The sequence below is a fragment of the Apteryx mantelli genome, chromosome 8, assembly GCF_036417845.1.
Source record: "Apteryx mantelli isolate bAptMan1 chromosome 8, bAptMan1.hap1, whole genome shotgun sequence".
NCBI lineage: Eukaryota > Metazoa > Chordata > Aves > Apterygiformes > Apterygidae > Apteryx > Apteryx mantelli.
This window is the reverse complement of record NC_089985.1, coordinates 13,119,818-13,373,346: the sequence shown is the minus strand read 5'-3', so window position 1 is coordinate 13,373,346 and position 253,529 is coordinate 13,119,818. Positions and strand designations below refer to the sequence as shown.

The 253,529-nt window shown below is 48.1% G+C and overlaps 8 protein-coding genes and 1 pseudogene across 26 annotated transcripts in view; 1 reads left to right on the top strand and 8 right to left on the bottom strand.

The window, feature by feature from the left end:
- METTL13 (methyltransferase 13, eEF1A N-terminus and K55) overlaps window positions 1–3,849 on the bottom strand; it is a 7,280-nt gene extending 3,431 nt beyond the window's left edge. Inside the window, exons 1-4 of one of the 2 annotated variants that reach the window (XM_067300691.1) lie at window positions 3,641–3,849; window positions 2,488–3,235; window positions 895–1,094; window positions 56–251 (exon numbers count right to left, since the gene is read on the bottom strand). In XM_067300691.1, coding sequence (XP_067156792.1) covers window positions 56–251; window positions 895–1,094; window positions 2,488–3,235; window positions 3,641–3,793 — 1,297 coding nt within the window. In that variant the 5' untranslated portion in view covers window positions 3,794–3,849. The remainder of the gene's footprint in view (window positions 1–55; window positions 252–894; window positions 1,095–2,487; window positions 3,236–3,640) is intronic. The other variant, XM_067300692.1, reaches the window with a different exon arrangement.
- A 401-nt stretch (window positions 3,850–4,250) lies between these two features.
- ITPA (inosine triphosphatase) lies at window positions 4,251–9,131 on the bottom strand. Its single transcript, XM_067300690.1, has 8 exons — window positions 9,027–9,131; window positions 8,839–8,896; window positions 8,697–8,761; window positions 8,128–8,201; window positions 7,065–7,096; window positions 6,179–6,294; window positions 5,380–5,456; window positions 4,251–4,479 (listed from the first exon to the last, which is right to left on the bottom strand). Exons 1-8 carry the CDS (start codon window positions 9,087–9,089, stop codon window positions 4,359–4,361), a joined length of 606 nt encoding a protein of 201 aa, XP_067156791.1. The 5' UTR covers window positions 9,090–9,131; the 3' UTR covers window positions 4,251–4,358.
- A 5,036-nt stretch (window positions 9,132–14,167) lies between these two features.
- On the bottom strand, window positions 14,168–28,944 carry VAMP4 (vesicle associated membrane protein 4). The gene is made up of 7 exons (XM_067300689.1): window positions 28,768–28,944; window positions 25,411–25,457; window positions 25,002–25,052; window positions 17,663–17,763; window positions 16,708–16,787; window positions 15,850–15,901; window positions 14,168–14,821 (listed from the first exon to the last, which is right to left on the bottom strand). The coding sequence occupies exons 1-7, from the start codon at window positions 28,831–28,833 to the stop codon at window positions 14,793–14,795; spliced, it is 426 nt and encodes a 141-aa protein (XP_067156790.1). The 5' UTR covers window positions 28,834–28,944; the 3' UTR covers window positions 14,168–14,792.
- A 1,094-nt stretch (window positions 28,945–30,038) lies between these two features.
- On the top strand, window positions 30,039–32,759 carry MYOC (myocilin). Its single transcript, XM_067300432.1, has 3 exons — window positions 30,039–30,519; window positions 30,822–30,941; window positions 31,884–32,759. Exons 1-3 carry the CDS (start codon window positions 30,039–30,041, stop codon window positions 32,666–32,668), a joined length of 1,386 nt encoding a protein of 461 aa, XP_067156533.1. The 3' UTR covers window positions 32,669–32,759.
- A 4,972-nt stretch (window positions 32,760–37,731) lies between these two features.
- Window positions 37,732–116,817, bottom strand: PRRC2C (proline rich coiled-coil 2C). 14 transcript variants are annotated; one of them, XM_067300672.1, is made up of 35 exons: window positions 116,752–116,817; window positions 97,283–97,450; window positions 96,264–96,377; window positions 95,712–95,889; window positions 92,161–92,270; window positions 88,885–89,019; window positions 86,620–86,855; window positions 86,040–86,119; window positions 84,855–84,988; window positions 84,687–84,774; window positions 84,277–84,418; window positions 83,216–83,290; window positions 81,745–82,399; window positions 80,720–80,889; window positions 79,847–80,093; window positions 78,551–78,764; window positions 75,356–77,719; window positions 73,928–74,133; window positions 73,108–73,262; window positions 72,328–72,670; window positions 71,750–71,835; window positions 70,693–70,881; window positions 67,674–67,925; window positions 62,178–62,267; window positions 56,021–56,234; window positions 54,837–55,040; window positions 54,001–54,122; window positions 53,262–53,398; window positions 50,777–51,011; window positions 50,212–50,334; window positions 48,560–48,778; window positions 46,690–46,793; window positions 43,759–43,885; window positions 42,507–42,743; window positions 38,350–40,246 (listed from the first exon to the last, which is right to left on the bottom strand). In XM_067300672.1, the coding sequence occupies exons 2-35, from the start codon at window positions 97,395–97,397 to the stop codon at window positions 39,986–39,988; spliced, it is 8,361 nt and encodes a 2,786-aa protein (XP_067156773.1). In that variant the 5' UTR covers window positions 97,398–97,450; window positions 116,752–116,817; the 3' UTR covers window positions 38,350–39,985. The 14 variants fall into 14 exon arrangements, with proteins under 14 accessions (XP_067156788.1, XP_067156773.1, XP_067156777.1 ...); XM_067300676.1 differs by having other exon boundaries at window positions 50,227–50,334; XM_067300675.1 differs by having other exon boundaries at window positions 54,001–54,113.
- Window positions 116,818–121,407: 4,590 nt separating this feature from the next.
- LOC106499694 (dimethylaniline monooxygenase [N-oxide-forming] 4-like) lies at window positions 121,408–131,269 on the bottom strand. Of its 3 annotated transcripts, XM_067300669.1 has the most exons (9): window positions 131,204–131,269; window positions 128,859–129,037; window positions 128,275–128,463; window positions 127,715–127,877; window positions 126,854–126,999; window positions 125,464–125,663; window positions 124,324–124,673; window positions 124,053–124,125; window positions 121,408–122,172 (listed from the first exon to the last, which is right to left on the bottom strand). In XM_067300669.1, the coding sequence occupies exons 2-9, from the start codon at window positions 128,988–128,990 to the stop codon at window positions 121,785–121,787; spliced, it is 1,641 nt and encodes a 546-aa protein (XP_067156770.1). In that variant the 5' UTR covers window positions 128,991–129,037; window positions 131,204–131,269; the 3' UTR covers window positions 121,408–121,784. The 3 variants fall into 3 exon arrangements, with proteins under 3 accessions (XP_067156770.1, XP_067156772.1, XP_067156771.1); XM_067300671.1 differs by lacking the exons at window positions 126,854–126,999; window positions 127,715–127,877; XM_067300670.1 differs by lacking the exons at window positions 127,715–127,877; window positions 131,204–131,269 and having other exon boundaries at window positions 126,854–126,962; window positions 128,859–128,979.
- Window positions 131,270–133,083: 1,814 nt separating this feature from the next.
- Window positions 133,084–149,208, bottom strand: LOC136992542 (flavin-containing monooxygenase 1-like; annotated as a pseudogene).
- A 386-nt stretch (window positions 149,209–149,594) lies between these two features.
- On the bottom strand, window positions 149,595–159,681 carry LOC106499693 (flavin-containing monooxygenase 3-like). Of its 2 annotated transcripts, XM_067300668.1 has the most exons (9): window positions 159,582–159,681; window positions 159,257–159,394; window positions 157,317–157,505; window positions 156,212–156,374; window positions 154,856–154,998; window positions 154,448–154,647; window positions 153,397–153,755; window positions 152,621–152,693; window positions 149,595–151,190 (listed from the first exon to the last, which is right to left on the bottom strand). In XM_067300668.1, the coding sequence occupies exons 2-9, from the start codon at window positions 159,386–159,388 to the stop codon at window positions 150,845–150,847; spliced, it is 1,605 nt and encodes a 534-aa protein (XP_067156769.1). In that variant the 5' UTR covers window positions 159,389–159,394; window positions 159,582–159,681; the 3' UTR covers window positions 149,595–150,844. The 2 variants fall into 2 exon arrangements, with proteins under 2 accessions (XP_067156769.1, XP_013816677.2); XM_013961223.2 differs by lacking the exon at window positions 159,257–159,394.
- A 36,608-nt stretch (window positions 159,682–196,289) lies between these two features.
- Window positions 196,290–244,778, bottom strand: PRRX1 (paired related homeobox 1). 2 transcript variants are annotated; one of them, XM_067300667.1, is made up of 5 exons: window positions 244,251–244,778; window positions 206,534–206,709; window positions 205,709–205,890; window positions 204,042–204,110; window positions 200,415–200,498 (listed from the first exon to the last, which is right to left on the bottom strand). In XM_067300667.1, the coding sequence occupies exons 1-4, from the start codon at window positions 244,489–244,491 to the stop codon at window positions 204,059–204,061; spliced, it is 651 nt and encodes a 216-aa protein (XP_067156768.1). In that variant the 5' UTR covers window positions 244,492–244,778; the 3' UTR covers window positions 200,415–200,498; window positions 204,042–204,058. The 2 variants fall into 2 exon arrangements, with proteins under 2 accessions (XP_067156767.1, XP_067156768.1); XM_067300666.1 differs by lacking the exon at window positions 204,042–204,110 and having other exon boundaries at window positions 196,290–200,498; window positions 244,251–244,777.
- Window positions 244,779–253,529: the final 8,751 nt, after the last annotated feature.

Sequence of the window (253,529 nt, the reverse complement as noted above, 5' to 3'; positions counted from 1 at the left end):
GCCTCTTCCCCCAGCCCCTTCCATCTCTCCCACCGTCTTGCCAAGCCCTGCATACCTGGGAGAGGCGCCGGGGCCAAGAGCCGGGCTTCCGACTGCACCACGTTCCTGTTGCTGAGGAAGACGAGGCGGCGGAAGTAACACTTGTCGTCCCCCTTCACGTCCTCCACGACGTACTCCCCGCTCAGGGGGCTGGTGTCGCGGTGCCGCACCGTCCGGACCCCGATGTCGCCTCCCACGGACAAGAAAGGCACCTGCAGGGAAGACATGGACTCACGCAAAGAAGGAAAGGCTATGGGAACGGGCCACAAAGCTCTCGCCATCCTGCCTGTGGCTGAAGAGCTGGGACGAGGCAGACGTGCCTCAGGAGCAGAAGGATGTGCTGGGGGAGCCACAGGCAGCTGGGTCCAGCGCACAGGACACCGGGACTCACCCAGAGTTTCCCCTCTCACACATGTTGGGGCACAAAGTGCAAACACCCAGAGACCTCCTGCAAGAAAGGTTTATGTCTGGGGAGACGGGGCAGGAAGGAAAAGACAGGAGCGGTGGAAAAGTTACAGCCGAGATTCTCAAGAGGGCGCAGAGGCTCTCAGGACGCCCATTTTTTGAGGATGCATGGGTTTCAGAGGGCGAGGACTTCCCACTGAATCCTGCTGCCCAGGCACCTGAAATCCTCCCTCCAAGCAAAGAAAGGTGACTGGACTGGGGAAGAGAGAAAAAGCAAGAGCGGCTATGCTTGAGGCCACTCTCCTCCCCGCCACCGCAGCCAGGTCACTCCTTGCAAGTCCTTCTCCCTCGCAGAAGAGAGACCTGCTGCTGGCAGAAAGCCAGAGGTGCCGCGAGCCAGCGAGGCGCTTTCGGGGAAGCCGAGCGAGGGGGCCGGGTGGCGGAGCTCACCTGCTGCTGGGCAGGGAGGCCCGGCGGCGCCAGCTCCATCACCTTCCCCGACAGCTCGGCCTGGATGCCCGCCATGCCCTCGTAGTGCTGCTCTCTGTGCAGAGCGGCGGTGACGAGGCGCCTGAACCCCGCGCTGGCGGCCAGCTGCCTCCGCCCGTCCTCCGTCCCAAAGAGCCACTCGGTTTCTCTGCCCTGTGGGACTGAGAAGGGCGCTGCGGTCAGCCAAGCCCGGGGTGCATCGCAGCCCAGGGTGGAGCCCAGCCCCGGAGCGACCACCCCGGCCTCCCAGACAGGCGCCGCAGGGGGAAGGCGAGACGGCATGATGACACACCGCTGCGTGACTTGTGACAAGCCTGATTTGCGTCTAGACCTAAGCTCCATCACCAAGGAGCCAAGAGCTCCCCCGTTTGGGGCAGGCTGACCCAGGAGGCTGGAAAGGGCATGTCTCACATTAAGGGGGCGCCTGACAGCCCCACTTCTTGTCTCCAGATGCTGCCGAGCCCCGGGCTTCGCAGGCACGCCAGGCGCTGCTGGTGGAGACTGACGCGTCTCTGCAAGCCGCAAGCGTCAAGCAAGAGACCGACGGGACCCTCCATTCCCTGCAGGTGGGTCAACAGCTTTGCAGACACGCCGAGCCCCAGGGAGAGGGACACACAAAGCCAGATCAGGACCCTCAAAACTTGCAGGGATGTGGGAGTGGGCGGTGGCACTCTCACCGCAGGCGGTCAGAGATGCTAAACTCTGCCAGGCTGGAGCTGCACGTCTCTAGTGCAAACAACCCCGGGCGGCCGTGCAGGCAAGCAGCTTGGGCCCATGTGTTGGCTTGACAGCACAGAAGTGCTGCTGGGTCCGAGCGGCAGACGTGCAGGCTCACCTCCCGCTCTCTTCCAGCTGCGGACCTCTAAGCAAAGATGAAGCAGATCCCCCAGGTCCCAGCAAACAGCCAAGGCACGGAGGTTAAGCTACTTGCCTGGGAGCACACGGCAGAACTGCAGCGTGCTGCCCCCAGAGCAAAATGAGCTGAGCGAGGAATAAATCCACCTTGCCAGCATCAAAACCAGGCCTCCCACGGATCACAGGCTGTAAGAGCAAACACAAAGCAAAGCCCTCCTTCTGCTGCACACCAGCAGCTCCATGCTCAGGGCACGGGAAGGCCGGGAAGCCAGGCGAGGACGGCTGCACAAGCTGGCAACACCTTTCAAACTGCTTCTGCTGCGCTCTCACTCTATGCAGCTATGCGCAAAGGTGGCTGTTGCTAGCATCAAAGCAAGAAGCACCAACATCACAGTGTTGCTGGGGCACAGAGACAGTGGCCACCTTGGGGAGGAGAGGCAGCGTGGGCAGTGTCCATCTGCTGGCAGACAGGCAGCTTCTCAGCCCACAAGCTCTGTGCTGCTCTGGGACTGAGCTGTGCCTGCACAATCATGCAATATGCATCCCACCACAAAGCCGGAATTAAAACACCAACCAAACCCCACAAAGACAGGTTACTCCCTTCTCTTGCTCCAGCTGCAGCAGGGCCAGGACTGCTGCCCATTTCACAGCTCCTGACTAGAGCAACGTCTCCTCACAAGTGGGAGAAGCTGTACTCACTGATGAAGATGGCGAAGTGATTGTCCCGGGAGGGTTTCATCGAGGGGCTGTCGACCACGTGCAGAGTGTAACGAGGCTTCCCACTCTCTTTGCTGCACAGATCCAGGGAAAGCTGTTCCCCACTGGAGGCTTTGCTCAGCTGGCTGCGGAGCAGGGCGTAATGCTGCCTGTCCTTCACTGCCTCCACCAGTCGCTCTGTGCTCTCCACCCGCATCGGCTTGTCCTGCTCCTCGGGGCAGATCTCCAGGATTTGTGGTGCCGAGCCAGGGACTTTTTTAAACTTAGTCATGACGTAGACAAAGATAGGTAGGACAAACTGCTGCTTGTCCCCACTGCTGGCCACCTGATGGACACGCACTACCCAGCCTTCCTGGGAGAAGTATTCCACCGCCTTCTTCAGCACATGGGCTTGAGCCAAGGAGACACAGAGGTAGCGTCCTCCTACCTGGAGGACCCGGCTGATCTCGGCAAACATCCTGTCCACCTTGGCTAGAGTGGCCTCCTCTTCATCAGTGAAGATGGCATCGAGTGTGCCTTTGTCCAAGACGACCTGGAAGAGGGCGTCGGGGAAGTCCATCTGAAGCATGTCCATCAGCAGGTAGCTCATCTTCGGCCTCTTGCTCGCGTTCCGTTCTCGCATCTGGCGGATGACCGCATCGCTGATGTCGATGTTCACGATGTCCTCGCACATCCCCATGTCGTACATCTGCTCACTCAGCTCCGAGTTTCCGCAGCCCACCACGAGAACCTGGGAAGCGGGACAAGAGCAGCGGTGACGGTGAGAACGCCCTGCAAACGTGCCCCAAAGTGTTTTAGAAGCAAACGCAATAGAGATCAGCCACAGCCACACACCCCCAGTGAAAAACGCACCGGCACTACCTTCAGGTGTGCTCCCTAAGGGCCTCAGACAACATTTCCCCAGAGAAAAGTCACATGTGCACAGCGTGCAGAAGTGCCGCGTTTGTGCCGCGTTTCCGTCTCGGGGGCATCCAGGCGTTTTCCCGCGCAGAGCTCCCTCCGCCGGGGCAACACGGGGGTCTCTCCCGCTCTCCTCCTGCCGCAGACCCGGCGGCAGGGCGAGGCCGCGCCGGGGCACACGCAGCGCCGGGAGGCCGCGCTGCTGCCGGCGCGGGGGGGCCTGGCCGGGGCTCACCTTGTCCCGCGGCCGCAGGTACCTGCGCAGCAGGGCGCGCAGCTCCGGCAGGGCCCCGTACCACTCGAAGGGCCGCTCGCCGCGCTGCCGGAAGAAGCGCTCCCAGTAGCCGGCGGAGCCGAACTCCCGGGGGCTCCGCGGCAGCAGCTCCATGGCCGCGCCGGTCCCGGTCCCGGGTCCCGCCGGCGCCGCCGCACGTGGCCCCGCGCAGCGCAGCGCCGCGGCGGCATCCGCGCGCGTCACGGGCCGTGGGAAACGGCGTCCTGGCCGCGGATTGGCCGCCGCCTCTCCCGGCCGCTTCCCATTGGCTCGCCCTTCCGCGCAGGGCAACCGCGGCCCCCAGGCCGCCTCCCGCCGCGCGACACCGCCCCCGCGCGGCTCCGACGCGCGCCGCCGCCCCGGCAGCGCGCAGAGCGGGCCCGGAGCCGCGGCCGCGGCCGCGGGGCTCCCCCGCTACAGCAGCTCCCCCCTCCGCAAGCCGCCCGTGAGTCTGTGAGCACGCACGTACGTTTGACCACAGGCACTCCGACAGCGGGGGGAAAGAACGAGCAACGCAAACTGCCTGGGACTGCAGGCGTTTCAGAAGAAACAAGAACAGGAAAAAAACGTATTTGTGGCCTCAGAATGAGCAGCTTTAATCTAAGGACGCAGCTGAAAAGAGATCTTACAGCCTTGTATGGGAACTGTACAACATCCAGTGTCCGCAGGCGGCGGGACACTAGCTTGGACTGGAGGGGGCACCTGTTGAGTTGCTCTGGAGAAAGAAGGTGGAGAGCTCGCTCAGTGCTCTGTAACGATGCGAGATCGAATTCTTCACTGCCTTGGGCAGTTCAGCGTAGCTGGAGGTGAGAGAAACCAAGACAATTCACAGCAACAGAGATGCTATAGCATGTGTCCCAAACCACGGAGAATCCACCCTTTGCTTGCCATCTCTCTAGCGACATGTGGTTTTCCCGTGTTCTCAGTACGCAAGGGAACATCCTATACGTGTGTCTGCTCTCTATACTGACTCTCTGAACACCCTCTCTCTAACCTTCTGCAATCTATAACGCAAGCACATTCACTTACCAAATTAATCACAGGAGCCCTTTCAGTAAGAGAAAAGCCACACACATCTCAGCTACAGAAAACAGGCTCATGCGTGTAGAGCAGTCTGCCAGCTGCGCTCGAGCACTGTCCTGCAGCCAGGTGAAGCAGCTCTGCCCTGTTGGCCAAACAACCCTGCTGGACTGCTTCAGCCAGCCACTGCCTGCCAGGCATGACCAGAGGCTAAGGCAGCCCCACGAGCGGGACTGTAACTCACCCCTCACAGGTTACTCAGGGAGGGGAACATGCGCCTCTGCTCCCTGGAGCCCTCGGTGTTTCTGGAGAGAGGCACTACCTGTTCTGCCGGGCCTGCTCTGCTCCCAGCTCCTGAAGGCCCCGAGTGGAGCAGTGCCTGCAAGGTGAGCTCTGGCTGGTGGGGACACAGACAGTGCCCAGGGGGGGACAGGAAGAGCAGGAATCCCACTGGCCCTGCCCATCCTCCTCTGCCTTTTCTCCTAAGTAGCAAAATGAATCCTGCCACACTTCCCAGCAGTCCTCCACATGGTGGGAACTCTGGTTTGCTTGTTTTATATGAAAGTACTTTTTTTTTTTCCCCCTTATTTATTTAGCAGATCCTCTTGACATGGAAACAAGAAGCAACATCAACCCCTCGCTTTCCTTACATAAAGAGCTAAAGGTGAAAAGCTACTTACGTCTGGTCATAGCCATCAGGCTGAAAGCAGGGATCCCAGCCAAAGTCTCTAGGGCCTCTGGGCTCAACTATCAGCCCCTGCCATTAGAAAGCAAAAAAAGCCCCATAAGTTGTGGTTTCTCAGTGCTCTCTTGCAGTCACACTTCAAACACAGGCTGAAAAGTTACACTCAGCCATACTTCATACTGTGGCGACCAACGGCTTGGTGCTGTCTACATTCCCAGCAGTTCCCCAAGACATGACTAAAATTAGCAGCCCCAAACTCAATGCAACATCATGTTGCTCTCCATCGACAGCCCCTTTTCTCCCCCGCCACCCTCTGATGTTAACTGAGATCAAGACTGTACTCAGAGCTGTGTCAGTGACCTTACTGCCCCCTTCCAACATCCCAAAGCTTCCTTGGAAGCCGGCTTGCACATGCATAGGAACAAGGAATTGCAGATAGACTGGAAGCTGACTGGAGAACATAGCTTAGCTCTGTCCTCCCACGCGTGTCTGCATCCCTCACTGCCACCCAGACGCTGCCCTGTTAGAGGGACGAGGGGGCTGAAGAGATCGAGGTAACGCACAAAGAGTTGGACATGTGCAGCTGGGGGAAAGGGCTGCAGCAACCAGCACCCGCTGACTGTCAGCTGCAACTCCTGCAGCCCTTTTCCAACAAGAGAAGCTCCAAGGGCTCTCAGTGATCCAGCTGATCCATGGGTCACTAACGTTGACCTTACTAGAGCCAATGCCATTAACAGAGTCACATTACAGCCCTTTCCCTCAGCATGTTCCCTGTCCCCAGGTACAACACTTACATGCGTTTGGCCTTTGAACAGCTTCACTGGCTCCTCTGGGTTTCCAGGACTGAATGCAAAGGTACAAAGAGCATAGGCAGATTTGTCTTCAAAACCAGCTAGCAGTTTGTACAGACCTGAATGACAGAAAAAGGCTCCTACTGTTACAGCATCTCCTTCAGTGCGCAACACACCCATCTAGAGACAAATCAGGTGAGTACTGTGAATTCGCACTAACAACAGAGAGCAAGAATTACAGGGAGGCGACAGAGCTAAGCCAAAAGGATGCTCTTGGCCGATTCCCCTTGCGCGAAGCCAGGGCCTCGCAGTTTGAGCTGCAGGGCTCCACTGTTAGTTTGGAGGCAGAAGCTAACAAGTGTGTGGCCCCAGAGAAGGACTAAAGCACACTCCAAGCTAGCGTGATTAACGCCTGGGCTCATGATGCCAGTAGGGGATTTGCACCACGCTCTTTTCTTAACTGTGGGAGCAAACGCAGTCACTGTGCTCTGGCACACCAGCGCAGGCTAGCATTCGTGGAGAGGAGCTTGCAGAGGCCAAAGGGGCAGGAGGCCTTCCAGATCACCTTGATGAAAGACAAGTGATTCCTACAAACCCTGCCACCAGCCCACGGAGGCAGAAATCTGGGAATCCAATGCAGATATGATGCTGAAGCTACCCAAGGAGACAACATCCAATGAAGTAGGGCAGAGAACAGGCTTAAGGAGAGAATGCAAAGGGATAGAGGGTAAAGGAGCTGGCTATGAAACAGGCATGAGGCAGGCAAACACACTCAGCAGAACCCAACACAGGCAGGGATTCGTTGGCTGCACAGTTACATTTGTCCCCAGGAGCCCGTAACTAGGAAGAACAGTATCACTTGCAGAGCAGAAACTCAGAGAGGCAGTACCTTCTGGTTTGAGTTTTTCCAGGAACCATTTTCTGAGGGGGGAGAAAAGAGAAAAGATGATTTGTGTCATTAATACACATAAATATGGCCATTCCTGAGGCATTGGTGCCTTCATTTCCACAGCTCTTCAAATCCCTTTTAAATGGACTGCCTTCAAACTACCTCATCTGGGCCACTTATCAATAAACACAAACCTAGGTCTTAAACTAAACAGGTCCCAGTGAAAACAATAGCAGGGCTGGGGTCTATGTAAACAACCCAGGTCCCACTCATGAGCACAGACATGCTGAAGTCCATTTCTCAGTCTAACTTGTTCACGTCTTATGCCCAGGTCTAGTGACAACTGAATTATATAAAGAGTTTATGCCTCTGCTTAGCTAAGCAGAGATAATTTGAAAAAGGTAGTCCCACTTAAAGGCAATCCCAGGAGCTAGGGCAGTTATTTTATTAGAGGAATTACACTGTATTGTAATAATATTGTTATCTGCTGGATTAAAGCAGTCTCAGTGAGACCATCCACACACTAATACAAAGTTAGTGACCTGAACTGAAACCCCCCCCACATGTACCACTCTTACTCAAAGCCAAAGGTTCTCACTGGCATTACCTTCAGCGTAGTTAATTCTCGGAGTAAGTTTGATCCCACTACACTAAGCTGACATCTCAGAACAAGGGACATTTCTTGCTAAAAGCAAGTGTTAGAACTTAGGGGACACTCAGCCCAGAGTCCTACTGAAACGCACAGCATCTTAACCCTGTTGTGTGGATGCCACCGTGGGGCTGGGTTCCCGAGCTGGCTGCAAGAGGGGGCACAGGAGACCGGGAGCCAGAGGCACCAGTTCAGGTTTGTCTCTCCTGTCCTGCAGAGTGAGTCACAGCAGGGCTCAAAGAGTTTAAGTCCTGACCCTGGTGGTTCTGAACGAAACTGAGGACACTAGAACAGCAATAGCCTTCCTGACCCCACAGCTCCTGGCGCATGGAGAATCTCCCATGAAGCACATCCCAACGACCCACACTCCTAATCCTGAGACGAGAAAGGTGAAGGAAGTTTCCTCCTACTTACATGTATGGTCCTGGAAGCCCCCCCAAGGCACTGAAGCACAAGCAGGTATCCTCTACTATAACGGGTCCTCGAACCTACAGCAAAAGCCCAAGAGATAGAAACATTAGCCCTAAGAGGAAGGTGTTTCCACATAATAACAGGGATTTCACAAAAAAATTTAGCAGCCATTAGAGCTCTTCAGCTCGGAGGCAATCCCCAGCAGAGGTGCAACCAAACCCCCGCTTCTCACCCAGCAGGCTCAAGTGGCTGAAACACGGGAGTGACGATCTCTCATGGAGAAACACGAGCAGAGCCGAGCCAGCTCCCCACCCCCCCCCGCGGGGGGCAGGAATGGTGGGACCAGCGGAGGAGAGGGAAGGCCGCTGCCCCGGAGGCACAGCGGCGCTTTCGTGGGCCGGGATCCCCTCTTGGCTCTCTAAGACAGGGCAGCTGGGGAAGGGGGCCCTGGGGGGCTCTCCGGGGCCGGGCCTAGGATGCGGCGGCCCGAAACCCGGGCACCCCCCACCCCCGCTGCCCCTGGGGCGGGGGATCCGCCACCCCCCTTCCCCACGGGCAGGAGAGCGAGTGACCTGGCGCGCAGCCTCCCGGCACTTCTGCACGGAGATCTCGTCCGGCTCCCCCTGGTACTCCGGCACTGCAACACAACCGACGGTCACGCCGGGCGGCCGGGCCCGGCCGGGCCGCGGCCTCCCGGCGCCACCGCCAACTCACGGTCTATTTTCTTGGCAACCAGCTTGTGCGGAAACGTGTCGCCGAGGATCTGGACGACCTGCGCGGAGGGAGGCGACACCGTCAGCCGCGCCGGGCGCCGCCGCTTCCCCGGGCCCTGCCGGCGGGCGGGCGGGCAGGCCGCCGCCCTCTCCCCCGGGTTGCTAGGCAACGCCCCCCTCCCCACACACCTCCTCCAGCTTCTTGGCGTTGCCGGTGACGAACACCACGCTCCTGCCGGCCGGCGCCGCCATGGTGACCCCGCGCGGCGGCGGCGCCTGCGCGCGGAGCCGCCAATCACAGCAGCGGCGCCGTCGCCCCGAGCAACGCCCGGCCAATGAGAATGGAGATGCCGCGGGAACGGACGCGAAAATTCCGCCGGGAGGAGGGTGCGCTTCCGGTCCTCCAAGAGAAGGCGCGCGTCCCACCGGGCCGCCCCTGCGCATGCGCGGAGCCGCCCCCGGAAAGTCTCGCGAGAGCTGCGGTGGCGCCAAGCCGCAGTGGCGGGGGTCCCGCGATGGGGGTGTCATGGCGGCGGGGCCCGGCCCGCGCCCCCCGGCGTGGCCGCCGCACCTCCTCCGCGGCCCTTCCCGCCCCCCGCAGCCCGGGGCAGGCCGAGGGGACGCTTGCTGCGCAACCGCCCCCGCCGCTGGCTCCTGCGCCGGCTGCACCTGGGCCCTGCGGGGCGCCGGGCCCGCCCTGTTTACTTCTTAGGGCCTTGGCGCTCGCAGCGGGAGGAGCCCGCTCCCGCCGCGAGTGACCACGAGTTTCCTGGCACCTCCTTGTGCTTCAGCGCGATGTTATTGTTGAGCTGGGCTTTGCTGTTCCCGGGATACCTTGGAAGACCAGATGGTTACAGCAGGTGCCAAGGCAGGACCAGGAGTGCGCAGCGCTGCGCAGAGGGAGAGCTGCCGTGGCCCAGGCTTCACCTCCATGTATCCGCGTGCCAGTGTTTGGTTTATGTACAGCTGCATATAGGGTCCCTCTGACATTAAACACTTCGCTAAGAAAGGAACGTGGCTATAGCTGCAAGAGACAGGGAATCCAGTGCGACTGTTCCTGTTCCCCACTTCCCCTGAGGTCAAGTGAAATCATTTGTAGTCAGGGGAACTGGTCACTGGCTTGTGCTCCAAGCTCCGCTGCTGTTTACTCCCTGACCTTTGGTAAATCTTTCCACTTTCTGACCTCTGAGTTTCCCACTTGGGACCCGTCGGGTTTGCCTTTCTAAAGCCACCTGCAGGGTCAGCTGGAGTCTGGAACAAAAACATTAGTGGGGGGGAAGCTGAACCCAGGAGTTAAAAGATGCTCCCTGCTCCTGGTGCTGACTGGGACATGCCTTGTCTGTCCTGCTGCTCTTCTAATCCACACAAATAACATAACAAATCAGTCCCCCAACATCTGTCAGGAGAATGAAGCTCTGTTTGCTCCAGCCCTGAGGGAACAGCTGAGTCCTACAGGAATGGGGCAGTGAAGCCAAGTGCTCCCTGGCCAAACAGTGGTGGAGGACACTGCACCCCCCTGGCCCCACTGATGCTGGGAGAAGATGCTGTGAAGCCTGGAAACTGGCAGCTCGGGGAACAGCAGGCTGCAGAGGGGCCTCAGTGTGGGTAGAGCAGCAAGGCAGGTCTGCCAGGCCTCCCCATCCACCCCTGCAAAACCCACCCGAAGCTCCTCTTTCGCAAGCCACTCACGGGTGGCTCCTTCTTCCCCTCCTAGTCAGAGCTGGTCCCAGTGCCAGGTGGGGGAAGCCTCTCCCCACCTGCTCCAGAGTTGTGGGACCACCACAGATCTCTGCAGCCTCTGTGCCCCAGGGTGAGGGATCCCAGCCCCACCGGTCACACTAGCAAGCCTGGGGAGAGGAACCAGCACTGGATGAGGAACGCACAACTCCAGCCAAAACATGCCGTTCCTTGTAAAAAGTGACCAAGTGGAAAACAGCCACTAATGAAGAGATCTGTCTTCAGCACACTGAGGGAATGGATAAAACAGACCCTACGCTTGGGTGGAGGAGTTGTTTTTGTTGCAAAATCTCCTTCATAACATCAAAATGAAAACCAACCCCAAGGCATGCAGACAGCTTCTCCCTGGCACTGCTGGAAATGACCCTTTTCCAGTCACTACAGTTCTCCTGCTGATCAGTCCGTCATGGGACTGAATAGGTTATAATGTATAACGTAACCAAGGTATGGTTAAGAAACGTGAGGAGGACTACTCTGTAACATACCAGGCATCAGATATGCTAATGGTCTTATCAGCTTTGGAAAATCTATAGAACTTGCCCTATGTCCAATTAATTCTATTAAAGTTACTGACCAGGAGTGTTGATTTGCTGTTGCTGGTGACTCTCAGGTCCACTTCCCAGCCATGGCTGGTCTCTCAGGAAGGACTGTGCTCAGAGCAACCCTGGCATTCAGTGACTTGAGCCTAAAACTCTTCAAAACACAGTCCTGGTGACTCAGAGAGGGGTGCTGAAGACAGTGCCTGGTCTTTAGCCTCAGCAGCTCTTCTTGCTTTTCATATCAAGTACAAACATTTGCACCCCGACCTCCTGGGAGATATTGCAAAAAACACTTAAGCAGCCCTCGCTGTTGAGGAACGTGCCAGGGTGTGACCCTGCTCGCTGGGCTCAGCTGTCTGGGGTGGTCCAGGTCCAATTCCTTCAGTATCGGAGAATGAATCCAAGGTAGCAGGTGGGTGCATGCACAAGACACAGGTGGTCCTAAAACACTCTCCATTAAAACTTAAAGCTGTTTGCTTTAGCACTTGCTTTCGCAGCAAAGCCATGTTTTCTGGGCAAAGCCTGCTGGATCTGGACTTCAGCCAGGACCTGCCTTTAGTCCCTGCTCCTGCTGTGAAGGTACAATGTGTCCGTGTGGGGAACATGCATCTCTCCTCTTGCTGAAAAACCTGCCCCATTCAGCTGGAGGCTGCCTGGGGTGGAAAAAGGGAATGTCTGTCCCTCCAGCAATGTTCTGGGATGAACCCAGCAGAGAAGCCCCTTCCCAGCCTTGACAAGTGCTCAAAATACCCATGGCCATCGCTTTTCTGTCTCCATGAGAGCCTACTGAGGCCTGGGCTCACCTTCCTTCAGCTGGTGCACCTCCTCTGCCCCGGGCACCGTGGGGAAAGGCTGCCCTGCTCCCAAGGTCTGGGCTCAGACTGGCTCCTCGAAGGAGCACCTACATCTCCAGGGCCTCCCTGGGCTGGGAAGCTACGTTCAAGCTGCACCACAGCACTAATGCAGCCGATGAGCTGTGCAACCCCCGGCCCTTGCAGGACAGACAGCTGGGGTCAGACATGTTATGTGGTTTAAAGCGGAGCTAGAAGTGTGCTCAAGGCAAGTTAGCAGAAGGAAGGTATCCTCGCTGCTTCCTTCCGTGGATTGTAGCAATTCAGCTGAAAAACTTGTGCTTTTCCTCTAAGCAGCATACTGCTGGGATGCTGCTAATCACAGTCTTCCCCAGGGTTGTACATCCAGCTGCTTGTGTTGTCTCAGTGAGGCACTACGATATTTTAACGCTAACTGGAAACTCCCTAGGAACATGCTGTTGACAAAGATCTGCCAAACCCAGAGAGGACAGGGTTCTGCAGAGGCAGCTTTGGCGGTTCCTACAATTCACACCCATCTTTTTCCTTCCCCAGCAGCACCTGCACAACACGGGCCAGAATTGCCCTGTGGGCACCAAGCCATCGGCCACCTCTTAGCTCACAGGAGCAGCAAGGAGGGGAGGGCAAGAGCTCCCAAATTCTGCAACTATTATCAACTTATTTGATAAAATAGAGTTGCCATGAAGCCTCAATCCTACCAGCATCCATTTTCCCAGGCCCTCAGCCTAGCTTTATAGCCACACTTTGCCTCTAGCAAGCAACTGCAAAACTAGCTTATTTTGCTCAGACCTGGTCCCCGTATGGATTTGAAGTCCCAACATGCTCCTGCAGCACCAAGTTCCTTCTGTGGGCGGCAGCAGCAGTAGCAAAGGCAAGATGGGGCTGGCAGGGAAAGCCAGAGGTGTTGGCAGGACTCTCCAGCAGCAGGAGTAGAGTCTGCCCTGAAGTGCAGTACAGGGCAGGCACAGCACAGGCATTATGTGAGCTTGCAGTGCTGTTAACTCATCTTCCAGTCTGGCAGGAGAAGGCACCAGATACCTGGGACACCTGCAAACCTCCTGAAGACACAGTCACTCTTCATTTACCCTCTTAATCCCTAACAGGTTGAGAGTAGCCAGAGGCATAAGCAAGATGATTTTTATCCCTTCCACTGGGTGCATGATTTTGCCTTCAGGATCCTAAAACCTGGCTACATGTTAGAGGAAAAACCCAGCTTGGCTTTCTGATTCCCTCCTGGAGCAAACAGGGCCCATGAAGGCAAAAAACTTATCTACTTACTAGCTGGGCAAGTGGAGCTTGTAATCAGTTCTAACAGCCTGCTGTGCTCACTGTTAATCCCCTTCTCTGCATGGAGCAGCAGCACCACTCAGGTGGAAACTGCACAAGATCCTGTGCCTGGAGGCAGGCTCAGATGAGGAGGCTGGGAGGTGGCACTGGGAATTCTCTGGGGCACCATTTCCCCTCTCTAACATCACTTCAGACACAGGCTAAGCAGGACAATGTATCTCTCATCAACAAAGAGACAGCAAAAAAAGAACCAAAAGAATCTGATCTCAGCTTAAGTCCCAGCCCTCGGAGCCAGAAGGAACGAGGGCCTTAAAGACAACGGGCAGACAGAAATGCCACTGAATGCCCAAGACCAGGAGTGAAGGTAACAGCCGCAGCCTCCTCTTATTCAGGCTGTCCATGCTGTGAGCAGGGCTTCAGAGGGGCTCTGGAAAGCATGTTGATGCAGGAGGCCCCTGCAATGCCCTCCAGGCACACAGAGACGTGCCTGGAGTTTTGACAGAGGGTTGCACAGCTCTTGCACCCAGATGCACCCCTTTCCCTGGCCTTCACATCAGTCCCATCTGCAGATGGAGGAGCTTGGCTCCTATCCTGTCCAGCAGGAGCACAGGGGCTCCTACCTCCCCCAGCATCCTGATGCATCTGCCCACCAGATCAGAGAAGCACTCAGTACCGTGACGACCACAGCAAGGTGAAGGGCTTTGAATATCATGTGGGCTCTGTTCATCCTGGACTGATTTAAGGAGCAGGAGAGTTGCCATACTCCTGCTGTGTCTCCTGTATCATCGGGCTGTCTACTACAGAGCTGGGCTTTACACACTCTTCTCACTTTTTTTAAGAAAACACTCACACAGCCCTTTCCTAGGGATTCCCGACAGTAGAGAGCCCCGAAAGCATCCCCCCCAAGCATTATAAAGACATGCAGGAACTCCACGCGTACAGTCAAAAATAGGTTTACTGGAATGTCTTTAGTAACAGCTGTAAGCAGCAATACTGAAAACACTGAGCTTATGCATTCCCATGGCAGGATCAGAAAGTCTTCTGGCTTGTAAAACCTATTTTTTTTTTTTTCGAATATGAGAAAAACAACACCCTTGCTGTTCTTCACAGAAGGGTCAGTTCCCTGTAACATAATGGTACGTTTCTCTTTAGACATGTTTCCCCTTCTTTGCTCTGAGGAAAGGACAGAGTCCCCACTGCCCTCCACAGCAGCAGTGGGGAACTGCTCAAACTGTAAGTATCATTACAACTTAACCATATATACAGATAAACCATAAAGGCAAGTAGCTAGATCCAAAGCAGAGATCCAGAACTCTGCAAAATGGGTGGTTTGGGAACTGAATCTTCTGTTATAAAAAAGGTCTAACAACAGGAGCAGGTACTTGACCAAAAAAGGGTCATTTGGCAGTTCTCAAAATGCTCTGTTAGAACTGGCTACTTGCCACTGCCTTCTCGCTCCTTTGAGGAAAACAACTTCAAAGCTATATACAGATATTTCACTTAAATTACACAGCAGTTTGGTTATCCCAGAGCCAGCTCCACTGAAGCCTCCAGCTGCCCAGTCAGGAACGGTACTTCAGGACTATGGGTACTGAAAAACACACACACAAGAGAAGTTCTCAGCCACATGCCTTTGAAGGCAGCACCAATCACTGTCAGGGAGAGAAAACTCCACATTTCTTTAGTCACAAACACCAAGCAGCTGTGAGGGAAAGCATGTTTCCAAGCTCAAGCCAATGCAATCTGCTGCCTGTACACACACTAGACAACACTCCCTGCCACCTTCATCTCCTTCCAGCTTCCCAAAATGAAACCAGATGGGATTTTCCATCAGTCTCTCTCTCTACAGTGCTCCCACCCTGCTGTCTGCTCTGTGACTTCCGCTCCCAGCTGGACAACGGGCCATGCTGATTTTGCTGAAGGGCAGCATGGGAACTGTTACAGAGCTGATGGGAGAAAAGCCTCCCTCCAGGACCACTGGCACAGAAGAGCTGTGCTCCCATGCTGGGCTGCTTGGATCCTTGGAGCACATCACTCAGCAGGCAGAGGGCTGAATTACTTCTCTGCCTGGAAGAAACACACTCTGGTCGTTACTACCTATTCAGTAGGAGAAGCAGAAAAGGACCAACCTGCAGGGAGCAACAGCAGAGCCTCCAGGCCAGCTCCTTGCTGAAAATTAAGCAGCCCAGCAGCTTAGGAAAGGAGCATATGCTGGGAGCAGACCCATTGCAAAATGGTTTGCGTATGTGGAGACGCCCTTGAAGACATTGCTCTGGTCTGAAACTCTCCCATCTCCCTCTACAAGCCACGCAGCCTCTGCATCGGCTGGTGCTAACCCTGGATCACCACAGCTTTGGCTGTATCTACCCCTCCTTCTTTAGTAACAGTAGGACTTGGTTAGAGCCAGCTCCTCTGTGTGCACATTTAAACTTTGCAGAGCAGAAGCACGGTGTAGACTACAGACACCACATATTACTGCTTGACACAGCATGGGGTGCAACAGGAATGGCTCAGGCGCTTTCCCTCCCGGGGACAGCAACACCATAGCGTCATGCATGGTGCAGAGTGCCATGAACATTTCAACGCCAGACACAGCTGGGATGACTTGAAGCTACTCACTGATGATCACAAGCAGGAGAATGACTGCCACCAGGGCTATGACTGCCTTCATCTGCAAGAGGAAGAACAAAGATAGGTTACAGGGGATGCCACATGTAGCTGCTTCTACCTGAATGGAGGCCTTTGGCCTCCAGTCCACAGATGCTGATCTGTTCAGCTAGAAAGTACAGCTTCTTGCCCTAGCGGGGAAGGCCAGGTAACCACTCCCACGTCAGAGTGCAGCAGATGACCCCCTGCAGAACAGAGGCCCCAGCAGTACCTGCTTTCAAGCAGCCAGCTACTTCCCATGACAAATAAGGCAGGCAAACATGTCTGTGTATTGCCGTACACAAACTGACCCAGAAGACCCCAAAAGATCCTGCAATTCCTTTGCGACTCTGCCGAGGGGATGCCTTGGCCTGGGCAGACCTGGCTCCGTCAGAAAAGAGTGGAGAGAGGGGGTCCTGCCAACTCAGAGCCAAAATGCTCTCCCTGCAGGATCATGGGCAAGCAGGTCAGGAGGGAGGACAGCTTCAAATTGTGCTGCCAGGAGCACAGCTTCTCACACCCTGCCTCATCTCACAGGGCCAGCTTCCAACTCGGCTAACCGGACCCTGGCTTCCCCAAGGACTGAGCAGGAGAGCTGCCTCCTGCCAGCTCCCATGCCAACTTCATGCACCATCTCTAGGGGCACCTCCAACACACTAAGCCTTCCCTTGTTCACACTGTTACAGGCAAACCCACAGGACAGGACAGGCGCTTCCTACACCTTATTTGCTCCCTTGTATTCCTGGCACCCAAAGTGACCCTGTTGTTCAGCCCGGGACTGAAAGACCTGCATGAAGAAGCCCACTCCTGCCTGTTCCAGTTCTCACTCACCTTGCAGCCTCGCCACCACATCTGTCTTCGAAGCTGTTTGGCTCTATTGCTAAAAGCTGTTGCATTGTCTGATAAACTTTCTGTTGAGAAGGAAAGAAAAGAGGCAATTCAGAAGCGCACACACCAAGCATCCACTTGTTCCACTAACTCCACTTAGTTTCAAGCAATAGACTTAGCAATAGGGGCAGAGACCCAAACACAGTGCGAGTCACCAAAGCCATGGCAGACTCCAGCACTCTTTGTCTGGGAACACACGCAAGGCTGCAGAGTCCCACCGAGCCCCCTTTGCACTGGCTGCCCTCTGAGAAGGGACTGCACTTTGCAAGCCAGAGAGCAAACAGACAGCTGAAGTGCTCAGCGCCATTGCGAGTCAGACCAATCTACACTAGCTCAACGGCCAACTAGATCACAGCATCCAAACACCTCCAAACCCCTTGGCATTTACGTGCCCAAATCTCTTACAAGATTGGTCCCATATCACTGCAGTAACAGTGCACTGGGCTCTACTGAGACCACACAGGAATCAGGACAGCTCAGTACCAGCTGGTGGCTGCATACGCAGGAGGAGGTTGAAGATCAGTTGCAGTGACAGAGGAGGGATCAATTCCTGAGGGGTGATCAAATGATCAGATACCCAAACCCAAGCTGTTTAGTGACCAAGCCAAGGTGAGGCACCAACCAGCAACTTATAGGCACCAGTGAACTTGGGCTGGGGCTCTGCGGAGCAGCAAAAGGTGAAAGTGGAAAGAGGAAAATGTAGGCAGAAAGTTAGATCTGCAGCCCAAGGCTGGGAAACACCGTTCTTAGGAAGGCTGGAAATACAAGGCTGCACGGAACGGGGCCAAGTCTGCCTTTAGGCACTCTCTGATTTGGAACCTGGTAACCCAGTCCAGCAAAGGGGAAGAGATGTGGGGAAAAGGACAGACAGACAGGGGAACTGCATTTGGCATTGCACCTGATTTATCTTGCAGGTCATCCAGCCGCTCGCCTCTCTCAATCACCTTTGTGATGTTCTCCTGCATAACATCAATGACTTCATCCACCTGGTTCTGGACACTAGAGCAAAGCAAAGCCAGAGTGAGGGGCAGGAAGCAAGCGCCACCGACTGCACATTGCAGCGCTAGCCCTCGCGCAGAGCTGCCCAGGCTGCCAGGATCCAGGGAGCTCACCAACGAGATCCAAGGAGACAACAGCGGAGGGAGGTCGCTGAGAAAGCTAGAGGCTTGCGTCTCCTGATGCAGCATCGTGCAGGGTTGATCTCTGGCAATGCCAGGCAGGGCGACAGAACACAAGGGGGGCTCAAAGAGAGTACTGGAAAGTCAGCAGAAGTTGGGCACCCTCCTGTGAGGGGGCAGGCATGGTGATCCAAACGCATGATGAGTGCAGGAATCACCATCCCAAGCATGCGTCTGTCTGGGAGTTTAAACCGAACAGCTTTAATGCTGTGCTGGGACATTACAATACTTGTGAGAGTAGTAGAACCTTTAACACACAAATGTCGTAAGAAAAGGCAGACTGCTGTTTGGTGGCCACCCCTGCTGTAGAAGAGCCCACATCAAAGGGGAAATCATGCCTTATCTTTCCAAAGATGCCAGAACCCAGCACCACACCTTTGCTAAACAACTTAGAGTAAAACTAAAAGGAGATGTGCTCCCCCCACCCCTCTCCAGAATGTGAGTTGCCAAATGAAACACAGTCTGCCAGGGCATCAAAAGGACAGTAAAGAAATGGTTGATATGAACTAAACCAAACTATTATAATCCAACTTCTTACAGGTTATGCAACTCTGTGGGTAGTCATTTCAGTGAACGGTAACCGCAGGGTTATTATAAATGCATTTATTCACTCCATAAAAAAGCCACATTGTTAAGAGAGAAAAATTCTCCTGGTGGAAAAATACTGCTACATTCTGGTTTGTATTTTGGAGCTAAAAACATTTTATTGTCCTGGAGATGGAAGTAAGAAATTTCTTGGGGCCCTAGGGGGACTACATTGTTTGAGACATACCATGCTCAGAAAGTAAATGGCAGCAGCAATGTCTTGGAGGCACTGCTATGCACAGGGCAACAAAACAGAAAATAACCCCAGGACACTTACTCTGCGTAAAGTCTGATGGTTGACTTCTTAGGTTGCATTGATCAAACACACTTAAGCACTTTAAAAATACTGAAATTCATCCAGCATTTACAAAACATGCAGTGTGGCTAGGCCACTTCAGCAGTTCCCCATGTTACCGGGAATAGGCACCTCCTATTAACAGTGCAACACTGGTGTCCCCAAGGGAAAGAAGTTTGCTACCATCTCATCATTCACACCTGCCTAGCATCCACACTCTCCTGCTCCCCAAATTACCCAGCGATAACCTCTTCATCCTCTTTGGACCCACTGAGAATCTTCTCCTCCCCATCAGCATCTTACAGATGCAGAAATTCAGAGATGCTATTTGCCAAATCAGGGTCTTTACAGCAGCACAACGCCCGGCACTAACACGCAGGGAGCCATCATCCAGCACCTAATCCCAGAGCACTTGGCAAGTAGAGGACAACATAACCTGTCACAGCCTGGGCAACCGAGGCCAAAAGAGTCACAGCAACTTGCCCAAGGCCAGTCAACAGGGCAGCTGCAGATCTAGGAACAGGACCTCATCCCACCGCTCTCACCATGAGCCACAATGCCTCTAGGTAAAAGTCACACACTTCTGGTTCACACTGACGTAGTTCTCCTGCCTCCCTCACAGCCTCTTACTGAGCAGACACTTGTACCGAGATACACACGTGGGCAGCAGCTGCAACAATGAATAGTGCTTTCAGTGGGAAAGCTCATGCCTTGCACACATTTACGCATCACCCCCAAAACAAGCAAGGAAAGCCACTAAAAGTTTTTTTCCCTTCCCAAGAGCTGGGAACACAGCAATATGGAGGGGCTTCCCAGCTTGGCACTTCAGGTCGGGCTTTGTAGAGCCACTGCACTGTGGCTTCTGGAGTTGGAAAAGACAGACAAACCCTCTGAAGCCAATTTCTGACTCAACAGCCCTCGCACGGCACACGCTGGACTCCAGCAGTGCACTTGCTTTATTTAGGATGGCATAAAAAAGAACCTGGCTTTTCCTGGGCTGCATCACAACGTGCGTGAGAGCAGCATGTCTCCGCACACCCGCCTGGGACACGCAGGGGCTGTTCCTGCCTTTCATGTCGCAGGTGGTCATTTGTCAGGAGTTTCTTACCTGGATGGGGAAAGGCCTGGGTAACCCCCAAGCATCTCAGCAGAAACCTGTCTCACGACCACGAAACTTTTTTGATCCACCATTTGTTTTACAAGGTTGAGAGGCTAGTGGCAGAACTGCCACCATCTGGCACAGGCAGAAGGTGAAGGTGGCACCGAGGAACCAGCCAGTCACTGCCAGGAAGCACGTTTTATCCCTGCCAGCTGGAAGGGTGAAGGCGCCAGCCCCACGCGGGATGTACGAGGCCTTGCACCCCCTCCCTCGGGCCACGAGCACCTTGGCAGAAAGGAGGCACGCTCTGCCAGGGAGTCTCTTTACCTAGGCGCAACGGACAAGTCGAGCTCAGAACTGCAAGCAACTCTATTATAGCTGCCACACTTCGGGTGAGAGAGGAAAAGCAGAAACATCTGCTTTCCCACACGAGCTAACTTGGCAAAAAACTGATGTTAAGGCCTTGGAGTTAATAGGCAGAAAGCTACATTTTCAGGATGCAAATATTTCTAAAACCATTTACTGGCTTCAAAATAAAGACTTCCTCCCACAACAGATTTGTAACCAAGTTTCTTGGTGTGACTAACAAGTGGAAGCAGACAAGGATACAACACATACAGGAAGACGCAGCGCAATGCAATGCTCCTGGTATCCCCACCCCGCACAGTTCAGAGCCTGCAGCAATGTTGCTGCAGTCCAAGGTACCCCAAAACATTAGAGGCAAATGGGGACAAGTGGGTAACTCAAAGCTGCTCTGCTGTGTACCAGTATTTAGAAGACCCTATGGAGCTCAGACCATACTGCACAAGTTGCATCTCATCATCCTTCCTCTTTTCACTGGAGCTAGGAGCTGCATGCCAAACTGTGCCTTCGCTATTTACCTGCAGCCTGGTCATGCTGTTAGCCTCCATCTAAGAGAAACGAAGCATTTCAGAGACAGGGAATGGAGACATGGAGAAATGAAGGCCTGAACTCTCATAGATGCCTAGGTGTTTAACTCCCACTGAAAGCAGAGTCATTTGAGCACCCCAATACCCTTTGGTATCTGAACTAAGGGAGAACCCAGGAACAAGCAGAAAGGAAGAGACCAAGCCAGGGAGCTGAACTCCGGTCTTTGGGGTGCCACACAGTGCCTCAGCCCAGGAGCCAGACCATGCTTTCTGCTCTCCCTCATCCATCACTCCTGCAAAAATGCCTCTCCGGCAAGGGGCTGAAAGATCTGCGCGTTAGTCATGCAGCCTCAGAGCAGACTTAACAATTCCCTCTAGTTCTGCATGCTTGAGGTTGGAAACTCAAGTCACATCAAGAACAAAACATTTCCTCATTTTATTTGGCAAGAAAGAATGAATCCTCTAAGAGGCGGCGCACTTGCTGTAGGGGAGCTATTGGCTTCTGACATACACATTTCACGTATTTCACTCCTGCATCTGTACTCTGTCAGATTTTCAAGAGAAATAAAGTAGAATAAACACCTGCCAGGAAAGGGAGTAAGACAAAAGCATAAAATATGTCTCCCGTAAGTCCTGCTTCATATTAATGAGTGCAGATACGCTGCTTTTAACAAGGACAGTAACCGCACATCTGTTAAAGTAGCAACAAGAGATCCACTGGCCTTTAACTTGGTTTAGTCTTTGCTTTCACATACCTTGCCTGGTTCAGAGCAGGAGGAATAAGCTTTTCTGTTTTGGCTCCACTGGGTTAGCTACTGAGAAACCCCATAAGCCAGTCACGCTGCGGGGCTAACAACAGTGCCACATGCTTCAGACACCACGACCAGGCCACGCACACCCCGCAGGACCTGTTGCTCTAACTCGCTGCTGTCTCTAAGCTGGCTGCTTGCAACCAGCATGACACACTTTATTTTCCACCCCAGGCTACGCATTGATATTAATAGCACTATGTGTATTTTGGGGAAAATTACACCTAAACACCCCTTGTTGTGGCAGTAATCCAGGAAAAAGAGAACAGGAGACAGAGCCAAGCTGCTCAGCCGGCGCAAAGGCAGGAGGCCGGTGCAGCTGCAGCAGGAGCAGCACAACCTCCGAGCGCTCACTGGGGCACAGCTGTCTGCGGAGACGCTGCCCCACGGGCATCTCTGCTAAACTCGATGATGGGGTATCAGCACTGAGCTGTACCACAAGTCACAGCTTTTAAGTTGCTGCTTCAACACAGCTGTGAGGAACGAAGCAGTTTATGCCTGCCCGAGGCCTTCTGGTCCTTGACAGGATAATACCCAGCAACAATGCCCAACAATATGGTCTCGGCATCAATTCTAAATGAAAGCCGGGACTACAGGGCCCACAGCACGTCCATCCTCCTGCGATGAGCAGCCGGGCCCTGGGAAGAAACCGTCAGCTCTTGCCTTTGAGCCATTCCCCAAACTCCCCCCCTCGTCAGTAACCTGGGGCTTGTACCCAGAGCCTGTGGAGCCGGGGCTGGGCACGCTGGCCACCCTGAGCAGCGCAACGGAGGAATCACGAGGACCACGATCTGGCTCTGGGGGCACCGCAACAGCGTGCTGAGCTGCATCTCCAGCATGAGCAGGAATGCTAACCCAGCAGCATGGTCACCTGAAAGCAGAAGTGTCAGTGGTGAATGTGCTCTCCAGGAACTCGAGCAGCACAGAAAAGGGAGGGATTTTGGCAACAGTGTAGAAAAGATGACCTGTGATGAGAGGCTCCTACTCTGGGACAACACAGAGCCTGAACTTTCAGATATATCAGGGCAAACTATGGCACAGAGGGGACTGTCACATTTCTTCCTACCATTATCACTGGCTCTAGCTCTTCTCTTTTCCCTCCAAAGTTTGCAGTATTCCCAACAATCGCTTCCTGCAGCTGAGCCATCCCTGAGGGTCTCTGCACCAAACTCTCCATGCTGACTCAGGTCCCTTTGCTGCCAAGGACAGCAAGAAGAAGTTTTCAGTCTTACCTCTCACATTCAGTATGCTCCACACCTTTGCTCCCATGATCCTATCACCTCTTCTTCTGCCCAGTCCTCATTGCAGTCTCCTTTTATACCTCTCTTCACATGTTGTTCCCTCCAGCCTTGCACAGCTCCAGTCTCTCTAGCTTTGCCCAACCATGCCTCAGCTCTCCAAATACTCAATTTTCTCCTTGAAATGTCTTTTCTTTATAGCACTTCAGCAACAACCCAACACTTTTTCTCCTCTGCTGAAACAAGAGAGACCCGTACCATTATGAGACGAGGCATCAGCCCACCCAGCACAAAGGCCAGTCTGATCAGAAATGTAATAGTAAGCTACCTGACAAGAAGTGACTACTACACACTGCAAGTGCTTATTGAACACAGCAATCACCGCTGATCAAAGTAGAAAACAGATACTACTACACATAGCCCGGAGAGCCCAGATAGCTGTAGCCACTTGCTCCCCCAAGGGAAGGTTTAGGGACATCCCCCATATCAGGTCCAGACAATTATATGGCTGGAGAGAGAACCTCCGGCAAAGGCCAAAGCTCATATATGTTGGATATCAGTCACATCACACCTATGAACTAGCTGTACAACCCACCAGCTCCTGGATTAATTCTTCTTTCATTTCACTTCCTCTTCCCAGCTGCTGTGTTATCCTTCACCTCCTGGAAAATACATTCTTCCTTGGCTCCCATAAACTCCCATGACTCTCTACCCAAGTCCCTGCTCCCTCCTGGCTGGTCAAGACAGCGAGGAGAGGAGAGCTCTTGTTCTCCTCCACCACGCAGGGAAGAAAGAAGATACTCTGTAATCCTGTTTCAGGACAGGAGGACCAAGGGGTAGGCATTACCCCTTCTCCACTTTGTTGGGGAAGGGGGAGGAGCCACTCGCAAAGACAACAACTATCACTTTTTTCATTTACTTCAGACTAGCGTGGCAGTGCATGAGAAGGGAGGCTTTCTCCACACCAGCTTGCCATAACGATGAGTGTGGCTCTACTGACAGCATCCTGGCATGTGGGAGGGAGCAGAGACCCCCTGTAAACTCAGGGCAGAGTGATCACCACCCTGTCTCCTCCGTAATTCAAGAGCACCTTGTGATTCAAGATAACGTGGTAAGCAGGCACACAACCAAGCATTGCCTATAGCTGACGTTGGCAATGAGTCATCTCAGAGCTGTATCAGCTTCTTCCTGGCGTGAAAGAAATTCCTAATGAAGAGCGACTCCGAGGCTGCAAGCAAAATGACCAATCTGTTAAACACCTGGTCATCAGTTTCCCACAGATTTCTGTTTTGGCACTGGAGTTGCAGGCAAGGGAAATGGCACAGCACAAGCAAGGTTCAGCAACCCAGGGGTCTGTGAATATCCTCTCCCTTCCATTAAGTACCACTATCACATCCCTAATAGGAAACTATGGGGCAAACTGGAGCCCATCACAAGCACCATCCAGGAAATGACTCGCTGGGAGAAGGATCCGGGGTGTTTCCTCCTTCCTTCTTGCCCTATTACCAGGGTGCTTGCTCCTCCTTTCTTGCCCTGTTACAGCCAGTAATCCTCCTCCAGCTGTAATGGTTTCCTGTTTGTCCAGCTGCTTTGATCCCATTGAGTCATTGCTCATCTCCAGGTCATCCAGATAAAGTTTTCACCTAGAGAAGAGGAGGCCAGAAAACCAGCAGCTGCCTGAACAAAAATGGTCCTTAGCTGTTCCTGACCACTCATTTTCTTGAAACATTGAGGAGGGAGTTGCAAAGTAAAGGAAGAGGCAATGAAACAATAAAAACAAAGGGTACATGAGCAGTGAGCTAGCTCAAGTTTAAAATTCAGGGTTAACGCTCCAGAGAGAGAGACTGGTAAAAGCATGAAATAGTTTATCACCAGAATACAGCATGGGCTTTGGAAATGCCACAGCGCTACTGTGCTACCATCCTATCTCTTTACCTGTATTAATGCACAGTTCCTGGATAGTTTGAATCAAGTTTGAGATTTCCCTTAGCGGAAGACAGGTAGGGTAGAAAACCACAACAAGGAGGAGCAAAGCCATGCTCATACTCAGAACTATGCCGGCATACTCTGGTAAGAGAGCAGCAGGAGCTTGTAACGCCAGAATAAAATATTATCCATGTGATACTGGGGAACAAGAACTTACTGCCTGATTTTGTCATTCCTGGGTCCAAATCTTGGTCCAGAAGGCCCTCTCCTGCAGGCAGAGAAGAGAGCAATAATAATGGAAGATACAATGAAAACATACATTTAAACCAAGGGACTCAAAGATAGGCAAGAGCGAACCAATGCCTTGTGGATGGAGGATTGTTCTTATGCCTCCCATCAGTCCCTCCCACGTCTTAATATGTGGGTGCCCCAGTTTTATACAGGTCACATCTGCTAAGTCTTAATTCATGCTTGCTGCCAATGCTCTGGGAGATCATCTCAAAGGAATCAAACATTTTGATCACAAGAAGCCTCCGCCTATTTGGTGAGGAGCAGCTTTTGGTTTTCAACATCTCCAGTCTCAGTTAAGACATCCCATTCCCTACAATGTCCATTCAGAAACTCACAAGAAAAAGTCTTCCTCTTCATCCGAATCTTCCTCTAAAAGGTTCCTCTGCAAAAACAGAAAAAAACCAGCTCGTCAATAAGCAGCCACCATTTCACACACACATTTCCAGACCTTAGGACACAAGCACACATCTCTAAAAAATACAGGCTGCTACACAGCTCCGCAGTTCTGGTTTGGGACAACTCTCACATTACTGCCATTGATCCAAAGTAGGTTTGCCTCAACTGCTGGTTTCTTATGTAGCTTCAGATCCTGTTTTTCTTCCAAGCATCAGTACACCTTCCCACGATGCAGGAAGCAGCCAGTCCATCAGGGTGCTGAATCCTGCCTTGGAAAGCAGCAGGCAGAGTCCCTGCTCATGCCAGCTGGGGTGGGAAAGCCCTCTCAGCTTGAGGGATGATCCAAAGTACTACACTCCATCAGTGGTAGTGGCTCAAAACTTCCATATCACTTATGACCACCCTGGAGTATCCCATCCATGTGGAAAGCTGGATCTGTTGCTGATTCAGAGGATGCTGTTTTTCCAGCCATCTGAAGACAGCACGTCCAAGAAGGACAATAACATTGAAACAGACTCTGGCCTCCCCAATATGCCATGACTGGACAAGTTGGCCCTTCCAATCTGCAAAAGGTGGTGAAGGCTACAGACAGACTGGAAAGCAGGACTGCTCTGCTATCTGTTCTGGTTCACACTGGAGTCATCCTCCTGCACGTGTCTTCCTGCACCGTTCAGAACAGGACAGGATTTGAGATCATGAAATCCTCTTTTTCCCACCCAAATACACATCCTGATTCAGGGACCGCACACTTCTCCTAACTTGCTCTCTTTAGCAGTTCATTGAGCTCAGATTTGCTGTTCCACTACACCTCACGAATTGGTCCAAAGGCTGACTTTTAAAAGCAACCTCACAATCTCACTTGTACCCAAAAGCTTTGGACAAGGAAGACATTACTAGATTTCATCTCTCATATAGTGGCAACACAAATTCGCCACTCCGGCTGAGGGGTGCCAGTAATAGCTACTTCAGGTTAAAAATAATCAAGAGGCGAAGCAGCACCCTACACGCGTGGGCCCAGCAACACAGACTCAGTCGTTATGGCACTAACAGATGCTGCTTTCCCTGTGCATAAATGTGAGCTCCCACCTGCAAATGCAGTGCTCTTATTTTGAAGCCTTTCAGCTTTGTCATATTTGCTCAATCAGCTTAAGCAACCTGTGAGACCATGCGTGAGCTGAAGCCATCATTTCCTTCAAGAGGTGAGTGAACTGCTCTTGGCAACACAGGATCCTCATCTCACTGACAGCAATTGTGAGCTGGAGCAACATTTTAAACTACAGCCAAAACTTGGTTTAAGCACTGTCTGGCCTCAGGATTGGCACATCAAGTTAAATCCATTTAGCCTGAAACAGGCAACTGTACCATTTTGACCCATATTTCAAAGCCTGGCATGTAAAGGGACCTTAGTGACAGGAGAAAAATTCAGCTGTAAAGCACAATGCACACAGTGCAACTTCACATGAGTCTTTCAGACAGCTATTTGGGGAGGAGAGCTGTGACGTGACCAGGACAAGCTTTGCCTAGAGGCAGCTCCCATCAGGAGACAGGAGCACGCTGGGTTCTCACAGCGGTAAATGCAACCTGAAGGAACTGAAACAAGTTCTCCAAACAGCCACTGTTCCTAATGGGGTTCATTTTGTTTTTAAAAACACAGATTAGATTAACTGCATGGAGAGTCCCTTCATTAACAAAATTTCATTATCAACAGTGATATTGGCTTCTGGGACCAGTTGGCCGAATGCTGCAGCAGCACAAGCCGTTTCAGCAAAGGGAGCTATAACTTACCCTGAACTGGCCTCGCAGCTAACAGCACAGAGTAACTCAGGTAAATCTTGGGGTTCCACCACAGGGCAGGATCTTCAGAATTGCAAAAAGGCCAATTACAGAAAGGTGCTGTGAACACAGCAGAGTGATTCCAGGAGAGGAGACCCATGCTGCACAGCCTCCCTCGACCTGCCAGCTCTGCAAACACCACAGCACATAAGTGCACTGCCCAACCAAACACCTGATAGTCAGGCTGTTAACACCTACCTGCCTTCTGTAACATGCACTGCTCCGTAAATAACAGCCTACATCAGCAAACAACAACTGCCGTTTTGTATAAGTAGTGTAAGGCAAACCGCAGTCGCATTCTTCCTCCCAAACAGTGGGAGCATTGCAGGTGACAAACACAGAATAACAGAATCGCTCAATCAAAGCACATGAAACAATTATGCCTTTAAAGCTATAGGGGAGTCACAGCTCTCTGAAGGTAGACAACAAGTTGACCATAACCCAGCAATACGCCCTTGTGGCCAAGAGGGCCAATGGTGTCCTGGGGTGCATTAGGCACGGTGTTGCCAGCAGGTCGAGGGAGGTGATCCTGCCCCTCTACTCAGCCCTGGTGAGGCCACATCTGGAGTACCGCATCCAGTTCTGGGCTCCCCAGTACAAGAGGGATGTGGCACTACTGGAGCGAGTCCAGCAGAGGGCTACGGAGATGATGAGGGGATTGGAGCATCTCTCTTATGAGGAAAGGCTGAGAGAGCTGGGCCTGTTTAGCCTGGAGAAGAGAAGGCTGAGAGGAGATCTTATCAACGTGTACAAGTATCTGAAGGGAAGGTGTCAAGAGGATGGAGCCAGACTCTTTTGAGTGGTGCCCAGCGACAGGACGCAAGGCAATGGGCACAAACTGAAACACAGGCAGTTCCATCCACATACGAGGAAAAACTTCTTCACTGTGAGGGTGACAGAGCACTGGAACAGGTTGCCCAGAGAGGCTGCGGAGTCTCCTTCTCTGGACACATTCAAAAGCCGCCTGGACGCGATCCCGTGCGAGGGCTCCAGGTGACCCTGCCTGAGCAGGGGGTTGCACGAGACGGTCTCCCGAGGCGCCGGCCGGGCTCAGCCGTGCTGCGACTCTGCAGCATCGCCCTCGAAGTCACGGCGCGGCCCCCGCGGCAGGCCGCAGCCCCCGCGGCGCGCCCGCGAAGGCGCGAAGGAGCACCGGCACGGCGGCAGCGCGCGTCCCCTCGCAGGCAAGCGAGGCAGCTCCCGCCCCGAAACGGGGAAGTCGCAGGGCAGCAGCCGCCCCCGAGAGCGGCCGGCAGCCGCGGCCCGGGGTCCCGGGGGCATCGCGGACACACGTAGCTACGCGCCGTGCCGGGCACCCGCGCTCAGTTACTCAGCACCGAGCGATGCAGCGCGTTTATCCGGGTCAGACGCTTCCCCCGCCGCGCCGCGCCGGCGCCGTCGGTAACGGGGCGGAGGGACGCGCCTGCCCCGCCGCCGCCCGGAGCGGGCCGGCACGCACTTACCCGCTCGCTTTTCACCGAGCCCGTGACCTCGTCGTCATTGAGGTGCCGCTTGAATTTCGGCGGCATGGCCTCTGCCCGCAGGGGAGCCGCAACCCCCCACCCGCGCTCACCGGGCCCCGCGCCGCGCCGCGCCGGCGCGAAATGGCCGGTGCCGCCGCGGGGAGTCAGCTGCGCCCATCGACTGCCTCGGCACTCCGCCCGCCGCGCCGAGCGCCGAGCTATCGCCCGGCCACCGGGGGCGGGGCGGGGCGGGGCGGGGCGGGGCGCGGCCAGGGGGCGTGGTCAGAGCAGGGGGCGTGACGAGTGGGGGCGGGGGCGGGGCCTCGCGGCGACTGCAAACGCATTCCTGCGCCTCTGGCTGCGAGCACGGTCGTAAATCTGCTTTTCTGAGAATGTCTTTAAGAGGCTTTGATTTTTCTGGGTTATTTTCCAAAGATTTTGATTTTTCTGGGTTATTTTCAAAAGAATGGGGAAACAAACGTAGTAAAAGCCTGCTGGGAGGGATTTTTTTTTTTCTCTCTCTCATTAATGCCATTAAGTAATTCTCCATGCGTTGTTTTCTCCGGGCTCCCCTCGCCGAGGGCGCGGGTGCTGATGGGCCCCTCGCTGAAGGTCCTGTTTTGCTTTCTGTGGTCGTTGAGGCGACGCTGGAGATCCCCGCTGTTGCCCGCGGCGGGGCCGGGACTGCCCGCCGGGTGTGGGGGGGTGGCGCAGCCGCTCCCGGCCCCCCTGCGTCCCGCAGGGCCCCGGCTTGGCCCAGACGCGCTCTTTCCGAGCGGCGTGTTCCCGGCTGCTGTGCAAACAAACCTGAGGCAATAAACAAAATAATATTAAAAAAAACCCAACCCACACAGAGGGCCGTTTGTGCAGGGCGCAAGCCCCCCTGCGCGGGCTCTGGGGCCCCCCGGGTGCTGCAGCGGGGCCGAGCCCGGGGCGCCTCAAACGCGCGGGCGCCGTCGCAAACGCGTGCACCTTGCTGCAGCGCCGGGGCCGGGGCGGGGGGGAACTGCGGCGCCCGCTGCCCTCGCTCCGGCGTCGCCTTACGCCCCGGGGTGGCCGCCAGAGCGCATATTTTGGCCGCGCGCTGCCGGAGCGCAGCCAGCGCCGCCGGGGAGGCCGGAGGGAGGGGGGGACGGGGGGCCCCCGGGAGCGCCGCGGCCGCTGGGCGCGTGCCGAAGCCGGGCTCTGGAAGCTTCCCGCTGTTTCGCCCCTCCGCCGCCGTATAAATGCGGGCGGCTGCGCCGGGGCGGGCGGCAGTGCCGGCGGGGACCATGCTGGGCGCCTGGCTGCTGCTGTGGGGGGGCCTGGCCCTGGGCGCCGGCGGGGACCCGGCGCGGCCGCGGCGCGGCGACGACGACGACGATGGTGGCGCCGGGCGCTGCACCTACTCCTTCACGGTGGCCGGCCCCAGTGAGGCGAGCTGCCCCGAGGCCGGCGGCGCCCTGCGCGCCGAGCTGGCCGCCCTGGCCGCCCGCCTCAGCCTGCTGGAGAGCCGGGAGCCGGGCGCCGCGGCCGGGCCGGCCGGCAGCCCGCGGGCACGGGGCGCCCAGCGCGCGGCCCCCGCCGCCTGCGGCAACCTGCAGCGCGTCACCTCCCGCCTGCAGGAGGACAAGGGGCGGCTGGAGCGGGAGGCGGAGGAGCTGCGGCGGCGGCTGGAGAGCAGCGCCCGGGAGCTGGCCCAGCTGCGGGCCGCGGGCTGCCCCCCGCGCGGGGACGGGCCCCTCCGCGACACCCTGCACGGCTCCGGCCAGGGTAAGGGCCGGGGCGTGCGTCCGCGCCAGCACCTCGCCACTGCCCCTCCTGCCGACCCTTGTCATGTCCCTTAACTGCCCCCTCGCCCGCGAGTTTTGGGGGGAGGCATCTCGCCTCCAGGGACGGCGGGTTTGGCTCCAAGGGGCATCGAACCCTGCACCCTGCCCTGTTTGCGGCCGAGGTCCCTGCTTTCGGGGGGAGGTGGCTCTGTGTGGGACGGGGGTGTCCGGGTGCCCTGCCGCGAGCCAGGCTGGTTCGGGCACCGGGCTCCCACCCACGGTGCCGCTTCGGCCCCGCCGCAGCCTCCCGCTGGGACCCGCAGACCGTCGACTTCCAGGAGCTGCAGTCGGCCAGGATGGAGCTGCGCACTTCCCGCCTGCTGGAGGAGACGGCGCGCAGCCGCCCGGACGCCAAGGACTCGGGTACCGCTGTCCCCGCTCCGTCCCTCCCTGCGCGCCTCGTCCGCCCTTTCCTTCCCTGAGCCGCTGCTCGCGCTGCCGCCGTCCTCCCCCACCGCCCGGCAACAGCCTCTCTCCTCCTTCGTTTGTGGGCTGCTTCGCCTTGCATCCTCCTTTCTCCATCTCCTTCTCCTCTGCTTTCACTGTCCCCTCATGGCTCCCCGCCGCCAGCTCTGAGACCGTCACCCAACTCTGAGACCCTCGACCCAACATCACTGGGAGCTGCCGGGATGTAACGTGGGTGCAGGCGCCCTGCAAAACCCTCGCAATGAGCAGTAAGGGAATGCAAAAGCCTCCGAGCAGGCGAAGCAGCACCCGCACGGTCACCAAAACGGCTGCATTAGGGGCTTGGGAAAGGCTGCGTCCTTCGGGGCAGAGGACCCCATCTCCTGAGCTTGGAGCTCCTTGGGGAGGAAGCACGGAAAAGTCACAGGATAGTTGGGATAATTCAGGCTGGACCGTCCCCAAGCCCTGTGCGGGTGCAGCGTCCAGCCCGACCGACCCGGCTCCTGGCTTTTGCCTTGAGCAGCACCTCCTGGACGGGCTCTGCGTGCTCCAGCACGGCTTAGAAATACCCCCGCAAAGGCAAAGGCAAAGGCAAAAGCCCCTCTTTTCTCCTTTTCCCTCCTCCTTCGCAGTGCTCGCAGCTGCGTCTCTTCCCTCTCCATCCCTAGGGCTCCTGCCGGCACCAGCTGCGCAGAGCTGCTAGGGCGCTGCATGGCCACGGTCCCGCTCCCTGCCCCAAAGGAGCTTGCTGGGATGCTGCTCGAGGACCTTTCCCCACCGCCACCGCTCGCTCGCTTGCTGCCCAGCGCCTTTGGGGAGATGTCGTCCCCCCGCAGAGCCGGTGGCTGGCGCCGCGGCGGAGCGATAACGCATTTATTTCTTCCCCTCTCCCCCAAGCAGGCTGCGGCGAGCTGGTGTGGGTGGGGGAGCCCGTCGTCTTCGGCCAGGCGGACTCCATCGCCGGCAAGTACGGCGTGTGGATGAAGGACCCAGAGCCCGTGCCCCCGTTCACGCGGGCCACCACGTGGCGCGTGGACACGGTGGGCACCGAGGTGCGCCAGCTCTTCCAGTACGACAACACCGAGCAGTTCAGCAAGGGCTACCCTGCCAAGGTGCACATCCTGCCGCGGGCCCTGGAGAGCACCGGCGCCGTGGTCTACCGCGGTGGCCTCTACTTCCAGCAGCGCCGCTCCCGCCTCCTGGCCAAGTACGACCTGCGGGCAGAGGCCATCGCAGCTGAGAAGGAGATCCCTGGTGCCGGCTACCACGGGCAGTACCCCTACTCCTGGGGTGGCTACACGGACATCGACCTGGCGGTGGATGAGACGGGGCTCTGGGTCATCTACAGCACCGAGAAGGCCAAGGGGGCCATCGTGCTGTCCAAGCTGGACCCGGAGACGCTGGACATCCAGCGCACCTGGGAGACCAACATCCGCAAGCAGTCGGTGGCCAATGCCTTCATCATCTGCGGCATCCTGTACACCATCAACAGCTACACCCTCCCCAACGCCACCGTCAACTTCTCCTACGACACAGCCACCGGCACCAGCCGGCCCCTGAGCATCCCCTTCCAGAACCGCTACCAGTACGTCAGCATGGTGGACTACAACCCCACGGAGCGGCAGCTCTTCGCCTGGGACAGCTTCCACATGGTCGCCTACCCCATCCGGCTCGCCCGCGCGTGAGCGGTGCGGGAGTGTGAGGAGGATGCGCCATGCTCGCTCGCGTGCAGCAGGGGCTCTGGGGTCGGGGGACAGCGGAGCCCTCACGACCCCCCGCGCGCACACGCACCTCACGCTGCTCCCCAGCTTTCCCCGAGCGCAGGCCTGACTCCCGCACGCCAGCACAGCAGCACCGCGACCGGGAGCCTTCACCGAAGCTGTCCCTACTGCGCTCAACCGCGCTGGGGCCACAAGCACGTCCACTGGCACCTCCTGCAAAGTCAGGTCACGCTTGAATGCGGGAAGATGAAATAACATGCTTCTCCGGCGCTCGGCCGAGCCAGCAGAACGCCTCTCCCTGGGCTCAGCAGGTTTGGACGGGTGGCGATGGCAGGACAACTCCATCCTCCACGGCAGGACTGGGCTGGTGTGCGGCAGCGCTGGCCTCTGTGCCAGGAGCCTTTCGGGTCCTGGCAGCACCTGGAGCTCAGCCCCAGCACCGCGCGCCAGCTGGAGGCACGAATTTGGAGCAGGGATGGCTCGGACACAGCGCAGGCTCAGCAGAGCGGGATGGAGTGTCCCGCGGACCCTCTCGCACCCAGCCCCTCCCTGCCACACAGCGCGGCTGTACTGCCCAGCATCCCGCCACCGGCACTGCGTCCCACCTCCCAGGCGGCCGCCAGCTCCGTCCCGTCCGCAGGAACGGCCCCCACGCCTCCGTCAGCGAAACAGCAAGGCGTTGTTCTGTGCTGGCGGTTTTGCCCCCTCCGTGTTCCCGGTTTAGCGGCGCAGCGGAGAAGGAGAGGCGCTCTGCGCCGCACGCCTGGGAGCCCCAAGTGACCGGCACGCGGCAGCCGTCCTCCTGCCGCCGCCTTCCCTCCGCGCTCGCCCTCAGCCGCACGGCGCGCCGCGTTGCTCTGCATGCCCTCACGTCACCTGCAGCCGCCCCGTGCTGTTTTAAGAGCATGCATTTTTAACTATTTATTGTAAAAATGCTGTAGGAGGCTGATTATTCCCCCCGGTGCCTGGGGTAAGCGCAAGCAGCAGCAGCCGCTCTGGCGCCGCGAGCCCCAAAGCCGAGGCGCAGCCTGCCCGGCGAGGCGGGAACGGCGCTCGGCGCGGTCGCAATAAACATCTCCCGGGCAACGCCGCCGCAGCGTGCGCCTCGTCTTTCCAGCCTCGCGCAGCGCGGCTGCCGTCCCGCGGGAAGCGGGGCTGCGTTTCTGGAGGGTTTGGCAGGCTGGAGCCCGGGCCCGAGAAACAGGGCTCGGCGGCTGGGAACGGAGCCCCGCGGCGGGGGGGAGCTCACCCTACAGAGCCAGGCGAGGGGGTCGTGCTGCCGGCGGGACGAAGCGGGGGCCGGGCCAGGGCCGACCCGTCGCCGGCCCCTCCTCTCCTGCAGCCTCTGCAGCGCGGCCCCCCGAAAAGGCCGGCCCCGGGAGCGTGTTACTGAGCGCGAAGAGGGGCCTCGACATGCCCAAAACGTTAAACCAGAGCAAAAATCACAGCGTTGCACTAAGCCCCAGAGATTTGCCTCATTGAAAAGACTGGCGTGCTCCAGGCTACGGGTTTCCAGGCGCCAGCTGGCAGGTGGTGTTTTCACGCTCCTCTCGCTGCTGGAGCAGCGCTGGTGCTTTCCCGGTGTTTTACCAGTTTCAGGGAGTTTTCTGCTCCCACAAGCATGAGGATGGAGACTTTCCCTGCACCCCCGGGGTGGGCGCTAACCTCAGGCTTTGCCGAAGCCAAGTCCGGAGAAGAAGGAGTTGCCGTGACGCTTCCCCCAGCGCGGCAGCGCGGCTGCCAGCCCTTGTCCTGGCCTGGGAGGCAGCCGTGCCTCCGCGAGCCCCAGCCGAACCCCGGGGGCGGGAGCAGCCAGGAGCGCTCTGAGAACAGGGCGTCCCCACGGGGCCCGGGCGCGTCCCCCACGCGTGGCGCCGGCCCCTTCCCCTCCGCGCGACTCGCCCGCCGCCGCTCCGGCTCGTCTGGGAGAGGCGGCGGGTCCGAGCCCGGCTGGCTCGCGCCCCTCGCTGGGGTGACGGTGTTCTAGAAGGGCCGGACACAAAGGGGGCGGTGGAGGCCCCGGCGTCGCATGGGCTCCCCCCGGCCAGGGCCACCACGGTGAGGCTCTGGGGTGCTCGCGGGCTGGGGAAGGGCCCTGCAAAGCCCCGGGGTGGGGAGGGATACGCGGTGGGACACGTCCTGATACCGGGGGGGGGGGGGGGATCACGATGGCCACAGGAGGTCGGCAGCATCCCCTCACGCCGCGACTCCTTGCTCCCTCGCAGGCCGGCGATGTGCATCATGAGGCAACACCAGTGCTGGCGGCTCCCCGTCGCGCCGTGCGGCAGCCCTGCGGCTCCCCGTGACCCGCCGGCCCCCAGCGCCCACGCTCGCGCTGCGGGGGGGACAAGCGCTGCCCCTGCCGCGGGGCCTGGGCGAGGTGGACCGGGGACACATCCCCCCGCTCTCGGCCAGCCGCGCTGCCTTCTCCCGGGGGGAGCCGGGGGCCGGTCCCAGCTCCTCGGGGCCCCGGGGCTGCGCCGTCTACACGCTGCAGCGGAGCGGAGGCTGCGCCCTGGCCGCTGGCTTCGGCAGCGATCCCTTCCCCGTGCTGCTGCTGGTGTACGAGGCCCTGCCCGGGAGCAGCCCCCCCATCGACCGCAGCCCTGTGCCCCCCGTCCCGGCCTGCTGGGCTCTGTACACCCGGGCCAACGCCGGCCTGCGCTGAGCTGCGCCTGGGCTCAGCCCCACGCGGGGAAACGTGACCTGGGAATAAAGCTGCAGCCTGTCACAGGCTCTCCTGGCCTTCAGAAACATCGGTGTTACCCTTCCCCAAGCCCTTGGAGCAGCCTCGGCCCCGGGGCAGACTTGCTGGTAAAGGGTCCCTCTGTCCTGTTCCAAAAACCCATGGCTGGGACTGCTGCCTTGCCCTAGATCAGATGAACGATCAACCCTGGTCCCCAATCCGAGATGCGCGGGCAAAGCTGGGCTGAGCAGGGCTTGCTGCAAAGCACCTCTGAGCCACGCTGGCCCCAGCCCTGGGAGAGACCTGGGAGGGGGCAGATAACAGGGGTCATGCCTGCCACAGAGAACTGGAAAACAAAGTTCCTCACCCCAAACAGATGGGGGTCAAGGGCAGGTGCCCACCTCCAGCTGGAGAAGACCTCCTTTGCCCCCCAGCCCCCAGGAGGTGGAGGTCTGGCCCCATCCCTTATGCTCCCATCTCCTCCCCAGCCGCAGCGGCGCGACGTGGGACAGCGGTAAGACAGGGATGGCTTCTTCAGAAATCATCGCAGGAACACCAGCACTAAGGGCACTTTAAGTTGAGACACTAAGCCCATACAGACCCAGCACCAGTAATTTACGTCATCCCCTTCTCTGCCAGGTCCTGGGTCTTCTCAGCCTGGGAAGTCCATCATTTAATTGACTAAGAAAATAAGTGAAGACCAGCCAATGTACATACGATTTCCAGAAAGCTGGGCTTGAGCCGAACCCTTCTAAATACACAGATTTACTTAACAGGCTTTTCAAAAGAAGCCCAAAAGAGAATCCCTCCCCTCCCACACCCCAGTGGGCAGAAAGCATGGCGCTGAGCAGGGTTGCTGGATCTGGCCCGTCACATTAATTCCACTTCTGCTCTCGCCTGTGGTCTTTTCACAGACTGAACTTTACAACAAAATTAGAGAATTCCCAAAAGTAGTTCGCTAATTTATGGGACATTCTCAACACAATTATTTGTGATGACTAGACAGTCCCAGAAAACAGCTTACATGGCAAATCCCACCCAAAGAAAAAAAGCAAGATGCAGCCTTGCTGTAAATGGCCAAGAGCAAGTTATCTGGTTAAATGTTACAAAAATATTGAACAAACTGGGGTCAGCTTTGACTGAATGCTTAACCTGGCCTTAAAAGCCACTGGGGTGGTTCAAGGCTATTTGAGAGGCATACATCAAAATGGCTTTATTCAGATGCACTACATCCCCAAACATTTGCTTTTGATCAAGTTTTTGCAGAAATATCCTTGTTTTGCTCAACACAAGCAGTAGCCAAAAGCTCAGCACATTCCCACTGCTGATATTTGGGAAACCCATCTGACTTTTCTAGTGGCTTTATTACAGAACTTAAAAGAAATCATTTCAGCAACATTCTTTTTAATTACAGAAGAGTCCAGTGAATGATTTCGGATTTTTAGGGGTCTTTCCAAAACAAACCAGGCAGAAGATAGCCTCAAATAAGGAAGCATCAGCATAAAGCCACATAACCAGAAAGAGCTCAAGTCATGAAAACATTCTGATTGAGTACACCATAATAGCACCCTATTTTTAATACACAACTCATTTACCATTAAAAGCATCTTTTCTAGCACATTATAGATCAAACCAATGTCTAGAAGTTTACTCAGTTCTCACAACTTCTTCCTCCTTTCCAAGTGTTAACTGTACTTGTAGTGCTCCTGTAGAAAAGGCTTCACTTCAGCTGTGATGTTACCTACTCAGAGTTAACTTCTGCTCCATTTTCAGCATCTTTGTCAAATTCATATTGTTACAATCCTGCTAGAAACCCACGAAAAGAACCACTAAAAGCATCAGCAAGACAACTCTAACTCCTCCAGTGTCCCCAAATCACTGCTTTCAGTCCAGGCAAAGCACTGGCAAATGTTTGCTTTGCCACTGCCATACAGCTGTCTGCAATGCATCTGAATAAAGGTAAATCTGCACTGCTACCACCAGCTGTTGTGGAGATATCCCAGCATAAGTTTCTTACTTTCATTTATTTGCATTCTTTGGAAATATGCCACCCAGCAACTTTTCTCAGGGCAGGATTTATTTCTCAGCATTTAAAGACCAGAAAGAGAAAAAGGTTTCTGGTCCTTGTTGTGAATCAAGAGTACCCTCTGGTGGCCAGCTGAAGAGCACAAACCTTTAACTGATCATGCCTTCCCTGGTCATCTCACCTAAGCCCCACCAGAGTGCCATGTGGAAACAAGGATGACTTCACCTGGGCAACTGAGACCACTGGGATGTTCAACCCTTTATTACACCCAGTGACTAAGGGTGTTCCAGAAAAAAAAACAGTAATTGTGTGATTTGAATCTTTTATTGTTGCAAGTGTTTGTTACTTGGCCAGTTTGTTTAATTTTGGCCCTGCGTCAGTGAATCAGGAACGGAGCAACCGAAGGGTCTTGAGCGCAAAGGGCAGCAGGAGGAGGAAGGCATGCTTCCCCGGGAGCATCGGTGTCATGGCTCACTCCTGCTTCCCCCGGCAGGAAACGACCACCTCTTGCTTTTAACAGCCCCTCGCTGGGTGGGGGCCTGAACAGCCAGCGTTTGTACTCACTCGCAGGCTAAAATCAGGGTAACCAGCTTGGTTCATCCACGTCTCCTCCGATGAGCTGATCTTCTCCAGGAAACAAAACACAACTCTAACACCAAGCAGGTTGCCAACATGCCAGAAAAACGATAATGTCTCGCAGTGCAACTGGCCGGCTCCTTCCAGAGCTAGATGGAAGCCATGTCCCATGGGACCTTCACTGGAGAATGAGATCAAGAGCAGTAAGTGCAAGGAAAAACAAAAATAAGCCGCTTCACAAACTCTTTTTCTTTACAAGTCTGTTTTCCCAAGTTGTACTTTTCACTTGGCACATGATATTCAGGTGATCTGCTTGCATCCTGTAGCATTTAGCTAATCATGAGATTACCAGGCTACTTTATTTAGAGAATACTTTATTAGTTTCTGTAATCAAACCCATGTAAATAAGACCTTACATATTTAATACAGTGCGTTACCCCTGTACAAATGGAAAAAAATTAAGTTTAACATTTCTAGACCAATATGGCTGTTAATTTCTGTACAATGCCAACTCACACTACAAGTGGGATACTTTTTTCCAAAGTTGACATCACAGCTAAAGTTTCCAAAAATTCAAATTATATATATATTTATATAAAAAGATAACCAATAGCGATTCACTAGGCATCAATAGCAGCAACAGCCGTTCCAGCTTCTGCAGTCATTTGAACAAAATTATACACATTAGACTTTCAATTCACTCTTCCTTCCAAAAATGTAAGAAAAAAAAAGAAAAAAAAGAAAAAAGAAAAAAGTCCCAGAAAAAAACAGCAAATTCTGCTACTGATGTGGTACCTGGTGCTTTTTATTAGCTTTTCAATCATTGTCTGGAAAAAAAACCTCTAGAATAACATTATTAAAAACAGCTCCAGTATAGCACAGTCACTACTACATATCATAAGCAGGTACAGGATATCTTACATTCACAGAAGTATCATACAGTACTGTCCTACAGCTATAATACTAGAGGATACAATTAAAAAGGCATTATTTGACTTGATTCTACTTTCCAGCACACTGTGGGCCAGGAGGTGGTGCGACGCAGCTCTGATATAAAGAATGCACCTTTTAGATAAAATTCTCTTTAATCTGATGTGGTTTCTTGTATTCTAGTGGCACGGTTCTAAGTGCTCGTTGCTCTATACAGACATAAGCTGGAAACCGTTTAAAGATCACTCGCTTCATATAAAGATAGCTGGACAGAGGTGAACAGAACAAATTGGACTATTGATGCGTTTAACCTTTCAACTCTAGAGGTGAACAACTGAGGGGGGAGTGGATGTAAAAAAACACAGGTGGCCAAATAGCATTTTCATATTGTGATCTAAATACAGTATATTATCATCCAAGAAGCAGCAGCCAGCAAGCACTGCCTTCAGAGGGAAATTCAACGACATCAAGGTTACTCTGTGTTATATTAGGTTAGATGTCATGTGGTAGAGGCAATTTTGCCAACTATATGAATTCCCCTGTTTATTACAAGACAGCAGCTTCTTAAATCACTAAAAACTTAACACACATTACCTGACCCAGCACTGTCTTCAGATCTGCATATTCTCATACACATGGGTTTATAAAAAGATAAATAGCAGCTGAAGAACAGAGCCTGAATAAAGAGAATTCATCTTGTCAGCCAGGAACATGCCTCCCCAACCACCTTCTTCCCCGCTGTGCTATTTCTCAATTTTCAATTTGGGTAGCATACAGGTGTGTAAGCCAATACATGCACACACATGTGTACACACATGTGCACACACACTACCAAAAGCAGCTCTCATGCTGTCAGAGAAGATACAAGCCCAAAGAGCCTAGAAGCTCAGCTGGATATGCAACAGTTTACATCCGTAACTGCTGACAGCTTCTACGCCCCTGGACGCTGTTTAGAGCCCTGCAGGGAGAGAAGACTGTTCTCTTATCCTTTGGGCTACAGGTTCACGCTGCTGTCATCTCACCCGCCCTCCCCTCTTCCCCCACCTCCAAGGAAACACAGCCTCTAAGATTTTGTTTCTTCTGTTTTGATTGCCTGAGGTTTGATTGGTCCAGTTCTAACAGGTTTTGTTGCTGCAGCAGGTGCAGGGGCTGGTTTTTCCTCTGTTTTGTCCTGGCAGACTCCTGAGGAGTCAGCAATTGCCTCGGAGGGTTTGCTCCCGTTCTCATCCACTTTCTGCGCTTTGCCTCCTAGCGGTTTGCTCTGCTGCTGCTGCTCAGAAAAGAATCTCTGGGTGGACTGAAGTACCTCTGCTCTCTGCTTTGCCTTAAGAAAGGGAGAAAATATATTTACTGAAGAGAGGGTACAGGAATAAAAGCGACTTCACAAGAGTAATTCCTAAATGAGAGGGAAAGGGCTGACCGCAGTGACCAGACCTTCCTAGAAAAGCAGTGTTTCCAGTTGCTTCCCACATGTCACCACATCTGGGCACTTGGCTCAAAAGTAGTAGTTTAACGCCATGCCTAGGCTTCCCTTGCTCTTTATAATCTTCGCTTCAGAAGAGGATCAAGGATAGTTTCGAGCTGCATATAACATCTTTTTATGCTGTGTACGTCCGCAAACTATTCTTACAGATTTTAAAAATATGAACCCTGCCCACAGTAGGTTCAAAGTGAGTCCACAGTAAGGGGGAGATGTGAGCAGGCTGCACACCTCTGAGCGCTACCTGAGCCCTGACACCACCCCAGCTGCGCCGGCACTGCCAGCGTGAGGGCCGTGCTACAGCATGGCCGTTGTCAGCATTTCTGCTGCCCTGGGGTCTGGACTTCTGGAGCACAGGGGGCTGTATGAGAAGAGCAAAACCTAGTCTAAGCACTCAAGTTGCTCCCTGTTGCTCTGGACACAGGTTTCAGACTGCAATGCCAATGCAGCTGAATCTGATTCAAGGCTGTGCTATGTAGCTGAAGCCTTATCTGCTCCGCATTCAAAGCGGACACTGTTCACGGAAGCAGAAACTACTGCCTGGCTTGCTTCAAAGCCCTCTTCTGCATCCTGCTAGTAACCTTGACTTGTGCCTGTGAAATTCAACCCTTGCGGTAACATGTGGATATTACTTTTTTCTTTTGGACCTTTCCTTTGTCAAAGCACTGTGCAGACCAGGCACTCCAGACCAAGCACCTGGCTTTCCTGTCCAGATTCAGGCAAAACATTAAGTGCTGCTTTAAGAGTCCAATCTTCCGGAAGGAGCACTATCAGGCCCAATGCTGGCAAATGCCTTTTTTAAAATCAAAAAGGATGTTATGCATACAAACTAGGCCTCCATGTACCTCTCCGTAAATATTTTATCCATTTTACAAAAAATGGGAACAAACAGCAGAAGTTTGGCACAAGAGCTCTTGGCTTCAATACTGTGTAGTAGCTCCAAGTAACTCAACCAGCAACAGCAACCCCCACACCCCTGTAAACTCTGATGTGCAGGACTGCAAAAACAGTCTGAGTTTACTGTAGTCACATGGACACCTGAAATCCTTTGTGTGGATTTCAGACAGCCCCAGAGGTTAAGGCTAAAAAGCTGGATGATTTGATTACAAGGAACAAGGATGACAGAATAACTTACATTCTTCTGAACAGCATTTGCAGGGAGATTCAGAAAACCAGGACTGCGTGTTTCTATTTACTATGACTGGCTAGATTCAGTTGATAATACAGACTCAAGATGACACTATGCACCACCTGCTCAGGGCTACAGCTAGCATAAACTGGTGGTAGGAAACTAAACGGACCACATATCTAGAATTTAAGGGGGTAACCAATTCTTCTGTAACCATACATGTTTATCACCAGGAAAAACATACTCTTACTTTTACATCACAACACATGCTTTATGGCAAGAGACAGTAGATGAAGCAGCTCCTTAGTACAGTTGTATCCATACAAGCAGCTTATTCTGCAGAAAACAGGCAGATGAGCTGTACAATGTGTCCCCACACAGACTCCCCATACTGCAGTCGCTGCCTTGGTAAGAACTTGCCTCATCCTGAAGGGTCCCGAAGTGCTTTAACAAGTTACACGACTGACATCAACTACTGAAATGCAGCCAACTCTTCTGTAGAATATACCATGTTATAGCAAGCTAGCGGAGTACCACCACAGGCATTTCAGACTACTGGGAAGTGAATTGTCAGAGTAACAAAGGAGGGAGGCTGGCTCGAATGTGCGGGTTTGTACTGCTGCTCAGAGTTGGGGGAAGGAGGTGTGAAACGACAGCTAACGCTCAGGTTCATACACTCCATCTCTCCTCCAAAGATTCAGGCTCTTGAAACCCAGCTGTCAAGGCTGCCTTCAACAGCAGTGACTGCTTCACAACCATGGACCATAAGATCACTTAAAGGAAGCTCCCTACCAATTTTTTAGTCCCAAGTTCTTAAGAGATAGGGCTTAGAGAAGATCTGTGTTGAGCTGTTAAAGGCCCAGCTACAGGTTTTGGGTGCAGAGGCATTTTAAGACATGATTTGTAGACACATTCTTGCCCTACAAGCTGTTGAGACTGAACTGGTGTTAACAGCACAGCTGTTCAAGTACTAACCTTCATGTCTTGTTCAGCATTCATCGCAGCCTGGGCCTGATTGCCTCTGACTCCAGATACTGATCCACAAGGACCCCTGGCCACATGCAGTAAACGAGGGTGGCTCATAAGGCCTGTGGTCATCTGAGGCGGCATCTGACTATGCAGTACTATTGGCAGCCTCTGAACAGGCGCTGGGAAGGTGTTAGTATATGGGGCTCTTACCAATGAAGGGATCAGGTTAGGCTGAGAGAGGATCTAAGTGGGGGAAAAACAACAAAAAGAGACATTTAGCAATAAGAAAACTGCCAACTAGATTGCACGTTGGCATTATCTTAAAGTGGGGAAAAATGGCCTGCTCTGCTATCAAATTGTTGTCAAGAAAATAGTCTTTTATGTTTTGGGAGAGGCCATACTTGAATTCCAGGAAAAAAACCCAGCCCTGTAGTGCTGCTGTGCCTAAAAGTAGTACAGACAACTTAAAAACAAGAAGTGGCAAGGGAAGAGACCCATGCAATGTAGTGGAGGAGTCACTAGTGTTAGGTAGGTTAGGTAGCTTCTGCTAGTTGCAATCAAAAAAAAAAGTGTGCGTGTGTGTGCGCACGCGCGTGCAGTCACTCTAAACCTTAAATCCCACATTTTTATATAGAGGCTACATTTCCCTAACAGCCTTACTACAGTCACTTATAACAGGAAAGCACCACCCTGAAATGCTAGAAACAAGTCAAATCCTTCGCAATCAGTGCTGGAGCAGCAGGCTGGGCTGTATGACCTTCAGAGATCCGTCCAAGCTAAACTACTCTACAAAGACTTCAGAGCTGAATCTCAGGCAAATGACTACACATCTGCTTTATGTTTGAACATTTAAAATATGCACTGGGACCCTTCTGAGATATTAAGCTTCTCCCCCTCCCCAACTAAATGACTTATTTATGCAGGAATGAGGTGCATTACAGCTGTGTGGGGAAACCAGCAGAACTGTCTGTTCTGCATCATTCACAACTAGTGTTAAATTACTCTGGTGCACAGAACTGTCAAAATTAAACACCACAAAATATGTGCTACTAGTTAGCTGGATAAGAGCTTTTTTCTTTTTCTTTCTTTTTTTTTTTTTTGCCTTACTCTTGAAATCAGTGGTTTCACACACATCATTTTCTTTAAGGATTGCATTTTTTATCTCCCCATAATCAAATATGCAGAACCACAGATAAGTTGCAAAGTCACCAGGTTATAAACAAAAAGATTTGTTTGTAGGAAGCCACCAGTTGCCTACCTGGGGTGCAAACTGTGCAGGAAACGGCTGCGTCATTCTCACCGCGGCAGCTGCTGACTGAAACTGCTTCTGGTAGACAATGCTGTTCATTTTATTGGACTGATTGTTAGGACTTGTAGAACTGGCCCTAAAGGAAAAAAACCACATCAGTTAGAATCAGCACGCTGCTCTCATTCAAAGGATGCTTCTGCCATTAGTTACAACTTAACCAGAAATTCAACACTGAGCTAAAAAACCTCTCTAGAGAGAAACCAACATCAGATACATCAGAACATCATCCATCTTCTGGATCTACTGTTGGCATCAAAGGCAAACAAACCCAGAACTTAGTAATACAAAGAGAAAAAATATCAGAAATATTTATGATACGGAAAGATTAGAGGGTAAAGTCTGCACAGAAAAGATTTTTCCAAAAAGCATTCATAATACGAACCTTGATCTTAAAAGCGTGTTCCCCCTCCCATCCCTGCCATTTGCTGTTAGGTCCTACTCCTTTACAGGGTTTGCAGCATCGTGCCAAGGTCTGAGCTCGTCACAACAGGCACACGCGGCAGAAGCTGCAACGTGCAGCTGCTTCCATGGACCTGTTTTCAAGTGTTCCAGAACACATTGGAGCAGCTTTCCAGAATCACAGAAAACTCTCCCCCTATTTTATTTAGCTAAGAATATGTCCCTCCATTATAAGTTGAGACGTGCTGAATCACTGAAATAAATGAAGTCTCAAAGATGATTTGTGGGGAGGGCACGAAACAGCCCTCACAGAAAAAGGAAACTAAACAGTTTTCTCCTTTGAGAAATAGAGTTTGATTTGCCTTAGTTCTTATGCAGTGAGTGTACGTGATACACTTACTTAGCATAAAACTGCAGAAATGGCAAGCAACTTAACTAAACTCTGTTTGTTTATGCAAACTATTACTATTTTAATGCACATCCCTGAAAAGCTCAGCAAAGCTGGAGATGCACACACTTGACTTTCCCTTCCTTCTGGAAGTTTTGCCTGCATCAAGACTTCCAAAGGCTTCCCTGCATGTTCTGCCTGTTTCAGACCTGCAGAACGTGCCACAGGAAACCCGGCAATTTTACAAACATACAGGCAATAAAAATATGCTATAAACAACTTATTTAATGTAAGGCCATTTCTTACAGAAAAAAACTAAAAGCCACAGTAGGCATTTATAACTCTCCCTCCCTGTCCAAGGCCAGAAAGGCTAATTCTACAAACAAGCAATTTAACAGCTATACTAATTTAAGATGTAGTGAAATTAAGTAATCTAAGCTGCAATGTTAAATTGCAAGGACAGAGACCATGCAAGGATTCAAGCAGGCAAGGATTCAAGTAATAAAAGAAAGCAGCTCATTTCCACTTGCTAAACTTAAGCTATTAAAGGTATGTAATTTATGCAAGTTTTGGCTCAACATCTCTACAAACCATTGCAGGCAAAGTATTCGGGGATGTCAGAAAAGGTTTTTTTTTTTTTAAACTCCAAACAATTTAATATTAAAAGCATAGTAGGACTAGCTAGCTCTCTATCAGAGCTGGAACAAAGGTTTCAGCCTTAAATTTATTCACTGACCTAGGTTTCAGGACCAGTGGCATTAGGCAATAAAAAGAAAACATCAGGAACCAAAATAAATGGATTTCCAATACACAGACCATATTCATATGAAGATGTAAACCAATTCATAAAGGGGACTGAAGTTGCCCCCACCAGTGCATGGAGGTTAACAACAGCAAAGCAAAACAGTACATGCAGAAAAAGTCTCATTATAATGAAGTTCTAGAAAATGCCTAGCATAGATGCAGGTAGGCCCACCCTGATCAAAAATGGGTCTCAGCCGTAACTGCAACCCTTAGAAACAGTGAAAACTGCAGAGCTTTCTAGGTCTACTTCCACATTTGCCACTTGAAGGTCTGCAAAGGTTGATGCCTCTGTTTCTGAGAACACTTGCTTCTTCTTTCAAGTACACTCTGGCTAATCTAGAAAGAGATTTAGATAAGCTCCACTAACTAAAAGGCCCCCAAGATTTACAAGAGCCATCTTCCTCCTCAGCAGTAATGGCAAAGCAAAGCCAATCACTGTCATCCTCATCTCCTGGATGCCAAAAGAACCCAAAATCTTATTTTTGAAGTCTGCTTTTTCATGTAAGTTTTGTATGACTTACAGTAAGTCCTTTCCTCCTGCTACTCTTGAAGTCTGTTCTGATAAAACCTATTTAGTTTAACATTTCTTCAATGCAAGTATTCAGTCAGCCAGCAACAAAATCTCGAAGAATCCTCTAACTTTTCAGGCCCCTCTAATATGCATTGACAGTTAGTAACTCCCAGTTTTAATTTCCTTCAGCCCACTATTTAACCCACAAGTACCCCAGTGGGTGCATCATGAAATATATTGTGCTTAACAGCAAAATTACCAAAATTAACAACTCACCAATTAACCAAGTAAACCTGCAAGCAATTTACTAATTTCACTTTTGAGAAGCTTGTAGATCATGCACTGAATATTAGTTCTCCGGAGTTGTTGCCACAACTACTGCTCTCTGATGCGTAAAGCTTTAGGTGCTTTTAGTTTGAGTACTGACAGTTAAGACTACCTTCATGAAAAAGGAACAGTCTACACAGTTTCACCCCTAAGCACACACTTCCTGCCACTTTTGTGTTCTCCTGGTACAATCCAGGTCATTTTTAGAAGAATTGGTCAATTCCATTTAATTCAAAGATTATCATTTTATTTCAGAGCTATATGCTTTTGGTTAAGTGTAGCAGAACCGATGATCTACTGGAACACTGCTTTTGAGCTAAGGTTAAGCTTAAGGTATTTACATTAGCTGTCCCTCACCTCATACCTTTCAGAATAATTGGCTGATCATGCCTGATTAGTTACAACACTTAAGATCTGATTTCAAGGAATTTTGAGCTTAAAAGACTCTTACCGGAAGGGACTGGAAGTTGGAGTAGTACTTCTACCAGTAACTGGCGGTGTTCCAGGTTTAACATCAATGCCACTTCCAAAGGCCTTCAGGTCCATTTCTGATATCTGAAAAACACAGCAATTGGCAGGTTATTTCTATCAGAGTGAAGAAAAGTTACATTTACTAGGTAACCTGTACTGTTAGGTTACCTCTGATTTTTCTCAATGAATAAAGGTCACTTAAAGCAAGCAGAGGTGAAAGCTAGATTGCAAAACTGCTGCTTATAATTAGGACAACCCAGCAGCATGCACACTTGCATACAAGTTTCCTGCACTCTGGCACTTACTTCCAGTTATAGTACTGGATTTCTAACTTTAATCCCCCTTTTATTATTCAGGAAGATCATGACTCATTCCAAGTTTTTGGCCCAAAAAAAAGTGTTCCAGGGTAACATTTCCAATTAGACAGCTCTAATTAAACAAAAGCGCACAGCAAAAATGGAGCTGTCACTCATCTCCAGGCTCTAAATGGAGCAATGAATCTTTCATGTTCTCTTACAGGTACAGTCAACAGTTCAACTTAGAGTTGACAAAAACGCACAGCACAGTATAAATTAGGTCACAGGGACAATATCTTTCCATACACAGCCATGAAGCATAAGAGCAACAACAGATCAGTTAAAAGTGAGTTGCTGTTTTAAGCTGACTATCCTTAGCAGAAACACGATAGAATCCTTAAACACAGGGAAGCAAAACCACCCTCAAGGGAAAAACCCACCATTAGGACTCGCATCTTCCTCATTTCTTTTTGAGGTGACTGATCAAAAAGGCCATTTGCCAATGACAATGGTAGCAAGAAACATGCTGCTGATGGGAGGACAGGCTCATAAAAGTTAAGGGTGAAAACCCTTTAGCCAGACCTTTCTAAACTAGCAGACTACATGGGGCAAAAAATTGCTGTATACTTTGTTTGGTAGGTGACAGGATGAAATTGTTGCACTAAGCTTACCAATAAGCTTTAATCTAGAATTCTGGCTGCCATTACTGTCCAAGACATCAAATTAGTTCTCTTAAAGACTTTTATCACACCTGTAAGCCATTGGGAGAGTAGGGTCATTTTATGCTCAAGAGCCCCCTAAAATTTAGGCCACAAGCTGTAAGGATTTCGGGTGCAGCTCCAGAGCTAATTACTCCCTGCTCCAGGGAAAGACCTTGGCATGCTTGATAGAAAGCTTAACTGCGCTCATGACCAGTATTATTGACATTGCTTTTCTGAAGGTATGCTGCAAGTATGCCGTGCTGAACGCTATCCTAAAATACCAAGTTCCCGTAAATCTGTGATTCCATCTAAGATAAGAGACCTTTGTGATTGGAAGCCAGCTTCACACATCCCCTCATTAGCAATTACCACAGCAGCTCTACATCATAAAGGAGAGGATTCCTTCACAGTTACTCCGACATGAGACCAGAAACATCAACAGTGACAAACATGTGCACAACCAGAATCAGAAACCTGCCCTGATAGTCTAATGCTGTTTGTCTGCTGCTCTAACAATGGCTCCTGTACTATTTTCTGCATGGCTTCCTATGTGAAATACCCTACTAATTCTGGTCTACCAAGTCACTATCAAACTAAATATGGCCTACAGTGCAAAGGGGCTAGTAGCAAAGTACCCATAAACTAAACTCAGCTAAACCTTCACAAAGTGTACAAACCTAGTCACTCAGGGACTGAGCTTCACTGGCTCTTCTACCTTCCTCTCCCTCCCTTTTAAGGTCAAGGCAGGTTTTTAGATGCAGGAGTCAGCACGGCTTGCTGTACTGCTGCTCTAAAACAACAGAGCCAATGCTTCATATGAATTTTTGTAATATAGATTTATGCATATTGTTACCTTCCCAGTTGCAGCAATCATGCTGTGTTGAGTTCCTGCTGGGATTAATCCTCTGAAAGGCTGGGTTACTTGTGCAGGTCTACTTAGATTTTGAGCCTGCGCTTGTGGTGGTGTGTGCTGTAGTGGTGGTTGTAAAGACTGGGGTAGGGCAATAAGTGGCTGGGCTGTGGATCCAAAGTTGGGCAAAGAAAGTTGTGATCCTGGTAAAGGTACAGTCACCTGGAAAAAAAAAAAGGTACAGAATCACCAGCAACATATACACAAGGGTGATTATTTAACTTTCTCTACTAGCTCTACGATAACAGCTATATTCAGGGCTTAATGAGTCCATACATTTGCCCACAGAGATGCAAGCAAATGATAACTGAATTCATTGTTCAGTAAGTCTTTATAATCAGTTCTAATAGCATTTGGTCTTTGCTTTTCAGAAACAAAGTTACATACTAGCCAACTGCAACATCATCCAACATGACTTCAAGTTAGAAGTAAATTTAACTCAATTCAGGAAATAAAAGCAGAGTAAGATAGCCTTTAAAACAAACACACACACACACACACACCACAAACTCAAATAATTGCAGTCATCATAATGGCACTGCTTGGGATGAAAATGAGATTTTACTTTCCAGGAGTGCCAACAGCCAGCGTTTCTAGGCTTAAACAGAACTGGCGGACTGTCCCTTGATTGCATTAACAGGGAATGCTGTGGGCTGAGAACACTGCAGAATGGTAGTGATAAAGAGGTGAAAATACCATAGCAGTGACCTGATCTGCTGGAGTTTCTGCATTTCCTAGTCTGACCACCAATTCAAAACCTTCAAAATTATATTCTGAGGGTGACTAGATGATGCGATATTCTCCAGATATGAAAGACTAAACCAAAGCTCTGCTCTTAAGCATAGAAGTATAGAGACAGACAAGCCTGAACACATTAAACTAGCCCTTCTACAGGGGCCTGAAAACTTTTAGGCCCAGTTTTCAACGTGAAACTCAGTTTTTAAGACTCTTTTCCAGATTCCTGTCTTGACCACTATTCATATCTATGAAGTAGTCTATTACAATAAAACAGCCCATTTTAAACATTTAACAAGCTACTTAAAAAAAAAAAAACCAACCCAACCAACCAACGAAACCCCATGAAATTTGAACCAGAAGATGGAAGCCAGTACAAAGCATGCTGCAAATACGCCAGAATGCTTGCACGTAGCAAACTGGGTTCTTTTTGATCTCACAGACACGTTTGGCAGCTCTGAGGTTTCACCTCAACAGGACTTGGTGTTTACAATTAGGCTGCATTAAGCATCTGGAGTTTGCCTGGCTCCCTCCCCCCATCACTAACTGACACCTGCTCCCATAAAGGCAGCGTATGCCTGATCCAATTAGCAACATTACTGTGTCGACTAAATCTTTACCCATCACTAGAAAGTGAATTATTTAAGAAAAGTTTGCCAGACAGCAACTGCCATGAACTTGTAGACCATTCAATGTTTCAGTAACAGTTTCAGTGCTGCTGCAGTAGCTTTCTTTACAATCAATCTTCAGTTCCTGCATTTTAGAAGAATTAAAGATTGTCTCAACTCCCTACACCAAACTATAAAAAACATCAACAACAACAACATGCTTTTAAGAAGAATACAATTTAGGAAATTTACCATGCCATAGTTTACCTGCTGGAGAGCACTGGGAGACTGTGCAGTGTTATAGAAATTGCTCTGGCCAGGCTGTTGAACTTGCCCAGAATACAGATTTGAAGCCTGGGTAAGCGTAGCTCTGGCCTAGGAAGTGAGAAAGACACCATTACATTAAGAATAATAATAAGAATAGTTCTGAGACAGCATGGCACATGAGGCTGTATTTCAATCAGTACAGTAAAAAAAAGTAGCACAGAAATCTGAAAACCTGAAGGTTTCAGCTCTCATTTACAAGTGGTAGAACATCCCTTTATTACCTAAGGTAACAGAAATCAAACTAGTGATAAATGCACAAGGATTCCTGTAAAATAGTTGGGGGAACAATCCTCAATCCAGAGATTATTCTAATGCATATGTATGAAATTAAAAAAACATTCTGTCCGAAGTATCTCAAGTTCCCTGCCATCTTGACTATCATGTAATATTACAGAAGTGGACTTATCTTAAGCTAAACAATACTTGATTTATTATTGCATTATCTGTATCAAACCATTGCAGAAGTTTTGCAATTCAGAATATCTCCTACCTGGAGAATGTGTGTATCAATAAGCTGAGAGCCTCCCAGTCCTGAAGCTTGACTAAGCTGATGTTCATATAAGATAGGAATAGGTTGTGTATTAGAAGTCTGTTGAAATGCTAGGCTTGACTGTGCCTTAGCAAGCTCCTGGTGCTGCACAGCTGGGAAGTTGTGTAAGGCCGTACCAGACAGAACTACTGGCGATGGCTGAGACAAACCACTTTGCATAAAAGCTTGCTGGGATCTGCAAGAGATTGATGCATATTTATAAAAATGTACACAGAGCTCAACAATGAGTCACCAGAAATTATGAATGCAGTTATATTCTTTAAACAGAACTAGAACTCTTACCTCTACTGGCCAGAATTTCATCGGAAAAGGCTAGAATTTTCCATTTACTCTGCATGCAGCAAAATAACAGGTGCTACTAAAGCCTATGAGAATAATGACTAGGCTTTTTATTTAAATAATAAAGTACACAAAGCTATTTAGATGTGCACGTTAAGTAATTTTTGCATGGTTCTAACTGAATTATAACATATGGAAACTTCCAGTTAGTTTTTACGCTATAGGGTAGGATAGAGTGGAAGTATCACACGTGAATAGTCCCACTTAATCACGGAGTAAACTGCTTTGTACTCTTAACTTCAAAGATTTCCGTATTCCGACCTATAATACTTGCAGGTTAAATCACTGGATGCTAAAATTTGTAGTTTTAAAATTAATGTCTTGGCTTCAAAATCAGACCACTGATAGACACCAAAACCTCCAGCTTTAACTAGATATTCAACTGCCATATCAGCGGCATGGGGAAGTTCAGTTTAAAAAAACAAAGACCAAAACCAGTACAGTAAAGTATTATAAAAGAGGTTGTTTTAGTCCACCAGAAAATATTTATCCAAACATTTGCATTAAGAGTCAGTTGAATGGCCACTTTCTGACTGGAAAAAAAATCAAAGCAGAGTTTTAAAATATCTGAGCTGAAGAGCTTTGAGAAGGCAGAGCAGAGCATTTTTGATGTAAACACATTTTTTATCAAATACTTGGTTGATATGTACAAGCGTAACTCTGGTTCTGTTAATCTGTTCTGCATAGAGGCCACGTGCTTGTCTGACAGAACACTTCGTCTAACTCCATTCTGTACCTTCTTAAATTACCTTTCTAAAAGGTACAATTTTGTACTTTCTTAAATTCTTAAAAGTTAAATTGTAATGTAACTTTTCCAGGATGTATGTAGAGAACTGTCTTTACTGTAGAAAATGAAATCGTAAGTAATATTTTCACATTTTTTTTTTAAATTTAATTTAAACCAGTAACTTCTACATCTCAAAGCTTATCCTCCTCTGCATCTTTTAAGATGTAGGAAAGGTATTCATACTCTTAAATAGCACAACCCAAATAATACTGGGTTTGCTCATCAAATAAATGCTTCTGGCTGATCTGATAATCTGGACCACATGCCAGAGTGATTGTATATCTGTAACTAGCCAACTGTTTGCTGCAGAATTTGTCAGCTATGGAACAAGAGGCAACACATGCTCCAATATAAAGCCAGCCACGCACAAAGTTAACCCATTCAAACATTTCTAAACAACAGTTAATCAGTCAAATTATGGTAGCACCACACAAAAAGCATTATGGCTACATAATGCGCATGGATCTGATGAACTGTAAAGCCAGATATGCAGAACACTCCACTTCACCTGGAGAAACTTATTCATCCAATACAAGAGGCACTTAGCAGGGCGCTCAGGACAGAGGCGAACTGACTTCTGGGTTAAGAGATTCAGGAAACTCACATAGCCAATTAAACCTTCTCTGCTAAGACCACCTTGTGTGGCTTCAGCCTTCTACATTGCAACAGCAAGTTTTCCTATAGCACATGCAAGAGCCTGTATAGAAACTGCATCTGCAAAGAAACTTTCACATCTCAGCAAAACCAACCAAACTGTTTGTCAGAGTCGGCTATTATCTTTTCTAGCAAACAAAAAGCATTTATTTTAAATGTGCCATGCTATCCCCTATTCATCTGAAACAGAATTTCTACCACCACATCTTACCTATGCAGTTCAAGCTAGGATTTTAAAATGTTAGGAGACTCCACTGTTGGTTTGAGCAGAAAATAATGAACATAAAATACTGAATTATATGGGAGACAGACAGCTCCTCCCATTTTCTTAGTACAATAGATTGATGTTATTTTCAGCTTTTAGAGGCCTGTTTCCTAAAGATACAAATACTGTGTTCGCCTACCCTCAATAACTTTTCAGGCTGTAATTTCACAACTACAACTGCATATAAAGACTAGCCAGACTATCAGCATACAGAGAGAGCTCAGCCAGCCCCTTTCTAAACACACAAATAGATGACAGAGAGATCTCAGGAAAGACAGGAAGATGAGGTTGCTACTGAATACAGAACACAAGTCTGTAGGGAAGCAGGTTCTGTAAATTCTGCCACTCAAAAAGCAAGCAAATCCACATATGCTACTTACCTATATGGTTGTAAGGAGGAGTTGAACAACTCTTGGGCTTGTGAAACAGCTGGTGCTGCTCCTAAACTCAGCTGAGCTTGATGCTGTCCTTGCAGAGGTGCATAGATGGGGATGGGGATCTGCTGAACTGAAGCAGGCTATATAAAGAAGAAAACATTAGCTATCCAAGGACTAAGAACAAAAGTCATAGCTATTCAAATTTGTTAAAGAAAAAGTTACATGCACCAAATGCACACCAGGTTTTGTTGTACACATAACAAAAAATACAAACAAGGTCAAATCCCAAGGCTACATGGACAGCTGATACTGCTCCTGTTGAGAAAGTTACTTACAAGCTGTGTATTTTTACACCTCCTCTGCAATTCAACAGCAGAAACTGGATTAACCATTTAGATTTGTGTACAAACAACTGCACAAGATTGCATACAACTTCATGTATTTGTACTACAAAAACTGAATAAGCCTTCAGCAGCATGGCTGTATGTATACTTTATGTGAATACGTCCTTCTACATAAAATGTATTTGTGAGGGAAAGCTTTTTCTCTTAACTTTTATGACAGATGCTTGTGTTTACAGGAACAGCAGACAAGCACTGCCTGCATGCATCAGAATGAAATAGCAAGGATGAGCACAACATTTTTGCAGAGTCCTTAGTCCCACCCTCCCCTGACCCCACTAGCTCATCAGTAGAGCTTTAAAGACAACATGGTAGAATGGAAAAAAGAAATCTCTAAATACCTGAGAAAGCCCTGGTTGAAAGCCTTGCTGTTGTGCCAAAGAAGGCGGTGCCAAGCGTGCATGCTGAGTGTTGAATAGGTGACTTGTATCCATATAAAATGCTGGGATTTGAGCTGCAGTACCTCAGAAAGAACAATTCAATTAGTACCTGACTGCCAGGCATCATCCTGCTAGACAGCTTTTCATCAAGAGTTAGAGATACAGCCCCTGTTGGTACTTCTCAGTGTGACTGCTACCAGATAGACCAGGAAATGAAACAGAGAACTGAAGAGCAAGGTGCCTAATCAGCCTTGGTGTCTTTTCCAATTCACTCCCAGAATCTCTCAATCTTGCATATCCGTTTTCAGTCCCATTCAATTCTTAGATGTTTGAGGGGATGGATGAAGCAACAGATTCTGGCCAAAACAGGGGTTTGGGTGAAGGAAAGGAAAGAACATGCTATACCGTCATGTAATTTAAACAAATTTACGGATGGTTTTCTTTAAATGAAAATGTCATGATTATAAACTATTGAAGCTCTTTGAGAAATAAGCCAAGACTGAAGTCATTCTTCGTCTTAAATAGGAATTTAAAGTTCTGTATCCAAAAGACAGTATAGCAAAAAATACAACCTTATTTTGTTTCAGTAAACAGCTGACAGTATAGCACTACCTTCACACTTACTGAGAGAACCTCACATATTTAGCGTAAGACCCAACTAGTGAATATCCGCTTGCAAAATGCTCTCCATCATTTTGTTTTTGCTGCAGATAAAACCAGAACTGAATTAAATTCCCCAACTTCAGATCTCTAAGGAAAGTACAGAGACATGGCTTCTCAGCCACAAATACTATTACCTGCTGCAGACTGAGACACGTAGACCTGGGGACTTTGCTGTTGCTGGGCAATGAGGGATGGCATGCAGCTCAGCTGGGAAAAGTGGCCAGCAGAAGCAAGGCTGCTTGTTTGCAACTGCTGTGGTTTCACTTTACATATATTAGGTGGGTCTGAGGTGCTTGTAGTCTTCGTACTCAGTGAAGAGGTTGTGTATGTTCCAGCTCCTAAAAGGAAAACAGCAAGCCGTATATCATAAAACAACTGAAGATATTCCAAAGCTTCAGCTTCTAGTGGTCAGTTCTGGAACAGCTATGCAAGCACATTCATCACTGGCAAAGGATACTGAATCCTATTGCAGCTGTTCCCATTGCTGTAAGATGAACAGGGAAGACAACTCAAGTTCAGCACAGGAAGTGCTGCAACCCTAACATTTCTGAAGTACAAAAAAAAATTTTCTGAGTATAAAATTTGAGTATAAAAAACCAGAATTAGACACGTTGGTTAGTTATCCAACAAATCACCACACTGCATGGTAGTTGTGCTTCTTATGGGTCAACCTGGCTATACCAAAGGCAGGCCTTTGTCAAGCACTTCAGCTGGGATTTGGTCACACATTCTAATATTCCAAGGTGTGAAGATGTAATGAGATATAACATCTTCTGTTTGCTTCAAAGAACCATGGTAGAAACCAGCATTGCTTGTGAGGAGCACCTGGACATTTGTTCTGCATGGTATCAGCTGTTGAAGTCCTGACTCCCAAAGCTAGAGCACAAATGAAAATAAGACCACAGCTGACTGGATGAAGTGACAGAAATTTGAAGCCATCTGCTGGAAGTGAATAGCTGTCAGAGCTACCAGCTTCTCCAAAGTCTACTTGTTTGCCTTCATTCAGCCAAACGAGGTGAAACCAATGAGGCAGCCAACAGGAGAAGGCTACCTCCTCCTTCAAAGTCTACACAAGTAGCATAGGCAGAGAGATGTCTTCTCAATATCCCTTTCAGCTGACTGTCAAGTAAACAGAGGAAGTATCTCCTTGCTAAGTAAGAGGATTTGGGAAGCCACTGTTCAGATCTGACATTTTATACTTGCACAAAATATGTGTTAGCTTTGCATTAAACATACTTCCAAAGGGAATCTGATCTCTTGAAAAACTTAACCAAGGAACAATATAATAGGACACTAAACCAATCTTGACATCCAGTACCTGATAGTGAAGTCGTTGGTGTAACTGAGGCCACAGGAATAGGAGGCATTGATGCACTAGAGAAAGAGCTGTAAGTACCACTGCTTGGCCCAGTGCTGCTGCTGCTACTGCTGCTGCTGTTGCCACCAGCAATGGGAGATGCTGCTGAGGTCACTGGTGAACTCTTCTCCCCCATGTTTGGGGAATTCTCCCATGCTTTGCGGGCAGACTCCATCTATTTAAAAGAAAACACATTTCCTTATCTATTAGGAAGTTTCAACTAGTCAGTCTTCCTATTTTAACAATTCTTTTTAGTTGAAAAGGCAATTCAGGCTTCATGCGAGCCTCTTTAGTCACCAAAATCGTGCAACTCTTCATGCAAAAAAGCATACAGCCTGATGTTGGAGCTTCTTATCTATTCCAACTGCACACGTGCATAGTTCATCATCTTGACATTCAGTACTCAAAAGAGAATTTGCTCACACTAACTTGGCTAGGTTTTGTTTGACATGGAGAGCAAAAGGCATGGGGCAAAAGAAAGGTAAAAGAACCTTCTAAATATTTCCATGAAGTCCTTTACTGCAAAGTTATTAAGCCATTTAAATGAAGTAACACCTTACTTTCTTGGTAAATCATTGTTTTTGAGTGACCACAGAAAGTATCTAAAGCACACTTCAGTGAGCACCAGAGTAGGTCAAGTTCAATTTCCAAAGTGATTGCCATTCAAGAAGCGATCATGAGCTGACATGGCTTGTGCATACTGCTTTATATTAATGCTAAAGACACTCCATGCTCCTCTATCTCTATAATGAGTTTAAATCTTGCACAGCAAGAAAAACTTCAATTAAAGATTTTTATACACAGTTCTCTGTTCCACCAATAGAGGGAAGAATTATTGTTTTACTGCAGCCAGTACCAATCTGATTACTGCTATAATAGACTTGTAATGCCAGATCTTTGAATTGAGACACTGTTGAGGGGCTACTGAAAAGAAAATATTAATGTTCAAACTACACTCACTAATTTAAGTGCTCAAACATGAAACATGGACTTCTCTACAACCCTCAGCTATCCCCATTTCCAATGGAAAGATTTTGCTAGCAGAGTTGGATGCTGTAAGGTGAAACCTTTCCTCTGGCAGACGTAAACCTCTGAAGGCCAGGTACTGTCTTTAACAGTATTTGTAGAGGCAAGTATATTTTTACCAACAAATTTGACCTAATTGCCAGGATCAAGAGTGCCCTAACTGTGACTTGTAGTCTCTGTAAGGCACACTTTAAAACACTGTTTTATGCAAGTTGAGCACAGTCTAGACAGACCAAAGCAGGTTATTCGTTCTTGACGCTTCAGAATTGAAAAAAGGCAAAGCACTATACAAAAAAGTGGGCAACAGACAAACCAATACATGTTTCTGCTTTAGTGGAGAGTAGCTAAAGCTCTGTACTCCTCAAGAGAATAAAGGGGAAGGGGAAAGGTGTAACTTAGTTACAGATTAAATCAGTTTGAGATAAAGCATCCAGCTATTTCCCTTTTCAAGACCACCCTCCCTAGCAATCATGCACTCGTGCTCAGTTTCCCCTCCACAATGTTTTGCTCTGAATTGGTTCCAATTCTTGTAGATAGGGCAAACTTCAAGATTTATTATCAATCTACTGGAAAGGATTGTGCTTAAGGTGGACTACAACTAAGACCACAAGCTCCTTTCTGAACACCACTGGCTTCTGATGAGACATGTAACAACTTTGCACTGCTCTGGGTTTAAAAGAAAGTGAAGTACCTGTAAACATCTGAATGGAGAAAGTACAGAAGATTCTGCCATATTCACTGAGTTTCATAATGCCCTGGAGAAGCTAAAGTCTACATAGTGAATTTTGTCTTTCAAACCTAAACACTACCAAGATTCCAGGTCATCCCATATCTGTACAGTTTGCTATGAAGGGCACGTAACAGAGTCCTGAGCTTTCTAATAGCTTTGCTCCTTAAAAATCTCCGATTTCTTAAACCTGGAAAAGGGATGCAAGAGACAATCTAGGAGTGGCCATGCGGCACCTCCTACATGCCAGATACCAAGGAGTAAGAAGCTCTCAAGTTAAGTGAAGCTGGGGAAGGTGGTGTGATTTTGCTGCTCTTCTAGTTACAGGAAGAGGACAGCATGGGGTGGAGATTCTTCCAGGCTTCTCTTCACTGCCGACCCACTGGGGCCTTCAGGCTGCATTAATGGTCCAGTTCTTATTATGCAAAAGTTGACTGGAGACAAATACCCACGTAAATATCCTCAAGTAAGCTGAAGTTTAATTAAGTGATTGGAAAAGAGTCAAAAGGTGTCAGAATCCTTTCCAAATTATTCAAGGTGTCTACACAGGAATTTTAGATGGAACTTTGGAACACAGAAACGGGCCAGGAAGTTCAGTTTAAGATTGATTTCGACTTTTTTGCCCAGCTCCTTAGCTAGCAATAGCCCAGCCAGCTAAGTCCTTAGAGGGCATCAGCCTTAGTAAAGGGCTCTTTAGAGAAGTCACTGCAAGGAAAACAGATGTCTGAACAAGCCTTCCAAGCTGACCACCTTACACACTGGCAGAACGATGGTGAGCAGTGAAGGCAGTTGTAGCCTATAACTCTGCCGATAATCCTTCCAAGTCTCTTCACAGACAGTTTTCTGTGACAGGGGATGGACGAAAGGAAACGGGAGGGTTATTCCTTTCTGGAAGCACAGCCTGGAAATTTGAGCAGGATGAGAGAAAGAGCAGCTCTCCTCTGAATGCCTGTTGTGATAGTCTCAGTGTGGGCTTCAAAACAAGCATGCTGCTATATATTTGCCAAAAGGAGGCAGAGTTCCAATGGCTGGAGTAGAGAACACCATCAAGATAAAGCTGTTTCCAAACACCCTTCTATTCAGATTGTGATCACAATACTTCAAGGTAGCCTCAAAACGTGGATCTTTGACATACTTTGTTATCACATATCCAAGATCTATCATCCGCTGAGAAACTAATCAAATCTCTGACACCAAAACCGCAGAACAAGAAATTGCAGGATGAAATACACAAATGAACACCACAGTCTGCTCTGTAACTCAGCAGCGTCACATTCTTTAGAGTATCATGCTGTAGTAATATTCCTACCTGTATTATGTGTTAATCGGATATCCAGCTATTAAACAAAGACTGCTATTCCAGAAAAACGCTTTCAGATGCCAGAAAGTCAGATTACAGATAAACATATTACACAAGAAGGCAACAGAAAATCAGTTATTTTGTTAAATTATTTGACCCTCTCCAGCCCTCTCCCCATTCTGCTGGCCCAAATGTCTACTGTTTTAAAGTGGTGTTACATTCTTTCAGGGAAAAAAAAAAGTGTTAACAAAAGAAAAGCAAAAGGTTCAACAAGAGATCATTAATAACTACAGTCCACAGAGAACACGAGCAAGCAACTGTCAAACCATGCCAGCGAGACAAAAGTCTCACTGGGATTGACAAGTAAGTTTCTCCAAAGTCTGTTAGTTGTGCATCCAAACCCTGGTTTCAGTCCCAGCTCCCCCCCATCCCCTTTAGTGAAACCGAGTTCAAACATCATTCTTCCTTAATACTAGAAGCAGCAGCAATGTTTCTATTAATTCAGTCACCATCGCAAAGCAGATTGAGGACACTGAAATAGACCAAAAACTTCTAAAGATACAGTAGCCAAGAGACCAACTCTATGTTAGTGAGTTATACAATGCACACAATCCAAACACCCATCAAAATGGGTAAATGCCATTCAAAATAGTCTACACACTTGCTCTACACTGAATAACAGGAAACAGAACACTTACAAAGCCCGTTCTGACTAGCCATTAAAACTACTCCTCAAAAACCAACACACCACCTATCTTTCATTGTCTAAAACTTTAGTCATCCAACTAAAAATCACATATCACTGCATCAAAAACTCACAGCTAAGAAATTCAAGTCTGGTTTACTAAGCAGATCTTTACAGCCTTTAACACCAACATAAGCAACTTTATGCCACACACTCAGAAACAAACAAAAAAATCAGTCAAACTGATGGTTTGTCATGAACACTATGGTATGATGTTACAAGGCTAGGATTTTTTTCAGGGTAGTGGGAGCCAAGATTGGTTGATGCCAGGTGTTAATGCAAAATGGGGTTAGAAATTTGTAATTTAAATGCATCCTCTGATACAGTCTTTTGTTTCAGCCATCCGTTTATATGCAAAAGCAGTTCAGCAGAGGAAACAAAGGAAGGCTCTAAAAAAAGGTTTCACCAGCAAGTTCTCCATTAACTTTTTCCCCTGCATGCAAGAAAACGACCCTTAGAGGGATGTGGTACATACCTTGAGGGTGAGGTCGACGGTAGCGGGAGAAACTGGAGTTAGGCTGGAGCTCTGTTGTAGAGTCTCCCTCCTAGGGAGGGGAAGGGTGTGGGGCAGGGGCACCTGAAAGGCAGGCAACACACATCACATTCTAACTATGTCTACTACAAAAGCCCCAGAAAAGCAAAGCTCAAGCGGTATTAAATGAGCTATAATTTCTTCAAGGCTTGAGCATTTGGCAGGGAGATTTTGATAAAATAAGATGAAAATTTGGTAGGTGGGGAAAGGCCATTCAGCAGGTGCTGAGATGCTTCTAAACCCTCTTTAAAAGAGGCTGAAGACTAATGTTCCAAAGTGTCAATGTCTTCTGTACAAGCAAACACCATTTTTTACTTTGGGATTTACTTTAAAATACCATTTTAGTTTACTGATATACAAAAATTCTTCTCAAGCCAAGTTCAGTCCTTTTGTACCAATAGAGTACATGGGGTTTGGTGACCTCTCGAGCTCCGAGATGCAGTTTCTGAAAAGAGGAAGCTGTAATCTTTCAAAGTCACAGGACCATGAAACCAAAATGAATTTGCCAACTGACAACTGAATTAAGTGATTTTCTCTTTCAATTAAGATGAAAGATGCCAAACTTAGAAAAATAAACTTGACAAAATGCTACTGCTATCTTTGCCCAAGCAAACACTAATGACGGATTCTCCTAGAAATTCTAATGAAACGTATCAGAGAACACTGCAGTGGACAGCCTGCTGCTTCTGACCATTTCTTTCTCACTTCAAGTGCAAAGTTAATGGAGTCCCACAGGATGAGATAAAGCTAATCCAAAAGATGCAGATACTGAAGCTTTGAAGCAGGTCACAGCACAGATCCTTTGTGGCTAGAAGCCCCTATCCTGTGCTGCAAATCCAACTCCAGCATGCCACAAGGGAGCATACATTAAGATCATTAACACCAAAGAATTCAGTCTTTCAGACTGACCACAACAGCACAAAACACAACCCCATCAGAAAATCCAGCTGAACAATAGGGTCCACCAACATTGCTTCAAAACTGCATTGAAGAATGCTACAATAAGCTGAAATGTATTTCTTACATTGAATCCACAAGACCTTTCCATAAAAATTTGAGACCCTACTGCATGATTCTTTCCTCCCCTGTCAACAAGCCGCTGAACTCTGAAAGCTAATTATATTTCCACTACTCAAACAACAAAAATCACAAGATCCAAGTTCCCAACCTGATATCCCAGCAAGCTCAGTACAGACTTGCCTCTGCTACCAGTTGCAACCCAGCTGGTCCTCTCAGTCACCACAACACACACACAGAGCCAGGATCATTCTCTGTGGGGCCTGCAAACATCAAATCTTGAACAAAGCTGAACAATTGACATCTTGCTGTCTGCTTTCAAAAAACATCGAGCTGCTCCCTTTACATGCAATTGCTGTGATTTCAGGATATAGTTCAGAACTGCTTTGTTTTTAAAAGCCTTTCTTCAAACTCACTTACAGACCTTTGCTATTGGCATCAGGTTCAAGTCCCGACTGCTGACTGCTGAGAGCACATTCTCTTATTATGGCTATTTTTGCTCTTTAGAATTGCCCCTAGAAACATTTTTTCCACTTCTTATGCTCCTTAGCTCATCATGGTTTTTTTAAAGACAAAATATCTGAAGAGTTCAGGAACAAATACTAACTGAACCAACTGTCCTTCAGAGCAAGATTACTGGATAATGCACAGCTAATTAACACAAAGGAAACCCTACTGACTTGTCTGCTGAAGACAGTATTTTGTGGTCTAAAGAAGTGTGAAAATATTTTCTTGTCTTCAAAGTCAAGATGATCACTGCAATAGACTTACGTTCGTCACCAAAGTCTCCTCCATTTTTGTACTGCTAGTAGCCACTGTGTTAGGATGAGAAGAAGGTGTGGTGTAGTCTGTTACAGACTCCTGTGAAGAAAAATAATGCCATTAAAATATCTCCCTTATCTAAATTAGATTTCAAGTTTCTTGGGTGGAAGTCAGCCTTTCTACAGGAGTTCACCAAGCAACAGAAGGTCAGAATTTCATCCCAAAGCTTTCTTCCTCAGAGGCCACGTCCAGCAATCTTTGCTGCTGAATAGCTGTTGAGGCCAGAAGAACCTGAGATATTAGTTTGCCTCATGGCCTCACAACATATGCCTGGAAGGCGTTTTATTTAAAATACATTATCTTCATTAATTATTATCTTCTTAAAATACATTATCTACATTATCTTTAAAGTAAGAACAGAGTGATGTAATGCCTGGGCACTAGACACTGAATTGTGGTGGCGTAAGCAATTATTTGTCACCCAAGATGCTCTGGCTACCTGTAGGCAATTTTAGCCTACTTTGTTTAAAAAGCAAAACACATTAGTTAAAAGCTTTTTATAATTTTAAATAAACTCAGAAATCTCTTGGGTAAACCTTTGACACATAAGGCCCTTCAGATTAAAAAAAGAAGGGAGGGATGGAAGCCATATGACTGAATGATTTTCTCTTGTTTATCCTCCTCCTCTGGAAGTCAAGAGACACTTTCTCTGGATGGTAGAGTCGGCCTCCTGATTTCTACACTCGACAGTGATTTCACAGAAGGAAAGGGATGAAATTTGCAGTCTACTCAGAGGTTTTCCTTGAAGCTTATTTCTGTCACAGTTAAGCAGACCTTAATGTTTTCAATGAACAAGGTCCAGTTTCATTGACTTAGTTGTAGCCAGTGAAAATTGCAGCTGTAGGTATAAACTGTGTGATGAAAGTTCACCTAATTGATGACACTGACAGCTCTCTAGAGAATGACCTACAACAAACAGGAAAAAAAAGGCACTGGTACTGCTATGAAGCTGTGTTTTGCTCTTTTCACGTTCTCGTCACTGGATACATACTTCTGAGTGTACTCCAGACACGCGGTCAGGTATTATTGGAACTTGACCCAAAAACTTTGTTAGATAAATGGTGTGACTCCAAGGTGCATTCACTAGCATGCACTGTGTAAGTTTGACATGTTTTAAGTTCTACTTTGAAGTCCGAAACAGGGCCAAACACCAAGAAGGAACTGAAGGATAAGCCTAGTAGCAGAACTGTTGATAAGCGCCTGTGCTTGCCAACACACAACCTATTTTGTGCCCTCAAAAGCATTCTGTTATGCCTGTTTCGTTGCACCTAACCAATATGGTAAGCTATGAAAAAGTACACTCAACTTATTCCTCAAGCCTATGGTGATATCTCCTAAAACAGTAATTAAAACCACAAGATACTAACTGGCACATAAAGAACAATCCTAAAAGGATGACCTTACTTTGGTAAAAGGCCAGAACAATGAACTGAACTATAATGGGGGGAAGGCAGCAGTGGGTGGGGGAGGACACTGCACATACTGATTTTTGTATCTATGAGGGAAATGGTGGAAAAGACTGTTTCTCCAATTAGTCTTTCCCTTCTCTCCTTGTTAAACCAGTGAGGTAAGAGATACAAGTTTCCCACAATCCAAACTACCAAACTGCAAGTTGCACATCTGTATTTGAATCCAATAGTTAACTTTGATTGGGGCAGAACCAGGCAAGCACACAAGGCTGCTCTAATCATAAGGTCCTTCTAATGAAGTAATTAATTGGCTTCTTGGTTTTCTAAGCAGCCCGACTACATAAAACAGAGGAAACTTTTAATATAACATTATCAAAACCCCTTCAAGGTTTGGATTCAAGTCTTATAAGGTCTCAGCACTGAAGTTCCTTACAAAAGTTACATTAAGACTATGGATATTTTCACTGCTTTCTACATATCCTTTCACTGCTATCTTCCTCACTTTGGAAAGAGCACAAAACTGCTTCTTTTGCGAGAGAATGAAAAACAACCATATGAATTCTGGTGCCCTTAGAAGTACCTGCAGTGCTGAACCGCTTTACAAGGAAGACTTACATCCTGAACATGCAGATAAAATAGTCCTTTTGCCGTAAGAACACTTCATAAACTGTAGGTTGCTTAACCATCACCCTTCATTTACCAATACATAAAGTCTAGAATTCTTTAGGTATAGCTTATTGTCATAAGCCTTCATAGTTCAATTAAAATGTTTCTACCATGAAACTATTTTACTGAAGAAACAACTAAACCCTTTATTATGAACTAGCAATAATAATAATAGTAAGAGAAAAAGTTGTGCATGCTTTTTTCAAGTTGTTTGAAAGTAATTCATACCTGAAAAAAAAGAATAGGCAAACTTCTTACAGCTACCTAATTTGCCCAGAAAGAAGAGATAACAAAACCTGAAGTGACTTTACGAACAAAAGGATAAGGAAGACCGTAGAGGTGACACTGCTATAAGGGAACAGGGGACTATAAATGATTCTTTCAATGAGTGCTTGATTTGTTCCTGGTTTACAAAAAACATCCAAACCAGAGAGCTTGTCAGATGCTGAACCATCTCAGAAAATTAACTCTCAACTACAACTTGTGGTCTCTTGGACATCATCTCTGAAAGATGCGGCTTCTATCAACTACATATGCATATATTTCATTGCAATGTTCACAGCCAGGTATTGATCATACCTGTGATTTAAAAGCTTCAAGACTATTTGGAAATGGTGAGATAGATTGGATTAAAAGGCAAAAAAAAAAAAAAAAAGTCATACCTGATTCAGAGACTTGCACAACAAATTGCTTTTACTCCAAAAACACCACAAAACCCAAGAGAAACAGCTGCAATTGCTTCAGAGGACCATCTTTATATTCCCAATTTAAACACCTCATCAGCATAAAGTCATTTTAATTTATACAGTTTAAGGTAAAACTGTCTTGCATAATTAAATGCATGTGTTCTTATTAAAGAGGTTTTGTTTTGGGATGGATGGGGGATTCTTACAAAGCTTCTGCTTCTGAAGGAAGACAGTAGGCTTGACTGTTACAAACAGTTAAGTCACCAAATATACTAAACCATGATGGTTTCAATCTTTTTATTCAGAAGTAGGAAGAGTCTCTTCCCGAAAGCTGAGCAGTAGTTTCCAAGAGGGATGTTAAAGTGTCCAAAGAGAAATCATTTAGGTTTGCCAAAACTTTAACACTACCTGACATTCAAACAACAGATTAAAGATGATGTCACTTCTCTCATTAATTAGCAAAGAAAACACTACACTACAAAGACAAGAAAAAGTGTCTGCAAAACAAATCAGTATAGGAACTCCAAGACTAGAGTAGTATTTGAAGCTATTTTAAAGGCCACTTTACAGCAGCAAGACTGTCCTTTTTCCCCCGCAAAGTCTAGATGAAGTTTCTCTTTCCTGAAAAACCTGCAGGTTGTTGTTCAGCTTTCACAGAATTAAAAATAAACCACTCCTTTTCTAGAAAAGGTACTGATGCCTGGGGAACTACTCGTAACAAAGGAATTCAAAAACAAAATGGGAACTGCTGAGATAGGAGTTTTAGATCTATATTAAATGCTTCTATTAGCACCCACTTAACATAAGAGGATTGTTGGGAATTTTCATATCCAGCGCAAGCCGGAAAGCTTCCTTTCACTCTGGTCTCCCTTCCAGAATGAAGTAACTTGATGCTTCCATACTGCAATACTTCAAAGACTCTTCACAGCCCATTTTTAATTAAGAAACCAGAAAGATGCAGAAAGACCCAAAACCCTTTTGAAGATACCCCATATTTTTGTACTATGATTATAGAGAGGAAACGATGCCGATTTACTTAGTAGAGCTACTCACTAGGGCCTTAGCCTGGAGCAGTCAACCAAGATACATTTCCTATTCTGTAGGCGTCTTAGAAAAAGTTGAAGTGGAGTCCCCTTCTCCATACCTTAAACAGGCCACCGTTAATGGCTCCTGTCATAGGAGCTTGGAAAATGGCGAGAAAGCACATAGCATATACACAAACAGCCTCCTCACCAAGTAATTGAGTAAGTTAGTGTTTATGGGTCTGTACCTTGCACTTTACATAGAATAAGTGCACTTAATCCTGTTCCGATATCAACATAGACCATTCACACCTACTTAGTAGATTGAAACTGTGAAGAAGGACGCAAAATCTGAGTTTCCATATGTATTTGCCTTTCGACTCAAAATAATGAATATTGCAGCTAGCTGGTGGGACACAAACATCCTTCTTAACAGTTCTTGCCCTGGAATGAAATTTCAAGAGATAACATCTTCTGCTTGCAGAACACCTTTGCAAATGCTGCTAAGACTGTGGTTTTTTGGTTTTTTTTTTTAAACTGGGAGAGAAAACCAAACTGTGAGTCATCTGCATTTCAGATTCTTCAACTATTAATACTACTGTTTTACAGAGCAATGGTTTTCCTAAATGGGGTCAGAAGATTTCTGCTTAAGACTAGGAAACAGTAGACTGAGAGAGCACACAACAAACTTGAGTCCAAACTCATAAAACTGCTCTGCAAGTGCACAAGAAGCCTTTTGCCATCACCAATGCAGGTAACTAGTAGCTACTCAAACTGTGGTTTCTTCACAGTTGAGAGATAACAAAGCCTGTGTCCGAGTTCTTGCTCAAGAAGCACAGCTACCAGCAGCAACGGCTGTTTTAGATTCCATGTGCCAGTTCTCACACAGGTCATCAGACAAAGGAGTAGATGTTTTTCAGCCTTTCTGTGCTATCAGTGCAACACAGCTAAGAATGGATTTGGAGAATGATGAATCCTGACAGCAAGTCACAGTCTACCTGTTAAGCACAGTTATACCTACAGAGAAGCCAGGGGAGTTCCACACAGGCAACTACGATGAGTCCTGAACATCCTGATGCAGTTCTGCAAGGGAATATCCTGACAATACCCAAGCCATCAGAAGCTGACATATTAACCCCTTAGAGAGACCAAAAGAGCCTTTATGCTTTAGCATATTACTAGTTTAGAGATGTCTTTTCTTCCCCACAGAGCAGCATTAACTCGCAGCTTCAGGTCATCCAGCCACTCAAATTATCCTTGGGCAGGTTACAAGACTGCAGATCCCTGCTGAAAGTCAAGCGTTTCTCTTGCACATTGCAAACATGTTCAAGACCCAAGTTTAGAGAATCTGCCTACACCAGGCTCCAGTACCACTCTTCACAGGCAAGTTAAAGCTCTGGACAGTTCTCACATTCTAAAGACAACAGAATAGTTTAAAACCTTCCAAGCTGACTTCTGCGCAGAAGTATGATGTACTGCATGTCTCCATACCGCTTCCAGAAAACTGCTGAATTCAAGCAGTGTCCATACATTTCAACTCAGTGGGCTCTGCCGTCCAGATGACTACCACCAGCAGGCAACCAAATGTCAATTCAGTGACCATTAGATCATTGTAATCATATTTAAATACAGTGGTCAGTATTTTTTCCATGTTTTTCTTACCTTTGTGTTTGTTCCGAACTCTGGAGCAGACACAGATATCATCGTTCCTATTTCCGTACTAAGTTCACTTGCTGCTTTGGTCTCCTTTGTAGTGACAGGTTCTGGACTTCTGACAGAGGTGGGAGATGGCTTCTCCTGTCCCTCCGGCTCTCCCTGTTGGGCATCCTTCACCTTCCTGTTCTTTAAAGAACGCTCTTTCCCAATAGGACCAGGTTTATACTCTTTGTTTTCTACTGGACTCAAGTCTGGAAGCTAAGTTAGTGTTAACTTGTCAGTTAGGTCTTCCCCCCCATGTCCTATCCCATAAGAATTATTCTAACATTCTTAGAATAACTGTTTAAATTTAGTAAAGTTTTCCTAGTAGGTAAGCATTTTCTTTTTCAACATATAGATCATCTGAGACTAAGTTAGCAACAAGAATGTGAAATGCACCCATTTTGAACATTAGGAATCTAAAGCATTGTGTTTTCAAGCAGTATGTGCTATATGCGAAGTGGCAGAGTTCAACTAAAATCACATTAGTTAAAATCTACAGAAGAAAACCATTTTGACTCTCCTTACAAGAAAGCATGAAAAAAGTAAACAAGCCACAAGACTTCAGGTACATAAAGGCTACTTTAATTTTCAGAGAATCCGGATTTTACATGGCCCTAGAAAACAGAAGACTGCCTTCATCTGAAGATATCTGGACATATGGATGTTGGCAGCATTTTTCCCTAGGGGTTGAGCACTAAAGGTATATCCAGAAAAAAAACCCAAGTATGCAAGTGTTGCCTTATTTTGCAGAAACAATGGCTGGAATAGCTGCTGTAATTTAGTAGCTTCTGTTTGTGCAGCTGAACTAAAGCAGAGTGAAAGGCCTCAAGTAACCTGAATGCTGTGCTGTCTAAGCAGTCATATCCTTTCCACCTGAGACCACTCAGCCCATTTAACCACAGAGCAGCACAAAAACTCATTAAAGGCAGTCCTCACAGTCCTATTGCTTAAGCTTCATTAGTGGAAAGAGAGAAGCTCTGCAGAAGCTGCTGGTGTTGTCTGCACACACACAGACCAGCTATCTCAGGAGTAGATGAAGACCCTTTCCCATACAATACCTCTGGGCTTGGGGAGGGTGGAGTTTCCTAACAGTTTTTGCTACCCTCAGGAGGCCAATGTAGACTGCAGAATGCTTTCAGAGGGGAGGGAGAAAGCACTTGTAAAAGTGGATACCTAAGCTCTGCAATGCCATGACCAGGATCATCAGAAACCACCCCACAACCCACCTCACCCCAAATATTTTTCCCCCCACCAGTTTACAGAAAGAGAAGTCCTTCCAGACACCTTAGAGTCACACCTGAAAAGATAAACTGCTGTTTCGTGTATGGTTCTCTTGCATTGCCCAAATCAGTTCAACAATACCAACTTCCAGTCCTGAACATAAATTCATACTTAAGCTTCATAGCAAACAATATCACCATGAAGGAGGTGGGGGAAAGTAACTGTGTTTGTTGTCACTAAGAGAGCTAAAGGATTACAGCCCTCTCATTTGTAAAAGCCCCCCCCAAAGGTAAACTTCCAATGAACTCCAGCCCCCAAATTCCTCCCCCCCCATTAGAATTTACCATACAGTTGTACATTTGTCTTTCAGCAAAATCTACAGGAGCCTGGATAGTTGTAATATCAGAAACAAGCAGGAAAAAAGCAGCTTTCCAGACACTGTAAAGTAGACAACCTTATTTTGGAGTTCAGTACCTTTCAGTGATTTGATGCATGCACCTTTAGGCATGCTACCAGTAAGTCCAAGAAGGTTTTTGAATGTGCTGGGTTACTACGCTTCAGCAGCAGGATTAACCATGAAGTATTTCCCTGCTATAAGGGTTTTATATTTTGCAATAAAACCCACCAACTGCAGGATATCTAATGAGCACCTCATGTAGCAGAATTAAATTCACTCTGCATGTGACTACACTTTCAGATTTCCACTTTTCTGGAGAAGGAAAAAAACACACCTGGTCTTCTAAAAAGCCAAAAGAGCTTTATTTACATCATCACCACTGCCAAGTCTCAGACACCCACAGAGACTGAAACAGCTGGCTCAGTAAGTCACCAGGCCAAATTTATCTGCCATAATTTTCTCTTTCTGGGAGTAAGAAGCTGGTGCTGAGGGCTAGTGATGCACAGATGAATATGCACTGGAAGTGAAGGTAACAGGAATGTAACTTTCATTAATATGAAAGACCACTGCAGGTGTAAATTAAATGACAGGAGGAGAAAAGATCTCTCCTTCTGAGTGGTCACAATGGAAAGCCAAAGAGGAGATGATCAACTGGAGCAGCTAAATCTCTAGATGGCAAGTGATGCACATTTTTAAATTGAGGTTAAGTTTGGTTACTTATTCAGTCTTCCCAGATTAGTTACAAAAAAAATTAATTATGTAGACACCTGTGCATTTGAGACTTCAAATCAGTGACTCTAACATTTCTCCCTTTCCCCTAAACACTTCTTTTCCTGCAGCCTGATGTACTACTCAGCTTGGTAATCCAGCTACAAAACTAAGCAGGGCACCATGTTTTGTTTTTTGTTTTTTTTTTGAGATGCTAGGAGTCAAAGCTGGAGATATAGCCAGGACAGAAGTGGGAGTGCCTGCTTCAAGACAGTTCTGAAAGCCTGAATGGAGTAAGCACAAAAAACCCCACACTCTAACCACTTCCATACTAACCCAGAACAGCTTTGGCAATCCACATCCCTTCCCTGCCCAAGTCACATCCCCTTGCTCCAAACACAGAATCAATGGACAAACTCTGCTGGGCTGGGATGCTATTTACTTACATCTACTTCCTCAAATGAATCCCCCCATCTTCTCTCCAAGAATCACTTGTTGATCGTTTTAGGAAGCGTATAAGCAGAACATGATTTTTATAGGTTCAGTCCTAACTGAACGAATATCCTATTTCATTATTAAACAAATAATCCGTAATCTCTTTTTTGCCTGAACCTCTTTGCTATTTAGTTTATAAGTTTGTACTGAAGAAAAAGTTACCTTTTGTGCTTTGATGGGTCCAGCCCGAGGCTGTTTCTGTCTCTGCTCTTTTGGTTCCGGTAGTTTGTCAGCAGACTTCTCAGAAAGCACAGGGCCAACTTCATTGTCACTGCCACTGGAAGCTGGGGCTCCAAACTGAATAGTTTCTATACCAAGCTCAACTCCACCTTCCTGTCCAGGCTTTGTTCCCTAGTTAAAAGGTAAACATTTACATTTCAAAAAGACTTCTAAATCAGTATTTTGCCCCTGGTTCAGAACAGTGCATCAAATATGCTCAGCTTAAAAACACAAGTGTACTTCTAGCTCCTGTCAGTAAAAGCAATGTTTGTGACCACAACAGATTTGCAAGAGGAGTAAACAATATCTGAATGTACATCCCCAAGCCCCTCAACCTCCTACTGTTTATACAAGCTCAAAAAAAAAAAGTAGTGAAAAAATACATAAATAAGATCAAGAACAAGAACTGGTAGAGAAAGGGAAAAGGACAAGCACAATATCCAGGTGCCCAGATTCAGATTGACAGTATTCTCCTGAAGCTTCAAAATTAATGTTCAATTCAAGAGAAACAACAGGAGATAAAATAGGTTAGACAGCATCTGTTTGCTTTTACCATCTCCGCTTTAATCACAGACAAAAAAACTTTTAGTTCCCTGGAGACATCCTGTTTTCTGTGTACATTAGTGACTGGTGTGTTCACATGCAAACTAAACAATATTTTAATTTAAAATATATTGAATAGCAGCTATCAGTAGAATCTGTGAAAGATCTTACTAACAAAGAAGACAGCTTTCCCGATTTTAGAGTCATAAAAGCATTAGCTAAGTTAATGATCCAATCACTGCACTGAATTAAGAAACAACCTTAATTACTAGTACTGTTCCAGTAGATGTCTCTGTCCGGTGCGCTTTCTGTACCATCTCCCAGCTCCATGGAATTCTACACACTCTAGTTGAAGCATGTGCACAGAATAAATATCTAGACAACCTGTACCCAAACCCAGTCAGGTATACTTTGAGTAAGCTTCACATACAGCTACTCTTCTTCTCTTTGTTCTTACCTCTGGAGATGTAGCTGAACCAAAAGATGTCAAAGGCTTGTTCCAAGCACTGACTGAAGGTGGCTGAGGTGGACTAATGGGTCCCACTGGCAATTAAGAAAACAGAGCTGAATTGGTTAATATGTTCAACTAAAGTTATGGATTGGCTGAAAAAAATTAAATCTGAGAGATGCCTTATTTAATGGGGGCAGTTGAGAAATTCTTAACCTATTCAGCACTTAACAATATGCTTCTTATTTAGCTGTTTTAAAGTGGGGTGACCCATCATGTTTGGAAACAAACAAGTCTGACAAAACAGCACAGACTTTGAAGGGAGCGATAGCTGCTTATTCATTTTGAACAAAGAATATAACAACATAAAACACTGAGTAATATCTTGTATTACAAACATCTCCTTTCAGGAGTCTGCACAGGTTACGGTCCTGCATTTGGGGAGGCTGCCCTCTACTCCCTGTGCAGCAAGAGGACTACATTTGCAGGGGCAAATGAGACATCAGTAAAGAGAGCCGGCAATCATCATTCACTAAAAACATTGCTAGTCCCTCTCTCCCCCATGAAATCCAAAAGATGCCACTTACATTTTTTGGAGATGTCATTTAGAACTGCTGTAGAAGGCACCTTGTTTTCCCATAATTCAGTTCCTAGACCATTGTGAGCCTGGGTGTTCTGCAGAACTTTGCCAGATACTGTGTATTCAGTGCTGGCTGTCCCTCCCGCAGCCTGGGTTTGAGGCTGAACAGAAGCCTGTGGCTGACCCAGAGTCTGGGTCGCACACTGCGGCTGTGCCTGTGCCTGAGCTTGAGCTTGTGCCTGCTGCGCAGCCGCAGCTGCTGCCTGTTGCTGCTGCTTTTTGGCAAATCTGGGTGGGAGCTTGGAATTCTGACCTCGTCCTTTTTCACTTGATCCTTTTTTGGTCCAAACCTGTAAGCAGAAGTTAATTTTATTATTAAAGCTGATGGCCCGCATGGATGACCAATTGCACTGTACAACAGCAGAAACCAAACTGGTTAAGCCTTCTTTAAAGAGAGTATTTTTCATGGTGTATTTAACCACAAGTTATTTCTCATCTGTTTTCCCCTTAGAATTAACTGATACACAAGCAATAGCATAAGTCTTTTTAACAGTATAAAAAACTGTATTTCAAGTTTGCCAGTCCCACCTACCTGATAATGACCAAACAAGGAGCACAGATCCTAAATTGTCTAAGGGAAAATTAATTTAACTTACTAATTCTGAACAACTTAAAATACTACAACTAACTAGATGTATTTAAAAGGTGAAAACACAGACTCTGCAACTTCGCAACATCCCCAGTATTGCAAGAAGCTTTTTGCCATTATAAATGCTGTGTCTTGTACCTGCACTGTTTGTTCCTCCTTCTTTCTGCGCTCTTCATCTTGCAAGCGTTTTTGTTGCTTCTTAGACACCACTTCAGTAAAACCATCATCATTCAAGTTAGATTGGGAGTCTTCAACTACTGTCACTTCAGGGTGATCATCAATAATCACAACACCTATAGAAAAAGGAAAGGTACAGATGGTCCTTCTCTACTGCTTTAACAGCTTCAGATGCAGCATGGAATAAAATACACCAAGTCAAAAACTGCTTTAGAGTAGTAGCAATTTCCCAACAGCCAACTACAGATGGTGGCCCCGATTATGGCTAGGCTTCTGTGGGCTACGATCATTGCTGGTGAGCATCAAGAGAGGGACTTTATTTTTTAAAGGACTGGCAATTTGAAGGTTTCTGTACCAGACTCTCCAAGAAATAAGAGCTAAAACTGCTTCAAAACAATGTGTCTTTAATGAAAACTCTTCCTGAATACCAGCTGGAAGTTTATCAGTGATATCCACTGTCTTTGCTTATGAAGGTTAAGCAAATTATCAGAGACCAGGTGGAAGAAAATGGTCTGAATGTCAGAGTTCAGAACAGACGGTAGAAGAAAATTGTTCCCATCTATACATAAAAATACAGTGATATATGTCATCTTTTAGAGGGATACATGTTGTTAATTAGATATGACCAAGGTAGCAATAACAGTATGGGATTTTTCTGTGTGTGTTGCTTATTTTTTGAAAATCACCTTTCTTCAAAAGTTTTCAAACATCTAGCTCTGTATGGAGCAAAGCTAGTAGGATTTACAAATTCTTGTTATAATTAGACGTTATCAATACATACTTGCATAGTTGTTAAGATCAAACTGAGACAAGGCATCCACTTTTTCCTTAGGCTTCTTTGGACCAGCCTTGGGCTCCTCTCTCTTTTTGCCACTGGCATCCTTGGTGCTTTTTTGTCCTGCAGCAGTAACACCTTCTTCCTGATGCAAGGAATTGCTGTTGGTGGGATCAATACCAGGCATACTTGCTGTCTGGTCTTCAAATGGTCTGTATTAGAAAAAAAAAATTAAACAGAAAATTGATAACCAGTGACAGATCATACAAAGTCAGGCAGGCTAACAGCCTAAAGCACTTCACAATATAGGGCTACTGTCTATTGTGCAGCTTCGAAGACATCCAGAATTTTACTTTCAGGTCCTCAATGAGCAAAAGTTTAACAGCAAAGCTATTTTGGGGACACATCCAATGTCCTGCCGCCAAAAAGAAACACAAAAAAGGTGTATAATTTTAATGTCAACTCCAAGTCAGTCTACACAGAGACCAAAACCCAACAAATATGCAGGTCAGAACTCCAGTAAACCCTTCAGCGCGAGACAAACAAACAACCCCCCCACAAAAACAGAAGTTTTCAATATGCAACGTGAGCAAATATATGCATGGTACAATACAGTTGCTTCATAAGCTCACTTGCAAAAAGCTATCTGAAGCCATTGACAAAGTCAGAGATTTGCAGAATTCTGACTTTGCTGTGGAAACTGGAAAATCCAACTTTTGCTTAACAGCGCTTCCAGGTCACATTTAAGTGAATATGCAAAGAAAGTCTTCATATTTTTAATTCAGAGTTTAGAGCACTGATCACAAGTTTAAGTCTGGGCAAAACCCTACCTTGGAATACAGCAACCTACAGCACAAGACTCTGAAGTACAGGGTACCTCCCAACTATAAAACTATACACTGTGGCTACAAAACAGTGGGCAAACAGTAATGTCAGATGATTATCAAGTTTAAATCAAATTCAGCATATAGAAAAACAAAAGCTTTATTCTCAGTGGTGAGCACTTCTCAACATGCTTCAGTATCTTAGATGACTGATTTAAGGATACAACAAGCCAAATGCAATGCAGCAATCTACGTATTAGACTGCAAAACTGCTTACAGTCTGCTCACATTTACATTTCAGCTTGCATCCAAATCTTGAGAAACATGTTCGATTCTGAGAAATAGCACTGCAATTCTTTTTATTAGGCTCTTTTAACAGAGTGCATACACATAAGAAAGCTCTGTTCTTACCTCTATTTTCCAAGCATTTCCATATAGAGACAGAAAAAATATGAAGTACATAGCCACAGGTGCATGTATTTCTGACTATGTCTTACTCTTTCTACCAATTATTGCAAATCTAAAATGACTAGTAATGATTCTGAACCACAGGAGGACTACAGCGTAAGTCCACGGCCATATGTGCTTCCCAAGAGAAGCTGGCACTCACCCTCTTTTTCCACTTCTGGGTGGAGGACCACTCCGCCTTTCACTCCTAGGCCCTGAGAAGTTCCTCCCTGGTTTAGCTGGCCCATTGTTGCCACGTCTGTTTTGACGGTCTATTCCAGGCCGCTGACTAGAGAAACTTCTCTTGGCTATTTCCCTTTTTGGGGCTCCAGTGTTTTCTCCTGCTTTTACAGCCACCTGTGCTGCTACATCTGCTGTTTTCTTCTCATCTCTCTCACGCCTCTCATTGAAGTCGCTGCTTTCTGAGGCTGTTTCCCATTCTTCATTTGCCTGGTCTGAAGAATTCTGGTTGGATAAGTCTGGTGTCTTACTCCCTGAAACATCCAGTGCAGTGTTGGACTGCTCATTAACTGCATTACTAACTGTAGCACTTGTTGATGAGCTAGTTACTGCCTCATTTATCTTTGACGCGGCCTCTCTTTCTTTTAGGCGCCTGAAGCGTGGTGGCTTATCCTGCCTTGGAGGCCGAGCAGGCCTTTGTCTTCGTGGCCTTTCTCTAGCTGGATCAAACTTCCTCTCAAATTTTTGAGGTCTTTTATCAACCGGTATAGGACCGTAATGTTCATTTCTTCTTGGAGGTTCCCCATCTTCTGGTTTAATGATCTCTGTTTGCCTAGGAGGGTTCCACTGATTGTCTCTGTAGGCTGGTCTCCTTATTGTAGATGGACGTGGAGGACGCCCACCAGGATCCCTACCACCACGTCTAAACATTCCCCCTCTGCCTCGTCTAGAAGGCTCTCCTTTAGGAAGAAATCCTGGTTTGGGTTTATTCTCATCTTCTCTTATATATGTTTTTTCTAGGGATCTATTGTCTATTCTGATATTGTTTTCAGGTTTGAATGTCAGGGGCTTTGGAGGCTTCTTGCCATCAGCCCTCTCCTCTCTCTTTGGGTGCTTGCCTTTGCTTAGGCTGTCTTTGTCCGACAGCAGAGTGTCACTTGCACTTTCATGAACTTCACTGTCAGAATCTGTTTCTGAACCATGCTGTCGTCGCCTTTTTGGGATTACTTCAAAATCAGAACTCTCGCTACGAGTTTCACTCTCTTCCCTTTGCCTAACAGGCCCTGAAGGCACATGGTCTGATCTAGGTTTAGTATCTCTGTAGTGTGGGTACTCTCTATTATGGCCTCTACTGCCCCGGCCACGTCCTCCATAAGAACCTCTGTAGCTACGACCTCTAGAGTAATATTCCCCGCGACCTCTACCTCTATACCCCTGATCTGGGAACCAGTCTCTATCCCTAGCTTCTTTCCAGTATGTTCTGGGGGGTAAGCCAGGCTCTCTTTTTACTGGTCTGGTTTCTAAGCGTGGTTTCTCTATAACCTCCTTGCTAGCTACCTTCTCTATCTGCTTCTCTTCCTTCGCTGTGGTAGCTGGCTGCTGAACATGGGGCTGCTGCTGGGCTGCAGGCTGAGCAGGTGGCTGCTGCAGCACTGCAGGAGGCGGCTGTGGAGCAGTGGGCTGCGGAGCTGGGAGCTGCTGCTGCACTGGAGGTGTGGGCGGCTGGACTGGAGCTTTAGCTGCCATCTCAGTCTGACTGCTCTCTGGGCTTGCTGGTATTGAAGCAGCATCCTGGGTTATCTTCTTAGCTGGAGGAGCACTGCTGGAGGCAGATACTTCTGGCTCAGCCTGAGGCAGTGGCACTTGAGGTGCTTCCTTTTTGTCGCTTTTTTCAGACTTGCCAGGTTTTTCGCTAGCTGCTTTTTCTCCTTCTTTCTCCTTCCTCTGCTCACGTTCTTCTCGTTGTTCGCGCTCTTCTTTCATATCTCTAAGCACAGGTTTTTTAATAGGACCAGATCTTCTTACTGGTCTATCACTGCCTTCTTCTCTTCTGCCGTAACCAGGCCTAGGACCCCATCTTGTTTCAGACTTAGGTTTGAATGTTTTTTCAGATTTTGGTCCTTCTGATGTTCTATTACTGATCAAAGTTTCTTTTTTTGGCTTAATCTCAAGTCTCTCCACTGTCTCCTTTGTCTCAACAGGCCTGTTATTTAATTTAGGGATAGTCGTTGCTGTCTCATTCCTCTGGTCTTCTGATTTTAGAGAGTGACTTGAACCATGGGAAATGCTTCTCTTTAGAGAAGAGTGACTTTCCCCCACAGGCACCAATTCTTCCTGAGAGCTGCGTGCAACGTTCTCATCAACTCCTTCAAAATTAACTGCAGGGCTAGGTGTGTCAGTTTGGAGAGGCTGTACATCTTCCGAAGGCCTGCTTGGGAACTTTTGTACCTCCACCTCTCCTGATTCTCTGAAAAAGTCTGTCTTTGGATGAGAGTCCAACTGGTTGTGTTCTACAGGATAAGCAGCAGGGACAGCAACTCGTTCTTGCTCCAAGTGTGCCTCAGTCCTAAGAAGCAATAAAGAATGTTGGAGAAGGGAGGAGGAAAGCTTTTATTCATAAATATTCTTAAAATTAATCTTTTATTCCCTTTGATATGAAGGATTTCTGTCTGCTCTAGGAAATAACAGGTATCAAATTCACAGTGGCTGCTATTCATAGAGATCCATTTTATTTTACCCTGCTTATGAATTCAATGTCATATGCACAATTAGCTTTAGGAACCTATTATTTTAAAAGCCACTTCAAATGGAGCTCCCAAGTTAGCAAGCTAATATCACAAGTATTACCTAGAGTTTAGTACAGTGAAAAGAATTTTGAGGTACTTTTAAGATGTACAGGTAGCCTTCCCGACCTTTTATCACGCAACAAACGCCCAAAGTGAACACCTTGGTTTATACCATTTGTATTTAACACACCACTTTTGATACTAATATATATTGTAGAGAAGCTCTCTACTATGGGAAAGAGAGAGAGAAGATGGGGGACAGGACAACACTGTAGGAGGGTTCTACAACACTAAAAAGGACTCAAACTATTAAGGTGATCATCATCCATCAAATTACGTTAAGAATCCTAAACAAGGGGCCAATTGACCTTTAATCCCTCCTATGGAGCAGGCATGTCTTTTGTTTTATATACAATCAGTATTCATTTGCAGAATTTCAGTTATGCTTGAAAACAACAGTGCCAAGTACATCATATCTCTCCAGCCACAACTCCTTTCAAAGCTTGTTAACAAAATTTAAACTGTGTTTTATAACGTGAATTACACAGTTAAGTGTGTAAGTATGCATGGCTCAGAGAAGTGACATGCAGGAGTACATAACTGAGGCTTACCTCAAATCTTCAGGCTCATCTAACACTTTGGGAGGAGAACTAGCTTGTTGAGGTTCTGCGTGGGGGTATGGGTCAGACCCCCACATCATGCGGGGCTCTGACAAAGGAACTGTGTGCTCTCTTGCCGAGCGAGCTATATGTTCAAATGAATCCGAACTAGTTGCTGATCCCTCTATCTGGTCTCTTCTCATCAGTGGTTTGGGAGGCATAATTCCTGTGACAGATTTAAGTTCAACAATTGAAACCATTTTAACATTACCAAAGAGACCTGCACCAGAAAAGACTAAGCCTATCAGAGATACCAAAATATACTACTCACTCTCCTCCCTTTTCCTTTTTTCTGAAACTCACACTGTTTGAACCAAATATCTATTCACTGCCAGCTGACCTCAGAAAGATCAGATCATCTTCACCACTAGCACCCTATCTACCAACAAAAGAAAAAGCTGGCTGCTTCTACCGTAACAGAAAAAAAAGGTTCTGCAGGCCTATAAAATTGTTGAGAAAGTTTCTGATGTGAAGGAAAAGTGGCTTTTACTACTCGATTAAGGACTCCAGGTACCTTTTGCTGTCTTTTAAAGATGTCACTGTTTTCACTACCTTTGCTTGGCTTGCCATTTCTTCCATTCATTCCTTGCAGACTCACTCACAATACCCATTCCTTTGCACTCCCCACCCCTACCCTGGCTCATTAGCTGGTTAAATATCTCCTTTACATTACATGCCAGACTGGTATTATTTTTGCACAATGGCTTTCCTAATTGCAAGTCAGACAGCTATTCCACAAATTAAAAAGCACTTTTTAGTGCCAAGGAAAGAATCCCAAAACCACAAATTAGCAAGACTCTTAAGGTGCTAACAGATAATAGAAAAATCATGATTTCAGGTATATTTTCATTTTTATAAGGAATGTAATATAAACAAAGGTGTTAACATATAATGAAAAGTGAGCAGTAAATCTACCATTTTACTCAGTTTAATCTAACTCAAGTCAACTTTAAAATCTGTAACAAAGTAAGTTTTTAATTGACATTTTGAATACAACTTTAACTGTCACTACCACACCTGCAATACAGGACAAAGCTGTGATTTTACTTCATAGTCAGAGATAGACACTGCTACATAACTATCATTTTCCCAGAGTTATTAAAATCTACTTGATTGCAAATAATGAAATTACATAGGCTTACCTCCCCCCTGCCAAAATTTGCAGTTACTATACACACTGTGGTAAAAGACAGACTTTTATTCCAAAATCAAGAAAATTCAACAATCAAAAATGCTGCTAGGTTTTACCTGGATGAATAGGAGGCATATCCATTGCAGGCCTTCCTGACATCATTCGTGGGTCCATATAAGACTGCATCATAAGCCACCGTGGATCAAAGCCCATGGAAGCTAAATGCTGAGGATGTGGTTGCATGGGTTGGTAGAGAGGTCTATGCTGGGGAGGAGGGACAGGGCCACTAGAAGGCTGTGATGGAGCAGACTGTGGAAGTACACCCTGTTGCTGTTGCTGCCACTGCTGCTGTTTCATTTGCTCCTGCAAAACAGAAAGAGTATTATGAGATTTTTTGTTACAATGAAGACTTGGGCAGAATTAAAATAACCCTTGGAAACTAGAAGGGAAGTTATCCCCATAACACTAAGCAGCCTGAAAATTAAGGACAAGCATGTATCAGGATGAACTGGCACAGTGGGAAATCAAACTGGACAATTTAGAATAGCTACAGTTTTGCTGGTGTTCAGAAGAGATACAGAACAACCTATACTTTGTGCAAGCCATTAACATAGCGAAGTGCTCTTCAGAGCTTAGGATGCGAGTGCAAATTACATCTGTATGTCAGGAGCCCTTTAAGGAAATCCAGCAGGAGAAACCGTCAACTTTCAGATTCCACAAGTACCCACAAGTCAATGCTCTACTTCCAGTAACTGATGCAAGAACAAGTCAGTTGTCTCTTTTGCCTTCTGCTCAATTACAGACTTTCCAAACGGCGAGAAGTGTTTCTAGCAGAACAATTCCTGCCAATACCATAGACGTTATGGAAGTTGGAAACCAACAACTCAACCTTTTCTAAACTCATATTGTCACATTCTTCCAGAATGAGAGAGAAAACATTATGTTAATGTAAACATATTATTTCTTCTTTTAATGAACTAGTTAGTTACCTGCTGCCTCTGAAATCTTGGTGGCAATGATTTCTGGAACTGTTTAGAATAGCCTGAGGAAACAGCAGGACGAGGCTGAGACCCTGAATCTGGCTCACTTTCATGAGTCACCTGAGAATTCTCTTTCTCATTCCGACCACTATCTTGTCGGGTAAAGACTGCTTGATCTTCTGAAAAAAAGAAGTTAGATTTTGGAAGCAAGCTCTTTCAGAATGAATCTTAAAATTACAACAATTTTAGCTTAACCTGAATGTCAGATTTAGTCAAACTAAAGGAGTATTTTTCCAAAATGAAAACAGTCTGCCTTTTCCAATCTCAGTTTTCGTTTCCAAAACCAATAAAGTCAAAAAAGCCTAAGTATGAATTAGCTCCTGATAACAGAACAACTGGTGTTAATACATCCCTCAGTATTCCTTTTAAACCTCAAATAAACTGGGTAATTAATCACAGGCACTGACAGAGTAATGATTATTTGAACTAAGAAGTGCTGTGAATATGAATATTATCATATTAATTCTGAACTGACTTTTTTTTTTAAATGAACCAAAATTCAGTTTTACAATTGTTTTCATCCATAATACAACCTTATTAAGCATAGTTTAACAGTGCTCTCCTTCAGCACTCAAGCTCCACTACAAAAATGTATCAAGTTTAAATGTTTGTTCTTTGTGCCTGCTTCTCTAGGCTGAGTTAAAAAGTAGAATAGCAGCAATAATATATGTTGCTTTTTTGCAACACAATTGCCAGCCATCCTTTAGCAAGAAAGGAAAGCCTGCTATCTTTTCTGTATTCTTCAAAATCCAGCCTAGACCATAGAATCCACAATTTTTCCTTTAAGGCTTTGAGGAATTGGCCAAATAAGTCTAGACCTCAAAACAAAAGACAGTTTGTGGCGTTAAATGTGCTAGGAAAACAAACAGTCTAGATGCACTAGGCTAAGTAGGTGTGCATATTAGACTTCTAAATTAGAACTGTGCTCTGTGGCTCAGCTTTAAGACAGACAACTTCTACTTGTGCAAGCATACCTTTTTCTTCCTTGTTATTCCTGCTTTCACCTTCTTGTTTTTCTACTACAGGTGCTGCCACAGGTTCTTCAGGCTCAGGAACCTCGGGTGCTGGTTTCTCTTCTTCTTTCTCTTTCTCCTTCTCCTCCTTTTCCAACTCCTTTTCTTTCTCTCTCTCCCTTTCTTGTTCTTTTGCTTTCTCCATTTTTTCTTTTTCTTCTCTCTCTCTTTCCTTCTCCCTCTCCCTCTCTTTTTCTCTCTCCCTCTCCCTCTCTTTTTCTCTCTCCCTCTCCCTCTCTTTTTCTCTCTCCCTCTCCCTCTCTTTTTCTCTCTCCCTCTCCCTCTCTTTTTCTCTCTCCCTCTCCCTTTCCCTCTCCCTCTCCCTTTCTCGTTCCCTTTCCCTCTCCCTCTCTTTTAGAGGGTCATCCCGGGAGGGTTTTGTCACGCAGCCAAATTTCTCATTTAACCGTTTTAGCTTCTCTGCACAAGCTGCTTTTCTTTGTTCTTCCATTCTTCTTTCTTCCTCTTCTCTTCGCTTACGGGCTCGCTCAACTGCGGCTGATATCTCCGACTGCTGTCTTCTCCTCTGTTTCCAAATTTCATCTTCATCTGGTACTGGTTTAGGGGGAAAGGGACCCTGTCTTCCAGGTCCTGCCTGGCGATCAGGAGGAGGGTGCTGCAATATTAAAACCAGCAAGTCTAGTAGAGTATGTATTATACCAGTCAGCTGAAATACTGCATTTTAACTATTTGCCAAAACTTATACTTGGATGGCATCTTTACATAGAAAGGTTTGGAAGACAAAGCAAGCCCCCACCTTCCCGCTCCAGTTCTGACCCATGAAACCTGAGCTCAGGAAGGAGAGGTAAAGATTCAGCTGGGCTTGTGCCACGCCTCCTACCCCATCACTGCTAAGGCAAAGTGACTGTGCAAAGATGACATCAAACATCTTTTAGGTTTGGTTACAGTCCACCTAATCAGAGACTCAGGGGAGAGCTCAGACAGGAGTCCCCACCAAGGAGCCAGAGAAATTCAAGGTAGCCTAGGATACCACAGAGATTTTAATAAGGACTGTTGAAAATTGGTAACAGGCTTCCACCTACAGATTTCACTAGAGACATCGTTCTCTGCCAATCCACTTTGCCTCTTCTCACATCTTCAATTGGGCCACGTTCAGCCAGTATCCCCCTTCAGTGCCCACCCCGCACCCCTGTCCTTTCTTTCTAGTCCCTAAACGGGGCTGGATAACCTAAAGCTCCTGAGGGTCCCATGCATTTCATATGCAGCTTACAAGATGGGGCTGCTTTATGCAGTAAGCAGCGTGGCTGTGTTGGGGTCTGACTCTTACTGGCCCCAGGTACTATCATTTTACTCGTTACAGAAAGGGCTTATCTTTACATGAGGCATGTTTACTTCTCCTAGTCTAATTCCCTCCACGACAGCATTAAAGCTCTTAACGCAAGGAAATAAAGTCAGCTCCAATTTTTCTTACCGGTGGTAGAATAGATTTTGGATGAAGAGCAGGACCACCTCTTTCATGTATAGAAGTCTGTGTTGGACCCCGATCCTATTAGATTGAATACAGTATGAGGGTAAGCAAGCTTGTAGTGACAGTCAGGCTGGCAAATTTCAGATTTACTGTTTTCTACTGCATTAAGATACCACATCTAGCAAACTATCCTCCATCTCATATAAATGTGTATACAAAAGAGGGCAAGAACATCTCTATTTCCTGTACCGAGAGCTAAACAATTTAGAAATGTCACACATCCAAATATCAGAGTTTATGCTACTGCACTGTTTTTCTCAGATTCAATGTAGTGTCAAATCCTGAAAGGCTATATGGTCTTTGTATAGAGAGAAAGGGCAAGTAAAACAAATTCAGGATCCCCCACCTCCACTAATACTAATATCAATAGAAAACTGTTTTCATGAAATTTTCAGACAAAGCCAACAATAGCTTTTCCTGGGGGGAAAAGGAGAACCAAGAGGGCTCAGGCAGCCATAAGCTTAGGCAGTTGCCAATATTCCTCTACTGCAGGATAATCCAAAAAGCACAATGGCTGAACTGATGAACTCTGCATGGTCTCTGTAAAACATTTCTGCCTGAGAAGTTAGAAGCAAGTTGGCTAAAGAAAGTGAGTCATGATATAAAAACAGGAAAGATGTGTAGGCCAACAGGGCATGTTTACCCAGTGTCACTTTAAAACATGACAGACACCAGCATGGCTTCATTCACTGTTACAGGGTACGGACACACAAAAGTATCAAGTTAAGTTTGTCAGTTGAGCCACAGCAACTGACATAAGAGTTCTCATCCCCTCACAACTGTGGATTAGAAAGCACTAGATAAAAGACATGCTATTTTTATTTTGTGACTAGAAGAAGCTAACCAGCACCTGATCAGTTACCATAGTTCAGATAAGCAGTAGCTACTAATACTTTCACTCATGTTCATAACCTTAGTAGATCTGACAGTTTGGAAAGACACCCGAGTCAGGCCTCTTCTGACAAGGTTTTTGCCAGAGGAGTTGAAGAGAAGAACACACAAACCTGATCAAGCTGAGAGCTTTTGCCATAGGATGCTTTGGTTGCTGCTGTGGAAACCTGGGTGGCAGACTTAGTATTTGTCTGCTCTTCTGCTTCCTTCTGGCCATCAGGGCTTTGAGAGTCTTTTGATGGTGTTTGTTCATCACTGTGTGCAAAGAAATAAGAAAAATGGAAGGTGTACTCCACAGAGGTATTTGGTGATTTACCTTCTATCCTCAACCTTTCTTAGCAAGAGCAGAAGTTTCTCACCATCAGGACCATTTCTACTGCATGCCTGACTCGAGCATACAGACAGTTATGCAATTTTATTCCAATAATTTAATAATGAGTAAGCTTTGGCTCATTTAATTCAACTTCCCCCAAAGTTAAGCTAGTTACATGTCATTCACATAAAATTGGCAACACCAACTCACCCGCTTTCCTTCTCTTTTTGACTACTTCCTTGCTCATCATCATCACTGAAGTTCAGCTGTTCAGTGTAATCCACTTCACTCTGAGCACCTGTTGCATAAGCAAACATTCAGTTAATCTTTCAGAAAGATTTAATGTACAAATAAAAAATGTTAATCTGATGTTCTTACCTGCCCAGCCTTCATCGGCCTCAGCATCTAGATTATCAAATTTATCTAGTTCTTTAAGTTCACTAGCACTAAGAATGGATGGGCGCTCAATAGGTTCTGAACACCATGAAGGTGGTCCTCTTCCCCTTGGCCCTCTAGAAGAGAAACAAAAGCAAAGGCCACTGTCACTATTTGTCCAGCAACATGAATAGATAAAAGGTCAACTTGTATGACAAGCAATTATTTCAAGTAGACAGTGCTGTTCTCTCAAATATGGAATATGTATTTGAGACAGGTGAGACTACTGTATTTCAAACAATTACTGCATTTCAAATAATTACTGCTACGCTACCATATTGGTTTCTTACTTGTCTGGAATTTTTCTGGAGATAGTTTCAAAATGGAAGAGAAAGATTAGATGCTATGGCCTTGTCTGCACACTTCACAAGAAGCCCAATGTTCTGTGTTATTTGACAGTAGAAAAACACACACCTTGTAGCTTGTGCAGAGCATGCACAAACCTGACATCCTTCATACCACCAGCTTATCCACCTCAGAGATACTTCTTTATACTTTCCATGCTTTCCCCAATGTCTAAGGTTCTGTACCTTCTCCCTGCTCAAGTTCTCCCAGTCACCTCTCAGCTTTTCTTGCCTCTTCCCTGTCCCACAACCCCAGATGGTCTGTCAAAGTTTGTACCCCACTGCTCACAGGATCCCCCATTCTCTCATGCATGTGCCCAGCCACTTTCAACTACAGAAAGACATATAGGAAGGAGGAAAGCTAGTTTTAACACATAGCCAAGTTCTACTTTAATTGGCAAGCAGTACAGTTGAGAACCAGGGAGCAAATACTGTCTATACTATGACAATGGAACAACTGTCCTTTTACAGACAACATGCTTCCCGAAATTACAAAGATAAGGTGTCCCCAACTGTCTCCTGCTCTTCCAAATCAAAAGTCCTATGAAGTGGAGAATTCCCTCAAGTTTTGCAGCTGACTAGATGTGGTTTTCAAAATGTTCTGCAACACAAGTGACCCCATGGCACTACTCTATGCAAACCAAATTTGTGAAAAATCTAACCAGTGACAGTTATGAAGCCGTTTACAACTATAAGCTAGCTATTCAGTACCCCCCCCCCTTTTTTTTTTTGAGTTACACACAGTTCAGACCCATACAACAGTAGCACTTGTAAGGTTTCTTACCTGCTAGGCTCAGAATTAGGAAATCTTGTTGGACCTTGCATGGAAGGAGGATATGCCATTCTTGGATATTGATTAAACATCTAGGAAAGGTTTATAACAGGAGCCATTTGTTAAAAGATATTGTTGTATTAAACATACTGATAACATCAAAGGAATCATAATGGAAGTAAAGAAGGATTCTTCACCTGGGACAGTTTGCTCTAATGACAAGTATGCGAAATCAAGCCACCAAGGTGAAGTGACTACAAGCCTTCACCACCTCCTGACAAGCTGAAACTTTGTGGCAGGCCTTTCAGAAGAAAGGATTAGCAGTATATAATCAGTATTTTCTCTTCAGTAGAAGGCTAGTTTAATATAGTAATAGCACACTCGAGAAGATATATGTAGACTTTCATCGTATGACTTAAAATGGAGGAATGGAAACTATACAAATTCAGAACTTCACAGTCCAGCATTCAAATGTTTCTTTGTTTACCCAGTGACAAAAGCAATGCTGATAAGTGTTCCAGGGATAAGGAAGTCAAACAAGACAAAAATCACTTTTTCCTGCTTAAAACCTTTTCATATAACCATTACTTACATAAGGTGGCATCATTGCCCTGTACTGAGATGAGACAGGTGGTTGCTGCTGACCATTCAGCTTGGGCTGAGGGACCTGTGGTAGTCGCACATCCCTCTTTTCTGCTGCCTTCTGGGCATCATTTTGTTCTCCTGGTGCTGCAGCGCTATCGTCTTGCCCAGGAGTTTTAGCTTCTTGATCAGTTGGAGAACCAGGTGAGTTGTTCTTATTACCACCTTCTCTCCAACTGGTAACATCTGCATGGACAGAATCAGTACGAGGAAAAAAACAAGAACAGACTTTATATTACAGATTCACAGACAAGTATTCACAGACAAGAGGAAAAACACACTCTTCCTACTGCATTTTCTGTCGTATAGTAATCTCTGTGCAGATAGATGTTCATATTTACTGCTCAAACAAGCAATGGCTACTTAAGAAAAAAGGGGCTGTTTTCCAGTCCTCCTCAGGCCTACATCCAGCTGAGCTCCTGAAGGGTGAGAGTTAAGTTTACAGGTTGCTCTAGCTGTCTTTCTCACCTTCCAGAATACAATGCAATTTAGGAAGGATATTAATAATAGTACAACATGGAAAACAGCTTTAACTGTGGTAAGTCAGCCACCCTGTCGACTAGATATCTTGAGGCTATATGAAGAGCTGCTATCAAGGGAAAGAATGAGCTTCAGCAGCAGAAGCCTACCATGAATGACTAAAGCAGCTCAAAACGACATACCCACGTATTACATTTCTAAGACCGGTACACAGAGTCTGGCTCAGCTCTAACTCACAAGGATGGCATGGAAGTGATGAGGGCTGTACTTCTGAGTGCGAGTGACTAGCAAAAAGCCTAGGAAAAGTAAGAGATTTAATGATCTAGCACTTGTACCAGGCAGTCCATTCTTCTAGAGTTTTCCACTGATTACAGAGCAGAGATTAGGACAAAAAAGTAAAAGTTAACATCCTGTTCATATCCTTAAGGACCAGCAACAGCTCACAGCCGTTCACTGCACATGATGCTCTCCTAGGGACAACCCCCCACCTTATGCAGTGCTAAAGCTATGCTCCCAAATTCCCATTGGAGTTCTTCCATTATCCTTGCTGGGGAGCACAGCTGCTAAAGGGACAGTACTCACCAAGCTTGTTCAGCCCTCTGCTGTCAGACCTGAAAGAAGGGCTTAATGGCATGCATAGTGCTGACCAAAACTACAACTGAATGATGCAGGAGGCTGGAACAGACATTAACATAACTATTTTCCTATTGTTTTTTTTGACATCGCTGGAATTTCTTGTTGACTTATTCTTTACACCAAAACCAGGCGAGGACCTGAAGAAGTACATTGCCTCAGTCTGCACAACCATATGTTTCTACACTGAAACAAATCAAGAAGAACCTAGGCAAGTAGCACACAAAGGAGTTTGGGATTCCCTGAGAGACCAAGCCACCGCAATAGCAGTGCATATCTTCTCTGCCACAGGCACAAGGTAGTGCCAACTACAGAGCAGAAAGCGTCCTCTAGGTGCAAACCCTGACAAAAAGTTCTGAGGAAGAAAGAAATCCTGTTCCTCATAGGAAACAAGAATAATCCCAAATGCCTTCCCATCAGAAGGACTTGGGGAAGCAATACACTCATCTCTGAACTGAAATATGTAATACCAACCTTGTTTATGTTTATGATTGTTCTTGATATAGTTAATCATCCAAAGCTGAAATAGATCTAACCTAGTCAGAGCACCTGGGAGAAGAGCTAAGGCCAAACTTCCAAATCAGGATTTTTCAGGCTAGGCATATGAGTATTAATCATTTTGGGGCAATTCTGAAGACTATTTTCATGGTTAGTTAATATTAGGAGAGTACTTTAAATACGTTTTTAGCCATTGTGGCATTCAGCAGGTAGAAGTGTCAGTATTGTGTAACCAGCAAAAGTCCCTTGGAGAACAAATGGGCTGCTGACCAGTTTGGGAAAATGGGGAGTGAATTGCAGATAAGGATTAAGAGAAATATCCTGTTTTCACACATGGGGAACATGGTAGAGCAGGTACGCCCTCCCCCCCCCCCATCCCTATGACAAGCTCTTAAACAAAATAACCATACAGTGAAATAGAGAGTTACAAGAGTTTCTTATGGAAGGACAGCTTGGCTCATTTTCAGCAGTTCATGTATTATAGAAGCAAGTTGATTAAAAAAAATCCATTTAATGTATTTTGCATGGGGAGTAAGTAGTCTTGTAATAAGTAAGTTCCACACAAACACGTGCAATTTCACAAGAATTTGTAGTATATACTTACTTTGTGGTCGCAAGTTGGGTCCAGATCCATGCTCTTCAGGTACATCTTTCTCTTTGCCTGACTTTTCCTGATCCCCAGCTGCCGGCAGACTGGGAAACTCTTGCTGGAAATAACTATTTACTTGAATAGCCGGACCTACACAATAACATAATCAAAGTCACAAATTTCTGTAGTCTAAAGAGTTCAGAAGGTTACCCTGTAAGTCTGATCATCCTTAAAAGGCGAACTTGAAAGCTACATTAATTTACTGGTAACACAGAATTCACATGAGCCTAGAGCAATCCTTATAAAGGATTCACATTTGCTACCAAATACCAAAGCTGTCAAATCTACTGGGCCAGTTATCACACCTGTCAGAACTGAGGAAAAATCCTGAAGCAACCACCAAAGAGACAAACGGACAGCTTGAACTGCCCAAAGGAACAAGATGCAACACAGGGAGTACTTAAGTTCTTCAGCTCTGTTAACATCCTTTTTACAAGCACAAAGATTTCCCTTGTTTTATTCACAGCAACTATAGTCAATCCAAGAACAGGCAGTTATGTTATTGCCAAATGCCCTAAGATTCATTACTGTTCTAATAACAAATAAATCTGCTGGACTATTGAAGGCCACAGTTTTATCTTGTGAGAAAACTTAAGTATCAGAACTGTAGCATTCTTTGATTCAAAGTAGACGTTAAGAAAACCGCTAAACAGGAAGACAATCTATGTTTGGTCTATCAGCTATAACAAAAGCCTTAAATTCCTATCCAGAGTTATGGCAAAGGTTTTAAGCAAGTCATTCTCCCCTCCTGCCAGACACACAATGAATATTGACCTATTAGCCAACAGCATTCTGATACCAAACCACTGATAAACTCGCTGAGGGAAAATTTCTACTTGGTCTGAATGATGCCCTGTTCATATATCTATCTTAGCTACTGGATATTGTAAGAGACAGCATGTTAGGCCACAAAGACTACGGGGCAAACGGACAAAAAATGGATCTGAACACATACAGTCTAAAGCAAACAATCCCTTGTGTCAGGGAAAAAAAGAAAAAAGCTTCCTTATGCCTTTTTTTTTTTAGTCAAAAGCTAGAAAAGCTCCTCTTCTAACACACAAAAGAATTCTTCAGAAAAATAAAAAGGCCAAAATGTAGGGATCTCGATGTTTTTCAAGATTAAGAGTCAAGCACAGGACAAAATCCTCACTCTTTTCACTTCTGTTGTAAAGTTATGACAGCAAATAACACAATATTTATACCTGTGCCTACAGATTGTTGTGAGAACTTTCAAGCTTGATTCCAATTTCACCTCCTGCAAGTCATGTTAACTGGGTTTTTGTTACAGACATTGGACTCTTGATAGGTCCATTTAGCTACATCCAAAGCCTTGTTTAATGGGACTGAAAACAGCAGTCATGCTAAGCAGTTGGTCTACCAGGCAAGGGATCCTCTTCAGAGGTCCTGTGGCATGCAATATTCATGAGTTTTATAAATCTTGAGAACGTTTTCTGCCCAAGTCTACAGTGACAGCAACAATGTTTTAATTGCAAAGCAATACCATCCTCAGTGATAAGCTTGATAGTGCTCAGGTTATCAGCCTGAAATAGCTAGGCTGTCAGCCAACAACAGCTCAGCAATTAAGGTTTTCAAAGATATTATAGCAGCAATTAACTTCTCCTCCTAATCAACAGAGAGCTGAAAAATGCATGCTGCAATTAAATTTAAGAAGTCCTTCCTTTCTGCTTGGTCACATGGAGTATCAGAGAAGGATTTAGTCTTGCCTCACTCAACCGAAGATTTACAAAAGCATGAGGCTGCTGGCTCACTTCCTGCTGGAACGCATACAAGGCATCTGGAAAAAGCACAAGCTCCACCAGCCAACGGCAGATCAGGAAAACACGAGCACGACAGGTGTACCCCGAGTTTCAAACTGAGGAGGAGAGCAAGCAGTCGATGCCAATTCACATGCTGTATTCCTTCTTGAAACGCCAAACCCACTACCGCATTAATTGAATGAAATGAGGGCGCCATCTGGGATTGGCACAGAGTTGCCATGGCAACCACAAAATAATTAGCTAAATGCATTTTGAAGCCACTGAGCTGAATCACTTTATTTCCTGTGTCACATCAGCGATGATCTTATCAGCTCACGTAGAAAGGTTGATGCAAAGTGATCTGCATACCAGTGGGTTTTTTTGTTTTTTTAAACATCTATTCTACAGCACTCCTGCAAGACAAATTATAGAGCTAGCTTAAGGGAGCAGACTTTCTATGTTAGAGAATGGAGGAAACAATGAACATGAGACAGGAGAGCAAGAGTGGAGAATCTAAGAACTGCCACTTCAAATACTTATTCCATGAAAATGGCAAAGTCATTAGATGTGTGATGTTAACAATAAGCTTTAAGTAAAGGCTTAGAAGTTACCTCCATGTAATGCAGATTTATGCTACTGTTCTAAGATCCATCCAGAAAAGAGCTCACTTCAACATGAAAGCCAAAATTCTGTTTTTCAGACATAGAAAGCTTGCAAGTCTCAGATTTAAGACAACAAAATAAGCCATGGGTTATTTTCCCTAATGGAGATGTGGAAATTCTAAGTAACCTCTCACTCTATATGCAATTTTAAAAGTCTGCTGAAGAATAAGCTCTAACCTTACATCTGTAACAGAAACACTCAAGCTAAGATCCACAGTAATGGAAATGAATCTCCATTCTTTCATACAATTACATAAGAAAACCACCTTTAAATACTTTGCCCCAGCAAAAAACCCTACTTGAACAGTATCACTTTAAAAAGAAACCAACCAACCAAGGAATCTAAAAGATGAAGGGAAAAGTAGTGTTGTAACAGACATTTAAACAGAAGCAAGACTATACACCTTATGAATAAAACAATCCAGAATAATGAGTAAATTGACCACTAAGTGTTTATGGTGCTCCTTCCCAAGCCAGAATTATAGACATTAGAAATACCAAGATTTTCCTCCCCCTGTTTCAGCCCCGTTCAAGATCTTGTGCTATGACCACCATTGCTCTGCCAATCCAAAAAAGGGACCAGGCAAATCCTTTAAAAGGCAATCAGACCTGCTACCTATCAAATTGGGCTGGAGCTCACTTGAGTGACAAGGGACTGGCTCACCTTCGGGCCAAGAAAGTTGCTTCCACAGCATTCTTAGTCCCAGCTGACTCGGTCAAGACTCAAAAGGTTGCTGAGTCTGGATCTCTTGCAGCAGCATTCATAGCCCACTAGGCCAGTCCAGATTCCCTCCACCTTTAACACCACTTACCATCGCCTTGCCCACCTGGCTTGGTACTGGCCCATGATTTGGCAACAGGAGCTGCTTCTGGAGGAGCAGGAACGGCAGGTTTTGGCTGTGTCTGCGGCACTTCTGGCTGTCTGGAATTAGAGGCAAAGCACTCATGAATACAAGAGAGACTGAACACAGAATGAGACTGTCAGGACTATTGCTGCAAACAAATGAGATGAGGTAACTGCAGCTGAAGAACCAATAACTACTTTTCTGCAGAAAAGCATTTTCATATATAACAGTAGTTGTTATAGTAACAGTCAAAAATTGGAATAAACTAGCTAATTCTTTCAAGAATGGATTTTCCAAAGTGAAGAGGTATGAGTGAAAATGGCTGGGAAGAAAGGGTAATCAGTCATGAACAGCATAACAACTTTTAAAGCAGTTTATCAGATGATCAAAACCCAATCAGTCTACAACCATGGAAGGGAAAAATTTGGAATAATGTTCTCTTGGCTCAGTGGCTGACAGAGGAAAGCAATTAAAAAAATACCATCATGAACAGAGAGAAAGACAACAGAAATAAGTATGTCAGAAATCATGAAGTACAAGGAACTGATAAGAAAAGCTAAAGACATCATGAAAAAATTTACGGGCACCAGGGATTAGATCAAGAAAGTTGAATTCCATTGAGAACAACGGCACAGTCTCAATTTCAACATCTAGCAAGGAAGAAGAGGCAGACATTTTCAATAAGCATTCATTTTGTCTCAATCTAAGAAGTGAACACATACTTGAGGAAGATCTTTCTGGTCTATAAATCCAGTCAGGCTGTTTAACCTCTTTCAAGAATAGCTATTTCTGAATTCTGCCTCTGCAAATAACTTAAGCCTTCAAAGTGTCAGAGTGCCCACAAGTCAAGGCCTCCAGCTCACCAATACTCATTTTTGATAAAACAAGAACAATGATGGAAATCTAACAGACTAGAACTGCTTTATTGTACAAGCAAAGCAAGACCTAACTACTACAATGCCACGTCAGTTAACCTACTCAAAAGTTTTAGTTTGCAACAGACTTTAAAAAGATTATTTTGCTTAGGATAACAAACTGACATCCATTAACATCTTTTTGTGGAAAGCAAGCCATAACAAAACTGGCCTTGAGATTTCTGTAGAAGTATCTCTACAGATCTCATACAATTAGGTTTTTTTTTTAATAGGCAGTTGACTTGCACTGCATAGTATTTCAATAAATAACTGTACATGCTTTAAATAGATCTCAAAGTAACCCCAAATTTTTGAAGAATGCCACTGAAAAAATCAATTCCATTTGGGTTCCGCATGGATCAGCCCAAAGCATTACACAGCAGTCTCAGAAATAGCCTAGGAAAAAAAAAAAAAAAAAAAAGCATCCCCCCCCCCCCCCCAAACCAAAATAATCACTGCAGGGGGAAATCACATCACAGATGACACAGATGTAATGGCAACTGCCAACAAGAGAAGGGACAAAGTGATCCAGGTTACTTATCAAAGACAATCCACTCAAAAAAAAAAGTTTTTCCTTAGAGCTAAATGAAGGAATATACAGTGACAGAAACTTTAATATATACAAGACAAATGAAACTATACAGCATGCAATCTGTGGAGTGTTTAAAATGTTTATGGCATTTAATACATTGAATTCTTACAAAGTTTTAGTACAACTGTAACACTAAAACATGCAAAACTGATCAAACTCCAAGTCACAAAATGAAAAAGTTCATAAAGTTCATCATTACTACTAGATAAAACAGAAGCCACTAACAGGGCAAAGCTAATCTGAGCATCAGTGGATGACACCCAATTTAGTGATCTTTAGTTAATGGTAATATAAGGACAAAAAAATGTTATTGTTTTATCAGTTCTCCATCTTCCTTAATTAGCATTTCACAAGGACAACTACAAGTGATTTTGATTTGTTTCCACAGACTACCAGAAGAAAAAAAACCCCTCCATCTCTTCTATGTTTTTCCTTGCTTATATTTTCTTACAGCTAGACATTTTCAAAACAGATTTTGGAGAGACCAGTATCAGAACCCTTTATGAAACTGCAGCATTTATAAGCATGTTGAAAAGTTGGAGCAGTAGTAAATGCATTTACTTGAGTCTTCAGACCATTTTTGTATTAGACAACCTTAGCTTAAGAGAACTTACTTGTGGCCTGGGCATACATATCTGTTCCTGGGAGCAAGTCCCTTCTCCCACTAATTTTACTTGTGTGTGGTTTTTAAGAGCTTTATCAGAATAACGCACAATGAAAAAACAAAGGCAATATCTTCCAGTTGCAAATAAGGCACATTAATTTATTTTTAACAAACCATCACCTACCAGAACATACTTTAACGCAAGTAGCAGGCTACAGAAAGAGAGACTTCAAGATACAGATAAAGAACACTTTAGTTAAATCTGTTTTGAGCTCAGCAGCTTAACCAGACAAAGTGTAAACAACCTCTAATGTACAGAAAAATGTCATGGAAGTAGCATAGAGAATACTAGGCAGATGATCCTAAATTTGTAGTTTCATAGACCCAAAATAAAAGCTAAACATAATAGTAAACTTCTAAAGGTTTAACAGTCAATTTGCAATCTTCTTTTCAGACAGATGATGCGAAAAATTGACATTTAAATGTAGGAATGTATACAGGAAGAAATAGAGGGATAGCAAGAAAGGGAAGAAAACATTCAATAATCATCATTTGCTTTCACTAGTGCTAGTGACACACTAGCAAAACCACACCACTCCCCAACAAGCAGCAGTGCTTCAGTCAGGTGATCAAGGCACTAGCTGCAGTGCTTCACGAACCACAGTCACAGCTCCAAGAGCAGCAGGATTCTAGCATGAAACTACATCTATATCCAGATTGAGCACAGGGAACTATATTACACAAAACATATGGCAGTGAATCAACATCATCACCGCTTTCGTTTTGTTAATATCATTTATTGGTAGAGCATGAAATAACAGGGTAAAGTTTAAGATGAAAATTTTCATAAATAGTCTGGGGAGTTTATTAAATTGCAAATATTATTAAGAACCACTAGAAAAATAAAGCAGAGATTCAAACAAACATATACAGAGTAAGAATTTGTCACACTAATTAAAATGGGTTTTCACATACTCTCTCAAGAACTTGCAAACAAGTTATTATCCAACTTCGCTGCTGTGTACTTAAGAGTTCTTCCTAGAGTTTTTCAAGAAGGTTTTAAGGTGATTAAACTGATCTTAAAAGAATGTGCCATAGTATTCCCTTCGTGTAAGTTTCGGTGACTGCTTAAAGATAGCCATGTCAGGCAACTAAAGGAAACACCACGTGCATCCCCTCATATAGAACATACAAGCATACTGCGTCCAACGTCAGTGGGATTTTTTTCCAACTGTCCTCTAATAGCAAAATTCTTCCTCACAAAAATAGAGGTGCCACTTCCTCTCTACTAGATATCTTGAGGACACTCAGATCTAATCAATTCCTTCCCACTCCCCAACCATCCCTAGTTTTGGAAAGATTTGAGAAGAGTTACAGCAAAACCACCATGATCTCTTTGGTTACTTACTTTTCTTCCTCGTGTTGTTCTTGTTTCGAAGCCCATCCTGTGCCATCTTTAGGCACGATGTTCACATTAGGGTCATTGCCTTTGTTCTCTGCTTTGAGACTAGGGAGGTTAGCAGGGGGAGGCATCCTCCTTGAAATAGCAACTTTTCCAAGACTCTGCAATCCATGGCGTGTGGCAACTGCATGCCAAAACAGAAAGTGGAAGTTAACAGTGCTCTTAGCAAAGCTGCAGAAATCAAAAAATGTTTTGCTAAAAAAATTGAGAAAGTTTAAGAGAATAAGAACTAGAAACTCAAAATACTTCACAATTTAATTAAGAAAGTGGGAATTAGAAATACTTGGTTTGGCAGAACTCCAGTACTTTTTAAACAGTGAGTTAATATGGTTAACTTATTCCAGAAATGAAATGGGATATATGGCCCCACTTTTAGAAGCACTGCTCAGTGACAGGAAGCTAGAGGAGCTATCTTAAATATAATGTTGGTATCTTAAAACCCTTTATGATGGTGTTAAACATTACTCATTCTCTCCTTCCTTTAGAGGTTTAACATACCTTGATGAGTCCAGGAATACACACATGGGTCCAGCCCATTTCTTTTTTGCTGCACAAGCCCACTGGCTGGTGCTTCAGTTTCAGTTGGCAGATGCTGTTCTTGCAAAAACATTCCTACAAAGTGCATTTACTCCAGACCACAGGTATGAAAAGCAGTATAAAGCTAACACTATATGGGACATTCAACCTACCAACTAATCAATTCAGGTGAAAAAGTACAAGACATTACCCTAAGTATGTTATTATATACAAGTATCTCAGCTTCAAACTTAAAAAACAATCTGACACTAGTGTAAACTTTAAAATAATATTAATTATTAAAAATAATGGTCAAGTTTGAACCCTCACCCAATTCTTCACACACTCTCTCCCTAGATTTAAGCAAGTACATCAGATAAAATTCAAGGCCTTCAGAGGGTTTTTTTTTCCTCCTATGCTTCTCAACCCAATCAATTATGAAAAAGCATAACCACACTGGCCTATTTGGGACTTCAGTAAAGTTTCACCCAGTGTTTGTCTGCAGAACTCTGATGAAGCACCTGATATGAAAGTACACATTCCCATCTGGTGGATCAAGCACCTCCAGTTCTGCATAGGTCTTGTTATTTATACACCACAAGGCGGGCAGGAACAAATACACTCACGAAAGATCTCAAAATATGGTCAGTGGTAAAAGCACTGTTATACCACTTCCCATCAATTTACAGTTAAAAAAACAGCTAGGGAATAGCATGTCAAGTGCTGATAATAAAGGGAGATTGCAGCTATTAAATAGTTCTCTTATTCATCTATATTCTGTTTTTCCACTAGACTGAAAATATCCTCTCCTTGAACTGAAACACTAGTTTACAAGTAATCAGAAACTGTAATCAAGATTCCTTCCCACAATTCTTCCATTTAACCACTGCATCAAGCAGTTCAAAAATCTTGCTGTGGTTAGGTGCTCACGTACTTTCACTCTTAATTGGCTGTACTACAGTGATGAGGAAACAATGCAAAATTAAAGTCAGTGTACTCACCTGTGGTCTTTTGAGTTTCCAGTGATTTTCCCTTGTAAGTATTAAACAGACTGAGTGTTGCATACTTTGTTTTTCCATCCTTTGCTTTTGTACTCTGGCCTGACTTTTCCGACATTTCGATGGCAACTCATCGAGTCTGGTACCTCCTGCTCACCCCTCAAAATTAGCCTGAAAATAAAAACACCAGAAGAGTAAGACAATTTGAACACTAGTCAACTCTTAAGGCAAAATTCATAAGACAAAAGTTGACACCATATTTAACTGTATCATCACTGCTTTATCACTGCTATTCCTTTTAAGCATGCTGGAGATGCTTTAGAATACATGAGATCCAGTAATCCTTGAGCTTACTTAAGACTATGCCATTTTAAAGTATTTCCAGCTCCACAGTTTGAACTTTACAACACCAGGAGAGTCAGCATTCAATTAATATGAAACCCTGTAAAAACGTAAAAATGTTAAATACTGTGCATGAGCTCACTAGAAAGCATGTGAAGTTTCCATCAGCAGTTAGCAACCCATGAGGGGAGCTCCATGACTTAACCCAATTCTGCAGCCAAAGGCTCAGATATCTTTAACTGTGGTACAATATTTCTGGAATTTGTTTTTTTCCAATTAGAATCATTATGGACTCAGCAGCTAGAGAAATTAAATATACTGAGTCAAATTTCTTTATCAAATTGAGGAACACAACATGTTGAGGCAAGGAGGGGGGGGGGGGGATTCCTTAAATCAAAAGTTACACTATTCTTCTTGCTACTTGTAGCAGTAAATTACAGGGCTGTTAAAGCAGAGCAGGTCATCCCTCTCCTCCCTCCATCTCCCAGAATAGCAGACCTTGAGAAAAAGAACCCAGTAATTATCAGTTACATTTCACTAAAAATTCTTTAGATGGAACTTGCCAGAGTTGCTACTCATCATCAGGCAGGCACACAAGCGTGCATTCACTTAAGCAGAACATTATTATATAGTCAATTTAATCTTAATAGCACTCAAAAAACCTATTATACCCTTTAGGATAACTGTTTTTGTTTATTTCCATATAGATTCCAGAGTAGTTCAGATTGCTCTTAAAATGAAATGCAAGAGCATCTGAGCTGACAGCAAGAAAGCTGTCCATCCAGCTCTTAAAACTCTCTGGTGATCAATGAACTACCTGATCAAATACCGAGCCTCAAAACACTTTCAAGAAGAACCCAATTCACATGCAGGCATTCATGTATTAAAAAGAGTATGCATGGACAAGCAACCCAAAGAATAAAGCACTTATTTGGTCATGAGAGACATTAACCAATGTCAAAAGATGAGGGAAATTCCATGTATATAGAAATGACGACAACATTCCCACCTTACCTGGCCTCCTACCCCAATGTGCTATTTCTACCCAAGTTTATAAGCCGTTATTGAAAAACTTAAGAAAAAAATGAAGATGACAAATAGCCTTAGGATGGTCCAACCGCAACAGGAATTGGGCCAGATCCTATTCCACTACAACTCTTGCAAACTGTTGCAAAGGGGGCAACGGTCTCCAGCTTCATACTGGGCTACATACATGGTTAAGAAATACACTCCCCCGCTCTCACGGGGAAAAAAAGCAATTCCCAGAATTTTTTGCCAGACTAGTCAGCATTTAGCGGTTTCAACAGCATGCATTATCACAAAAGCCATTCTTCGTCTCCTTTGAAAATGTGAAACACAGAATGGAAGCAAGCTGAATTCAGCCCACCAAGTGAGCCATGTACCCAGAACCCAGACCTTGGTATGGCCAACAGTCCACCCCCAAATCTCTTCTATTAAACAGAAGGCACCTTTAACATGGTCTCTTTTAAAAGGGCAGGGAAGTGAACAGAAGAGGATGTTTCCCTATCTTCCTCCTCTTCATTTTTCCCCTCTTTACTTTGTTGTCACCTTACCTTATCATGGCTGCTTCTCCATAGCTCTTCCCTTCTCTATCCAAAAACCTACATGTGGACACTACAGCTCACTACACAACCAACACTATCAGCACAGGTAAGAAAAGAAAATACAGCCTGATATGTGAGTTTAGATAAGCTTATTTTTTGCAGCTACCAACTCAAGCGACCATTCACTGTTCATGGCAGCCCCAATACTCATTTACAATTCAACAACATGCCAAGCTTTGCCCATTATTATTATTCATGACCGTGCAAGCGCTTTCAGCTAGCCTGGAGACCTAAATCAAGGCAGACTATTTTATCAAGCTAGAGGCTAAATCAGACACTAGGCCCTGAATTAACCCATTTTCTTCTATGAGGAAACTCAGTTTATCATGAGGTCTTCACTAAAATGGCTGTGAAAGAATCAGGCAGATTCTTTTCCTTCAATTCTCCTATTATACTCTGCAAGACCAAGAGTCTAGCACAAACATCCCGGAGCATCAAGCAGAGAAGTAGGTATTGATCAAGTAAATACCAAAGGGCTGCACATAGCAAATAAGTTTTCAGGTATGCAGTTAACCATATCAAGTAATCCATTACAATTATTCAAAACTTAGCTATGCTCTGGCACTCGTTCAGATGAGAAAGACTCATACAGAGTTTTAATTTTCAGCCCAAGACTCATTCCCACCCCCAGAATTTCTAAATTAGAAATGGCCTCATAAATGTGAGTGAATTAGCAGAAGGTTGGGGGGGGGGGAGGGAGACCACTCAGGTCATTGCTTGCCCAACCAATCCACAAAAGCAGCTAAGCCCTAACAGATACAGGCTGAGCAGAAGGCAGTGTGATGATAATTTAAAATAATCCTGAGTTTGTCTTACTTTTCAAAGCTCATACCTCTGGCAAAAGCCACACACAGAAAGTCTAACTCTGTAAGGAAAAGAGTTATGGTTAGGACAGAGAATTAGTACAGAAGCGCTTGGACAAATCTTCATTACCATAATTGTTCTTTCTAGCACACTTGATAGCTTTAAGAACAAGAGGAGGCTATCATGTTTCCCAGTAACGCTTTTTGATGTCAAATTTGCAAAAATCAGTCTGCTCATTACAGCTGAGCTCTATGCATTCTTTGTATTAAAATTCATACTGTTTGACAACTTTTTCCGAAGTTACAAAGAAAAAAACCAGAATATTTTAAACTGATTAAAATCGCACATTCCTCAGTAATCTGATTTGCAGAAAATAGATCAAGCACTGCAAGCAGTGCTCTTTTAAATTAGGTCAGTCAATACACTCACATTTAACTAAGTTTAGATCTGATATTGGGCGCTAAAGATGATATACTTGCAAAATTAAATTTTAGACCAGGTACTCAAGGCATGACAAATGAGATGACAAATCTTCTCTTTGAAGAGTTCATCTGGCCCTCTAAAAACATATCTGCCAGGTCACACATTAAACATGCACCTTTGTACCATCTAATAACAGTTACAAAGAGTGGTTCCAAACCATATGAAATAAAATTTCAGGCTGTATCCAGCTCTAGCCCCTTGGTTTCTTCACTCAAATTTATCTTGTATATACTGCATTCCTATATAGAAGCATTGAGAATCACTCCCCTCTGTGTACCATCTATGAGATATTTTAACATAAAACATGTTTAATTTGTGTATACAACTATGTTCTAGGTTGGCAAGTACTAGATTCACCAGCTGATTCAAAATTTGCCCTAATATTTATATCTTTAACTATTACCAGTAAGCTGTCTGTCTGAACTTTATTAGTCAACCTCTTAAAAGCTAAGTGCTACTGTCTGCTAGGTTTAGACATCCAGAACCGCTGCCAGACATGTAAGAACATGAGACAGCTGCATACCTCTGAACAGTAGCAACATATAAAAGATTTCAGAACTACTTACCAAAATTAAATAATTACCATGACCAGAAGGATAGGCAACAAAACAAGAAGTAACAGCTGGCAGGCTTCACCGCGCTATTAAGAAGTTTAATCTAGTCAGCGGCTCATTTTGAATTGCTGTAGTTACTATATGTATGATGACAGAAGGCACAATGCCCCCTAACTTCAGGAACAAAGATTACATTTCAGCCACTTAGTAATGTTACCAAATAAATTAGTTGACTTTTACTGTGGCCTTGTTTGTGATTCAGAGATTAAAATATTACTATAATTTCTGTACCAGTCAATCTTTTTCAGACTGCAGCTGGTTGCTTATTTAGATCCTGCAATGAACTCAGAAGCATGTGTACAGAATTTAGCACAATAAGTAGCTGCCACAGCTCCTAGATATTTACTTATACCATTTTAAATACTTATAGGAGGTGGAAGAGCAAAAAGAATGCAGTATACTCTCCTAAACTCTGGTTGTAGAATCATATTTCTTAAAAGAAAAAAAATTAAGTTCCTGGCTTCTGGATCATTTCGGGATTTCCTAAAACAAGTAGTTTATACTTTAACTGTACTGGTTCATATATCTGTAAATTTTGCATAAGACCAACTACAGACTAGAATAGATCTTATCTCCACTTTGGAAAAAAGTTTTTATATGATTAAATTAAAAAATAAGAAGTATTACTTTTGAGGTCACTTTGAAGGACTGGAGCACTAAGAAGTTTAATATATCAAACATCTTAACTCAGCAATTCTCTTTTGTCTGGTTTCCTTTCCTCTCTCCCACCACGACCATTTCACTATTTTGTAGTTTTATTATAATGTGAAAAAGTTTTACATACATACAGGTGAGAACAGAAAAGCATTCTGTACAAGTTATCTAGGTGAACAAATACAGACAGGCATGGAAAGGCAAAGGGAGGCCTGCAGAGGTTCAGGTAGAAAGTTAGCTTCTTTAGCCACAGCTCTTGGCAAAGGGCAGGTCAACTCTTATTACTGCCATGAGAAATAACTATATTATCTGTATCTTATGGTCTTCCAACTATATAGGTTTCTGTACATGTTTAAGACACAATATACACAGTTTCTCACTGCTGAGAGGAAGACTACTATGCCCTATATTCTCCAGACATCCCCTCCCAGCTGATGTAAGCACAGACGGTTGCATGGCAAATTTTCTAGAATCATACTTCACATGCTCTATTTTTAAACTCCTAAAGTAGTCTTTTTTTTTTTTTAAGAGCTTAACATGTCAAGAGACTTCTTCATGAATATTATAATTATCATTTATGTAGTCCCATCAGTTCTTTTTAGAGTTTTTTTTATTTAACCTACAAGCACACAATTTTTTAGGATTGGTAACTTGTATGTTACCTTCAGAGGATTTTGAAGTTTTATGAATATTAACTAAATACAGGAATCATTCCCACATTCCTTATTTAACACAGATCGGATATCCATGTGCTACATTTTGGCAGAGCTTGGAGAAGGATAAACTGCAATGATTTAGGGAAGAGAACACAGTTCAAACCTGCTGAAAATTTCCTAGAACCATAAACTCTCAGTCCCTCAAATTCCCATCTGCAAAGTGGGAAACATCATAAAAACACTACAAGAAAGTATATTTGTAACTGGGACACATTAGCACCTCTCTCAAAACAGAAAACAAGAAACGAATCCAGAAAGACTGTTTCACATCATCTTGCCCCTATTTTAAGTATATTAAATAAAGTGTTTAAGAGGCAGAAAATTCATACAAATTTGTCATTCATATCTGGCCATAATTCCAGTTTTCTTAAAATAGCTTCATTGCTGGCACACTGAAGAATGTGATTCTGGTAAGTTTTGGAACTAAGAAATTAAACCAAAAAAATGAAACTTTTTTTGCCACATGGATGGTTGGATGTTAGACACTGATGTTCCTCCAACCTCAGTGCTACTGATTTTGAAAGCGCATTCTCAATACCTTAACAAGCCCTGCACTCAACACCTTAGATGAATAATGTGGTACTAAAAATTTCAGCTAGAAAAGTTCCCTTTCAACTGCAAGTCTGGCATATTTAGATTCTAGAACTCCACTAAAGAAGCTGCTTCATAATGGCGCAACTGAAGCATAATCTGCAGTTAGAAACAGCCATACAAATTCTGAAAAACCGCGTGATCTTCAGAGAAGACAGTAATTTAAGCCATCTACAGGAAAATATGATTGATTTAAAAAATGGAAACTTGTAAGATACTGGATTCTAGATACTCAGAACTCCACTAATACTTCTTCATGCCTTATTTATGACCCATTATCAAGAAATCCTGTTATTAAAAGGATCATAAATATTGTATAATTATTGAATATATGGTTTTGCACAAAGAAAAGGTGGCACACAAGTAACAACAACAAATGGAGTTACAATTAAACATACTGCCTTCGCTGCTCTGACATGGATACATTTACAAACAATTTACACTAAGCAATCTCTAACTGATGAACTTATGTTTACAATAACTTTCCAGTGACCAAAGCTTCATTCCAGGACTGAAGTTTTTCAGGCTCAACTTCTACTCAAAGTTTCAGCCATTCCTCCCACTATGGAGAATTTTGAACAGCTCTAGCATCAGGCAGCTTAATCCAACATGAAAACACACCTCAAAACCCCCAGTAACACCTAAATAGCAAACAGCTCTGTCAAATCAAAGTACCTAATAAAGAAAAGCCTCTGAGGTCAGGAAAATTTTTGAAGAGTAATTTCTAGGAGTGTTCACTGTTGAATAGTTTGTTGCTAAGCAGGCTGAAAATTACAGAAAAGATTTCAGGGCCTTTTGAGCTTCCATTTCACACACCTCAAACTATCTACAAGAATAATGGCTCTCTGGATCTTCAAAGAGTGCTGGCTAGATCTCACTGCAATTCATTCTTGAATAAGATCTATATTAAGCTTTATTTCCTTAGAAAGCCAGGCTAATGTGCATTTCCATCCCTACTTTTCTTCCCCATCTCCAAATTTTGGGCTCACTGGCTATTTTCAGATGAACTTGAAAAAGAGTATAACTCAAAAACACTCCTCTTCTATAAATTCTGTGAAAGTAGGTGGCCGAGTAGGAAGAGAAACTCCTTTCAATCAACATCTCTTCCTTGCCTGTCACCTCTGAGGGAAAACTGTATGGTAAGCCGATCCCCTAAGCACTGGAGAATCTATAGAAGAGTGTTATGTACAGCCACCAAACAGAAAATCAAAATGAATTTTGCTCCTTAGAACCAAAACATTCCACCATAAGACAAAGCCGTAACAAAGCAGGCTTTGCTAGTTCCATCATTCTTCAAATTACTCCTCTTTAGAGCTTAAGAAAGGCTTTCCAAAAAACTATCAAAACTAGATGTGTCAGGTGGAAACAAGATCAGGGCAGAAAAAAAGCCATTTTAGGACATTTCCCCACATATATATCTTATAAACATGCAGTCTGTAGATGCTGGAAATAAGCATCCACAAATATGTCTGTATCAGTTTTAAGAGACAGCTAAACTACAGTTTAAATAGAGCTACTGACTAAGCTAAGTGATGAAACTAACCAAAATTAGCCACTCACAAAACAAAGTCTACACAGAAAATAAGTTTATTGCAAAGTGCATCATCAATTTTAAACTAGCAAACCATAGAGTAAGCATCTCTTGCTTCCTTAGAAGACAGGAAGGCAGTTTGTTAAATTGTCTTCTGTAAGAAATACTAGACACCCTGAACATGGCCTTCCAACAGGATAACTAGCAACAAACCACAAATATCTCAGGGAACATTTATTATGAGTCTCTCAACTGTTAGATGGCAGCAGTGCTAACGCTTTCCAAATAAACTTTTAGGACACATCCTGCAGCAGAAAAAAAGTTATCAGAAAAAAGTAATCTGTCCATTTCTATTCAGCTTTTTCAGAGCATTCTTAAGAACAAAAGGAAAAACGAGATAAGAGCAGCTGGCAGAGTCAAAAAAGGCAGATAACAGGACAGCAACCATGCAAACCTCAAATTTGTCTCTATTCACAGATTTGAATATGTATTTAACTGTACGTGCATGAATACTTCACTTTACAGGCACTGAAATCATATTTCTGTGGAATAGTCCTGCCAACAGAAGCTTGCTTCAGTCCCCAAGATCACTGTGCCTTTTTAAACATACACACACAACAGTGATCAAAAAGCCACAGACAGGATAAACTCGCATTAGCAATAAAACTGTCAAAAATACACTAAATATTTTCATTCTCCTGTAGCTATTTTCTTTTACTTAAGGAAATTTCTAATAGCCAAACTGCTTCTGAAATCTTCCCCTCCTTAAGTGACCTCAGGGAATGGAGAGGTTAGAGACCTTTCCCCCCAAACAGAATGATGCCAGTACAGCTAATAAATTAAAGCTGTCCTTTCTTTCCCCAGAGTTTTTTATTTATACATTGTTTGAGGATACTTTTTTTGTTTTTTACATTTTTATAGTTATAGAATCATATAAAGCAACTCAATATTCTGACAGCTACTATCTAAATATTATCTAAGGCAATACTGTTACCTGGGGATTCAATTCTTTCAGTCATTAGTCTACGGCATTCTTCCACATTTTAGACCACAGGCTCAATTTTGGTCTCCTAGTTTCCACCCTACAAGAAGCTGTTCATCAACACGGCTCTTCTACTTATCTTGGCCTTTTACAAGGAAGGAAGGAGATAAGAAGTACTCAAAACATAAATGTAGTTATTCTGGTGAACAAAATGCTAAAATGAAGAATAAGCATCTCCCCAAAACTGTATTTAGTTCTCAGCTACTGTACATGTAGAAAATTTAACACTCCTGACTACTTATAATTACACTTGTAACTACTCTTCGAGCTGTAAATTCTTTCATATTTGAGATGCAAAGCTAGTTTTATCACAAGATGAGATTCAAATGTAAAATGTAAAGTGATATCAATGAAACTCTTCAAATAAATAGCGTAAGTGCCTACAGAAGCCACAAAACAGGGCATATCACAAAGTATCACTCAAAGAGCAGAAATCCATATTTTTGAGATCTACAAAGATACAACATAGCAGGTTTTAAAGGTTGTTATGATACTAACAGAGGACCAAACAGTCACCACCTAGCTTCTTTCAACACTCTTTCTTATTATCTTTGCAAAGAGACAGCTGCATACTGGAGCAAACTCTCATGCAGCTCAGAATATGATTCTCTCCGAAGTTCTGCATAAAATTCTTATGGCCGGGATAACATCCAGTGTAGGTCTTTTACCCTAAACCCTCACCATCAGGAAGAACAAAAATAGTAAGGAAGTGGTTAAAATTGAAAACAAACAAAAACCCAACACCCAAAAACCTCTTTCCTAAGGGAAAAAGAGCCAGAAGAGCAAAGCACTGGCACCACCTCTCTTACTTGAAGAAGCTGACAAACCCAAATTAAAATTAAGGACTAAAACCAAGATCCCTCCAATTTATTTAGACTTTTATCTCTTGTTGCAGTCAATGGGAGTTAAGTTCCTATATGCTTATGATCCAACTACCTAGTAGCTTTTTATAGCTTTCACTGCTGTTATTCAGAAGCTCAGGAACACCCAGCAACACATTTAAGCTTTCAGCCACCCAAGTTCTACTTCATAGCTACTAAGATACAAACGCGCTCAAGAGGTGGCACTGGGGCTTTCCACAAGACAAACATAAAAATTGTAGGGAGGCAACACGTCACTGCAGAAAAGGAGTCTTAAGAAAGCAACAGATGCCCCCAAGCAGCAATGCATAGAGTGAGGTCTGGAGAGCACACACCCACCAACCAGCAGCAGATGAACAGCTGACTTAAACAGAGTTCAGGAACAACTCTGGCAATCAATCCCTGTCCTCCTTCCCTGCAGGGAAAAAACACCATCAGACTACTGCTTCTATGTCCTAAGATTTTCATTCTTTCTGATCTGATCTTTACGTTAAAAACTTCTGTAGAGGAAAGATGACAGCTTAGTATTTTACAGGTACGGCAACAATTAATATCAGTCTAAACATGTAAAGTCCAATGAAAAACAATGAGTTATTTGGTCCCTGGTTTTGTTCCCAGAAAACTAGTTTTCTGTGGAGATAACAGAAGGATGCAGTTTTATTCTGCACAAAATCCGTACAGCTTGAACAACATAAGTGAACCATCCTCATTATCATCAGTGGTAGCACTGATACATATGCAATTCCTTCAATGTTATCTTAACTAGTTCTTTCTTAAGGGGTTTTAATAATCATCACACCATTTTGTTAAGCTACTGATGCACTTTCATGGCTATACCCAGCTGAGTTTTCCTGTTTCCATAAAAATGACACATTTTGCTAACGGAGACAAGACACAAGGTCAAATTAAGAAAGAGCCCTCTCAAGATATTTTTTATTCTCAACCTAAATACAGATGATAAACTTAAAGCTATCCCTCTTGCTTGTCACAACAAATACTATTTCCAGAATTTCAGAGGGAAAAGAGTAGGAGAATCTAATTCTTAGAATTACCAAAGTCAGAAAAATGAAAGAGGGTATAAATGTCACACAAAATTTTTTTAATAAAAAACCTCTGTTATTACTTCTAATTTCTAGTCTTGAACAATAATTAGACTTACTATCACGCCTTCATGTGCCACCACTCATGCAAAACTAAACTCTGAACACCTGAAGTACAATTTAGTCTACACAGTCGGGTAAATTCAAAAATAACTGTACAGCTTATACTAAACTAAATACACACAACCTCCCTAAAAAACATTATGTTTGGAATAATTACATCACATAACAGATGTCAGATCTTCAGTTTGGAGTCATCGCCAACAATGTGACTAACAGACACCCATTTCTACAGAAATCCTATCCTAAACTCATTCTAACATTCAAGTACTTTCAAGTAGCGAAATATGTAATGTCCATACTCAGTCTCGAGTCTCTAATCCTTAGCGCAGCCAAGATAATCGAAAACTCGCTTAAAAGACCTAGACAGAAGTGGCTTTAATCTGCCTTCTGAGTTTGGAGAATTTACTTGGGTCATATTTTCAAACTTCTCTGACACATGAGGGATAGACCTTTAGGTTAATTTACAGATGGAATTTGCATTCAGCCAAATAACAAGAGAATGGATTTAAAGGTTTAAGGTGTCATAAGCACCAAAAAACGTCTGAGAATTAAAAACCCCATACATATCACTAGACCAAATACATTTTGGGTTATTCCTGCAGCTGTAATTCAGCATTCACCTACTGGAATGGATCAGAATGGTCTCAGGACAATCACACCAACCACAACATTGATCTAGCCTATCTTGCTTTTGTTCTCCATATAACCATGTGTTTATCCCAGATAGCTTCTCACTAATGACCAAAATAAACATGGATGCACGCTTAAAGAAATAGTACCCTGTACGTCTGTTGGCAAACTTGAATAGTAATAACTGACAGGCTAGTAGAGTGAGCTTACATTTCTTTTTAGGTTGGGGCACAACAAAACAGCAGTGGGAAAGCAATCTTGTATTCTCATGGATAAATGCATAAAAAGCTTCTAGATCCTAGAAAAACTGCAATTCATATAATATGAGAGGAATACAGTTCCTGGACTAAAATTCTGCCAGTGGGGTATAGCAACCACACAAAACATACTATGGCCTTCATCAGTATTACAAATCTCTAGTTTGTTTACTTATTTTTTTCTACATAAACCAGACTAGTGGAAAGACAAACTTAATACAACCACCACAGAAGTAAAAATGACAGAGATTTATTAGCAATCACTAATAAATGCATTAACAGAAGCACCCCTTAAAGTACCAGCACATTTTCAAGTTATCAGACCATATTTAAATAGCTTCTTTGCTAGAGAGGATTTTTCAAGTGATTCCAGTAACAGAATGGCAGTGCATGCCACACACATTAGGACTAGCACATCTTAAGCTCATGCACTAACAAATGGATTCTCGCCACATTCTGATAATCCTAAAGAATAAGTTAGAATAATTTCAATTTGATTTGCAAGACTACTGAATACATTTTACAAAAAAAGATTGAAACTTCTTTGCAGCTCACTTTTAAGGCAAGTTCTTTTATTCCTAATTAACCTGACAGTTTCTTTTGAGTCCTCATTTCTTTGTCACTAAATACTAATTTTTTTGCAGGACAGGTTTTTGCCTTTCCAGTTTCGGGCAGATGGTTAAGAAATTTTTTAATACTGTAAATTTTTAAATTGCAGCAGGAGTTTTAAAAGTGCTGGAATGAAGCCAGGATCAGAAAAAGAAAAAAAAAAAAAAAACACACCACAAAACAAACAGCTTCTATACAATTAAAGAGAACATCATAACGAGATGCATTCTCATTACTTCAGGGAACAGAACAATGCAAGTGCTTTGCACCCAATTAGCTTTTCAACTTGCAGATGCCAAAGAGATTTTTATTTTCAAGATTTGCAAAAGAGTTTATTAAAGAAATTTCCATTATTTAGAAAAACGAGAAAAACTTCAAAGCTCTCAGAATTGAAGCACTGCCTATTTTAGAGAAGGGGAAAACAAACAACTCCCCCCCCCCCCCCCGCAAGTTCCTGCAGAAACAAGCCATATATCTGCTATCAAAGAACAGTACTCTACTACCAACTCTAGGTTGGCAGGCAGCACTTTTTCTCTGAATGCAGAAATCTAATGTGACCTGTCATACCTACCTGAGCTCCTTCTTAAAAGGGAAATAAAGTTAAACAATTTACTAGGCTTTTCACAAATTAATTTAGGTCAGTTAATTTATCCTGACCACCATTGCTCTCTATAAAGGTATCTGTTAATGTCTAAGATGGCAAACAGTCCCTTAAGAAAAAAATACAAAAGCACTTAGCATGCTGTCACAAATACTACTTTATGTTTCTTGCTCAACTGCATCATACCATCCAGGAGAAGCATGGAAAGGCAAAGACTAGCATATACCCCTTGTTCCCAAGTACAGAGAAAGCTACCTGGAAAGTCTCCTGCTTAGTGGTATCCTGAGTAGTGGTTGCTGTGTCAGTCCTGTTACTGAGCTGCAAATGGCATGCCTGAGAACAGGGGTACAAAAGAGAAGTCCACAGTGGGGCTGGTGAAGAAGCTAGGCAACCGATGACATACAGATGTCCTCATGTCCATTCAAATGAGAATGCCCTAAAATACTGAAAAGGCTGGCATTTCTTTTCACTTGCAAAGTTTAGGTTTGAAAGCACCAAAAACTAGAAAGAATATGCTGAACTGGTGATACCGGCAGGTTTGAGTATTAGTTTGGAAAAGAACAAAAATAAACAAAAAACGAATTGCTTTTACCCTACAATAAAAAGCAAGAAGTCTCCACATATTCACAGAATCACAGCATGGTTGAGGTCAGAAGGGACCTCTTACTGGATTCTTTCACATTTCTAAATGTACAAAAGTAACAGTGAGCAGTGGTTCCATTCCAGCTGCAGTTAGAAAGATCTGCCTTCAGATGCAGGCTTAACGGTGCTCCAGATCTGTTACTCTGCAGCACGCTGTCTTTGATAAGTTACCAGAAACAACAGCTGGGCTGAACAAGACAGAGTCACACTGTTAGGTGTAAAACACTTGTTTTTAGGAAGCTGATGAAAGATAATTAATAGGTACATGAAAATGGACCAGTTTCCAGAGGAAAACTCCTTCCAATACTCCTACAGCAAAAGCCCTTGCACTTTACCATAAGCTCTGAAACACCAGTATTTAAACTGGTGGTACACTTCGCCTCTCTGGTCTCTCACAATCATTTGCTAGGTTGAAAAGAGAAAGTCCTTGCCCATGATCTTGAAAAGTCAAGTTACACCTCCTGTGTTATTTTCAACCCCTCCACACCACGTTGAATTGGACAGTGAAAGAGGAGACGACAGATTAAGAGACAAATCTAAAAGCAATTCCCTGCTGTGAATAATCCAGCCTAAGAATCTTTTTCATGACTTCCATTTTGTGTTCCTGCATCACATAATTTCCAAATCCCACTGTAATAATTAACATTTCTTGACAGAGGAAGAGATGCTGTTCATTTTCAGCTTTCTTCTCAAGGAACTACAACTCACATTTAGTAGTGGGTTTCTCTCCACATCTTACCTTTCTCCCTTGGACTTTCCATACCTTCAAAGGATCCCTGATCTCAGCTGCAAATACATAAAAGTTTGTCACAGTTTTTATGCAAAACCTGTTTTTTCAAACCCCTGTTCATAAATCATTTCATAAGTAACAAATAGTTACACCTAAGGTTCTTGACCTCAGAAAACTGTTAGATGCTGCTTTGAAATACTGTTCAGGCAACCTCTTACATTCCTGACCACCTCCAGAATATTTTGTAACAATGCACAAGAACTACTCTAGAGCCAGATCCTTATGCATCTTCATACCTCTTTAGAACAGATTTGCCAAATGAATTCCCCTTTGTAGCTTTTTGTTAACTTCTTTCCCTTTACCTTCTCAAGGTATCTTTGCTACTGATACAGCACGCTTATCAATAGTACGAATTTGAAGAATAAATGCTCTTGTAAAAAGTCCTGTACACCTGTAGCATTAGCATCAACACTCTGTTCGAAAACAATTATTCTAATCAGTTATCTAATGACTTAAAGCTTCTGGTCACACGTCCTACCTTGCCTAATACCCGAATTCTGTGTTGCCTGCAACTCCTACAACATTCCTAACCTGATCCATGTACATCACAATAATTTCTCTTCTGTATTAAGGAATTTGGATCATATTCACCTTTAAGTTTATCTTTGGGATACTCCCACTGTGACAGTTAGAGCCAGGGTTGTCAAGCGTACCATGCTCATGTACCACCACTGACAGCATCAATAAAAACGTTCATTTACACACATACAAAGGAGGCGGAATTTGCTCCTTCAGAAACCTTGGTCTGGCCTAACTTGGAATTCCCAGGTGTTCATGAACACAGTAATTTCTGCATAGCTGACAGTCATTCCCTTGATGCCTACTTACACGTTCATCCCTATTACTTGCAAATTTTTTGGAACAGAAGCCCTCTCCCTCCTGTATTTGAAAGAGTACTTAGCACAAGAGATGAAACTGTAGAAATCCACACCGCCAACAGCATTGGACAACATTGGTTAATTACAATAAGGGCTAAAAGAGTCAACTTCAGCCATCTGCCTTAGACAGGATTCATTCATGCTTTGTTTAAAAAAAGATGAAGAACTAACTTAGAAAAGCCTTACCAGCATACTCAGCTTTATATATCTGCCTTTCAGCATCACAGAACCCATTTTACATGGAAGTTAACTTGCATCTGCCAAATGGCTACAGATGAAGTTTAACATTTTCAGTTGCTCTTCAGTTCTTTGTTTATTCTACTTAGAAAAAAAAAATCCTATATAGGCTCAATATGCTATCAAAATTAAGGTTAAGAAATGCTTTTATTAAAAGTTAAGTGCCTGCTACAAAGTTCAGTCCATGCTGCTAGCTTGATCTGAGGCACGAAAAAAAATGCCCTAATCAAGGGGACTTCAGTAAATTAACTATATAGCTATATAAGAAGCCAGCACAGGCAAGTTTCTCTTACTAGAGCACATCTTTCCTATAAGCTGTTTATTCATATTGACAGGAGAAAATTTATTATTGCTCCACCTCTCTAGAACTTTTGCTGTACACTTATGCATTTAGATACATCTATATAGGAGGCACAGACTGTCCTAAACAGTATTATTAAACAAGCCCTGTAAATACAACCATTTATTTGGGCAAAATGAATACATCGAAGCTTTGATCTAGAGAGAGTAAGGGAGTTCAATGAAGTATGTGATTTTTTTTGAAATGGAAAAAAAAATACAAGTCTTGAAGCATATCAAGTCTTAAATTGAGAGAAAAAATATCAATAGCTTCTTGATTAAGAATTTATTCTTCTGCAAAATTGAAGACGTTCCTGCAAGTCCACCTTAGCTGAAGATTTAATATGGTGACTAAAGACTGAAAGATAGCTCACAAATGTTTCTTTAACAAATAACACCTTAGCTTAACTGTTCGTCCCGCAAACATAGTTTTAAGAGGCAAACCTACAGTTCTTTTCCCCTGGAGTATATAAAATCTAAAATCTAGAAACATTAAGGTCACATGCTTACAAAAATTTTAATTTAAAAAAACAAGCTGTTGCTGTTTACATGATTTAATGAGGACAGCCTGAAAAGGTTTGCTTTTCTAAGGAGGAAAGGTTTGATCCGCTAGCATAAGCCAGCAGTGTGCCAAAAACGGCCAGCCTAGCCATTGCTGGTTTTACTATGGAAAACTATTAAGTACCTCAGAGCATGTCCAGTTACATCTTACATCTCAACCATCTAAACATTGAGTAAAGCAGCCCTTTCACCTAGGAGTCAGCTGCACACTGAATTAAAGAGTTATTTAATGGAGCCCTTCGCTCAAGTTACCCAGACCTGGGTGATCCCATCGTTCTTCAGCCAAAACTTGCATTTGACAGACCCAAATATAAAGTGCAATATTCCTTGTCCCTAGTGTTTTAAGATCCTGAGATCCTGAAAGCAGAGCACGCATGCCTTTTTTTTTAATATGTATCAGTTAAAATTTGACATCATTATACTTTAGTAAGAACAGAAGTGTGTTGTATGTCTTCTATCCATAATCCTACTGTTAATCAAGAGAGTGTCAGATCTATATAAACATGAACAATATGAATGATGCAAAGCTTCTCCCTTTAATATGTGTTTGCAATCTGTAACAGACTAATTCGTTAGCATTTAGTTAGAATGTTATGTAATGGCTGAGGTATTTGTAATAAAAACAGTCTATTTCTGTTAGTCTGTTCTTCATAGGCATAAAAAGCTGTCTTCATCTGATTTTTATTAGGACTCCATCATCTGCTCTTTATGCATTTTTTAAGACTTCTGTTAATTCCATTTTCATTTCAAACACACACACAGTATTTTTTCCTCCCACCTCCTCACACAAATTTCATCTCTTCTTTTGCACCTGCCTTCACCCATGGGAAATTTCTACAAGGTTTTGTGAAACCAGGGCCTGGAAGGAAAAAAAAAGAAAGGAAGAAAAAAAAAGAGGGCAAGAAGCTGAGTGAAGAAAAAATTTGCTATAGGAGATGAACAACTGGTTCTACCAGTAAAACACCACTGGCAGTCCCGTCACTACAAGTCCAACATCCATCTTCAACTAGTGGAAAGGTGGTGCATCTTCAGGGCGGAGTTTTTTCCACAAACCCTCCTTTAATATATACAGCCTCCAAAGATGCTCCCCTCTTCCCTTCAACAGGAGGGCCGCGGAGGAATATTTCTTCTTCACCCACATCTCTAACAAACTATGCAAGGGTTTACCCTTCTTCAAGAGCTACCCTTTTCTTTCTACTTCTGCATCTAAACCTCCCATCCAGGCTATCATTAAATGGCATTTACACTACATTTTCCACCCTCTCTCCACTTGCATGTCACTCCCATAGTTAATACAGGTAATATTTTGAAATAAGGGACTTGCACTTTCACAGTAACCTAGGACATCTGACCATACAAAATACCCACTTCTTTGACTTATATTCCTTCACTTTATTGACCTACAGCACTCATTCATGCAGGACCCAACCAAAAAGGAATCTCTCTCCTGAACTGCATCATCTTTTCCCTGTTCCTTGTGGTCTATTTCACTTTCCCTAGCAGACTTCAAGAGGTGGGGAAATTATGCCTAAGGAAGATGCATAACAAACCTTCACCATTGAACAAGGACTCCAGCAACACAGAAGTTATAGATGTAAATTGAAATAACTATTTTTGAGAAAGGCTTCCCTACAAAAAGCTAAGGCTTCCAGTTATGAAGCCTAAGCAAAGTAAACTATACATGACTACAGTGATATTAACACGGCTCACAGAAATGACTGTATATTGGTTTATACACATCTTATTAGCTATTACTTACCAAAGTGATACTTTCTTGATGTAGAAAACGCACATCTACTAAGGCAGTGTTCCAAGTGACAGACTCAAAGCCACATAACAAGTCATTACCCTAGTCTCCGCACACAAGCAGCGGCCTTTGCCAATTCTCACTTTAGCTCAAGTGAGCATCTTTCAAAAACATACCTCATAAAAGCTAAGTAGTCATACTCCTCACTCACTGAACTCATCAAAACACAATATTCTTGAGGACAAACCATCTTTTCATTGAACATACAGCAACTTCAAAGAAATCTCAAACCTTTCCAATTCCTTAGCCCCAAAGAGACCACTGTAGGCCAGTTGCTTTAAAACACCCCAAAATTAATCTTGAAGAAAATTCTCTGTACTATATGATTCAAAGAAAATTGAGACCCATTCAGCTCCTGGCAAGCAGTATTAAAAGGCAATCCTTTTGTTTCTCACTGATGTACAAATGAGATCACATCCCATTTCCTCCTCCCTTCAGAAGTAACTTCTTGTCTTGGCAGTGCTCTGAGGACTAGACAACTGGTAGGCTTGATGTCCTACCACACAAGAGAAAAAGCTACAAAGAAAAAGAAATTATGTTCCACCTGCTTGAAATAATGCTTACTTCTACTAATGTACCATTTGACTCCAGTCATCAAAAAGCGATAAGAACAGTTTTTACTCAATAAGAAGGTGCTGAAAAGCTTTCACAAAGGGACAAGCTTACAAAACACATGGCTGAGAGACAAAGGGAAAGAAACACAAAAATCATGAAGTGTTCCAGACAACTCCCAACACCATTCCCTCATGCATACTACTCAAGCACCCCTGGCCCATAAGAACATCCTGAGCTGGAAATTAGCTGAGCCATCTTTGGCCCCAAGATTTTCAATCCCTGCACCCCTAGGCGATGGTTCCCAAAATACCTACTGCAGACTGGCTACCTGAAATTTAGCCATGTCATCTAAGCTTCCTCACACCATGGTTTAAGCACTACCAGTAAAAATACTCCTGGCTGTGCTTACCCCACTTCTCCAAACCTTGTCCCTACAAGCAGAAACAGCAACACCTTCATGGAAGGAGCTTTAGTCAGTCCTGCACCAAATAATCCAGCAACAGCCTTTACCATACCTCTCAAGAACTGTGGATGAATATTACAGAGTTAGAAAACCAAGATGCGGTGCCCTGCATGTGCCTCCAGCATCCCCTAAGAAAAGCCCCCCCCCACCCCCCAGCGAGTTTTTGGAGCAAGGATCACAGCCGCAAAGTGAGCGCAAACGCACGCAGGGGACGGCACGCTTCTCGACGAATCTCCCTAGAGAGAAAGAGAGACCCGGAGCCGCTCAGAGAGAAGGGGGAGGCGGGAGGCTGAAGAAAGCGGCGCCCCGACAGGCCCGCTCCGAAGCGGACCCCACCACGGCAGCCCCCTCCCGCCGCCGCGGGCGCGGCCGGCCCCAGGGCGCGGCGGGCGGCGATGCGGCGCGGCCCAGCGGCGCGGGGCAGCCCGGCCCGCCCGCCCGCTGCGGGCCCGGCGCCGCGCCGCCTCCCCCCGCCGGGCCGCGCGGGCAGCGGGCCGCCGGCCGCCGGCTCCCGGGCGCGCTGAGCGCAGGGCCGCGGCCGCCAGGCCGGAGCCCGGCGGAAGCCGCCCCCGCCCGGGGCCATGCGGCGCAGGCCGCTCGCCCGCCGCTGCCTCCCGGCGCCGGTGCGCGGCGCTGGGCCCGCGGGGCGCAGCGGGAGGCGGCAGCGCCGCCGCTCACCTGGCGCGCGGCGCGGCGGGCCGGCGCTCCGGCCTCCCCCGGCTCCCGGACTCGGCGAGGCCGCTGCCGCTCCCGGCGCCGCGACGCCGCGCCTGAGCCGCTTCCACACAGGGGCCAAGATGGCGGGCGGCCAAGCCGGCGCCAACGACGTCTGACCTCACCGCGCCGCGCGCGCGCCCGCCCCGCCCCCCGCGCCGCGCCGCGCCGCGCCGCGCCGCTCACGTGGCCGCGCGGTGCCGCAGTCGGGCGGCGCGGGGCGGCGGCGCGCGCAGCGCCCCCTGGCGGCGCGCGGGGGGCGGGGCCTGTGCGCCCGGTGCCGCCGCGCGCGCCCCGGTACCGCTGCCACCGCGGGCACGGTTAGCTCTGTGCACCGCGCTGGTGCTGCCGGCATGGCCGCCGTTAGCACCGCCAGGGTGGGTGCTGCTAGCACCGTGGGCCCCCAGCCCTGCTGGGGTGGGTGCTGTTAGTGCCGTGCACCCTGCCAGCCCTGCTGGCACGGCGGCGGTTAGCACCCTGCACCCTGCCAGCCCTGTCAGTGTGGGTGCTGTTAGCGGTACGCACCCTTTCGGGTCTGCCAGCACTGGTGCTGTTCGCACCGCGCGCCCCGCCAGCCCTGCTGGCGTGGGTGCTCTTAGCGTGGGTGCTGTTGGCTGCGTGCACACCGCTCTGCCCATCTTCGCTGCCTCCCTCCCCAGGTGGGACCAGGCAGTGAGCAGATCTGTGTGGTCGTCACATAATTACTTCAGTCGCGCTGGGAGAGCAACACCAGTGTGACGCCTGTGCGGACGTGAGGTCTGCATGCGATTGCATTGCCAGCAACGGGCGCTTTATGCAAACCACCAAACACCAGGAGAGCCATTTGGCAGTGCCAACAGGGGCGGATATAAAGGATTCAGATGCATCGTGTCTCCTGCTGACCGTTGCTCCTGGGATGAAGTGAATGCAACCCCAGCGCAAGCATTTAGCACTCATCAGCTGGGCTTGCAACAATATCCCAAGATTAAAAAAACGTGTACGTGGGGAGGATCTGCCCAGCTCCCTTTGCCTTCAGGTTTGCCTGCAACCCTGGGGCTGCTCAGGCAATGGTGTGAACATGGGCCCACCTGCATTTGTCTCTGTTTCCAAATGTGCCCCATTTTTCTTACGATGGCCTTCTCACCTGAAGCATGACTCAGGATACTAGGTCCACTTGAAAAAAACTCCTTCCTTCTGCCAATAATAAACCCGTTAATAAAAAGTATCAAAGAAGTCCAAATCAGTGAGATTTATTTCTGGTTATGTCCCAGAAGTCACCAGGCAAATAAAAAGAACATTGAGTGTTTCAAAAATCATTATTTTGCAGGTCTTGCTGAAGATTTATGAAGATTTATGAAAGGGGCTCAAGCCAAGCAGCGGGCCAAGAAATACTGGCCTGGGCTTAGACCTGTCACTGAGACCCTGCCTTGAGTTGAGGCACGAGGCCCCTGCACAGATGCAGTGGCCATGCAGACCAGCACTTCAGGCTCTCCCCCAAAGGCCTGCAGAGATCCAACCCGACGCTTGAGCAAAGCAGCCAGATTTGGGTCGAGAACAGACCAGGGAGTTGCAGATGGCTTTCTCCACTGGGGAAGCAGCCTTGGCGACATTCACCTCCAGAGGCAGTGAAATGCAAGCAGCAAATGCACCTGCTCTGCCTGGCTGTGCCGCTGGTGTTGGCAACAGAGTTTTGGTTTCTATGACCATGGGACCCTGTTTGAAGATCGACAACTGCTTGGGAGAGATGGGATCCACCTCACTAAGCGGGGCACGCATGTCTTTGCCAACAGGTTGGCCAACCTGGTAAGGAGGGCTTTAAACTAGGAAAGGTGGGGGAAGGGCAGAGTTATGGTGACAGGGTAGTCGGCAAAACGCGGCTCAAGTCGGGATGCCTCCAGCGGGTGCATGCAGCCAGGGAAGTGCACATGGGACGTGGCTATGGAGGATCCTCTTGTATCCCTCCTGGGAAACCTGCATGCTCGATCACCTCTCTGAAATGCCTGTACACCAATGCAAGCAGCTTGGGGAACAAACAGGAAGAACTAGAGATCTGTGTGCGGTCGCTGGGCCATGGTCTCATTGCCATTACAGAGACATGGTGGGATAGCTCGCATGACTGGAGTGCTGTCATGGATGGCTACGTGCTTTTTAGGAAAGACAGGCCAGGAAAGCGAGGTGGTGGAGTTGCTCTTTATGTGAGAGAGCAACTGGAATGTATTGAGCTGTGCCTAGGGGTGGATGAAGAGCGAGTCGAGAGCTTATGGATAAGGATCAAAGGGCAGGCTAGCATGGGGGACACTGTGGTGGGTGTTTACTACAGGCCGCCCGATCAGGAAGAGGAAGTCGATGAGGCCTTCTACAGACAGCTGGAAGTAGCCTCATGATCCCAGGCCCTGGTTCTCATGGGGGACTTTGACCACCCTGATATCTGCTGGAGAGACAACACAGCTAGGCACAAACAGTCCTGGAGGTTCCTGCAGAGCATTGGTGACAACTTCTTGACACAGGTGGTGGAGGAGCCAACAAGGAGAGGTGTGCTGCTGGACCTCGTACTAACAAACAAAGAAGGACTGGTGGAAGATGTGAAGGTTGGGGGCTGCCTTGGCTGCAGTGACCATGAGATGGTGGAGTTCAGGATCCTGCGAGGAGGCAGCAGGGCACCAAGTAGGATCACAACCCTGGACTTCAGGAGAGCAAACTTTGTCCTCTTCAGGGACCTACTTGGAGGAATCTCATGGGTGAGGGCCCTAGAAGGAAGGAGTGTTCAAGAGAGCTGGTTAATATTCAAACATCACTTCCTCCAGGCTCAAGAGCGGTGCATCCCTATGAGTAGGAAGTCAAGCAAAGGAGGCAGGAGACCTGCATGGATGAGCAAGGAGCTCCTGGCAAAACTCAACCAGAAGAAGGAAGTATACAGAAAGTGGAAAGGGGGACAATTCCTCCACTTGGGAGGAATATAGGAACGTTGTCAGAGTATGCAGGGATGCGACGAGGAAGGCTAAGGCCCGTTTGGAATTAAATCTGGCTAGAGATGTCAAGGACAGCAAGAAGGGCTTCTTCAAATACATCAGCAGCAAGAGGAAGACTAGGGAAAATGTGGGCCCTTTGCTGAATGGGGTGGGTGCCCTGGTGATGAAGGATGCAGAGAAGGCAGAGTTACTGAATGCCGCCTCTGCTTCAGTCTTTACTGCTCAGGCCAGCCCTCAGGAACCCCAGATCCTGGAGGCAAGAGAGAAAGTCTGGAGAGAGGAAGACTTTCCCTTGGTGGAGGAGGAGTGGGTTAGAGATCATTTAAGCAAACTTGACACCCACAAATCCATGGGCCCTGATGGGATGAACCCACGAGTGCTGAGGGAGCTGGCGGACATTATTGCTAAGCCACTCTCCATCATCTTTGAAAGGTCATGGAGGACAGGAGAGGTGCCTGAGGACTGGAAGAAAGCCAATATCACCCCAGTCTTCAAAAAGGGCAAGAAGGAGGACCCAGGGAACTACAGGCCAGTCAGCCTCACCTCAGTCCCTGGAAAGGTGATGGAGCAGCTCATCCTGGATGCCATCTCTAAGCATGTGAAGGATAAGAAGGTGATCAGGAGTAGTCAGCATGAATTCACCAAGGGGAAATCATGCTTAACAAACCTGATAGCCTTCTACGATGGAATGACTAGCTGGGTAGTTGAGGGGAGAGCAGTGGATGTTGTCTACCTAGACTTCAGTAAGGCTTTTGACACTGTCTCATAACATCCCATAACATCCTCATAGGCAAGCTCAGGAAGTGTGGGATAGATGAGCAGACAGTGAGGTGGATTGAGAACTGGCTGAAAGGCAGAGCTCAGAGGATTGTGATCAGCGGTGCAAAGTCTAGTTGGAGGCCTGTAGATAGTGGCGTCCCCCAGGGGTCAGTACTGGGTCCAGTATTGTTCAATTTATTCGTCAATGACCTGGATGAAGGCACAGAGTGCACCCTCAGCAAGTTTGCTGACGATACAAAACTGGGAGGAGTGGCTGATACCCCAGAAGGCTGTGCTGCCATTCAGAGAGACCTGGACAGGCTGGAGAGCTGGGCAGAGAGGAACCTCATGAAGTTCAACAAAGGCAAGTGCAGGGTCCTGCCCCTGGGGAGGAATAACCCCATGCACCAGTACAGGCTGGGGGTTGACCTGCTGGGAAGCAGCTCTGCGGAGAAGGACCTGGGGGTCCTGGTGGGCAACAAGTTGACCATGAGGCAGCAATGTGCCCTAGTGGCCAAGAAGGCCAATGGTGTCCTGGGCAGCATCAGGAAGAGTGTTGCCAGCAGGTCAAGGGAGGTGATCCTCCCCCTCTACTCAGCCCTGGTGAAGCTGCATCTGGAGTACTGTGTCCAGTTCTGGGCTCCCCAATACAAGAGAGACATGGAGCTACTGGAGGGAGTCCGGTGGAGGGCTACTAAGATGATTAGGGGATTGGAGCATCTCTCTTATGAGGAACGACTGAGAGAGCTGGGCCTGTTTAGCCTGGAGAAGAGAAGGCTGAGAGGGGATCTTATTAATGTGTACAAATATCTTAAGGGAAGGTGTCAAGAGGATGGAGCCAGACTCTTTTGAGTGGTGCCCAGCGACAGGATGCGAGGCAACGGGCACAAACCGAAACACAGACAGTTCCATCTGAATATGAGAAAAAACTTCTTTACTGTGAGGGTGACAGAGCACTGGAACAGGTTGCCCCGAGAGGTTGTGGAGTCTCCTTCTCTGGAGATATTCAAAACGCGCCTGGATGCAATCCTGTACAACGTGCTCTAGGTGACCCTGCTTGAGCAGGGGGGTTGGACTAGATGATCTCCAGAGGTCCCTTCCAACCTCAACCATTCTGTAATTCTGTGATTCTGTGAAGCGGGAGATGGCTGCCGCCATTTCGGTGGTGTGCCCGGGAGCCAGCCCGCTTCCTGGCACCCCTGGGGACAGCGTGGGTGACAGACCCAGATGCCGCTGACGCTGCCTTGCAGCAGCACAGCTGTCCCCAGCTCAGATTTTGCCAGGTTTCATCTACAGATGGGAACCTGCCCTGGGGATCCACCATGGTCGGGGATATTTGGAAAGGAGGAAACCTGCCACGAGAACAGCAGGCAGGGCAAGGAGACACAGCCAGCGTAAGCTGGAGGAGCTGTCAGAGGAGTCATCTAGGACGCGGGTTTGCAAGGGCTTCAAAGCCCGCTGCCACTGAGTCAGGATGGCGCTTCTGGCCCCGCTCCAGCGGCCCCGTCCCACCAGGCGGTACTGGTAGGGTGAGCAGGGGCCGAAAAACATCGTCAGGGCCAGTCGGGGGTCTGTCAGGAGCAGCCTCAGCACTCTGGGCTTTACGCCGGCACACGATGCAATTTCATCCATGTAGCTAATAAAATTTATCCACATGTTCGCCTTCTCGGGAGAATTGCTTCGTTGGGACATGAAACAGACAAGGAAAAAATCAAATGACATCCTGGCACATTTCCGAACACAGCCAGGCAGCTCCGTGCTCCTTCCCACCTCGGTTCCCAGCTCCACAGGGAGCAAACGCCCAGGGCTCAGACAAGTCATCCCACTGCGGGGGACTAACGAAGCAGCGGGCATCAGCCGAGCCCAGGGTCTAGGGTGAGCTCCCTTAGCCTGTGCTCTGTAGTCAGATAAATAAGCCTAAAGGCACCGAAAGAGCCTTTGTGTGGTCAGTTACTAACAGTTACCCTGGTGCAGGCATTGAGCTGAAACTTGTTTTGTCTCTGTAACCCTGTTGTGGCTGAGCCCTCAAAAATGCAACCCAGGGAGAGGGCTGAACTAAGGAATGGTTCTCACATAATGCTGCCATCATTGTAATGCCACAAACATCCATGTAATGTCCTTCCTCAAGATTCACTGGCTTGGATTTGGCCCTTTTTGAGAGGCGAAGGAGTCTACATTCACAACTAAGATTGCCAAATGGACTGGGGAAAGCTAAAAGATGCAGAAAGCTTCCTGTGCCAAGAGGCACTGGAAGAGCTCAGCCTCGCACTCCCATTTCTCTGCTTTGTCATCAGCTCATCTGCTATTAGTTTATTAGGAAATGCGCTGAGAACTTCAGCTCATTTCGGCAACCAAGCCCATGTAGGTGACACCCGAGCTCTTCCACTACCCCATCCCAGCGCCGATACAGAGGCTAAAGCTGAGCCCTGTAAACAGTGAGCACATGGAACAAATCCAAGCTCTTTCTTCCCAAGGCCTTATCTTCCCTGCAGAAGAGGTGTGCTTAATCCACTTCAGCGAATCTGAGACAGCTTTATCTCCATTGCAACTCAGACTCCTGTATTTCTATGTAACAAAACATGTGAGGACAGCGTGCGTGTCTGGAGTAGATGGGGCTCTTGATGAAAATCCATGTGACACTGTTTTGGCCCAGATTTTCACTGGTATCCTTGGTCGTATGATCCAACTCTGCCCCATCATGAGACCTAACCCAGAGCGCACGCCGCCTGGCCATGAGGTCTCACAACTCACTCCGGGTAGGACAGCCAAGAAAGCTGTTGGTGACTGTGAGGCAGCACATCCAGTGCATCTGTCCTGTAGCCTTGAGGGCATATCCTGACCTACGGTAAAATCCCAGTGCAAACAAGGCAGGGCCTTAGTACTCATATACACAATGGATGTGTTAGAGCCATGTCTAATATTTGTTTTGACCTGCCAAAAACTGTCACCCAAACAACCCACAGCCTGCATTACCCGGCTCTGGTGGGGTTGTGTACGGGGCTCTGGCCCTAGAGCTCCCGGTGAGTGGGTTTGGGAGGGAGAAGCCACGAGATGGCACCACTAGTCTGGAGGAAACCAAGTCTCCAGCCTGAGATGCTGGAAATAAGGGCATAACTTAGCAGCCTGGTGAATTGGGCCACCAGCCTGATCTGTCAGGGGTCTTGCTGCAAGCTGCTGCAAAGGTCAGTGGCATTTGGAGCAAGCCAAGGGTTCCCCGGCCATGGGAAGCTCCAGCCTGGGGGTGCTCCTGCTGTGTCCGGAGCTGAGTCTGGGAAGGGCATGGGTCAGCAGGAACTCTTCGGCTCCCAATGCTTCAGCAGAAACGGAGCAGTTCTGTGCTGCTCGACCAGGGGAGATGTGTCCTTGGTGTCCTGGGTTGTCATCTGTCAAAGAGAGTGACAGCATCTCCCCATCTCGCTACAGGTATTGCGGTAATATCTGCATTCAGGAAGAGTTAGATGCCCTAGACAGGTCCGTGACACAGCCACTGCAGGGACTGCCTTCACCCGTGTTGTCCTGGCCAGTGCAGCGTGCCCAGAGCATGGGAGCAGCACTCACCTTTTGGCCAGCTGCTTCTCCTTCTTTGAAATATCTGCCATCATCTTGGTGACAGGAGGCAGCTTGTTGGAGCCTGGGAAGAAAAAAGAAACAGTGGTCCGTGGGGCCAGAGGCTAACGCACTATTAGTGCCCACAGCCCCAAAATGCACAGCTCCTTCAAAAGATGGAAAGTGCCCTTCCTGACATGGCCTGGGCCTTGTGGAGAGCCGGCCAGGCTGCGCTCGACCTCCCTCATGCCACCTCCCCTTGTCCGGGCACGCCAGCTCCTACCTGCAAAGATTCCCGTCACCCAGCGAGCCTGCATTTCTGCTCCCACCATCACAGAGCCTGTCAGTTGTACTAAGCCGATGATGGCCAGTGTCGGCTTTTCCAGCTGTGCAGGGAAGATGCATTTGTAGAGGGAACAGCTATGTTTGAAGAGGCTGCGAACCGAGTCTTCCAGGAAGGGAAATGAGAACACGTATCCCGTGGTAAAGACCACTACGTCAATGTTTTCACTTGTCCCGTCTTCAAAAACAGCCGAGCTTTCAGTGAACTCCTTCACATTTGGTTTCAACACGACAGTCCCAGAGAGGATGCAAAATGGCAGCTCTTCATTTATAATTATGTTAAACTTGGAACTTGCACATGGAGGGAGAAGGAGAGAAGGAGAGTAGCATTAGCTTCTGGAGGGATCCTGAAACATCTGGAAAGGGCTTTTTCAGCAGGATTCAAGGAAACTAGTGCTGGAAGGGATCTAGAGGGGCTCAGATTTGTACCTCTGCCCCCAAAAGCAGGATCAGCCATTGCAAAGCAGCCTGATGTAGGTTTAACCTACCCCTAAAATGCCAAAGTGGTGGCAACTCCACAACCTTCCCAAGCTGTCTGTGCCTCACTGGTAGGTTTTCCTTAAAGTCTGATCAAGTCTTTCCAGCTTTACAGCTTTCCCTGGAGCAGACTGGAGGAACAGGCTTGCTGCCTCCTCGCAGTAGCTGTTGATGTCCCAGCACAGCTGAGAACTGCATGTGGCATGCAGGCTCTGGCCCCAAGGGCCTGAGCTCTGGCTGGGGCACTGGCCCATCTCGCGTGGCCGTGGAGGCAGCAGTCACACCACCCTGATGGCTTTACACAAAGGAGAGCATCTCCCTGCAGGCAGAAAGCCTATATAGAAAAGTCCCCTGTAGCCAAACTGTGGGTCCTGAGTCTGCTGTGAACATAGGCACCAAGAGGAAAGCTTCTGACAGTCTCACTTACATTGTGTGAGCATGAGAGTTTGGTACAAAACCCAATACATCATAAAAAGCTACTGATGGAAAAAAAGTTAATTCCGCACTAACAGTTTGCTATTTCTCAACTATTCCCTGAAATGAACAACTGGATATTTCAAATCATTAAAAACCACCAATGAACCAACAAAACAGAGAAAAATACCTTTTAACAGAAGCCAAACCGTAGTTTGTATGGTTAAACCATGAATTGAACTTCCAGAACCCAATCCTTTTCATGATGGCTGACGGGAGAAGCCAGTAGAGAAAATGTGTAAAGCGCGTGGTGATGACCATGTCGAAAGGGAAACCTTGAGATGAAATACGACTGACCACCCACGTGCTGCTCCTGGCACTGAGAAACACCTGGGAAAGAAGGCAGGATTGAGAATCTCTTGCCCAAAGGTCTGATTCCATTTTTGCCCCAAATGGCAAATCCCATCTCCTGTGTTTGGTAGCAGGGAGCTGAATGAATTATCCCAAGGGAGGGAGGTGTCCAGATGAACAACCAGCTCATGGTGGCTTTTGCAGACTTCCAGCAACTGCAAACCAGCCACTCTGTCTGCTTCCCAGATGGTCTAAGCTCCCCAGGAACTGCAGTGCTTATTTTGATGGCCCACAGTTTGAAGGTCCGTTTATTTAGAAAGCCATTGGGCAACGCTTTCCCTGGACATATCCACAATTACTGGTGTGAAAACCCTATTCTTGTGTCCTCCAGCGTCCCTCATGACACACAGACCCTGGGGAGCAAAAGCTCCGGTAGCATGGGTTTCTGTGGGTACTGAGAGGCTAAATATAAAGTTGTCTTTGGAAGGTGGATGGAGGGAAGAAATCCAAGGTCTAGCTTCAGAGTGCAGGACAGCTATTAAAGCCCATGCAATGGCCTGGCTCCCACTTCTGTCACAGGAGGTGCTTGGGCATCTTTTCTGCATACCTGGAGGCAGTTTGGGGAGATATCTGGGGATGGGAGGTGCTGGGTGCACGTAGCTGAGGCGGAAAAGGAGTGATGAACCCTTGTTCAGAGGGCTGGGAGGTGGGAGAGAAAAAAACAGCTGAATGCCAGGACCTGGAAAAGGATTCAGCAGGGGCCATGCAGAGGAAGGGAAAAGGCATCCCCCAGGGCAGTTCTTGCTAATTTTATCAGTACCAAATCAACAGCACGGCGCATCTGCGAGAGACCCCCACCGGGCAGCAATGCCTGTGAATGCTGTGGCTGCAGCACGGACTGTGCTCAGCCCGGTGCCTGTTTTGAGAATAATTCTGCTTTTTCAGCCCAGTTTCTGTCCTGCCCCACTGTGATGCCGTTTTCACAAGGAGCACTAGCACCAGCTCTGTGTCTAAGGTGCTATTAAGTGGAGCCTTTAAGGGCAGCCATAATTTTAGTTTACTCCTGTCTGCATCTTGTCCCAGGAGGAGCTACTGCACAGCCTGGGGGTACCCAGTGCTGTTGGCTAACGCAGCGCCGAGCCGGGGCTTGGCCATGCTGCCCGACTTGCTGTCGGCAGGAAAGGTCTGCAGGAACCACCGGCAGGCTCGGCACCGCGGTGGAGCCATACCTTTGCAGCCACGCGGCTCAGCTCCACGGAGATGTCGCCGCCGGAGTTGCCGACACCGATCACGAGGACTCGCTTCCCCTGGAAACCCTCCGCATCTCTGTACTCCCTGCTGTGGAGGTACCGGCCTTTAAAGCACGTTTCGATACCTAGGCAGAGAGCATCTCCTACCATCCGGTAAGTTTGTTTGCCCCTATGACATGCTTTTGGCAGCCTTATTGCTGGTTCCCTCGGCAACCCTCAGACCCTTCCGCCCCTTCATCTTGCCTCCCATCTCTCTCTTTGCAGCAGAGCCAAGTGCAGTGAGGCCCATAAGGACCTTGGCTCTGTTGAGTGATGCCAAGGGCAACCACGCTCTGTCTGGCATTCCCTCTCTCCTACCACCCTGTGCGTGCTTGTTTTGGTCCTGCTTTGTAAAGTCTTGTGCAAGAACAAGGCCACATCTTTTGCTCAGCATTTCACCCATTCCTGGATATGCACACATGCATTTCCGTGGGGTGACGTTCACATCTGCCCCAGCCTGTGGGGTTCATGGAGCTTGCAAAAGCAAATGCCAGCTGCAAGCTACCCATCTTCAGGCTGAATTCCTTCCTGCCTGGGGCAAAGCAGCATCATTTCACTGGCTCTGATAGCAGCACTGCCTTTTCCCCGGAGGATTTTACCTCTAAATCTTTCTCTTAGTGGAAGATGGTGCAGCATGTGGCTTGTTCCTGACTTTGGCTCTGTCCCGAAGGAGTGTCGCGGGGCGGGGGGAGCCCACAGCATCACAGAAGTGTGAGATGCGGCCAGGACCATGGCCCTTGTGGGAACGGCCCCCAAACCACATGGCTCTCAAGCCCACCCAGCTGCAAAGGCAGGGCTTACCTGGAAAAGAAGCCAAGGGCAAAAGGGGTTCCTGGTAATAGCCAGTGCAAACCATGACAGCGTCGAAGATGTGCGACTCCTGGCCTGCTTTGGTCTCAGTGACGACATCCCATTGGCCAGAGGTGGAGAAATCGGGGCGCTTCTTCACACTGAGAACTGTTGTCTTGCATCAAAGCCCAACAAAATTGCAGTCAGGGACTGTGCCTTATTCTTGAGAGGTCCTGCCTGGGCAGGGCTGGGGTCTCCGAGGGCAGGCTGGGCCCTCAGAGAGCCTCATTCCACCTCTGAAGCTGTTAAATCCAGCACTGAACCTTTCCTCTGGCAATTGCCAAGGCTGGAAAGGCACAGATGAGGATTGTCACTGGGCAGCATGTGTTCGAGCAACCTAATATGGGCTGCATTCAAGATGCGAAAGGCCCACAGCCCTCATGGACTTCATGCACGCCGTTATCCCGTGGCCTGGGCAATGCCCTGGTAATTGCAGCTGTCAACAGTCCTGCTCCTCGCAGCTCTCTATGGACCGTCCCTGATAGCTGCGACTCACCGGGGCCCTGGCTCACCTTGAAGCGTATGTGCTGCAGGAGGTCGAAGTGCCGAGCGTACATCCGGAAGTACTCCAGGAGTTGGTGGTGGGGTAGGAAGTTGGGGAAGTTTTCTGGGCAGGGAAAGTCGCTGAAGCAGGACATCTCCTTGGAGGTGTTGGCAATGACCGACCGGTACACGCTGGTCCTCCCACAGTCCACTGTGTCCTGTATGAAGCAAGTGGTGCTGTTTGCAGAGGGACAGATAAGGACTTTTTTCCTCCGAATCATCAGAGTGGCTTGGATATGAGGAATAAACCATGGCTAGCTCCCACCATCTCCACTCGTGGCTCCAGAACAAGGTGAGCAGTGAATGCATACTCCTGTCAGCCTCGGTGCCTGTCCCTGTGTCACCACTGCAGGAGGCACATACCCCTGGAGACCACAGCTTCTGCTCCCCCATCCCCTTCTCCCCTTGGGGCCAGGGGAGCCCTGTGCCTGGGACGGAGACAGCCCACAAGGCCACAGTTGCTCCCTCATCTTCACTGGGGGTGGCAGCCTTCAAAGGCAAGTGGGAACAGGGTGAAACCAGGGGAAAACCTCCTCGCACAGAGCCCACTCACAGCAAAGCACCAGAGCCCCCCGATGTCGTCATTCCTCTCGAAGCAGGTGGGCTCCAGCCCTTCGTCCAGGCAGCACTTGATGGAGGCCAGCCCGCTGGCCCCGGCCCCGATTACAGCCACTCGCCGCACCATGGTGTCCTCCAGGAGGCAAAGCAGGAGTGCCGGGCAAGAAGTTTTACCTGCCATAGGGGTGTAATAAACTGGCTATAAAATAGTCCACAGATTAGCAGAAACACTGGCTATAAAATAGTCCACAGATTAGCAGAAACATTGGCTTTCCCCATGGGAAAGCTCCCCCCAACTTCTCTGTCTGGAACTGTTCACAAAGGAAAACTGTCCTTAGACAAAGTCCTCTTCAGTTCCCAGTGCAGGGAATGACACCCAGGCAGAGCCTCAATGAGCAAGCCAAGGAGGAGCCTCTCTGCAGTTGCTGGTGGATGCTGCTCATTAACCTCTGTACTGTGCTAATAAGCTGAGAGCAAGAATAATGAGCCGCAGGGGGAAGTGTGGCCGGGAGTAACTCCCTGAGGATAAATCACTTCTGTCCCAGTGACCTTGCATCAGTGGGCACTTATCAGGGAGTCAGGTGTCCCTGACGGTCCAGCGATTCCCCTCATGCAGGCCAGGGAAAAGGAGGCACCTTTTCAAATTCACCACACTTCTTTTTCTATTTATTCCCTTTCCCGGTCCAAACCAGGCCATGAAAAGAAGGGGAAGCTCTTCCCAGCTAACCGCTTCGGGATCGCCCCTAGCACTGCCTCACAGGCATCACCCTACTGCTGGAGAGTTTCCTGTTAAACCACATTGCCTGAAAGGGGCAAGAGGACTTCTTATTTCTAAAGCCCCACTGCTGACTTTCTGGTGCAGCTGGTGCCTGAACACTGTCTCAGCTCAGATGCACCAGGCTCACCAAAAAATTCAGGCCGTAAAACTTCATCTGAAGAGGTTTCAAAGAAGCTGGAGAGGAAGACGGGTAGAAAAACAGTGGATCCCTTTTGCAAAAAATGTGAAGGTTTTGATGTTTGTTTCTCATTCCAGTGCAAAACAAGTCCCTCACCTTTTGCCCTTATTTCTGTGTTTCATTTTAAGAAGAATGCTGACCCAGACAGGGTGATGGTTTGAAGGTGGCTGCCTCACAAAGCCAGGAAACCTGGGCTCACTTCTCTGATACCAGGTAGAAATAGGGCTTCACCCACATCCTACACAGTCCAGGCAAAGAGCCACAGGGTTCATGGGAGGCAGCATAGTCTCGTCACTTCTGCCTGTGCAAACTGACCTTCTTGAAACATTTTCAAGAAACATCTTCAGCTAAGTTGACTCATTTTCATCCTTTTCTTTTTATTTTCAATTAAATGGCATTTTCTTGGGGGAAAAAAAAGGCTTTAAAAAAACTTGTAATGCCTGGCTCTGAGTGGGAATGCAGATCAGTGATTCAGAAGTTATGAACAATCATGAAGTGCTGCTCATATTACAAAATACAGGAAAGGAAAAAGAAAAGGAAAAGTTAGAAACCCAGGAATTCAGTGTTTAGATGAGAGGAACTCGAACCTCAGGGCATGTAAACTGAAGGCTATGCTACACCTCACTTAGCGATAAAGCAAAGAAACTAGAAAAAAATTAACCCAGATAAAGTTTAATTAGTTAGCAAACACTCAAACTGCAAAGTCTCAAAAAGGAGCAATTTATAACTGGGTTTCAACCCATTTTATGGCAAACAGCAAGTTAATTTAAGCAAGACTTGGAGGAAACTGCAGAAATCTAGAGAACCCCTCCCCAGAAAAGCAGAGAAAGTAGGATGATCTCATGAACTTTCTCAATCCACTGTTCTGCCAGCCACAGCATGAAGTTAGGCTACAGCTGGTTACTTTTCTACGCAGCTAATAGATATTAAAAAAATTGTGTATATAATGCTGAGTAACTTCCAGCCTGCAGCACTCCACAATCTGCAGGAGCAAGGGATGAAACGCTGAAACTTGGCCGCCTCCTGCTCCCCAGGTCCTGTTTCCGAGAGCTTCCCGGTGCTGGGCACCCAGCTGCCTCCTTTGGGAAAGGGGAGCAATGCGCCTTGGGTGATAAACATCACCCCTCTTTTTTAGGGCTTCCTACAGAGTGTTTTGCTTGCAGGACGAGCCCTGGAGAGCCGATGCCGCCCGGCTGCTGTGCCGGCGGAGCCGCAGCCTGGCCTTGCGTTTCCCACCGCGACTTCACGTCTCCCCCCTGCCCACATCAGCGCAAAGCTCGCAGTTAATGCCAAAACCCCGGGAGAGACTCAAAGGCATCAAAGCGCTAATCGATTTTTTTCTTAAAGCACACAAAACGTGGGTGGAAAGAAGATAGAAACAAACCTTTTCAGAGCAACGCTGCACCTTTTCTGTTCAGGGTTCGTCCGTCCTTTGCTTGGAGCTTCTCTAGCCACACATTTAAATGACGGGCTAAAGTCCGTTCAGCTCCGGCTTGCTGCCGCTCCTGGACCTTCGACCTTTACCCCCGCGCTCCCACACTCGCATGCTCTTTCTCTCTGCTGTTGCATTTAAAAGCGATTACAGAAGGAAAGTTCTCCGCCTGGGCGCAGCAACCTGCGGCGCTGGCAGAGCCCGGCTCGCCCGAGCCCGCCACCAGGAAGTGTGTAAATCAGCTCTGAGCTGATCTCATCGGGGCTGGAAATGGTGACATTTGTGTGCGCCCGGGACTGTCACAGAGGGATTTCTGTGCCTATCTTTAACCACCCGGGAGCTGGACATCTAATCTGACTGACCCTATAGAGTCTGGTCTAGGAGTGGTGCTTTCCCATCTCTTTCAGGACCGGAGCAGGAGATGACACAAGGACCTGGCTCCTTCCACGCTGGGCAGGGCTCAGAGCCAGTGTGATGGGCAGCCCAGTTTCCAGCTGCACCCTAACATCCCATAGGGATGTGCTTGCAAGGACTCCCATGGGACCTCCTCTGCCACCCCGACTGGCCACGACACAGCTCGGGGTGGCATCCGTGCATGAGGGCTGCCCATGTCCTGCTGTGGTCCCGGTCCCTGTGCTGTGTCTGCGCTCCAGGAGGTCAGTGCTGGACACTCACTTGGCGGCCCTGGGAAACCAGTAAAATGCACTCCTTTTGCATGCATGCTAACAGACAGCACCGAGGGGAATGAATGTGCACACTTTGGCCTTATTTCTGGTGCTCCCTGAAAGTCCTCATGACACGGGGCTGTAGAATGTGTGCTCAGGGCCAGGGACTGATCCAGCACTGCCCAGCCCTGGGAAGGTCCCAAGCGCCTGGCCAGCTCTCCCGGCAAGGACATGGCAGGCAGCGCTCTCCCACTCTCCCGCTGATAAAGCTTTTATTGTGCAAAAGACTCTCCCTACAGAAAGCAAGCCCCGTAATTGCACCATCTGGGGGAGCTGCTGGAAGAGCTAAGAGCACCCAGCTCCACTCACGTCCCAGCAGATGCCTCGACGAGGCAGGCAACGGATGGCTTCAACCCCCCGACGTGGCCCCCTTCCCGTGCTGCTCCTGCCCTGCCTGGCCCCTGGGACAAGAGCGTGAGGGGAACCTGGCAGCATGGACATTTCCAGTGCCCTCAACCCTCTGAACAACCACCCAGGGCAGGAGAAAGGCAATATGCAGGGCCCCTTCACTGAAAAGATACACCAGTCCAACCCAGCTTAAGTCTTTTGGCTCGTAAGCTCTAAGGTCCTAAGAAGGGACCGTCTGACCTGCATAACTGGCCCAAGCAGCTTCTTGCTGGTCTAAAGCCTCTTTGAAAGACACCAATTCTTGGCTGATTTGCAGCAGGGCTGGGTACTCATTTTCCTTTCTGGCTGTGGGTTCAACAAAAAGCAGTTCTTGCAGGTCATGTCCCAGGTGCCTGTTGGTCAGCCCAGTCTGGACAAGGAGCTTAGCTGGAGCTGCACAGGTGTGCTTTGCAGAGCAAGTTAGCGAGCAGTGATCACACCAGCAGCAATGCGGACACATCAGAGAGGAGCACAGCGGTGAAAAATGCTGGGGGGAAGGCTGGCATCAACAGCTTCATCAGCTAAACAGGCCTGTGAAGATGAAGCTGGAGAAGAGAGAGTTTAGTGCTATTGGTTAAAGTTTTAAACTTGTTCTCCTTGTCTGTTGCAATCCCTTTCATCCTATCCCACGAGCGCCGTGCCCCAGCACGTCCTATGGAGCTGTCTGATCTGAGATTACACTTCCCAGGACAAAAAACAGGCTTTTAAATCACATCAGGGCTACTGGAAACCAAAAACCACTGATGCTATGAGCAGGAGAAACCCAAACACAGTAAGGAAAGAAGGCCAGACACTGGAACAGCCGCTGGTGACTCATGTTCTTGTTGGCTTTGTGGTCCGGTCCCACTGGGTGAGGATTGCCTGTCGCGCACCGTCCCAGCACCTGGGCCCTTGCAGCCAGAACTGGTAGGGGTGCAGGGGCTGAGGAAAATGGAGAGGGCCAGCTTGGGGTCTCTGAAGAGCAGTGCCAGCACGCTGGGCTTCACTCCAATGAAGGAGGCAATCTCGTCTGAATACACCAGGCAATTGATTTTGTGGACTTCATAGAAAAGGAGGTGGGGGAGAGACTGGTGTCAGCTGGGTTGGCAGAGAGAATGGAAATCACGTACTCTTCACTTGCATTATTATTACATTTGAACACAATTGGCATCCTCTCAGTAAAGGACTGGGCATGAAGAATGGGAATGGAGGGCTGTCTGGTTGCAACTCCTGCCCAAAACAAACTGAGCTTGCATAAAGCAATACTGGTTCTGGTCTACACCTTCCAAGCATGCATTGTTCAATTATTCACTTCACAACACAGAAATAGCATCTGGAGGCCCATGTTTACCTTGATGGACTTTTTACCATATGACTTTGTCAAATCAGGTTCTTTTTTTTACTAGTTTTCCCTTTCCTTTCTGCGCTGAAATTGTGCTCTGCATGAAAAGTAGCAAGTTTGCCTCAAATTCATTTCCACTGAGTTTTGTGAAAACGTATGGAGAATTGTTTCCCATTTACTATCTCTGCAGAAGTCACAGCTTCATGTCCTACCTTTGTCTGGCTGAAAGAAGCCATGCCTGTTTAGTCTTGCATTGTACAGAAATTATTCTGTGCAATTGGTGGCAATTCTCTATTTCCCTCTTCTATATCTTTTCTACTATAGCGATCTAGGTGAATGATGGATTAATATATCTCCTTATTTCATGATTTCATCTCATTCATTTCCTAATAATTAGCCTTTGATTTGACTTTTTGACTGCCTAGAAACCACATGCAGATGTGCTTAGAGACCTATCCACAATGACTGAGTTCTTTTCTGAGACATGAGACTTAATTTACTATGCACATACAGGTCAGGTTAATTTTTTCCTGCTGAATTACTTTGCCTTTATTACCATCAATTTCTCTGCCATTTATCCCTCAGTCCCTAGGAATCACAGGCTACTTTCCCAACTCTCCAGGTAAGTCAAGACTATGCAGAATTGACAACTTCTTGTCACCAACATGCAAAATATCAGTGTCAAATTCAAAGGTTACATCAGATCTCTTCAGTGCAAGCTAATAAAACCTTGGCTGGATCTGGGAATGCCCAGCTTGCCTCCACTATAAATACAGGGAAGAGCCGCAGAGTTTTTGAGCCTGCATATTTCTGCCTCCAAAACTCCAGGGGCTTTCGATCCCCCAGAAGGCCTTGAGGACTGTGAGGACTGGCTTACCATTGGACTTAATTTTTCTTCTCCATTGCTTCATTCTCCATGGCAAACCAAGGAGGCAACTGACACAAGCCTAGAAAACAGAGGAGAGCACCTTGCAAAGTCTAACTTCTGGGGAGACTTGTGAACTCATTTAGTGATGCAAAATATGGGAAGACCTTCCCCAGAAGGGCAGGAATACTTGATCTCTCTGATCTGGCTCAGCAGTGGGGAATTCTGCCTGGGACCAAGTCTGCATGTTAGTACAAATTCACTAGTACTTTATCCTAGTCTTACAGGTTAGTGCTGTCAGGTCATCAGGTGATGATTTGGGGGGCGGGGGGGGGGGGGGTGGTGAGATGGGCTGCACAAGCCCCAGAGTACGGGCCAGTCCCTAAGAGAAATCCCAGTGCTTTCCAGCACTCTGTGGAAGAGTGTTGCCACAGCACCCTGCACAGCAGCCCAGTGGGAGTGTGTTTGGTTTTGTGTTTTTGTGTGTTTTTTCCTTCTTCTTCTTCAAAACATCACTTCTGTGCTTTGAGCTCCATCATCCTGTCCTACAGCCTGAGTTACTTGTGTGGACATCTCCTGCTTTCTTCCTCTGTTCATCCAATTCTTTAAATCTACTCTTTTCAGAGCTCTTCCATGCTTTAAACCTCCTTCCTCCTCTTTTTCTGGGGATCCTCTTAGGAAAAACTCCTCTAGCTGCTCCTGGAGTGCTTTTTTTCTGACCACCTAAGAGGGCTAGTGCTCACCTTCTCCAGCTGGACCAGGAAACCCCTTCCAGGGGTCATCACCAGCACTGTAGTCTGGGGTCAGTCTGCATGTTCCCACATGTGCAGCTTTCATGCCTGTGCTAGTCTGGCTCTGGCAAGGAGCAAAGGGAGCTCTCCCCATCCGCCTGCAACACAACCCCCTTGAGACCACGCTGAAGGGAAGCCACCTGAGAAGTACCTCTTCTCCGACTGAAGGCCATAGCTTTCATGCTTAAACCACTGGTTCACCCTGTAGCTAATCAAGCCCCGTGTGAGGGCCCTGGGAGGCTGTTTCTAATCAGGCTCATAAAGCAAGTGTTGAAAACCGTGTCCCATGGGTAGCCATGGTCAAATACGTGGCTGAGCACCCAGGCACCTCGGCCAGTGCAAACTGTCACCTGGGAAATAGCAGAGAATCAAAAATTCAGAAGATGAATTTGTTTCTTTGCTTGTATAAAGTAACCCCAGACAAAGCACAGCACAAGATACCTACACAATGAAAAAGCTGCAACAGCATCTTTAAGATTTGCTGGCAGCAGCAGATCAAGGTGAAACAAGAGAGAACAGAGCAATCGCCTTTCTTTCAGGGAAGGTTCCCAACAGAGAAATATAGACCCAGAAATACTGTTCAGATACTGTGCAGGGCGAATTCAAAGAGAGGTTCCCAGATCACTGTTTGCACCCCGTGGCTGTGCACAGCAAAGCCAACATTACCTTCCCTGCACACCCCAAAGCAGTCGGCACCGGTACCTTTGCAGCTACATGGCTGGCCTCGGCAGCAATGTCCAGTCCCGAGTTCCCCATGCCGACCACAAGGACTCTTTTCCCCTGAAACATGTCTGGATGCTTGTACTGCCGGCTGTGAAAGTACTGGCCTTGAGACCTCCTGATGCCTTGGGGAAAAGGAAAAAATGTCTTAATTGCTTTAGCAAACACACATCAGTATTTGCAGTTTTCATAGAGACAAGCGGTATAGAAACAATCCAGATGGCAAGAGCAAGGAATTCCTATCAGTGACCACCAGGGACATGGAGAAGTCCAGCTGTCCATCCTACATGCATAGAACCAGCATTTCCATTCCAAAATGAGGTCCAGGCTTTGAAAATCTGACGTATCAGCCCCCAAAATGAGCTTTCTGTGGTAGCAGAACAAAGGAATCCCCAGCTTCTTGTGGTCTTCCAAGGAGGTTAAGGGCACATTGGTGCTGCACAGTGGAGTCAGCTCTGAACCAGGCACGTTACCTACTTCGGAGGGTAGGAATGTGCCTACGTCCCAGCATGGGACTTGGAAGCACATTAGGTGCAAGAGCTGTGCTGGTGTCATCTTGGGATTCAGCCTCTATTAGGTGGGGGCACAGAGGTTCAGAAGAGCCTGCAAATCTTTTCTCCTGTCCTGAGAGTGGCTTCAAAAGTACTTAAAAAAGGCAAAACCTTTGCTAGACTGAGAACTGGGAAAAACTCATCACTGCTGTGAACAGATACAGCCCCATGAAAGATCATGGAGTTTTACTGAGGGGAAGCTGTCCCATCTCCTATACTGTGCAAACAGCTTCTCTGAGCCTAGGGGCACCACCATCCTGCCTTGGAAATTTGCTCTAACATGATCAGCACCTGCAGGAGAGGCCGCTGAAGCACAAGGACTTATTATCGCTGTTTGCGCCTGTAGTTGTGACAGCAGGAAACGAGCACAGGAGAAAAAGCAGTTTCTTTAGGAATCTCTAACGCTTCTCCCCAAACGCAGGGGAGCACTTAACAGCGACCCAAAGACACGCGGTACCGGGATGCAGTGCAGCGGGAGGGAAGGCTCCGAGAAGCCGCCGCTGCAGACCATCGCGGCGTCAACAACATGCGACGCCCACGTCCTGCCTGCCTCCGTGACGACGTCCCCCTGGCTGGAGGCGGCAAGGTCGGGTGCCTCCTGAAGGCAGGTGGCGGGCAGGGTCAGCTGCCGTGAGACCAAACCGTCTGGCCCCCGTCTTTCCACCCGCGTGGCCGTTCCCTTCACCGGCACACTGCTGAGATCAAGCATCTTTAAGTATTCTCCATCTCCATTGGTTCGGAGTCAAGCTGCCTGTGCTTAAAGGCGGCCTGGTTAGCAGGCTGTAAAGCCCTGTGCATGACCCCGAGATATGCTTGGTAAATATGTAGTTTAGCCCTAAATTGCTGCCAATTTTTGTTTACAGCTGTGTCTAAGCTCTCCCTCCTTATCAGTTGTGCAAATATTTGTATTTTAGTCTTTGGAGACCTGCCAGTGCCTTTCTTAAAAAAGAAAAAGTGTGTATTGGGGCTTTACACAGTGCACAGTCTTTGCATCAGTAAGCTGGTCCTATCCCCCGGCCCAGGCAGAAAACAACTGCCTATTCACCAGAAAAAAAAATTTCAAGAGAAAAAATGGAGTTGGACACAGCTTTTTCTCTACAGCATTGAATTCCCCGTGAACAATTTCACTTTTCAGCAGAAAGTCAACACCAAAAGAATACTTGGCTTTCCAGATTTGAAAAGAAAATTTGATTTTTTTTCCCTTCTTAAGTGCTAGTTTAAGCTACTCATTATTTTGCTTCAGCTAACCCTGTGCATGCTGCTACCACGCTTTCTCATGCAAGGGGATGTGACAAGTAACCTCAAAAGTTTCTGACATGACTCCAACTGTGAGCCTGATCAGGCTGGAAATATCAATCCACAGCATTTATCCTCTTATTTGCTCTTGGGCTGGCCCCCGGCCTGACATTGCAGGAGCCGCTTTGGGTTTTGCTCGCCAGCTCCCCCCCGACGGGCCCGTTGGATGCCACGCACGCCGTCTCCCTGCAAGCGTTTCCCGGTGGCCACGCGTGGGATTTATAGGCGACACAGGGAGCGCTTGTGGAGGCAGGGGAAGGGCGGCAGCTCCCTTGCCGAGTGGCCGCCCCACGGTGGTTGCACAACAGGAATTTGCCGTGGGAGGAGTGGCCAGATGCGGACAGCTGTGCTGTGTGTGGGCCAACATCTGCCGTGGCGCAGGAGCAGCAAAACGCGAGCTGGGGCAAAGCCGGTGGCCACAATGGCTGCAGGTGACTTGGTAAAAAAGGGTCATGGCATTTTTCTTCTTCAAGAAGACTGGAGCTGCACATGCAGGAACAGCAAACCATGGCTCGCAACGGCCCAAAGGACTCCCAAGCCCCTGGGCTGAGGGCTGGCTCCCCCCCAGCACCTGCTCTGTAGGAAGCTCAGTGAAACCAGAGACTTTTGGGGGCTGTTTTCACTTGCCTGTTGGCTACCTACCAAAAAGTAGCTGAAGCTGCTAACAGGCAGGAGGGTTTCAGCAGGACTTTGCCCCCGGAGCGCCGTGACCAGCCTGCCCCGGCATACGCGGAGGGCTGCGAGGGCAGCTCTCCCCACTCCCTCCTCCACGGGGCTCACCGCACACATGAAGGGATGGCCATGCCTGCAGTCATCCATGCTGTTAGCGGGCAAAGCTCTCCTTTGAGCTGGAGGCACGCTGCACAAACAGGGAGAGACCAAAACAGCCCCAAACAGACACATAGCAAAGTCATAAATACAACAAAATTGGAAACGGATGTAGAAATACCAGTGCAGAACACAGCAACACATGCCTCAGAAGTGAACTATCACACAAAGGGAGTGGGCAAGAGTGACTTAGGAGGAGTCTATACACCAGCTACTTAATATATTTAGGAGCGATTTGAGAGAAAGTATTAAATCCCTGCAAATGAATACAGATGGACACAGAGTCCATGGGGAGACTGCTGGCAGAGGGCCATGCCTTTAGCAACACAGCGTTCAGAGAGACTTTGCAATGCTTTTGCCACGAGGTCACAGTGAATATCTCACCAAGTGCCAAATCCCAATGCAAGTGCAGGGTTGAAACCTCCTTTTAGACTTTGCAGCATGAGACCAGGGAACAAGAGGAAAGGTGCCAGGCCCCACCAAGGCATTTCCTCCTGGAGGACATGCTCCTGGGACAATATGCCCAGACTTGATATCAGCTCTGAGGAGGATGCAAGAGAGTGAACAAAACCAGCTCTGTTGAAGCAGAGGGCGGTAAATAAAGCAGCTCTAGCCTCTGTATTTCATCAGAGACGTTCAACCTTTACTATAGCATAAGATGACCGATGCTAGGAAAAGCCATCTGCTAACAGTGTGCTTTTAATTCAGCAGTCATGGGCCCAAGATGTGCCTTAGCTGGAAGTTGAAACTAGCAGTGGAAATACGATGCACACTGGTGACACTGAGGGTGACACTGAGGGTAACAATCCCCAGCAGAAGCCTGCTAAACTTTGAGGTGGGCCCCATCATTTGGGCAAAACATGAAAACTGGCCTTAAAGCTGAAAGAGGAATTAATAGTTGTGCAAAGCACAGCAAGCTCCCACCTGTGGTCTGTGTGCTGGAAGCAGCCCTGCTCTCTGTAGACTGAGCTCGTGGGGTGGTGTATGGCTGTGATCTGCATGGGGGTCCCCAAGGGCTGCCTGGCCAAAGGGCTGGCGCTCACCTGCTTCACGAGGCCATTGAGGCTGCTGGTGCCACAGGGTGAGCAGGTCACCAGCAGCACAAAGGCTGTGGCTAGCCCCAAAGCCGTGTCCCTGCTCCGCAATGGGGCGAACTTGTTGCTTACCTGGGACACCTGCAAATGGGCCGATCCAGCTTGGTTGCGTTAGCAGGGCCAGGTGGTACCTGCAGGGACTTCCACTCCCGGTGTCACCAACATCTTCTGGGAGGTACAGAGAACGTGCTGGGAAATGCAGCAACCCCCTGGGGAGCTAGGTGCTTCTGGGAGTCCCCTTGGGCTGGTGTGACAAGGTCCTGCTGGCTTCCCCATCCTGCTCTGGCATTGGGGTTTAGCCACATCCAGCTTGTCTTTGCAGCAGGTCCTGTTTGAAAAGCTGGGTTTGGCACCTTCTCAGCTGCTTTACTGCAACAGAGGCGGCCAGTGTCTCCCAGCTGCACTCAGCAGCAAGACAGCGACACGGGTGCCCTCCCTTCCCCGGCAAGGCGTGCATGAGAAGACAGGGAAATACCCCCTTTTTTCTCTCCCCAAACTTATTTCTTGCTGACAGAGACAAGAGGTCACCTGCCGTATAGTAATACACTTAATTGAGTCAAATCCCTGTGGGAGAAAAGCAAAGCTGTAACTTCATTCCAGGGTGAATGAAAACCAAACACTAGGAATAAAAAGGGAATAAAGAGAGGCTTGTCCCCTGCGGCATAGGAGGGGACAGGACTTGCATTCCTGGTGCTGCGGCGGTGGTGGGAGCACATCAAGGAGGGCAGGTCATGCTGTAAGCTCTCCCAACACAAGGGTAAAGGAGCCGTATCCTTCTCTTTAACAGCCCATTTGGTTATTTACCCCATGACAGTGCCAATGAATCCCAGCCACAGACAAGCATCAGGTTTTTAGAGAGCGTTTTTTGCACATGCACTGCAGACAGACCCATGGCAGGATTTTCCCGAGTGGTCAGCAAGCTGTGGTAGCAAGTCAGAGCCTAAACTCTTTCAAAAGTACACCCAAGTACAATCTATGTCCAAAAGCTCCAGCCTGCCACAGTGCCATCTGGTGACCAGAATGGTTCTCTGTGCCCAAAGACCCTGTGATCCCAACCAGCCTTCAGCAGGTACATGATACCTTGCACCTGCAAAGATGTTTGCCAGCACTTGGCAAAAACAGTAGGAAATCCTTGAAGGAAAATATTTTGTTCCTTATCTGCTCCTGTTTCCTTGTGTTTGCCAGCAGACATCCAAGCATCTCACACAGTAGGAAATTCCTGCGCTCACATAGGCCTGCTGCAGCTGAGGGGAACTTCCCTGGGGCAGCATTAGTACTTTTGGGAGGTCAGCTCAGGAAAGCTGCCTAAAACAGTTGTGTGTTGGTGTGGCAGAGCCACTGGCATAGAAAAGGGGCCAGATCCCTTTGCTGCAGCCCTGGTCCTTGGATGAGATTGCTGCTGTCTGCAGCAGTGGTGGATCTGGCCCGTGGCTCCGGCCATCCCCGATAGGGGAATTCGGTCTCTTCAGGAGTTCGTGAAGTGCTTTTTGGGAATCAAGAGAAAGGCAGGCAGACAGTTAACCTGAATCTTTTTTGGTGGTATGGGCAGATGGAGAGATTTAGGGGCAAGCCATGCTTGCTAGCCTCCTCCTTACTGCACCCTAGAGACCCAGCCTTAGCCAGACGGTCTCTTGGGGATTTGTTTGTGGGGTTTAAAGCTTGGTTTTTGGTTGTGCCATGTGGAATTTTTAAGGTACAGAGCCTGTCTGGAGATGCAGGAAGGGACGTGGTTAGTTGTGCTGCATGGGGCAGTGGTAGGAACATGTCCAAACACCCAATGCCCAGGGATTAAGATTGACTTTCACGTAATCTGTCTCGGATCTGTGGGAATTTCCCTCCATGAAGCCTCCTGCAATGGTCTAGACTGGGTATACAGAACATTAAGTTATTACTGGAGATGTACAGTGTGATAGAAGGGATGTAATTACTGTAATTATGCACACGCATGCACATGCCTAGGGCCCTGAAAAGCCCTTGTAAACACGGAGTGAAATTCTGGCTGCTTTACTCACTTTTGCTGCTGGCGCTGCAGGGGACAGGATCCTGGTCCCTGCTCTCTGCCATCCCTGCCCCTCTGCAAACCTCAACTCTGCAGCAGGCTTTTTTCCCCACCCCCACTTAAAGCTGGGTGGGCAAAAGGAGGACAAACAGACCAAAACAACCCATTTGGTCTAAATGAGATAGGAAGGAATCCAGCAGGTTCTTGTCCTCTCCTGGGGAAAGGCACTTTCTCTGCAAAACTCTGGCACCAGTTTTATCACCTCTGTCTCAAGTAACACCTTGAGCTAAGGAGGGGCAAATCTACATTTCAACAAGTCTTAACACAGCCCGCTTCGCTGTTTTCTAGGCTTGTGTCAGCTGCCTTCAGAGCGTGTCACTGTGAAGGAAGTCTATAAGAAGAAAAACAGGTTTTCTTGATAAGGTGGTTCCTTTCCCTGTCCACAAACCCTGTGAGATCTAAGAAATGCAGAAAATGGGTCCACATTTTTCATCTGCTCCCATTATTCAGAGTACTGGGGTCTGAGGGAATCCCGTGTCCACAACACAATTGCACTCAGCCTGCACACAAGGGGTTTGAACTGCATCTCTCAGGTTGAACTAACGCAGCTGGGATATTTTGAGCGTCTAACCAAAGAGGTGTGCTCACAGTCAAGCACAGTAATTGTTCAGTGAAGGGAGGAGGCCTAAATTTTAGGAATATCTTATCCTCTTTAGCAAAATTTCTTTTTTTCTTGTCCAAATTCATTAAGGTTTGGGTTGACCTATAGTGATGTTCTTCAGGTGGATTCCCTGGTTATACTGATGAAATTGCACCCTTCATTGGTGCAAGGCCCGGCTTTCTGGAGCTCCAAGGACCCCAGACTGGCCTTCTCATCCCCTCCTACCAGTCCTGCAAAGTCCTGGTCACAGGGACAGGGTGCAACAGGCCATCCTCACTGGTGATGATGGGAATAAAATAAAACACACAAACCACTACACACGATTTCCTTGTTACACATGAATGTGAGGCTGCCCCAGCAAAGGTGGTTGTGCCCTCCCCCCCCCCCCCGCTTCTTCCCATGAGGCTAAGGGATGTGATGATACAAGGGGTGAAAGAAGGTTACAAGAAGCTGCTGTTGGGGGAAATATATTTTTTTCCTCTGTTTCCCAGAGCCTGGATTTTATCCTAGGAAACTTTGCTGTGCTTTGGAGTAAAGGTAGTTTCTCCAAGGCAAAAAGGTAATTCCCTGCTTAAAAGAGGACAAAAACCCTGCCACAAACAGCAGTTTTTTTCCCCCCCGAACTTCTCCGAAATGAAATACTTCCTTTAGTATTCTCAGTGCATAGAAGACACTCAAGCATTGCAGTAAGATCATAGGAGACAGACATTGACAGGACATTTGTGTTTCTTTTTTGTCAAAGTTAAACATGAATTATCTTGAACTTTTCCTGAAATCTCTGATGGACACCACTGTAAAGGAGACCCAAAGGCTGTGCAGACCCCTTGAGCAACCGGCATGGGCAGTAGCAGGTGGTACAGGAGAGGGATCCTATTACTAGGCAAGGAGGGCCCTGGGGGGAGGGCAGCACGTCTCACTCACACATCCTTAGCAAAACTTAACCTGATTTAGTATCAGGTCACCACACTTCCCATGCACGTAACCTGCAGACTCTGACAAGGAGACGCTACCACCCTTGTTAAACCTGTTGTCTCCTACTGTATTGATGAAGCTAGGAGAACCACAGCTCTTAATTTCTTAGCTTTGAAGGTTTTAAAAATGTAGAATTATGAGCTCCCCTGCATAGCTGCTTAAAAAGTGTCTTTAAAGGAACAACACTAACAGGTGCATGTCCACTTCCTTGCTCACCCTGTCTTTGTACCAGAACCCAAAGCAGGTAGACATGTATGATCTATCAAGTGCCATGGGAGATGTACCCAAATGACATGTAGGACTAGGAAGGGCTTTAGACTCTCCTCCTCTCTTGGCTCTTGTGACCCAGACCTGTGGTCTGTCTCTGTCATTACATATGTAATTAAAAAATAACTTCTAAAGAGACTGTCAGAGCCAACAGTATTTGCACTTAAAGATAGCACTTGTAAGCAAATGAAGAACAGCTCTCTGGAAAGCACATGGTTAAAATATGCACACACAGGCCAGAGGGTACCTTCCTACCACCCCTATCAGACAAAGCCATCAGTCAGCCTTCAAGAATTTTTAAAAAGTTAAATCAGCCAGTTGACACCCTTTTAGCAAACATTGGCCACACTTCTAACCCCTACCATTTAAAGGGCTCTCAATGCCTGCAGTCTCTGTAAGAGCCTCTTGAACTGAAGTGCTCCATACTTGACATTCCTGCTCCGCAGAGCAACACTCTTCCTTCTTGCAGACATACATTTCCACATTACACCAGGACACTCCAGACTCCCATCTGGAGGGACTACCTTTTACATATTTATTACCAGAAATAATAATTTTGAGAAAAAAACCCAACACCAAGCAATGTACTACTCTCACACCACTCACACTTGCCTTGCCGAGAAGCAGCCAGCATGAGCACTGGGGGAGTTACACCAGTTTATATCAGCTGACAGATCTTGTCTTGCTTCTAGGAGTTTTACCAGCCCGCAGGAAGCAGGATGAGAAGGAACCTCAGGAACAGCTGATCCATCTTCTCCTCCAGAGCAACTCTTAACTGACCACCCTCCTGTTTGCCTCACCTGTTTTCAAAACCTCCAGTGATAGATGCTCCAGCACCTCCTACACAACCTCATCCTTTCCTTCCAAGTAGCTATCAAATCTTCTCCTATCTTCACAATGCAGACAAGCTGATCAGCACATAGCTAATACCATCTGGCTATATTTGAGGAGATTTTGCAGCATTGTCTCTCTAGCAGTTTAAATGGGAGTTTCTAGATTAAACTGATAAATGACTTTCTCATGCCCTTGATTGGCTTGCTGATAGGTCTAAAAAGCTGCCAAGCACTCACAGGTGGTCCTGGGGGTTTGGAGCTGCTCAGTGCTTGTGTAGATTAATCCCACTGCCTGGTGTATGCTCTTTCTACATTAGAACTTATTCCTAAAACAAAATTATCCTGCACCCTACAGAGTATTGGGTTGTTTCTCTACAGACTTGACACACACCTGAGGAGATCAGAACTGAGAGAGGTCAAAGACCACTACAGCCAAGGCAGCCAGACTGCAAATAGGCAAACATGAGCTAGAGCAATGGCTTGGGGAGCTGCCCACCAGCCGTGCCATGGTGTGCTGGATGATTCTCCCCCCAAGTCAGGATGACATTTCGGGCTTTCTCCCATCTCCTCAGCCTGGCTGGCAGAGCTGGAAGGGGCTGCAGGGCCCAAAGAAAACGTCCAGGACCAGTTCAGGATCTGTCTGGAGCAGCTGTGGATGCCACAGCTCTTCTCCCATGGACTTCCTGAGCTGCAGGGGTGCAACCTGCTTTTGGCCATTTGTTTAAATCCAGGTTTTATCTTTGAGCAAGACTTTGTTTCTATGGAGATGACAAAAACCATCTCTTCCTTTCTATTTACCGCAATGTGGAAAAATGTAAGGGTGCAAGAGAAGGGTTTCCTAAAATTCTTGCATGAACTGCAATCTCTTCAGCTTTTTCACATCTACAGATGTTCATTTAAGCATTTTGCTTTTAACACCAACATTAGAAGTTAATATGTTTCCCACACTGGGTCTGAGGCTAGGTCTAGCTTTCGGCTTATAACACATATTGGTCACAAAATGCAACAGAACTGACAATGGTAAACACGTAATAAAAATATTTTTCCTCTTACTGAAAAAAAGATGTGGCCTGAAACAGAACTGGCATTGGTTTGCAGGACATATAAACCAGGATTTTCATGCTCTGTGTTTCACCATCTTGTACTGACAATCACCACTGTATCTTTTTGCCCTGGAGATGTTTTGAAAGATTGCGGCATTGCATGGCAGAGCTTTGGTCCTGAGGGCATATGGAGAAGTAACTGCTAGGGATGACTGCCCTGGTGGAGACCTCTCCTTCAGCTCTGGAGGGACTCCACAAAGGTGCAGGACACAACACACACACCTCCTTGGCCCCTGGGGAGAGTTCCACCACTACGTCCAACCCCAAATTCGCAGCCCAACCACCAAAGTGGTCTTCCATTCAAATTCGTCAGGGGTCTTGTGCTGCTGGCTGTGGAAATTCCAGCCCTTGAACTCACTCAATACCTACAAGGAGAAGGGAAGGAAGGAAGGAAGGATTATTCAGGGCATTTGGAGCAACTTAAAATCTCTGGATATCAGGATTCAGACTTTGAGGGCCAATTATATACTGGGTCAGGAGATGGAGGAAAGGTGTTGAACCCTGGCAGGCAGCTGGGCTCAGGGATCTGTTTCATTCCTTGCTTCAGGACCACTGCATTACAGACCTGCCTTTGCCCGAGCTTAGATGGTTCATAAGAAACACATCCATTCTTGCAAAAACCTATCATCTACAATATTGCTTCAGCCAAGAAGGGAAAAAATGTAGTATGCAAGTTTTGCCGGAAATCATGCAAGTGACCTATGAGCACTGTTGAAGCACTGTCTTGCTGCTGCTGCTGCTGCTGCAACAGAAATTGGAGCCACTGTTCTCTAAATATTGCAAAAGAGACTCATTATTTTTTGGCAGACATTTTAAGATGACTGGGAGTGTTTGCAACACACAATGCTTCTGCAGAATACAGTCACATAGAGATGAGACCGTCTCAGAAGCACATCACTCCTCACCAGGCCCCTCTACCCCAAACAGAGTGCAATGCACAGACTGAAAGCACAGAAACCGCATCTAAGTGCCCCATTTCCCAATGTCATGCACAGTATGTGTACAACGCTGCTGCTGAGGATGGCAGGGATACATGGGGAAAAATTTTGGTTTGTTTTGCCCAGCTGGGCACGATTTTGCAGTAGAACAACATGAAACTTGGGAGACAAGGAAGTCCTCAAGCAAATAGGAAGAAACGGGACACAAGAATTGAGCACCCACACACTCATGAACGACTTCCAATTTCTTTGAGGATGTTCTTAGAGCTGGATTCCAGTCCAGCCTGATTTTGTAACAGTGCATTTAAGACATTTTCAATGCAAATCCTGCCCTTGAAGATCACACTGGCTTCTTCAGCATAGTTTGTACTATGCAAAGTCACAGCCTTGCTCCAAAGGACTTTTCTGGCAGGGTGATGGGACCGGTGTGAGTGTCAGTCCATGCCGTGCAGCCAGCGAGATCGGTTTGCTAACACAAAGGGACGTCCCGCCACGGTGCTCGCATGGTGACGGATCAGTCTCCCTGTATGCAAGGCGCTGTTTCAGCGGCAAGGAAAGCCCGGATTACCAAACACCCTCCATGTGCAGGGAATCTGCCCCTGCTGCTTTTGACAGAGCTAAAACCGCCAAGTGAAAGGGTCAGGCAGGAGGGCAAGAACAAGCCAAAGGCAGTAGTTTTTGTGAAACTACAGCACTCATTGCTGTTTTTTTAAAGCACTATGTGGCTTTCACCAAGGTTTAATGTGGTAGCCTAGACTGCAAGTAGTTTGTATCTATGCCTTTGCTGTGAAATAGCCTCAAACCTGTCCTGACAAAATCTTAGCCTTGTTGCTACCTTTACTGAACGATTGCTATCAGGATCAGATCCCCAGATCAAACAGCTGCGGTGTATGTTAAAAGGTTTAAAGCCTCCTTCTGGGAGGGTTAAGGGAGGAATGACCCAGTGCTGGGGAATCATTCAACTGCGGCCCTGTGGCGTTTGTGCAAAGAGCCAGATGCAGCAGCTGCGCGCCCAGCTTAGCCGCGCCACGTGGGAAGCAGGACTGGCACCTACGGAGGGGCTGGTGCTAGCCGGGTTGTTTGGGCTGTTCCTCTTCCCCAGGTGGTGGGGGATGGTGCCTTGCCACCCTCATAGTGAACCTTCATTTGCTCCCAGCCAAAGACAGGCGGGAGGATTTGGGTTTCGGCCTCTCCGAGCAGGGCGCAGCCTCCTCCAGGCCGTGGGCCCGGTGGCCAGCAGCCCTGGCCAGCTGCGCACGAGCCAACTGCCTCCCATCTTCCTGGTGTACAGCTGCTTGGCTGTTATCCTCCTGCAAACAGCCTCCCCATCTGGCACATATGCGACTTGTTAACCCTGTTGCTAGACAAGTGCTTGTAGCAGCACTCTATAAACAGCTTTTACCTCAGACGGGTTCCAGTGGGACATATGGATCTATATGGTGACCAACACGAACCATCACAGCGTCAAAAACGGCTGATTCCTGCTTCCCGTTAGTCTCAGTGACAATAACCCACTGACCAGTGGTTGAGAAGTCCTGGCTTTTTTTTTTTTTTTTTAATGCCGGTGACTGTGGTCAAAAAGGAAGCGGCTGCAAATGCATCAGTACGTAGTCCCTGCACGATGCCGATGCCAAACGAGCCGATTTCGGAGCTCAAGGAACGGCTGGCGGCTCTGCTTCGCACTCTAACTTGCCTTAAAATAGCCGTCCCAGCTGCGAACAACGGGCCAGCCTGGGCCCAGCTGGCTCGTCCCCTCGAACGGATGGGCATTTCTGGGAAGCAAGCTTTTGTGGTCTGCGCAGAGAGCAAGAGCGCAGCCCTCGGGCGGCACAGGACGGGGTGAGCAGCTCCCCTCCGCCCTGGGTGGCCGCGGTGTGTTGCCTCCTGCCATTAAAGCAGCTCCGAGCTGCGGGAGGCAGCCTGGGCTACCAAACCAGCACGTGCTAGGTGGAGCGCTTGCTCCAGCAGAGCAGAAATAATTGCCTTGGCATTTGGTCTGCAGGACACCGTGCAGGTTTGCTTTCTTTTCACCCTGCAGCTGACCTTGGTGTTGGCACCCTAAAGCCTTCCAACAGTAGCAATGTCAAAAAAATTCTGTCTGGAAAAGCCCCTTTTTGGAGCAGACTGGTGATGGGTGAAAGTACCACATGCAGTTATTGCTTCTACACAAGTGAAATAATTCTTTGTATGTGTAAATAACAGAACGAAGTAGAAGCTGGTGTAAAAGGAATCCCGGGGCACATGTCTCTGTTCTGCAAAACACTAACGGGCAAGCGCCATGCAGTGGGGGATGCCCTTCAGGTGGGGGTTTTGGCCCCAGGGTAGATTTGCAGAGCTTCTGTGAACCCACCTCTCCTGACATTGTAACCTGGCTCCGGGTTTGCACACTGCATAGAGGGACTTGAGCAAAAAAAACAAAAAACAACAACCCCCCCCCCACACACACCTTTTTAGCTCTAGAGTTTTTTTTTAGTGTGACTCGCCTTAACCCTGATGTGCTTCAGCAGGCTGAGTGCCTCGCATACCTCTCCAGCCACTCCAGGAATGTGGTGTTGTGCAAGAAGTTTGGACAGTGCTTTCATCTCTTTGAAGATATTAGCGGTCATTGACTTGTAAATACTGGCCCTGCCCTCCTCTACCTAGAAAAGAACAGGTCAGTGGGTATGAAAGCACAATTAGAAAGTGGAAATATCCACCTGCAGCTGGCAGCAGTGGGGACAAACCCATGCTGATGAACGAGGTCAGCGAGGAGGAGCAGCGATGGGGATGGCACTGCCAAGCTGGCAGCTCGCTGCCCCTGCCCTGGGGGCTCCCCGTCTTCCTTCACCCACCAAGCGTGTCCTCTGAGCACCCCTCAGCCGAGCACGAAGCAAACAGCAGTGTCCTCCGCCTCGGCAACTTGTGGCCTGGCTAGTGACGAGGCTGCAGCCATCAGCTAGCATACGCCGTGCACTGTTTGCTAATTGTGGGGGAAAAAGATCAAAAAGACTGATTAGAAGATTCCACTATGTTTTTATTTGTATTTGTGTTTTTTAGATAGTCAGCACATTCGAGCTCTTTTGACTTGGACGACAGTAAAAGAAAAGAGCTGCTTCCTACCATGAGTGTGCATAACTTGGGTTGGGAGAAGTAAGAGCAGCCATAAACCTTCATCTCCTGGCACCAGAAAGTTTATTAGCAGAGCGCTCAGCCAGAAGCAGGAGGCGCTGAAAAGGGAACATCAGGCTGTCCTTTAATCTCATTTCGAGACCCAGAGCTTAGGATAATAATGCTATTCTGCATTTATTTGGGGCCTCATAAAACTGTGGAGCATTTTGCAAAGCTGACTAAAGTGGTTGCTTCACGGAGGCAAAAAGCCAAGATACCCTGAATGTGTCCTGCAGCCGCAGGCTGCCCCGTGCATTAGCAGGGGGTGGCAATGACAGCCCAAGCTCTGGGGAAACATCTTTCTTTCCAGCAAAGAGCTCTCATGGTCTCAGTGAACAGCTTGTCTAATACCAAGGTGCTTGCAGAGGATTTGACCCTGCTGCAGCACCCGCTCGGGTCGAGCCGTGGCCGGCGGCAGGCTGAGCGCTGATGTCCTTCCAAGGGCCCCGCAGCCGCCGCTTTTGGTTATGCAACCTGAGTTTGGCCCATTATTTTAGCTGTTGGACACAGTTCATCTCAGCTTTCGAAAGCTCGCATGTTCCAGCGAAGTCCAGATGTTGTTCTCAGAGCTGGCAGGCAACTTATTTTTTAAGCTGGGGGGGCGTTATTTTCCAAAAGAAACCTACCTTTTACACCAAAGTATTCTTTCCTCTCAGTATTTTTATTTTCATCTGAAAGTTTTCATTTGGATGTCTTTCCCCACTGGAGGAAAAAACATGGATGTTGGTATTTATTTACTATGAAATTGATTTTTTACAAGTGCCAATTGAAGTAAGCTAGTTTTACCCAAAGGACAAACTTTACAGCAAAAAAAACCATATTGGCTCTAGTTTTCCACTGGGAAATGAGATGGTAGATGGGGAGATTTAAAAACCATGTACCTGTGAGCTATTTTTTGACCACATTTTGAGGGATAAAAGAAGCAGCATTACTAGGCTCAGTATTTACACTCTGCTGTAGACCCAGCTGAGAAGGCTCCCAAGTTTAAAAAGCGCAGAGATTGCATCTTATTTATCAGTGCCATTGGTCATGACCTTCATGGATTATTTTGGGGTAACACCACTTCCCACCTCGCCGCTCCTCACCGAGCATCTCCTACCAGTAAAGGGCAGCGAGGACGGCCACGAGGAGCAGCGGGAGGAAGAGCACCTTCAGCATCGCCAGGATGGGGAAGGTCTGGGGGGTGGCGGGGGCCACCCGCGTCCGCGTGGCCCCCAGTGTTCGGTCCCACTGGGTGAGGATGGCTGTCCGGGCGCCGCTCCACTTTCCTGGGCCTGTCAGCCGAAACTGGTACGGGGTGCAGGGCCCGAAGAAGACCTCCAGCGCCAGCCGCGGGTCCGTCAGCAGCAGCTTGAGCAGGCTGGGCTTCACACCGAGGGGGACGGCCAGCTCATCCATGTAGGTGATATAATCCATCTGCAGCGTGTTGCTGCTCCCGTACCTTCGGGGAGAGAGGAGATGAAAGGACAAGGCTCCTTTGGGCACGTTTTTTCCCTTTTTTGCCCAGCACAGCCCCAGGCTCCTCCTGCAGCACGTGGTGGCGGGAGGAGGAGGAGGTGCAGGAGCTCGGCTCCCCATGCTGGGGGTGGAAATCAGCTCCTGCCGCCCAGCCAGCTCGCTCCGTGGCCTCCGTCTCTGTGCTCAGTTCAATGGGCTGAGTGGCATGGGAAGCCACTCATGGTGATCCTTTTATTTTGCACCTCCCAGTTTTGTGGTGGGATCTGGTTCGAACGGGGAGTGTAAACTGCATAAGGATGCTAAGGTAAGCTGCTACGTTGTGCTAAAGGAGAAAACCTGCTCTTGCCACCCTATGCATGCCAGCGGCATTCATCATTGACTGTCTCCTTTCCTTGTATTTTAAAGGCAACATAAGCCAGAGCAGAGGAATAAGATCCAGACACTAATTCCACTCAAATTCCTTGCTCAGGCTTGGTAGAAGAAAGAGAAAAACTCTGTGCAGGGACAAATTAGTGCAGGAACTTGGCAAGAAACAACAGGAGCCCTCTCTAGTTTGCAGCCTCTCTTTTTCCATGTTCCCTGGCAAACCGTTGAGGCAAGGGACAGAGAACCTGCTCCCACTGGGAGCCCCCAAAAGAGGGGATGGGACACATCCCCTGTTAGCACGGTGGAGGCAACAGTGTCCGTCCCCCACTCTCCCCATCCCCGAGCTGGCTGGGAGCGCGGCTACGTGGGACGTATTCATTACTGTCGTTAATGAAGAAGTCTAGATCACAATACAACGCTGGATGTTGAAACTTCCTACAATGCAACGGTTTCTAAAAACAAAGTAAAACATTGCTTGGACCAGTCTCAGTTTTGACTGCTTATATTCTTATTTTTACTTTGTATAGTTTAAAAATATCGCTTTGCTATAGCATGAGATACACTCAGAGTGGGGGAAAGCAAGACATTTTAATGTAATTTATGAAACCAAAAGGTCAGTTTGAAGAATACTGATGGAAATGTTCTATTTTTGCTGGAGCTTCACTGAACACGAAACACTTTCAAACTGATGTGCTCGGTGATGGCAAACAAGCATTTTTGAACAGAAAATCTTTCCATCAGAAATTTTCCACCCAAATTTGCCCAATACAGGCACTATTAGGGCTAGTAGAAACACATGCACCAACACCAGTGAGAGCTGGGTTGGGTTTCCTGCATTGCAGAGGGGCAACCTGTGGGTTAATGTGTCTGAGACCTGAACGGGGCGTCTCAGAGGCCACCCTTGGAAGGAGCTGCCTTCCTCTTGCTCGCAAGCTGCTCTCAGCAGCTCCCCCAGGGCTCCTGCCCCTGCACCTGCGGGCGGCTGACACAAAGGCAGGGCTTTTGGTACCCCCCCCACCAACAGAGGTCCCTGTGAGCTGCACCTACCACTTGAGCTTCTTCCCCGCCTTCTCATCAATGTCGTCCATCATCTTGCTTATGGTGGGAAGCCTGCACAGCCCTGGAAAGAGCAGGAAGAGTGTCGGCAAAGAGAGAGGATGCCTGGAAGATCTCTCCCACAGCCGACGGGATTTGCAGGCTTCAGCTGAGTCCTTGGGTGCTTCTCTTCCCTTTGGCATGAAGCTCTGGGCTTGAGTCAGTCTTGGGTGTTGGGGACATGACAAAACTAGGAGCCCACAGAAACTGTCTCTGTAGGACCCTGACTGCAGCTGGCCTCCTTATGGCCTCCCCCATCCTTTAGTGTGTGTGACGATGCCCAAGCGGCTCTTCTGCCCCACTGTGAGGACCTCATTGCCATTGGCAGTGGACTGAAAAATGACCTGCTCCCATGGGGCAAGGTACCCCATCACACAGAGACTGGGGAGGTGGCTTTGTAACTATGAAATAATAAATGATGTGGAGAAGAAAAAAACACACACAAAACCCCCCTATTATCAGTCTTTCCTTGGGACAGAAACTTCCACTCGGCTTCTTCTCTCCCTCCGCCATTACGCTGTAGACATGCAACACAGTGCATCTGTTTTTGGCACAATGATACCTCTGGCAGGGAAGCAGAAATAATCACCCAAGGACAGGGAGGGATGAGGAACCTTCTCCAGCGAATTTGCTATTAAAACTGGTAACCACAGACTACCCCACTACTGGCAAACGCTAGTTCCCGTTAGGAAATAGACTGCTTGCCCAGGATGTACCCTTCCACCTACCCTGAAACACCTTAACTGCCCAGCGACACTGGAGCTCCGATGTTGGGATGATGGATCCAAAGGACTGGACCAGCCCAATGACGGCCATGGTTGGCTTCTCCAGCTGAGGAGGGATGATGCCTTTGTAGAGAGTGACCTCATTGTTCCTGCTTTTGATGATGGACTCATCCTCCATGAAAGGGTAGGCATAGCTGTAGCCAGTAGCGAAGATGACCACGTCAACATCCTCCTGCACAGTCCCATCTTGGAACAAGACAGATGTTTCTCTGAATTCCTTCACATTAGGCTTCACCTTCACCACGCCACACGCAATGCGGCTTGGGAGGTCATCATTGAACACTGGCTCTTTACGGACAGTCCTGCAAGGAAACGGGCAGTGGGGCTGTCACACACGGGGAGCTCCTGCGGCCAGCCAGAACAGGCATGCCAGGACAGGCATGCCGAGCCCTGCACAGTGGGCAACTGATTGCAGGGGAGTGCTAAATCCAGCAGTGGCCTTGCTATTTCTGGTGCTGCTACTTTCCTTAGCCCTTAGAAGACCCTGTGTGCAACACAACAGGTACCGTACAAATCCTGGGTTTGTGTGAAATGCTTCAGAACAGCTACTCGGGGCTGCAATTGTAACAGAAGGAGGAATTTAAAAGGCTGCAGGGAATAGTTAAGGTTGCAAACTGAATGTTTGACTACTAAAAAACAAAACAGGCAAGATTCACCTCCCTAAAGGCAAGCTGGGTGCAGGGGCCTTACCTGGGCTCCATCTGTGGGGGATGAGCACTGCTACCTCCGGGGACACCTGGCTGTCCTGTGAGACTGGCCTGATGCCTGGGCTGACCCACCACCCCCAGCAGCCCCGCTCCTCCCTGCTGGTTTGGCCACTTCCCAGACACCTAACAAAACCTGGGACAACCTCATCCCGTGCATCCAGAAGCACATGAAGCAAAGGAGAAGAGTCAAAGGAGCTTGGTGCTGTGGTCAACCCCTGCCACGAGGACACGTGCCCCCAGTGCCCTCTCCTCCGCAGGCGGTTTGTGGACAGACCGTGCACGCTCACCTGTTCACTGGCATGAGGCCAAAGTTCTCGTGCTTGAACGGCCAGCTCATGCTCCTCACGTATAGCCAGTCACTGAGTGCCCTGGGAAGGATGTTCCCCAGCCAGGTCCGAAAGCGAGTGACGATCACCATGTCCCATGGGTAACCATGCTCCCAGACACGACTCATCACCCACGAACCACTTCTGGAGCTCAGGTAGACCTGGGGGAACGGCCAGGCAGGCATGAGCCACCCTGCAATTGCCATGAGCATCCTCGCACAGTCAGAGCCAGCTCTTGGAGGCCATGGCAAGGAGCATGAGCATATGTTGGAGCAGGTGGGGATGGGCTGTCCTGGCCTCCCAGCCCTGCTGCGACCCCTCTCAGCTCCAACTTTCCCCTCCCCCACCGTGGGGCCATGGGCTCCATACCTGTGATGCCACAGTGCTGAGCTCCACAGCAATGTCAGAGCCTGAGTTGCCCAAGCCTACCACCAGCACTTTCTTTCCTCTGAATTTTTCTGGCTCCTTGTACTCTCGGCTGTGGAAGTAGCGGCCTTTAAACTTCTGTATTCCTGCATGGAAGAACAGAAAGGGAGTTAATTCACCCCAGGAATGAGAAGGAGAGGCTGAGCTGAGCCTTGGGCTCTCCCCTTCCCGCAGTGTATTCCAGCAGCTACTGCTGTAGTATCATCTCTTTGAGGCTGTATTATAGTAGATGTCTCCTTAGCACAGAGGGATGCTGCATCCTTAGTCTGACAGATTTTTGTCTCTGGGTTCATTCGATGTTTAAACAGAAGGAGAGGGACCCCAGTGTGTGAGCACAGACTTCCACAGAATAGTTAGGGTTGGCAGGGACCCCTGGAGATTGTTTGGTCCAACCCCCTGCTCAAGCAAGGTCACCTAGAGTAGGTTGCCCAGGACCATGTCTAGTCAGGTGTTTAATATCTCCAAGGATGGAGATTCTACAATTTCTCTATGACCTGGGCAAGCAGCTGTGATTTCTAGAGCTCCTGAGAACAGGGTCCAAAAAGGTATTAGACCAGGCCCTTTGCTTTCCCCTGACCCAGTCTTCCCTTCCACCAAGCAGGGCCCAGCAAAGCCCAGGCTGCGAATGTGCGCAAGGCTGTTGAGATGCCTGGGCAGCAGCAGCAAGGAGCTGTCATCTGGCAGAGAGGGAAGCTGCCCTGCGAGCATCACGTGTCTGTCATGTCCTTGCAAATCAAAGCCCAGGGCTCTGAGCATTGGCTGGCAAGAGTTCCCGCATGGCTGGCAACACAGAGAAATGAGGCCCCGCCATCGCGCCGCCAGCACCTGATGCCCCTCTGTCCTCCAAACAGCCCCCAAGCACAACATGTTCATCACCAGAGAGTTTTTTTCCCTAAAAGATTGACTGGCTGCTGAGAGGCAAAGGCTCTCTGCTAATGTGCATGACATCTGTGCTAAAAGTCATGGGAAAGTGCCAAAAAGAAAGTGCTTTACAAAATCCTTTCAGGAAAAACCTTCTGTTAAAGGAAACACCACGAATTCTTTGTATTCTTTTTTTTTTCAGGGAAAGATTAGAAACGTCTCTGGTAAAAATGTCCTTGCTTTGATACGGTTTACACACTGAGGTTTTTTTTCTTTAAAAAACAGGTTTTGATTTCTTTAATTGAAAAAAGCAATGTTGATCATGACGATAACATTCTCTTTAAAGCTGAGAAGGCTTTTTTTGCATGGAAAAAGAGTTTGATGGAAGACGTTTGCCTGACTGTGTCACGTTAGGTGAATCATACAGACGCAGCTTACCTGGGAAGTCAGCAATGGGGAGATTTGGGTAGACGTGATGCCCAGAACAGATCATAACAGCATCAAAGATCTCCGTCTCTTCTTTCCCTTCCTTTTCCGTAACGACTTCCCATTGCCCCATAACAGAAAAGTTGGGGCTTTTTTTTATCTTGGTGACCAGGGTCTTAAATAAAACAAACAGATCCACGTGTATTTGTGGTGCAGATAAAAAGGGTTGGAAAAGTTAATGCTCCAGTGGGATTCAGGGGTCCTGGGGAGTCCAGGGGACATTTGCCTCTGCTCTAGGGGAGCACATAGACCCATTTGCGAGAGTGGCTCCGAGCTCAACACAAACCAAGCCATGGACAGGAATGGCTGTTTCTTGGAAAATGGTCATAAAAGATAAATAAATAAGTAAATAAAAGAACTAAAACTTGCAAGAAGAGTGTGGCTTTTTTTAAAGATTGTTTTTGTAAGATTGTTTTGCTTTTAACTGTATTTCCATTCCATTACAGTTTTCGTAACTGGGATCCTTAATACAGATCAGAAAACAACAAAAAAACAGGAGAAAATTCCCCCGGTTCGACTCTACTGTGGCCAGATGTGTCTTGCCTCCCCCACTCAAATGAAAGGTCACAGAGCTGGCAAATATTTCAGATGGAGCAATCTGGCAGTTTCCCAGTGCCTCCTAGCACCTCCTGTGCTCTTGGGCAGAAGGGTTTTCAACCCGCTCCAATAACAACAGTTATTGAATAACTTGGAGCAGACTCCTTCCGCGGGGCTCGTCCCCTGCCCTCTCCGCGTGCCGTGGAGCAAACAAAGCCCGGCACCGCTTGCGTGGGGTCTGCTGTCCCATGGACAGATATGCCCCTGCCAAAACTGCTGTTTGCATGGAGAAGACAGTGCAGAAGTGACACTTTTCCCTTGTTGGCTGGTTATTTAATGCTACCCACTGAAAAGCTGAGGAGGCCCCACCTAACAAAGCCAGCCCAGGCAGGATACTTTTCCCCAGGACTTTTTCTCCCCAGATTTTTCCTCTGTGGCAAGGAGACCTGAACTGACGTCCCCCCGCCCAGGCACCCCAGCCACTCACTGCCCTTGCTCCTCCATGCTCCAGACTTTCTACCTTGAAGCGGATATGCCGGAGCAGATCGAAGTGCTCAGCGTACTTCCAGATGTACTCGTGGAGCTTCGAGTTGTGCATGTAATTGGGGTGATCGTCAGGGAAGGGGAAGTCGTGGTAGCACATCATCTCTTTGCAGGAGTTGGTGAAGACGGTGCGGTAGATGCTGGCTCGGCCCTCCTCGGCATGCTCCTGGAGGTACACAGTAGGATGAAGGGGAGGTGGGTGAGACTTGGAAGACTCAAGTTTTGCGGGCTGGTCCTAAAGAATCACATGCAGTATGTCCCCCTAATAACCTCAGAGAGCACTATTTATCCGGTTAGTGTAATTTAATCTGCATTTACTTTGCAGAAACATAAATTATGATCTTGTCTCTACTTAACCTTGCACACACATGGCAACTATTTTAAAGCTGAAACACCTCTTCTCATAAACAGATGCAGAGTTCAAAGTAATTTTTCTTTCTACTTAGCTGGAACACGCATAGGCCATCACAAGTGTATTGCTCCAGTGCATAATAACAAAATCCAAACACCATCCGTGTCAAAGAGAAACACTTCATCTATCATCCTACCCTAAACTCGCTATCCAGGCCCCTGATCCTCAAGGCCAATGGCTCACAATAATGAGAAGATCATATTGCAAGACATTTCAAAGAAAAAAAGTTGCTTTAAAAAAAACCTACATTTTTTTTAAGTTGTCCAAATAAAGGTCTAGAGGGATGGTTCAGTTTGTTAGTCTTCCTCAAAATGAAGGTGTTCAGGTGAATGCTTTGCTGAACCTGCTGAATCTACATTTTTTTCAACCCAAAAGCCTTTTGGGTTAGAAATTACACTGGCTCTTCCAGAAACCATCGCCCCCTGCCCTCATCTCCAGTCTGGAATCAGGGGAAAAGCGCAGCGCCATTAAGGGAGTAAAACAGGTAACACCTGATGGGCACCAGGGGCATGGGTGCAAGGCGGCAGCTGCCCTGCTGCGCTGAGCACTGACAGCTCGTGGCAGGTAGGGTTGGCACCGTGCAGGGGAGGGAGCGAGCCTGGTGGGCGCTGCAGCGGGTGAGCTGGGGAGGAGACGAGAGTGTCCGCAAAAGCACCGCGGCTCCGGGGATCCGGCCGCTGCGGAAAGCCTCTGAAACTCCCCGGCTGTTGGTCCCTCGGGCACATTTTGTTTTCCTGATTGCGCAAGGACAGCGAGGAGCCCTGCCAAGTGCATTTGCTTTGGCCTGGCTGCAAGGCTGTCAAAGGGTTTGGCTGTGTTTTACGCAGCTAAAGCCCCCAAATGCAGGCCTCTCTGGGGTCCGGGCTGTACCTGAAACGGGACGGTGGTCCCCAGCCCCTGCAGCAGCCTGTCTCTGCAGGGCCGGCATCCGGCTCCTGCGATGCCCGTGCTACAGTGACAAGTGTCAGGACAAAACGGTGCGAGTGCATTTCCCCTTCCTCGTGGCTCTGATGCCAGAGTCGCAACAGAGCTGGGAAAAACGCAGCAAGGTTTACATGCTGGAAAATTTGGATGGGGGCTGGCCAAAAGGTTACCAGCTTCCTGACAATTTAAATAGTTAAATAAATAAATAAATAAATAAAAGATAAGGAATATTTTTGACTTTTTCCTTTTATGGTGATATCCTGTACGGAAATACTCTGTTTCTAAACATTACCAAAAAAGTATTGCCATCCTCTCTGGAGGACTGCTCTGGAGCCCAGGAAGCCCCGGGACGCAGCGGCCGGCGAAGGGGCGAGGCGCGCGCGGCGGCGGCAGGGCCGCGGTGGGGATGGCAGCCAGGACGCTCGGTCCAAGCGAGACAGGCAAAAGGCACCAGCTGGTGCAAGCGGTCTCAGCACCTGACCTGCGCCCGTGGGCCCCGTGGCACGTGGGGCGAGAGGGCTATGGGTCCTACCCGCTAACTGGCCAGCTTTGAAATTGTGCAGCAAAAACTCCCGGCTCACCGTGTAGTGCCAGAGCCCCCCGATGTCCTCGCTCCTCTCGAAGCAGGTGGGCTCCAGCCCGTCCTCCCGGCAGCACCGGATGGCGGCCAGCCCGCTGACGCCCGCACCGACGATCGCCACCCGCCGCACCATCGCGCCCTGCGCCGGGGCGAGAAAGCGGCCGTTGAGCCTGCGCGGTGGCACCGCGCCGGGTGCACGGGGCTGCACACACCCCCGGCGATGCCATTGCCCATGGGGACAGGGCCACCCGCCTCGTCCCCCTTCCCAGCCTCGGCTCACTGGGCTCCCGCGATATCCTTGGAGTTTCCCTCTGCTCCACTCTTACCTGCTCCCTGCAGTCCCCAGACACGTGCGCAAGAGTTCAGGCAGGGAGGGAAACCGGTGGCTTCCCCGGTACCGCTGGGTGCTCAGAGGAGAGATCGAGGCTCAGGAGGAGTTCCCCTTCTAGAGCAAAGCTCTTTTATGCACCGTGGCACGGGAGGCAGGGCCAGAGCCAGGAGGCTGTTTCAGCGAGTGACTTGTGCTATTTGGACTTTAGTAACCCTGCAGCTGTAACGTGAGGAGGAGCTGCTGGCTTGGAGCGCCGAAATTAGGAAATAAAGCACTAGAGTGAAGTTATTGCAAGGTTGTGCCTGGGGTCGCTGAGCAGCAGCAGCTGCCTCTGGCCAGCCGGACTAGCAGTCTTGCTCACATGTGCACACACGCTCAGACCCCGTCTGAAACCACACCACGATGCCCACGGTGTGAAGAGCAGCAGGTAGGGCCAGGCTACTCGACCTCCCCAGGTCCCCTCCCAGTGCTGTGTTTGCACCTTGGCAAAGAGGGGAGCTGGCAGTGCCCCCCATGACACAAGCCGGTGGTGCTGGTGGCTCCCACGCCATCCTGTTCGCCCTCCACTCCCCCCTCGCCTCGGGCAGGATCTCGTTGCAAAGCATCTGACTGTGTTGCCGTTTCTTCTACGCTTGGCGAGTTGCGCGGGCTGAAGATGGAGGAAAACAAGATGAACAGATGAAGGCAGAAGGACAGTGCTTTCTTTGTAGGGGCCACCAAGGAGACTGTCTAGAGGGGGGTCATCCACCTAGTGATCAGCTAACCAAGGTGAAGGACAGAACAAAAATGCAGGGATAAAGGGTCAATTACCAAGTACGGGCAGAGTAAAGGTGACTGTAGGAATGGCAGACCAGCAAGGAAAGCTATATTTTATACACCACTTTTCTGTCTTGCCTCTGCGGTCTTTACAAGTGTTGGCAGAGCTGTGCCATTCACAACCACGTCATGCAATGGCCCAGGTTTCCCAAGCACAGGACTATGAGTAGCTCACTGACTGGGTTTAATTTCCATGCAATCTGTTACTGACACAGCTTGATCTTTTTGCCCAACAACGGATTCTTTATGGCTTCAGTCCTGCTCAACTTATTATTTTTTTAATGTTGTTTTAAGTGCTGAAATGTCACAGCTCACCTGCTTAAAATTAGATGTATGCTGAAGCAACCTGCCCAGAGCCAGGTTTGAGGATCAAAGACCTATAACTTCAAATTCATATGGACCTTCTCTAAGCCACCTTGTGATGTTGCCTTCAAATCCCCAATTCTCATAAGTGTTAAAAATGTTTTAGAGGATATCTGTGGGAAAGGACATAATGCAGGCAAGCATGGAGAAGTTTATTTGCAAATCCAAACCCATCTTTGCACTCTTCATCTAAGTCTAATTGCATAAATTCATCAATCACATCCTTGCCTCCAGAGAAGCTTTGTGGGAAAACAGTTCAGCTAGTGAATACAGACATCTGAAAGTCTACTTTAAGCTGTTGCTGGAGTCCCTAAAGCTGTCTAAGATGGACTACTAATTCATGCTAAGTTGACTTGAAATAAATTAAAACAGAATGCAAGAAAAATGACTGAACCACCAAACTGGGGAAAAAATGCTAATTTTTCACTACTTGGCAATTGTTCTGGGTTTTCAAGGGAACAATTTTGGAGTCATGGTTAGATTGACTTCATAAATTGTCATGTTGGCTTTATGGATTATCAGATTAGAGGAAGACACATGGACCCTCTCCTGCAACTCCTGCAGAACATGAGCTGGAGGAGGAGGACTTCTCCTGTGAATTAAAGGATTTGTCAGAAACACCCAGCTGTGATGAGAACTATTGTTTTGTTTATTTTCAAGCAGGAAGGGTGAGCATTTATTGAAATAACTGTTGCCAGTTCACTATCACCCCCAGAATTTATCAAGCATTTTAGATTTAGGAAAACACCAGAGGAATTACATTAGCTGGAATCTTATTTCTTGGCTGAAAACATTTGACTCTTAGTGGACTTTGATGGATTTGAGTTGCACCCAACAAGTCAGGTCATTGCATTCAGTTGATTACAAAATGCAGGGGTATGATTTTCCTTTGAAGACAGTGCGTAATTTTTTCCCAGCCTCACAGTGTTATTCCACCTGTGCAGATGATTGATCAATCATGTATTTTTGTGTAGCATACGGGTTTTCTCTCTCCCACACTTGACCTTTAGAAACCAGGCCAGGGTCCTGGCAAGCTCCAAGCCAGAGCTACCATCAGCATGACCCTCTCTGCCAGGTGAAGATGCACTGCTAATTGAGTGGCCATTTCACAAGCAAACACAAGGAAAGCAGAGGCTTTGCTCAGGACTGCTGGGACTTGTGACAGCAATAGGCAAGACCATCCTAGTGCAGAGGGAAGGGAACAAAGGTGCAAGAGTAAATCATTTACCCAGAGTGACACAGCAGGAGAGCATCAGAAATAGGAACAGGCCCTGGACCTCTTGACTCATCATTTCCCAGTTATTTTCCTCATTTAAAAAAAAAGAAAGGAGGAAAAAAGATTTTGGACTTTTCTGCCATTTTTCCTCTCCAGGTCTTTCCTTTCTGAAGGCAGAGAAAAGGCTGCAGGCATGGAAAGTCAGAGAAAAAGAGAAGTTCAGGTATTCAAAAATTCCTAAGCAAAAATCAAAAACTTTAATGTTTTTAATGACACTAAAGGCAGTTCTGGCCAACATCTGCAAAATTATATTTTACTTTTTATCGTATACTACAGGAAAACAACAGGACAGAGCTCTCAACCTTCAAAAGGGTGAGAACAATTAACAAAAAGTGGTCTTTCCTACAAGAAACTTCTTCCAGCCCAAAACACCATTCTGGGTAGTCAGCAATTTTGACCCATCAGTGAACTCGATTGGTCAACAAAGAGGACATTGGCCCAGTGGCCAGCAGCTCCCCCATACCTGGAGGTGACACCAAAGCAGCCACTTGTCATGCTAACACAATGCTGAGTGTCTTGGTGCCCGCACAGGGCAGCATGGGATGAGCAGGCATCCAGATGGTCTCCTCTGGTGACAGATGTGCTGCAGCCACCGCAGCTCAACAGCCACCGAGGCTAGAAGTGGCTGACTCGGGCCAGGCACAGTTTACAGTGCTGTGCGGTGCATGCCCAGATTGTGGCCAACATTTTGGCAGTAGCTGGGTGTAGCTTTACACCATGGCAACCGCAGCAGCAGGGTCTTTTCCTGACTGGTGTAATTGTGACAGCACTTCTGAAAAGTCATGGCACAGTTCATATATTAAGAGTTTGCATCAGCTTCTCCACGTGTCAGTGATGTAAACCCCTCTCAGGAACCCCAGCACAAACGGCTCCACCAGCTCTTACTCAATGCAAGAAAGTCTTTGCACCAATGACAGTTGGCATAGTGTTTCCTCAGTCCTGAATCCCCGCTGTCTTTTTTGTAGATCTCACAGTGATTAGGGCATGATGACACAAATCTTACTGCTGACAACTTCAAGGACAGGAGACATAGGAGCTTTACAGCACATTTTCCATTTTTGAGTGGGCAGCCATCATTCTCACCTCCTGAGCTGTGGTGATACCTGTTCACAGGAGTGAGTGGCCACATGGAGAGCAGCAAAAGATCACCCCTTCCTTGGTGACGACTTATCACCAGCAGCCTGTTCAGGAGCTTTGGAAGGTCCCTTTTGCCATGGAAACTCCCAGCTCATTGAGGCTCCCCAGGAACACCTCCTGGCATAGCCGTGTACAAGAAGGCCTTGGCACTACAGCAGCCCATCTTTGGCCTTTGGAGCCCCCCCCCCCAAGCACTGCAATCAGCCTTGGGACACAAGTGTTTTATGAGAAATTAACTCCTTGCCAACAGCTTACGATAAATATCCTCCTATCTATTTCAGCTAGCTGCTACCAGCACACATGTGCATTGCAACCCTGAACTCGCACACACTTATGCAACAGCAGCAATGTCTGCCCTGGCTGCCCATGAGGGTCGCTGGCTCCAGAGCCGAGCTCAGAGCGGGTATTCATTAACCAGAGGGCAGGGGCTGGCAGTGAACACTAGCTGAAATAATGGAGACCTCACTGGAGAAGTTAAGCCACAAAAGCTGAAGCCACAATGGGAACAAATCAGCTGAGGGACAAATAGCTAATGCAGCACAAAGCTGAGCCAGCCTGGCAGGAGAAAACACAGCCCTGCTACGAGGCTCGTCACTGGCCACCTGCAGTGCTTTCCCACAGCCACTTGCCCTTCCTCATCAGCCCCTGCAACAAGGGGTCTTTGGATCAACCATCAGGGCTGGTGCCCTCCCATGCCACTGACCTGGGTGGAGCCTGGCGATGGGTGCCTCGTCCCATGCAGGATGCGCTGACAGCCCACCAGCAGCAGTGCTGCTCTCCCGTGTAGCCTGGTCCAGGGCTCAAAAGCAGTCAGACCTTCCCGGGAATGCCGTATCCTGGAGGGGGTGGGACAAATTGAGGAACATCAAGGAAAAACACAAGCCATGACCATGGCAGATCCTGGTGCAGCCTGTTAGCTCTTCCCTGGGCTGGAGGAGGACAGCAGTGCAGGGCAGCCCTGTGACTGGTACTCCTCTTAATCCTCCTACTGGTAGCAGCAGCAAAGAAAAAGCTCTGCAAACTGCCAATTTTAGTCCATCTAGCCTTTGTGCAAAGGCTCCCCCAAATGTCACGCTGACCAGCTACAGCAACGAGAAATGCTTGCCACTAAAGACAGCATGACCCAGGCAGCAGCTGGGGGAAGACTGCTCAGCAGGGCCTCTGACTCCCTCCAGGAACGCAGAGCTATTTCGGACACTGGAGAAGAGGCACCAAACACACTGGAGGGCTGTGGTGGAGCAGACAGGCTCAAGCGCTCCTCTAGGCTTCCTGCTAGGTTGGGCAACGTACGTACCTGGCCTGGTGTTACTCCTCCTTCAGCTGCTGGATGCAGCACAAAACACACAGCAAGAGTCAGACGTTCCCCAAGGAGCATTTCAGTCTGAACAGCCAGGAGGAGGATACTCTGTTAGCACACCAATGGGAAAAAGTCCCAGCATAGCACCTTGATCACAACCATCAGCCCCCTAGCCAGCCAGGAGATGCTCCCAGGCAACCCGGAGCAGCCTTCGGCCTCGGCAACTCCCCGCTCTGGCTGCCGAGCCAGCCCGCGGGAGGGTGAGTGCCCGGGAGCACGCTCCGCGTGCCAGCTCCGCGTGCCGAGGGCTCCACTCTGATCTCCGCCGAAGCACAAAGCCCAGTGAAACCGCAGCGCCGCATCCCAGCTGTGGCTGGGCTCCGGCTCCATTCGCAGCAAAACACGAACAAAACTTCCCAGAGGCGCCGTTGCCTCTCTGGGGGAGCAGTGGGGCTCCGCGGCCCCAACGCACAAAGGCGCTCCAGCGGGGCGAACAATTGTCCTCTCCTCCCGCATCCCTCTGGCTCCATCAGCTCCTCTGATGTGCAGTTGCATTGTTCGATCATCTTTGAAGTGTCAATAAGAAACATCCTGCGCAGCTCAGCCGAGCCCTCCAGCAACCCCAGCAGCGCCCCGCCAGCCAGGATTCACTGTCGGGCAATAAGTCAGCAACTGGAGTTGCATAAACATAACCAGTAAACAAGAGCATTCACCTCACATTTGATCTGCGGTAATTATGTCTGAATACTTCCCAAGCCAGCTCGTGTTTTTCTTGAACATGGCTAAAGATACACTTTTCGTTTCCTTTTTCCACCCCCTGCCCCCATTTCTGTTTGTAAGCAAAACCCTTTCAGGAAAGGTCCACAAGACAATTCCTATTAGACTTGGGGCTGATGGATAAAGCACCCCAAGGGAGACCAATGCTTTGCAATTACAAGAGCAATGAGAGCAACATCGCTTTGCTCTCCTTAACCCTTGTGTACCAGCCTTGACTTGAGGGCAGCTCGTCTCCAGAAACCCCTGTGATCTTTCACCTCTGCTGCAAATGCGGCCAAACAAGTTTGTTTGTTGGGAAGTCATCAGCAGTGACCCGTCCCCACTGCCTCCTGTCCCTGTAAAGCACAGCACCTCAACCCTTTCACTGCAGGCCCCAAAGAACGTATTTCCCATGTATTCCCTGCACACCAGCACCCTGGGGACCCAGGGGATGAGAGAAGCAAAGAGAGGATAGTCTCTCAGCCAGGCTGGCACATAGCCTCACCACCTCTCCCCCCGCCTTGACCTTGCCCATGCAAAACCCAGGCTGCTCAAGGATCCAGGGTGACCAGGGTGTGGAAGATGCCACCTAGCATCCCAGGATCACTGCCTGTCCACTCACTGGTGGCCTCACCAGCCTCCTCCACCCTGTCAGCAGGAAGATGTGCAGGGGAAGGGACTTTCCACCCCAGAGGACAAGCACATGGGTTTGGATCCACAAGCCAGTTGATTTGTCCAGAGCTGAAAATTCCCTCTCCTGGTGCCTGTCCCAGAGGACTAAAACTTCAGTGCATGCATGTGCGCATGTGGGCATAAACACACTGTTGCATTTGCCCTCAGGACAAGGGAGTGGTGCACATTAGCAGCCCAAAAGAGGTTAATTCTCCCCTTTGTAAGGGAGCAGCTCCCTGCTAACCCAGGGAGAAGGTAAATAGGAGATGTGAAAGCCAAACAGAGAAGAGTTTTCTTACACAACACCCAGCTGGAGTGGGGAGTGGAGATGGAGCTGCAGAATGACACAGAAGCCAAGAGCAAGTGCAGATTCTGAGGGATCAGGTGCATTCAGGGATGATGGGCCCATGGTGGCCTATTAAATTCACATGCATAACCCAACCAAGTCAAGCCCTCCCATGTTGGCTGCTGGGGTGATGTGCACCAGAAAAGGGTTTGTTTCATGTGCTCTTTGTTTTAGCACCTTTACTAAATACTGCCCAAGGCAGCTGAGCTGCTGGGTGGATCTCAGGTGTGACATGATAGCTGGTTTCATCTCAAGGCTTGGCTGGACATTTTCAAACACCAGGTTTGCCACTGCCCATGGAGCCATTCTCATCTGCAACTTTTCAGTGGGGGTGGGGAGGGGGCTTAGGATGTGGATCTCACCCATGTTCATGGCTCAGCACAGTCACCTTTCCAGACAAGGCCAAACAAGCCAAAAACCTCATCATGCCTCCAATAAAATCTTCCTTAGCCATAGTGACTGCAATAGGAGAAACACTTCTCACTGCATCTGTCTCAAAGACATCTCTCTCCAAGAGAAAAGCTCTCCTCAGATCCCCAACTCTCACCACCAACCAGTCATCTTGCACTGGGTGTCTTGCAGACCTTTGATGAATGCAGGCAGGATCCCAAGAACACCCCAAAATAGCTGTGAGCATTAGGTGAGACATCACTGGAAACCCCCAGCTGCCTGACTCCCCTTCTCATACTCAGAGCCCAATCGCCAAAGCAGCTCCTGAGGGCAGCTCAGCTTGGGACAGCAGCACAGCACTCAAAATTACCTGGGATTGTTCTTCTCTTGGGCAATCACCTGGCACAAATGCATCTGAGTATTTACCTGGCTTCTGCTCTAGCTCTTGCATAACCTGGCACACCCTGAGGCAGAGGGAAACAGAGGACCACAAGGACACACGTGTCGGACACCTCAGCTACACCACAGGCAAAAGCACCCCAGTCCACACCACGGGGCTTTAGTGCTGCGGAGGGCTGCTGCCCACTCTCACAGCACCTGCCGCACCTCTGCCGAGGCTGGAGGTGCTACACACAGACAGCAAACAACATCTGGTCTCAAATGTGGCTGTCCTGGAACTGTCCCAGGTTTTATTCTTCCCTGTCAAATGATCTTAGGAAAAACCCCTCCTGCTGGCTGCTTCTCCTGTCCTTACTCTGCCCATATTTTGTCAGGAACCTCTCTGGGGAAAGGGCTCTCCTCCAGCACCTACGTACAAGACCAGCCTTGCTTGGAGCCCCAAGCCTTGGTGAGGTCCCAGGCTGGGAGCGCAGGATCTGAACTGGTTTTCTGCCCTGCCCTCCCCTCCCCCCCACCAAGCTTCACCTTTCAAACTGGGAAGTAACAGCAGAAGGAACAAGTACAGGCTTTGTTCAGCAAACAGGACACCATCAGCTCAAGTCCTAGCACAAAACTGCTATATGACACTTTTGTGGCCGCACCTATCTGGAACAGGTTTTGTTGATTTAACACACAATTCCTGCTAATTAAGTATGTTTTCCCTTTTGTCCTTGGGAGCAACATACTCATGCAGCAGGTGGCTGGTGTAACCACCCTGGAGCAGGTTGCTAGTGACAAACCACTCAAACCTCCATGAGACAGGCGTGCACGTCCTCACCTCTTGTGCCTTCTAGCCCCAGGAAGCCTTGGCAGTGTGGATGAGGTCGAAGTTACAGTCCATGGCTTGAACCAGTGCATTTTGCTCAGGTGCCTAGTGGGGAGTCAAGGAGCTCCTTGCTGCTTTGGTGGAGAAGCCTTCTTAAGGCCCCAGGGTTTAGGAGTGAGTCCTGCAGACTTTCAATGGGATGAAGGCTCCAAAAGAAGGAAGGCTAGTTAAGCTGAGGGCCCCCATTGCTACTTTTGCACATGGGCAACTCTTCCCCCTCTCCAATCTCCTCCAGCCAAAAAAAATAATCAGATATATCAATTTCCCAGCTGTACCAAGACCCAGGCAGAGGTTTGTGCAAACAGGGGGTTTGCAAGTCCTCCCCGCAGCCCCACTGTTCACTGAGGCCCAGCTGCCACGCTCCTGCCAGGACAACGTGGTGCCCAGGAGCCGAAGAAGGGGAGCTCTTACAAGCAGACCTCTTCAGCGCTGGATCAGCCGCTTCTTCAAAAGCGGAAGAGGAAGAAAATGCATGGCCAGGCCCTCGTGCTTGGCTTTCCCAGGCCCTCACACTTGGCTTTCCCAGGCCCTCGCTGCTCTAAGCCTGTGACACCAGGCAGCCCGAGCACCCATTTCTCTTTGCAGGCCGCAGCTGGTCCCCAGCAGCAAGGAATCAGGTTGCATCATTATGGTCTTAGGGCTGTTAATTGCCAGTTATGAGAAACCCATCTGAAGACCACAATGTCCCCTCTCCTGTGAAGGGCTATTGCACCCCAAGGACATTCTCAGAGGATGGTCTCCAGGTGCTGCTTGCAACAAAGCCACAACTCCACTAGCAGCAGCTGTTGACAGCAGAGGCCAGAGCTCCAGGTGAGGGATTTTACTAGATTCTCCTCTCCATGCACAAATTTGTTACCAACACTGTCTTTTACCAGGGACACCAACAGTGAAATCACGCAAGCCTTTGCGGAGGTGACCGGCCTGCTCATGGCAGCATGCAAGTGCAGCAGGAAAGCAGGCAGAAGGGTGCTGGGCAGACCCCACAGGCATTCCCCATTCTCCAGAGGGCTCAGGGGACTTGGGGATCATGTCCCTGTCTGTCCTTCCCCAGCCTAGAGACGGGCCAAGGGCCCTAGCATCACTTGGAGGACTCAGGCTTGCCCACCCCAGGGATTCAAGATCACACAGCCAGCACAATATTTAAAAACACCCACCCTCCCCTCCACTGCAGAGAAGGAAAAGAAAAAAGACTGCAGGGAAAATGCTTCACAGCACTGAGAGCTGCCTGGAGTGGGAGCCAGCAAAAGCCACCTCCCCTCAGGCCATTAAAAACAAATCCACACATTTTAGTGTTGGCAAATAGGTACTTAATGCTTCATTTGCAGATGATTTTGAACCAAGAAGCAAGGGGAGAACCTCACGCCATGGAAAATGGTCCAGCTCTGGGGAGAAGCGCACCCCCCCACACACCTCCCCTACCCACCCACCTTTAGCAGGGCTGCTCAAAGGATACTTCAGGCCCAAACTTCTGGGGTCGAGTTGTTAAGAGAACTATCAGCTTTCTTTAAAATATAGATTTCTAGCCTTTATGCCTATTGTAGAGAAAGCTGGAAAGTTTGACCCACCTACACCCTAAAGAAAAGCCTTGAAGTTCTAGTTTCTTGCTCACTCTTGTTTTTCCTGCATGCAGGCTACTATAAACCTGGCTTGGATAAAGCTTTACTAAGGCAGCAGTGTCCTACTGTCAGTAGAAGATTTACAGATCCCAAATACTGGATTTAACACATATATAAAGCTAAATGTGTCCAGCTGCTTGCACTGGTTCTAGATGCATGAAACAGTTTGTCTCACTTCTGGGTCAGGCAAGCTGGGAAAAACTCTGAGCCAACAGGTACGCTGGAGATCCTGGCACCCTTCAGGGCTGAAAGCAGAGTCACCAGGCAGGGTGAGCAGAGTTTCCCTAGTGCATTGGTCAGAGCTGCACACCAACTTGCTTTCAAAAGCATCTTCACTCTTATTGCCATTTCATACCTAATGATGGAGAAAGAGGGGAAAGCACCCAGCACCAAGCCTAGGCATCCTGAGTGCCAGGGCCACCTGCTTTAGCCTCCAGACCACAAGCACCCAGAGCCCCACAAGCTGCTGGGTAGCTGGGCTAAAAAGCTGATGCCTCGCTGAGCTTCACCATATCACATGTTCAGATCAATGTCCCTCTTGCCCCAACGTCTTTATGCTCATATTATTTATTCCGCTTACCTTTACACCTGCAACCCATTTATATTTTCCATGCCCTGTTCTGAAACAGTCCTGGCAATCGGACTGTTTTTGAAATGAATGCACCAAACTCCTTCCAGTGTGCAGTGAAATGCCAACTGCCTCTCTCAGCAGTGGGTGCAATGCACTCCCTCTCCCAGCACCCTTGTTCTTTCAGGCCTACACATCTCTACACCACAAAACCCACACAGCTACATACTTATTCCCCCTTTTTCCACTGTACACCTACAGAATAGAAATTTTGGGGTAGAGAGGACTCTTCCCTGTCACTTCTTTCATGCCTTCCAGCAGACAGGTCTCTTTCATGCATGCTCGAGCTGCTGGCCACCAGGGAAGCTGGAGAAAAGAGAAGTCTCCATGGCAATCAGTCACTCAGGCTATTTCCTCACCCTGAGCGCTCTCCTGGCTCGGGTGACAGCCTGCTCTGCGCACTTACCCATCCCAGGCACCCAGACTAAAAGGCCTGATTTCCACTCACGCCAGTGCCTTTTTCAACTGTCTCCTCGCCGTCACTCTGCCCGCTATGTAAAGCCTGTAGAAACAATCTCAGAAGAGTCTCTGGCCCTTTTACTGTAGGGATATTGCTAAATCATGTTATTCTTGCTGTCATGCCAGAAAAAGAAAATGATCGACTTCAGTACAGCTATTAACTGCAATTAGTGCTCCATTGCATAGGCAGTCTGGGACAGGGGAATCTGATCTTCTGCTACTAGTCAGTAAATCTCAGCAAGTGCACAGGGAGCAGAGTGAACAATCACTCGTTTCTGCTCCTGCAACTACTTTTAGTTGCCCCAGCAAGCAATTGTACAAAGAATGTTTTCCCCACGCAGCCAACCTCTGTACCAGCTGCTGCATCACTCTGTGTTCATGCCCACGATGGCCCGGGGTTCCCACGCCACACTGCGCACGCTAGCCATACCCTTGCCCTGCACTCAAGCTCTCTTGGGGCTCCAGGGTGACCTATAAGCACAGAAGCTGGGACAAGAGACATGCCACTGAGAGACATTGACCATGCTGCGGTTTCAAAGTGCCCTGCTCAAGCACTTGGCTCTCTCCTGTAAAGCCCAGTTTTCTCAGCTTTACAGGTAGATTAGCTGAGCTGCACTGCCAGTAACTAACTGCAGGGTCCCACAGCTGTGCTTGGTAAAGGTTTTAAGGAGCTGATGAAAGATGTTGCTTCCAGGACAGAGTTTGTTTGAATTAAAACATCAGTTAACTCACCTCTTGGATCTGCCTCTGGACTCTGAAACAGCCTGGAGCCCTCCACAAGCAGGGCAGAGCTCAGCCCTCAGGGCTTGATTTTCCCATGACAGCTTCCACCTGGGGTCAGTCCAGGATGTTTCTGCTGTCTGACATGACAAGAGGTGCTTGCTGGCTGGTTTGCACATTAGTGCAGCTCTCCCTTGGTGCCTCCTGGTGTCAGAGCCACCCTGGAGCACTGTAGTAGCAGAATCTGCTCTTGCTATCATACTGCAGGATCTGCACTCACCTTCTCCTTTGCTTCTAAGCACATTTTTATCTTTCCATGCTGTTTGGCAAATTTCTTCACTGTGAACCAAGCTCCGCTCTTGCAGGGTTATCTTCCAGTGTTGCAGGAGGCCTGAATCCTGGCAGAGCAGCAAACAGCTCTGCTGGACAAGGCAGGCAGGCAGCAGCAAAGCCCAACACCTACCATTAATGCTTGCAGCTTCCTTGGCTCATTTAGAGCTCTTGTCCTGTCACTGGTACGCAGCGATAAAGCTGGATTTGCAGCAGGAACCCAGAGGACAACCACACACTCAGCTACACACTGACCAGGCACAGAGAAAGCCAGAGCAGCAACCCCCCCCCCCCCCCCCCAAGCTTAAATGACCCATGGCCGTGGGCTACTGGGCCCGTGGCAACGGGTGTGTGGGTGGGGGACCCAGGTGAGGCTGGCTGGGGCAATTAAGGCCCGTTAGCGCCCTTAGGGCCCTGGCAGCAGGCTGACAAGGTCAGCTCTTCCCTTAGGGTTATCCATTGTGCAGACATGTTGCTGGTGGGGATAAATAGAAAATGCTCGGTAGAGCTGGCCTGAGTCAGCTGGGGTCTGAGACAGCAGAAGAGGATCATTTTGGTGAAATTAATCCAGCTCTTGTTCAAAATGGTCTAGATGCAGCCAAGAGAAGCTTATAGCAGAAACCATCAACAGCCCCAGGCCAGGCTGAGTGCAGACACAGCCACCTCTCCGGCCTGTGCCGCAAACCCGCTGTGGGGCCGAGCTGGCGCCTGTCCCCCAGATCCCAGCTGCTGGGGAGCAGTGAGCCAGGGCTCATCCAGGCTCCCCGCAGCCACGATGCTGAGCAGGCCCAGCGCCGTGGGGCCCAGAGCACCAGCAGCTCTCCCCAAAACACTTCTCCCTGCACACAGCACAGATGTCCCGCGCCGGGGTGCTGGTGGGCTGCAGCCGGTGGCAGAGGTGGAAAGCGCATGGAACACGCTGAACCCTCCTTTCCCCTTTCTCCTTCCCCTGGGCGCGCTGAACAGCTCTGCCCTCCCATTGCTTCCCTGCTTTGGGAGCAAAGGTAGATGCATTTTTGTGGATACCATCTCCTCCCATTCCCCCAGACTGTCCTTCCTGAAAGTGTGGCATCTTCCCACAGCAATAGTCCTGTGTTCCCATTTGTCCCGTCTTTGTGATGCTGACCAGTCAGGCCTTTAACCCCCAAATGTCTAATGGACAAACCATCCTGCAAGAGCAGAAGCTTTCACCTCTGCTGCTCGCCAGGAGATGTTTTCCAGGATAGCATCTTCCCCAACACTATTTCTCTCCCCACCACACTCCTTTCTCACAGCCTTGATGGGCACCTAGGTTTTCTCCCTTATTGTGGTGGGAGCAGTTTACTGGGCCAGTCTAAACCAGAACTGCTCTGGCTTTTTGCATGGAGCCGCTTTCCTAAGTGTCATGGTCCACACTACCATCTCCTCCAGCAGCAGTGTAAACCCTTCTGATGCAGTGCCACAGCCAAATCCACAATGGTACATCAGCATCCAACGCCCCTGAAAGCCACACGGGTAATTTGACATATGCAACTCGGCCTATTTTGTTATTCAAAAACTTCCAAACACCTTACAGGAAACTCAGCCTTCCTCTGCCCCTTGCACTGGAGCAAGGGTTTAAACCTGTTTTAAACCAGCCGACGGGGATGGAGCAGGATTTTTTAGCAGCCTGCCCTGCCTGCAGTCGCTCGCCTTTGTGATGGCAGGAAGGTCTGGAAAGCAGGGAAGGGGCAAATGCGGGGAAATGCTTTCCTGGTCATGTAGCGATTACACAAAACAGAGGCAAAAATCTCCCCCACGCCTCTCTCCTTCTCCGTCTGCCTCTGGCTGCTCTTCCTGTGCCAGGCATGCTGCAGGAGTGCCCTGGCCCCGAACCCCGGTGGCACAAGGCAATGCCCAGTCCTCATGCTGGCCGGAGGCTGCGGATGCAGGAGACCTGGGGGATGCAGCTCGGCATCTGCAGGCTTTCAGCTCCCTCTGGTGGGCTTCGGGCCCTCGAAGGAAATCCTCTATGTCCTCCGGCTTCCCTGAATTTTTCTCTGTCCTCCGGCTTCCCTGCTGTGCCCCTGGTATTGGCGAGTGCTGATGCCTTGCTGCTGAAAGGTCCCCTTCCCCAGGCACATTTCCCTTCCCCAGCCCAAAATTAGTCACGTTTTTGCAACTGGAGAGATGAAAGGCAGCTGTTTCCAGCATTGATATCCTGCCGGTCCCTGGGCTGCGGTGCCTGGGGGTGAGCAGGAGGGCATGGGATGGACCGACCCCAGGGCCTGAGTGGCTGCTTCCCAGCAAGGTCTTCACTTCTTGCTCTGTTGGTTTGTTTTTTTAAATCACTTGCTCACAGCTAAGCTCTGACCTGCGACCCCCTGAGCTTGTGCCGACGGTCAGGGTTAGGCTGTGCATGCAGCTGGCACACCTCTCCCACGCTGCTAGCTTCCCTGTGAACAGGACATTTGTAACTGAAACCATCACCCTGTAACATGGGGACCAGCCCCACACCTGTGGGGCAACAGCAGCTCATGGCCTATTCCCCCTCTTCCCAGAAACAAAGGGACAAAACTCCTGAGATCTAAGCCTCCTGCCCAAGTGCTGAGATGCTCTTTACGTTAACTATGGATGCTGTGGTTGCTGGGCTCTGCTTCGACTCTACAGCTGTAACCCCGCTCCTCCTGGCTCATGTTTTGCAGCCCCGGGCTTCATGCACTGATCTGGTCTTGCTGGCACTGCTCTGGCTCACGCATGCAGTGTCTCAGCTACTCTGCTGCATGTTAACAGCTCCCCCAAACTTCCTACCTGGAAAACTCCCTCACTTAAAGGTTGGTTGCCCACCTACAGAAGGTGATGGCTCTGGTGAATGGCTCATTTTCCTAGGAAGGGCTTTGTAGTTGCTTCCTCTTTGTGATACCATGAGTGAAAGTTTGTACAAACACTCTTTCCAGTCCCAGGCCTTGTACCGTAGCTCCATCTGACCCCCCAAGAAAGACCAACCTCACAACCAGCTCAAACAGCCTATAAAGTCCTGACCTTTTGGTTCAGAAGAAAGTCTCTTTTTCCCTTGCACCAGGCTGTGATTTTGCAGGCCTGTTCAGCCTGCCGCTAACAGGTTTGGCTGTGGCTGCTTTTCCCTCCCCAGCCTCACGCTCTCCCGGAGGACGCTTGGGCGGACAAGCAAGGCCTGAACTGGTGGCCGTCCCCTGGAGAGGACAGAGCAGCCCAGCCCCTGGTCAGCCCTCTCCCACCGGGCTGTCTTGGATGCTCACCACAGCTCGGGCGTGGGGGAAGAAATCATAAAAAGATGTTTCTGGAATGATTAAAGTTAATTAGCTCAAATGATGCCTCTGAAGGGAAATGTTTCTTATTTCAGTTCCATTCGACTTGGTCCCAAGCCTGTTTTTCATAAGATCAGTAACTGCAAACAGATAGGGCCCTTTCATTGGAAACAGACAGCACAGGATATAATTAAAGAAGTATGCACTGGCATTTCAAAGAACCGTTTTCAATTACTGCTATTTCAAGAGTATTAAGGGGAAATATTTTAAACAAGACCACTGCAAAAATAGATTTTGTTTGTCATTAACTTTGAAATAATATTTGACTTAAGGGCTGAAATTTCCATATGCCGGGTCTGCCTCTCCCGGCACTTTCCCCATTGGCTGGGAGGAGGGTGATTCACTGTGGCATGGTAGCTTGGAGCAGATCTTCCTATATAAGGGCTTGTTTTCATACGGGAAATACCCTCCTTTTTCCCTGGCCAGGTTTCTCTCCATGTCAGCCTGGAACTGAATCACGGGGCTGTCTCAGCCACGAGGAACGTGGCGCAGGGGGCTTGTTTGGTTATGAAACTGCACCCTGCATGCCTTGGGGGCACACGCTGCCACTGCCTTGGTTGGCAATGCCCTCCCACAGAGATTTGGGCTGCGCTTTCCTTGGCCAAGTCAGCGTCCCTTCTGTAGGGATGAAGATCCCTGAGAGCAGAGGTGCCTGTGCAGGTGGTGGTGGTGCACCCTTAGGGTGCGTGAGCAATGGTTCATTAAGGCAGGCAAAATGCTTTTAGTTTTCAGTTCCTATTCACCACTGTATATCTGTACAGCGTGAGTTAATGAGTATTAATTTGTTTGGCCTGTTCTGCCAGTGGCCGGATGGGTGGCCTGGAAGATACCGCTTTGCGGTTGTCGCCCCAAGAGTATAATGACAACACTGGTTTCCTTTGCAAAGCCCTTGGAGATTACTGGGTAGAGATGCTGTTTAGAAGCTGATCTCTTAATCGTCCAGATGCATGTCGTTATAAGCATGCGGGCATGGAGCCACTGCTACCTCTCTTCCCTTCATTTTCCCCAGCATTTTGTCTGTCCATTAGTGTCACCAGGCAATCAGAGAGATCAGCCCCCTTCACCTCTGTCTCCACCACCTCCCTCCTACCACCTCCAGCCTCTGTTCCTGCATCTCTGCTGCTCCTGCTCAGGCCCTACCTTCAGAGACGGGATGGATTGGGAAATTCCTTCATGCTGTAACTGAGGAGACTCTTTGGTCCTGGTCTTATGGGGAAGCTCCCTCCTCCACAGATCTAGGGGACGCTGATGATCTGGAGTCCCTGAGGTGATCTACATGCCCAGTGCAGATCTGTAGCAGGGACACATTTCCCCCTTTGATTTAAAGGCATGGATTACAGGAACATATAGAGCATGAGGATTTTCTGCAGAAATTTCTAGGGCTTTTGGTGGAAGGTCTAATATACAAACAGAAAAATCAGTAAACACATTCTTCAAATTCACTAAAGGAGGTTGGGTTCACACGTTAAGTGACCAGAGAAGAACCTTGTTTCCAGAAGGTGAATGCTCGTGCTCTGAAGAGCCAACATCTTGGAGGTTATTCACACCGAGCCCCTGGAATCAGTAGGGATTTTGGGAAACTCTGGGCACTTCTGAGTGTAGAGCTTCTGGACAAGACTAGAAAGGGAGCTAGAAAGGGCAAGAAAGATTTGCTGTCCTCTCCTTCTCCACATTTCCCACTGTGTGGCCAGGGAACTTGCCTGAGGTGTGAGAAAGCCATGCTCACGTGGGGCAGAAGCAAGTGGCAGTCACGCTGCAAGCACTGTGAAATTCCCAAGCAGGACAGGGTCCAATCACCCAACCACAGACGTTGAGGTGCCAATATTTGTTAAACGTCTTTAGAGATATCTGTTGTGGGATGGATAGTCACTGCTTAGTGAGGAGGTGCTTTCTCTCCATATAAAAGGATCCCAGACTAATACCTGAGAGTTCAACACGTAATTATGAGGCAACTCAAGTTCAGTGAGTCTCTCCAAGCTTTATTTCACCATCTGCAAAATGGACACATCCATCTTTCCTTTGTGGGGCTAGAATTCCCAGGGGAAAGGGCTGTTTCTCACAGCACCTGGGATGGTGGGGCTCCAGCCTCCCACAGGGCCCCTAAAGGCCTGGGTGAAGTTAATAGCATGGGAAGGGACTGGCCCATGGAGCAACCAAAAGGGCTCTCCACCGAGATTTACCCAGCGAGCTTATGAGCTTCATGCAATAGAAACACTGGTTCTAGCAGAACCATGAGAAATCATTTTTCTGCGCTATTTACAGCAAGCAAGGACATATTTTCCTTTTGGAAACATCACAAGGAGGCTGTTTCTCAGGGTTGTTGAGAAAGAGGGGTCCGCCTAGGGGAATAGCATGGGTTGGGGTGCATAAGCAAGAGGGAGCAGAAAGACGACACATCAAAGAAAGCCAAGGATGTCAAAACCAGAGTTTGGCCACTTCCGTGTCAGAGTGCAGCACTGTTGGCATCAGCTCAGACTTTTGTATGTGAGATGACAGTCAGCAGGCTGCAGAGATGTCTAATGAGCAGAGTCATTGAAAGACACATTACTGTGTCCTCTGGTGGGGCAGGAGCTGTCTCTGAGGCTGCACCAGCTGAGCCCAAGGCAAACGTGCTCCCTTCACCCTCTCGTGATGCAACCGATGAGCACCATATCCTTCCCAACCGGCTCTGCCCATCACCTCAGAAGATATTTCCCTGAGGTAGGGCATCTCCTAGCAGCCCACAGGTGCCTGTTGGGAACTGATGTCCCATTTACTGGCTCTTAAAATCTCATCCGTTTCAGGGCATGCCATGGAAACCAAAATGATTTTGTAAGTGCTCTCAGGCATCAGAGAGGATTGGCTGAGAAACTTACCCTGGACTGCCACACCATCACCATCCAGTGCCCTGTTCTCCAGACACAGCATCTGCCACAGGGCTGCAGGGATGCTTTCCCCAGGTGGCAATGAAAAGGCCCTAAGGGAAGGACTTCTTACTGTGTTGATGGAGCTAAATAACCCACAGAGAGAAATGGGCCTGTCTTAGCTGTCAAGTGGGCATCTGATAGCACCCAGGTGCAAGCTGGGCAAGATGAAGGATAATTCCAGTGTCAGAGGGGAGATGGGGCAGCAGACAGCGAGAGGCAGCAAGAGCTGGACAAGACACTGCAGATGTCCCTGAATCTGGTATTATAATGGATTTCAACCCTTTTACTGTCTCTGGCCTACAGACCCCACCCTGCTCATGCGATACCGTAATCACATCGAAAAAACAATCCATTTGCCATGCGTGTAAGTAATTCCAGCTTCCCTGCAGCAAACAGCCCTGCACCTCCGATTCTAACCCAGTGTCATGCATTGGCTTGGAAAGTCTGCCTTTGATGCTGCGATTTGAAACATGAATGAGAAAAATGTGGGGTTCTGGTGATACGGAGCCCTGTGGTATGCCAGTTAGAGACACAACTTCCTCCTGCTGGCAGGAGGGGTTTCCACTCCTTGCCACTTGCCTCCAGCAGCTCACATTCCTCTCTTGCAGGCATCAAGTTTTGCCTCTGGCACTGTGTCACAAGGGCCTGCTCTGCCCTTCACCCCATGCTCAGAGGACACGGGACTCCAAACCTGCTGTTTCAGGTTGGGCGCTTGGCCCAAGCCAGTGTTTACTTCTGCCCTAGACTGTCCCCAAACATGGCTTTATTGACTGTTCAGCAAAAAATACTTTGCTCTTGCTCTTTTTTCCACCCAGAAAATCCCTGCTTCTGTCCACAGCTTTCCACTGAGATGCTCTGAAGAGGAGAGGAGGTGCTCAACCAGTTTCCTCCCTGCTTTCCCGAGTGCCTCCAGCCATTCCCACTACCCCAGTCCAGCCTTTCACCACCTTTTTTGGGGAGCCTGCAGGCAGAGCTGGAGCCAACATGGCTGGTGCACAGATACTGCACCAAGATCGTGCATTAAATCCCAAAGGGGACACTCGCCGGCAGAAGGGGTGGAGGATGCAACCTGGCAGGAGATAGGTTAGCCCCCCACTACCCCGTGCCCACCTTCCTCCCCTCTCATGCCACTCTTTCTGAAGCATGGCCTCCTGGGCAAAAGGGACAAACTGTCTGCTACAGCCTGGCATCAGGCATCAATGCTTTGGTGATGTGCTCTGTAATTTCCCTGGCATGGGGCTGAGTTGGTCTCGGTGCTTTCCAACCGTTTATAAGGCCAGGAAGCGTCACCGTGATCCCTCCTGGCTGCGAGAGCCTCCGGCACCGCTTTCCGCATTGCCTGCCCACCACCTCCTGCTGCAGCGCCTCTCGCCAGACTCCTGTAAGCCCTTCAGGAAATATCCCATGGAGAATGAAATTAGATGTCAAAGAGCAGAAGAATTTCAGCTTTGGTTCAGCTCTGGCAGGTCCCCAAAGCTGGGAAGGAAAAAAGTGTTCTGAAAACACTCATCAGAAGGCAGTGAGAAATTAGACATAGGTCATTTGAACTCCAGCCCTGAGGAAAGGGGTCAAGCCTGTAGGGTAAAGCACAGCTGGATGGGAAGAAGCCAGCAGAGTTTCAGAGAAGAAATGACTTGATTTGTTAATTTGTTGACACTGCCTAGGTTGGATTTTTTTCCTTCACTTTGAGATACACTTCTGGACCCATACCATGAACTCCTTCCCTCCTTGCTGGGGACAACAGCACCTCTCATGCTAATACCACAGTAGCGCTCACCCCCATTTACCAAGCTCAGATTTTGGCACAAGTCATCCAGCCATGCAGAACTGTTGGGTGGTGTTCCTAGACAGAGCACAGCCCTGCCTGCAGGACACAAACAGCTTGTGCATGAGCGATGTGGTCCAGCCCATGTGACCAGGAGCACAGGTTACACGAGTCTGGTGTAAGCAAGTGATAATATGATGTGTGAAATACGTGTTTTGGGGATTGTTTAATGGTTTCCAGAATGGAGTTTAAAGATAGTAAAACCATGTAAGTCCTTGCCTTCACATCCTCTAAAACCATGTAAACACGTGTCTATCTATCTCAAATTCATATGAGCACTGATATTAAAAAGGTGACCTGCAAGATTAAGTTGATTCAGATACACTGTTAACAGTGATTTTTCTTTCTTTTTACTTCCACACATTTATCAGGAAATGTATTAGCCATCGGTCATGCACCTACACCACTGCCTTGTACAAAACGACAGGCCTTTCGAAGAAGCCAAACTCCCAATTTCAAAAGCAATGGGCTTTTGAGAACGCTGACTTAAAGGGACTTTGTCTCCCAAGAATAACTTCCTTTTGAAAACAGTGTCCTAAATCACTTAGGAGACTTGCAAGCTTTTTTGCTTTTATATCACAATTTTTAAAGTGCGTCTACTCAGCAGCCTGAAAATTTGGTGGAAAATTGGTGATTAGACAATCATCTATTTGCTTTCTATAAGGAGAGAGATGAACTCTCCATCCCCTGTATAGCAATTATGAAACCACCTGTAAGGGATATTGGTGAGGTCAAATATCTCATCTTGGAGATTCAGCTGAGCCCCAGTCTGCAGAGAAAGGACTGACTTTGAGATGTTGCGTTAGCCATGGGCTCAAAGAGGCAAACTGGAGTGAAACCTCCCTGTCAGCTTGGTCATAGCTGAGCAGTGCAGACATTGGCTGAGGAGCTTGGGACACTGATGTGAGGTAATGGACGGGACCCTGTGAACACAGTAAAAGTCATATGCAGTCCTTGTTTTTGTTTTTTCTTTTCTTTTCTTTTCTTTTCTTTTCTTTTCTTTTCTTTTCTTTTCTTTTCTTTTCTTTTCTTTGTGGAAAAATGTCCCTTTTCATTTCCAAGTGTTCCGAGTGGCTGAATGCATCAACAGAGCCTGCAAAATGTTTTGATTGCCTGCTTCTGCATTTTTTGGATGTGCTACTGAGATGATTAAGTGACAATTTGATCTCCTGAGCTATTTCAATTGCGTTTCAAAAGTTTCTGAAAAAAGCACAATGTCACTGGAAAAGAAAGTGAAGTATTCCTTGATTTTGATGGCTTGCATGTGTGGAAAAATTCACTTTGAAATTATGGCCTTTGGGTGATGGGACAGGTTCACTCCAAATAGCAGGCCACTTTCTACCCGAAGCACTTCTGATCCAGCATAGTTAGGGCATCTCTGAGGCTGCAGAAAACTCTCGTCCAGATGGATAACAACACATTCACTATTTGGGCAAGGGGCAAGGTGACCATGCAGCTGTGAATGGTAAGGTTAATCCAACTTTGCAGCAACTGACTGGTTTTCTATTGAGACGAGATGTCATCCTCAAAGAGATGCTCTGGTGTCAGCCAGGCAGAGGCTGACTTAGCCCTCAGTGGGTCAAAACATCTAATCATCTATGCCACAGAGGAAGTCAAACCAAATTGTCCAAATGGTCCTTCCAGCAAGAAAAGGATCAGGCTAGAAAAGAAGCAGAAGTGTTGTTTGTGTGCGCTCCTGCTCTCTGCTCTGCACCACCTATTCAGACACCCACTACCGCCCTGGTCTTCACTGTGGTTGCACCTTGCAGTCCCAGGTAGGGTTTTGGTAGGGTGAAACGTGGGCTAGTCCTAAGCCAAACACTGTGGAGAAGAGGGGACACCAAGATCCAGCATCCATGTGGGAAGCCCAAGGCTCTAGAAAACAATTGCAGAAGAATTAGGAGCTGGTGAAGCTTAGCAAGTGCAGAGCAGGGCTGCTGTCCAGGCCTCCTGCTGGGTACCAGGGGCGGGGTTAGACCATGCATGATCTCGCCAGGGAGACACTCCAAAGCCAGCATCTCCTCGGCGCGTTGCCCAGGAGGACGTTCCATTCGGGCACGTGAACCGCTGATAGACAGGCAAGTTTATTCTCCCTGTACTTTCAGCTTCAGCTTACTCTGAAAATATCAGCATCCTTGTGAGAACAAGCTCTTGGGAGATTTATAGCTCAACTCTGCAGCCATACGCGGTTCAGAGTTTACATAAATGCTGGGCGACGTCCAAGCCCGGGTGCTGACTCAGGCTCCCGCCCCTGTGAAGAGCCCACGTCACCAATTCGAACGGACTTCGCAGAGTGGCCAAGCTGACATTTCACACTGTGAAGGACTGCAACAGCTGCTGAAATGGCCAAATCACGCGACTTCTCGCCCAGGAGGGAAGGGGTTTTACATCTTCCCCTCCCCAGGCCCTGACCTCAGGCAAACAGACGTAATGAAGTTGTTCCAGTTGGCCACGGGTGTGATTCATTTTCCTGTGGGGACATCTCACTGGCCAGTCACACAAAGCAGCTCCTGGGTTCAGGCTCAGTTTCCATCGTCTTTAGAAGAACAGGTTCCTGGAGGCACAGCTGAAGCCCACGAGCACACGCCAGGCACCGCTGGAGCAGCGACACTGGTGCGGGCCCAGGAGGTGGCGGATCCAACGGCTGAGACAGAATAAAGGTTTTGCCTACACCTCTAGGGGAAAGGAAAAAAAAAAAAAAAAGTCATCCACTGTAAGAAAAAGCAGAGTGAGAAGCAAGAGAGATTCCCAAGATGAGAGACAAAGGCAACCACGCTGCTGCTGTTCAAGGAGAGGTTAACGAAGCTGGAGCGCGAACAAGATAACTGTAATTCCTCTTCGTTGCGGAGACGCCCAGTGCAGCTCAGTGGGCTGATTCACGACTTCCAGCCTGAGCTGGAAATGGATTTGTTTGCAATTTGGGATGCTAAAATACAGCACAGAAAGGTTTTTTTCATTTTTGTTTTTCTTCCCCAAGCAGTCAAATAACCCTGTTATTTGTTACCTAGTCGTAACAACACATGACATTTCATCTTCCATCTTGCCTCAGGTCTTTGGAGCTGTCCGGTTCTCCCAAGTGCCCCAAAGCGCGTGTATCTTTATTCCCATCCTGGGATGAAGTTGTCTCTTTCTTGAGAAGTGGTAGCTGCAAATGCCATAGCAGCCTCTGACTGCATCCAAAAAACTGGCTTTTTTCCGGCGGTTCGGCTGACATCCAAACTCCTGGGTACAGGTCTGAACAAACCCTCCAGTATCTGCTCTTCCCGGCTGGATCTCCATTCCTGGAAATTCAAGGCAGAGCCAAAAGCCGTAGACCTGTTTATGACTTGTTGTGCAAATGTGATAAACGGCTGCTCAGAAAACATCTCATATGTGCTGCTCCTCATGTGCTCCTTGTCTGCATTTTAATAAGCTAATGTTTGGGAATAGTTAAGTAGCTGTCTTGACTTGTTTAACTCAATAGCCACAGATATTTCACTGAGCTGACGCAGGATTTATGCCTCAATAATGCAATAATGTTTGGTAAGCATCATGGTTTCAGAGAGATTTATGTCCAATCAGCAATCTGAGAGGGATTTATACAGCCCAACAGAGGTAGGGTTACAAGAGGCACTGTCTGAGAGACACTGAGAGCTGTGTCTCATTGCTTGAGGGCTATTCCTCAGAGAGACCAAGTCCTGGAGCATTGTAACCTGCTGACATACTGCCCTGCTAATGTTTTTCATTAATAAAACTAAGCATGAGGGCTAAGGGAGCTGCCTGGTGATAGAAAATATTTTATAATGTGTTTTCATTCTTCCAGCTCCCACTGGCCTTTTCTTTGATGCACAAGGAAGGGTTCTGGGGAAGCCACTGCAACCCAAACCCAACAGGAGGCAGCTCACCTAGCTCACGACTCAGGGAGGCGGCCAGCTGTGACCACACCGCTGCCACGTTGCCCTTGAGAATTATATCCCTGTCACTCCTCCTGGTGCTTCCAGGTGGCCATGGGACTGGTGGCTGCAGGTGAGGTGGAAGGGCTCCTCTCTGGCTTTGCAGGCACCAGGCACCTGGGCTGTGGTGCGGAGGACCTTGACCATCAGCGAGAGCCTGGAAGCAACAGCAAGACTCCCAGAGCCAGGATGAAGCCCAGGAGGCAGACGCAACCCTGCAGTGGCAGCCTTGTGGGATGTCCTCTTCCAGTAGATGGAGAAGGACCATGTCTCCCATTCATGCTCCCAACCAAACATTTCGCAATGCTGCAGCATAACTGTAAACCATATGATTTAGGGACAAACCACATTACAAACAGTCATAAATTCAGTTCTGCAGGTGGCTTTCTAAAGCAGTCCCAGTACAACGGAGATCCTGTATTTGGGCTTTCCCTGGGGACACTGGCTATGAAACAAAGCCTCTTCTCCAACGAGTTCAGGAGATCCTTCTGTCTGCTGGGACAGCCTCCTTTGCTGGTTTTTAACTGCAAGAGGTTTGACTGGTGTCTTTGCAATTTCCCCAGCAGAGATTTCCTGCCGGAAATCAAGCCAAAGAAATTCTCGAAAGTGTAAAAAGTGGGGGGGGGGAAAAAAGAACTTTCTCCTTTGTTTGGCAGGCTGGCAAGAGGCCGTATAGGATTCTCAAAGCTTAATAAACCTGCAAGAGACTCAGTTGCAGCCCAGAACATTTGCTCTGGAGCACTGCTCTTCGGGGAAGTCCCAACAGTCTATCTGCTTCCTAAGACAAATTTCCTTTGGGTTGAAATTTTCCCTGCAGGGTCTCAGCCTAGAGATAAATCAGCGGCAAGAATCATACAATTAAAATAACGGGTATAAAGCAATGGGTTTTGTGAGAAGCAGGTGCTGGAGGGAGGAATGAGGCACTGGACTTGCTGAACTCAAAGGACTGTGAAGCTGAGATCTGCATCACCTTTGCTTTCTAATCCACAAGCAAACAATTCAGATTTGATGTGAATTGTTTCAGCAATCAGGACAAGCTTTAAATGTTGTCTCACTCGTGGCAGTTGATAGGACAAGTTCAGTCTTTACTTCTGCAGTCAACAGCACTAATTTTCCTATAACAAAAGTGTGTTTGGCAACAAACTGATTTAACACCCCAGCAAGAGGTGACCTGGGACATGGTTTGGCTGCTCCATTCAGCAGCCCTTTCATTTGAGGGTAGCATTTACTAATTGCAGAAGTATCCAAATATCAGACCTCCTTCAACCAGATCCTACATTGAGCAGCCAGACCTTGGCTGGGAGGACAAAAAGGGGGTACATCCAACTTTGAGATGCTGAAAGGCAGAGAAAGCAATTTGCATCGCCTAGGAATGAAAAAAGAATGAAATAAGGAAGGTATTGAGAAGATAAAATCTTGCTCACAAGCCACAGAGCTGAGACAGATTTTGATTGTCTGCTCAGAGAAGGCTCTGGCGTTAACACAAGCACATCCTACCCAGTCACCAAGCCTCCACTCCGTCTTTGGAAAAAACAGGCTCTTTTCAGATCATTGCTTTTGTTGCTAATGTGGGAATTGCTGTTAATCACAAAGTGCACGTTTTCCTGTTCCTCATTCGTAATGAGACACGGATGGCTGCGTTGACATCCCAGCCAGCATGTTGACATCTTGAAGCAGTGTTTGTTTAATGACACGTACCTTGAAGACATCCCAGAAAAAACAAGCACAAGCAGAGTCACTCTGTGTCAAATGAACCGTGACTATTAGAATTCATTAGAATAGTAATTTTTAATTACATAAAATTGGAGGGGGGGGAGCTTCAGATTTCCAGCCTTCTTTTGAAAGATTTCAGATTTTTTTTGTTCCAGGTTTTTTTTTGGACAGGAAGACAGTGAGGGTTTGTTTTTACTTTTTTAAGACAGTCCCTTCCAACTGTCTTTCTGGAAAGCAAAGGTGAATGAAAAACCAATGGAGAGAAGGTGGCTTTTCAACCATGCTATCACAGACTTCCACCTCCTCCCTTGCAGGAGATGAATATTTGGGACAAAAGACCTCCTTGCACTACCAAGGTGTCCCCATTGACCAAAGGGCTTGTCCCAGCTCTTTCCGACGGGGTCTCCCACCCCTGCTTGGCTCGGGCTCCATGCTGCTCCTCACATGCAGCGACTCCCCTCCCTGCTCACTCTCACCCCATCCCTTAGCCAGCACCTACCTGCTCTCCAGCCCTTTCTTTCTCTCCCCACTTTGTCACTCTGCTGGCATTTCACCATCCCAGCAGGATGCTGTTCCAGGTTATAATGTGAATCCCAGGCCATAATGAAGACACATGCTTGTGTCCTGCTGCAAGCACACTGCCGAGGGACACTGATACTGCTGATGGCCTCAGCTCACAGCGGCTCAGTGCTCTCCTTGGCTGAGGTCCCCCTAAGGCTCCTGTGGGTGGGATGAGAGCAGGCAGGAGAAAAGACATGCAAAACAAAACTGAGTTTCGTTCCTGTGGTCCTGACTCTCATACCTACAGCTGAAAATATGTGAATCTGACTCAAGAAAATCTCTGAATCTGTGCATTAGTCCAGGCAGCACACGCAACACATGTTTCTCCAACACGTGTGTTTGGACATGAATGCCTTCCTGCTACTGTGCAGCACATGCTTCTCCCTGTTGGTTTCAATAAGCTTGCAACAAATCAGCTTGAGGTTACACATGTGCAGCAATGCTATCTTCTTAAAGCAACAACTATTGACTCAGGGCCCAACTTCACAAGCACAGCTTGTGTGTGCATGTGTGTGTGTGTGTTTGTGTCTACATGCAGATGTGTGCATGGTGCTGGGTGGACACATCCGTGCTCACGCCTCTCTTGCCATGCTGCTCAGCATCCTGCGCTCAGAGAGGGCAGGGGCCCACAGGACTGAGCACGGCAGGATGGGCCTGCCAGGGCTCTGCTCCAGCGGAAGGAGAGTGAACGTCCTGGCACCACGACTGGTCCATGATGTGTTTTTTTAATTAGGAAAATAATAACTTTGCTGACTTCTCCATTCTAATCCTGTTCCGCTCTCAGTAACGGCTCTTATTGTAATAAACAGCATTGTAGCCCAGACTCAAATGCTAATGACTGTTGATGGGAAATATTTTGTTTCATAACAGCGGCTGCAGCCAGCGGAGCACATGAGAACATTTTTTCAGGAACATGGAAGATGCTATTTTTAACTGTTCCCCCCCATATTTGTGGTGCTTGGAGCAAAGATGTGCCAGTTTAAACACATTGCAGCAATATGCACTGTTTAACTCCATCGGCGCTGGGGAGAGTAGGGGTGCAAAAGCCCCGACTTGTTGGAGGGGCAATGAGCTGTCTGCACGCATTGTAGATGGGTGCGGGGAGGCAGAAGTGCTGGTTTCCTTGCTGTCCATCTGCCTACGACATTATGGAGGCCGATACCACAACTACCACCATCAGGACACAATATGAAGCACCATGCACCAACGGTCAGTCCAAAACGCATCTTCCTTCCCTGGCTTTAGGGCAGCACCACGACAAGCGCAGGACCCAGTTGCATCTTCCCAGCACAGCACAGATTCACCAAAAAATCAGATCCGTTGAGGCTGGAGCGGGTCCTACGCAAGGCCCCAGGCAGGTCTGAGAGCACCTGGAGGGACCCTGGGCCACCCCCAGCTACATTGCGAACCCAACGGCATGAGTACAGGCAACAGTGGTGCTCAAGCGAATAGGCGGTTGAAATCACGTCCCTCCATGTCCAACAAAAATACTTTCTTAATAAGCATGGAGCTAAGTGGAGTCACCCAGAGTTATGCTTTCCTTTCAGCAGATATTTCATCTCCGAGCTGTCACTTTCACTGAGGCCATGATTAAAACAATAAACCCTGGAGAAGCCACCCTGCTCCCCATCAACAGCTGCTTCTCCTCCACTCACCGCCATGGCAGCAACTCGTCGCCGAGAAGAGGGAGGGCAAATTGAAGACAGATTATTATTATTATTATTTATTATTTGAAGTCACCATATTTGGAGAGGGAATGCTCCTGGGTAAAGCAAGGCAGCAGTAACGGTGCTGGCTGCCCACTTGCAGATGTCCGCCAAGGAGGGAGAAGCCAACCTGCGACCAAAGGGTGCGTCACCACTGGGTATGTGCTGGATGCCTCCAGGACCTCTGTCCCCACATCAATATGAGGGAACACTTTGCTGAGACAGGGCTGCTCAGAGCTTCTCCGTGGCCTTGCTGGGGAAACACTGCCTGGGTCCGTCAAGGGCTTGGTGTCACGTGGCCAGGGAGAGGCCACATGAGAGGGGGACCAGGCTGCCCATCTTCCCCCAGGAACAGGGTGAGACCTTCAAAGGACCCATCAGAAATGACTTCCAGCATCAGACCCTGTCCACCCTGGCTTCAAAGTGAGACCCAAAGCCTGGGCTGGAGGCTTTTAGATTCAGACAAACAAGCTGTTGAAACGGTGGTTGGTGGTTGTCAAAGTAGACCAGAAAATTTTACCCTAATCTTCAGAAATTAAGCACATAGTATTCTTAGGACACTCCAAAGCTCTCATCCATAGCATGTACAGAAGTGATTCACTAACCATGGTTTATAAAGGCAGCATGAAAGGTGGTAAGAAAGAGAGAGCAGGCAGGGAACGCAAGGATCACCTGTAGGCGCACTGGTTTATTGGTGCCCCTGAAGGAGGAGATCACCTGTTGTCCTGGTTCTCCATCATTTTGCTTATAGCTTTGCTGGAAGGGGCGGGAGGACACAAAGAAGGTGACTTCATCTCCATGAACTGAACAAGAAATACTGCAAATGGCACTATGCGGGAAGCTAGCACCTGTAAAAATCCTCATTTCACCAGTTAAGGTCAAAACAAGCACAGAGCCAGTCTCGCATGACAGGCAAGTCATTGCACTGGAAGGATTCCCACTATTTTCTCCTCAAAACCTTCTTGGACGTTTACATTACATCAGGGGAACCCCACAAGAACAGACAGCTTGCAAAGTGAAAGTTTCAGACACCAGGAATTGCCAAAATAACCAGTAAGTGCATAGCCTTAACTCCCATCCCTGCTCCCTGCAATGCTAACTGGCCTGTTCTCACAAGTTTCTCCCCCTCCTGCCCTATGCCTCAAAGCCTTAAACAAGTCAGGTGATGGGTTGCGAGTAGGCACACAGGTTGTCCTCTGAACCTGCAATGCAGTTTTGTCCGTACATGCAATTATTGCAGAGAGGAAGGGCAAGATCCAGCTGCCCGGACCAACTGCACAGCTGGAGGAGACACCTAGAACTAGCCTGTGAGCAATAGGCTAGAGAAAGTAGTCTATGCCCTGCCAAGATCAAGCTATGAAGTGTCCTGCTCAGGCATTCTACAATGCCTGTCTCTGTGGCCCATGTAAAAACACAACAGTTTTCTTGGGATTTTGTTTTTCAAAAGCTCAACATGCTCCTTTTCAATAAGGCTGGAAAATCTACTGTGTCAGCGCTCCTGCCATGCCTTTGTGTATTTGCATTTTCATTACAGTATTTTTAGAGATTTCCACTCCTCAGCCTGATTTGGGATGAAGTCAAATATGTGAAATCTTGGAAACTACTACAGGAAAAGATACTCCATTTTTCAACCAGTTTTAGATACGGCCTTTGGCCACGGCAATAAAGCTTCTGCCAGCCAGGAGAGCTGCATCCTTGCCTTCCAGATAAGGTCCTAACATGGCCCACAACATCTTCCTCCTCCACCCCGCTCAGGGAGATACTGGAGCCCCATCTCTCCAAGGATGGGCCACAGCTTTCCATGGGTGGCTGCTTCGGGAGGTAATGGGGAAGGTAACGGGAGGCAACAGCAAGCGAGGGACACAGCAAAGCACTCTGGCTCCTCATTCCCTTTCCCTCAAGCCCTGCAGAGCTGGAGGAGCGGCGAGCTTGGCTATCTCCCCTTGCCTCAGCAGCTGTCCTCCAAGATAGCTGTGCTCCCCAAGGGTCCCGTATCTGCCCAGTCTTGCACTGCGTTGCTAAGGCAAGGGGAGGAAATGATGTGGCTGTCTTGGAAGAAGCTCAGTTTCTAACACATAGGGAAAGACCAGCGTTGGCTCCACCACGTTTAACCCACACGTCAGCTGAAGACTCCTGAGGACACCTTCTCCAGAAACCACTTCTGCATGCAGCCGCTGCTGCCATTTTGTGTGGGGTGCAGTCTTGTTGTTCAAGCACTTGGGGTTGGGGTCCCCTCCTCGGTGCCTCCATGCAACTCATTTTGCTGCAGCATAGACCCGTGCTGTCCCTTACAGTCTCCGCCTCCTGCCCTTGCCACAGCTCAGCACGAGGTAACTGCAGCCCAAAATCTAAAGTTACAACCTTTACAGATCACCATCATAAATCCCAGGCAACTGCCAGAGCCTCAGGCCTGTAACAGGCTGAAGAAAGCAACATTTAATGCACACAGCAAATATCAGCGGTATGAACTCAGTGCTCAGTGTTTGAAAAGCTGTGGAGGAAGAATTATTAGACAACAAATCTGTATTTGCTTATATGGTTTCAACATGTGATTGAACATGCATATGTGACCACACACCCTTCTGGCCTGCACTGAGCAACGCTTCCTGGCTGGGACCCCTCTTGCCTGCCTCTAGCTTGTTTGCAAGCCTCGTCTGAGCCCCTGCTCATTAGGAAAGCAATGGCCCTCAACCCATCCGTCTTCACACTTCTCCCAGGATGGGAGGAAGCACACTCCAAAGTGATTTTTCTTTCCCCATTGATTACGGAGGGGCTTTTATACAACTACATTACACCAGATTAATCCCACTTAATCACTTTAGCATGACCATGGCATACACGTGTACCAGGACTCTGCTATGGAGCTGCTCCTCAGGCCCTTCAAACAGGTAATGATGTCAGCACAGTGGGACAGGGGAATTGGTACCTTCTCTTTGGGCTTTTTTTATCCTGGTTTTGGAGGGATCAAGCTCGATGGTGGTACAAGGTTTGCAGCCTGTGTGTTCGTCCCCTGCAGCCTCAGCCCCGGTGGAGAGGCACGGGTGGCCTCGAGCAAGGAGATGTTGGGCGGCCGCATTGCCCTGTGCAGCACACAGCCCCAGTCCTTCCGGAGGGAAAGCCACAGCGTTAGCCCAGCTGCAGTATTAGGTCCCAGGGGACCCACTTGCAGCAGTTTCTGCCCCGGGCTTTACTGGGAGCACCCACCTTCCCAGTCCCACCATGATCCCGGGGAGACGAAGCCATGGGAAACTCGGGCTTCCCATGCTCGTCTCCAGGAAAGCTCGCTGTCTCTGCCGCTAATTAGGGCTGGCCAGGGATAAAAGCTGCTCTCCTCTGCACGCGGCGGCTCCGGGCTGTCCGGACCGGGCTGGCTGCCTGCCCGTGGTGCAACGCGGGAGTGTGGCGCTTTGTGGCGTCCCGACATGTGTTTATAGCATGCCTAATTTTAGCACCTCCCATTCGCAGGGCTGGCTCCACCCGGCCCCGCGCTGAAACCACCTCTGGGCTGGAAAACAGCAGCTGTGAGACAACATCTGGCATCGCTCTGACAGCAAAGGCAGGAAGCGGAGGAAAACAGTGTCTGTTCGAAGCTGCTGAGGGACTTGAGCTAGACAGAGAGCAGAATTTGGCCAAGACACTGGAAAGAGTAACTCTAATCTAAAAAAAATTATTTAAAAAAGAAGGATGAGACACAAGGTGCTGGTTGCCATTTGTCATCCTTCAGCCTGCTGTTAACTCCCCCTGTGTCTCTCCCTGCCGTGACGCAGGGATGCCAGTGACCCCAGCAGCCCCAGCAATGTGGCAGAGGGCTTGGGCACAGCATACAGCTCTGGCCAGCCCCAAAACGTGCCTGCTGACCTCCCCTGCCTCCCGGAGACTTTGGGTATAGACCTGACAGCTTCTGAATGGCGTCAGGTGCATGTCGCAAGCCTTACCTGCCTGGTCACATGAAACACAGATGTTCCAGACTTGGGAGAAGAGCTGGGATTTCCTCCCCCGCCGGTCTTCTGGATTTTGTTGTTTCATGCAATTTTAATCACATTTGCTGAACACAAAAATCACACAGCATAAGCTAGTTGAGTCCCACCTGGCTGAAAGGCAGAAAAAAAATGAGTTAAAAAAAAAAAAGTGAGATGCACTCGGCCACTGAGGGGCTAACACGTGCCTGAGGGCAGAAAAAGGTCGTCCGTAATGAAGAAAGGATCAGAGCGAACCAAAGGGATTCCCCCACCGGGGCCAGTGCGCAGCTAACGCAAGCCTCAGAGCGCCCCGATGGGGCCAGGAGAGTGGGGTCTGGTGAGGGTGAGAGGTCCCAAACTAGGCCACCAGCAAGTGGCTTTCTGGGGGTGCTGAGGGAGGGGTTAAGGATTTTGGTGCTTGCTGCAGGCTGCAGAGGAGGGGACCCCTGCGTGCTGTGGGACACCCACAGGCTTGCTGCACTGGGGTTTCTGTTCAGCACCTCTCTTGCATCCCTGACATGAGACCTCTGGCTTCACATCGTGCATGTTGGGATTCACGTGTATCATGCTTCATTTCACTGCGGCCCTTGGTGCCTGGCCCCTGCACGTGGCACGGGGAGGCTCTTGACCTCTGTTTCTATAGGGAACACCTAGACTCCGCCATTCGGACGTCTTGCATCCAAAACATCACCCTTTTATACAGATTCGCTTTCTGAAAAGAAACTGGCAGTAAAAGCCAGTTCCCCAAAAGCCAAGCGCTGCGAGATCCAGGCTGCACAGAGACATAAGTGAACACCTGAGCACCAGCTCCCTGCTCACCGGCTCCCTCATTAAGGTGACAGGAGCAGGGAAAGGCCGAGGCAGGGAGGTTTCAGAGGCGATCATGGAAGCACCGGTCGGCAAACCTGCAGGCATGGAAAGACCCAGGGGGCTTTCTGCAAACAGGGTGACGTGGGCAAGTGGCAGTGCTTTGCTGACGCTCTGTGATGACTTCAGAACCAAAACTATCATTTAAGAGCAATGTAGATACTACCATGGCAAGTGCTGGACTACAGGGTTTAAGTCACTCAAGCCCCTTTGAAAACCATTGCCCAAAAGCAATCATATACATAGTCTGCAAAATAAGAAAGTGCATTTGGGATTATTGAGGATAATACATGCCCTTTTTGTGAACAAAACTGCCAGCAAGAGAAAGCAAAACCCCAAGGAAGCAGAAACATGTTGCCTTCAGTGCCAGTGTGCCCCAGGTATATGGATCTGGCCGATATGGCCACAGGCTCCTAATTTCTCCTCTTCCTCCCCAGAGCTGTGCTCGCTCAACCACATGAGGGCTGAGCAGCCTCCTGGACAGCATGCCTGCCTGGCACGCTCAGCGAGTGCTTTCTGACAACAGGAGAGCTCTACACCTACGTGGCTTTCCTTCATCTCTGATGTTTTAAGCATCTTCAACTTTCCCACCAGCACGGTGCAAAGGGAGGGCAGGGCTTCAGGCCATCCTTCAGGTTCGATAAAACCACAGCCTCAGTGCTGGCTCCAACCCTCTGCTGTGGCTGGAAAGGTTGTGTTCCTGCTTCTCACAGCTTTTTCTGCCTCTCCCCACTTCCAGCCCCCAGCTGGGGCCAAGAGCTGCAGTGCCAGTGCTCCTCGTTTCACACTCCAGCCCACTCTGCACACGTGCCAAAATGCTGTGCCCATCCTGCACACCCAGACCCACCTTCAGCCAGGCCTGCTGCCCACCTGGCACACGCAAGCAGGAGTTTGGCCAGTGCAGATTTTCCAGTGGGTCAGGAAGCCCCCGCCTTGAGTTTAGGGTGTCTTGGGGCAGAGATTTCTCCCCACATAAAATAAAGGTGACTCCCAGAACCTCTCCACACTGAGAAACACCTGCACCTCAGACGGGGTTTGGTGGGGAATTTTTGTAAGCACCTAGAGCAGCTGGGCACAGTCTCACCTGCTTTTGCAAGCCCTGGCCTCATCTCTCAGCCATGAGCAACCTCTCCTCTCCACCTCACCTTCCCTACTAGGGTGAAGAAAACCCTCCCCAGGAGCAGCCAGAAAGTCTCTCCAGGACAGGGAGCCTGGCAGACAGCCGCAGGGATTAGCTGCACCACTTTGAAATGTTCTTGGAAGCAGCAAGCAGTGCATTGGAGAAACCCGAGAGGGTGAAAGGCTCCTCATGGCACATCTGGTGGGCCCTGAGAGCCACAGGCCCCTCCAGCAGGCTGCAAAGTGCAAGCTCCAAGCCATGCCAAAGCATCAGGAAAGACGAGATCCAGGCACATGTGTTGCTGAGACAGGCTCTGTGCTGGGCACGGTTAACACAGTGCTAGCCTGAGTTCAGCTTCCCACTTTCTAGGAAAACGTGTCCAGGTGAGCACAGGTGGTAGTCCTGGCTCTAGGTGTCGGTCAGAGCTAGACCCTGTGAGGGACCTGACCAGGCTCTGGAGCTGTGAGGCTCCCAGGGTGCACCCAGCACAGCACCTTTCAGAGCTGGCTGACTGCCCCTCTCCTTCAGCATCATCCCCACTGTTGGGGTTCACACAGAGAGGGAAAAGCCCTGGGACAGTGTCAAGGACCATTGCCCTAACAGCAAGTTGCTTTTTCAGTATTTCCCTGACTGGTGCATTCTCACCGGATGGTGCTTTCATAATCAAGAAGCCTCATGTTATAGCCCCCATGTCCACGTGTTTGTTATTAAGCCTTTCCAGCCGAAAAATAATCCCATGCCTGTTACAGTCAGAGCAAGAGAGCTGGATCTATTCCTCACGATCTTGAGGAGAGGTTATGCCAAGAGATAAGGAGTGTATTCACAGTCAGTTAGTGGCAAGCAGGAGATATGCCTTTCCTACACTGACAAAACTCAAGTGAATTAGGTACCCCTCTCCCACAAAGGAGAAAAGAAAGAATTAACTATACGGGTGTAAAGTCAGATATTCAGCAGCAAAACCCAGGAGCAGTGTGTGGGGATGATACTGTGTGACACAGCTTTTTGGCCAGGACAACAGTAGGAAATGCACCTTTGCCAGGCAGGTTGTGACAGCGAAAGCAGTCCCGGTTCTCCTCTTCCAGAAGATGTCTCCACAGTTCTGACATATCCAAATGCCAAGGCTGTTTCATCGTCAATGCAGGGTCCCACCTGCAGAACTGCCTTTCCCTACTCCCTGGTGACATTTCTACAATCTCAACCATTTGGTCCTGCTGGGCAATCCAAGACAAACAGGGAACTAGAGCTCAAAGGGGCAGTGATTCCTGGCATAAGCCACAGTATTGCGGGCTGGCAGACATCAGGAGAGGTGCAGCGAGGAGATGGAGCACTGTGGTGACAGACACCTGCCCGGAGGCTTCCTTTGCTCAGATGAGCACGGTGAAAGTTTGGGTGTATTTCTGAGACTTCTTTCAACTCAGTCCAAACCACTCTGGTCTCAACATCAGCTTGCAAATTGTGGGATTTGCAATTCTACTTCTTTTGGCAACCAGGAAATAATAAGCAAGAGCTGATTGTTATTATTTCAGCTTCAGAGGAGTGAATAACCAGCTCTCGCAAGGAATGCAGGCTTGGCTCACAGCAGGAGACTGCTGAGGGCCTTGCAGAGATATCTACCATTGCTTAACAGGTCTCTCCAGGGGTCAGGCAGCTGAACTTTAACGGCCCCTTGCAGTCAGTCCAGTTAATCCTAACACATACTGCCTACAGACAGCCAAGAGCTAGGGGAGAAACAGGAGACCAGTGCAGACACACTCAGGATTCCCAACATTTGGCTCAAATCTGAAAGAATCACTTAGAGGCCACTAAGAAGAATCACCAAAGCCATCCAGACCCACAGCCACACAGCTGGGCCCCAGCACTGCCTCCCACCCACACCATTCGCTCCTGTCCAGATCAGACTCTTCATATATCCACTCACCCACGTAACAGGGCAACCCACCAGCCTCAGCCCTCCTCTAGTTCAGTGAGCAGAGGTGGTAAAACTGCAAAACACCAGGGGGATAAGAATCCCTAAATTTCTCCACCGGACAGTAAATCACAGTAGACACCTGGTCTCCAAAGCGTAACTCACCATCTCCAGCCCAGCCCAGCCCAGCCCAGCCCAGCCCAGCCCAGCTTCCCTCTCTGAGGAAACCCTTTCTCCCAGCTCCATCCCCCCTCCCCCCTCCCCCAATTATTTCTGCTTTTATAGCCTGCTGCACTAATTAGTCATCATTAGCCTCTTAGCCCCTTCTGGTGATCTCTGGTGATCTCCCTTGCTTTGCAGTGGAGCCTCTTCCCTCCTGAGCCTACACCTTTTGCCCCCACCTAGGCGGTGGGACCCAACACTTTTCTGTTCCTAGTTTGTGACTTTCCTTCCCTCTGGCAATCCCTTGCTGTTCACCCCTCCCCACAGCCCACATCAGGATCTCCAACCCTATTTCTCCCTCTTCTCTCTTCAGGAAAAGTCCCCGCACTCCTCCTGCCCCCATGGGGTCTCACCAGCCCTATGCAGTGGAGGGAACCAGGGGCAAAGCCACAGGCAGGACTTGTCTCTTCCTGAAAAATGCCGCTTTTAGGAGAAATCTTTGTTGGTATTTCCTGCCTTATACTCTTTTTGAACCTGTTTCCAGTAGTCCTCAAACCATCCGTGCCAGCCCTGGTTCCCATGTGCCACTCAGCGCTCTGGGATCCTCCCAGCCCCAGCTAGTGTCATAGGGGCAACGTCAGGGCAGCAACACATGACACATATGTGGCAGCTTACAGAAAGGATTGGGGAGACTTCTCCCCCTTTTATTGAAAATGATCATCTCTATTCTAGTGCAAACACTGTACATTTTACATCACAAAGCAAGAGATAATTTACAGGATACACTTCCATCTGGGAATCCCTCCCGTGGCTTCACGCGTCAAGCTCCACCAGCCTCATCAATCATCCATCTTCGTCATGCTCAAAAATCCCTCTTAGAGTGATTCAGCCACCTTCTTTCTGTGTCAAGAAAGAGGGGCTGACAAATCAGTGTTCGTACAGAGCAGGCGAGAGAAATATGCCTCAAGACCATTTTCTCCCCTGAACAGTACCCAAACTTTGTGATAACTAGCGTTACCACGGCAACTTCCTAGGAACTGCGATTGAAAGTCTATTAAAACCCTGGAGAACTCCATGCTTTCAGGATAAGGCCCTTAATTCCCACATATATTTACATGGTTCAATAAAATACAGATTAAACATACATGATCATAATATTTTGCTTTGGCTTGATAGACAACTAGACATTGCCTGTTGGCTGAGGTCATCAGCAATTAAGAAACAAACAACAAAACCCGTCCATTGATTGATCTGGACTCTGTTTAGCAAATACAAGTAAACAAGGCCATATTGACTTGGATGCTCTGGTTTACACCTGGATGTCATTGGGTTAGCCACCTCAAAGGTGATGGAAAGGTCTCATCTGGACTGGAGAAAGCCCAATCAGCTGTGACGGCATCCCTAAAATCAAGCAGCCCAACCCAGGGACCACTCAAGACCTGGCCAAAACTGGAAGTGCAAAAGCTTACACAGCCTTCCCACGGGAGCTGCTCCATGCAAGTCAGTGCAGTTCCTCACAAAAGTAAAATGAGGCAGGTGAACAAGTGTTTTGCACTGACATTTATGTGAGTCCCTCCATGTTTACATCATAGCATGGAGCTAGAGATGGATATGCCCATCCACACATGGATAAGGGGGTACCAAGTGTTTCTAATTTCATGCTTTCTGAACAGTCCCCTTGCTAACTTTAGAAATGGTGCCCTTACACAGACATCCAAGAAGGCTGCTCAAGGTGATTTTTCTGCCTGTGGAAAAGGTGAGCAAAGACTAGGGAAATGCTACAAGCCACCAAAATGCCGAAAGAGTCAGCTGAAACTTTGGAGGTGGACATTCATGTAGCATCAGGCCACTGATACTCCCACTTCCACCATGGGTCCCAGCCTTTCTGTGAAAAGGCAGAGGTATGGAAATCTGCAGGATCTTTGGGAAGTTGTCTGAGCCATCCCCCTGCCCCAAGACCATCCCAACTCACCCAAGTGACAAAAAAATACTTGTGCAAGAGGGTGCTCTACAGAGATGCCTTCACCTGGGCCAGAAGGACAACTGCCCCCAGGCTGCACTGCTAATCCTCCATGCCCAGCAGCCAGGGCAGTGCAGCCTGGCACAGGGCAGCACATTCAGGCTGCTCTTGCTGCTTGAGGTTGGCAAATCACAGATGAGGGTAGCAAGGAACGGAGGGGGAGAGCGTCAGACCAAGGCACTGAATGAGCCAGAGGCAAGACAACCTCTGAGTCCCCACACGCAATGCTCCACTCATCAGCCCAATAAAATACGTGCCCACACTGGCAGTGCCTGTACCGGCTCTTTTCCCTACATTTTTCTGCACTGAAAATTCAGTCCTGTGCATTTGGTAAAACACAAGTTAGGGATCCTGCAGAAATCATGCAGTTGATTAAACATTACATTGCACTGGATTCTTTTTCTTTCTGATCTTGCAGGCATGTTCTTCAATAGTTCCTCTGTTTATGTAGGCACAGAAACCAAGGGTGAATTTCTAAGTGAAGGCTGAGATTTCCAATGTCATCACTTAGCTTCAGAAGCTGGAGACACACTAATCAAGACAGAAACATTTTGGTTTAGAAATGCTAATGCCTTTGGACTACAGAAGGAAAGGCAAAAAAAAGGGGGAGTGTCAAAACAGAACATCACAGATTTCTCAAAATGAAATTCTTGTTCACTCCCAGCTGTTTTTTTTGTTTGCAAACGTAATTTGCAATTTTCAGCTTTTTGTCCTGATCACAATCCTTTTTTCCCTCAGAAATAGCCATGGTACAGAGGAAAAGGAATCCACCAGCAGCATGTGCAATCACCAGCACTAGCACAACTTACACCAGTTCGAGATTTGGGGCTTTTTTTTTCAAGCGTTAGCACAAATTCTTTGGCTGTATTTCCAGTCATATTTTGCAAGTTTAATTTTCGCCTTCACTTTAAAGAGATTTATTTCTCATTTCCTGCAGCACGCTATTTTAAACTATAAAAGCCCACTGTCAGACTTCTCCTACATATGCCCAACACGTCTGCAGCAAACACCAAGACAGAGACCTGTCAGACACTGCAGAAATATTCCTAACGACTGAGCTTCATTCCCCTTCCCTTATCACCCAGCCTGGACCACGGAGTAGCAGTATTATCTTCAGTGGGACTATTTTAGGGCAAAGTCCCTCTATATTTGGGCAGATCTCTTGTACAAGCACTACTTGGCATAAATATGCCCCCAAACTGAAAGAGGCAGGCACCACCAGCAACATGAAAAATCATAATTTCCTTAGGATGCTTGCATGGAAGAAACCCTTTTGGGTTGCATCTCCCCTACTCTTCATAAACAGAAGAAAACTAGGTTCATGGGGTCCAGTTCTTCAGACCCCAGAGGGAGAGTGGGAAGCAACTAGGGAGAGCAAAGGAGGGAAGTTAAGGCGACAAGACAAGTCTCTCCAGGCAGTATAATGGGAGCCAGGCAGGAGAGACAGTCTTTGCGTGGGATGTGCCATACTGAGAAAACACCCTTCCTCAGAGGGAGTAGCAGAGACTTTCCATGGGGACATCTTTGTGTATTCCCAAGAGGCACATGGATCTACCTGGCTGGCAGGTGAGACCCTTGCCTTATTCCATGAAGATGCAAATGCCCATGGGGAAAATCTGCAAAGGAGTGTGGCTCCCTCCACCTCCACTTTTGGGTTTTCCCATGGGAAGACAAGAGCTGGCCATTTCAAGTACTGTCCAAGGCTACTGGGAACAGCTCTGATAAGAGTAAGAGGGCCTGCAGGTGGCATTTCAATGCATGGCTCCAGAAACCTGGATGCAGCACAAACATCCCAAACATTTTCAATGGATTTTATTTTGTTTAATAAAAAACACCAACCAAGCTTGCATGTATATCTTATATATATAAATATATACAGTATATATAAAACAAATGCATCTGGACAACGCCTTTCCCTGTGGCACAAACTGTAAGGCATAGAAAGGAGTGTCCTAACAGTCCTATTCTTGGCACTACAGAGCAAACCCCCCACTACATCCCCCACGCACACTCACACACGCACTTTAGCTTTTCTCTCTTCTTTGGCTTTTCAAGGTGGCAAGGCCGGGAATACTCAAGAAAGCAATGAAGCGCTGCGAAGCCCATGGAGGTCTTCCTCACATATCAGACTGGTCCAGGCAACCTGGGAAGGACGATTCCTTCACGTTGCCCTGACAGGCTTATCGGAGTCTGACAATAACAACTCTGCCTCCATGGCACAAGGGACTCGGGGGGGGGGGGGGGTGATGGGTCGTGTGGATACATCAGAAAGCGGTGATGAAAGAGTTTCTTCTTCGAGGGTGAGCTGGGGCAGGGGGAGGAAGGAGCAAGCTTTGCATCTCAGCGTGATGTACGGTGGGAGGTGACCGCAGACTGAAATTGGCAGCGGTTTCTTTTTGCAGTCCCATACAAAAATGGAAAACAACAAGGGTGAGACTGTCCTTAACTGAAGAAGCTCGTAGTATATTGAGCAGAAGCAATAAACCTGATAATAACAAGAAAAAAAATGGTGGCATTATCCCAAAAGGAAGGAGGAACCTTGACACTCACGAGCGGTTCGGTTTGCTCTCGCTTTGGTCCCAATGTTCAGTTCTGGGTTGGGGGTTGGCTTTTTTCTTCTTTTTTTGTTTTTTTTTTCTTTTTCTTTCAGCACAAACAAATTGCGAAGCAGGACGGGTGCTGTTGTACTTTCTCCTTCTGCGGGGCAGCTGCCTCCAGTCATTAATTGACTGTGGGCACTTGATTCCTCTGTAAACTATATTCCTTTGCCTTCAGTCTCAGGTTGGCAATACTGTTGGCCATGTTCATGCCCTGCGTGGGGCTGGCGTTGGTACACGTGGCGGAGTAGGTGGCCATGGCGCTGTGGGGTGGAGAAAAAGAGAGAAACATCATGTCAGAGGTCAGTCCTTACGCCACGGCAGAGATCAGACCCGCGCCGCTGTGGGGCTGGGCAGCCCTCGTGCTTCAGAGCCTGCGCGACACGTTTCTTACACGAGCAGAGCATTACCACAACTTTTTATTTAACATCCCAGTAAATCTCTCTGCTTCAGCTCACTTACCCGGGTATAGCCAATCTCTAAGTTGGTTTAAATCAATAGGAAAATTTCCATTTCCGATTTTCTAATCCAAAGGGTTTACAATGAGGTCACAGTGCCCAGCTTGCCAACTATAGCATTGTCCTTAAAAGTATTTCCATTGGAAGAAATGTCTTTTTGATGAGGCCAGTTCTTATTTTTATTGTTTGTGAAATCATGTCTCTTCTGAAACACGTTACTTCAAAGAAACACTCTGGGAAAAACCCATTTTAAAAATTGTGAGGCTTCATTGTTTCAGCATTTTGGAATGAAAAGTTCCACATTCTTCCCTCAAAACTTCAGCTGATCATGTAGAACATGCCTTAAAGGCTGAAGGAAAAACACAACATTTTTACTTCCTTCAAAACATGTCTTTATTTGTGAAAAACATTACTTTTGGCAGTGGAGGATGAGCAAAGATGTCAGAATCCTTTCTTGTCCTAACAAAAATTTGCAAATCTGCTTTCCAGCCAGCTAGAACACTTGTTTAACCTGTGTGTCCCAGGCTTCGGTGACAAGTATCCCCTTGCCCACCAAAAAAGCAAACTCTCTGCTATGTTGCCTTTCTTATATGTGGGTCCACAGATCAAAAACGACTGAAAAACACTGAGCGAACTGGAGACATCACCCAGTATGTTTTGGAGGAAACCACAAATGGCCTGGACGAAAGCTCAGGTGTGGTGCTAAACTTGTCAAACCGCCTTTCCGGGTGGCTCATGTCTGGGACTCTGGGAAGGACTCTAGAGAGCTCTCCTCCACCCACAGCGCAAGAAATGAGATAGCTTGCTTTTTTTTTTTTTTTTTCCCCTTCCCTCCAGTGCTGACCTCTATGACTGGAAGAGTCTTTGCAACAGCAAATCTTCCTTGAGGGGTGTGGGCGTTTGCTGCACGCAAAGCTCCAGGCAGTGGGTGTGTTCGCTCGTTCCAAAACGCTAGTGATATCGCTGACTTCATAGGGCTGAGCTGCCCTGCCAGAATTTCAAATGCAGTTCGGCACTGCCTGAATCCTCAATCCTTCAGGAGATCCAGAGACCAGTGATATTACTAGCCCCTGTCCTAGGCCATAGGACTCCTGTTTCTCATTTTAAAATCAGGGAAAAGAATTTCTTGAGGCAGAAACTGTCATGTCTCCATCAGCACCGGTGGAAATATGACAGCCTACACCAATGGAAATGACGGCTTACACCGTAGCACCAGGAGCTCCCCCCAGGAGAGCAAACGTTCAGGACACTTAGAGGCAAGAGTCTCGGACGGGTATTGGAAGGGCATGAAGGACAGACATTAAAATACACACATTAAGATACAGATATATCCTTTAAAATACATATTTATCCTTTTTTTCTTTATTCCTTCAGACAAACCCAAGAAATTTCATTCTCCCAGAAAGCAGAAGCCAGCACGCAGCTACGGCAGCCCCTGAGCGGAGACTGCTGCCTGGAAAGTGGTGCAAAGTGTGCTGCAACGTGTTTCACAACGTGTGTCGCTGGTGGCCACCGGGTGCCCCTTCCTACCTGCTTCCACAGGGTGCATCTCCCCCATGTTTTGTGCAGGAAGAAGGGAGAGAGCCTGAAGGATGCTCCAGTCTATATAAAATAGGAACTTTTGGCCATGGGTGTACATTGTCCCCATCCCTTTGCTCATGTTCGTAAGCGTTGGCTATATTTACAACTACTCCGATATCTCCCTTACTGAGGTTTCCTGCCCATTCTCCCCTTCCCACAAGTTTTTTTTTTTTTTTCTTCCAAAACCCATGCATTACCACTGCCCAAGTCTGGTATAAAACTCCAGGGAGCCTGCTGCTCTTAGCCAGGAAAAGTTGTGGGGAAAATTACTGTTGGACAATGAAAACTCTACTAAATCAAAAATCTACAGAAATGCTGTGTTTTAGCAAGTTATTCCACAAGGAGCAGTGCCCATGCAGGCTGTCTCCAAGCATTGTTACGGCTTGAGGGGTTGGCCCAGAGACTCTCCAGTGTCTAATAAGGGTTGAGATCACCCTGCAGCCCTCTCCACTCAGTTCAGACACAAAAAGAGTCTCTTTCTTCTACTCAGCTGCTTGTTTTCATGAAACACAGAGGAACATCATGTTTTTGAGGCCTAAAATCCTTCTTTCAAATATGGTTTTCAACGGCCCATGGAGTCAGAGGTTGCTAGAGTGGGAAGTGCAGGCTGACAGCACAACTGTGAGCTTTGTTTTCTTAGGAACCTTTACTAAAAAAATGTCTAACAAAAACATTTCAACTTCAAAAAAATAATAGTATCTACTTGGCTATCTATGCGGCACAGATCTGCAAATAGCTTTGGTTGACCTGCGGCTGAATGTATTTGGAGAATAAACACACTGATTGAAAACTTTCCCCCCGATCTAACAATAACAGCAATAGCCACGCAGATCTCAGACGTGGTCTCAGCCCTATCACAGACTAACCGTTAATCAGAGGGTTGTGAGGCAGGTCTGAGGAGATGTGGAGGGAGCAGGGGCCCTGCAAACAGTCTGCAGAGTTATTTATCACCAAGTGTCCAACAACCCTACTCAATTCAAAGCCTAAATGAGTCAGTGAGAACCTGGCCTGAATGTCCATCAACATAAATATGATTGCTAGAGGCCTGGTGGGATTAGAAATAAAGATATTAGTTTTAGTTCTGACCTTGCTACTGAGCTTATCTGCAGCCATGATCAAGTCACTTAACCATCTGCCTCAGTTTACCTGTGTTTTTAACCTCTTGGCTAGAGCAGTAATACAAGACTAGACCACCATTCCTGCAGCTTGGGCTGAAGCCTGGAGAGACATAACGTGTCCAAAGGTCCTAACCACCCCATGTTGCTGAAAACAGCTGCTCCACTCCTCTGCCAATGCCTCTCAACCCCATTGCAGGGGCAGTGGGAGGATGACAGTCCACCCTGGCATATTAGCCAGTGGGAATGGCTTTAAGCTGTGGTAATGGCTTTAAGCTGCAAACGTCTTTGTTGAAATGTCTTGGCTTAAACTCCTTTCCACTAAAGTGCACTTGCGCACACGCGCTGCGCCCTGGGGCACTGGACATGCTCGGGTAAAGGGTGCGTTCCCCCTCGGGAGCCAAGGCTGTGTGTGCCCCTGTGCTGCCTGTTGCTGTCAGCTGTACTGCTCCTAACAGCACGCCAGGACAGGGAAGCCTCTCCACACCAGCAGACAGGCAGAGCCAGTCCTGGGCCCCCACCTCCAGGGGAAAAAACTGTCCCTAAGGTTTTCCCTTCTTTCTCTCCTCGTTCGCATGTCCCAGCCGCCTTGGGCTTCTTGTTGCCCAGAGCAGCCCCAGACAGCCCTTCCCAGTGTGCCCCTGGAAGTTACCTTTGCAGGGTCTTCTCCTAGAAGCCGTTATGAAGCCCCTCGTGTAAACAACATCTTGGGAGGGACGATCTATTTTTAAAAGTGTGAGAGGTAGAAATAAGCCACAAGCGTTCAGTAGGGATCTGGTACTGTGACTAGAGCAGTCTCAGCGGGGTGGGGAAGGAGTTAGTAGCTGCACTTGTCTCCCCTGAACTCGTCACCACCCCGGCTCCTGCCTAGGACACAACACCAAGGAGCAGTTCACAGGGACAAAGCCTTAGCCCTAAAAGGGGGGCTTTGCTAGAAAACAGTTCTCAGGAAAAATCCAAAGGACGAGGGCCATCTCCAAGATCAAATTGGTGGTCATCAAAAGCATCCTTTGCAGTATGTGGAGTGTGTGAACTTAGGACTCTCTTTCTTCTGGAGTTACAGGGTGGAAGAGGATGATCCCACAGAGCTAAAGCAATCAACTATGAGGGAGGCCATGAGTTTGCAGACCTCACTGTGCAAACAAAGTTTGGGGTGAAGGGCCAAAGCAACTGAGGGAGAGAGGTCCCTGGCCTGGTGCAGCTCCTGGTAGACAGTGGGAAGCTGGCTGTGACTGAAACAGCTGAACAGGAAGAAACCCAGTCAGGGTTTCTGAGGTCCTGACCAACAATGAGGCCACTGTGCTAAAAAATACCCACCAACCTCACTTTTAACTGCCCACAAGTCAGCTGGCTTCCCACAAACCAACACATCCTGTGGATCTGCATCCACACCCAGTGCCTGTCAGGTTGTGGATGGGGCAGAGAAGGACAGGGAGGCTTGTGAATTTTATGGACATCCCAGCTCCTTTGAGCAGACTGGGGTTGCAGTATCTGCATTTCTTACCAAGCACTTCTTTACCACCATCCCTTAAGCAATGCTGGCCACAGAAGATGGATGTTGAACCCCAGTCTGCCACCCAGGCACACCTGGTCCTCACTGCTGGCAAACCACAGCACAATGGCACAGCTTGGTCACACACATATCTGTGCTCTAGCAAACAGCACAGAGCTCCCTCTCCAGGATCTCTTCCAAACACTGCCTGGTGGCCAAGTCTCTCAAGGTACTCTGCCATCACCCCCCCTGGATCTGTATCTATGAAAATGTTTATTTCTAGCTTTAAACTGGATTTATCAGGGAAGAAAGTGCAACCCCTTCTGCTTTCATATACTTCTACCTAGTCCTATTTCAATACTTCCTGAACTGCAGAGAGACACCACCACAAAAGCAGCCACAACCTCCTACGGATCCAAGGCCGGGGGAATCACAATGATGGTGTACCAACCCCACCTTGCAAGCTTGGCAGTGAGATCTGGTGCGATAGGATAGGAATAAGGTAAGGAAAGACCAGTGGGGTAATCAGATTGCTGTAAACTCCAGTTGTCCCATGCGAATATAAGCAGCCCATTAGAGTAGTTACAAGCAAATGCATCTCAGAGCCATTTTCAGGCTGCTATATCTTATGCCAGAAAGTCTCCCCTGCCCCAAGCCAGAATGGGGAAGGCACAGACATATCTGAAAGCTTGGGCACAGGAGAGGAACTACAGGTAATCTAGATAGTTGGATGCATTCCCATAGAGGGGACTGTCAGGTCATCCTGAAAGCAGCAGCCAGACAAGGCCCGGGGAAGCTGGCCAGCCCAAGAAGGGCTATTCACTCACCTGTAAGGCGAGGCAGTACCCCAGGAGAGATAGTCGGTGGGTCTTGGAGCTGGGCGAGGTACTATGGGCTGCTCCACAGCGGTCACGTCCCCTGAGTAGGATTTGAGCAGAGAGGCATTCTTGCTGGCCAGCATGGCCCTCTCGTTCCGGCGAAACTTTGCTCTCCGGTTTTGAAACCACACCTGGGATAGGGAGCACACAGACCCGCCAGCCATCACAACAGCTCTGCCGTGACACTTGCCCTTTCACCATATCACTTCAGCCCCACTTGGCAAGACGGGACTCTGCAAAAGCAGGTTGCTATGGCATGTCTGTCATTGAAAACCATAATGACAAGACAACACATATCTCTGCCCTGACAGAGCCCTAGCGCAAGGAACAGACTAAGTGAGGTCCCTGTAGGACTAAGTTAGTGCTCACTATAGGTAGCAAGGTCTGGGAGTGCTGTACAACTCAGCATGTTCCCCAATCTGCTTTTATACTGTGCCACACCAAGAAGTGCAGGCTTGCAAGCTAAGAGCTGTGAAGCTCAGGATAATGTACAGAGCCTCAGCATAGGACACCCAGGCCACGGACAACATCTTGGCTTCTAAAGGACCCCATTAACACATCTGAAAGGGCAGATGTGATGTATGGTGGCAGACCAGACTAGGCAGCCCTCCTTCTCAAGGCATGGCATGCTTGGGACTGCAGTATGGGGTGGCCCAGAAGCTTGGTCACCCCAGTAATGCCATGCAGACAGTGATGACCTCTCTTGCCATACTGGAATGGCCTGATGACAGCACCAAGGTGAGGTGTGCCTGGACATAAGCTATGGGGAATTACCTGAACCCTTGCTTCAGTGAGGTTGACTCTGCGTGCAAGGTCTTCCCGTACAAAGGCATCGGGGTAATGTGTCCTCTCAAAAACCCTCTCTAATGCCTGGAGCTGGCTGCTGTTGAAGGTAGTCCTGTTCCTTCTCTGCTTTCTTTTCTTCTTCTCTTCTGAGTTCAGCTGATCATCTAGAAGAGACAATTGGAGAGGTGAAAGGCTGGAAAACTGAAGAGACCACGGCAAGGGGGTGAATGACCTCAATGGTTTTATGATGGAGCTCGTTGAGTATAGGAGAGGGCTTGCACAATGTTAACACCACACCTTAACCACAAACTACCTCATGCTTTCAGCCAGAGATGCAGCAACTGGACACAAGGGCCAACAAGGGCCCTGCCAGTGCTACAGACAAGCACTAGCACGTATCTTTTAGCCCAGCTCATCTCTGCAGCTCTTTGTCCTGTGGAGATACAACACCAAAATCCTGGAGCAAGACTTTAAATCCAGCTTTCTTCCTATCAGTGCATACGTGTACAAGTATGACAGCTTTTCTTGACCAAACCTTCCTCCACCTCCCCACTGTCCTCTGTGCTCTGCATAGTCCACGGTCAAATGGGCCTGCAGAAAAAAATGGTCTGAACATCAAGAAGTACTGGGGCAGATGAGCAAAGTTTCCAGTATGCCACTGTCCTCTCTGTTTTCCCATCTCCAGAAGATCCCTGATATGGCTCCCTGGGGTCTCCTCACTTCTACTCATTCATCCTCCGAGTCTCAGGCCTGGCTGACCTTGGAGCTCTCAGTACTTGCTATTCCTGAGGATCTATTCTGGAATGGATGGGCTGACCCCAGGACAGCACATTTAATTTGATCCACTTGAAATTCACATCTTACCCAAATCTAGGTTCATTTCAGCTGGACTCAGCTATCCATGCATTCATACGGATACCCCATGGGGATCCTCCCATGTTCAGATCTCCACATTCCCACTGGATCCCTGTTATCAACAAAGCTATAGCTTACTCATGCTGCATCTGCACCTTTGATTTGCAAACTAGACATGCCCAGAAGTTGCCCCTATGGGTTTAGCTACCTCAGGGAGGTTTTAAATCTTTTCCAGGCTACTTTTGGGGAAGAGCCTTCTCCTGCTTCCTTGCCCCCATTCCTCATTCTACATATACACATCTTTTACACATGCAACAAGTGTATGGGCTTAACATGCTGGGTCTTCAGCCCAGGTTCACTGACAGCACTATTTGCAAGGGATGCTTGACATAAATGAAGAATCACACTCACTGCACATGGCCACAGACCCAATCAACCTCCCCATCCCACCCTTCAGCCAGAGACCTGTCACATTCTTCACTACACTGCTGTCTGCTCTCTCCGGTCTTCATCAGGAAGTATGGACTGGATGAACTTGTTTGCCCTTTAACCGCATAATGTTAGTCCCCATGTAACAAGGAGGTAGGAAGTGTGTTGACCCAAGCATTCGCTTCCCAGCTCAACTGCATAAGGCTTGGGCCAACTCTCTCAAGCTACCCCATGCCTCAGTTTCTTTATCTCAAAAAACAAATGAAAAAGTCCAAAACATACCTCCCATTTCCTACAATGCTAGAAATCTCTCCTGACCACAAAGAATCACGAACTCTTGCTCTTTGGGCTTTACATTTCCAAGGACTGCAGTTTCAGGGACACAATACAGCTTTCAGGGGTGACCACAACTCCTGTGCCAGCTCTTACTGACTGCATCAAGGTACGCCTGTCTGTAAGCCAGTGTAAGGAAACTGCTATTACACTAGGCTTGATTATAGCCAAGGTAATGCCATTCTCTGTACATAACTGCATTTGGCTTAAATGAGAACTACATTCTCTTATCCTCCCCACATTCACACCAAAAGACATCAATTCAGGCAGAGATGGGGAGCCACGAGCAAAGAGGAGTCAGACAATGGAAATGAAGTGTGAGTGATACTGAGGCAAACAAGAGACAAGCACAAAAGCCAGTTTCACTCGTATGCTCCCAAGCCAAGGACACTGAAATACAGTCAGTTGCATATGAATAGCATTGCCTTTGGGAAGAAAAAGCCCTGTAAGAGAGAGGCTAAGCATAAGCATGGTGGGAATTGCAGACTGAAGAACCATCGTGTACACTACAGGAACCCCTTGCCTTGCCTGGTCAGCAAGGTGGTGAACAACAAGCTGTGCATCCCATAAGAGCATGTCTTGTTTTGTGCCTGGCTTGTATTTAGTCTGGCAATAAATCAGTATATCCGTATGCTTGTAGTCATCATTACCGCCTGAGCCTAAAGTCACTGGAGTAACATCAGTGCCGAGACAACTATGAAATGGCTTTCCTGGCCGTGGCAAATACCCGCTCTGCACCATGTCTCCTTTTTTCATTGCTGTTGCACATTCCAGTATAGCAGCAGTGATGGAGCTATTAATGCATGGGCATCAGCAGATGCTGGCAAGCAGTGAGTGATGGCTCTAGGGGTTTGATCATCTACACAGATCAACACAGCAAACACTTAAATTACAGTGTAAGACCATGTCCAAAGAAAGCAGAGAACAAGGCACCATCCTGTAAGAGCTTTTGCAATGCCATAGCTGCCTTAGTAAAACAGCCCTGTTCAGGCTGCAGGACTGGTATGCCGTTGGCTTGAATTCATCCCTTTTTATGTGCTCCAGTCTGCAGATTTTAGGAAAAATCACCCATCTTTACACACGGGAAGGAATGGGAAATTTTCCAGCACGACACTGAAATGAAAAAAAGTTGGTTCCATCGTCTGTCCCTTCAGGGCATTTTCTGCCTGAACAGACTAAACACAAACCAACTCTTTAAAGCTATGAGAAGGAAGGCCCCTTGTGTGGGAGAAGTTGGGGATGGAAAGAGATTCCCAGGTGTCTGCAAGCCAGCCTGAAACATGGTCCTTTCCAGCCCGCTCGGGAGCCTCTTGTCTCCTGCTGTTCCCCTGGGAATGGGAATGGGCTTGAGCAAAGCAAGTCCCAACATCGGGGCCATCCACAGGTGCCTGACAACACATACCTACAACAGCCTGTTCGACCAGGGCAGAGAGAAAGGGGGTTGCCAGTTGTCTGAGCCATAATCATTCACTTAACCGTACGCATATGCAGGGTCTCACCAAAACCAGCAAGGCTTTCAATGCTCTTGTAAACCCCAGCCAGCTCCTAAGTACACCCGGCAGAGTCCCAGGTTGGGGGGTCAGTGCGGTCCCGCTGCCTTAAGTGCAGGAACAGTAGTTGCACCTGGGAGGATCTGAACCAATATACGGACCAACACACATTCAAATATATTATATCTATATATACATTATTTATATCTATAAAATGTACATGCTAGTTTATTATATGCGATACTGTATTCATGCTAATATGCATATTAGACCAGATGACAGTCTCACCACTGACAGTCTAACAGCTTCACCCACTATATACAGTTATAGAATGACCCCTCGACAGTCATTGCTTTTGTCATATAGCAATATGACAGTTCTCCTTACCCTCATGCTCTCAAGAGGCGAGGTAAGCCACAGAGAAGCTGACAAGGAAATTAAAGTCTACAGTTGTTGTCCTGACCACCTGTTTGTGTTGCTTTTCACAGCCCATCTGGTAATGGTTACTGCACCTGAATGCCTTTGGATCTAGGCCCACCCATTTGGGAACAAAAGGACATTCCTCTTAAATTAAAGTAGGTTTTTCAAATTCCTGCAGTTTACAGTTCCTCCATCCCCTCTCCTTCTCAAACAGCCTGACAATCCCCAACAGATTTCTTTCCAGCCTGGGAATTCCTGGATACAAAAATATGCCCTTAGTTTTCTTGTATGTGAGAGGAAATGTTTGGAGATTAGTTTTAAATAGGCACTTTGAATCATAAAGCTGAAATGGGAAGGGACTTGCAGAGGCAGGATGTGCAAAAAAAGCAAATGCGCTTAGGAATTCTGGGGCATTAAAATAAGGCTGCAGGTGAATCTATCAAGTCATCTTGCTCAGGTTGTACAAAGAGAAGCTGTAAAACAGAGGGATGGGATTTAACTGCTATTTGCGCAGAACGTCAGGCTTACTTTTCCACTTGCTGGGGAGTTTAGCATCATGACAGGGTCCATCTCACGTAAAGAAGCATAAAACTCCTCTATGTGCCACTCTTGACTCAACATGAAGACCTTTACAAAAAGGGCCAATGATTCCCTCCTAGCTCTACTGAAGAGTTTTGATGTAGTTGTGCTGCTGTGCATCACACAACAAAGCAAATAGTAAGGAATAAGCCTCAGGGCATGATCATTCCTTTGAATAGCAGAAATGTCTCAAGATCAGCGCCCATAAATGTCAATGTCAACGTGGGTCTTTGTCCTCCTTTGAGTTATCCATTTGATGCTATTTTCTGATCTAAATCCTGCCACGTGGACCAAGCTCTTCTCAAGGACAAATAAATAAAAGCCTTTGGGATCTCTTGGGATTCCCCTCCAGGCCTTTGAAGCATCAGTTCCTGTCCCCGACAAGACACAGGGCTGGAAGGAGCACGAGCCTGAGGCCGTCTGGCCCTTGCTCGGTTCCTGTGCGATGGTTACACATGAGGAACTGCAAACACAGAGCTCTGGGGAGCGAGAAGAAAGGCCAAGACCTGTAAAATGCTAGAGAACAAGAGTCCTTCCTGCCAAGCACGTTAACACAATTTGCTTGGTTTCCTCCCAGAGTAAAGTGAGACACCAGTGATTCACAGCTCACCTCATAATTGCCGGACCCAAAAATAGAAGGGCCAAGACACAGAAAGTTGCAGGCAATCACTGCGTTCCAGTGACTCATGTTCAGGTCACCGTTGGCTAATTCACCTCCGCCATCGGCTGGCATGGAGAAAGGACGTGAGTCACCCCCTTTACAGGACGTATCTGGCCGGAGACAGCTCAGCGCAGCCCAAGAAAGGGGGGCAGGGGTTTTGAGATCTCCTTTCACGGCACATCTGGGACAGCACAGCACAGCTAGGTCCAAATGTCTACAGGAGTTACTTGGGTAGCAGAAGCAAAATAGCCGTGTTAGCCCAGAGCTCAGCTGGGTTGATCAGCCCTACTGGAAGTCTTGCATTTCGCCATGAATACATGCCATATGTTGATTAAAAATAACTGCTAACAAGGGAATGTAGCCACCTAAATCCCACGTGTCTGCAAAAGTCACCTTGGCCACAGCAGTCATGGGCAGCCTTCAGCATGTCAGCGTGATATTTTTTCTGCTATTATTTCTTTATCAGGAAACAGCACTGAACACTGAAAAATGGTATTTCTAAATAATGTTGACAGCACTAGTGACTGGAGTCAGCAGAAATCGAGAGAAAAGGAAAATATCTCTAAAACTTTTTAGATGGTTCAGAAGTCTTTCATTGACATTGTTTTTAATCAGAAATATTTTATTATAAACAATATTCTCAAAAGCTGTGTTGCTTGCAAATGCTTTTGCCCAAGAGACATCTTAACGCACGTTCTCCTTCCAGGAATCCTATGGTGGAAAATCTGGGAATTTCATTTCAAAATCTCAGCATTGCATGCTTGATTTGGGGATTTTGTTTCCTGTTTCCACATTTGTGCGTTTCCCGCATTATTTCTACATTCACTCATGACATGCAAGTTCTGGTGTCATAACCAAATGCACTTCTAGGACACACCAGAGCATTTTTAATTGCTCCTGGATGATACAGCTTGAAGTGTCCTGCCCCTTTTTTTTCTTGCCCATCATGTCTTCTCTTGGGATATCATCGGATGGCTCCTGTTGGGATGCCACATTGAAAACATAATGCGTTATAAAACAAAACAGAGTTCAGAGCTTAAAAGTTTTAAATGCCTGTGTATAAGTTACAAGATCAATATTTTTTCCACCAAAATCTGCAACCACAACATATTTTGGATTTCCAGTTTGCAGGAATGTTTGTACATACTTGCTTTCATTCCAGATCAGAACAAAAACAAATTTCCAGATGGAATTTACATTGTGTGGGCAGTTTTAAAAAGTTTTGACCAGTTCTATTAAACATGAGTCCAAAATCAGCTATTATAGCACATTAATCAGATCTGAATTGAAAGTAAGCAATTGAATTTAATTAAGTGAGGGAAAGAGACATTCAACCACAATATCACATACGGTTAAGGCAGGAAAGATTTGTCACATCAGTTACATAAGCTGTAAACTGAAAAAGAATTCCAGGAAGAAAATAAGGAATCACATTCTAATCACAGCCTTAGAAACAAGAAGTTACCGCTAAAGTTTGAATCTCAAGGCAGAAAGAAAAACAAAACAAATCAGTTTCACAGAAAAAAAGATTAGCGGCTAAAAACTTTTAATTTAAAGCTCGCAAGCGAGGAAAAAAAAGCCCAGTGCTCCCCTCAGAAATGTTTTATTCAGAGTGGGGAGAAAGAAGGGAAAAGGGAGAAGAGAAGGGAGAAGAAAATTCTTTTCTTTGGTTTAAAGCTAAAATTTAAAAAGTTTAAATAGAAATAGTTCCAAAAGTCTCCCTCCCAGACAGCCGCCTGGACAATTATAGCTCTTTGCAGGCTCCTGGTTCACAGTTTTATTCGCGCCTTGCTTTGCTTTCGATTTGTTATATCCCTCCAAAATATCGCAGCTCTTTAGGTGTAAGCGCAGCGTGGCCAACTTAAACCATCAAAAAATGAAACTTTTAATCAAAGCTAATTCGCCAGTTTTGGATGGGCCCCACGAGTGACTTTCCTTCCGCGCCGGAGGCGGGAGACGAGCCGGCGGTGCCGGAGAGCCAGGGCTCTCTCCTCCCGCACCATCGCTCCCCCCGCGAAGCCGGAGGCGACGGCAGCCTCCTCCGGAGGCGACGCTGCACCCCGGCGAGAAACAACGTCCGGAGCACCGAGACCGGCCCGCGCTGAGGCTGCCGACACAACCCTAAAAGGGACCATCTCAACCTGAAAACCCGCTTTCCCACCTGAAAATGTTTCTCTAAATAAGGCACGCGGGACAGTCTCCGACCAAACCCGGTCACTTTGGCAAAGGAGGGAAAAATTGCTCGCATTGCCATTTTCCCTCGGCTTGTTTTTTGTGTCTTTAACAGGGCTGGATGGCCGGGGTGATTGCCGCTTTTGCTGCTTCCCCTTCCCTTCCCCCGGTCGGCACGAGCCCTTCTCCCAGCAACACCCACCACCGAAAGGACCTTCGCCAGCTGTGAGCCCAGCAAGAAGAGGGGCAAGGTGACCCACGCAGACGAGGTTTTGTGCTCAGACCCGCGTGAGGGATCTTCCTAAATGCTCCCAGCAGAGCACAAACTCCATTTTACACAGATTTACATGCACTAAAGTATTTTCAAGTGGAAATAAGGTTTAGCTTCAGGGTGCAAAAATGCTACACAGCGATGTTATAATTACCTAAACCAGCATTACAAATGCAGGAAATACGGGGCAAAGATTATACTTGAAAGAAATCCAGATACATTAAGGTATGAAATGCCAATTAAGTCACATACTCAAACTGACCCTGACGAGCAGCGATACCAAGCCTAGCTGTACAGTTGCAATAACAGCAGTTTTGTGTTTATGATTACAGCTTAGATTAAATACATTTTGGAACTACCGTAGTTCTTCCATCACATAACACCGGCTGAGCTATCTTCTAACCTTTTGGTGTTTGTTCGACTTTTCTGCACCATCTGGGCCCAAGACTTCAATTTATTTCAATAACATGGAAAATTCAGGTATCTGAAGTTCCATTCTTGTTAAGATCATTAGGAACACAGGGGGAAAAAAAAAAAAAGATGTTAAAAATTTTTTTAAACACTTTCCTTTTTAGTTATCTTATAAACTAATCAGGTTGACCTTTACTTTTTCCACACACTCAAAACCCACCATTTTACATATGGAGCGTGGAACTTCAGAAAGGAGATACTGAATTTTTCATACAAAAACTGAGTTTTAATATTAAATAGAAAAGCGTGCGTCTTTTCAGATTTACCCATGGGATTACTGCAGTTCCTCTCCAAAGTGTCTGCAATGTGGAACCTATCAGGATAATTTTTAGCTGACCGCATACAAACAATTACATATCATTACTGAGTTGCGAATAGCTTTTGCATGGATAGCGTGTCTAGGAGCTCCTATTGAACGTCGCTCCGCCTGCCAGACCGGAGGAATTCACTGAAGCCCGTTATAACCTTGGCTTCCCCAGCACTAACTGTGAAACCTCACTGTCTTCCCCTGAGCCTGGCGGTCACGCAGACGTGCACAGTGCAAGCAAGGGGTCCCCAGAGGGCATTTCAAGGTGGATTTCAAGGCACGGTCTGCAGGATTGCAGCCTGGAGATCATTGCCTTCCTAGGGGAGAGCGTTCAGACACTCCTGAGCCCCTAAAAACAAGTTTTTAGACATGCCAACATTCCTTGCCTGGACTTGCCAGGTGCTGCAGGGCCCCCGAGTGCAAAGGCACCCCAGTGCTCTGCTCTGCGTTGCTGGGGATCCCTCACTCCAGGGACCTGAGGCAGGGCTGAGGCCAGGTCCTGCTCCGCTCACCAGCGGTGCCGAGCGACCCACAGACAGGCAACCCTGCACGAGCTCCTCCCTAGCTGCTACGAGACATATCCATGGCAGATAAAAGACAAAACTCCTTCTCGGTGTGGTTTCAGCTACGGCGCTCTACCTCTCTTTTGGTGGGAACCAGCAATGCACACGGGCAGTTATAAAGGCTAAGACATGCGTCTTCCTTAACCACGTTAACTTTCGCGTGTGCTGGAGCTGGTAGGAGTCATGATGCTGGACCAAAAAAGTAATCCTGATCCAATGAAAAGCCAGAGATTTTCCCTGGAAATACGTGACATTAAGTGTTAATTACTGGGAAAACAATATTTGCGGAGGCAAAAGTATACATCCTTCTCCAGAAGTTGGTAGAAAGCCATAGAAAGTCTCCCCAGATCCCACAGACAAATCTGAGTTCTGCTGTAACAACACTGCTTTTATATTCGCTAGGGTTTTCCTTCTGGGCATCCTACGGCTCATAAGGCACATGGCTTAGTCCTGCTTTTCTAACAAGCCTTTCTGCTGGGTCTTGGGGTCAGAACGTTCCCATAATACAGTAAGTGCTGTATGGATCTCATAAGCTCCAAGGCACAGTATGTTATGTGTTTGGAATTCCTTGTATGCTTTTATACTTTGTTTTACATATTGTAATTTTTATATGCATTACCACATTGATCCTTGGAAAATTAATTTAAAAAAAAAGACATAATCAAAAGCAAACACATATTTTAAAAGCCTGCCAGCGGCAAATCATGTTCTGTGAGACTGCACTTTGTAACTGACAAAGAGACCAAACCACCACCCCATGGCTGCGATCCAGCGGGCTGGATTTACCCAGCTAAGGAGCAGGCAGGAGCCAACGGCACTGCAGCCTCCCGCAATTCCCTCGTTAGTGTAGCCCAATGCCGTTAAGGCATTGGACATGTGACAGAGGGCCAGTGATGTTATCACAGAGCTCCTCTAGCTAATCCCCCCACAATTCCTCTCCCAGGACCCAAAACTATCATATCCAGAACGGGTCTGGGCCTCTTAGCCCAGCACTTCTCCCTGTCAAAGGCAGGCCATTGGTGCTAGAGCGACCACGAGAACAGGGGGTGCAGCAAAGGTACCGACGAAGCCCAGACCTTCCTCCGGGAAGCTGGAGAACCTCAGGCTTCAGAGTCCCTTAATTGTTCTTCAGTAGGAGCTGGGATTTGTGTGTTAGGCACGGCTGAACATCTGTAAAGTCACGCCTTTGCAAGATCTGTGGTATGATTTCTAACGCCTACATCTTCTTCCCATCAGCTCCCCTTCCCATGCCATGTTTCCTGATGTTTCATCTTAGGAATGGCATTAATGTAGCTGAGATCAAACTTGCTAACCTCCACCCTGTTCCATCAGTATTTTCTTGTTTCTGAAGCTGCCTCTCTACTCTCTTGGCCCTTCCCTGCTCTAGTTCTTTCCAGCTAACTACTTTCTTCTCTCATCTAAGGCACCCTTTCTTGTCCCTTCTGCAAAGGCTTGAAAAGCCAAAGCTGTGTATCACTGCTCCTTTTAACCCTACTGTGCATGTGCTGTATATCCAAACTTGCAGAACTGTTGGAGAGTATTCTTACTTCTTGAGAGAGTCAAAAATGCTCTAAGCTTGACTAGGCATTGAGGACTTCCCATAAAGGAGCAGACTGGTGCACCAGCTAGGCCAATATCCCTTGTGCATCTGGATATTACCGCTGCCTCAAAGAAAGCGGCAATGAATTGTAATGACAATTAGGTAAGGACAGGTATATTTTCTTCATTCATATCCTGCTGCAGTGAGTTCCCTAGGCTTATATATTATGCAAAAGGCACCCAATACTATTTCCACCTTCTTCCCTGTTGGATGTACCTAGCGTTCCCTTTCTGTTTCTATGTAAATGTGACCTACAGACCTATAGCTGGACACGAATTACAAACATTTGGCACCTATGCCCCAGGTTTCAGGGGACAACACGCACCTTGATGCCAAGCTATTGGAAAAATACATTAACAACAAAATACAGAATGTATAGAGACACTCCCTCATTGTAGGGACAAAGTGTGGGGAGGATTTGGATCCCTTCCTTATGAGGAAGTCTTTAGGAGAGAGCTAAGCAACCGATACCACCTTGTTTTAGGTCATGGGTTAATGGGGTACAGTAGAGGCAGGATCACAGCGTTGACAATACTCTAGTTACTCCAGCCCAGTGGGGAAGTACATCTCGGTTCTTCCAAGGTCTCTCCAGCCCTCAGAGAGGTCCCTGATGCCAAAGTAGATTGAAACCACTTCAAACCCCATTCTCCTGAAGGCCACGCATTCAGCACTGCTGAGTCCCCCTGTTAATGTTCGCTTAGAAGGATGCATTGGCCAGCTGGCATGAAGCTGGCACATCACAGTCCCCCCTTCTAACCATTGAAAACACACCTAAACTCTGTGCAACACTGCTTTTTAAAGAGAAGTTTCTCTTGTAATTAAAAAAAAAAGAAAAAATCCACACAAACTTCAGCTGGGAATAATGGGGAAGATTAAAGACGTTTTTGCACAAAGCAGATATGTGTTAAAAAATGGTCTTGCCAAGGCAGGAAAGGGCTGCTTTTGGGGGAATTTTTTTCAGTCCATATATATGTTGCAAACAAACCACTTGGCATTTCGGGCTTTTCAAATGGCTCGTTTCCAATGCTGTGGCAGCCGCAAGAGTCTGCGAATGTTACCCAGAAACCTCCCGGCTGCACCGGGAAAGATTGACTCAAGCTGACCTGACTCATGAATGTCTTTGCTTGTTTAGGTCCCTGCAGAGGCCCACTGTGCCGCTGAGAAGTGTCATTATTGAATAGCCCTATCCCAGCTGGATCTGGAAATTCACTTTGACGTGTTTTTTTGTACGCGGGACCTGTGTGAACACACAGACAATGACCTGTGTGATGCACACGCCAGCTGGCCCCGCTGGTAAACAGAAACATGACTCTCAATAGATATTTCATCTGTTTATCGTTGAAATAGGGAGGGCTTGAAGATTCATGGCCCAGCAGACCCCAGCTCACCTCACACGACAGCACTTGCTAAGGTTGCTGCTGAGGTCTAGATTGACTGTGCTAGAAAAGTAGGGTGTCAACTGCTTGCTATGGGAGAAGGGAAAACGCAAACAAAAGCAAGAATATTGAAACCAGCTCACCAAAGGCTGCATTTCCTTTTCATTAGCATCCAAGAACAAATGTATTTTGACCAAACTGAACCACCGCTGCCACCACCCCTACCAAGTAACGCACAAATCAGACTGGAGGCGCTTGCAGAGCTTCACTTAGAAATCCAGATCCTAACCACTAATGCATTTTATGGGTCCCTCTTGATCACAACTGGAAAAATGATGGCATATGAGATCCAGAAATAACAGAACTTGAGCCTGGCTGTTAGCATCCAGGCCACCTGTCTCTTCCAAGAGCCGAGCATCCAGACAGGGAACACATTCCAGGGGTGTGGGATAAAGGGCCTTTATATCCCGCACGGCTACGAGAGCCGAAGGGATTAGAGCGCTTAGAGCCATTTCAAAACATAACTCTGTTTCTCCTCTCCTGGTCTGGGGCAAGAGACTGCTCTTCTCAGGTCAGCGCCCAAAGGTGAGGGGACAAGGAGGAGGGAGAAGGCGGCTGCCACCTTCTGCCGGGAACCTTTTGTGCAATGTAGCAACATTCAGCAAAACGAGACAACGAATAAGACAAATTGAGGGTTCGTGTGTGCAGGCACGGCAAACGGGCAGCTCCGTGGGCTTGAGCGCAACCCTCTGGCCTTCTAGTGATGCAAAGAGAAATCAGACTCTGACCCACCTCCATCCTTAGCCCCTTCTGTATGGCGAATGCATTTCACATTAGCTAATAAATTGCTACATCTTATGTTTCTTAGCCTTCTGGAATGATGAATATTTTGGAATGTATTTTGAATGGTTCCCTGCCAAAGTCGAACAATCATCTAGAGATTTTAAATCAAAAGGATGAAAAATGGAAACCTCTGTATTTCCACAAAGTTCACTGCAGTTTGAAAAGAACAATTCCCAGTAGAGGAGGCAGAATAATTATTGTCAGAGCTCCTGTGAATTGGGGCAAATGAGTGATACGTTGGAATTGACACTCCCTAATACTGAGTAATAATCTTTGCCTCCAGGTGATGAATATATTATCAGATATTTGCCTATTGCTGCCCTTAATCAGGCTGAAATGTCAGATACTCTACCTGGAGGACAAGATGATTTAGGGGACCTGAAAGGAGACGCAGGATATCTCAGCCATAAAGCACTGCTTCCAGTCTGGGGCAGGGCTAGCAGATGAATGTTGCCTTTCTAGCACAATTTCACAGAACTTAAGCCTTCTTAAAGGCTCTAAAAAATGAATGGCATCCAGCGCCTTCACGTACACTGGGGCTAGCCACATCCTCACCTAGCACAGAAGTATGTTGAACCAATGAATGATTTAGCGGCTCCCCCAAGGTGACACAGTCAGAGAAACACAACCACCCACCCGTGCTGTGCCCTATCTCCCTGCTCCAACCCCTGTATCCTACCAGCTGTAGGAGCACAAGTCATTTCACGCAGACGATCGGTCGTCACACAATAACGGCTGGGCAAGCTCAGCACAAATCCTAAGCTTGGATGCAAAGTCTCCATCGATAAAGGAGACCACTAAGTGGTCTTCTCTCATCGGAGCAGCCAAAGATGGAGCAGGTCCAAGATATAAGCCTCTCTCTCCCCCATGGAGATGGGCTGTCTAGACACATTGGCAAAGCAACACTGCCGAGTTCGCAGTGCTGCATCCTTCTTGTATAATGCCTGTTAAAGCAAATTCCTGTCCCCCAGCCTGCTAGGATGGGCATTTTTTCAATCTTTCTCAGGTCAGTCACGTCCAGAAATGCCAATTACTTTTAACGAGAAATTTTAAAGATTTTTTTCCCCCCAAGAAAACATCTTACAATTTTTTAATCAACCCTCTGGCAAAATCAACATTTCCTGGTTATTTCGTTACGTTTATTTTTACTAAAAATTAAAGTGAATGAAATAAGTATAGTAAAAAGTATTTTAAGCCAAAATCTGTTGATATTTGAATATGAATTGCAATGGAATCTTGGAAAAATGTTATCCAAATAAAAAACAATTGAACAAAACCCCTAGGATCCAGGTCACGTTTTTCATTGGGAAAACAATGATATTTCCAGATAAACAGAAAGATCATGCCTGATCTTCCCAGCCTCAGGGCCCCATTCAACACAATATTTAAGTGCAGGTTTAAAACCATCCCACTCCAGTCCCTCTCCAAATGCTCTAATGACTCCTGAGGAACTGCAGAATGAGGGATTTTGCTCCAGACCAAGACCTCCTGAAATCAGTAAGGGACCTTCCACAAGATTCAAGTTCATGGGGGTCATTTGATTATATTTATGCAGAAGATTTCTCCATCACTAGGAGTCCTTAAAATGAGGTAGAGGAACATCTGTTAGGAATGGCGTAGGTTGAACAGCATGAGCAAATTTGATCTTTCCCTGGGGAAAAGCTGGATTGACTGGATGACTTCATGAGGTCTCTGCCAGAGCCATTTCCCTGGAGCCTACACTATGCTCCCAGCTCTCAGTGAAGCTGTATTTGTCAGAAAAGCTTTGGGAGATGGCACCAAAAGCAGCACAAACACAAAGCCGGGGACAGCTGACAGAGGAGCGGGTTGGGCTTCAGCAGTCAGGGAAAGTCTCTGGCTCCAGCTTTCTAAACGACTCTGGGCAAGCCGGCCTGTGCCTCCATTTCTTTCCTTGCTTTGCCTGCCCCGTCTGCTTACAGGTCCCACTCTTTGAGGAAGGATTATGCCAATCTATTTGTTCGTAACACATCTACTAGCCCCAATACTTACTAGGCCACTAACAAAAAGCAAATCACTTTGAAATAAATCGGAAGCGGGATGCATTTACATTACAGTCATGCCAGTCATGCTGCTGAGTTTTGCAGCTCAGAGAATAAATTAACAGCAAATGATTAGAGTACTGTAAGTATAAAGGTACACAGCAGCTACTGCATTTCAGCTACTCCTGCGAACACCAGCTGGAATGTTTGTGGGTGCCGCAGAACACATTTCCTAGCCATTACCCGTGTTAACAACGAGTCTCCACATTGATGCTGGCTCTGCTCTTAACCCTTTGCTGAGACGCTGTGGGTTTTGCTTCATAAATGATGGCAGATTAGCATATTTCAGGTTAGCGAGGCTCTAAAGAAAGGTGCGAGGGCACCCGTCGCAGCTGCTGCACACCCACTACACCACTGCGCCGAGGTTTCCCCAAGACAAGGCAGCAGGCAGCCTGGTGGCCCCGGCTCGTCCCCCCGGCGCTAGCCCCAGCAGTGGCTGTGCAGCGTGAGCGAGCGCCGAGCGGCGCCTGCACGGGCTCCCAGCTGCGCTGCGTGGGTGCAGCGGGTTCCTGCTGCCTCCGAGAGCTACTAAACCATCACCCTGGGGCTGGACGTTGGGTTCAATTTAGACTAAAGTGGCTATGGGATCAGCTTGCTGTTCTCTCCACTGACTGCCTCCCTCGAGGGGACTTCTGAATTTGCCCCATCCCTGGGCAAGAAAGCTCAGCCGCTCCTGTTTGCTCACAAAAACCTCGGGGGCCTTTGACTTCACTGAGGAAATCTCTGCCGAGCCCCTCCATCAGGGGAGTAAAAGCAGCAGTGAGGCATGCAGGTGGAAACCCACCTTTGCCCCTCTACGTAACAGAGCCGACCAGGCAAGGCGGCAGCCTTCTCCTGCCGATGCCAGGTCGCATCCGCGCTCTGAAAGCGCCGGCAGAAATGCTGAGCCGGGGTTCCCAGCCCCACGAAGTCAGCCAAGAAGCCGGGGGAGCACCCGCTCCCAGGCCACGGCCCGCTGCCAACGCCAGCCTGCATCCCTGCCGGCACGTTCTCCGACCGGCGCCACATCCCAGCCCGCTCGCACCAGCTCTCCGGGCTCCCTCGTCACGGAAACTGCATTCAACTAGAAACGCCAAGATCCTAGCTCCGAAATCCCAGGTCGCAGGAGCGCGACAACAGCTGTGTGCGTACCTGCAGCCTGCGCAGAGACTTGATTTTCTCAGGAGGGTCAGCCGGGAACCCCTGGGCATAAGAGACAGCACAGAGTGGTGCTGGGGGGAGTAAAATAATCCCCATGCAGTTCCTGGAACATGCAAATTGCTACGCAAAGACTATTGCTATGTGGCTTGGTGTAACAAAGATCAGAGCATCCTAAGAGCCCCAAATCCATCTAGGAGAGAACTCCCAACGCAGAACTGTCTGATCCTGAAATAGGTCCTCTTTTTCTTTTAAACACAGCTCATTAAATGTTTGCTGGAAAAACAGAAAAGCATTTTCCACAGAGGAGAGGACATCCAAGAAAAGCCCTTTTGGACATAAATTGGCAAGAGCCGCACAAGCATTTATCTTCGGCATAGAATGTGCTCTGTCAGGAGGGCTGTAACTAACAATACGCTGAAAAACATGCCACAGGCTTCCACTGTATTTTATTTGGCACTAAGGGGTTATTCCTCAGCACAAAGTATTTGCAACTGGCATCGGTTAAACGAGAAATTACAACCTTCAAAAGATCTATTTATCGTCGGCTGCAGAAAGTACGGAATTTGCCATCGGCTTCAATGACAACAGATTATGCCCCATAAACACTGCAAACGCGCTCGGCGACGACGCTTGGTGCGAGCAGCCAGTTCGGCAGGGGGATTCGGGAGTCGGTGTTTCCTGCCCCTTCTCAGGAGAGCGTTGCCTGTTTTTGGACCAGCGACACCCTCCCGCCAACCCTTCGGGTCACGTGCCTGGCGAGTTGAGCCACAGGGCTCGAGACATCGCACGGCTGATTCCTGTAACGGCCTGGCAGAGATTAGCAGCCTGACAGAGCCGGGTCGCCACTGGCTCCAGACAGGCTGTGAAGAAGCTCGGAGCGACGCGGCAGCATTTGCATGGCTCCGTTTGGAGCTAAATATCCCAAGCTCGTTACTGCTAATGGGGAATAAAGAAAAAGCAGCCCACTCTGCTGGGCCAGATGCTCAGCGGGTACAAACCGAACTCAACAGCACAGAGAGGCCACCCTGGCAGAGTCCTTTGCTCAGTAAATATGACGTTTCTCTGGATTCAGCCTAGGAGGGAAATGAAAGAGCAGATCCACCAAACCGTTCACCCCCCTGCAGCAGCCAGCTCCTATCCCCGATGAGGTATGGGCACTAGCAAGGCTTAATGCGCTCCATGCCCAAACGCCATGGGGTATAGGCAGTAAAGGGCATGGAGCAGAGCGGGGGGTTATCTAGCATTGCACCCTGCTAGGGTCCCATGTCCCTGTGTGGCAATTTTGGGAGGACGTGACAGAGCCAGAAGCTCCCTCACCTTCAGCTGCACCAAAGGGAGATGACCACGAGGACCCTGTCCTACGGGGTCATTGCCACCTCTTAGAGAAGAGGAAAGCTCTCCAGCAAACTCCCCAGGCCCTCAAACCTCTTCTCACTCCTGGTTGCCGTGTGCTTCAGAAAGGGAAACCTCAGAGTCAGGAAACCTTGCCGGTGTTTGCTCAGGACAAACGCTGTGGCCACGCAGGATTGCATGTGGGTGTGCTCTTGGGAGAGCGCGTACACGCGGGAAGGCAAGACCATCACCGAGCCATCTGCACCAGGCTGGAGCTATCTCTAACTTCATTAAAATCTAGAAAAAGCCACGAAGATCCTCGGACCAAAAATAATCGCTCTGCACCGACTCTCAGAGCAAGCCCCAGAGAGGTCAGTCCGAGCTAAGCTTTCTTGCCGCAAACCCAGCGCCCGTTTACTGTGCTGTAAAATGCTCTCATCTGCTCAATCTGCAAGAACTTTACTGTTTCCTTCCCCCAGTCTGAGTCAGAGACACGCAGCTACAGCAAACCTACAAAGATGGGGTTTCATTGGGCGAAGACCTCTAATTTACTTTGCCATGGCAGGATATTTAACCACTCACAAGACTTTTGCAGCAACAACAAAAACAAAAGGTGGGAAACAAGACTTTTTACACATAAATGCAGTCTGTGCAGGGAGCTTGCCCCACATTAGCACGTACTGCTCCAGCATTTGAAAAATCTAGATGTTTACAAAAATCTGGATTTTTGCATATCTGCAGCTTTTGAGTTAACCTCCACTCCTACAGGCTTTCCTTGCAGGCTTAACTTCAAGCCCAGGAGTTGTCACTTGACTTGAAATTAAGCATGTGTGTGTCTTCACTGGGTGTGGGGGAGAAGGATCGTCTTTCCTTGGGGCTCTAGACGTGCCATGGAGCAGACACAGCCACAACGCAACCACCCTAAACGTCCATGAACCTTAAGTCAGACGCTCCCAGAATTGCGTGATTGCCTTGATAAGAGACCGTTACTGAGATGGGCTCAGAACAGACCGTGCTTTCTCTCAATGCTCCCTCTGCTTTTTTAACCTTGAAGCTGGCTGGGTCTCACCCTTCTGACTTTTACAGACAGCCAGAAATGTACTTTTTCCCCTTGCATTCACATGACCCCAGGATATGGGGCTTAAAGAAAATAAAAGAATTTAAGGCTCATGATAATTCAAGGAGTCACAGCAATGCTGACACGGAACTTCAGTGCCGCTGTACGGGCACAGCACGTTCGCACAGTAAGTGACAGTCCTTCCCATAAAGGCTTCAGGCACTCTGTTAGTGAGCCAGGCAAAAGTTGGATCCTGGTAATAGTGGTCTATATTTAGCCAGTTGGCCAATTTTTAAAAGCTGAAGTTTGACAGCTAAAGCCATCTGTGAAGCCCTTTGATACACACGCCACTTATAGTTAGGCGCCTAACTACAGACTGAAATGCCCAAGTTGAGGCAACCACATCGGAAAATACTGGCCATTTCCTGCTCCAGAAGTCAGACAGTATTTTTGACAGGGCAGACTGAAGTCCTGTCACAGCCTTTCTTTGCAAAAAAAAGGCCATTTAAACTTGCTCTCCCTACCCCAAATGGGGGGAGACTCACAGTGAGATCAGGCCAGCCTCAGGCAGTCGTATCAGAATCATGTTTTCTTTCCCAGCAACTGATGAGAAGTGTATCAAATCGCATGTCATCTGCTGCTGCTGGCTGGCTGCTGAACGAGGGCCTGAGGAATTCACAAGGGACACAGGTATCGCTCCCAGATTAGACATCGGTTTTACTTCGCAGAGAGTTTAAGTGCCCCTGCTGAATAAGGACGCTTTCCTGAATCAAAAGCAAGAGGAAAACAAGCCATGGTCTTCACATAAATTAAACCCAAGAAATATTTTGACCAAATCTGTTCCCAGCATTAAAAGGACTGTAGGAGCTAGAAATGAAAAGCTCCTATTAAGCTGGAGAATTCATCTTCTCATCCCTGATGAAGGATGCATGGGTTACTAAAACAAATATTACATTTCATTCTGGCTAACAGCGCTCTGAACTTGCATTATGTGAACAGGGGAGGCAAAAGCGCTCCCAGTGATTATCGTTTACGCACAGATGACTTCCAGTCCCACTGCACGCTGAGACAGGGCAGTTACACGACATGCAGGCTTCTCCTCAAAACCTCTTCTGTTGCTTGGGCATTTGTTTTACACAAATTCTGGCATTTTTATTGGATCTGTCACCCTGGCACAGGCACAGGGGTAATAAAATACTAAATAAACTCCTCACCCTTGGGCACAGGCTCTATCTTTCCCTGGTTACCTGCCAGCCTATGGCCAAAATCCTCTAAGCAGAGCAGTAGCCTGCGAGTGCCTGGGGAGCCGTTTCTCAGGGCACCGCCTGGTGTGCACGGAAAGGGGAAGGGGCCTCCGGGAGCCCGGAGCTGCAGGTCGCCTTCGCCAGATCACTCGGTCTCTCTTTACCCTGGGGGAAGAGCGATGCTGCTCCCTCTCCCGCAGCGCCGGCTGGAACGGGCTGCACTGCCCCAAAATAATGTCGAATCCCTTCAACCTCCCTGGCGACTTGAGGGAAACCTCTCCCACCGGCCTCCTTTCCAGCTGACATATTTGGATAACTTTTTGTCCTGTTCTTCACTTCTGCCAGCGCCTCTGTTCACGCAGGCTCCCGCAGGGAGATCTGCCGGCTCCTGCCGCAGGGCTGCCCTGTTCACGGGGCTTCTCCGCTCACGGCTTCAGCAGCCTCGCGGCAGAGAAACGCCTGAATTGCAGGCTGCCCGTGGTCCCCAAGCACCGGGCCAGCCCAGCCGAGTCCCTTCAGCACAACCGATTTCATCTCTTGTGGCTCACGTCCCCAGAAGCTGCTTCTGAAATGGCCAGTTAATTCCCTCCCTCCCAACAACCACACGAAGGAAGGGCTCTGTGCCCTCCCGGTTCGGCCATACCCGTTCCTCCGTCCTTCACCCGAGCCCGGACACCACAATACTTGGCCACGAGGCCGTGTCAAGCAAAAGACAGCCTTTCTCCTCCAAAGCCATCCCCTGTCCTTGGCGAGGGCTGGCAGCTTACAACTTACGAGCGTCAGCTTTTAGGTACAGCCTGTCTAAAAGCCTGCTCCTTTCATTCCCAATTTTCACATGGAAAAAGCTTTGCTTCTCTCAAACCAGAGAAAACGAGCCCAGGAAATTTCAAGGCTTCAGACTGGAGCACTTTAGAAACTTACTGCCACTAGTTACCAAAGGGGTAATATTGCCTCACGTTCGCTAGAGCAGAGAGTAGCACTTTTGCCCAAAATTGCATTTGCACTACTTCTCTCTAAGGAGATACTTCTCTTTATCTATTAGGTTTCCTGCTCTGGGACTTGCCTTTAAACTGGACGTGGGGGGGGGGGGGGGGGAGGCAGGAAAGTCTGAAAACTCCATCAAAGATCTCTTCCCTTCTCCCAGCCCTCCCTCCCCCTCCCGCTCTGCCCCGGCTTCGAGTTCAAGGCGGACGGCATCTTGCTCAGGGAACGGCTTGCCACGCTGGAGCGAAGCAAGTCGAAAAGGGGCCTCGGCCTTTTGAAACGGCCACAACAGAGAGGGCCTCTTCTCCCCGGGGACGCATCATGCGGGACTGGCCTCAACCACCGCGAAAGCAAAGCCAGCGTGCAACACATTGCAGAAAAGCAGCAGCGACAGCGGAGCGCCCACGGGCCAGAGCTCACGCCAGCTTCCCGGCGCGGCCGGGCGCACACAGAAAGCAGGAGACGGAGTCGTCAAACGGGCTCTTCTGGGCACTGAGCCCCTCTGAGGTGCCTTCCAGAGGGGTGGCCTAGCTTCCCCCACTGCTTTCTGCTGGGTTTCCTGAGAAACTGCTTACCATGCAACACACGCTTTGCCTCTGATCCCCCCGACAGTTTTTGAGTTGTCGGCCAATTTCAACAGCAGTTTGACAGAGGAACAGGAACTGCAAAGATAACTCGGCTGCTACAATTTTCATGAATACCTGGAGGACCACTAAAAGGAAAAAGACCTTATTAACGCCCCCAGTCAGAGACCAGGCAGCAGGGCGAGCCCAAACCCATACAAGACACCCAAGAATCCAAACTGGAGAGTGTCACTGCTCTAATGAAATGAAGGGAAGCTCCAATAGAGCTCGACCCTTATTGCTCCTGGAGGACCCAACCCAAAGCAGCAGCATAGTCTATAGTCGCCTTCCTCCCATCACACTCCCTGGTCTTCCTTGGCCAGGCTGGAGCTGGCAGTGTAGCTGGAGCAGCCCGGAGCTCAGGCTGAGCCACTAACGTCCTGAATTTTGGTATTCACGCGGCTAGTGCCGTGCTGCCAGGGCTAGCCAGTCAGCCACCCCCCACGCCAGCTAGCTTCAAACCTCCTCGAGCACCGACGGCTGCAGGCAGGAGGGACTCGCTGAGCAGCTCCCCGCTCGCCCACCACGCAACGGAGGGGGAATCGGTCGCTGTGGCCAACTGGTCGGAGGCCCCCTGCGACGCCCCAAGCTGAGGCAGCGGGTCCGGGCTGGGGGCAGCCGGCTGAGACGGGCTCCCGGCCCGCGCCCAATAAACCTGCCAATAAACCTTCGCCCGCAAGCACAGGCTCACACTGGACCCCAGGGTTTAACAGCCACCGACAGACCCATCCACCACGCAGCTGCCGACCCCGTTTCACGTGCGCTGTGCTGCTTCCAGCCTCCTCACCAGCTCACGAGGACAAGCACTGACATTCCCTCCCATGCAAAGTGAAAACGTACGGCCTTGCTGTACAGCACCGACGGCGTCTCCCGCACCCCCAGCACCGGGAAAGCCCAGGCAGCCTTTTCCAGGCGCAGCGCTGAAGCCAGGCCTTGTCCTGATCTGCCCCGTTTCGGCCAAGTGGTAGCTTTTGGCTAAGTCATCGCTATTAATATTACAGCGAGCACTGTGATGTCCAGCTGGCATCACCTGGCTCCTAGTGCCGCAGTGGCGCAAGCATCTGGGCTGCGCTGAAGAGCTCACGGTCTGCCAAAATTAGATTAGAGAAAGCAGCGGGAAGAGGAGAGGAGGCCGTGTCGCTGGGGTGCAGAGAAGGAGATTCAACCCACAGGCACACAACGCACCGCTCCGGCCGCTCATCCTCCGCGCCTGCAACAAGGCAGCTTCACGGGGAAATCTGTATTTTAATTCGGACAACTATTAGACCACTAGCCCAGATGTGCGCGCGGGAAGGATGGGGCCAGGGGGCTGCCAGCACCTCCGGCGCAGCCCGCGCACAGCGGCCAAGGCAGCCCCCTCCATGCCCGGCACTGCCCTGGGGTTTCGCTCCCTTTTCCCGCTGCCACTAGACATTTTTGTAGTCTGAAACCAGTAGATGGCACCAGAATAACAGAAAAGTCCCTCCGGTTCTGCCCTCTGGATTTCCCCAAATATTTTTGCAGCCTCACCCCTTCTCCAAGCCCCCTCTCATGGCCCTGCTTTCCCAGCGGGCATCTTTCACCGGCCCTGGTACTGAGAAAGGAGATTTTTTTCCTCCCTCGGTTCCAGACAAAGTACGCTCACAGCCCCCACTACGGTGTCAGATCCACTTGTTTTTTTTAAAATAAAGAACAAAAATCAGCTTCTGCACATGACTGCTGCACAGGGAACGGAGACCTGGGAGCAAGCAATGTTTTTTAGCTCTCTAAGAGCCTGTTTGGAGCCAACCCATAATGTAACTTCTAAAAGTTTTAGCAAACTAAGTTAGAAAGAAGAAAAAAAAAAAAGCCCTAGTCAAGTAAACAGCTTCTTTCAACTTTCAGGTTTAAAAAAAAATCTTTTTTTTGAATATAGATGCTGCTTTTACTTAAAAAAACAGAATCAAAATATTTAATCAATGCATCTACTTTTTTCATGTTGTTTTAATTTGGGGGAATTTCCCCCCTCCAGCCAGAACTCACAGAAACTTGCTACCTGCTGCAGCCAAACTGAATCCGCATTTCTCAGTGCAGAAGCAGTTCATCCGCGCCGTGCCTGGCTATGCTTTTGGGCATGAAGGTGCCCTTCTCTTTGGCAGCTGCAGCTGCTGAGATGGGTACAGGAAAGTCCCGCACTTCTTTTTGAACAGCTTCTGCTGTTAGCAAATGATGACATCCCCAATCCCCGCTGGTTCAGAAGTGCTCCGCTCAGCAGAGCCACCAGGCGAGCTCACGAGATGCTCTTGTTTCCCAGTATTAAATTTAAAAAGTCTTGGAACAGTTTGCAGGGCAGCTCTCTGGGTAGGCAGGTGCCCACCTCTGTCATCACACCTACTGTGGGCTTTAAAGACTGCAAAGCACCCACTCAGCTCTCTTAAAACAAGCACAGGACCAGCGTGGTGGGGTGGGCATTTCCCCCTCAGAGATACCTGGCTCTCTCTGGCATCCAGGGCGCTCTGAGTTGTTCTGTACACTGAGACACAGCCTAAAGCGGCACTGCAGCAGCATTAACAGTCAGGGAACGGCCTGAAGCAAAATCCAGAAACATCAAGACCAATTTAAGACTACCCTACCCACATGTGCACATCGTGGTACCCACTAATCGCTGCTGTGGCGAAGGACGACCTGAGCTAAGATGAAGACAATTTGCAGGGGTGCTGTCCGCAGAGGAGACAGGATTCCCCCGCTCCCAGCACGGCTGGGAGGCACAAAAAGGCATACCTGAGCCCTGCACGACGGCACCTAACGCCTAGGACCCATGGCTACAGCTCCGCACAGCTGGCGTCTGAGCCTGGTGGAGGCTTAACATGCTCATGGCGGTGCCAGGATTTTTTCAGAAGCTTGAATCCTGCATGGAGTCAACTGGGGACAAATTTGGAGACCTTCTGACTCTGCGTACATGGACTGAGTTTTGAATATGGTTCAGTTCAGCAAGGTTTTAAGAGGAGCTTGATTATTTTGATCTTTTTTCCTCATCCCCATCATTAATCACACACAAGCAAAGCGTAATTTTTCCAAACAAAATCATCATTCGCCAAACCTTTTCTGGGCTGATTTCTTTTTAAAAGGTTCTTCTAGAAAAGAAGTGCATTAGGAAACCTCCGTGCCTCCATCATCTTTGGCCTACAGTGTCCATGAGCACACGGCTGTAAGCATTGAGCTTCAGTGACTCAAAATTAGTAGCCTGGTGGAGCGGAGGAAGGCTCCCCTTCCCGAAAGGCTCAATAGTGAAGAGAAGGGCCGGTCACGAGGCGTTTGTGCTACAAAACGCTCGCAAGAGAGCTGTCTTTTTGCAACTATTTGGCAGTTCCTAGTTTCAGCGGGCTCCTCCCCTGGTTGGCGACAAGCGAACACAAAATGGAGTGCAGATGCAGCCGGCAAGAGATGGCTCCGACTGCCGCGTCGGCGGCCCCACAAACCCTTTCGCGACGTTTCCCTGGCGTCAGGCTTCGGCAGCTGCCTCCGACCTTCGCAGGGACCTCACCCCACCGATTCGGGACCCTCCGTCCCGAGATGATGCCGCATGTGCTTATTCCTCTCCCCACCATTGATTAGATTTGCAGCTCTCCCTGTTTTCCTCATTTTACCCAAAGCTGACAGTGGCGTGATTACGAGACCCGCTGTTCACGCAGACTCTCCAACCGGGTCAGAAATAGCAGAAATCTCATATAAACAGCCTGTTTCCTTCAGAGCCTCAGTAAACTCAAAATGGGTCCTGAAATACCAGATCAATTTGGGCTGTTTCCACGTCTGATGTTCGCCCTTCCTAGCTCTACAGAGGTTTTCCTATCTCTGCTATTCGTAACAGTGGGATTTTGTAAAAGGGGATTGTCCTATAAATGAGCGTGGCAGCTGGTTCACATAATGGCCTGAGTTATGATCAGAGATGAGGACATTGCTTTTCTTTTTTGTTTCTTGCTATGTTTTGCTTGAAACCTGTAAACAAATTTGCACCGAGTGGATCTGCCTTCTACATCTGGTCTTGTGATCCAATTTCCTGGCAGGAATAATCCCTGACATCGAATTGCACAGGAATGCTGCAGCACATCCATCCGTCCCGCGGCCAGAGCCCAGCTTCTCATTTTGCTAGTTTCTGCGCGAGATCAAGCCATAGCATTTCACCCAGTTACCCCACTAGTGAGACCAATAACTCATGTTTGACAAAAGCAGCTCTTCCAAAAGAGCTTCCAGACATTCACGGATGGAGAAGCCAATGCTTTCCTTCATAGTTATTTCTAGTGATTACATCGCATCTCACAGTTAAAAAATGCGTGTTTTCTACCTCCTTTGAATGAACGTCTGGCTTTTGCTTCCAGCCACTGGCTCTTGTTCTACCTTTCTCTGATGGATTAAAGAGGAAAAAAAGGAGTCTTCCTAGAGAGTCACGGAAACTGAGATTCAAATTCATCATCATCCAAGTGCCTGGAACGATCCTCAGCATTGCGCAGCCCAAGAGGGATGGCAATACGTCACACGAACAAAACTGCTCCTGCTCTGAACAGGGAGCGGAGAGCAAAACCTTTATGAGGAAGCCTCCAAAGAGGTACAGGGGAGCCCGGCATCGCTGCTGGGGGGAAAACTGCGGTTCAGTGACCAGCTCTGCACAGCACGTTCTGACCCTGTGTGAAAGCGAGGCCTCTGGGCCCATTCGCATATAACCTCCTGCAGACACAGACCATCCCTGACCGGCCGACTGCACGGCATTTGTGTGACTAGATCCCTGGGCAACACTCAAAGGCAGGCGCGAACCCTGCAGGGAACCTGCCCGGACTGACAAGGGGCCGTTTTCTTGCTAATCAAATACAATTTTGTCTTCTGAAACACACCAGCCGCTTCCAGCCCACAAAGCCCAACCCAAAAGGCACACGTAGGGAATCCGTTTGCTGTCTCATTGCCCAGCAGCAGGTCTCCCCAGTGAATTTGTCCCTTCCCCTTCCGTGCATTTTCCCTCACCCTGTTGCATCCCTTTTGCCCCATTGGCACATCAGTTGAACGCGGCACAGCAGCCTTCTTGGCAAGCAAGGAAAAAGGAAGGCAGCACCATGATGCTGGCCAGAGCAGGCAAACACAGGGCTAAGGACATAGGTGGTTTCCTGCTAGTCATGCAACCACTGAAACTTGGGGGAAGGATGTCCAAGGAACCCCTTCAACTACCTGACCCAAGGCAGGATCAGCTCTACACTGTTATTCCTGCAGATGTTTGTCTCCATCAGATCTGTGCTGGGGGGTCTCCACAGCATCCTCCCACCATCTGTTCCAGGCCTTCCCCATCCTCTCTAGAACTGGGAGAATTTCCCCACCATCTCACCAAAATCTCCCTTGCTTCAACAGAAGTACATGGGCCTGGAGATCAGTTTATACTTTCCTCTTTTTAGCAGCCTTCTACGTATTTGAAGACTGTTCTCCCATCATCTTTTCTTGAACTTAAGCAACTCTTCTTTCTTCCTATACTGTGGCTCCTGAAGCTCCCCTTATTGCTGTTGTTCTCCTCTGGACTCTTTACCACTTAGTTCACATCTTTCCTGACAGGCAGTGTGCACAAATGGAGCCCACCTGGAGCTCCCCTCTGTGGCTGAGTACAATGGAAGGACACTTCACAAACGAAGCAGAGCTACAGGAGATACTAGGGGGTGAAAAACATCTGCCTCTACTCATAAAGATGCAGCTTTTTGCATGGAGCAGGAGAGTTGGTTCAAGGCCAGGGAAGCAGATTTGCAAAGGGCACTGAGCCACAGAGCTCCAGAGTAGGCTCCTTATGTCAAGTTCATCCCCCTTCATACAGACAACAGGTTGACAGCAGTGGTTCCCGCAATTCTCTCCCTACAGGACATCACACAAACACACAGGTGCTTGGGCTGTGAGCTGGGGAAAGACACATCTGCTCTGCTGGGCCAGCAGAGGAGTGAGAGCGACCACTTCCATGGTGAGCCCAGATCCCTGGCTGGGAACCACCAGTGTTGATGAGATGGATCCGTCCCGCTGAGCGTCTGCGGCTGGACCTCATGGAGCACATCCCATGGAGGACAGGCTCCCCAGTGGCGGGAGTACTTGGCCGATGGCTGGTCACACACACAGCAGAACTGCACCATTCAGAAGAAGGGTTACAACCAAAATGGGTCATTAGCAAGCAACATGGGGTTCTTCATTCTTCTCCAGTCCCCTCATTTTCCTAAGGGGCTTGCCACAGAAAACACAGTGGGGGGGAAGGGAAAGAAAATTACAGTTCTCTTCCAAAAAACAGTCTTTGTTTGTTGATCATTTTTTTAAATGATCGAGTAACTTGTGAATACATTTTCTGATGATTCCCACATCCTCCCAGCTGGAGGACGGTTCATGAACAGACTCCAAATTCTGTAAATGAGCTTGTTAGTCATAAGCCTTCAAACAGGCTTGATAAACAACTTTCAGCCTGCAGGATATTCATCAACCATTCTGTCTGCCCGGTCTCCTGACACTAATTTATTACTTACAATGAGAGATCCCTCTCCTAAATCACAGGTGATTGTTTCTTTTCACTGATTAACTGCTTTTTCTTTTTTTTTTTTTAAAAAAAAAAAGAGAAACAATGAAAAACAAATCACAAACAAGCAATGCGTAGCAAGCACTTACTCCTGAGCAATTTTCCTGGTTTCCACGAGACACATCAGCAGTTGTCCAAACGAAACAAACTGTAAGCAGAGATCTTTTTGGCCAAACCTGCAGGACCAGGAAATAGCCAAGAAAAAGACTGCAATCATACCAAGCCGCTATTGGGAATTTCAGTGCCTACCACTGAACACTCCAGGGAACTTCCAGCTGATCAGAACTAGCTACTTTTTGCATCCTTTGGGCTTGTGGAGAGCCCAGACATCTCAAGATGTTCAGAAGACCCAAGTCTGCATTCAAAAAGTTACTACTGAAAATTGCAGTGTGAACCATCCATGGGGTGGAACAAACAACTCCCCCACAGGGCATGGGACAAGCTTAGATATACCTGAGCAGGAGGTAAGTACCCTACAGGAACTAACTTGCTGTAAATTGCTCCATTCACTTCTGCTCTTTCTTAATGGAAGGGGATCTCCTTAATGCTAATCAGTTAATTAACGCAGAAAGTGGGTGATTCCAGAGATGGAGGCAGATGAAATAACAATTAGCTGGGGGCAAACAGGGTAGAGAATCTTCCCGAACTGTTATTAATGCCAAGCTCTCACACACCACATAGCCAGTAGATTCCAAAGCCACTTACTAACGAGTCAGGATTATTACCCCAATTATATGGGTAGGGAAACTGAGGCACAGAGAAGTGATGCGACTTGGCCAAGTAATTGCAGCAAGGCAGTGGTATAGCCGAAAAAAGACCCCAGGACTCTGTGGCCAAGGCTTTTTCTTGCTCACTGCAAAGTCAGCAACACATTTGCCCTGACAACCTCGGAGAGCTTATGGGCTGGACAAGGCTGTGCCTCCAGCTCATGTTTGGAGACAGCCTTCCCAGTGCCAAATCAGAGCAAACACACTCAGGACAGAGACAAAGTTTTCACCAACTTTCCCTAACATTGTCAGCATGGGAACAGTTTTTCCCAAGCAGGAACTTGGCACTGGATTTAAAAACCCCCAGTCTATGCCTTTCATCCAGAAAGAAGCGAGACTCCCTCATGGGCTGTGGGGACGCAGAATGATAACAGGCATAAAGTGTTACTAGAGTTTCCAGCCACAGGGAGGAAGAGTGCTATAAAACTCTGAAGGAAACCACCCTGGATTTCATGGTGACAGGAATCCCCCGAAGTGTCACCAAACAAGGGCAACCCTTTCTGTAATACCCGGCCCAGAGCATCAACACTCTTTTCACCGTTACGGCTTAGGCACCTTTCTCTGTTTAAGTCCAGTCTGTTCCTATATACCCCCAACTCCATCAATCTGTTGCTGAGAATGGCTCTTTGAACACTACAAGCATGATTTTCCAAACATGGATCATATTAGCCATGCTTCCCAAAAAGTGGACAACTCCCAGGAGCATTGAGCGGGTCTTCATGACTTGGCTGGCACACCAACTACAGCTCAGCCCGACTCGCTAGTGATTAATTCAGCAGCCACAAACACGATGAAAACAAGAGAGAAGAGTGGACTAGTACAGGTCCCCATGGGTATCCAGCCTAGACAGACCCAGCATCCACACTGGCTACAAGACAGAATTAGAAGCAACTTGGACACTACCTTCTCCAGCCACCCACCCTGCTCCAACACTTCCCAGGCACCTGAGCAAGTTTTATCTCCCCATGGTTCCCAGGGAGTGCTGTTCCCCTCGAGTTCTGCATGCTATTTTTCTTTCCAAATCTGCACATCCAGCATCTGCCACTGGCAATTTTGTCTGCTCCCAGATGCACAGGGCCAAGGAGGAGTTTGGTCTTACTTTGGTCAAGGAGAAGTTCATGTGCTGGAGGGCTCAGAGCAGGAGGCAGTGTCTCCAGGCTCCTGGTGAACTCCAGCTCTTGGTGCAAAGGCAGTTTTGCTGCCTGAGCAGCTCATCAAGACACAAGAAGGGTCCTAGCCAGATACCGAGCGACTCTTTGGATGTTTGCCCTGCCCAGCAGTCTCACCGACTGGCTGGAGTTTCTCCTGTAGGAAAATTTCTCAAGCCAGAAATGGGGAAAATAGGAATTGGATGTTGCAGTAGGATGTAGTGACTTGTTAACAGCACAGCTGGCTCCCTTCACCTCTCTTCTAGCCTTACTGGACAGGCTTCCAGGAACATAAGGCACCAGGAGATCCCAGACTGCCACTCCAAGGTAAATGTTCACTTAATATGGGCACAACAAATCCAGACTGTCTGGAACAGTGCTTTAATCACTGGTGTAACCTTTTTCTCGGCCTCTGGAGGTGACAGAGGAGTCCAGAAAGTCATCTAGGCTGAAATGGATGCTCACTGGCATGCTCATTAGGCCTCTCTTACCAGCTTTGGCCTTCACATCTGTGCAGATGCCAGGCCTTCCATTGCTGGAGGTGGCCTTCAGCCCTAAACTTCAGCACTGCTGCTCAGTTCTCTTCTCAGCTAGCATCCTTTGGACGTTCTCTTTCTAGAGAAGTTTTTCTTGAAATTACACTGCCGTACTCCCAGCAGACATGTAGTGCATCTCTGCCAAGCTCCTCTCCCCAGCTCACAGCATCTTCCAGGGCTACATGGCAGAGGACAGCTGGGTCCAGCAGAAATAATGCAGGCAGGGAAATGGAAGGTTAGGTACATATCACGCATTTACAAATTGATGCATGAATGAAAAATGTGAGCAGGGCCAGCAAATATAGGTCTAAAAACTATAGGACAGCACTGGGGAACCCTCAAACCCCTGGCTCTAAAGATGCTCCAGTCACAACATAGGCAGACAAAACACAGATCCCTGCAGAACTGAGCCATCTGGCTGGCTGGCACCACTGTCTAAGCATGCGTGAGCTTTGACCGACACAATTCCTACTGCAGAGGTGTTCAGAAAGGCTTTTCTCTATGGTGACTCTCCACTGGCTAGTAAGAGGTTGAATTTATGCTCCATCTTCCCCTCAGGTGAAGACACTGCTAGCCTCTTTCTCCACACTCCATGGTCCTGCCATAAAACCTGCTGGGATTTCACATCACAGACATCTGGTTTCCCATCAGAGTAGGCTGGACCCAGCCAATGGGTTTAGAAACTATTTCCCATGCATGGCAACCATGCAACAGGCTTTTTGTGGGGGAACCAGACTGAAAACCTGCACTCTGTCCTCTACCACCCAAGCACAGCTTGAAACCTTTCTGTGTCCTGAGCTGCATGGACAGTCCAAAAAGAAAGCCAGATAAGAGCTTTGGATAACTGCAGTTATGCGTGTACCTTTGTGGCCACATATGAAAGAGAGATGTGCCACCGCAGGCAGCGTCTCTGCAGTGCAGGCTGGTTCAGGGGAGAAGGCCCAGTCTCCCTCTCCTCTACACCCGTCCTTTTCAACACCCAGTTTGTCCTTGAGCGCTGGCAGAGAACAGTGGTGAATCGATCACCTTCTTTTTCTGCAGTTGTCATGGTTTTCACTGGCAACGGCAGCTCATCCAGCCAAGCTGTGACGATCCTCATTTTGCATCTCTGTTATCCATCCCAGAATCCAAGCCTCTTTTAGGAAAGGCAAGTAGGGTGGGGAACCAGAAATGCAGTGATTCATCCTCCCCAGAAACAGAGGCCCAAGTCCGGAATATTGTGACACTTGGTAAATACTCGTGATGTACTTCATTATGCAACAGAGGCCCAGCAGGAGCACAGCTCCCTCAGGGCTACTTAATACGGGTTTCAAAAACAATTAAATATATCATAAACAACTTGCAAACAGGAATAAACACCTATAATCCCATCAAGCCATTCTGGCGATGCCAGGAACTACGGGAGCAAACTCAAAGTTGCTGGTGGGGGCGGAAGAATCCTCGAAGGAATTATGACTCTAATTCTGCATCTGTCTTGTCAATGCATTCAAATTAAAAGTTCACCTCCTCCTTTTAGCCCCTCCTGGTTATATTCTGTCCCTGCTCTTGCTCTTTCTTTCCAAGCATCATATATTTGGATGCATGTTGCACCTCTGCTGAAAGGCAAAAGTGTCATGCTCCTGAATGGAGGCAGCAAAACTGTTTCACGCCTGTAACAGAAATATTCCACTGCCTTGAAAAAAAGTATTTGCATGACTCAAGGCTGCTGGTCAAGTCTTTAAATGCTAATACTCATCAACTGGCATACACATAAGCAGCCCATTGAATTGCATGCAATGACTCTTGTAAGGATTGCACAAATTAGCCCTGAGATAATATTTTCCCATGCGATCACTGTTTTATACATCATCAAAAAGATGGAAAATAGACTGCCTAGTAGTGGAAACTTGGTGCAGATGACAGAAAGCTGATGTTCATTAGAAGTGTTCTAGCAGTTTAGACCAAACCTTTAAGCTTTATGAGAGATTTCAAAATCTAATTTTCATGGAAATGTTTTCATTTTATTAAGGGGGGGGGGCAAAAAAAAAAAAGTAAAAACCTTCAGTGAAATCTTTTTCAAATTAAAAAGTTGGAAGCTTTGTGCGGACAGACTGAAAACACAAATACCATCAGCAAATTATGAGACCATGAGAACCAGGAAGCAAAACTGATTATGATCAAAAAAGTGAAACTCGCAAACAAATAGAAGTCTAGTTTCGCCCGTCAGAAGGAGGGCAGCATGGCCAGCACTCAGAAATTGAGTCAGCTCCCTTCTTCAAATTCACATGACTTTTTTTCTTTTTTAATAATAGGAAGTTGCCCTTTTTATTTTTGCTTTTTGCTGTCTTGAGGCTCCAGGTTTGTGCCTGAGTCACATTCCCATCTTCTGTCTGTATCCAGAAGATCCAGAAATTTATGTGAAAAACAAATGTTTTTCACTTCAAATTGTAGGATTCAGGGATGTAAGAAAAAAAAAATCAAACAGCATAAGATACTTGATAGAATAATCACGTACCTGCTAGCCTAAGAGTGAAATTAAAAAGATATACCTAAGCAACATGAACGGAAAGAAGTTTCAACTTCTTTTCCTTGTTAGTTATCTGGTCCCTGTTATTCAACATTTGTTCTCATGAAAAAACATTGTTGCTGCAAGTATTTTCTAGGAATATGCTGTAGTACTGGGATGAGTAAAGATTACTCATGCAAGAAAAAGAAAGTTGTTGTGTTTATCAACCAGATAGCTCAAACAAGTGTCTTAAAAATATATTGCTCTGATCCCCAACTTTTCCACATCAGTTGCTGGAGGAGAAGGACTTGGTTCCAACAGGTCTGTCCTGGCAGCACCTTGTAAGGATGCTCACGGCTGCCTGCGGGGGCTGAAGGCACCGGCCGGTTTGCCTGGCTTACCCGGTGCGTAACCCATGGACATAAACAGCCAAGTCCTTCCTGCAGACTCTCCGCTTGCGCATCAGCTACGCAGACAAGAAAGGAATAAAATATGAGAGGCTGCTAGATTTAATCAAGCTACATTCCCAAAGTGCTTTTTTGCCCCCCTTCCTATTCTTTGTCCATCCCGGGTCTACAGTGCCTGCATCTTCTGGGAATAGCGGCTGTGTTTTACTAACAAAAGAGCCACTTAGTACTTCAAGTTAAAGCAAACCTTTGCAAAGGAAACACCCGCAGTCCCGAACACTGGAGAAACCTTTAAAGGTCTTCCTCTTGTGCTCCCCATCCATGCGACTGCTCTCGCTATTTCAGAGCGGTGGCAGAGCAGCCCACCAGCCTTCCCCAATTCCTTTTAAGAAGCCAAATGTTTGTTTTTTTTTTCTGGGGGGTGGGCAGGTATTGCACCACTGCAGGCAACCTCAGGATCTCACCAAAACAGGAGAAACAACCCAGCATTTACAAATGCCCCGTTACTCCTGCAGCAACCTCACTTGCTCTAATTAACAAGAGGTAATTAACAGCATAAAGAACAGCCATGCAGGAGCAGACCAAAGGTCCTTCAGCTCGGGACCCTGTCTCTGACCGCCAGCAATGATGGATACAGAGGGAGCAGGTATAAGCCAGGGCAGGAACGGAGCATTCTCTGCCCTGGTTCATCCTTCCAGTCTCCAGTGAGACTTGCGACTCCCTGAGCTGGAGGTTGCCTCCGCACTGCAGCGGTGAAAGCCATCTCCAGGCTGCTGTCCTCCCTGAATTTGTCTTGTCCCTTTTGAAACCATTTCTATTTCTGGCCTCTGCAGCGTCCTGCAGCAACGAGATCCATCACCAAATGACATGCCGGATGAGAAAGCCCTTCCTCGTGCTCTCACTTGCTGCCCGAGAAGAGCGCTTTGAAGCCAGAATAGATGCTCTGCCTGAACCAGCCTGAACACAAGAAAAACTCTCCTTTTCCTGGCTGACCCAAATCCCTGCTTCCTCAGGAATAAGCAGCAGTGCCGAGAGGTCATGATGCGTCTGCTGAAACAGAACAGGTCACAGGGAGCTCCAGACTGCCTGGGCCCCGGCTTTAACCACGAAGCAGCCCTGACAGCCCGACCTAACCTGCCTGCTTGGGAGAGAACTGCAGCCTGCAAACTGCTGCCTCTTTTATACAGAGGAGGCATTAAAGGATGGCAGTAATTCCAATATGCAAGACTCATATGCATACTAAATTGAGGTGGGTTTATTCATTCCTCACAACAGAAGTCCAACCGTAGTAATTTTTCTTTGGCCGCTCACGCTTTCTCTGCAACATTTTATGAGCCATCACAGTAACCCTCAAACAAACAAAACAACAAAAGCAGGGGTCAAAAATGTCAACTTAAAATAAATGACTAATAGTTTTCCATCTCTAGATTTGGAGAATTAATTCCACTCAGAACCATGAGCTCTGGGAACCGATATGCCACCGATAGGTTTCTGCTACCAAAGGGCACGTGTGCAACAGGAGAGGATTGCCTCTGGTGGGAAGGCTGGGGTTCCCCGCTGCTGAGCGGGACCTGCATTTTCACCCCAGCTTTAGCAGGAGTCAGTGAAAACCCTGCTACCAAAGCAAATGTTTGTTGTACGCTATCAAGTGTTTTTGCACTGAAGAGAAACTCAGCTTGCAAAGTCCTTCTGGCTAAGCGGCAGAGGCTGGGAAGCCTGCTGTAAATTGTATCCACTTTTAGGATATGGTTTTCAGAGCTACAATTTGAATTGAATTCAGTGAGAGTGACAGGTTCTCAGCACCACTGAAAAAACAGTCCCTTAATACACTGACAGTTCTCTCAGAAAACATTACAATCGTAGATACTCCCAGGGCTGTTGTTTTTTCTTTTTAATAGAAGAAACATTTTCCTCTTTCAAATGAATTAATGATAACACATTTCTTTCAATGTGAAATGCCCGCATAAGATCTTTTGTCATTTCCGTGTCAAAGTTTTCCTGCAATTTTGCATTATACAAATAGCTCCCAATACTCTGGCTTTTTGCTTCAATTTGGGGCAGAAATCAGTGACAGGCTAGCTGACTTTCCTCCAGGTCGGAAGAACATTTTCAGTATTCTTGAGACATTCCACAATTTCTCCAAACGGCTCCTACCTTCCTTTCCTCAGTAACATGGAGAATAACCAAGCCCTGTGTTAGCTTTTTCCACTGAACCAGCTCTCATTTCTCACCAAAAAAAGCTCATGCCTCTGTAGCACTGCTTAGCTCCAGCACAGCCTTTTCCTTCATGGATCATGAAACACCTTACAAAATTCATGCAATAGGTGGAGAAACTGAGGCACAAAGACAAATGGGATCTGCTAAACAGATCACTGAAGGGGCCAGAAAGCCCAGATGACAGTTCTGCCAATAAACCAGAGAGAATTCATCCCCAGTATTTATTTTTTGCTTACTTCAGAATACTTTTAAAACTTTCTAATTCACTGCAGCAGCATTAAAACTTTTACAGCGTTCAGAGAACATCTGATTCATTTTAAGCTGTAGTGTGGTCCTCGCTCAGCGATACCGGCTGGGAAACACACTCGCGGACCAAGATTTCAGTCCGTTTCATGCTCTAAGAGTAAGGTGGGCATCAGGGAAACACAGTCCCTCTTTTCCAGGCTGACCAAGGCAGATTTGGCTAGCACTAGAGCGCTTAGCAATTGGCAAGGGGCAGTATCAGGAGTAAAGCAGGTCCAAATATAAAAATAAAATATGATAAATGAAACTAGGAAGGAAGGAAAAAAAAAAGTTGCCCAAACAGAAAGGAAGAAAAAAAAAAAAAAAAGAGTTGCCCAAATATCTTGTTGGGTAGCACCTCGGGGGCTCTTCTGCCGCAGCGTCGCAGCACAAGGAGCCAAAACACGGGCGAGCGGCGATCGCAGCCTTCCCCCCTAAAGTATACCGTTTTAAGGCCAGAAACCGCAGCTTCTCGGGTGCAGGGAAGGGATTTTTCTAAAGCTGTTTCCAAAGAGCGGCCGGCCCGTGAGGCGCTCCCCGGCCGGCTCTGCGGCGCGCTGCCGCCCGCAACGCGAGACGCGGGCTCGGCGCGGCTTCCCCGCCCGCCGCCTTGCGCTCCGCGTCCCGCGGCCGGTCCTGCCCGGAGCGGGGCAGGCGCAGGAGAAGCTTCTCTTTGGAGCGACTCCCCCTTTCCAGCCGGGCTTCACGGGCGGCTTTGGGAGCCCGAAGCGGCGAGGTGCCACCCCGGAGCGCGGAGAAAGAGGCGCCGAGGCGGCCCCGCGGCCCGGCCGGGCTCCGGGACACCCGCTGCCCCTTCGCCCTGCGGCCCAAAGTGAGCGCCGCTGCCGCTCGCGGCGGGTCGGAGCCGCCCGGCGGGGACGGCGAGGGAAACCCGACCCTGTCGAGGGAATCCTCCCCTCCGCCGGGCTCCCAGTTTTTATACACCGGCTCCTCTCCGCTCGGCTGGCATTTGCAGCGACTCTGCTAAATTGCCGCAGCCACGGCGGCGGCCCGGCTGCCAGCGAAAGGCGAAAAACAAAAAGCAAACGAAAATTGCAATTTTCATTCGCTTTTCGTTTTTTTGGCTTTCGCTGGCGGCCAGGTCGCCCCCGTGACAGCCCCCCGGCCCGGAGGCGGCTCGCTGAGCCCCCTCCAAAGCAAGCCCGTGTTTTCAGCCGTGGCCTGTGCCTACCCCGGGGCAGTCGCTGAGGAGACAGGAGAGCCAGCGGGTGCATTTGCGTGGCGCCTGTAACCAGCCCTTAGCCGCAACGAAAATCGCACCCAGTCCTTACAGCCGAAAGTATTTTTACCGAAAGAAGACGGAGGACTGAGGGGAACTGGCGTGAGAGAGGAGGGGAGAAGCCGGCCGCCTCTGCACACCTACCCCACACCCTCATCCTCGGCGGCTCGTCCCTCTCTTCAGCGCTGCGCCTGGAAAATAACAAGCGGCGCTTGCAAAATCCCGCGCAAGCCTGCGCTGTTCCTCGCTGCCTTCCAGCCCCGGCACTAATCGACTCGGGCTGCCTTTTTACGGATACTTGCGCTCCCAAGAAGGGGGCCATTAGGACAAGCTGTACAGAGGCAGGTCTGCGTCTTGCCCGGCTCCCGGGGCTGCAAAGCGCCGGCCAAGCGCCTTCGGGGCAGGCGGCGCCGGTCTGCAGCCGCGCTCGCACCCTCGGGCTGCCTGCGGGCGCCGAGCCGCGCCGCTCCGAGCAGCTCCTCGGACAATCGTCCGCCAGCCTGGCCGGTCCCAGTAAGGGCAAGAGGGGTATGGGGGTCCCCGGCACCAGCCAGACCCCCCGAGCGGCTCCCCGGCACCCTACAGACCACCGCGCCGGTCGCGGCTCCGCCGGGCCGCAGGGCGGGCGGCTCAGCCTGCCTCGTCCCGTCCCGCGGAGCCCCGTGCTCAGCCCCCCTCGGCAGGTGAAGGCAAAGGGGGCTCAGGCTGCGGGCCCGATCCTGCCCGCCTCCCGGCTTTTCTCCTCCGCGGGCCCTCGATCCCGGCTCCTCCGGCGGAGCATCCCGGTGCGGGCGCCGCCGCCCATGGGGCACGGGACGGAGCGAAAGGGAGATTTCCCCCCTCTTTCCAGGGGACCTGCCTACGGGCGAACAGGCGTTTTCGCGTGCCGCCGCTCCGAGTCGCGGGGCCGGGCCGGGTGCCGGCGCCGCCGAGGGCGCGGGAGACCCGGGGCCCCTGGCGCGGGGCTCCGCGGGGGAGGCCAGCGCTCGCCGCACGCCCGTGCCCTCGGGCCGCAGCCGCCCCGCGGCCCGGGAGCGGCCCCGCCGGCCCCGGCTCCCGCTGCCCCGTGCGGCCCCCGCCGGCCCTGGCCCCGGCTCCCGCTGCCCCGTGCGGCCCCGGCGGCGCGGCCCCCGCCGGCCTCGGCCCCGGCTCCCGCTGTCCCGTGCGGCCCCGGCGGCGCGGCCCCCGCCGGCCCCGGCTGCCCCGGCGGCGCGGGCGCGCGGCGCACGTGGAGCCGCCGGAGCCGCCCCCGCCCCGGGGCGTCCCCGCACTTACTGTCCTGCTGCGGGGTGTCGCTGCCGCTGGTCAGCCCGGGGGACTCCAACAAGCTCCGGCCGGGCTCGCCGCCGCCCTCGTCCGCCTGCGCGGCCACCATGTCCCCCGCCTCCTCCAGGTCCAGCAGGTGGCTCACGGAGAAGTTCTTCTTGGCTTGTAAATTGTCCAGGCCGGCGGGGCCGTCGAGGCGGGCGGGCAGCAGGGCCTGCCTCTCCATGGCGTGGGCATAGCTGGACGCCATGGTGCCGAGCGGGGCTTTTCTGCCCTCGCCCCCCCGGCGCCCACCGCCCCCGCTCCCCCCCAGCCGCCGGCCCTTCGAGGGGGAAGCGCGAGGACCGAGGGGGGGACGGGACGGGACCCGACGGCGGGAAGGAAAACCCAAAGGGGAGCGGGCAGGGCCGGGCTTAAAACATGCCGGAGGGGAGAGGCGGCGCGGCCGGCTCGGGGCGCCGGGGCGGCGGCGCGGGGCGCACGGGGAGCTGCCGCCGGCCGGGAGGCGCACGGTGGCTGTGGGGCCGCTGGGGCGGGTGCGCCCCGTCCCTCCGCCTCCCCTCCCGGCGGCTCCGCTCCCTCCGCCCCTGCGCTGCCCTCCCCTCCCCTCCCCTCCGCCCCGCACTTCAAACGGCGGGGGCGGCTCCGCGCCGCTCCGGCCGCGCCGGGCACCCGGGGGAGGGCGGCCGCGGGGCCCCGCCGGGACGTGGCACCGGCGCGGCGCGGCCCCCCCGAGCGGGGGGCCCGCAGCGCCCGGCCCCGCCGCGCTCATTAGCTCCCCGTGGGGGTGACAGGGGCAGCCCCCGGGGAGGGGCCGGGGTGCGCAGCGGCCCCCCATCCCCTCCGCTGGGGCACGGGGGGGGGGGGGGAAGCTGTGACCCCCGCCCCATGCACAGCCTGGAGCAGGCTTCACGCGGCCCCGGAGAGGAGCAGAAAGAGGGGAACAGTGAAAATGAGAAATACTAAAGAAAAAGTGACAAAGAGCAACAGAAGAGAGAGAGCGAACAGGGGAGAGAAAAGGAGGAGGGGGGAAAAGAATGAAAAGAGAAAAAAGTGCAACAGAGAACTGCAACAGAAAAGACAGACAAGAAAGACTGAGGAGTGAGAGCAAAAGCAAAATAGCAGAAGAGAAAGAAAAGAAAGACTAAAAAGAGAAACAACAGAGAACAGAGAAAGATGGGAGGAGGGGGGCAGAGGACACACTGAGCTCCCCAGGCCAGCAGGCAAAGAGGTCCCAGGGCCCAGCAGTTTGGCCTGGCTTGGCTGGTCCCCATGGCCAAGGGCAGGCAGGGGTGCAGGGAGGCACCCCAGGGCCCTCGCCGGCTGCAGCAGGGCACCCCAACGCAGCGTCACAGAGCAGGGCTGGTGGAGCCGCGCGCGGTCCCACCATGCCAGGAAAGGCCCATGTGCCCCGGTGGCTGGAGCCTGGGCTCCGAGCTGCCACAGCCAGCCCAGAATTTCCATCCCCCCTGATCTGGGGAAAGAACATTTGATGCCATCAAAGGGCTCCAGATTGAAAACAGATGTGCTTCCCCGAGCCTCTCCATGCATTTAATTAAGGCACAGGCATGGAGGAGACATTTTCATCATTAGTTTGCTTTCAGCCCTCCACCCCCCCCCCCAGTCCTGGTTTACCCTTTGCAGTCTCAAAGACCCAAATGAGCATGCCAGGGCTGCGGGGCTCTGCTGCCCTGGGCTGGGGGGCTGAGCAGGTCTGGCTGCTGTTGAGGTGGGAACGGCAGGGCAGGCTCTGGGGTGAGGCTGTGAGTGTACAGAAGTGTGTGGGTGTATAGGCACCCAAAATGCTGTGTGCATCTATGCATGCAACAGTGTGTGCCTCACTGCACACTGGTATGCCCCTTTCTCTGTATGCCTGTGTCTGAGGGAACATGCGTGTGTGATGTCTTCCTGTACATGCCCGCATGTGGGATAGGGAAGGAGCTGTCTCTTCACCCAGGCATGCTGGGCTGCATCTGGCTGGCTCTAGTGTGCATCTGCTCAGGTCCCAGCATGCCCAGAGAGCAAGGGTCTCCAGGTTTAGGTGCAGCAGGGTGTGTGTGCACGCACACATTTCCTTGCTCTGAAGAATTGTTATCTGCACATGCTCCTGGGGGCTGCTCAGCACATGAAATGTCCTTTTTCTTAGCCTCTGCCTTTCCTGGGATTTGGCTGCATTCCTTCCTGAAGAACCTAGTTTTATCCTCTCTTCCCCACTCTCCTTCAAATGGATGTCACAACTGACCTGGCTTTTATGACTGGGTGCTAGGGAGTCCCAGGCATACACATCCCCTTTCCACTGAGAAAGGGGAGGAGAGGGGAGGGGCAGGGAGTCTCCTCTTACAGCCCCAGACAAGCCTCTCCCATGGGGGGGGGGGTGACGGCAGAAGCCCCAGGAACCAGAACAAGGGTGCCAGGAAAAAACCTCTGCTGCTTTTCCCAACACCAGCTCCTCATGGGTTCAAAGTACGTCAGTGCAGTCATCCCTCCTGAATTTGGGTCAAGGTCCAGGTCTCAGAGGACCAGCTAGAGGGCTGGCAATGAACCCTTCCCAGATGACCAGCAGCAGGCAGCCTGCACCCCAAGGCTGAGGGACTGCAAGCAGAGTCACTGAAAAGGGAAAGAAGAACCTCTTCCACCCCCTGTAGGGTAAAAATCTCCTCTCCTCCTTCATCCAGCTTGAAGAGGCCCCACAGGCATCTTCCCAAATCCCTGAAATATTTGCCTGGGGATTTATAACAGCAGCATGGAAAGGAAACTTGTGTCTCTCCCTCCCTCCAATCCAATCTCATTCACAGCAGAGCCCTTTGATACCTTCACTGTCCGATTTCCTCATCAATCTCCCTGGTAGGAAGTATTTCCCCTTAAATCTCCACATGTCCCCAGACCTAAGGGCATCCTTTAGACCACCCTCCCTCCCAGACTCAGGGGTTGCAAATTCAGCCTAAGACCAGCAAGTGTTCTGGAAAGATGGGGGAGGTGAAACACAGAGCGGAGCAACATGTTTAGCATGTTGGTGCTGTGGGTCACCACATCAACACATATGCATCTGCTACAAAGGCAGGGTCTGTCCTGCAAATCAGTAAAGGGGTCCAGCTCTGGAACAAGCCACCTTGGCATTACCCCAAGATGAACCCACAAGTGCTCCCCATACATACAGTATCCACAGGCTGAACAGTAATATGGCCTTAAACACAGGATGATAGACCATTTCAAGAATGTGAATCTAACATCTCACTTCCTAAACGCCTCCTGCAACACAACTGGATTTCTGTGGATGGGTGGGGGAACTCTGCCAAAGGACAAGATTTCACACCCAGCAGAAGGGATGATTTTCTCCTGCTGTGCGACATGATCTTCCCAGGCCTAACAATGGTGCGGGTGCGAAGGGAGAGTTTTGGCAGCTACTCAAAGGCTGGTGCTGGTTTGGAGGAACACATTCATGCATTCCTCCTGCCATGCTGACAGTGAGGTGGCATTACAGGCCTTGGGGTGTGTCAGTCAGACATTTAGTGCTACTGAGTCACTAATCTTGGTGGTCCTGCACACATACTAGCCCCCCAGGACAAAAGGGACAGATGAACCCACAGGAAACTCTTCCAGCCATGTTTGTCTGAAAAGACAGAGGGCTGGGAGCAGTAGGAGGCCTCCAAGACAGATAAAGCACCACGGAGCAGTGGCTGTTCTTTAAACCTGCTACGACCAGACAGGCTCTAGACCAAACTTGTCTGTAGCATGGAAAGGAGTGCGGCAAGAAGTCCCGCAGGCTCCAAGAGTGATGGTGCCCATGCTACCACCTGGACTAATGAACACTATCTCTCTCACTACCCTATCTGAAGTGTCTTCAGGAGCAAGCTATCATTTTAAGAGCAATACTGCCCTATTTTGCATACACTACTTCAGGCCAAATTTAGTGTAGTGTCCATGATACCCTGCTCCACAGAAAGCATGTCTTGTCCATGGGAAGCTTGAGGAAGACAGGGAGACAGAGGTTGTGCCAGGGATGGAGGCACAGAAGAAATAACACCAAGAGAAGCAGGCAGTGGAACATGCTTTTTTAACAGGGTGCCCTATTGTACTGGGCATCAGCCAAAGGATGAGGCAACTGGTAAGGAGGGAAAGGGACCTTGTCACATGCAGGAAATATTCACATACAGTTTGAGACAGCTTCCACCTGTCCTCTTTGCCTAGGGACTGCAAGAAGAAGGTGGAGGATTTGGGACTTGCGGTCTCTCTTCTTATTACCCATTAGAGCAGTCCTTTAAACTTTTATAGCTTTGGCAAGCTAAGTTATCTCTGTGTATGCCCAGAGTTTGGCACAGCCTGTAACTTGGACAAGACCAGATAGGCAGGAATTGGCTCTCCAGCAACCTCACCCTGTGAGGGACCAAAGCAGACCAAAAAGATCAAGAGCAAAAGACAAACAACAGAGTAGAGAAAGATGAGGAAAGCAAAGGAGTGAAAGACAGGCTCTGAGCTCCCAGCTGAGCAAGTCAAGGGGTCCAAGAGCCCTATATAATTAGAGATTTCTGACTGCAGTTAACACAGGAGTGGGTCCATCTTTACAGGACAAGCATGAAACATCCATTCTTTAGCTATTTCTTATAGCCTGATTCAAAGTTTTAGAAAAACATAACCTTTGCCTGTATTCTAACCTTATCAAGTTTCCTGAACGCTCAAGGACATTACCTTCTGGTGTTCATCTTGTCCTTCTGCCAGCCACCAGCAAAGAAGGCAGAGCAGGAGGGAATATTTGCCACTCATCTCAGCTGCTTCAGTTTCTTCCCGTGGAAGTGTCCAATGGCCAGCCCAAGCACTCACTTTGGGGCCTCCGGGAGTTTCTGCAGGATAAATAGCCACAAGATTGGTAAGAGCTACACCATGGTCCTCTGTAACAAAGATATCAACAGGCTTCCCCCTGTTTCAGGCAGAGAAACTGATACAGAGGCAACTTGTCCTCAGCAGCAAGCACAGAGCAGAGGTGGCAAGATGCACCAGTTCTCATGACCTTGAGGCTGGGAAGGACTCCCATCCCACAAATGGCCCTAGACAGCAAATGCTGGATGAACATACCATTTCAATACCCCACAGGGCCATGAAGCAGTTAGTTTGATGTTTCCCACCTTTCCACTAGCCTGGTATCCAGCTGAACGAGTAGCTCCCCTGCCCTCTCCCCACCATGCACCTCCCACCCTTTCTCCCCAGCTTGTGCCCGGCAGCTGCTCACAGCCACATTCCTCCACCTTCCCAGGCTGCCTAGAGAACGACTGCCTGCTGCTCACACTCCTGGCAAGGCAGGGACCCCTGAGACAAAAGGTCCTGAAACATCTAGGAATCAGATAGGTGAAATGCCCACCAGCTAAAACTCACACTGCAGAGAGCAGCCAGAGCTTCAGCTTGACCCCTCCTGTCCCAAACATGGTGATCATTTTAGGCATATCAGTAAGACTCACCAGCCAAGCACCAGCTAGAGCCCTGCCTCAAATCCTGTCTCCTACCCTGTGACCACCTCTGATGCTCAGAGAAGGTGAGATATACAAAAACACAAACTCTGTCAGTCCCCTACCCCCCCCCCCAAGTTATATTTCAAGAAGGTGAGAAGAAAAAAAAAAACCACTTAGCCTCTGCAGATGATCAGCAGCAGCAGCTCTGAAGCATTTGCTTCTGCTTTCTTTTTTCCATAGTGAATTACAAGCTCATCTTTAATGGCAGTGAGAAAGTCTCTATCTTGAGTATTTGCCCTGATTCCTGCAGTTTCCTGTGAAACCCAGCACTTAGCAGCTCTTGTGGTTCCCATCTGCACTGATATGGTCTACCTGAATACGTTATAAGCCCTCAGAAATGTCCCACTCACCTTTGTATCATGTCTGAACAGGGGCTTCTTAGAACCTACAACCATAATCACAGGGACAGTTTTCAGGTACAACAAAAGGAGCTGGCAACCTTCCCAAGGGCCTTGCAGTCAACAGGAAACACTCACAGCAGATGAGCCACCAGGGCAGCAGTAATATCCCCACAGCAACTCGTGCTCCTCATAGTCAATATTACTGGAATGCAAGAAGGACCCAAGCACTGAGTAAGTGAGGCCTTAACCCCCTCTGCTCCTCACGCTCAGCTCTTCAACACTGACCACTACACCACATGACTTTTTCCAGCCATGCACCCCTTCACCTCTTCATACTATCCACTTGTTTCAGGTTTTCAGGTGCCCTAAATAACTTTTCTTCTACCTGAGTAAGAAACCAGGGAGAAGAACTTGTGAAGGCTGTGACACACAGGTGTGGATTTTCAGCTTTCAAATATCATTGAGCTCAGGTGAAGTGCTTTGCTTAGTAACAGAAACTAGTTTGGCTCTCTCTGCCCTACCTTATTCTCATGAAAGTTTTCAGCATTTAATGTTTTAGAGTCCTTTTTCAGTCTGTCAAATTTGGTTCAACCTAGCTGTTCAAAAATAGTATTGCCAGAGGGCAGTTGGGAGAGGGAAGAGCTAACAGGCAGTACAATTGCACAAGCTTGCATCCCTAGGAAATCACAATGCATTACTGCTCTGCACTCCTTGGCTTTAACCGTGCAAGGCGCTCAGCACCATTCTGAGACACGCTGGGTGCCTTCCAGTGCTGCTCTCCTGAGGACCTTGGCCGGGTGCCTACAGTTGAGATGGGTGAATCAAAGAAGCCCTGTATTCAGAGGGTAGGAGGGCATGAATGATGCTTACTCCTCTTCTAGTCCCATAGCGACAGCTGCTTTGGAGAGCAGCTCCCTGAGAAAGCTCTCTGAGAGGCCTCCATCCCTCTCTTCCCCAAAGCACCAGCCACAGCTCCCTAGGAGCAGGCTACTGAGGCATCAAATCAGAGCCTCTCTCCACCACTGGCAACTTCTCAGGCTGCATCCATTCCATTCCATCCCTTCTCGTCCCATCACTTCCCCATCCCAGCAATATCCTCACCGCTGGACTCTCTGGTGCTGATGCTCTGGTGTTGGAGCGCTAACCCAGAACTTTGCAACCCTCAAAGTTTTCCTCCCTTCTCCCTGCTGCACTGCATTCATTGAAATGTCTGGTCTCAATCCTCTCTGCACTTGCTTCACCCAGGACTGAATTAGAACTACATGGAGCTGGAGGCAGAGAGCACCTGCAGGAACATGTGTGTGCATATAGGTATATCACCTTACACATGTGTGCAAGCATTTGGGCATGTATGCATACATTTCCAGCCTGCCCTCTCCACCACAAACTCCTGCTACACCCTTAGGCCAGATCTCCCTCTTTTTCCTTCTTCTCTTCCCCACATAGAGGTGCATTATTAGATCTGTGGGGATCAGGTAGTCTACAGTCATTTTAAGCTGTAAATTCAACATCAGGGTTTCTTTTAATCCCAAACATCTTGATATCATCTGGAAATGCCATGAGCGGTTTATAATTAGGGTTAGCATACAGATTAATACCAGCAGCTCCAGGGTGAACAGACCATCAGAATCTAATCAAAGCTTAAATGGGCAGCAATTTAAAGCTGAGATTTATTATTCCTCTGCATAATATTTTGAACCAATGGCTGAGTTCACATCACACACAATCATTCCTGGAAGTGCTATCACATCTCCAGTCAGGGTGAGGTAGCTTGTTACTGGTTCATGGGGGTGATAAATACTAGGCTTTGGGAATGGTTATTTAGGAATTGCAACATCAACACTGTACAAGATTTAGAACCTGAGCCAGAAGAGCACTTAAACACATGCGTAACGCATGGGGCTCCAGCCCCACACGGCTGGCGGGACAAGGCCGTGCACTTACATTTTTTGCTAGGTACCAGCTGTAATAAGGGAGGTGGCCCCAGGACACCAGCTAGGGGGGTTCTCTATTTGCCACCTTCCACAGACATGTGGGTGGGGGTGAGGAAGGTGTGTGGTACCCAAGGGGGGATAAACCCACTTCACAGCAACAGAGCCATCACGGCAACTACCACCATGTGGTGGGGATGGTGGCACACTCAGCTAAGGGTTGGGGAGGGAATCCAGGGCCAATCTTCCCCCTGACCAGGGAAATCTCCCCGAATGATTTCATCTGCACAGCCCCATCTGGCTGGTCCTTCAGAGTGGCCCCCTACCTCAGAGGTTTGGTTTTCAGGGTAGGGGCAGCTGGGCTGTCTGTGCAGCATCTGGGTTGGAGTTTTCACCAGCAGGGCCCTTACTTTTTAAAATCTGCCCTGCTCAGACCGCCCCCCCCCCCACTCTGTTAGGGCTAGAGCACTTCCCCTTCCCTTTCCCCTTCCCCTTCCCTTTCCCTTCTTTTCCCTTCCTCTTTCCTTTTCCCTCCCCTTTTAGAAAACACAAGTGGGGGAGAGGGCTGGGAGAGAGGGAAGTTGTTCACCAGTTTGTCTGTACAAGTCCCAATTTTTAGATTTCAAGATAATCAGAGTTTCAACAGCTGCCACTTCAGCCTTCGAGAGAGATGAGAAGCACATTCACCAGTGGGGAATGGGAAGAGCTAGTTTCCTATTTTCTTTTTCTAAAAGCTTGGGTGACCAAGCCATACTTCCTTCCCATGTGGCTATCTGCTCTGCCACTGGCCTCAGAGGCTGGCTCTGGGGGAGCTGTGTGTCAACACTGCCCTGAGATGATGGGCCCAAGGATCAGTGCCACAGCAGAGGTGGAAGAGCAGATAACACACATCACAGCCTCTCAAGACAACATAAGATGGGGCTTCATGGGTCCCACCCATGCCTGGTGCCAGAGGAAACTGCAGTAGTACCTCTTCCATCTGCCACTTCGTTCCAGCAGCCGGATTACGAGCAGCTGGGCTGATGGTGGTGGCGTGAGCTGTGCGGGACCATGTGAGCGAGAGGTGGTGGAGCACAGTCCTGCAGGTGGATGGGGCTCACCTTCATTACAATGAACTCGCTCCGGTGCCTCTCATGGATTTCAGTAGGTTACTTGTCTCAGGAGCCATGACTCCACCTGGTAATGAAACAGATTGTGGCCCTTTTAGGTTGCCTACTCATCCACCACGGCTCCCTCCATCCACCAGGTACCCCCCTGGGCCAGCTAAATAGAGCTAGCCGAGCTAAATCAGGGCTAAGCTGTGTGTTCCCAAGGGCTCAGACCTGAGCTGGCTCCAGAGCTCGCTGCATAAGGAGCCACAGGTTTGGATAAGCCGGCCGTTTAACCAGGGTTTTATTACCAGGCACGGTAACAAAAGCACTCAGAGGTCATCCGGGAACTTTAATCAGCACCAAGGGTCACTGGATAGCAGGCCTAGACGGGGGATGAGGGCAGGGCCCAGGGCACGCAAATAAA

Bases quoted from the DNA above. Each gene is read 5' to 3' on its own strand.
- PRRX1 (XM_067300666.1), bottom strand. From the start codon at position 244,491: ATGGCGTCCAGCTATGCCCACGCCATGGAGAGGCAGGCCCTGCTGCCC. The intron at 206,710-244,250 runs GTAAGTGCGGGG...TGTCTCTTCTAG, and splicing joins CGACACCCCGCAGCAGGACA to ATGATCAGCTGAACTCAGAA. The intron at 200,499-205,708 runs GTGAGTGAATAG...TCCACCCCACAG, and splicing joins GGTACTGCCTCGCCTTACAG to CGCCATGGCCACCTACTCCG.
- ITPA (XM_067300690.1), bottom strand. From the start codon at position 9,089: ATGGCGGCGCCGGCCGGCAGGAGCGTGGTGTTCGTCACCGGCAACGCC. The intron at 8,202-8,696 runs GTCACTCGCTCT...CTTTTGCTGTAG, and splicing joins GCCGGGAGGCTGCGCGCCAG to GTTCGAGGACCCGTTATAGT. The intron at 4,480-5,379 runs GTAAGTAGCTTT...TCTCACCTCCAG, and splicing joins CCTGATGGCTATGACCAGAC to CTACGCTGAACTGCCCAAGG.
- MYOC (XM_067300432.1), top strand. From the start codon at position 30,039: ATGCTGGGCGCCTGGCTGCTGCTGTGGGGGGGCCTGGCCCTGGGCGCC. The intron at 30,520-30,821 runs GTAAGGGCCGGG...GCCCCGCCGCAG, and splicing joins CCTGCACGGCTCCGGCCAGG to CCTCCCGCTGGGACCCGCAG. The intron at 30,942-31,883 runs GTACCGCTGTCC...TCCCCCAAGCAG, and splicing joins CCCGGACGCCAAGGACTCGG to GCTGCGGCGAGCTGGTGTGG.
- VAMP4 (XM_067300689.1), bottom strand. From the start codon at position 28,833: ATGCCGCCGAAATTCAAGCGGCACCTCAATGACGACGAGGTCACGGGC. The intron at 17,764-25,001 runs GTAAGTTCTTGT...GCTTTGCTCTAG, and splicing joins AGGAATGACAAAATCAGGCA to TGTCCAGAACCAGGTGGATG. The intron at 15,902-16,707 runs GTGAGTGAGAAC...TTCCTCTTGCAG, and splicing joins TGTGGTGGCGAGGCTGCAAG to ATGAAGGCAGTCATAGCCCT.
- LOC106499694 (XM_067300669.1), bottom strand. From the start codon at position 128,990: ATGGTGCGGCGAGTGGCTGTAATCGGGGCCGGGGCCAGCGGGCTGGCC. The intron at 128,464-128,858 runs GTGAGTGGGCTC...TGCTTCATACAG, and splicing joins GGGGGCTCTGGTGCTTTGCT to GACACAGTGGACTGTGGGAG. The intron at 124,126-124,323 runs GTAGGAGCTGGC...TTTTCTTCCCAG, and splicing joins GGTGACGGGAATCTTTGCAG to GCTCCAACAAGCTGCCTCCT.
- LOC106499693 (XM_067300668.1), bottom strand. From the start codon at position 159,388: ATGGTGCGGCGGGTGGCGATCGTCGGTGCGGGCGTCAGCGGGCTGGCC. The intron at 156,375-157,316 runs GTAGAAAGTCTG...GTTTTATTTAAG, and splicing joins TCCGGCATATCCGCTTCAAG to ACCCTGGTCACCAAGATAAA. The intron at 151,191-152,620 runs GTAGGTGCAGCT...CTCTCCCCGAAG, and splicing joins GCGGGGAAGAAGCTCAAGTG to GTACGGGAGCAGCAACACGC.
- PRRC2C (XM_067300672.1), bottom strand. From the start codon at position 97,397: ATGTCGGAAAAGTCAGGCCAGAGTACAAAAGCAAAGGATGGAAAAACA. The intron at 51,012-53,261 runs GTAAGTAGCATA...AATCTCTTGCAG, and splicing joins TCCTCCTTACAACCATATAG to ATCCCAGCAAGCTTTTATGC. The intron at 40,247-42,506 runs GTTAGTACTTGA...CCCTTTCTTAAG, and splicing joins ATGCTGAACAAGACATGAAG to GCAAAGCAGAGAGCAGAGGT.